General features: G+C 37.7%; 7 protein-coding genes across 8 annotated transcripts; 4 read left to right on the forward strand and 3 right to left on the reverse strand.

Moving 5' to 3' along the window:
* The first annotated feature begins 9,740 nt into the window (after nt 1-9,740).
* On the forward strand, nt 9,741-92,547 carry LOC127419644 (beta-catenin-like protein 1). The gene is made up of 16 exons (XM_051661214.1): nt 9,741-9,900; nt 12,113-12,304; nt 19,531-19,637; nt 19,773-19,912; nt 23,419-23,516; nt 25,642-25,735; nt 32,399-32,490; nt 37,057-37,129; nt 40,935-40,993; nt 43,236-43,384; nt 45,658-45,839; nt 60,176-60,273; nt 63,111-63,191; nt 75,640-75,777; nt 75,873-75,945; nt 91,346-92,547. The coding sequence occupies exons 1-16, from the start codon at nt 9,871-9,873 to the stop codon at nt 91,432-91,434; spliced, it is 1,695 nt and encodes a 564-aa protein (XP_051517174.1). The 5' UTR covers nt 9,741-9,870; the 3' UTR covers nt 91,435-92,547.
* Nucleotides 92,548-102,980: 10,433 nt separating this feature from the next.
* On the forward strand, nt 102,981-169,165 carry LOC127419648 (V-set and transmembrane domain-containing protein 2-like protein). The gene is made up of 4 exons (XM_051661219.1): nt 102,981-103,270; nt 150,912-151,081; nt 164,020-164,064; nt 168,464-169,165. Exons 1-4 carry the CDS (start codon nt 103,153-103,155, stop codon nt 168,794-168,796), a joined length of 666 nt encoding a protein of 221 aa, XP_051517179.1. The 5' UTR covers nt 102,981-103,152; the 3' UTR covers nt 168,797-169,165.
* An 8,180-nt stretch (nt 169,166-177,345) lies between these two features.
* Nucleotides 177,346-195,163, reverse strand: tti1 (TELO2 interacting protein 1). Of its 2 annotated transcripts, XM_051661180.1 has the most exons (9): nt 194,936-195,163; nt 194,551-194,646; nt 189,297-191,634; nt 188,309-188,467; nt 186,490-186,638; nt 186,185-186,325; nt 183,995-184,199; nt 177,971-178,058; nt 177,346-177,790 (listed from the first exon to the last, which is right to left on the reverse strand). In XM_051661180.1, exons 3-9 carry the CDS (start codon nt 191,608-191,610, stop codon nt 177,589-177,591), a joined length of 3,258 nt encoding a protein of 1,085 aa, XP_051517140.1. In that variant the 5' UTR covers nt 191,611-191,634; nt 194,551-194,646; nt 194,936-195,163; the 3' UTR covers nt 177,346-177,588. The 2 variants fall into 2 exon arrangements, with proteins under 2 accessions (XP_051517140.1, XP_051517139.1); XM_051661179.1 differs by lacking the exon at nt 194,551-194,646 and having other exon boundaries at nt 194,936-195,162.
* A 26-nt stretch (nt 195,164-195,189) lies between these two features.
* Nucleotides 195,190-216,950, forward strand: LOC127419634 (regulation of nuclear pre-mRNA domain-containing protein 1B-like). Its single transcript, XM_051661195.1, has 8 exons — nt 195,190-195,425; nt 196,102-196,277; nt 201,002-201,131; nt 201,222-201,361; nt 201,482-201,600; nt 201,846-201,972; nt 214,149-214,324; nt 215,659-216,950. The coding sequence occupies exons 2-8, from the start codon at nt 196,127-196,129 to the stop codon at nt 215,806-215,808; spliced, it is 993 nt and encodes a 330-aa protein (XP_051517155.1). The 5' UTR covers nt 195,190-195,425; nt 196,102-196,126; the 3' UTR covers nt 215,809-216,950.
* Nucleotides 216,951-221,592: 4,642 nt separating this feature from the next.
* Nucleotides 221,593-234,517, forward strand: LOC127419638 (uncharacterized). Its single transcript, XM_051661200.1, has 4 exons — nt 221,593-221,758; nt 226,039-226,401; nt 227,055-227,146; nt 232,125-234,517. Exons 1-4 carry the CDS (start codon nt 221,686-221,688, stop codon nt 232,209-232,211), a joined length of 615 nt encoding a protein of 204 aa, XP_051517160.1. The 5' UTR covers nt 221,593-221,685; the 3' UTR covers nt 232,212-234,517.
* A 4,980-nt stretch (nt 234,518-239,497) lies between these two features.
* tgm2a (transglutaminase 2, C polypeptide A) lies at nt 239,498-248,889 on the reverse strand. Its single transcript, XM_051661184.1, has 13 exons — nt 248,873-248,889; nt 247,308-247,487; nt 246,564-246,791; nt 244,472-244,590; nt 244,159-244,287; nt 243,276-243,453; nt 242,701-242,830; nt 242,113-242,216; nt 241,783-242,025; nt 241,009-241,284; nt 240,711-240,871; nt 239,942-240,078; nt 239,498-239,645 (listed from the first exon to the last, which is right to left on the reverse strand). The coding sequence occupies exons 1-13, from the start codon at nt 248,883-248,885 to the stop codon at nt 239,498-239,500; spliced, it is 2,046 nt and encodes a 681-aa protein (XP_051517144.1). The 5' UTR covers nt 248,886-248,889.
* Nucleotides 248,890-249,379: 490 nt separating this feature from the next.
* Nucleotides 249,380-283,781, reverse strand: si:dkey-65j6.2 (pleckstrin homology domain-containing family G member 4B). The gene is made up of 24 exons (XM_051661178.1): nt 283,701-283,781; nt 276,413-276,610; nt 274,369-275,638; nt 273,234-273,416; nt 272,885-273,008; nt 270,262-270,355; nt 269,989-270,075; nt 269,718-269,834; nt 268,295-268,393; nt 267,977-268,128; nt 266,631-266,769; nt 266,345-266,467; nt 265,241-265,432; nt 259,577-260,454; nt 257,848-258,097; nt 257,676-257,759; nt 256,741-256,965; nt 256,281-256,451; nt 255,761-255,938; nt 255,474-255,590; nt 253,900-254,076; nt 252,714-252,946; nt 250,435-250,496; nt 249,380-250,273 (listed from the first exon to the last, which is right to left on the reverse strand). The coding sequence occupies exons 1-23, from the start codon at nt 283,701-283,703 to the stop codon at nt 250,446-250,448; spliced, it is 5,145 nt and encodes a 1,714-aa protein (XP_051517138.1). The 5' UTR covers nt 283,704-283,781; the 3' UTR covers nt 249,380-250,273; nt 250,435-250,445.
* Nucleotides 283,782-288,358: the final 4,577 nt, after the last annotated feature.

Consider the following 288,358-nt stretch of genomic DNA (forward strand, 5'->3'; position numbering starts at 1 on the left):
TGTAGTTAGAGCTAATTATTGAGGCTTAATGCCATTTTTAAGCCATGTTGTTCATAACAGTTGTCAGTTGAGGGCGCTATTTTGCCACTGTTGTTTTAGACAACCGTTTCTGTATGATGTCGGTCTCAATAAAGCTAATTTGTTATCTTGAGTACTTGGCATGGCTATTTCAACGGCTCAGTCTCATGGAAGTAGAACGGCTGACATTGCTTACAGCACCTTTAACTGGTAAACCCAGAATATTTCTTTAACGTTAATGACAAAAAATTAAAGGTGCTGTACGCGCTTTTTTTGATGGAAAGGTATGCAAAACAAATGTCCTACTCCCTGAAAGATATCACTGAAATAAGTGTCGTGAGATATGTCACCAGTCTCTGTGACAGATCTAGACTTTGAAAACAGCAAACAAAATGTGTTTGCGGGCCGTGGTCTCTGACGCTTTCTGCCTGTCAATCATTTTGCACGTTCTCATAGTGTTGTCATTGCAGCAAGTTATTTAGGCATAATGCCAAATACTGACTCATAATTTGTCAGTTGAGGGTGCTATTTCTCTACTGTTGTGTTTGACAACCGTGGGAACATGCTTTGTGTCGGTTTTTAACGGTATCAGTGCAGTGTTTTGGAAAGAGGCGTGGCTAAATCAACGGTTCAGTCTTGTGGAAGTTAGAATGGCTAAAATCCCTTACAGCACCTTTGAAGACTTCAAAAATGTGGCTTTTGTGTCCCTCAGAAGAAAGGAAGTCATAGAGATTTAAAACAACAAGTAGTTACAGAATATTCATTTTTTAGGTAAACTAACAATTTAAACTAGTTTAGACTGGAGTAAAATTGAATTTGAATTGATATTTTTGATCTTCTGTATTTCATAAATGTCTTTTGAATGCTTTTCTAAATAAAGGAAACATTCTCAAGTGTTTTTTTATTTTTTTTTAAAGAAAGATCTCTCGGGTCAGATCTGTCACATATTCACAGAATTACATCTGAGAATGTTGCTATAGTAACCATTCATTTGGACGTGCTAAAACAGGAGGTGACATGCAAATATCTGTCTAATTCTCTCCCGCCTTCGCTTTCTCAAACTCTTTTTTTCTATCTGTTTCTCATTCTCTCTCTCTCTCTCTCTCTCTCTCTCTCTCTCTCTCTCTCTCTGCAGCAGACAGGTGTGTGTGGGTTGCAGGTATATATGTGGTGTTGTGTTGACAGGCGTGTATGATTTAAAAGTCACTGACTTAATTTTTCACCATACAGGCATTCATTATACATGAAATAATTCACAGATTTTCAAATGTAGATGGTTTTTATAGCCCACTGGATCTGTCTGAGTTTTATAAGTACATGGACTCAAAGCAATAAAGCATAAAATGAATTTCAGTCACTGCTTAAAGCACATCATATCACAAAGGTTGGGAATATAGCATCATTTATGTCTTACATGCCTGTAGATCTGTTTCAAAACCTAGTGAGCTGCCTTGCATTCTACTGTCTACGTAGGGAACTAACTTATAAGGCAACATCATAACAGCCACACAAATAGCATATAATACTTTTAATTAGATTGAATTATATTCATTATTGCTTTTCGGAATTTAATGAAATGTAAGTATATTTTATACTTCTGTCTATCATCTTTCCTTCAAACTGGTTACTACAACAGCTGTGTTATTCTGCTATTTCCTCATTATGAGTCATTACCGTGGTAACCAAAGCCCAACAATTATGCTCACACTGTTAAAACACATGTTATGAGTTACTACAGAAACACAGAAAGCACCACAGAAAATGAACATCATGTGGGTGCCAAAGCAAATTAAATGCATATGCACAGCTATAATTTGCATATTTATGTGCTTAAATGCATATTCATTTGGCACACTTGCACAAAATACATGCTTATTGGATGTGTGGGTGAATCTCACGAAAATATGTCCAGGTCACATTTTACCCCAAATTTAAAGTAAATTACCAAAAAATTGTATTTAGCTTAAACTGTAATGTGAAAAAAAATAATGCATATTATTTATATTCAGTGCATCATGATAGAAACAGTTTGCCTAAGAATTAGTACTGCCTTTAATTTATAGAGATTGAAATAATTAAATAAACACATTTAACAATAAATGTAATACAATGTTTTTATGTGAAACAAATGTTTTTATTTAAAATAGTAAAATTACTGTATTTTAGTCATGAAAATCTAATGAGATTCACCTTCGAGTAAAGGGAAACACAAAAAAAACTCAAAAGTAAAATGTATGGATGCATTACGGTAATGAAAATTTCGGGGGAAATGTATTATACACTGTTACATTTTTTTAAACAATTACTGTAATACAATGTTGTTTATGTAAAAACAAACAATGTTTTTTTTTATATAAAATAGTACAATTGCTGTATTACAGTAATGAGAATCACCATTGAGAATAATGGGAATTACAAAAAAAAAACAACTCAAAAGTCAAATGTATGGACGCATTACGGTAATGAAAATTTTGGGGGAAATGTTGTGTTATACATTGTGTTACAATTTTAGGAATCAGAAATTAGACTATAATTAATGACTAATAATTGGACTTGTAAGGGACTAATTATGGACTTGTTTAGAATTTAGGTATTTTTTTCGCTGATTGCCTTAGCTTTTGTTCGCTGAATTCTTACCCTTGCCTAATAGCCTCTTTACATTTGTTTTATTCCTAACAATAAACTTATTAAGTAAAAACAAAAGATACCAGTAGCTAGTAAGGTGCAAAATACATCCTTTATAGGTTCTTATTACACTGTTTGTGTGTGCAGATTATAACCCTAAACTTAACCCTAACCTTCCCTGCTTTGTTAAAATACTATGCATTCTACATGTATTTTATACTTGTATATATCTTATACATTCACACAGAGTACTGAGAACCTATAAAGGATGTCATTTGCATCATACTAGCTATTGATATGTTTTGTTTTTAGCTAATACGTTCATTGTTATAGCAAAAGCAAATGTAAAGGGGCTATAAAGCAAGAATAAGAAATCAGCCAATAAAGGCTTAAAGAATACTTTGTAATGCCAAACTAGTCCATAACTAGTCACTTACTAGTCATGAATTACTGTCTAATTTATGATCCCTAAAATAAAGTGTTACCATTTAAAATAGTAAAATTACTGTATTACAGTAACGAGAATCACCATTGAGAATAATGGGAATTACAAAAACAAACAAACTCAAAAGTAAAATGTTGACGCATTACGGTAATGAGAATTTGGGGGAATTGTGCTTAATTGTCATGAAAATATGTCACAATGCAAAATTATCTTAATGGCCTTTAAAATAGGCTTAATTTTCTTTATAACCCTTTATAGCAATCTGATGCAATATGTGCAAAACACATATGAAATACAGTATATGTTCATTCATATATGGTTTTCACTCACATAAAAAGTCACATATTGTATTGACAGCGTATGTAACAACTTTCGAACAGCACTGCTGAGTATTCATCTAGCGAATCTTCGCTCTTTCGCTAACAAAACAGAAAAACTACATCTCCTCACCCGTACAAACAAGGATTTTCAACCTCTGCTGCCTTGTGCTTCACAGAAACCTGGCTGAGTGAAGCCATTCCGGACAGCGCGTTACATCTGCCGGGCTTTCAGCTGTTCAGAGCGGATCGCATCACAGAGTTAATGGGGAAAATGAGAGGCGGTGGAACATGCTTTTACATCAATGAAAGTTGGTGTACAGATGAAACGTTAAAGAAGATGTGCTGTCCTAATTTGGAAGTGCTCTTTATCAACTATAAGCCTTTCTATTCGCGACGGGAGTTTTCCTAGTTTATTCTGGTGAGTGTTTATATTCCTCCACACATGTGTGTGTGAATGCAGCGCTGCAACAGCTGGCTGATCAGATCACAGACACAGAGCAACAACACCCGGACTCACTTATTATTATTCTCTGCGATTTTAACAAAGTCAACCTCACCCGTGAACTGCCAAAATACAGACAGCACATTACCTGTCCCACCAGAGACAGAAATATTCTGGATCACTGCTACACAACATTAAAGGATGCATATCGCTCTGTCCTTAGTGCAAATTTGGGACTCTCTGATCACTGTCTGGTTCATCTTCATCCAACCTACAGGAAGAAACTTAAATCAGCTGAACCTGTAGTAAAGACTGTTCAGAGATGGACCAATGAAGCAGAGCTGGAACTATAAACCTGCTTTGACTGCACTGATTGGAATATTTTTGAAGCTGCAGCCACCAATCTGGACAAGCTCACAGATACTATGACATCATATATCAGTTTCTGTGAGAATATGTGCATTCCTACTAGGACTTAACATTCAACAATGACAAACCATGGTTTACAGCAGAGCTCAGGCAGATTCGTCATGCCAAAGAGGATGCTTACAGAAGTGGGGATAAAATCTGGTATAATCAGGCCAAAAACACACTGACTAAGGAAATTGAAGTGGATAAAAGAAGCTACTCTGAGAAGCTGAAAAACATGTTTTCAGCTAACGAACTTGCATCAGTGCGGAGAGGCCTGAAAGACATTACTAACTTCAAGACACCATCCTCCAACACTGTAGGGAACCAACAACTGGCTGACAGACCTGTATGTGTTTTACTGTAGATTTGAAAAGCTCAATCTCACACCCCACACCTGCTCTGACCTTCACTTCACACAAACACCAACACATCCTGCAACCTCCCCCCGCTATTTAACCTGCACTTAAGATCTGTGAAGATGAGGCGTGCCGGGTCTTCTGGAAACAAAAGACAAGAAAAGCATAGGGCCCAGACGGTGTTTCACCCATTTGTCTAAAATCCTTTGCTGACCAACTGGCCCCTAGCTTCACACAGATCTTCAACAGATCACTGGAGCAGTGTGAAGTTCCCTGCTGCTTCAAATGCTCCACTATCATCCCTGTCCCAAAGAAACCCAAGATCAAAGGACTTAATGACTACAGACCCGTCACTCTGATGTCTGTGGCCATGAAGTCATTTGAGAGACTGGTGTTGGCCCACCTTAAGGACATCACTGGACCCTTTCTAGATCCCCTTCAATTTGCTTATAGTGCAAACAGGTCTGTGGATGATGCAGTCAACATGGGATTGCATCATATCCTGCAACATTTGGACAGACCAGGGATATATGCAAGGATCCTTTTTGTGGACTTCAGTTCGGCTTTCAACACCATTATCCCAGCTCTCCTATGGAATAAATTAATCCAGCTCTCTGTTCCCATGTCTATCTGCCAGTGGATCACCATCTTTCTGACGGACAGGCAGCAGCTAGTGAGACTGGGAAAATTCAATTCCAGCACCTGTACAATCAGCACTGGTGCCCCCCAGGGATGTGTGCTCTCCCCACTACTCTTCTCCCTCTACACCAATGACTGCACCGCCAAGGACCCCTCTGTCAAGCTCCTGAAGTTTGCAGATGACACTACTGTCATTGGCCTCATCCGAGATGATGATGAGTCTGCATACAGAGGGGAGGTTAAACAGCTGTCTGACTGGTGCAGCCATAACAACCTGGAGCTCAACACACTCAAAACAATGGAGATGATTGTGGACTTTAGGAGGAACACCCCAATATTGACCCCCCTCACCATTCTAAACAGCACTGTGGCAGCAGAGGAGTCATTCAGGTTCCTGGGCACTACCATCTCACAGGACCTGAAGTGGGAGACCCACATTGACTCCACTGTGTAAAAGGCCCAGCAGAGGTCGTACTTCCTTCACCAGCTGAGGAAGTTCAACCTGCCACAGGCACTACTTATCCAGTTCTACTCAGCAGTCACTGAGTCTGTCCTCTACACTTCAATAACTGCCTGGTTTGGTTCAGCTTCGAAATCGGACATCAGAAGACTACAAACGACAGTTCGGACTGCTGTGCGGATTACTGGTTGCCCCTTGTCCCCCCTTCAAGGACTGTACACTTCCAGACTGAGAAAAAGGGCTGGAAAAATCATTCTGGACCCCACTCACCCAGCCCACTGCCTATTTGAACTGTTGCCTTCTGGCCGACGCTACAGAGCACCGAGCACCAGAACCATCAGGCACAAGAAGTTTTTCCCTCAGGCTATCCATCTCATGAACAGTTAAAACTATACTATAATTACGTGCAACACACAGCCAAGTCAGTTATATTATTTAACATATCCTACCTCTTCTGCATTACATTCCCTTGCAATGTATATAACAGATTTGTGTTTGTACATACTGTACCATATATATATATATATATATATTAGCCTTATTGTGTAATTCTATATATACTGTACTTATATTTCTATTAGCTTTTTATTTTTATTATATTTTTAAATTATTATCTTTGTCTTGTTGTATTGTTTGTGCACTGGAAGCTTCTGTCACCAAGAAACATTTCTTGTATGTGGAAACATACTTGGCAATAAAGCTTATTCTGATTCTGATTTATTTAAAAATATTACAAAAATGTCAGTTTTCATATACTGTATGCAACATTTTCCCAAATTCTAGTGGAATTTGAATATGTACATATGTTCAAATATGAACTATACGTATACATATATATCTTTAGATTTTTGGTTAAAATGTGATTTAGACGTGTTTTCAAGAGCTTCACCCATCTTCTGTATGTCTTTATGTATAAATATCATGCATGTGAATTTTAGCAGAATTAATTTTTGATAGCAGCTGGTGTAAGAGTGTTTCAGCAGATTGAAATATGTCTGAAATGGGAGCAGAAATGTAATGTACTCAAACATCACAGATCTGCCCTTCAGTACGGATTCATGAAGGAATGAATATTCCATGCAGGTCGCCTGAGGAGGTAAGCGGAAAATCACCTGTTCAGGCAGCAACACTCTGGATTTATGAGTGTTGTCTCGATAACACCTCTGTCTTGTCAAGTCTCACTACAGCCAGTCATGTGTGACACGCAAAACAGGCTGGACAGAGACGACCAGGTCTGAGAGAGACAAGGCAATGAGGCCTTTCCAATCGTTGCCAAATCTATGAATTATTTAAACTACCTGATTTAGTCTATCTGCCATTTAAACTCTACGATAATGTTGAAAAGAGACTCTCTCACATCTAGGCTATGCATGTGACTGGAATAGCCTACTATAATCGGCCTACTACTCATTCTATTTCAGCAGTGTGCATACTTAACACAGTATGTGAATTCTCTGTATGGATACAATATCATGTGCAGTATACGATTTTAACATCCTCATCGGCCTGCTAAAGTTAAGTAATGTTATACAAAATTGGATTATAAATGCAAAATAATCAAATGTATTTCTGAGATGATAACTGGATGCCACTCATTGAACTAAACAAGCAACAATGAGGTCAAGCGACCACAATGAGCCCGTTTACATGCACACTAATATGCCCATAACTCCCAGAAATTAACTTACATAAAAAATCTGACAAAGCCACAAAACTGCATTTAGAGATCAGAAATAATCAAGTTAATTTATGCTTTTGTTGTCAAACAGTGAAGAGGTGTGCACAAAACACTTGTGTTCATTGGATAAACCCTTAAGATTGCCAGTAAACGTGTTTACATGAAATGCAAAATCGGTGGATTATGGGCAAAAATATACCCGTGTCAGTCGGTTTATTCTTAAGTGGTTTATGACTGTACACTGATAAAGGAAAGCCATTTAATGTGTTTACATGACCACATATATTGTCAGCTTATTAAGCATAATTGGTGTAAGAATGTGCATGTAAATGTGCTCACTGTAGCATACTACTATTTGAAAAAGCAGAATACAGTATATAATGCACAGTAAGCCGTATGCTAGTACTTAATTCCGAACACAACCCTAGTTTTGGTTTATCCGATCTCATGAAAAGTCGAACATCATTTACGAGTTGGCTATTTCATATGGTCTCGCACGATGTTGTTCACATAAACTCAAACGACTTCATTACGTGCAAATTCCCGGATGTCTAATGCGGAAGTAAGCGTGAGTTCCGCGCACGAGGCATTAAGGACATACTTATTAATATTATGCCCTTACCCAAACCCTTTATCTAAACTTAACCAATCAGTAGAGTACATAAACATGATAGGAAGCTGTTGTGTGTGACAGAAGCAAGTAATTGTCACGTATTAGATGGAAACGATGTCCAGCGACGTCACTGGCTGTAGTGAAAGTCGTAGGAATTCAAAGAGTGCAGTCGCACGATATCCTACGAATTCGCCGAAAGTCGTATGAATCCTGATGATTTCACCGTGACAGTGCGTTGGGTTTATCATAGAATAACTTTGAAAAATATTTTGTGAATAAAGAGAAATGAAGCTCTGCTGAGATAAAAAAAAAAAAAAAAAAAAACAGGACAGACGGACAGCAGATATGACTGATACTGGTTTTGAGATAGGGAATTAAAAACCAGTTAATCTACTAATTATAAATGCAACATCGCTGGAATATTGTGTGAATAAAGAGAAATGTAGCTCTGCTGAGATAAAAAAAAAGAAAAAAACCTGCAGCAAACTCTAAATAAGCCAAACCGGACAGAAGGACAGCAGATATGACTGATAGTGGTTTTGAGACTGGGAATTAAAAACCAGTAAATCTACTAATGATAAATGCAACATTGCTGGAGAGGTTTTTTGGCTAGCTACTTACTTAAGTGAGAAAGTTGAGAAAAGCGTATGGGGCAAAAAGATAGCTAGCTACTTAGCTAAGTAAGAAAGTTGAGAAAAGCGTATGGGGCAAAAAGATAGCTAGCTACTTAGCTAAGTAAGAAAGCTGAGAAAAGCGTATGGGACAAAAAGATATCTAGCTACTTAGCTAAGTAAGAAAGTTGAGAAAAGCGTATGGGGCAAAAAGATAGCTAGCTACTTAGCTAAGTAAGAAAGCTGAGAAAAGCATATGGGACAAAAAGATATTTAGCTACTTAGCTAAGTAAGAAAGCTGAGAAAAGCGTATGGGGCAAAAAGATAGCTAGCTACTTAGCTAAGTAAGAAAGCTGAGAAAAGCGTATGGGGCAAAAAGATAGCTAGCTACTTAGCTAAGTGAGAAAGTTGAGAAAAGCGTATGGGGCAAAAAAGATATCTAGCTATTTAGCTAAGTAAGAACGTTGAGAAAAGTGTATAGAGCAAAAAAGATTGCTAGCTACTTAGCTAAGTAAGAAAGTTGAGAAAAGCGTATGGGGCAAAAAAGATAGCTAGCTACTTAGCTAAGTAAGAAATCTGAGAAAAACGTATGGAGCAAAAAGATAGCTAGCTACTTAGCTAAGTAAGAAAGTTGAGAAAAGCGTATAGAGCAAAAAAGATATCTAGCTACTTAGCTAAGTAAGAAAGTTGAGAAAAGCGTATGGGGCAAAAAAGATAGCTAGCTACTTAGCTAAGTAAGAAAGTTGAGAAAAGCGTATAGAGCAAAAAAGATATCTAGCTACTTAGCTAAGTAAGAAAGTTGAGAAAAGCGTATGGGGCAAAAAAGATAGCTAGCTACTTAGCTAAGTAAGAAAGTTGAGAAAAGTGTATGGGGCCAAAAAAGATAACTAGCTACTTAGCTAAGTAAGAAAGTTGAGAAAAGTGTATGAGGCCAAAAAGATAGCTAGCTACTTAGCTAAGTAAGAAGAAAGAGAAAAGCATAATTCTTTCTTTCTTTCTGTCTTTGTTTCTTTCATGCTCGTGTATGGATGGACAGAAAACTGTCATATATTTTAGCAGTCACATATGGTGTAGTGTTTCAGTTCGTCCTCCGCAGCTGTAGGTGTCGCTGATGAGTCTTTGTTCTCTCGTGTCTCGTGCCGGTTCTTTCAGGAAAGAACAGGAATTAAATCGTCTTCTGAGCGTGTGTTGTGTTTAGACACTTTATTCAAACATTAGAGATTTGAAGGATTAAAAACTCACAGAGATCATCATGGATGTCGGAGAGCTGTTGAATTATCAGGTACAGACGGGATTAATGTGTTTGAGTGATGCTGCGGCTTTATTTTGGATCAATATCAGCAGTTTTGCTGTTCTGCGAAAGTCTCTTCTATAACAGTCTGTTGCCAAACGTGTATAACTGTATTTTATGTCATTTTAAATGTGTTTAAGATCATCTTTTGGGTTAAGAAGAACATGCTTTTCTGATTTGTTAAACACGTTCATATTACCATGGCAATACCATGTTTTCTGACTGTGTTTTTGAGTACCATGGTATATATAAGAATGGTATTACTCATTATTGTACCATAGTATGTGTTTATTTGTCTTATTAATATTTATATATGCACAATTGTATGTATTTTATGTTGTTTTGAAGAAATTTGCTCAGAAACATCATTACATGTCAAGAATGATCAATAAACCATGGCATTTACATGGAACTCCTAGGTAATAAGATGGTACCACCATAGTAAATGTAAAAAAAAAAAACATGTTATTTCCATGGTACCATGTCTATGTACGGTTGAAGTCAGAAGTTTACATACATTTAGGTAGAAGTCATTAAAACACATTTTTTAACCACTCCACAGATTTAATATTAGCAAACTCAAGATTGTTTCACTTTTAATTGACTATATCACAAATCAGGTGGGTCAAAGTTTACATTCACTAACTTAGAAAATTCCAGAAAATTATGTCAAGCCATTAGACAATCAGCCAATTAGCTTCTGATAGGAGGTGTCCTGAAGTTGAGGTGTACCTGTGGATGTATTTTAAGGCCTACCTTCAAACTCAGTGCCTCTTTGCCTGACATCATGGGAAAATCAAAAGAAATCAGCCAAGACCTCAGAAAAAAAATGGTGGACCTCCACAAGTCTGGTTCATCCTTGTGAGCAATTTCCAAATGCCTGAAGGTACCACGTTCATCTGTACAAACAATAGTACATAAGTATAAACACCATGGGACCACACGGCCATCATACCGCTCAGGAAGGAGATGCATTCTGTCTCCTAGAGATGAACGTAGTTTGGTGCGAAAAGTGCAAATCAATCCCAGAACAACAGCAAAGGACCATGTGAAGATGCTGGAGGAAACGGGTAGACAAGTATCTATATCCACAGTAAAACGAGTCCTATATCAACATAACATGAAAGGCTGCTCAGCAAGGAAGAAGCCACTGCTCCACAACTGCCATGAAAAGCCAGACTACAGTTTGCAAGTGCACATGGGGACAAAGATCTTACTTTTTGGAGAAATGTCATCTGGTCTAATGAAACAAAAATTGAACTTTTTGGCCATAATGATCATCGTTATGTTTGGAGGTAAAAGGGTGAGGCTTGCAAGCCGAAGAACACCATCCCAACCGTGAATCATGGGGGTGGCAGCATCATGTTGTGGGGGTGCTTTGCTCCAGGAGGGACTGGTGCACTTCACAAAATAGATGGCATCATGAGGAAGGAAATTATGTGACTATACTGAAGCAACATCTCAAGACATCAGTCAGGAAGTTAAAGCTCGGTCGCAAATGGGTCTTCCAAATGGACAACGACCCCAAGCATACCTCCAATGTTGTGGCAAAATGGCTTAAGGACAACAAAGTCAAGGTATTGGAGTGGCCATCACAAAGCCCTGACCTCAATCCGGTAGAACATTTGTGGGCAGAACTGAAAAAGTGTGTGCAAGCAAGGAGGCCTACAAACCTGACTCAGTTACACCAGTTCTGTCTGGAGGAATGGGCCAAAATTCCAGCAACTTATTGTGAGAAGCTTGTGGAAGGCTACCCAAAACATCTGACCCAAGTTAAACAATTTAAAGGCAATGCTACCAAATACTAACAAAGTGTATGTAAACTTCTGACCCACTGGGAATGTGATGAACGAAATAAAAGCTGAAATAAATAATTCTCTCTACTATTATTCTGACATTTCACATTCTTAAAATAAAGTAGTGATCCTAACTGACCTAAAACAGGGAATGTTTTCTATGATTAAATGTCAGGAATTGTGAAAAACTGAGTTTAAATGTATTTGGCTAAGATGTATGTAAACTTCTGACTTAAACTGAACCAGTACTGTACTACTGTGTTACTTTTTGGTAGTTCACAGTCTTGACTCTTTATTCAATAAACCTATGAAATGTTGGATCAAATGTCCAGTTCTGCTATTATCTGACCTCATGCTCAAATGTTTCATGGATACTCATTTACCATCATGTGATCTAATTTTACCAGCCTGATCGAGGTGCCAAGAGACTCAGAAAGGAAGACAGCCATGAAGAGTCCAGAACTAAACACAGGATGGCCGGCAGAGACTCTGGACAGGCTCTTCTGAAGGGAGAACCAAACATTGAGGAGCAGGGAGGAGGAGAAGAGGGCGAGAAGATTCTCGAGAGACTGATGGACCAAGATGGAGAAGAACCAGAGGTGAGACCAAATTAGGGCTGCAAGATTTGGACAAAAAGTCATATTGTGAATATTTTGAAAAATATTGCAATTGCAATTTAAACTGTAATTATGATTGACAAAAAAAAAAAAAAAAAAAATGATAATGTTTTTCACATGTTCAACTTATGGCTGGGCGATATGGAAAACAAATTAAACTTATGGATGACTGGTGGCCTGGGTTGCTCAGCGAGTATTGACACTGACTACCACCCCTGGAGTCGTGAGTTCGAATCCAGGATGTGCTGAGTGACTCCAGCCAGGACTCCTAAGTAACCAAATTGGCCCGGTTGCTAGGGAGGGTAGAGTCACATGGGGTAACCTCCTCGTGGTTGCGATTAGTGGTTCTCGCTCTCAGTGGGGCGAGCGGTAATTTGTGCATGGATCACAGAGAGTAGTATGAGCCTCCACATGCTGTGAGTCTCCGCGGTGTCATGCACAACAAGCCACGTGATAAGATGCATGGATTGGCTGTCTTAGAAGTGGAGGCAACTGGGACTTGCCCTCCGCCACCCGGATTGAGGTGAGTAACTGCGCCACCACGAGGACCTACTAAGTAGTGGGAATTGGGCATTCCAAATTGGGAGAAAAGGGGATAAAAAAAAACAAACAAAAAAATGTTCTTTATTAGAATGCAAAGGAGCCTCATTGGAGAAATCCAAGTTCTTTTCATTATAGGAAACAAAGGTTTGCAAGTAAAATGTGCAAATGCACCACAGGGGGAAGTTGTCAACAGAGTGTTAATAATAAATAAATTAGAATCTAATAAACCCAGATGTTCAGAAATAATAGAATAAGAAAACAGCTAAATAATTCTTAGCCAGTGTAGGTATTCATTTGATCTAAACCAAGTCTATTTAGAAAGTTATCTAGAAATCAATATCAGTAAATGATCACGTTTATCTAGAAAGTACTCATTGTATATAAAACAATGTGTGTGTATATTCATAAACCCCTGCAGATAGAGACACGTCCTCTAGTGATTCACGCTGAGCAGCAACAATATGAACTGATTCATCATTACAATTCAACTAGCAAAGTTTGTCAAAATGATCGCTTGCCAAATGTTGGCTATAGATGCAGTACACTTGAAACACGTCACAGAACAAAGCAATAATTAGTGATCTATCTGAATCATCATGGCAAAAGGAGCGGTGGATGTTTGATTCTCCCATATATAGCCTCTCCATGATTTGAAATGAAGCGCCTGTATCTGTCACGTAACTAACGCTTTTATGGGTAAAAAGAAAAGGAGACCGTTCATCAACATGCACACGCCGAGGCCAGTTATGGTCATAAGCTGGTGTATACATGCATGAGGGACGAAGCAGAGCTACAGTCACACTGTGTACAATCGTACTGGGAATATTACCGCTGTCTTCTATATCAGTCTCCGTGTTGTTAACCTGTCTTGTTCATTTGGAGTGTGCACACACGTGCAGCTGATCAGATTGGGAGCGGCATTAAAACAAGTGCTGTGAATTCTTTTTCTCTTCCTTATTCAGCCTTTGGTGCATTTTCAACGTATCTAACTATAGCGTTTGCAACATTTTTTGCTAAATCTTGATTTCTTGATTAAAAAAGAAATAAAAAAAATCATGGTAAAGTGCAAATTCGAATTAATCTGGAAAAACGCCCAGCCCTAGTTCAAGTGCCAAAAGGCTACTGGGGTTTTCACACTTGAGTCCTCTTAAAAAGAGCCAAACTGAGACCTTTTTTTCAATTCACCCACAAACAAATATCTAAACAGTGAAACAATGAAAAAACACTGTTCTTCATATTCAAATTGTACCCATCCACCGTGTACCTGTTTCTGTCCATTTTGTGATAATCATCATCGTTAGTTTTTGAAACCCAGTCAACTTGAATATTAGGGATGCTCCAATCAGGATTTTAACATCCGATACCGATCTCCAAATTTCTTTTCATCTAATCAGCAGCTCTGTCAAAACTGGTTCTATGTAAGCGTTCTGCTCGATGTCACTGTTAACTGAATTTCCCTGTTGGTAATATCATAGTTGTTGCCTAGTTTTTGCTGTCAGAAATACTGTTGGTTGATTGAATAATTAAACACAAAATATTCCATTTTACTCTTTAGACTAGGCCTTAAAAACAAGTAGGCTCATAAAAACGATCCTCTACTGCAGAGCTATTCAGCTTCATCGACAAGTGGGCCAGAGGAAAAAATCTTCAGGGCACACGGGCCAAGCCAGGATATTTTGTTATCGGAAAGCTTCTATTTACAGATTGTTATAGTAGGCCTATTATATTTGTTCACTATATAAATAAAACAAAGTATGTGTTTTATAGCTTTAATATATTTTTTTTGATCATGAAGAAACAGGTATTTCCACCTAGCAGGAAATTGTGGAAAAAAAATACAGGTAACTTGAGACAAAAATAATAATAAAACAAATCATCTTAAAAGTGCTTTCAAAATTGGTCCATTACAGAGAGTAAATCAGACTGATACTAAAAATGTTATTGAACAATAACAGTGAAGTTTATTATATTGTAGATGCAATGATTTAAACTTTTAACTTTTCACATATCTTAACCAAATTAATGAATGGAACGTTTTGTTGCTCCGAACTCACGCTTGTCAGTTTTTCCGTGATTTTTAGTTCTTTAATCTTCCCTCTAAACCTCTAAAAGCGTCTAAAAACACGGCACTCCTGCACAAGACACTGTAAAAACATCAACGCAATGTCTGTCTAGTGCAGGTTTGGATAGGTGAACAACTGAAAAACTGTGCGAACAGACAGTAAACGCGTTTGGTGTAAACAACCTCATGCGGGCCAGTGAAAACTTCAAATGGGCCGGATTTGGCCCGCGGGCCGCCAGTTGAATGGCCCTGCTCTGCTATATATAAGATAGTCCTAAAGAACGAGGCTTAATGTCAAACTGAAGTTGAACTGATAACTCATTGGTGTAATTAAACTTAAAGTGAAAGTTTTGGTTAGTTTGATTTCATTGAATTATTTTATTATATTTAATTTAATAATGCATTATAGTTTCTAAATATTTTATGTAGATGTATTATATGTAATTCCATTTTTTTGATGTTGGTAATATTATTTCCGCTTTCACTTGTTGCCGCTGGGAGTGTGATAAGGGCCACACGCTCTCGTCAGGAAAACAAACGGACCACTTGCACAACTGCTTCTGCGTTCTACGTAATGCGGCTCAGGCGTTTCCGGTTACAGCATGCCTACGTGCAGAGATTTATTCATGGGAAGGCAGATAATTTTTTTAGGGCTGTTAGTTGATTAAATCAATAAATCATATTTTTGGCGCTAACGTGACATCTCAATTTTATAATTTGCTGAAATTTGCCTCTAAATATATTTTTTCCTTTCCAAATGTAGCTAAACTCGGCTCGTGAATAATAAATCAAACATATATAACCTGCAGCAGTCTGGCCATCTCATTAACACACGTTTCATTCATTGATCACATTTTATACCGGTTGAGATTAAACGATAAATTCCACCATACAGCGATTGCAAATGACTTTTCTTTGGATAAATGTCCCAGATATTTTTATTATTATTTAGCTGTAATCTTACTCTGACCATGCTTTAAAAATCACTCAGGATAGAATGAAGCAGTTGTATTATCAAATTAAAGAAATAACTGCGCTAAAATATATTTAACCACACTACATATATTTAATCTATTTCAATCGTTATAACTCATTATCATTAGCAGCACTTACTTATGCATTTGCATTACAACATTTATCGATATACAGTACTTATCAGTGAAACAGTGACACAAAATAAAGATTAAAACATACATTTAATAAAAACAGGGTGAAGCATGCTTTCGTGTCTTTCTCCTCCCTCACACATGGAACATAGCAGTGACTGAAGCACGTAGAGCACCACTGTTCCTGACACCCTTTGTATCCTTCCACCTTTTGTCATTTGCGTTTCGAGCTGATCTGTGGTTAAATGTCTGCTACAGACCTCCGTGTGAGGAGAAACTGTGAAATGCACTTGGATTGGAGTATATACCAGCCATTTCTTTCTCAGAACGGATCGGGCTGAATTAAAGCTCTGAAAACTGTTCTTCCACTGAATTTTGAAGAAGCTGTGAACGGTAATGTTCAGAAAATTTCTTCTCCTATCTCCGATCCATACTTTAAAATCCTCTTTTGAACACTCATTTTAAGTGGTGTTTCAGGAACTAGGCAACTACGGTGCACACATTAAACCTGAAACTTGCAGGTCGCACTATTTCAAAGCGGAAGTACGTCATGAGGCTCAGTGCAAGTAGTCCATTACAGGAGAATAGAGTATTTTGCATAATTATTATGATACCTGTGCCTGGCGGAGACTGAGATGCTGCCACCGCAGATGATAATAAAAACCCCTTCACGCAGGACGCGGTAGATAAGTGTAAGTAAAGCACTTAGTGCACATAAGCAAATGGATCCAAACTCTGAGCATGTCTTTTACTCTAAGCATTAGATGGAGTTATGAAGAACAGAACCGCTCTGAAAACTCTGTAATAATGCTCTAACTTAATATAGAATGGACAGAGAAGCACAAATAAACTTTGAAGAGAGCAGACTATTTATTTAATTAATAAAATTGCAGCCCTTTGCTGTTTAAAAATCGCATGAGGTCAAATCATGATTTCGATTTTATTTTGATTAATTGTGCAGCCCTAGACCAAACTGATATGTCTTTATTTTACACATCCGGTGAAGAGGTTTATGCCCTCTGATTGGGCTATAAAAGTTTCAACGACCTGTTGCATGTTTGTTTTTTTAAACATCATTCACTCTTAATCAGCAATTTTACATGATTCGAGTGAAAACAGGCATTGAAACATGCACAACAAAAAAGATGGATAACTGTTTTGTACTTTTAATTCTTTAAGCGAACACAAAAAAGGTATTGCTTTAAAGCTTAGAAGCTCTTCTTTACAATGCATGTAGGCATTATGACCAAAACTGAACAAATGCCTTGAAATTTGCAGACAAATCAGAAGTGTTCCGTTTTCATACATTATTTTGCTCTGCACTTATTATTGTCATTGGTAAAAACATCAAGCTGATCAAATAGCCATGTGTCATATGTTATTGGAAAGCTCTCAAAGAGTAGAATACAACCAGCCTATTTGTTTTACTCACAGACAAAAAATATAGCAAATAATAGCTAAGTACATGTCTTTGACATACATGTTACATGTAAACAGTTGTAGCTTATAAGCTGCGTTTTTGCTTAGAACTTCATGGAAAGTTATAAAATATCACATACCATTAGTTAGAAGAGGCGAATACCTTTAAAACGAGCCCATGCACAGCATAATTGGATGCATAGATCATTAGATAATCCACACAAAGCACAGTATGCACACAGCACATAATGTGTTATTTGGCTAAAAACACGTTAGCTTTCCTTGATCAGATGACGTTTTCAGAAATTGTGTAGTATGTTGTCCAGCATCATGGAACGCTAAACCAATCGTATTAGGATTCAGATCATTGTAACCAGAGGTGGAAGTCATCCAAATATGGGTAGAGAGGATCGTTCACGCCAAGTACATGACACAGACTCAATGATGACTCAAATGGCACAGTATGGAACTGAATGAGATCTCGTTACTCATGCCTGCATGCTTTGGAGAGAGAGCATATCTTTAGTCATTGTTGTGTTTGCACGTGAAACTAGGTCTTTGGTACAATTATTATGTTTGTTTTATGGACACTAGTATAAACTATTTTGGTAATGCTGTAACGTTTCATTGCTTTGTCGTATCAACACAAATTTTTGTCAGTTACAGTTGACATGATTGGGAACAAAGGTTTTTCAGAGCTACCTTATTTACACCCAGAGATATATAATGTCAAATAAGAAAAATAAGAAATAAAAGTACATTTTTTTTTTGTGTGATTTTTTTTTTTTCAGCAGTTTCTAAGACGGAGAGTCTCAGAATGTATCATAATCTATATCATAATTGTATTTAATTTTGTTTTACGTTTTCTTTAAAATGATACCAAACAATTGACCCTCTTTGGTTCTTATGTTGAGTTACAAGCCTTTAATTTTGGGCATGCCACTGAAACAGCAAATCTTTAAAAACACCTTTAGAGCATAAAGGGTTAAATTTGGTACAGAAAAGAGTTTACTGTTTGATGTGATATTAACCGCTTCGGTAACACTTTACAATAACAAATAGCCTACAACTTTTAAAGTAAAAATATTGGTTTTCGGACACTCATTTTTAAATAATTTTTTATTATCGGTTATCAGCCATAACAAAAAATGTAGCAAATATCAGCCAAATATAATAAATAAAATTGTTTATTGGCCACAAAAAAATAAAAATAAAAATAAATAAATAAAAAGATCAGTTATTGGTGACTAAAAAAAAAGTAATCGTTTTTGGCCATAACTAATAAAAAATATTGGTTATCAGCCACAACAAAAAAAATTATTACTGGTTATCGGCCATAACAAAAAAAGAAGCCGTTATCAGCCATAATAAAAAATCAGTTATCAGCCATTACTAATAAAAAATCTTATTTTTATTTGTTGAAATTAACATTAACCTAGATTAATAAATGCTGTAAAAGCTTTTTTCATTGTTAGTTCATTATACCTAATGTAGTAAACGAATGTAAACAAATACAACCTTATTGTAAAGTGTTACCACTTCTTCAAGTAGACCTATTATAGGTATTATATGCTATTATATAAGTTTTAACATGTTGTGTATTGTTTATCTATTATACTGTATGTTTGATAAACATATGATAATTGTTTAAATAATATGACTTTGTTTTATTTTATTATTATTAAATGTAATGTTTAAGGATTTTTTTGAAAGTTTGAATATTTGGTTATAGTTATTTTTCTTATTATCATCAACTAAAAGTTGATACTTTTGTTGACTAAAATTGTATGCCGTTTTAACCTTTTAATTTAAATTTAAATTAAATTACATTTTATTAAATTTGAGGGACATTTTCTTCAAAAAGGCTAAAACTATGACTTCAATATAACAATAATTTTAAAATAAATGCTGATATTGGCAGATATTGATATGATTTAGAGATATATTACAGATGTGTGCTGTATTACAGAGCAGTATAATTAGGAGTCGTAATTAATGTCTGTTGTTATAAGCAGAAAGTATAAGCAAGTTTGGTACAGAATAAAATGTCTTGACCTTGTGACCTGCTGTGTAAACAGGGGGAGCTTGTGGATGAGGGCACAGTGAAGAAAATGATCCTGACCTTTGAGAAGAGATCCTACAAAAACCAGGAACTGAGAATCAAGTTCCCGGACAACCCTGAGAAGTGAGTATATAATATAATGTCAATTTAACACTTTATTCAGTGTGCACTTAATATGTGAAACAAACAATTCACCTCATAATTCACAGTGGCTAAGTGGCACAAAGAGTGACATGACATAACTTTCCTTAATTGCAGATTCATGGAGTCCGAGCTTGATCTGAATGACATCATACAGGAGATGCATGTCATCGCTACTGTTCCAGAGCTGTATCATCTGCTGGTGGAGCTTAACTCTGTTCATTCACTTCTGGGTCTCCTGAGTCACGACAACACTGATATCCTGATCATCACTTGATCTTCAACAACTTTACATTAATGCAATAATCCACAAGAGACCGTCTTATATAGTGATTTTACCATTTGAAAGAAAAAACCTAACCGTGGTAAAACCACTGCAATGTACAGACTCTCTTGAGTTTTTGTTTTTATAAAACGGCAGCATCAGTAAAATGATAAGAGACACTAGTGTTTAATAAATTCTTCAATCTTTATTGAGCTAAATTAATAATTGCTTAGTTTAAAGAATGCATGATATTTTGGTGATCATATTGGTATCGGAGAATATCGGTATTGGTCTAATAAGGCCGATATTAGAAGCGGATAATATTAGGGCATTATTTTTCATTTTAAAGAGTAAAATATTTTTTAGTTTTCTATTCTGTCTATTCTACTCTCTAAAGTTATAACAAAACAAAAAAAATATCAGTTATCGTCTGTAACGGGAAAAGTAGTGGTTATCGACCATGATAAAAAACGATCAGTTATCAGCTATTACTAATAAAAAAATATTGTTTATTGGCCACACAGAAAAAAAAAAAAAACATTATTATCGGTTATCGGCCATAGCAAAAAAAATATTGTTTATCCTCTATAATGAGAGAAGTACCTGTTATTGGCCATCACACATTTTTTTTATTTTTAATCAGCCATAACTCATTAAATAATATCGGTTATCTGCACAAAAAAACATGTTATCAGTGATTCAAAATAAAAAGTAAGTGTTTTTGGCCATAAGTAATAAAAAATATTGGTTATCAGCCACAAAAAAAAAATTATTACCGGTTATCGGCCATTAAAAAAATACAAAATATCGGTTATCGTCCATAACGGATAAAGTAACGGTTATTGGCCATAAATTAAAAAATATAAAAATCAATTATCAGCCATTACTAATAAAAAAATATTGGTTATCGGTGATGACAAAAAAAAAAAAATTTATTATCGGTTATCGGCCATAACAAAAAATGTAGCAAGTAGTGCTGTCAGTCGATTAAAATTTATCACTGTGATAAATCGCATACTTTTTTGTAGTTAATCGTGATTCATTGCAGATTTTGAAAGTGATTAAATTTTTACGCTATATGTACTTATAAACTTTTCTTGTCAAAATGCATTTATTTCTAACTTAGGAAAGATAACAAAAAAAAATATGTAACTATATAATGTTTTATTAACATTTTCCAAACAAAGCCTTCCACAGTATAAAGATAGAAATGCCCTAAAATATTACCAATTCAAATAACATTACATGTTTGCCAAAGTTGAAGGTGCAGTTTGACTAATCGAAAGAACTATTTTCCCCATTGGTTGCATATTCATTGCAATGGGCATTAAATCTCTTAAACTCTCATCATCCACAATATTAATCTGGGGGTAGACTGTGACTATCCAGTTGTTACAGCAATCGTGAAGCTGCATTCTTGATTCGTGTCAGAGTGTACATCCTCAGAGAACAATGCAAGTAAGCTTAAAATTTGGTAAGGTTAAAATAGTAGACATACAATAAAACCGTAAATTAAAAAACACAAAGAAGGGGGATGTAATAATGGGGATGAAATAATCCAGTAATGGGGATGAAATAATCCAATCATGGGGATGAAATACATTTTACTAACAATGTAATATGCAATATAACTACAATCATATGCAGTTTTTATTATTGTTGCTTCTGTATAAGTACTTTGTTTTGCAGTAAAGACAGTGCTACTTGAGATAAGTATACATTCATACCCAGTACTGTGCATCTAAACATTTATAGCAACTTTACCTCTTTAATTAAACACAATAAAGACACACTATCCAGCATATGGTCGACTGCAGACTGCAGTGGTCTTCTTCAGCTTGTATTTGTGTCGGTTGGAATGCGATAAAAATAATCAGTTCCAGGTTTTTTGGCTTTGTCTGAAGTGCTAATTAGCTAATTTATGCTAAACTTGTAGGCTCTCTTTGGTAGAAGGGCTCTGGCGCTGTGGCATGTGCGTCAGTGTAATGACTCTGGCTAGACACATTTCAAAGTTTCCACCCTTCACATCATTGTTTATGGGTGTATTAACAGTAATGCGTTAATCGCGATTAATAAAAATTTACGCGTTCATTTTTTTAAATTAATCACATGCGTTAACGCGTTAATTCTGACAGCTTTAGTAGCAAGTGTCAGCCAGAACTAATAAATAAAATCGGTTATCGGCCACACATACACACACAAAAAAGATGTTATTGGCGATCAAAAAAAGTAATTGTTTTTTGCCATAACTAATAAAAAATATTGGTTATCAGCCACAACAAAAAAATGGTTACCGGTTATCGACTAATATATATATATATATATATATATATATATATTAAAATTGGTTATTGTCCATAACAGAAAAATAAGTGGTTATCGGCCATAATAAAAAAATCAGTTATCAGTCATAACTAATAAATAAAATTAGTTATCTGTCATAAATAAAAGATCAGTTATCGGCGAAAAGAAAAAGTAATGGTTTTCATCCATAACTAATAATATATATTGGTTATCAGCCACAACAAAAAATTATTACCGGTTATCGGCCATAACAAAAAATATTATATCGGTTATCCATTACGGAAAAAGTAGTGATTATCGTCCATAATAAAAACTCATTTATCAGCCATTACTAATATAAAATATTAGTTTTATATAGTAAATATTACTACCCCAAAAATTATTTTCCGTTATATGCCATAACAAAAAAAATTATCAAGTATCAGCCAGACCTAATAAATAAAATTGGTTATCGGCCACAAAAAAAAAAAAAAAAAAGAAAAAAACGACCAGTTATCGGTGATAATTTTTTTTTAATGGTTTTTGGCCATAATTAATAAAAAAAATTAGGTTATCAACCACAACAAAAAAAATTATTATGGGTTATCGGCCATAATACAAAATCAGTTATCAGCCATTACTAACAAAAAAATATTGGTTATCGGCCACAACAAAAATAAATAAAAAATTAACGGTTATCGGCCACAACAAACAATATAGCATTTATGAGCCAGAACTAATAAATAAAATCGTTATTGGCCACAAAAAAAAAAAAAAAAAAAAGATCAGATATCGAAAAAAAAAAGAGGAATGGTTTTCATCCATAACTAATAAAAAATGGTTATCGGCCATTCTAAGAAAGAAATACATTGGTTATCTTCTATAACGAAAAAGCACCTGTTATTGGCCATTCCAAAAAATGTATCCTGTATCAGCCAAAACATATAAATAATGTTGGTTATCGGTCACTAAAAAAATATTTTGTTTTGGCCATAACTTATTAAAAATACTCGTTATTGGTCACAGCAATAAGAAAAATTGGTTATTGGCAATAACAACAAACGAAAACAAGAGTTTATATCTGTATCGACTTCATATTTATATCTACTTTATATTGCTTTTGTCTTTTAAAAAAAAAAATTATTTCATGCATTTTAGAAAATAATTCAGCCCTTTTCCTTTTGGTCCATATTATAAGTCCTTAACATGAGTCACATATCAGCATCGCTGTGGTGGATCTACTGCAGGAACTGACCGACATCGACACCCTTCATGAGAGCGAGGAGGGAGCGGAGGTTCTCATCGATGCTCTGGTACAAAAATGTTTATTTCATAATCAGAGAATAAACATCATCAGTGGTGTTAGAGGAGCTGATACATGAGCGTTAGTCTGTGACAGTTCAACTGTACAATGAGATTATTATGAGCAAATTACATGATTTACTGTGTGTGTGAGGAATTCAGCTGTTTATTGGCCTGACATTTTTGGATTCAACACAGAGAGAGAGAGAGAAAGCATTAATATTCAGACTGTTTTTATGGTTATGTAAGCAGACAGTTTGAATCAGGAAATATGAGCATTCAGAGGTTTATTGAACCATGTGGGTCTGATTGCATCCATCTATATTTACGGAAATGTGTGCATTCACGGAAAAGCATTTACACACCAGAATAACTGTTTATATGGACACATCTCAAAAGAACTGTTTTGTATGCTCAGAAATAGAGAATTCTGGGTAATCAAAGAGACACATTGCACTGCATCTGTGCGTTTGGACTGTTCGTGTTGTTGGCTCCTGTTCATTTTACATGAACAGAATGAATTTATTTGTAAATTGTTTTTGAAGCTACTCTTGTAAAATGTCACTTCCAGTTCAATGCAACAGTTTATATAAGAATGGTTTTATAAACGAGTTGCACTGTAATTCTGGTTTAATGTTATAGTGTAAAGGTGCTGTAAGCAATTTCAGCTGTTATACTTCCACGAGACTGAGCCGTTGGATTAGCCACGCCCCCCTCTTTCAAAAACCCCTCACTCCAGAGATGATAACTGAGCTTTATTGAGACAGACATCATGCAGAAACGGTTGTTAAATACAACTGCAGCAAAATAGCGCCCTCAACTGGCAACTGTAGTGAACAGAATGGCTTAAAATTGGCAATAAGCCTCAATTCGCTGCAACTTCAATACTATGAGAATGTGATTGACAAATTGATTGACAGGTGAAAAGCGTCAATGACTGCAGTCCATGAACACATTTTTGTTTGCTGTTTACAAAGTCAACAGCAGTCACAGAGACTGGTGAGATATCTCACAACACTTATTTCATTAATATCTTTTCATGGAGTAGGAAATGCTTTTGCATACTTTACCATGAATAAATCACTTACAGCACATTTAATGTAGGAGCTTTAATGCAATAGTTAAATAGTTAATTAACTAAATAGTTTATTAACTTCATAATTAGTTAATACTGTTGTTTTTTTACTGTTATTGATTAAATATGTCAGATGTTGTGTTTATGAAGTTTTGATTAGATTCTGATTTCAAAGCTCTTCATTTGATTCGATTCAGATTCATTTTGATATATTTTTGTTATCATGTTAATTTTGTTTATTTATGAAAGAAATTCTCTCTCAGCTAATGCTGTAAATTATACAGGGGACCTTCTAACTTGGTACATTGCGAAAATGATACAATTTACAGGCCCAAACTTGCAGTTCACTTGCTATTTATTTAAAAGATAAAAATCAACACAACCAAAACTGAAGTTCTTAAAGGTGCACTCAGTTATTTTTTTCCTCATTAAAAAAGTTTAACTCCTAAAGACATGAATTTTAATTTAGCAATATATGCAGTAACCTTATAAAAGCTGTTTTATTCAGCATGGAGAGGGTCCACACATGGGGGCTGCCATTTTACAATCACATGACCAGTCGACTACTACCCGCTTAATCTCAGTAACCGTCCTGTTATTTGACACTTTCACTCACTGATTAAAGTAATCATGGCTGACTGTGAATACTACATTTCTACTATGACATCTGAAACTGAAAAACGATTGATTTCAAATGATGCTGCATCCAAGCCTCTAGGTGTCAGTGTAAGTCCAACATGACACAAAGACAAAAGTTACTGAGTGCACCTTTAAAGTAGAAGTAAATGATTAATCTTGAGATTTTAAGAATCGATATCAGGATCGTTCAAATAAAGATCATGATTAATCGGAAAATCGATTTTTTTTTCCCAGCCCTAATTCCAACATGTCTCCTAAATAATTTTTACAGTTTAATAATTTACAAACGTTTACAAATCGGTTTGACTGAATTGTTGAAAATGATTTGCTCACAAATTGGACATCACTATTTCAACACATGGTGTTTACTTTTAGCTACTTTTTGTGTTTTAATTTTGTTTGATTGTTTGTTTGTTTTTTAGTTGGAGGGTCAGGTCGTCGCTCTCATGGTGCAGAACATTGAACGTTTAGATGAAACGGTGAAGGAGGAGGCAGATGGAGTTTACAACACTTTAGGTAAGACATAAAACTTTCAAAAGTCTAAAAAATACCAAAGTGGCAAGAACTGGCTAAAATCACAAGCTTATTGAAATATTCCAGGTTCAATACAAGTTAAGCTCAGTCGAAAGCATTTATGGCATAATGTTGATTAAACACAAAAAATTATTTCGACTTCCTTTAAAAGAAATCTGGGTTACAGTGAGGCACCTACAAGGGAAGTGAATGGGGCCAATTTGTAAACGTTAAAATACTGTTTCCAAAGTATAGCAACAAGACGTAAACAAAATGCATGTTAACATGATTTTAGTGTCATAAAATTGATTACTAATCCTTTCTGTGTAAAGCTATAGCCAATTTTACAACTTTGTTGCCATGACGACAAACACCATAAACCTGTAATCTTGCAAAAATGACAACTGAAACAACTTTACAACTCAAATAATACATGAGTTTTAACAGAAGAATAAATGTAGGTGCTTTTATAAAATTATAAGCTTCACATTTCTACATTTAAACCCTCCAAAAATTGGCCCCTTTCACTTCCATTGTAAGTGCATCAGTGTAACCTCAAATGTAGCTTTTTCTTTTTAAAGGAGGGACGAGTGAATATATTTTTGTGGCAATCAACATTATGCCACAAATACTGTCGATTGAGCTTAACTTGTATTGGACCCCAAATATTTTATTAAATCTGATTGGTTGGCTTTAAGCAACTTCCGGAGTCAGGGTTCACAGATTTGCATCAGTCTGCTGGGAAACAGTTGCAGTTATTAAAAAAAAGTTCCCATTAAACTAGTCATTGGATTTAACAAAGTTTGCATAGATCTCGTGTAATCGTTGGCTGCATCTCGAAAGGTCAGCGACAAATGGGGTAAAAGTTAAAGGAACATTCCAGGTTCAATACAGGGAGGGTAGAGTCACATGGGGTAACCTCCTCGTGGTCGCTATAATGTGGTTCGCTCTTGGTGGGGCGCATGGTGAGTTTGGCACGGATGCCGCAGAGAATAGTGCGAAGCCTCTACGTTAACGCGCTCAACAAGCCACGTGATAAGATGCGTGGATTGACGGTCTCAGACGTAGAGGCAACTGAGATTCGTCCTCCGCCACCTGGATTGAGGCGAGTCACTATGCCACCACGAGGACTTAGAGGGAATTGGGCATTCCAAATTGGGGAGAAAAGGGGAGAAAATTAAAAATGGCTAGACACAGCGCAACAAAAACAGTTCAACAGAAAGCAGGTGTCTTTTTAAATTTCTTTCATTAGACACAGCACCTAAAAAAAACAGCGCTGCTGCATGAGACGCTGAATAAACAAAAACAAAGTGAAACAAAGAGGTTTGTCTAGCACGTTTACATAGAAAACAAATGGATGATTGCAAAAGCGTTCGGTGTGAACAGCCCCTTACAGTTGGTGGAGGTCTTTGGCCGTTGCTTCTTGCTCTCTTATAAGTGTTTCTCAGATTAAGCAATGAGTTGTTTAAATGCTTTGTCAGGAAAGATGTTCAACTTGGATATGTGTGTCTCAAGATCCTCGTGTTTGGTTCCAGTCTGTTTTGTTCTGTCTGTTTGAACAGCCCCTGGCCTGGGCTCATAGTCTGAGCCGCTTCACCACCGAGTTCAGCCGAATACCACAGATATCTGAGAATATTGCTACTCTACATACAACTGTACTGAATAAAAAACAATGTGGTATTTCGCTGTTATTATGAAGCTTGAGTCGGAGGTAGTATACTGTGGCATCGGTAAATGTAACACCATGTCTACTGCATATTGAAGCGTTTACCCCCCTCATTTTTCTTTTGACTTATCATTTGAAAATATGTACAGACTAAAACTTTTTATTTATTTAATGCACATTAGTTGAAAGGGGAATGCTCTTCTTTTTTGTTTTTGTTTTTACAGCCAGGATAGGAATGTTCTTTGCAATAATATAATGGTGCTGTATGGTTTATGTATTTAATGCGCCCTCTTGTAGACTAAGGAAACAACTTAAAAATCAGCTGACTTTAAAATTCGAATATTATTCGAATTTTGAAAATATTTAAGGTAAAAATTCAAACTTAATTTCTCTGCCCAGCTGACAGCCTGAGTTGACATTACATTGTCATGGCAATGAATTTGTAAAATTGGCTATATCTTTATACAGAAAAGGTTAGTAAGTGATTTTATCACACTAAAATCATGTCAAGTGGCTTTTATTGTCATTTCAACCATATACAGCTAGTACAGTACACTGTGAAACGAAACAACGTTCCTCCAGGACCATGGTGCTACATAAAACAACATAAAAACAAACACAGAACTACGTAAGACTGTACAGAACTAAATTAGACCTACACATTACTACGTAAAGTGCATGTATGCAAACAGTGCAAGACGGTACAATAATTGCTAAATGTGCAAATTGCAGTGGGAGTTGGATGGTGTTCAGTTGTGTATGTGTGTCAGTCCAGTCTCTGAGTATTGAGAAGTCTGATGGCTTGGGGGAAGAAACTGTTACACAGTCTGGCCGTGAGGGCTCGAATGCTTCACCCACCTTTTGCCAGATGCAAGGAGGGTGAAGAGTTTGTGTGAGGGGTGCGTGGGGTCATCCACAGTGCTGGTGGATTTGCGGATGCAGCGTGTGGTGGAAATGTCCATGATGGAAGAGAGACCCCCGATGATCTTCTCAGCTGTCCTCACTATCCTCTGCAGGGTCTAGCGATTCGAAACGGTGCAATTTCCAAACCAGGCAGTGATGCAGCTGCTCAGGATGCTCTTGATAGTCCCTCTGTAGAATGTGGTGAGGATGGGCGCTGGTAGATGGGCTTTTCTCAGTCTTCGCAAAAAGTAGAGACATTGCTGGGCTTTCTTGGTTATGGAGCTGGTGTTGAGGGACCAGGTGAGTGTCTCCGCCAGGTGAACACCAAGGAATTTGGTGCTCTTGACGATCTCCATAGAGGAGCCGTTGATGTTCAGCGGAGAGTGGTCACTCCGTGTTCTCCTGAAGTCAACAACCATCTCTTTTGTTTTGTCTAAGTTCAGAGACAGGTTGTTGGCTATGCACCAGTCCGTCAGCCTCCGCACCTCCTCTCTGTATGCTTACTCGTCGTTCTTGCTGATGAGACCCACCACGGTCGTGTCATCGGCGAACTTGATGTGATTCGAGCTGTGCATTGCTGCTAACAAGCATATTGTTTACGTCTTGTGGCTAAACTTCTGAAACGGTGAGTATTTTAACGTTTACAGATTGGCCCCATTCACTTCTATTGTAAGTGCTGGAACCCAGATTTTTTTCTTTTTTTAAGGAAAAGGAGAGACGAGTCAAAATCTATTTTTTTTTTGTTTTTTTTTTGGCATTCAATATTATGCCACAAATGTTATCGATTGAGCTTAACTTGTATAGAGTCCGGAAAACTCCTTTACATGTCGGTCTGACGGTCTCTTTCAATCGAAGTTTGCAGTTCTTTGACAGATTGAGCTGCAATGTGCACCAGACTTCATTCCAATTCTAATTCTATTCGAACAGTGATTAGCTCGTGTTTACAGGTTCAGTTCTGGAAAGATGCTGCTCGTCTGCAGGGAGAGATAAATACTGTGCTCTGAATAAATGGATTTAAATGCCACATTTCCTCCCTGTCTTCCTCTTTCTCTCTCTCTCGTCCACTGTGATGTTTTGCCCGTGATTGAGTTATCAGGTCTCTTCAGAGTCGTTTCTAATACAGATGAGTCTCCGTCTCCCCTGTGTCGTGTCGTATAAAGTCATCCTCTTCCTATGTCTTTCTTTTTCTTTCTTTTGTCTCCCACGCTCAACCGCAAGGATTTTTTTTGCCACGTTTTCTATAATTTTTTTTTTCCATTTTTACTTGCCTTGATATAATTTTTACTGACCCTGAGAAAAAAATTAAACATTTTGCTGGTTATTAGCAACATATCTTTAAATGAAGCAAAGACAAAAGCTGTTGGTCTGCGTCGAACTCTCACGAGTCTTTGGCCATTACATCGCAACTTGCTATTTTTTTGAAATGCTGTATGAAGTTTTAAAAATGTGGATCAGATTAATTTCACTATGATCGTGAAATCTTTCTGAACTTTCTTTAGGAACGTGCACTCAAATAATTGTAATATTTGTGGTTTCGCTTAGTTGTATGTCACAAAATTGTTGTGAATAGCACTGAGTATTGATACAGATTTCCCGACTGATTCTGATTCACAAGCTCTCGATCGATTTTGAGTCGGTTCAATTCGATATTGATTCATATGGGTATATTTCAGTTATAATGCCCATTTTTCTGACGTGAAAGAAATTCTCTCCCAGTTAATGTTGTTAATTATACAGGGGACCATCTAACTAGGTATATTATCAAATATAAAGTTCGATTTTTTTAATTTTTTTTTCATCATTTTGGTCACATTTTAGCTTTTTAAAAATGTACAAATCCATATATTCCACCAATAAATATGATATAATGCCTGGCCAAAAAAAAAAAAGTAGCCATTCTGATTTAAATAAGCAGATATTTAAGAGCCTATGATTGGATCATTATTGCAGTGATTAATATGTTTCAGCTGGCAACAAGTCATTTAACTCTAAATGATGCAGTGTGTAGCTTCTCATTTATTAAACAACCATGTTGGAAGACGTATCCCATGGTCGCGGAAAAGATGTTACTGTGTTTCAGAAAGGGTAAATTATTGGCCTGCATCAAGTAAAGAAGACAACTAAGGAGATTTCTGAAATCACTGGAATTGGGTTAAGAACTGTCCAACACATTATTAAAACCTGGAAGGATAGTGGTGAACCGTCAGCTTCACGAAAGAAATGTGGTCAGAAAAAAATCTTGAATGATCGTGATCGGAGATCACTAAAACACTTGAAGTCACATCTTAAAAAAATCGACAGTAGAACTCACGGCTGTGATTTAATATTGAAAGTAAGAGCATTTCCACATGCACAATGCAACGAGAACTTACAGGATTGGGACTAAACAGCTGTGTGGCCACAAGAAAGCCACTTGTTAGTGAAGCTAATCAGAAAAAACTACTTCAGTTTGCTAGGGAGCATAAAGATTGGACTGTGGAGCAATGGAAAAAGGGCATGTGGTCTGATGAGTCCAGATTTATCCTATTCCAAAGCGATGGGCATGTCAGGGTAAGAAGGGAAGTGCATGATGCACCCGTCATGCATAGTGCCCACTGTACAAGCCTCTGGAGGCGGTGCTATGATCTGGGGTTGCTTCCATTGGTCAGGTCTAGGCTCAGCAACGTTATGCGGAAGTCAGCTGACTACCTGAATGTACTGAATGACCAGGTTATCCCATCAATGGATTTTTTCTTCCCTGACGGCACGGGCATATTCCAGGATGACAATGCCAGATTCATCGGGCTCAGATTGTGAAAGAGTGGTTCAGGGAGCATGAGGAATCATTTGGCCACCACAGAGTCATGACCTTAACCTCATTGAATGATTTCAACTCTCCCGTTATCAATACAAGATCTTGGACAAAAATGAATGCAACTCTGGATGGAAATAAATGTTGTGATGTTGCATAAGGTTGTCGAAACAATGCCAAAACGAATGCGCGTCGTAATCAAAGCTAAAGGCAGTCCAACGAAATATTAGAGTATGCGATGTTTTTTTTTTTTTTTTTGGGCCAGGCAGTGTATATTGCATATATTGTGTTTTGTTTCATGTTTATTGTATTTACATTGATTTGTAGAACACATGCTAAAAATCAGTACTGTCTCTTTAAGAAAACCAGAAGGTTTGTAAAGAGCGTCTGTAAATGAGCGTATATTAAGAAGGGAGGACTTGAATGGCTTTACCTCATCGATTCTGTTCGTTATTAGAATGAAATGTCTTTTTTTTATTTATTTTTTTATCAATTGACTGTAAAGAACAGAAAGGGTATTAAAAGAGACATAAATCAATGACAAATTAATTGAGTGGATCTCGTCTTTGGACGCAAATTACGCAAAATGAGTCAAACCAAATTTTTATTCTCAACATGCAGTGAAAGATCTCGCTGCTGAACTTCTTCACTACAATACTACTCGATAACTGGTGAGTGAAATCTGAACATTTACCAGCCAGTGGCGAATCACAGACATTTTAGTCACATAGTGTGAAAATGGTTGATGTACTCGCATTTTAGAGTGTTGCGCATTTAGTAAAAGATTGATTTTAGGATTTAAGAACCGATATCGAGATCGTTCAAATGAAGATTGAATGATGAAATGAAGATATATTTTTTTACCCTTCCCTAATTGTGAATATATTGTCAATATTAATGATGCATCAATACAGAACTGGTGTGCCGATATGATATCCGATTATTTAGAACAACATCTGCCGATACCTTTTTATGCTACATTTTTTACTGCAAATTTAAAAAGAAATTAAGGGAAAGTTAACACCTCTGTTTATCCAAGCAATTGGTTTAATCGCAAAACGGCCAATTATCGGGCGATTAATCGGCCTGGCCGATATATCTGTCAGTCAGTAATCTCTTGGCAATATTTATTATATCAACCAGCCGTAGTATGGATGTGTTCTCCTTCCACTGCAGTGTGCTTAAGTTATTATGGCAACTGGGTGAAGCAGACATCGAAAAAACTAGGTCACAACATGCAATTCACAAAATTGTTTGTGTGTGTGTATGACAAGCTTGGAGTTCACTCTTTCTTTCTCTCTGTCAGCGGTGATTGAGAACATGGCAGAGTTTCGGCCTGGTCTGTGTACAGAAGCTGCTCAGCAGGGTTTGATGCAGTGGCTGCTGAAGAGAATCAAGGTAAGACGATCCATCACACCTGCTCAAGCAACCTCACAACATTGATGGAGAGTAACTAACTAAAAGTAGTGATGTTACTAACTTCATTTTTCAGAAGCGTATAGTTCAGCTTTTCCAGTAACGATCTAAATTTTCCAACATGAAGAAATTGTAGCGCTACATTTGTCACATTATATTGCGAACGCAGCAATGGAAAAAGATATTTAAAGTTGGGAACTTCATGAAAATGAACTAGTTCTCACAAATGATTAACTTTTGCCAGAAATTGCGGTTTTCTTTTTTAAAAGCAAAATACAGTATATAGTTATCACTGTATTTTGACTCCGTTATATAAAGTAGGGTGTTTTCTAGTTGTATTTAGTTTATTTTCTGTATAAATGTATAAGTTCAATGTAATGTCATCCTATACTGATTCAGTCGTAGACAGGGGTTCACTTTGTGTAGAAAGAACCTAGTTGAATTGGGTAAACCCAACAAAATTAGACGTGTCAATGTAACTCAAATAAATCTCTTTTATTTGTTTATGTACTAACTAGTGAAAGTGAATGTTAGCATGCTAAATTACATGCTGTTCGGAAGCACTACAGAATAGTTTTGTCACGGTACCAAAAGTTCAGTAGTCAATACCGATACCAATGACATTTCACGGTTTTCGATACCACAGAAAAATATGCTTATATGATAATGTACTATTGAACACACCAGTTTAGTTATTTTAAATCATTTAATAATTATTTTAATAATTATGATTATTTTCCAAAACTCAGTTTTTTAAAGTTAAATTTAATTTTATCATCAAAAAGGTATCTTAATTCTTAAAACATTTAACAAGTGAAAATAGAACTTGTCATTTGATTTTTTTTGCCAAACATGTATTTAACAGCAGTCTTGCTTGTGATATATTGCTTAATTATTATTATTTGTATTATTATTACAGTGAATATTATATTTTACTATACAGTAATATATTTCTGTCACAATTTCTTCCTGTTCAGACATCTAGCTTTTATTATGAATCGTGCTTTTATTATGACGTGTGTTTTTTGCCGGATAAACAGTTCGTGACATGGCCCAGTCTGTAGGAATGGAACGCACCTTGTGATCTTTGAAGACTTTTAAGTCATGTCTGAAATCTCATCTCTTTACACTGGCATTTGAGTCTTAGAACGATTATTCGACTATTCGGCGATTATTGCAACGATTAATCATTAGCTCTTAACCGACTATTCAGCTTGTGCCTAGACTTAAAATGTTGTATTAAATTACCCACGGCATTACTCACAGCACTCGGCCTGCGGCCGAATCACAGCAGTGCTGATTTAGGGCCATATCACACTCTTGCTCGTGTGATATTGCTTAAATAAGTCGCGAGCCATCACGTTATAATCTAGCTGCATTATAGCTGTGTGCGCTCAAGGGACGAGTGTCCCTGCGACAGTGTGCATCAGCTGGGTGCAGTTTCAATCTCTCCCCCTTAGATCGGGACATTTGTGCAGCTCATAGAAGAGGCGCTGACCGAGGGGTACCTGGGTAGCTCAGCGAGTATTGACGCTGACTACCACCCCTGGAGTCGCGAGTTCGAATCCAGGGCGTGCTGAGTGACTCCAGCTAGCAGTCAATTTCATGTGCGACAACTACCTGTCCTCATCATTAGCTCAAGCTCCACTCTTCAGCATAATGGTAACCCCCAAAAACTCCAACATAACAGCAACTCTTCTAAATCTCAACATAACAAAACACTAACAAGTATCCCCCTGCATAGTTTCAGCAATGCTACATTAACACCACAAAAAATATTCATGTAGTCCTAGCTCAGATGTATTAAGTAAACTTTCATTTTACAAATTTAAATGGAAAGAACGCAATGTAATCAAGTTGTGACATAATGTTCTAGAATTGTGTTGCTTTAGTTAACTTTAAGTTAATTGAGCAAGCAGCAAAAATCCTTTTGAGCATTATTAAATGTATATCAGATGATATTTAATTCTGCAGTCAGAACTAAATCTGATTATGTTTAAACATGTTTTCTTATTTAAATAGTTTTATGTCGTTAGATACTTTTAGTAGCTTATAGTCTAGCTAACTTTTAAAATAGTAGCTTAGGCTGTATTTAACTACTTTCAGTTTTGAGTAGCTTGGTATTACGTCCCCCATCTAGGGGGTGAGGGAGTAATAAAAAAAGGAAATAATTCCAACTCAACCGCCAGACCAAGAAATGCGACAGACGAGGTATTTTTATTGGAGCAATTCTTTAGAATTAAGAGCAGCAGGTTTTCTTTTGGCTTCAGAGCAACCACAGGCCCAAAACAATAAACAAATACCCGCCTAGAAAAATAAGGTAAAATAAATAACCTATCAAATAAAAAGAAAATTACATTCAACTTAACCTGTCTACACGAAACAGTTCTCAAAAGAAAATGGGCAGGTTACCCCTACATACCTAGCTGCATTAAACTAATAAAGAGACAAGTTAAACATGATTGAAAACGGTATAGATCTCTCTCGATCTCTTGTCGTGGCACTGTTGATCTGATGATTGATCTGGAAGCGAAGAGAGAAGTGACCAGCCCAAAGTCACACACAATGGCTCCTTTTTTTTTTTTTTTTTTTGGAATGCCCAATTCCCAATGCGCTCTAAGTCGTCGTGGTGGCGTAGTGACTCGCCTCAGTCCGGGTGGCGGAGGACGAATCTCAGCTGCCTCCACGTCTGAGACCGTCAACCCACGCAACTTATCACATAGCTTGTTGAGCGCGTTGCCACGGAGACATAACGTGTGTGGAGGCTTCGCGCTATCCACTGCGCCATCCACACTCAATTCACCACGCGCCCCGCCGAGAGCGAGAACCACATTATAGCGACCACGAGGAGGTTACCCCGTGTGACTCTACCATCCCTAGCAACCGGGCCAATTTGGGTGCTTAGGAGACCCGGCTGGAATCACTCAGCACGCCCTGGGATTCGAACTAGCGAACTCCAGGGGTGGTAGCCAGCGTCTTTACCAAGCCCCCCCAGATATGGGTATTTTATGCCCGCCACATCAATTAGCCATCCAACCGCCGCTGAGAGGCGGAGCTGTTCAATAAGCCGTTCAATTATTCAATCAGGAGTCAGCAATCCGTTCCTGAGAATCGCACAGCAGAACAAGAGAACACGCATTAGAAGAGTAAAAAACAAAAAACAAACGCAAACCACATTAACACTGGATCGTAACACTTGGTGAAGCTACAGTTTAAGAGTAGCTTTCCCAACACTGCATCACAACTACACATTATTCACTCATTAGCAGGGCTGGGTATTGATACAGATTTCCCGATTCACAAGCTCTCGATTAGATTTCGATTTTATATCGAATCATATGGGTACATTTGTTACAATGTCCATTTTGCTTGCATGTAAAATAAATTCACTCTCAGCTAATGCTCAAGTATAAAGAAACCTTCTAGGCAACGCTTCTAGGTACAATTTTACAAATGACATTTTAAAATTAGTTTTTCATCAAATTGGTCACATTTAAGCTTTTGAATAATTTTGAAATTCAGTCTGTTCCATCAATTTTTAATAGTTGCATATTTTAGTTACGCATTTATTGTTTACATGCATTATTTGTACTATTATATACTGTAAGTAATTACATTGATATGTAGAACACGTGCTTAATCGGTACTGTCTCTTTAAGACTAGCGGTATCAGCCAGTAAGCGCATATAATGATAGAGGATGTGCATGATTTCTTTAGCGCATCTATGTGTGATTAGAATGAAATGTTTCTTTTTTGTTGTTTTTAATAAACAACCGACTGTAAAGAACATAGAGTAAAAGTATATCAGTATATCTGAATTATGTTGGAATTATAATTGTTTCCGAACAGGTTTCCACAAACACTTTGTACCATAAGTTGGCATGTCGGGCTGTTTTGAAAGAGCCACAGGAAATCATCCTACGAATGGCTTATTTATACGGACCCGTTTTTTATCAGGTGGCCTTAACCACTGTGTACTTAAACATTTGATACAATGTACTTATTATGTACATGTTGTTGCATTGTAATTACATTTGTAGTTACACTGTTTACTTGATCCCTAACCCACCCTTACCCCAAAACCTATCCATACCTCAACCTCAGTAGCAGCAAATGTGGGAATAGTTACACAGTAAATACATAGTCTTGTATGTATTTAATGTTAGTACATAGTAGTTAAGGCCACCTTATATAAAGTGTGACCCTTATACTTGTCTTGGCGTATTAAACTGTGGAAGGAGAAAGCATTTTAACATCCAAAAAATAAAACTCTTCACCCTTAACATAATTTCAGGAACTCAAGTCAAAGTGAAGTTGGCTGTACCTTATAATGGATTTAATTCGAAAAATGTATGAGCTGGATTTGAGATTTTCGTAAGCGCTGTAGGGATCACACCAGAATTCACAGTTTTTATCCACGTAAGGTAAAATCCCTTCAGATTTAAAACTGCTGCTGCAGTTTGAGTTACTCTGACAATAGAAACAGACTGAATGGGACTCTGCTGCCAAACCAATTGAAAATGCATGGTTGTTTATCTCCCAAACAGTCCAAGATGCCTTTTGATGCCAATAAGCTGTACTGCAGTGAAATCCTCGCCATTCTTCTGCAAAACAACGACAGTAAGTTTAAAAAGACATTTTTAAAAGAAAGACGAACTGCTTTGAGTTCTCCAGCTTTCCTTCTGTATGTCAAAATGTTTTGTTGCCTGGTTTAAGAATCTAAATTGGAGATTAAGAGTGAATGCAGGAAAAAACAGACAAGACAGTATTGGTTTATAATTTCAGTTTATAATAATAATTATAGTTATCTTATATGATGGTCACATTAAAACTGACTTTGAAACTTTTTACCAAGCCTTCATCATTTCTTTATGGTACTTTTTCAAATGCCTTTTATGTGTAGATTTTATTGTTTTAGTCCCACACCCAGACTTTCAATATTAAACTAAGAAAGGGGCCTGGGTAGCTCGGCGAGCAAAGACGCTGACTGCCACACCTGGAGTGACTCCAGCCAGGTCTCCTAAGCAACCAAATTGGCCCGGTTGCTAGGGAGGGTAGAGACACATGGGATAACCTCCTTGTGGTCGCTATAATGTGGTTCGCTCTCGGTGGGGCGCGTGGTGAGTTGTGCGTGGATACCGCGGAGAATAGCGTGAAGCCTCCACACGTGCTAGGTCTCTGCGGTAACACGCTCAACAAGCCACGTGATAAAATGTGCGGATTGACGGTCTCAAACGCGGAGGCAACTGAGATTCATCCTCCGCCACCCGGATTGAGGTGTCACTACGCCACCACGAGGACTTAGAGCGCATTGGGAATTGGGCATTCCAAATTGAGGAGAAAAATAAAATAAAATTAAATAAATATATATTAAACTAAGAAAATACATTATAAAAATACAAATTAATACATGTTTAAAACTATGATCATCTAAACAAAGAGTAAAATAAACATCAACCATTTCAATATTTATTGTGTGACAATTATTTCTATCAATTTTAAAAAAATTACGACACTAACCAAGTTTCCATCCACTTTTTGCGCTGTTCTGTTATAGACAAAGTGAAAATGCGTAAAAAAATATTTGCGAATATTTGCTCTTTAGCCGTTTCCATACAGAATTTTGTGTATATCGCAAATTGTGTACCTTTCGCGTTCCAGATGTCCAGATATTGAGACAATTTATTGAAACTGGGCATTTTATTTCACATAGCCTAATTGTAATTATAAGGAACATCAGAAGTTGACGTCAAAATGGAGAAGTATGCCTGGGATGATTAGAAGAAGTTGATTGGAATACCTGGCAAAATACAATAGAACTGATGGCATTATAGTGAGCCTGTAATACTATATGACACTCTTGAGTTAAAAATATGGACAGCACGTTCACATTATGTAATTTTGAGTCCCTCCGAAACAAATGTGAAACGTGGGGCAGCGGTGTCCGAACAACACACAAAAACTTCAACACTCCTCTTCACTCTGTTCAAATCATGCAGTTTTGTGTGTTGGCTACTTTTCTAATTTTTCTAACCAAAAGAAATCACGCTCGCTTCTCTTTTACATGTGTAAATAAACACTAGATAGCATGAAATGCTTGAGACAAACATGCATTAGTCCATACTCAACAGCCAGCTTTATCTGCACTCGTTTTTTCAAAGAGATGTTGAAATTTACATAAAACTTTGTCCACCTTGTCCAACAAAAAAGCCATCAATACATGGACTGTTTGAACAAATTTCTGTGTCTTTATAGAACTTTTGGTAGCCTATAATATGACCCCATATAGTTCTGTCATTTATGACTTTATCTGTCTCTGTACACTTGGTATAATATATTTAATTTAAGCTAAAAACTCCCATTTCACTTTTCTCTTGTCTATGTTTACAGTTGAAGTCAGAAGTTTACATACACTTAGGCTGAAGTCATTAAAACTCATTTTTTAACCACTCCACAGATTTCATATTAGCAAACTCTAGTTTTGGCAAGTCGTTTAGGACATCTACTTTGTGCATGACATGAGTAATTATTCCAACAATTGTTTACAGACAGATTTTTTCACTTTTAATTGACTATATCACAATTCCAGTCAGAAGTTTGGAAAATTCCAGAAAATTATATCAAGCCTTTTAGGCAATTAGCCAGTTAGCTTCTGATAGGCTAATTGGAGTCAATTGGAGGTGTACCTGTGGATGTATTTTAAGGCCTACCTTCAAACTCAGTGCTTTGCTTGACATCATGGGAAAATCAAAAGAAATCAGCCAAGCCAAATCAGACCTCCACAAGTCTGGTTCATCCTTGGGAGCAATTTCCAAATGCCTGAAGGTACTATCTGTACAAACAATAGTATGCATGTATAAACACCATGGGACCACGCAGCCATCATACCGCTCAGGAAGGAGACACATTCTGTCTCCTAGAGATGAATGTAGTTTGGTGCGAAAAGTGCAAATCAATCCCAGAACAACAACAAAGGACCTTGTGAAGATGCTGGAGGAAACAGGTAGACAAGTATCTATATCCACAGTAAAACGAGTCCCATATCGACATAACCTGAAAGGCTGCTCAGCAAAGAAGAAGCCACTGCTCCAAAACTGCCTGGTGTCTGGTGTCTTTCCATTGGCTAACATCCACTTCAACACTCGGAGAGCTTAAACGACTGTAAATAATGGGCTTACAGGGCAGATTCACTGTTTGTTTGTTTTTTACCATCATGTCAATTGCACGGGATTAAGATAAACTGTTAATACCGGCACAGGTGTTTTGGTAAAAGATGGCATAATATTTACCGACGTGCGAATGTGCAGTCCATCAAAAGTCTGAAAAACTTCCATCAAGATTGAAGGTAATTTCATTGTCTTTAAAGAAATTGAGGAAAACTCGAGTCTCCTCATCAGTCCAAGTGTTCCTTTCCACTATGCTGTTTGTTGTGAGGACAGATGTAAATTGTCATGACTTTTTTTTTTTTTTTTTTTTGGATTTATGCGCTAAAGTTAAACAGAAAAATATGTCGACACTTGTGAAATTTTATCGAAAATGTATTTTGATGCTCTAAAAAAAATCCTTGGATGGAAATATAATTACTCCCACATAGTAACTTTCCTCAACACCACACCAATTTTGCCACTAATAAAGTTTTTTTTCCAAAAGTTACATGTAGTGTACTTGTTAACCAAGTGGAAAAAATCAAAGGAAATATCTCTTGTGAGCAGAATATTTGTATTGATCGTCATTTCCAATCAAGCTGTAATTTGGCCAAATTATGCAAAAAAGTGTGAGAATATTATTTAATTGTGTGTATTTAGGATATCTAAAATGTTAGCTATGAAATTAGCCTCTGCAAGATATTTTATTTCAAAAACATTAAACTGTAATTTCCAACAGAATTCTATTAAACACAATACAGAATTTGAGATGTGCTGGAAACGACACTGTGATGGGAATTTTCATGACAAAAATTACAAATCTCCTGTGATGCATGAACAATGTTATGTTGGACATTGTTAGTAGACAAATTCAGTTAACTAGTGAGCGTGTGAAATATGTTTTAACAAGACTTTCTAGACATCCACAGGGCTAAAAAGTGCCCGAAGTTGAAGAAACCTCCATCTGCAGTTTAATGATACTGAATGAGATGTAAATAAAATTGCTGAAACTAAATGTATTTGACACCATTTCGAAATATTCAAAAGTATTTTGAGTGAATTCAGTGATGCATGTTTAATTCACTGAAGCTGTGTTTCTCTGTTGTATTGATATTCCTGTGCTATGGTGTGTAATTTTCCTCTTTCTCTCTCTCTCTCTCTCTCTCTCTTTTTAGGATATTATTATCGCACTGAGCTATCATATATCTTCTTTTCTCTTTACGTCTGTCTCTCTCTCTCACTAATTTCTCCCCCTGTCTCTTTCTCTCTGTCTCTCACAGAAACAAGGGAGCTGTTGGGAGAAATGGATGGTATTGACGTATTGCTGCAGCAGCTTTCAGTAAGACCCTCTGTCTGTCTCTCTCTTGTCTATCAGGGCAGCAAACCTCTTTAAATCAACAGTTATGTGAAATCTCAATCTGTGAGGCTCTTCAGAGTTCATCATGACCTGGAGATCATTGGCACTGCTGTTTAGCATGCATTTAGTAGTTATCACACCCATGATGCCTTAAAATGCTGTCATTGTCGGCAGGTCACTTGGTTTTTGAACAGATTAAAAAAAGTACATGCAACATTAAACCGCCTTCTAAGATACCTAAAGTCCAATTTATAAAGCAATTGCAACAAGCTCAGTGAAATAATTCAAAATAGCAGATGAGTTGATTATAATTATATTTAGTTTTGAAAAGTTAAATTGTTCAAAAATAGTTCCATCTAATTAAAGGAATATTTCAGGTTCAATTCAAGTTTAGCACATTTTCTTCCTTTAACAATGGGCCCCATTCACTTACATTGTAAGTGCCTCACTGTAACCTTGATTTTTGCTGCTGCTTTTTTTAAAGAAAAGGAGGGATGAGTTGTAATCAAAATTATGCTACTAATGCTGTCATTTGAGCTTAACTTCTATGGAACCCAGAATATTCCTGTAAATGTGCTATTTCACCCAATATTTGTTATTTAGGCTTCTTACAGTATCATGTTATTAGCTTAGCAACATGCTAACATAATACTTATAAGTTAGCATGAAGAGTGCAAAGGTGATTCTCAAGAAAATGTAATATAGTCATATTTAAGCTCAAATCAATGTGCAGTATATTTTGCATAAAGAAAATAAAGCCTGCAATTAGGACCATTAAGATTTGTTGCATTGCAACATTATTTTCTGGTCACTTAAGCACATTTTACCACCTGTTCATTACCGTGACACATCTGCACATTTTACGTTTACTGTTCCCATTGATTTCAGTGGGAATTCCTGTCATGTTTTTATTGTATTACAGTAAAAAATATGTTGTTGTACAATGATTTCCTACATTAAAATCAACGCAGTACTAAAGGCTGATTTATACTTCTGCACTGAACCTACGGCATAGCCTACGTGCAGCTGTGGTGGTTATGGCGTAGCCTGACGTGCACCCCTTCAAATATGTAACTGCGCATCATGTCAACGCAGACAACAACAGCTTTGATTGGTCCGCTGTGTTACCAGAGACCGCCCACAGCATGATAAGAAATGATCTGCAGTAGCGCTGCATTTTCTCCAAGATTATTTTATCTTTGCATTTATATCCACTGATCAGTGATCGTGTCACATTGTGTTTGAACCCGTTTCGTTTTTTGTGAGCATCTGCTGTTTTTATATTCTGTTTTATATGAACAAGTGAAAACGTGACAAAAGACACTACTGTTTACATCTAATAAAACTTTTTCTGGGGTCTTTTACTCTATATACTGTACACTCACCGGCCACTTTATTAGGAACACCTGTACATCTACTTATTCATACGATTATCTAATCAGCCAATCATGCAGATACGGGTCAGGAGCTTCAGTTAATGTTCACATCAACCATCAGAATGGGGAAAATATGTGATCTCAGTGATTTGGACCGTGGCATGATTGTTGGTGCCAGATGGGCTGGTTTGAGTATTTCTGTAACTGCTGATCTCCTGGGATTTTCACGCAGTCTCTAGAGAGTATAGAGAATGGTGCAAAAAACAAAAAACATCCAGTGAGCATGTTTTCTGTGGATGAAAAGCCTTGTTGATGAGAGAGGTCAACAGAGAATGGCCAGACTGGTTCGAACTGACAGTTTTGTTAAAGCGACAGTACTGGTTTTTAGCAAGTTTTCAACAAATCAATATAAATACTTGTAAATAGTACAAATGATGCAATTAAACAATAGAAATGTAACAAATATTATATATGCAATATAATATCATATTGCATTGATTTGTTAATTATTATTGTATTTTTTTAAACATAAAATATAATTAGTAAAATGAATATTTTTGTAATGTACCTAGTAAGAAGGTTCAGTTTCATTTAATTTGGGATGCTGCCTTAGAAGGTAGCTGCCTAGACAGTAGACAACTCATTAGTTGTTTTTACCAGAGCTATTGTTTAATTGTCGTTTTAATTGTTGATTTTACCAAGATCATGCCATTGCAAATCTACTTAATCACATACACATACAGAGTGAATACTTTTTTTGTTTTTTTTGGCCTGATCAAAATATATTTATTTACTTTTATTCGTCATTAACAACATGTTTTAATCAGTTATTAACGTTTTTACCACAGGTATTTAAACGTCATAATCCGTCCACGGCAGAGGAACAGGAAATGATGGAAAACCTGTTTGACGCTCTCTGTTCCTGCCTTATGCTGCCGGCCAATCGTGATCGATTCCTCAGGGGGGAGGGGCTTCAGCTCATGAACCTCATGCTCAGGTCTGTTTCTGATTAGTTGGGAGCGTTTATGCTCTTGTGGTGTTAAATTCCTTTGAATTCTAATTTCAGGAAGAGGACAGCATTGATAGGCTGTTCTCAGTTTTTTTAAACGATGACTTTGTTTTCGGCCAGACCGATATAAACGTGTGCACTCTGATGAGGAAATTGCATGAAGTCAGACAATCAGATTGGAGCTTGCTTATTTTTATACAGCTCTTGTCATATTATGTCAAATTAAAATGCAGACTATAACATGATTCACTGATGTCATGACACGCAGCTGCAGTAGTAATCGTGCGGTGAAGACAAAATCAATATCTCATTATAGACATGCAAAATCTTTAAATCCAGCACCTTATCAATTTCCTTTATAATTTCATTGATCTGCATAAGAGAGAGAACATTCATGTCACTATAGTGTTTACGTCTCTTGTTTTTTTATTTTATTACTTTTAAGTTCGTTAGATTAAAAATTGTTTGTTTGTACTAATATGGCATCACTTTTTCTGTTAAGATTTAATAGATTTAAAGATTAATTTTAAAACTGATTGGAATTGAGTTATTGAGTTAATATTTTATTTTCAATTATCGCGTCACTTTTCTGTATTTTTTTATAGTCTCCTAAAAACCTTTTATATTTTTTATTTTATTATACATTTTTTATTATAGAGTCTTCTATAAACTTTTTTATTTGATTTGTTTTTATATTCATCTATATGTTTCATTTTTTTATTTTCAATTGTCACCTTTCTCCATATTTTAAATACATTTTAATTTAATTAGTAACTTTCACATCACTATTTTAAATAGATGTTTTTTATTTTCAATTATTACGTCACCTTTTCAGAATTTTTGTAATCTCCTAAAAACTTTCATTTTATTTTTTAGATTTTTATTGTATGTTATTATTTTATATATTCATCTGTAAGTTTCTTTTTTATTTTCAGTTGTCACCTTTCTCCATATTTTTAATAGTTTTTAATTTAATTATTCATTTTTAATAGATTTTTATTTTATTTTCAGTTATCACGTCACTTTTTCTGTATTTTTATGGTCTCCTTAAAACATTCCTTTTTATTTTTTATTTTATTTTTTATTCATCTTTAAGTTCCTTTTTTTTTTTTCAATTATGTCACCTTTCTATGTATTTAAAAAAAAAACATGTTTTATTTAATTAGTAATTTTCACATCACTATTTGTAAGATTTTTACATTTTATTTTCAATCACGTCACTTCTATATTTTAAAGTCTCCTAAAAACTTTCATTTTATTATATTTTATTTTATTATATTAAATTTAAGCCCAATCATACTGAGTCTTCTAAAAACTTTCATTTTATTTTTTTAATTCATCTTTAAGTTTCATTTTTTTTTTTTGTCACCTTTCTCTGTATTTTTAATAGATTTTATTTTCTTTCAATTTTCACATCCCTATTTTTAATAGATTCTTTTAAAAATTGATTTTGTGTTTATTTTGTTTTATTTATATTTTTAATTTTTCTCTCTATTTTTTAAATTCTCTTTTTCACTTCTGTCTTGCCTTGACATCTTAAATATTTTCCCCCAGTGTAGATAAACTGTGTCGTTTGTCATTGGCGAATGAAAGAAGTGCCAGTGTGATGGACAGCTACATTTCCCTTGAGCTGTGATAGTCAGTCGTCGTACTGTCCTCTGTCTGGGAACTCCAGTTTTCATAGTCAAAGCTGGTGTTTCCTATTTTATACACAAGAGCCCTCGGGGTTGATCAGTAATTTTTCATTTTAATTTTTCCAATCTGTGTGTTTAAATTCAGCATTAACAAACAAAGCACCCAAATTGTGGTTTAAATCATAATTTTTAATTGCGTTTTGAAGCTTGAGTGGCATTTAAATGGTTTTGTAGTGAAATATTTAATGAAATACTGCTTTTTATCATTGTTTTGAATTCATTTAGATGTATTACTTGCGTTTAGTTTAAATTTATGCATCCAACTTGATGCCGACATCATAATTGAGTCTCATTGTTTTTGTGCTAGAAGAAAAGTGCTTTTGGTTTTTTAATAATAAAGAGATTTTTCCCTTCAGTAGCTTTAATGTACTGTAGTTAGCAACTTGTTGTTAGTAACTTGTAGTGTAGCTAACTACTTTTTCAAAGGTTTAGCTTGACTGTAGTTTGTCTACTTTAGATAATGAGTTGCACGTAGCAACAGTTTCAAAGTAGCTTCCTCAACGCTGCCAGATAAAGAGCTGTGATTGACCCAGTTTCATTGTGTGGCTCTTCATGATCTGTGTCCAGGGAGAAGAAGATGTCTCGGGTCAGTGCTTTGAAGGTTCTGGATTATGGAATGATCGGTCCAGAAGGTTCTGATAACTGTCACAAGTTTGTGGACATCCTGGGCCTCCGAACGATATTTCCTCTCTTCATGAAGACGCCCAAGAAGATGAGGAAAGTCAGAATATCAGACAAGGCACATGAAGGTTTGTAAAAATGTCTTATCTTAAGTATTTAACTGCATAAGAGGACGTTCAGATCGAACATGTTTTTGAGCTAAAAAAAATCTAGACTCTATGAAACAAATGGAAAAGATGCATTTTGCAAAGCTAATGCTTTTTTTTAACACGACGCAACATCTAAAACATGCAGCACTCTTGTGGAAGACGCTAAAAAATCAGCTACGGTCAAAGACGTCTGTCTAGCACATTTACATTCACACGTATTACGTGTTCAGTCTATAGGCATGCGCGCGAGTACTTCAAAACATCGCGCGAGACATTCAAAACTATTTGAGTTTATTGACGCTTCTCCAGCAAAGTGTAGATTTACTGCATCACTACCACGACCAGCGATCGCCATCTTCATTGTTTGTATTCACCAATCTGTGGAAGAATGCTTGTGTGTGTGTATATATATATATATATATATCATTATTATTCACAAGATAGGAAGTTGGGGACACGATGCTGACCGGGCACGCTCCATATAGTCGCATCTATTGGCATAGATTTTTGCAGATAACCGATAGTCCCAAAAAGCAACTATCACCACCAATTTATATGTAAAACCGATATATTGGTCTGCCTCTAATAGTAACCACCCAGAACACCCTAGCAACTGCATCAATTTTTCCATTGGCAAGCACCACTCTTATTTCCTTTAGAAAACGTAGGAATCTAGTTTGTCAATATTATTTTCTCCTATCCATGCAGTCTTGCTTACATTAGCAGAAAGCTGTTTTGGAGGCAGAGAAAGTTATTACAGATTTAATAAGACAAGCAACATTTATTCAGAATGTAAATAGAGCTACATTCTGATTTCATGTCGCCATTAATCTCATACAAAGTGCTTGTACCTCCATGAAAAAACAGCGCCTTTATTTTCAACACACGTTTTCTTTGGTTTCAAGCAAGTCCAGAATTCTCTTCTCTCCTACATTCTCTGTTTGGCCTGAAATCTAATATTTTTTTCTCACCACTTATATTCTCTTAGAAAAATGGATTTAGTTTGGTAGAGTTGCTCAATTAGCAGGAAACACACACACTCTCACACACACACAGAGGCGTTTTAATATCACGAGTTCACAGTAATATCTTTTTCTCAGCCATTATTTACAGTTCATTCGGCAGTTTATTCCACAGGGACTGAACTCTGCGGCAGCTGCCGTTATTGTTTTGCCACCGTGGTACAAATAACCGTCTCCTCACACCATTCTTAATGGTTATTAAAGCCTGGAATGAGAGAACCAGAGACAGAGAGGCTGCGTCTCAATTCGACGGCTTCTACTACACCTTAGGGCTCTGATGGAGTATTTGACAGATAGAAATGCATAAGATGCTTTTTGAGAACGTGGAAAAAGCGGAGTCTGTTTGAAATCAAGCTGAAATAGACCTTTTGTCAGGGTATATGTCAAATTTAACTGTACGAGAATAAACCCGTTTTAACAGGTCTAGGTCTAATTTTAACAATCTGTGCTTTCCAGAGTTTATACACTCGTCTATACATTTGTACAACATTTCAAGTGTATAGACGACCTTAAAAGTACATACTTCGCAGGTGAGGGGCAATACCTTTGGGTATGTATTAAGCCAATACGTTATTATTGGGAAGTACAACTAATCATAAAAAGTGTCTTGATAACACAAAAACCCTTTGTTGTGTACTTGTTTGCGTTTGAATATGTGTTAGCATCTAGCTAAACTCATTATCATAAATTCATTATTACTTTAAGGTTCATACCTTTATAAACTGCTGTAGCCATTTGGGCTTGCGTTCCTCGCCATTCTGCAATTTTTCAAAAATGTGCATAGAAGCACACTACGATAATCCACCCCAAATAGGACGACATCCTAGCACCTTAGGCATACCATTTTCATACAGCCCTCTACACTGCGAGTAAATCACTCACATATGCATCCTAATTTTGCGCTATGCGACTAAAATATGCCCGTTATTAGTCACTGGCTAGTAAATATTCAGATTTCACTCGCCAGTGATTGAGTTGTGTAGTGGTGAAGAACTTAAGCACAGCGAACATAAATAAAAATAATAAAAAGCTGAATTCAGCCTCGTCTTTCACTGCGTGTTGTGTCTTGTGCGCATGCACTCTGAAGGACTTATTTGGCTGCAGTGGGTCCGAAAGTGTTGTAATCACACTGTCACCATCGCTTTAGTTGAGCCATGATATGCCATAGTTACATTTATATTGCGTTTAACAACATCAACTCTTATTTTGTTTAAACTTTTCCACGGACTGTTTTCACAACATTCTCCATTTTTCAGCATGGCTACAGACCAGTGTAACGCGCCTGTTAGACGTTTGTTAGAGGGTAAAATTGCTGCAAAACTCGAGCTTGTAGATTTCGAATTTGAGAACGTAAGTCAGAATCATCATTGTGCAAGTAAAAGTTTCCTTCTGACTTGTTTTGTGTATTTTGTGTCCAAAGACAAGATCCACACACTCCGTTTTCATTTCGTATCTCTCTTAATATACTTTCTGTTGATTACAGTCAGTCGGTGATCAAAGAGTAAAAATTAAACAATTCCAATCTTACATTGCACGGATGAGGGAAAAACCACCATGCAACTTCTCTCTCATTAATGTGCGCTCCGCTAATTCATCCGTAAACATTTGTTTGCGGAGCTGCCGGTTCTCTTAAAGAGACAGTACCATTTTAGCACTTGTTAATGAATGTAAACTCAATTAAATCGTGACGTGCATATACACAAACATTTAACAAAATGTAGTAATTTAAGTGTAATGTGTACATATAAATATTTAAAGGGACAATCATACATTAAGAAATATTTACTTCAACAAACATTGTAATTATGGAAGAATTTGATAAAAAGGCTCTATGCAGGGTTTTTTTGGTAATGGTAATTTTGACACATTATTATTATTTTTATAATACAATGAGTATTATTGAGTGAGTATTATTCCAATTATTGTTATATGTGTAATTCTGTTTTCATTATAAGGTTCAAATCTTGTGAATTTGGACAAAAATAATGACATTTTTAAACAGTGACAACAGCTTGTATCATTTCATTAATATAAATGCAATTTCATGACATCATATAAATTGATAGAATGTAAAATTTGTACTTTAAAAAAAAAAAAAAGAGCTTAAAAAGCACGTGATTGAAATAAATGTCCAAATATTTAACTTCATTCTAGAAAATGCAATTTCTTTTTTTCTTTTTTTTTGGGGGGGGGGGTGTTGAAATATGACCTGGTCATTTCTTTTAGATTCCCCTTTAAATCTGTCAGAAAATGTTTCTAACAACTCCAATATGATCTCAAATATCATTGTACCACTAATTTCAATAATGAAATCGCAAATGAGAGATTCTCACGAAACCTGTCAAGAGAAAGCCCTGTTCCTATTTTACTCCAAAAATCAAAAGAAACTAATAAGAATTTCTATTTTGCATATGGAAAATTAAGCCATTTTAGGGCCATTGAGATTTTACCCCCTAACTTTTGTTACCGCAGTGTGAAAAAAATAAGATCATTATGATTATTCTCATTTCCGCAACCTTTAATTTTCGCTGATTTTAATTTAGAAAGACATTGTAAACAGCGTCTTTTTTACTGTAATATATTTGTAAAAAATGAATGTGTTAGAGAAATAAGAATCATCATTGAAAACAATGGGAATAGTATAAGTAATATATCCAGATGCATTACGGTAATGGTAATTGGGTGGTTAAATGTGCTTAAGTGTCCTTAAAATAATGTCATAATAAAAAGAAATTCACATTTGTTTGTTTTTTGTGAGAATCACCCAAATGTTAAGCTTAAGCAAGTTTGTTCTCAGCAGTAGCTATTTACCCTTGAAAACAAGTACTTTTGCAGTTTTTTGACAAATTAAGTTGCGTTTGTTGTCTTAAAAACAACAGTTGTGTTTTGTCCTGCTCATGTGAAATATGGTTGGTTTCAGATTGCACGGCCATCAGTCATCTCTGTCCTCTTTAACTTCTTAATTATTGACGTCTGTGCGGAGACAAAGAGTCTTTAGAAGGACGCAGTGGTGTCGAACAGATTAATTAATTATCAGCTTTCAAGACAGAGAGTTTGAGTAATTAAACAGCTAAGCTCTTACGCCCAACAGTGAAAGTACAGATTGATTCCTGTAAAATCCCCTTTGAAATTTACTCGACTCCATGAGGAGGGACTGGATGCTTGCATTTGCATTCGTAATGAGCTAATCAGGCAAATCTCTTTCCGTTTACAAACATAACTGAGTAGAAACATTTACAAAAGATAGATATTTGCTCTGTTCTAATATCTAGAAAGCTCCCTCCATAGGCCGCATTTTAAGGTATCATAGATGAGCTCCTGACAGAAGGCATCTAAATTATACTGCCTCCTAAAGGCCAAAGTATAGTTTGGTTTTCTGCTTGCCACTATGTCTCATGCACAGTGCGTCTGATGCAAGTTTCATCGTCAGCATAGTATGTGCGGACTGTCTCCATAGAGCACTCAACCTTGTGCAAGACGTGACAGCGCACAGAAAAAGGAAGTATACGCTAGCCTTAAGATAGCAGAGTGGTGCGTGAGTTGCTGCTTGTTTCTGAAGTTACAAATTTGCCTTAGTTCCCTTAGAAGGTAGCTGCCTATGTAGGCAGTAGTCAGCAAGGTAGCTTACAAGGATTTAGAACAGAGCTATTGTGTTGTGTGTCATCGTATTGTGCTCAGGCCTATTGACGAAAACCAACTGAAAAGTTTATTAAAAACTTAAGAGTTTTGGGCTGTACATCACAACAGATTAAAAAGCAAATTTACGGCATCCTTCTTTTGTATAGGGAACTTTTAAATGGACTATCCGCAAATAAACAGTCTTGACAGACATGAAGAAAAAAGACAGTGGCATTAATCTTGTAGTCTTTTTTTCTGCTTGAGCAAAACAGCGTGAAGAGTACTTGGTCCGCTTTCACTTAACAAGAGCTGTTTCAGCAGAATAATTACATGTCATTTGAGCTGAAAAGTGGAATAATGAAAACGGGAGACTGAGATTGTCAGGATGTTTTAGCTAATGATATGTTGTTGTGTGAAACAATGACATGATGTTTTTTCAAAGTTGCGACATGCTGAATGTTTCGCAGTAACTGTGAACGCAGAACTCTTCTTGGTCATGGGAAAACACATCAACCAATTTTTGCTGGTTTAAACTTCCCCAGTATGAAATTTTAAAAATGATTTCTGCTTAACTAGAGAGCGAGGAATACAGAGCGAGTCTCAAGAAAATGGCTTTGTAGCTGAAGGTTTGTGTGTTCCGTGAGAGCCGCAGGGATGAAGGTCTCCTCTGACAGTGTAGCTTCTGAGGAGCTGCCTCAGGCTGAAAGAGATGAATGTTCACAGGTCTAATACTTTCTAATGGAGACTCTTCCCTGTCTGGATAATTCTGAATTTCCATAGAAACGAAAGTCTTGATCTAAAAAGTTTCTTAGTTCTTTGAAAACAGATTTGGTATGTTAATAAACAGATCCTGGTTATTAACAGACTAAATAAACTAAATAGAATTAATGATCTATCTAGCACTTTATAGATCTATCCAGTAGGGGTGTAACGGTACATGTATTCATCCCGAACCGTCACGGTACTGACATCACGGTTCGGTGCATGCAGTCAGACGAAGAATACATCTGAGTCAGTCACAGGCGATCCACTCCAATCCAGAAGGGGGCACGGGCGGTAATGCAACACTGTTTGCTAACCGCCACAACAGGAAAAAGAGCACAAGAAGAAGAGACCATCTATGCACCAACCCAAAAAAGAATGGCTTCTCCTAATGCACAAGTTTTATTTTTCATTATTCTATTTATTTTGTACTTTTATAACACAAGAGATGTTTTTCAGATTTGTAGCTGATTGTGACCAAATACCTTTTGTTTTTTTATCAACCCTACAAAAAAATATGGCCTATGCAAGAGTGCATTCTGTTTACTGCTTAGTGCTTAATACACTAAAGAAGTCTGTACTGTACCAACTACCTCAGGGGGGACTAAATGCCGCTAGGTGGAACAAACTGTAATTTTCACTACTGTCTGTTCAAAATAAATGAAAAGAACCCTAGCATTTGGGATTTGTTGCTTTTTCCTGTTGAACCGAACTCGTATCGAACCGTGAGCCCAAAACCGAGGTATGTACCGAACCGTGACCTCTGTGTACCGTTACACCCCTACTATCCAGTGCTCTATCGGCCTACATAGTGATCTATCTAGCGCTCTATCGATCTACCTAGCACTTTATCAATTTATCTAGCAATTTATCAATCTATCTAGTGCTCTATCGATCTATTTATCAATCTTTCTAGCGCTCTATCAATCCTAGCGATTTATCGATCTAACTCTATCAGTCCTTCTAGCACTCTGTCGATCTATCAGCGCTCTATCGATCTGTCCAGCGCTCTATCGATATATCCATCTATCCAGAGCTCTATCGAATTATCTAGCGATCTATCCAGCCCTCTATCGATCTATTGATCTATTCAGTGCTTTATTGATCTATCCAGGGCTCTATCGATATATCCAGCACTCTATTGCTCTATCCTGTGCATTATCAATTTATCCATCTATCCAGCGCTCTATCAATCTATCGAGCGCTCTATCGAAATATTAATCTATCTAGCGCTTTATCGATCTGTCCAGCGCTCTATAAATCTATCTATTGATCTGTCTATCGATCTATCCAGCTCTCTATCAATCTGTCTTTCCAGCGCTCTATTGATCTATTCAGTGCTTTATTGATCTGTCCAGGGCTCTATCAATATATCCACCTATCCAGCGCCCTATTGATCTATCCAGCGCCCTATTGATCTATCCAGCGCCCTATTGATCTATCCAGCGCTCTATTGATGTATCCAGCGCTCTATCCATCTGTACAGCGCTCTATCAATCTATCCAGCACTCTATCGATATATTAATCTATCTAGCGCTTTATCGATCTATCCAGCGCTCTATCAATCTATCTTTCCAGCGCTCTATCAATCTATCTATTGACCTGTCTAGCGCTCTATCTGTTTATCGATCTATCCAGTGCTCTGTCGATCTATGCAGTGATCTATCCAGTGCTGTATCGATATATTAATCTATCTAGCGCTTTATCGATCTATCCAGAGCTCTGTCAATCTATCTTTCAATCTTTCCAGCGCTCTATCAATCAAGCGCTCTGTCGATCTATCCAGTGCTCTATCAATCTATTTAGTGCTCTATCTATCTATCAATCTATCCAGTGCTCTATTGATATATCCATCTTTCCAGCGCTCTATCGATCTATCCAGCGCTTTGTTGATCTGTCCAGTGCTCTATCAATCTATCGATCTGTCAGTGCTCTATCTATCCAGCGCTCTATTAATCTGTCATCTATCCAGCGCTCTATCGATCTATCCAGCGCTCTATCTATCTATTGATCTATCCAGAGCTCTATTGATATATCCATCTTTCCAGCGCTCTATCGATCTATCCAGCTCTTTGTTGATCTATCCAGTGCTCTATCAATCTATCGATCTGTCAGTGCTCTATCAATCTATCCAGTGCTCTATTGATCTGTCATCTATCCAGTGCGCTCTCGATATTTCCAGCACTCTATCGATATATCCATCTATCAGCGCTCAATCAGTCTATCTTTCGATCGCTCTCTCGATATATCCAGCGCTCTATCGATATATCCATCTATCCAGCGTTCTATCTGTCAGTGCTCTATCAGTCTATCTTTCGATCTTTCCAGCACTATATCAGTCTGTCTATAAATGTATCTAGCGCTTATCGATCTATCCAGGGCTCTCGATCTATCCAGCATGCTATCGATCTAACCAATGCTCTATTGATATATCCATCTATCCAACAATCTATCAATCTATCCAGCACACTAATCAGCGCTCTGTCGATATATCCATCTATCCAGCGCTCTATTGATCTATCCCGCGATCTATCTAGTGCTCTATCTAGTGCTTTATTTATCTAGCGCTCTATCTATCTAGCTTTCTCTCTTTTGCTCTCACTCTCCCTTGTGCTCTCTCTTTAGCACTCTCTCTTTCTTTAGCTTTCTATCTATTTAACTACCATAAATGTACACTCAAGAAAATAGAAATGTCATGAAACTGTCTTTCATATATACTGTATATACTCATAATTCTGTGTACATTAGGTACTGATCAGTTAAGCAATATATAATGTTTGGTTATCACTTTTAATGAGTATTATTTCAGAGTTGTGACATTGCAGTTAGCACACATACTCTGATGCGAATCCTCTGCCAGACCCAGAAATGCCAACAACTGAAATTAGGTAAATAAAAGGTGTAAAAATATATATTTTAAGTTGTCTGCAGACTGTTGGCTTCTACTGTAGTCAGTATCAGCGTTATAGTAGCAAGTGTCCAATAGCTCAAAAGATGGTCATTCTGTGTGACTGATCACTTATTAGTCAAAGCAGGGGATTCTGAGCATTTAAGACTAAATTACTCTAGGGGTTTTTACAAATGTCTTCAGTAATATCAATTCTTTCGAGAGATGTTAGACAACCTTTAAGACAATTTGCTTGGTCATCTCAACAGTGACTTGAGATTGCCAAAATGTGAACTGAGCTGATTGTAGAGGGAAAAGCAGCTGTTCATTTATTTCTAATGATTGTCTTTTAACTGCTTTTTAATCTCTACCGGACATGTAATAATTGCGGTAAGTGCTTCAATTGCTTTGCTCAATTGAATCAAAAGCGTTTGTGTAATTGTGCTGATCTCCAGAGCTCTGTTAATTCTCCTGTTTGAAATGAAACTTGGAATCAGATTATTGTTCTCGCTTTTCTCAGAGGTTTTTCTAAGGGATACTTCATTGAAAATTAGCTGCTCTTTTTTTTTTTTTTGCGGATTCGTACCGTGATAATGTGGTAATCCGCTTTGTTTTGGGGGATGTTCTTACACAAAGGAAACTCCTTTGGCTTGTCACTGCATATGAGCTAGTGCACATGCTAGACGTTTTGCCGTTTTGAAAATCCAGGTATGGTCTTAATGGAATAGTTTACGTAAAAATGGAAATTCACCTTTTGTGTTCTTCAGTAGTAGTAAAGTCGTACAGGTTTGCAATAACATGAGGATGAGCAAATGATCACAGAATTTTCATTTTTGGGTGACCCCTTTCTGGGTTTCTGGAAATTTCAAAATGAATCTTAACCCAGGATCACATAAATATAAAAAATAATTCACCTTGAAGTAACCATTGTATGTTCACTTTGCTAACGGCCTTGTAGACAGCCCTTCTTGAAGGTATTCTGTTGCTCACTTGCATTTGAAACAACCTTTCGAGGAGCGTTCCTTTAAAGGGCGCAAAATTGCCATTTGGAATCTGCCCCATATCGGAATACACTGACGCCTATCTAATCTTCACAAAGATTACCTCCCCCTACTGGGCGCTCCATTGAATTCCTGACTTGAAAGCCAATGGCCTGCCTTCCCGTTTCCATGGAGACCAGAAGTAATGGTATTGGGCAGCCGCCGACTCTTTCCTGTGTGTAATGATGACAAAAGCTTTCCCGGGGCAGAGCTTGGAGATAACACACTTATCTCCGACCTCTCGTCTGCACCTCTCATCCTCTCCCTCTCCCTCAGGCTGTATTCCTCACCACAGACACTTTATTCCACCACTAATAACACTCCTCTTTTCCCTCTCCTGGTGGCTGTGCTCCCCGGAGTCACCTTAAAGACCTGCGACATCACAGAGCTGACCGAGCATTTCCTGTTGCCATCTCTTGATTATTGTGTCCCCTCCGTTTACCCACCAAATTAGAATGCATAATGTGTTCGTTAAGAAATGCTAGCGTATGCATATGGACTGATGCTTAAATTCAACAAGGCTCATTTGTATTCAGTGCCGGTGAAGGCCAAGGCCAAATTAAATTGTTTTATCAAGGCTGTCTGATTATAGGTTGTGAGAGCTTGTAGGAGATAGCGTTTAAATATTTATCTTTTACCTGACGAAGTGCTGCAGTATGTCCTTTTATAGATGTGCTCTTATAGCAGTGACGTTAAACGTTGCTAAATATACTTTAGTGTATAACCTTTCTCAAATACTTGTGATTAGCAATGATTTTTAAGTGCATTGCTATGTGAATTTCTCATGACGCAAAAGTTTACAATAGAAGTGCTTTAGCTTTAACAGGGTTCCCACGCATCCTGGAAAACCTGGAATTTTGCAATGCAGTTTTCCATTCGTGAAAATGTAATGGAAAATTTGAAAAATACCTAAATGTCCTGGAACATAATGATTTGTCCTGGAAAATATTTTAGTATAGTAGAACTGTTTGACTGAACCTGATAATGATCGGGACTCGAAAAAGGAGTCAAATGCAAACATTCGTATAATTTTGTCACTGCCGGTGGCTGCGCATTGTGAAACGGTTAACGTCAATGGTTAACTGTCATAAACGAATCCCTTTCACATCCTTTTTTTCTGCTCATCTGCTGTCATCACTGCTTTGCTCTGACGAAATAGTTTTAAATATTTGTATTGTATTTATATACAAAATAAGATTTTTTTGTTACAACATTGCTGTGATGTTAACCACAAAAATATTTGCCGGACGGACCACTGATATTTTTGGAAAAGTAATTCACACCCTGAGTTGGTAGCATGGTGATTCGGCATTCAAACCTCAAGTTGTTAATTAACGTTCAATAATTCAACAATCGCAGTCTGCTAACAGTTACCACATGTAATATGTGGAAAACATGAACTCCATCGTGGAATCTAGTCATAAAAACGGCATTAGTTATAAAACGCAAAATGTCATGGAATACGACATATTTGGGCAAAAAATAATGTTTGAAAGCACAGTAAATCAAATAAAAATTGCGATATGTCCTAGTGTGATAATTAAACTTCAAAAGTCTGTGATTTAATTAAACAAATATATAATCTAAAAGTGATGCACACTTGAAAATGAATGTGTAAAGCACTTGTGTGTGAGATGACAGAGAGCAGAGCACTCTGAGGTGTGCAGCACATGCAGACTATGTATTTATATATTTAAATCACAGCTTCACCGAGATTAATACAATTAATAATCACACTGGGCCATGGAGCGAACTGCTTATCTGGAGGTGAGAAACTACTGTCAAAAGCACAGAACACCAAAATAAAAGCACCATTTAAATGGACGCATGTGCTTTTGCTTATATTACACTTGTTGGGCCCATAAAATATCCTGGAAATGTCCTGGAAAATTGTGCCTTGAAAAGAGTGGGAGCCAATTAAAAGGAAACGTGACGAAAAAGGTTAGCGAGATGATCTGCTGCATTAAATTCACATTGTACAGTCATGGGAAATCACATTCTTCAGGCACAGGTTTAAAGAGCTCACATTTCGTACTTTTATAAAGTTCTGTGATGGATACAGTTGTTTGTAAATTTGTATTGGTTTTAATATTGCATTAGAGGCTACATAGAGGATAATGAGATTAAAAATGAGCCGTCCGATAATCTGATACATCTGATATCTCTCAAGGTTCTTCATTCATATCGGCCAGTATATTTCATATTGCTATCTTTAGCTTTTCGTTTGTTTTTTTTCTGTCTTTCTTCTTTGGTTCATTCTTTTATGTGTTAGTTCGCTATTTTGCTTTGTTAGTTTTACTTCTTTTTGTTTGTAGGGTCCTTTTATTGTTTTCGTATCTTAATTGACTCTTTGTTTTGCTCTGTTTTGCTTTCTGTTGCTTTCGTTTACTTCCATTCGTACTTTTTTCATTTATTGGTTCAATCTTTATTCATTTGTTGGTTCTATCTTTCTTACACTTTCTATCACTCATTTATTTGATCTCACTTTTTCACTCGTTGGTTCTTTGCTCTTAATTTGTGATTCTTTGGTACTTTTGTACGCTTATCCACCCTGCTCTTTTGTTTTTATCATTGGATCTTCATTTGTTTTTGTTGGATCGCCGATTTCATTCACCATTGCCCTTCTCTGGGCTGTTTTTAGTCCCAGTACATCTCTGATGGATCATTTAGCACTTTTTTTATTTTAATTTTATTTTTTATCCCCCTTTCTCCCCAATTTGGAATGCCCAATTCCCACTATTTACTAGGTCCTCGTGGTGGCGCGGTTACTCACCTCAGTCCAGGTGGCAGAGGACAAGTCTCAGTTGCCTCCGCTTCTGAGACCGTCAATCCGCGCATCTTATCACGTGGCTCGTTGTGCATGACACCGCGGAGACTCGGTGGAGGCTCATGCTACTCTCCGTGATCCACGCAAAACTTACCACACGCCCCATTGAGATCGAGAACCACTAATCGCAACCACGAGGAGGTTACCCCATGTGACTAGCAACTGGGCCAATTTGGTTACTTAGGAGACCTGGTTGGAGTCATTCTGCACGCCCTGGATTTGAACTCGCGACTCCAGGGGTGATAGTCAGCGTCAATATTCGCTGAGCTACCCAGGCCCCCCTCATTTAGCACTTTTAAGAACAGTACTATTAGCTACATTTTTAAGGAAACAAACTGTTTTGCATATGTATATAAATTAGTACTAATAATAATAATAATAAACTTTCAATCTTAACTTTCCTTGATTCAGGCTTAGTTTAAAGAATCGTGAAACGAACTGAACCGTGAGTTCAGTATTGTGAACCGAATCATGTGATGAGTGAACCGTTACACCCCTAATCTATATGTGTTCTCTATACTCTATCTTCACTTGTAATCACTGTTTTACTAACACGCAGGTATTAGTATTATCCATGTTTCAGCTCGTTTATCTGTCATGGCCTATCTCAGCTGTTTTCATACCGTACCAATACCTGCTAATCACAATAAACCCACAATCAGATCGTACAGTCCTGGGAAATCATATTATTCTGCCACAGGCCTTACAAAATGCACATTTCCTACTTTAAAGTCCTTGAGACTTGTGTATTGGGCATAGCCAGCAGCCATATCACCTTGTAGCTGTAGACTGGTTACCCACTGAAGCTAAGCAGGGTTGAGTCTGGTCAGTACCTGGATGGGAGACCTCATGGGAAACTAAGGTTGCTGCTGGAAGAGGTGTTAGTGAGGCCAGCAAGGGGTGCTCAATCTGCGGTCTGTGTGGGTCCTAATGCCCCAGTATAGTGATGGGGACACTATACTGTAAAAAGGCACCGTCCTTTGGATGAGACATTAAATCGAGGTCCTGACTCTCTCTGGTCATTCAAAAGGGCACTTCTTGTAAAGAGTAGGGGTGTAACCCCGGTGTCCTGGCCAAATTTCCTTCATTGGCCCTTATCCATCATGGCCTCCTAATAATCCCCATCCATTAGCTGGTGTGTGGTGGGCATAGTGGCACACTATGGCCGCCGTCGCATCATCCAGGTGGATGCTGCACACTGGTGGTGGTTGAGGAGATTCCCCTGTTCACCGTGTAAAGCGCTTTGAGTGTAGTGCCAGTTATTTAGAGCTTTTCTGAAACGTTCATTCATTCATATTTCTACTGTATATTTGTATTCGTTTTAATTTTGCTTTAACCTGCGTCTACACACTTTACTCTAGTAAACAAATAGTCATTTCTGATTTTAGATTTCTGATTTCTTCTCGCTCAGCCCTAATGGTTTTTCATTAGTGTGTTTTTATAGTGGACAGCAGCGAGCAAACACTTTTACACATTAATTAAAGCTTTTAGTGCCGTCTCACATTTTCCATTTCCAGCGTCTGTCTAATGCAATCACAGGCACTCTCGACAATTTCTGTGTGAGTTTTTCTTTTTAAATCTTTTAGTAAATTAGCGCTTTTTTTTATGAGATGTTACTGTATCTTTACTGATAAAAAAAGGATTATGAAAACAAACTTTTTTGGGGTGGATGGGGGTAATAGTCCGGTAATGTGTATTTAGAAAGTAAACGGGGTACCCTTTTTCAATAATATGTTCTGAACTCAGATCATTCCTTAAATATAACTTGTAAACTTTATTAATGTTGAGGTTTCTATCTGTTTTATTATTTGTCTCTGAGATGTTAACTTCTCTTTTATTGCTGTATCAGTTTTGATCAAGAACTAACAAACCTCAATTGGATTCACTCTGACAGCCACAAGAAAAAGTTACAAACTGGTTTCAGAAATGCAGGAGAACTTTTACAAACTGCAGACGTGTCTAATCTCTGAGGTGGTTTGTGTTCAGGCTTTGTTGTTTTCGGGTGGTTTCGTAAATTTGTTCTAGAGAATCACATGGCAGTTGCTTTGATTTCGCCGCCCACTCAGTGCTGCTGTTTCACCTTTATTTTTACTTGAACGTCAAGAGGATGTAAAATAAGGACACTAAACCCTTGTTTGTATGTTGTTTTCTCCCATCAGAACACGTTTGCTCCATAATCGCCTCCATGTTGAGGAACCTGAAAGCACAGCAGAGAGGTCGACTCCTCAGCAAGTTCACAGAGAACGACTGCGAGAAGGTAAAAATAAGACCGCTGATGATACAGCTTCATTATTTTCTGCTTCTAAAAATGGCAGGAGTGACAGAAGTGTTTCGGAGAGTTCAGTGGCAGATGGGTTTAATGCAGAGTTTACGCTAAATAAAGATTGTACAGACTTTATTCGTAGGTCAGATGATGTTGTGGTCATGTATGACTTGGCACTGTAAACATAAAATCATTACATTTTACAAGCAAAAAATAACAGTCTAAGTTTTAAGTTATTATAAGTGTCAAAATAATTTTTTTATTTATTATAAATTAAAAACTGAACATGAAGGTAGTTTTAAAAGAAACATAAAATGTGTAATTCTTCAAGTTTTAACCGGTAACTAATTTAATTGTGCAAGCTAAACTTCCAAAAGTTGAAAACTAATTCTTTCCTTTTTTCTTTCATAAATTTTTTTTTTTCTTGTCCATTCTTTGGTTTGTTAATTTTTAATATGTTCTTTTGTTCATTAGTTGTTTTTTGATTCATTAATTTTTTTTTTCACTCTTTATTGTTTCTTTGTTCGTTGTTCATTCTTTTGTTAATCACTATAAATCATTTGTTTTTTATTTGTTAGTTCATTTAGTTCGTTGTTTATTTTTTATCCTTCTCATCATTGTTTTTTTTTTGTTTTTTCGTTATTCAGTATTTTAATTGTTCATTGTTTATTTTTTCGTTTGTTCATTGTTTAGTTGGCAGTTCAATTGTTCATTGTTTATTTTTTCCTGTTTGTTTGTTATTCTGTAGATAATTTGTTAATTGTTTTGTTTATCTTTATGGTTTGTTTTTTGTTTGTTCTGTCTTTATTTGGAAGTTCATTTGTTCGCTTGTTTTTTTGGGTTTGTTCGTTCTTTAATTGGTAGTTTGTTTGTTTGTTCATTGTTTTGTTTGTTTTTTCGTTTGTTTGTTCTTTATTTGGTTCCCAACCAGGGTAAGCAGGTTCCAGGGGGTACGTGAAAAGAATTGGATTTTGCTATGTTGAACCTAACACAATCACATGTATGGCTTAAAATAAAAATAATAAAATTAGGGATGGGTAAAAATATAGATTTTCCTATCATTTGTGATCTTCATTTGAACAATACCAATATCGATATTTTACTCTATGCAACATTTGGCCCAAGATCTTTTCACTGCCTGTTGAGAGTAAAAGTTTTGTTTGACTTGTCCCGTGTAATGTGTGTCCAAAGACGAGATCCACGCAATCCATTTGTCATTGAATAATGTCTCTTAATACCCTTTCTGTTCTTTACAGTTTGTTGATCAAAAAGAGACATTAAACTTTCTCTCCCATTAAAATGCACTCACTAGCTGAACTGCTGTCAGTAGTACCGTTTTAGCTCAATGTAAGTACTTGTGAATTGTAAAAATTATGCATGTAAACAATAAACATGTGATAAAATATATGTATGCAATATAATATATTCAATTCCAAGACATCATATTTATTGATGGAATACATGGAATTTGTACATTTAAAAAAAGCTCAAATGTGACCTAAATTGAAAACCTAGTGATAAAATTACAGTTGTCAAATTAATATTTCATAATATACCAAGTTAGAAGGTCCCCTGTATAATTAACAGCATTAGCTGAGAGAACATTTATTTCCTATGTAAGCAAAATGGACATTATAACTGAAATATACCTGGAATATAATTATTAATTATCATTAATTATAATCAATATTAATAACAATGTTAAATGATTTAGTCTTTGGTCGATGAAAGGGTCATTTAGCCTTACTGATGGTGCTGTAGGGGTACAAAAAAGGTTGGGAAACACTACAGTAGGTCATTGATACGTTGTTTATTTTTCCGTTGTTCATTCTCTATTCGGTAGTTCATTTGTTTGATGTTTATTTTTTGTTTGTTTGTTCGTTCTTTCTTTCTTATGACTCATCACCCATACTCAAGCGTGCATTAATACAATCCATGTTTTGGCTGATATATGTGTTTTATGGACTTCCACTGCCGTAGTCGTACTGTACGCTTTGTCTTTTTGTTATATGTCTTCTTTAGTCGTGGTTAGGGGCCTCCACACCTGTGCAGACACGTGTGCCGTTTCACAGAGCTGCTATCGCTCAGCAGTCACTACTCTTAAAATAACCCTCACAGTCCTGCTGGGCTCTGCTTTATCACTCTGACAGCAGCACTGCATTATTGGTAGTTTCAGCAGCTGAAGGATATTGGCCATATGTGCTTCAGATTGTCACAGTATGTCTGCACCAGACAGATAATGACGAATGTTTCTGTTTGTCTTTAAATAACACAACAAACCTTTATCACATGAAGGCTTTGATGCCATTTGAGTTAAAGCTGATGTGTTGAATTTTCTGTGCCTTTAAGGCACTAAGTGGAATTGCAAACAATACTGACTGTTTTCAGGTTTCACGAACATCCCCCTGTTGGCCATCGGCAGGAAAAACCAATGGTTTTGACCCAAACTCACGTAATATCGTGCAAGATAACTGTTCATTTAAATTCGGCTATTTTATGCAGTTTATTTGCTATTATTACGTTGTATTATTTATATCAGAAATATATTGGCCATCGGCCCACCTGCTCTCTAGATATCTGTATCAACATACACCGTTAAAATGCCCATATTTGTTGACCACTAAAAAGGAGATTTTATTTTAGTGTCCAGAAAATTATGCTTGTTCTTTAAATGAAGATATTTTACATAGTGTGAATTTGCATCCTGAAACACACGTCCAATTGCGTGTGATGTTTCTTGCTACTCTCAACTATATTTGTGTTTTTGTGTGGAGTGTTTGTTGCATTTTTGGTGCATATGTAATCCCCTCTTGTTCGCTCGCTCTCTGCAGGTGGACAGACTCATGGAGCTGCATTTTAAGTACCTAGACGCGGTTCAGCTCGCAGACAAGAGAATTGAAGGAGAGAAGCACGTAAGAACTGCACACACACACATACATACATGCGTTGGATTGGCAGTATCTCTTCCATGAGGGCAGATGTGTGTGTGAAGATACGAGCAGACCTACCACACTCAAATGTCACTGAGAGACCTGCAGGTCGGACACTCGACACGCTTTTACTGTGGGGTTCTGTTGCACTGCTCACCTTTACTGCAGAATACTCTTAAACTTTACACTTTTACACTGAGCAGTGATTGCCCTCAGATTCACATCAGTCCCTGCTGGATCTACAGTCCAATAATGCCGTAACTCCGGGGTTGAACCAGAGAAAGGCACTACAAGGGGTTTATGGACAGATTTACAACACATATAGAAATTTCTTATTGATAAAATATTTAATAAGAAGTACACACTGATGTTGCTTGCAAAGAACACTTTATATTTACTAAAGGAATAGTTCACCCAAAAAGAAAAATTCTGTCATAATGCACTGAGAGATGCTCGTTTAAAATGTTCAAGCAAGAACTTGTGGTGTTTAGCGCTAAAGCTCATTCGCATTGGCTTCCACGTTCAAGCGAGAACTTGTGGTGTTTAGCGCTAAAGCTCATTCGCATTGGCTTCCACGTTCAAACGAGAACTTGTGGTGTTTAGCGCTAAAGCTCATTCACATTGGCTTCCACGTTCAAACGAGAACTTGTGGTGTTTAGCGCTAAAGCTCATTCACATTGGCTTCCACGTTCAAGCGAGAACTTGTGGTGTTTAGCGCTAAAGCTCATTCGCATTGGCTTCCACGTTCAAGCGAGAACTTGTGGTGTTTAGCGCTAAAGCTCATTCGCATTGGCTTCCACGTTCAAGCGAGAACTTGTGGTGTTTAGCGCTAAAGCTCATTCGCATTGGCTTCCACGTTCAAGCGAGAACTTGTGGTGTTTAGCGCTAAAGCTCATTCGCATTGGCTTCCACGTTCAAACGAGAACTTGTGGTGTTTAGCGCTAAAGCTCATTCGCATTGGCTTCCACGTTCAAACGAGAACTTGTGGTGTTTAGCGCTAAAGCTCATTCGCATTGGCTTCCACGTTCAAGCGAGAACTTGTGGTGTTTAGCGCTAAAGCTCATTCGCATTGGCTTCCACGTTCAAGCGAGAACTTGTGGTGTTTAGCGCTAAAGCTCATTCGCATTGGCTTCCACGTTCAAGCGAGAACTTGTGGTGTTTAGCGCTAAAGCTCATTCGCATTGGCTTCCACGTTCAAGCGAGAACTTGTGGTGTTTAGCGCTAAAGCTCATTCGCATTGGCTTCCACGTTCAAGCGAGAACTTGTGGTGTTTAGCGCTAAAGCTCATTCGCATTGGCTTCCACGTTCAAACGAGAACTTGTGGTGTTTAGCGCTAAAGCTCATTCGCATTGGCTTCCACGTTCAAACGAGAACTTGTGGTGTTTAGCGCTAAAGCTCATTCGCATTGGCTTCCACGTTCAAGCGAGAACTTGTGGTGTTTAGCGCTAAAGCTCATTCGCATTGGCTTCCACGTTCAAGCGAGAACTTGTGGTGTTTAGCGCTAAAGCTCATTCGCATTGGCTTCCACGTTCAAACGAGAACTTGTGGTGTTTAGCGCTAAAGCTCATTCACATTGGCTTGCGTGCTTAAGACCTTCGTCAGTCATTTACAAGCCGAGAATGAAACAAATTTAGCCATTTTTGTCCGATTTGAAATGACCTGAGAACCGTTACTTTGATATGTTCGTCAATCTCAGTATCAGTCTATGACAAAGTGAAATTAAAGATAAATATTAACAACTAAAAGTTTTGTTGTAATAAAAAGTGTTCTAAAAAATTGTTACATAAAATATTTGTGATTATTGTCTAGTGCAGTGAGTATAACGACTCCATAGTCTTTTTTTTTTTTTTGTAGTCTGGAGCCCTGCTATATAGCATATATGCTGCACAATTTGAAGTATCGTTTTTGTCTGTAGCACAAACCGTGCGGGACGGTTTACATGCTTAATTTTAATGCTTAGAAATAAGGGTTTATAACAGAGTATTAGCAATAGTAATAGTGTGCGTGCCTTTGCTAACTGCACTAATTGGCAATTCTTCCCCCAAGTAATTCAGCAGTTTAGTAGTCTGATTCTGGGCTGTTTACAGTTGCCAAGCAACGTAACAGTCAAAGATCATTTGAAGAATGGTGCAACCTGCCGCATTAATATGGAATTCAATTGATGTGCGGCTCATCCAATCAGATTTAAGAGCCGTAACTATCAGTTTTATAAGATGTAGGGTCTCGTCCAGTGCTAATTAATGTGCAGATGATTAGAAGGCAGATATTAAATGATGATGATAATTAGCAGGAAAGAGTCATTATTCTAGGTTATGTGTCTGTATTTTATTAACCAGCTACTATATGCGTATATGTATTTGTGGAGATTGTGTTGTAGTTTAGACTGTGTTTTGTGTGTGTGTGTGTATGTAGAAGGGATATTGTGTGTTTGGTTATACTGTGCTGGTGTGATATTGGCGTGCGTATGTTGCGGATGTGAGCAGGGCACTGATGAAGAATCCTGCGGTGTGTTTCTAATTGATCCTAATGTGTTTGTGTGTGTGTGTTTATGACAGCAAATGTTTTCTGGAAGGATTCAGGTAGGGGTAGATGATAATATAGCAAAAAACGTATATCTCTATATTTTTTTGCCTTTTTCGCAATATTTAATAGATATATCAGTAGCTATAGTAGTAGTATTTTTAGTAGTATTTGCTCTGAACTGTTTTGTTTTTTTCAAACAGTAACCATAATTTTAACCAAACACAGTTTTGCAAAATAGATTCAAAATGTTTAAAGCAAAGAACTAAAACTTAGTAAAAAAAAAAGAGGGATTTATTTTGCGATAATGACTGGCTGAATTAACCCTTTAAGCTTAATAGTCAATATATTAATAACTTCAGTCTTGACCCACACAAAATAGGTTTCGTTTGAAAGCTTAGAAGCTCTACTTTCTAAAGCATGCATGCATTATGACTAAAACTGAACAAGCGCCTTGAAATTTGCAAACAAATCAGAAGTGCTCCGTTTTGATCATTGATCAAAAATTGCACTGTACATATTATTGCAATCAGTAAAAACATCAAACTAATCAAATAGCCATGTGTCATATGTTATTGGGAAGCTCTCAAAGAGTAGAATATTATTAGCCTATTTGTTTTACTCACAGACATAAATATAGCGAGTAATAGCGAAGTATATCGGTGCGTCCCAAACCGCACACTTCTGCACTACTTTACGTCATTTTTAAGTGTAAGTAGTCCGAGTAGTATGTTTACACTGAAAATGCAACAATAAGAAGTGTACTACAAGTATCCGGATGATGCACTTTTTCAACCATCAAAACGGAGTGTGGAATGTTAGACACTTGGTGCACTCATCGGCGCATGTGGCTTTCCTTACATAGCGGAAGGGGCGGAGTTACCGGCAGCGATGGTGATCTGGCAAATCAACTGTAAATAATGGAGAATATTACAACTAGCTAAACGTCTGTGAAGACAGCACCTTACAAAAGTGAGTTAAATGCTTTACCATCATACCATGCTGTGTGAATATGTATATTATAGAGATATAAGTGTTGAACTGAGGATGGATAGCGCGCTAAAGCTAGCGGCAACACAACGCTTGGGTTTGAAACGTAACTTCCGTCAGCTGTTAAACAGTGAACACTTCCGTGTAGTAAAAAACCATTGAACGTTCCATTTGGGACAATACTACACTTTGAAAATTCATACACTTACAATTTGTAAGTGCATAGTGTATAGTGTGTCATTTGGGACACAGCTTTTGTCTTTGACAATTATGTTGGTGTTGCTTATATGCTGCATTTTCACCTATAACTTCACAAAAAATAAACAGAACATAAAATATCACATATCATTACTTAGAGGAGGTGATTATATTTCAAACTAGTCCACAAGGTAATCGGATGCATTGATCATTAGATAATCCACACGAAGCACAATGTTACATATGACCACCAGGAGATGGCGCCAAGTACATGACACAGACTCAAAGATCCAGACTCATTGAGTCAAATGGCACTCATTGTGTAAAATCTCATTACTAAAATCATGTCTACATGCTATCCATACCTTTAGTCATTGTTGTGTTTGCATGTGTATTTAGTTCTTATGTACAATTATGTTTTATTTGTTTGGAGAGTTTTTTGGACACATTGAGACATTTTTGGACACTATGATAAATGATTATTGTAATGCTATAACTTTTGATTGCTTTGTCATATCAACACAAATTTTTTCTCAGATACAGTTGACATAATTGGGAACGAAACAAAAGTCATTTTTCGGAGCCACCTTATTTACACCCAGAGATATAAGAAAAAAAGGATTTTTTGGCTAATTTGTTTTGTGATTTTTTTCAGCAGTTTCTTAGGCTGAGAGTCTCAGAATGTATTCATAATATATTAAAACAATTGAAAAGTTTTATTTACAATAATACCAAACGTTTTTTTTTTTTTTTTTTTTTTTTTTTTTTTTTTTAAGTTGTAAGGCTTTAATTTTGGGTATGCCACTGAAACAGGAACTCTTTAAAAACACCTTCAGAGCTTAAAGGATTAAACCGATTATTACATGACTACTTTACAAAAACATTTACCCATTGACATAATTTTGACAAATATTAATTATCCCTTGAGTTGAAGTTATTTTATTATGAATGAAGAGAGACCGAGATACAAGAAGATAGTACAGCTATGTAAAAAATCCGTTGTCTGTGAAAACAGTCAGTTATAACGTTTTGCGAACATTATATGAACAATACTTGATTGCAGAATGCCGCGATGAAAATGTCTGTTTTGAACTAATTCACAGAAATGAATCATACTAATTACAACTGTAATAATGTTTTTGCTGTTGAAGCTTAAATCAAACACACATTTGAAATAAGGATGTACACGAGTGATCGATTAATCGAGTACTCGTTCAGCTTTAAATATTCGACTAGTAAAAACACTACTTGAATATTGCAATTTTATTTTCCTTTGTGCCTTTGCCTGCTATGGGTAAAAATGAAATTGCTTCTCTCTTCTATATCTTGCAGTTAAAACTTAAATGCATTGGTTGGTGCTGTGGATACATGACGTTAAAGGAATAGTTTGCCCAAAAAGAAACTTCTGTAATTATTTGAAGTGATTGTATCACTTCAGAAGACTTGGAATGTATGAAGAAGAAGAAGAAGCTTTATTGCCAAGTATGCTTACACATCTTGATGATGGAAGCTTCCAGTGCACAAACAATACAGCAACAAGACAGAGATAATAATAATAAATAAAAAAAAAAATAGAATAAAAATAAAAAGTGAATAGAAAATATAAGTATATATAAAAATACACGAGAAGACAAAAATGTTTCTATATGTCAATTTTGAATCGAGATGTTATCGTTTATGCATAGTGCTCAATTCTAAATTTCAAGTAATCGATTACTCATTCTTTTATGTGTTACAAAATTACTGGAAATGCCCATCCCTAATTTAAAACATCAGTCCTAACACTCACATACTCGCATGATATTGAGTGATTTCTAAACAAATCTGATGACGTGACCTTTAGGAAACTAAATGGCCAAATTAAAATCCAATTAAATGCATCGCAAACATATATCGCTCAGCGTTCTATCACATCTATTTGCAGGTGTGTGGATGTAAACCAGTTTCTTCTGAGGGTTTCTTCAATGTTTCCTGTAACCCAGCCGTCCACCTCATTTTACTTTCTCCTCTGTGTCTTTTTTGCCGGCCTATAAATCGTCTCTCTGTAGCAGTGACAGGAATATGACTTGGGAAATGTCTCCTCTTGTTTTCCTCCCATCGACTGAATGCACCAGCTCTCCTCCAGCTGGAACAGCGTTCCAAGCTTTCTCCGAGCACTATAAAAGTATATCACCCATAGCGGAGCCCTTGTTTAAAAATGCCTCGGAGGGCTGTCACCGCCGTGTTCAAGCGCACCTGTCTCGCCTCCTTTTACCAGCTAATGACAGCTACAAATTCTCATCAAATTGCATTTCCTAAACACAGACCCCAATAAAAACCTACACCACATTCTGTCTGCTCTTCTTTGTGTGCTTTTGTCTTTGTTTACTGCAGCGACATACTGTGAAAGAATAATTTTGAAGGCAAAATAATGTAAAAATGTTCCCAGAACAACCTGTTTAGTGGTTAACTGTAAGTTACTTTAACATATACTGTAAAACAAAAAAATAAGATTTAACAGAACTATGCATTTACTTTTACTTAATATACTTTCAAAAAATATTTGTAAATAGACACTATGAGACACCATATAATTTACCAGATGTAACAGGACAGTACATGTGATTTTACTCTAAGATACTGTAAATTATAGAAAGTATGAATTACCATATCATTTGTGGTAAAAGTCTGTTATTTGTTACAGATGTTTTTGTAAGTATAAGCTTATGTTTAAAACCTTCCCAGAAGTATAATAATATTTAAATAGAATATCTGGCTATATTTGAATAGTTTTGCTGCTTTTAGTTATGCATATTTGAATGCAGATTTCCATATATTATGTATATTTCTATTGCATTATTTTAGCATAATTCGTGTTATTTGTGGGCGCTTTGTGTTTGTGTTTATAACACTGTGCACCAGGGTCAGAAATTACTTGGGGCAAAAATACCCCCAAAATAAAAATGTGGGGGCAAAAATAGTTTTATGTGTAAAATCTGATATATTTCTTCATATTCTATTCTAGGCCTAGGTGTACATATTATTGCATAAAACATAAGATATAATTACTCGGATAGAGAATTGATGTTAATTCATTGAAGTATTTGACTTCACGCCCAAATCTAGGGGGCAGATATTGCCCTTAAAGGGGGCATGACATAAGGAATCAAATTTTCCTTGACTTTTGACATATAAGAGATCATAAAAAGATGCTGTAAGTTTCAGAACTCAAAAAGCAAAAAGATAATTTGTTGAAACCAAGATTCCAAAACTACTCGTGCTTCCGCCGCATTGTGATGTCACACTGCGTTTCTTTCCGAGGGTCAGAATGAGGGTGGAAAATGATCATGTTTTACAAATATATGCCTGTTTTAGGTGCCAAAAAAAAAAAAAGACTTGACTAGTATTAAAAGTTAACCTCGGGGAACATTTTAAAATAATAAAAAAAGGCATGTCATGACCCCTTTAATAGAAAAGTTAATTTCGGACACTGCTGTGAACTATCTACATATCACTTGTTTATTACCCATGGTTTAGTGAAAGGCCATTTTTGCCAAACTTAAAAGTAAGTGTGTGGCCTTTTATTGTAGCACCTGTGTTATTGTGGTGGTCATTTGTACATTTTTAAAGTACAAAGCAAAATGTAGTGTGTAATGCTCAGCGTTTGGCTGAGCTCTTCTGGAAATGTCTAAAGGATTTGTGCAGAAAGTGTTGGCAGGGTGTGCTCGGATTAATTTAGTGTTTGCGCATCCCGTGAGACTGAATCACAGGTCTCAGCTCTGCTTTGTTCTGGCTGTCATATAAACACCTGTGCCAGTCTGCCGGTTCTCAAACAGGAAGTGACTAAAAATCACTCTGTTCTCCCCCAAGGTGCAGCCGCTTGTTATTTGCCGTGATGTAATTGACTTGCCAAAGGCTGTACCTCTGTAACGAGACTAGAATAATGTGTGCAAAAGATTGAAACCTCATACTCTAACATCTGCAATGATGCATTGTCACATAGATGTATTTTTGTGCACATTTTGTTCACTGTTAAGATGATATTATAGATCTACTTGAGTAACACATGCTAAATCTTGAAATTGACCTGGGTACTTGCTGTTCCAAACCTGTTTGTTGACAAAAGTCAAGCTCCAGAAAAGACAAAAAAGGAATATAGCTGTATATGGACGTTTTTTTTATTTGTATTTTACTTTTATGTAGGGATGTGCGTTACCACTTTTTTCTTTTGCGGTCCGATACCAAGTACTAACAAGGCCAATATCACCGATACCAATTTTTTTTGTGCAAATTTGTGGGATAAATGTGCAAAATTATGGGTAAATTAAATTAAACTTGAGGTATGCATTAATTGTCATGGTAACTAAAAAATAAAATTACTAGTTTAACCCTCCTATGGGATTTATAAATGAGCCCTACTTTTGGTCCTCCTGGTAGATTTTTGACCGAAAAGAGCAAAGGTGTAACTTTTTTTTGTTTAGTTCTTTTGATGATACCATTTTGTAACAAAGATTCAGGTTGGGCAGATAAAGGAGGAAGCGGTAACCAGTTTCCACAGTTCATGTGAGTCCATTTTATTCACAGATAACCAGCAATCGCTGTACAGCTTCACTCAAAACATCAGACGGCTTTTCAGCGTCACTCAAATAAACAGTCCACGTTTCAGCTTCACGCAACACAAGACTCTCCCTCAGGGAACAGACACGAAGACTCTGGTCTGCCTGTCTCTCTCCTCTCTCTGTGAACTGGCCGTCTTTTTTCTCCCCCGACTCTCACTGTGAACATAGAGCTGGTAATTAGTCACAATTCATCTCAGGTGGATGTCCTTACCTCTTTCTCTCTCCCCAGATGGGCACTTGACCATGCCCTCACCTCCACACATTTCTTCTTCCCTGAAGTAATAACAATAAAACTATGCACTTTTTTGTGATGCTATTTTGATCTGATTTACATGTACATTTCTCAATTTTACCATGAATTTGAATTATGAAACTTTAGTACAGTAAAAACCTATTTTGAAACGAAGAAAATATGAGAATGTGACATATTGGAGGCATATTGCCGTCATGCAGTGAACAAAATATAAATAACATGACTTGTAAATCATGTTGTGACAATAATAGCCAGTAGATGGCAGCAGGGACTCCTGAACAGTAAAGTGGTTTGCCATGGCGCTGCTACAGAATGAACTGTGATCAAGGCGAAGCCACATTTATAACTTAAAGCTGTGGGAAAATGTCTTTGTTTCCATAACAGAAAGATGCAGTGTTTTGTCTAAAAGTTAAGGCACCTGCATCTAAGTGTAAACTTTCCAACAGTGGAAAAGGTATACTTTCGTACATTGGGGTCACTCAGAATTTGTTCTTGTTCTTTGTTCTCTGTGTGTGTGTTCTGTGTTCTCCCTTCTGGCTGTGTTAGTCTCACCAATTTATTTGTGTGTGTGTGTGTATTATGTTGTGTGTTCTGCCTCGTAGCTGTTTTAGTCTCACCCATTTATTTGTGTGTGTGTGTGTGTATTTGCGGGTTCTGCATTGTGAGTGTGTTATTGTCTCACCCCCTCATTTCTGAGTGTGTGTGTTTAGCATTGTGGCTGACTTATGGGTTTTATTTGACAAATTAAACCAACAAAAACTGCTCTGTGTTATAGTCTCACCAGTTCATTTGTGTGTGTGTGTGTGTGTGTGTGTGTGTGTGTGTGTGTGTGTGTTTTGCACTCTAGATGTTTTATAGTCTCACCCTTTAATTTATGTGTTTTTTTTTTTTTTTGTTTGTTTGTTTGCATTGTGGCTAATTTATTGATTTTATTTGACAGATTAAAAAAAATGCTCTGTGTTATGATCTTTCCCATTCTTTTTCAATGGTCGGTCAATTTTGACCACAAAGACAAAAGGTGTCACTTTTTTTAATGACCACTTAGACCTATCCGAATCATGCCCAATTGTTTTGATGTTCAGATGGCTAGTGGAGGAAAAGTCACTAAGTCTTGTACCGCTCAGATAAAGAAAACCATTTTTATTAAATCAGCAAAAGTGATTCCGGTCAAAAATGACCGAAGACCATAGAAGGGTTAAAGAAAATGTAGAATCGCTATTTTTATGTGAAGATTATGTTGTGTGTTCTGCCTCGTAGCTGTTTTAGTCTCACCCATTTATTTCTGTGTGTGTGTGTGTGTGTGTGTGTGTGTGTGTGTGTATGTGTGTGTATTTGCGGGTTCTGCATTGTGAGTGTGTTATTGTCTCACCCCCTCATTTCTGAGTGTGTGTGTTTAGCATTGTGGCTGACTTATTGGTTTTATTTGACAAATTATACCAGCAAAAAATGCTCTGTGTTATAGTCTCACCAGTTCATTTGTGTGTGTGTGTGTGTTTTGCACTCTAGATGTTTTATAGTCTCACCCTTTAATTTATGTTTTTTTTTTTTTTTTTTTTTTTGCATTGTGGCTAATTTATTGATTTTATTTGACAGATTAAAAAAAAATGCTCTGTGTTATGATCTTTCCCATTCTTTTTCAATGGTCGGTCAATTTTGACCACGAAGACAAAAGGTGTCACTTTTTTTAACGACCACTTAGACCTATCCGAATCATGCCCAATTGTTTTGATGTTCAGATGGCTAGTGGAGGAAAAGTCACTAAGTCTTGTACCGCTCAGATAAAGGAAACCATTTTTATTAAATCAGCAAAAGTGATTCCGGTCAAAAATGACCGAAGACCATAGAAGGGTTAAAGAAAATGTATAGAATCGCTATTTTTATGTGAAGATATTCACACGCACACATGTGTGTACTTGCCAATGTTTTACACTCGAAAAGACTTGCATCCCCCAGAGAGAGTCCAGTGTCAGTTGCTGCAATTATAGTGCTCAACAAATACTTAGTGTCATCTTCCCTATATATTTGACTGCAGGCGCTACAAAAGGTAAAAGTACTCATGGGAAACCTGGAAATATCAGGGAAATTAACATTGTGTATTGAGACCTTGAAAGTCAGGGAAATATCTTGGAAATTTATCTTGGAACTTTTTATAGTGATTATAAATTTTTCTAGATCTGCGCCAATCTAAAATATTTAATTGGCTAGAAATGACTTTTGTTTAGAGTAAAATAAGCCATATGTGTTTATATATATATATATATGTTCACCCCGTTACCGTGATATAAAATTGCCATATTATGATATGAGATTTTGGTCCTACCGCCAACCCCTATCGGCAAAGTCGAAATAGACAATCTAACCAGACTTTTTACGTGAATCTTATGAGCGGGAAAATCTGAAAATTATTATCGTTGGGAAGTCTGATTTATTTAAGCAAATTGGTTTCTTTAAACCAGTTCAAAAAGTGATTCACAACCTAGTCATCACTCAAACTTGTTCTCTGAAGTCCCCGCGAACATTTTAGGTAACATTTTTTTATTAAAATTCTGTTTATCACAGTATTTTCACTATTTGGTTAAATAGTCACATGTTGTGTATTGTTCCAGCATAGTACTAGTAACAATGTTATGAACACCACTAATAGTGTTGCCATTATTGTTCTTAATGTTAATTACAATGTACAAAATTATTAACATCCTTGCTCCCACCCTTGAAATAAATTGTGTCATTGTGCTTGGAAAACACAAGACAAACTAGAGCTTCTTTAAGAGGAGATTGTGAAGTGCAATACAGAGCCACAGACTTTGATCATTCAGCTTTCTCTATAAGAGCTGTCGATATTTAGAATATGTTACCAACTAACATAAGACAATGTCCTACTCTTGCACAATTTAATTTACATCTGAAAATATGGTTAAAGACAAGCCAAACTGCGAACATTGAATAACTTGTAATCATAATTTTGAGCAATTTTTAATTTAGTAGCTCATGTATTTTATCATGTCATGTTATTTATTATTGTTATTAGTAATGTATTTTTACTTTGGGTGTTATGTTTTTGTCTGTTGTCTATTGACTAATGTTTTAATGATGCTATTTGTAATTAATTTTTTCTGCCCAGGGGACTACAGATGAAATTTAGCTCTCTAGCTAATTCTGGGGCAGTCATTGACTGTCCATTGTCCCTGTCAAATAAACTTCTAAATAAAAAATTAATAATTACTCCCATTTGTTAACAACATTGTTCCCATTTCATAATTTTACTCCTAAATAAAGTCATCCTTTGCAGTTGGGTGATCTAGACCAGTGGGTCTCAAATGGTTTTGCTTTGGCCTCCAGATATTACATTGAAAATCAAATGGTGACCCAACATTGTAAAAAACATAACTTGTATTTAATGTAGCCTGGGTCACATTTTTTTTAAATCTTGCATAGATTTGTTCATGGTTTTCAAGTATAAGGGCATGTATCAAGTGACATTATTTTTGTTGTTGATATCTACAACAAAAGATGCAAGAAGTATTCTCCTGCAACCTACTTTAGGTTGTGACCCACCAGTTGAGAAACACTGATCTAGATTACCAAACCTTTGTGAATCAGTTCGTAGCATTTCAAGAATCTGTTCAAAAGAACAGTTCGTTTGCAAGTCAGACATCACTTAAATTGATGATGCCACCATAACAGAGATGGGTGTGTAATGAGTCTGACATCAGAGTCTAGATACTGACCAATGCTCAAAGTGTGAAGATGCGTGTCAATCTGCTAAACTCATCTGTATATTGATTTTCTTGCTGATCAATATTGGATTAAATTGTATTGATCTAGTGTTGTCTAATGGTCATTTTACCATATTTGTCTGTCTGGGTTTCAGGATTTGGTGCGTCGTGGCGAGATCATCGATGATGCGATGGATGATGAATTTTATCTGCGCAGGCTGGACGCTGGACTCTTCGTTTTACAGCTCATCTGTTACATCATGGTGGAGATCTGTAACGCTGGCATTTCACAAGTACATACACGCTGCCCTTCAGAGATCAGAGAACATTTCATTGTTTAATTGAAACTGAATATTTTGATTTTAATGGAACATGTTTGTTGTTGCAGTTACAGCAGCGAGTGCATCAGATCCTCAACATCAGGGGAGGATCCGTCAAAGTAGTTCGTCATATAATGAGAGGTGAGATTACTTGTATGTGTCAACAGCCAGTGCTGATATCTAGAAAGCATGGTCACCAATGTCAATTAAATTCAGATATATTTTGTAAATTCTGAATATATACTTTTTAATCAGAATATATCATTATTAATCTGAATATTGTTATAAATCGGAATATATTTGTGCTGGTTTTGCTGACGATATATAATTAAGCATTGTGAATATTGAAGTGATTTGAATGAGCTTTTATTGGGTGATTAAAATTGGAATCCAAATATCTATTTATAAATCCAAAAATATGGATTTAAATCTAAATATTTAGTTTTAAATCTGAATATAAAAATCCTGAATAATAGTTATGTTAAATCTGAACATTTATATGTATATCTAAATATACAAATGTAACTTTGAATGTATAAATGTAAATCCTGAATATATAAATATAACTTAATGCTCAGACATATAAATATATTTGGATTTACTACTATACATTGTGGATTGAAAACTATAAATATTCGATTTGCAACTATTCAGGATTTAAAACTTTGGATTTACAGGTATATATTCAGGATTGAAATTTATATTTGGATTTACAACTTCATGTATATTCAGGATTTAAAATGATAAATATTCGTATTTGCAACTATGTATTCAGGATTTAAAACTATATGGATTTACTATTAAATGTGTAGGATTTAAAACTATATTTGGATTTGCAACCATATATTCAGGATTTATAACTGTATATTTAAATATGTAGGATTTAAACTTTATATTCAGATTTCCAACTATGTTTTATGGATTTTTAACAAACATATTCATATACAGTTATATATATTGTATATGTAACTATCTTACACCGATCAGCCACAACATTAAAACCACCTGCCTAATATTGTGTAGGTCCCCCTCGTGCTGCCAAAACAGCGCCAACCCGCATCTCAGAATAGCATTCAGAGATAATATTCTTCTCACCACAATTGTACAGAGTGGTTATCTGAGTTACCGTAGACTTTGTCAGTTCAGACCAGTCTGGCCATTCTCTGTTGACCTCTCTCATCAACAAGGCATTTCCGTCCACAGAACTGCCACTCACTGGATGTTTTTGACAATTCGGAGTAAATTCTAGAGACTGTTGTGTGCGAAAATCCCAGGAGATCAGCAGTTACAGAAATATTCTAACCAGCCCATCTGGCACCAACAATCATGCCACGGTCCAAATCACTGAGATCACATTTTTCCCCCATTCTGATGGTTGATGTGAACATTAACTGAAGCTCCTGACCCGTATCTGCATGATTTTATGCACTGCACTGCTGCCACATGATTGGCTGATTAAATAATCACATGGATGATTGTTGGTGCCAGATGGGCTGGTTTGAGTATTTTTGTAACTGCTGATAACGCTCAGGCTGATATTTTGATCTATCAATAATTATAAACCATAGTGCTGTAATTTTTTCTGTTTAGAAGCTGATGGGTTTACTACCGGTAACAGTACAGTCTAGGTCTAAAAAAACATACTAGATAAGAAAAACCGCTCTACAGGATCAGGTGAAATCAGTGAAGCAGCTTCCTGAAAACATGTCCACAGGGTGATCGGCACACCTTACACATGCCGAAGCTGAGCTTTGAAGCAGATTCCCTGTTGCTAAAGCAAAAGGTTCACTGTGTGCGCTGCAGTGTGTTGGCATCATGTCACACTTTCTTTCCGCCCGCCCTTCCATCCATTTTCTCTCTTGACTGATATTAGATCTTTGCTCACTTTTCTACCCAGAGCACCTTGATTAAGTCCTGACAGCTCACTCTCTCTTTCTCTCTCTCGTGTGCTGACTTTACCTCCCTGTTTCTAACCAATACTCCTTCATACTTCACCCTTTATTTCTCACGGGAAGAGCCTAACTCTGTTGATCATTTTTATTAAAGTCTAGTGAACAATGTGCTTTTTTGGAGGTGTTTCCAGCAGTTGCGTGATATCTCCTCTTTATGAGGAGGGTAGAGGTAGGATTGGGCAATACTTCGAATATTCAATATGTATTCAAAATGGATGAAACAGCATGATGTCATGCCTTAAGAGGATGTACAATCTTTGAGACAACACCACAATGAATGAACATTTTTTTTCTGTATTTTTTGGATTTTCTTTCTGAAACTACCTACAGAAAGTGCAACTCAAAAGCATAATGGCCTTTCTATCAGCTCTTTAATCTCAGAAATGTGCAGCTTGTTAAATTGTGCTCTTCCTCTTCCTGTTCAGAGCATGTTCATGATTCAATTATTCATTTGAAGGAGATTGTTCTCTCCTGAACTCCGCTTCAGCTGGCTGCGAGATGAAATGGTAGGCTGTAAAGGTTAAGAACGCTCTTGCGCTGTTCCTTGTGCTGCTCATTTTAAGAGGGTGGCTGAAGGTGTTCAAAGACGTAAGCAGTGCTCTTTAGAAGGGCACGTTTAATACAGTGGTGGCCAAAAATATTGGCACCCTTGGTAAATATGAGCAAAGAAGGCTGTGAAAAATAAGATCTGCATTGTTTATCCTTTAGATCTTTCATTAAAAAAAAATCACAAAAAATATAGCCTTTAATTGAAATAAAACAATTGAAACAGGGGAAATATCTCATTATTAAATAAATATTTTTCTCCAAAACACATTGGCCATAATTATTGGCACCCTTTTATTCAATACTTTTTGCAACCTCCCTTTGCCAAGATACCAGCACTGAGTCTTCTCTTATAATGCCTAATGAGGTTGAAAAACACCTGGCAAGGGATCTGAGACCATTCCTTCATACAGAATCTCTTACAGATCCTTCAAATTCAGAGGTACATGTTGGAGGACTCTCCTCTTCAGTTCACCCAACACATTTTCTATGGGTTTCAGGTTAGGGGACTGGGATGGCCATGGCAGAACCTTGATTTTGTGGTCAGTGAACCATTTTTGTGTTGATTGTGTTTGTTTTGGATCATTGTTCTGCTGGAAGTTCCAACCAGGGCCCATTGTAAGCTTTCTGGCAGAGGCAGCCAGGTTTTGATTTTCTATCTGTTGGTATTTGATAGAGTCCATGATGCCATGTATCCAAACAAGATGTCCAGGACCTCTGGTAGAAAAACAGCCCCATAACATTAAAGATCCAGCAACACATTTAACCATGGGCATTAGGTACTACTTCATCTGTGTGCGCCAAACACATCTCTGGTGTTTGCTGCCAAAAAGCTTTTTTTTTTTTTTTTGTTTCATCTGACCATAGAACCCGGTCCCGTTTGAAGTTCCAGTAGTGTTTGACAAACTGAAGATGCTTGAGTTTGCTGATGGATGAGAGCAGAGGATTTTTTTCTTGAAACACTCCCAAACAACTTGTGGTGATGTAGGTGATGTCTGATATTGTTTATTTATTTATTTATTTATTTTTTTTTTTTTGAGACTTGTTGACCCCAAGACCGAACTAATTTCTGCAGTTCTCCAGCTGTGATTCTTGGAGATTCTCTGGCCACTTGGACCATCCTCCTCACTGTGCGTGGAGACAATATAGACACACGTCCTTTTCCAGGCCGATTCTTAACATCTCCAGTTGATTGGAACTTGTTAATTATTGCCCTGATGGTAAAAATAGGCATTTTCAATGCTTTGGCTATTTTCTTATAGCCTCTTCCCATTTTGTGAAGCTCAACAACCTTTTACTACACATCAGAACTTTATTCTTTAGTCTAACCCACTGTGATTGATGATTAAGGGAATTTGGCCTGTGTGTTACCTCATATTTATACCCCTGTGAAACAGAAAGTCATGGCTGAACAATTTCATGTTCCTAGTCACCCAGGTGCACTTAAAAATGTAAAATATGAATGGGAATATACTTCAGATATATTGTGCTCATAAGAATTTCTAGGGGTGCCAATAATTATGGCCAGCATGTTTTGGAGAAAAATATTCATTTAATAATGAGATATTTCCACTCTTTCAATTGTTTTACATCAATTTTTGTGATTTTTTTTGAATGAAAGATCAAAAGGATAAACAATGCAGATTTTTTTTTTTTTTCACAGCCTTCTTTGCTCATATTTACCAAGGGTGCCAATATTTTTGGCCACCACTGTATGAGCTAATGGTGGCTTGAAGTGCTACATGTGAGCTGTTTATTTTTTATTTTTTACCCCATTTAGACTGAGCTTTCACAGTAGATTCCCCACACAAAATATTTTACATGCTGCATATTTTAATCCACAAATATTCGTATTAGGCATGCACAAATTGTCGATGGCCATATTGACCATAATTGGGTGATTATCATAAAAACAACGGAGAAAAAATAAATACAGTTTCACATAAAGAAAATGAAACCATTACGATTATTTGCATTCTAATTTTTAATTAATTTTTTATTATTCTCAATGAGTGTGTTTACATGAACAATCTTATGTGTAAGAAGCCAACAATGTGTCTGGTCATGTAAATTACTTAAATGTTGTTCTTTTATCAGGGTAAGGTCGTAAATGGTTTAAACCGAAAAGGATCGGTGCAGATTTTTCCCATTTCTCCAATTTCTTGTTGCATGTAAACACTTTTACTGGCATTTTTACTGGCTTATTCAGTTTGCACAAGTGTTGTGCACATGACTGTTTATGTTTTCATGTTAAAAACGGAATAATCCGATTTTTTCAAATCTTATTTAAACAGTTTTCTTGTATTGTCAGATTTTTTGAATGAGCTGATTTTTGGTAGTTATTAGTGTATTGCTGTGCATGTAAATGTGCTCAAAATCTTAGATTCTCATTACTGTAATACATAAATTTTTACAGGATTATAGTAAAATAATAGATTCTCATTACTGTAATACATAAATTTTTACAGGATTATAGTAAAATAATAGATTCTCATTACTGTAATACATTAATTTTTACAGGATTATAGTAAAATAATAGATTCTCATTACTGTAATACATACATTTTTACAGGATTATAGTAAAATAATAGATTCTCATTACTGTAATACATTAATTTTTACAGGATTATAGTAAAATAATAGATTCTCATTACTGTAATACATATATGTTTTACTGGATTATAGTAAAATATTAGATTCTCATTACTGTAATACATTATGTTTTACAGGATTATAGTAAAATAATAGATTCTCATTACTGTAATACATAAATTTTTACAGGATTATAGTAAAATAATAGATTCTCATTACTGTAATACATTCATTTTTACAGGATTATAGTAAAATAATAGATTCTCATTACTGTAATACATTAATTTTTACTGGATTATAGTAAAATAATAGATTCTCATTACTGTAATACATTAATTTTTACTGGATTATAGTAAAATATTAGATTCTCATTACTGTAATACATTATGTTTTACTGGATTATAGTAAAATATTAGATTCTCATTACTGTAATACATTAATTTTTACAGGATTATAGTAAAATAATAGATTCTCATTACTGTAATACATTAATTTTTACTGGATTATAGTAAAATATTAGATTCTCGTTACTGTAATACATTATGTTTTACTGGATTATAGTAAAATATTAGATTCTCATTACTGTAATACATTAAATTTTACTGGATTATAATAAAATATTAGATTCTCATTACTGTAATACAATAATGTTTTACTGGATTATAGTAAAATATTAGATTCTCATTACTGTAATACATTAATGTTTTACTGGATTATAGTAAAATATTAGATTCTCATTACTGTAATACATTAAATTTTACTGGATTATAGTAAAATATTAGATTCTCATTACTGTAATACAATAATTTTTACTAGATTATAATAAAATATTAGATTCTCGTTACTGTAATACATTATGTTTTACTGGATTATAATAAAATATTAGATTCTCGTTACTGTAATACATTGTTTTACTGGATTATAGTAAAATATTAGATTCTCATTACTGTAATACAATAATTTTTACTGGATTATAGTAAAATATTAGATTCTCGTTACTGTAATACATTATGTTTTACTGGATTATAGTAAAATATTAGATTCTCATTACTGTAATACAATAATTTTTACTGGATTATAGTAAAATATTAGATTCTCATTACTGTAATACATTATGTTTTACTGGATTATAGTAAAATATTAGATTCTCATTACTGTAATACATTAAATTTTACTGGATTATAATAAAATATTAGATTCTCATTACTGTAATACAATAATTTTTACTGGATTATAGTAAAATATTAGATTCTCGTTACTGTAATACATTATGTTTTACTGGATTATAGTAAAATATTAGATTCTCATTACTGTAATACAATAATTTTTACTAGATTATAATAAAATATTAGATTCTCGTTACTGTAATACATTATGTTTTACTGGATTATAATAAAATATTAGATTCTCGTTACTGTAATACAATAATTTTTACTAGATTATAATAAAATATTAGATTCTCATTACTGTAATACAATAATTTTTACTGGATTATAGTAAAATATTAGATTCTTGTTACTGTAATACATTATGTTTTACTGGATTATAGTAAAATATTAGATTCTCGTTACTGTAATACATTAATTTTTACTGGATTATAGTAAAATATTAGATTCTCGTTACTGTAATACATTGTTTTACTGGATTATAGTAAAATATTAGATTCTCGTTACTGTAATACATTAATTTTTACTGGATTATAGTAAAATATTAGGTTCTCGTTACTGTAATACATTATGTTTTACTGGATTATAGTAAAATATTAGATTCTCATTACTGTAATACATTATGTTTTACTGGATTATAGTAAAATATTAGATTCTCATTACTGTAATACATTAATTTTTACTGGATTATAGTAAAATATTAGATTCTCGTTACTGTAATACATTATGTTTTACTGGATTATAGTAAAATATTAGATTCTCATTACTGTAATACATTAATGTTTACTGGATTATAGTAAAATATTAGATTCTCATTACTGTAATACAATAATTTTTACTGGATTATAGTAAAATATTAGATTCTCGTTACTGTAATACATTATGTTTTACTGGATTATAATAAAATATTAGATTCTCATTACTGTAATACAATAATTTTTACTGGATTATAGTAAAATATTAGATTCTCGTTACTGTAATACATTATGTTTTACTGTGTAATACATTATGTTTTACTGGATTATAGTAAAATATTAGATTCTCATTACTGTTATACATTAAATTTTACTGGATTATAATAAAATATTAGATTCTCATTACTGTAATACATTAATTTTTACTGGATTATAGTAAAATATTAGATTCTCGTTACTGTGATACATTATGTTTTACTGGATTATAGTAAAATATTAGATTCTCATTACTGTAATACATTAAATTTTACTGGATTATAATAAAATATTAGATTCTCATTACTGTAATACAATAATTTTTACTGGATTATAGTAAAATATTAGATTCTCGTTACTGTAATACATTAAATTTTACTGGATTATAGTAAAATATTAGATTCTCATTACTGTAATACAGTAATTTTTACTGGATTATAGTAAAATATTAGATTCTCATTACTGTAATACAATATTTTTTATTAAATATAAATGTAATAAAATATTACTGTAATATAATGACTTGTTTATTATTTACAACAAATACTAGCCTGATAAAGAAATACGTCCTCATTTAAATAATATATAATTATGTATTTGCATTATGGTAATGACATTGCAATATGCTTAACTGTCATGAAAATAACAGTCCTGTTAATAGGCTGATTTTCTATTAATATCAAAAAAAATTTAATGGAGCTAAAATAAGTATTTGAATCTGAAACTCATTTCATTTAATTTTTAGACAAAATACATTTAACAACTAATATTTTAATTTAATTACATAGTTTATAAATGTGTATTTTATTTATTTTTTATATTTTTATTTGATATACATATTTTATTAATATTTTATAAACTAGTATTTTTAAACAGCATTTAAAAATTTTATTGTTTTTTTTAAAGAGGTGAAATTAGATATAAAAATTCCGTTTATAGAAATACAGGTTCAAATTTTCAGATGAAGAAGTTAAGAACTTTAAATAAAAATTTCTCACATTATGATCTCAAATTCAGATTGTAAACAGACTAGGCCAAAGGTCAAGCAAAGCTGGGTTATTTACTTGCGCCACCCAGTAGTTAACTTAATGTTGAGTGTTACCACATATTCTAGCAAAATAAAGTTGCGAGTGACACAAGTAAATAACCCAGCTTTTCTTGACCTTTGTCCTAGTTTGTTACGATCTGAATTTCTGAGTGAAGATATTGTATTTGGAGTTCTAAATGTTTCTTAATCTGAAAATTGTAATCTTTTAATTCTATAATCTGAATTTCTACAGATAATTCCACCTCTAAAAAATGCAAAACACAAAATCTGCTGTTAATACAATCTTCAGTTGTTAAATGTCAGATTGTTTTGGTCACAATTTAATTAACAAATTTCAAATTCAGATACTTTAGACATTGATCTAGCTCCATAATTTCAGTGTGAAATGTGACACAGACATGTTCTTGACAGGTTTCATGAGATCAGCCATAATATAAAAATAGTTACTGGCTCTTGATTTCAGCCAGATATTCGATATCAGTGCATCTCTAATTGAAATCTCCAAAATATTGCAAGTCTTTTTTGGATTTTAATCCCACCCTGTGCCATAGACGGTCAGATCCTCTGGTGTGTACAGGACATGTAACGGGTCTAATCTTAACCATAGGTCTGGTACAATCTCAGCTGGTGTAAGAGTGTGAAAACCCTCTCCCAACAGCTAGTGCGGGGTTGATCTGTGCCCCCCTGTAGGGCCTCTGCGACTGGGGGTGAGAAATTGAAATTTTCACCTGCACTCTCTAGCAGCTGTGGTCGCATCACACCGGCATCAGTCTGCCAGGGCGGCGTGTCCGCAGGTCTTGCACAGGTTCTGTAAATGTGCTTGCACTGTATTAAACGGCATCCCGGGAAAAATTAAAACAAATGTTACATGGGAGGTTGTGTCTGCTCTGCAGCTTTATTGTCATCGCAGTTTGCTCTATTACATTCCCTACCGCTCACTGATCAAAGCAAAACGCTGTAAATTGTTTCTGCACACAGAGTACTGAACAGCACATCTTTAACAAAAGTAATGTGGGAAAATGTACTCCCGAGTTCAGGCAAACACTCGCAAACTGAATTGCATAGTTAAGCACACCGTAGTTCTGCTTCAAACACTAGTGAGCTGCCTTGCTGTCTACGGTCCGCATAGGCAGCAGTCAGGATGCAAATATCGTAGGGAGTTTTTACTTGCTACTGTTGCCTTTTGCGTGCTCGCTGGAGGGTTTGTAAGGCACTATAGTTTGTAAAGCTGCTTTTAAACAATATGTATTGGGTTATTTCATGTCATATCAACCAATGAATATAAATGAAACATAATTGAAGCCAAAATTTTTAATGTCACAGATCAATATTTACTAATTAATCCATTCATTTGTAGAATTTTAGATTTTCGCCTGTGATTTTGGAGCATAACTACAGGCCAAAAAAATAACCTTAGAAAGGTGTCAGCATCATTATTTTATTTTGACTCATTGATAGGTAGGTCTATTACTAAAATCAGTTGACTTTAGGACCCATTGTTGCATTATATGCCAATGGTGAGAGTCCAAAAATTGAAATAAATAATAAAAAAATTAAAAAAAACACAAAGTCTGTTTGTGTGAGCTGCTAGAAGCACAGATAAATTTCAAAATAAGAGTTCCCAGTGAATCTCTGGCTTGTATATGCATAAGTCCCACGTTATACATGAAATCTCTCTTTTTTTTTTTTTTTTTTTATCCCCTTTTCTCCCAATTTGTAATGCCCAATTCCCACTACTTAGTAGGTCCTCATGGTGGCGCAGTTACTCACCTCAATCCGGGTGGTGGAGGACGCAGTTATCTCCGCATCTGAGACCGTCAATCCGTGCATCTTATCACGTGGCTCGCTGTGCATGACACCACGGAGACTCGCAGCATGTGGAGACTCATGCTACTCCCGCGATCCATGCACAACTTACCACACGCCCCATTGAGACCAATAATCATGACCGCTAGGAGGTTACCCCATGTGACTCTACCATCCCTAGCAACCGGGCCAATTTGGTTGCTTAGGAGACCTGGCTGGAGTCAAACTAAATCTCTTTTTTTTTTTTCTAAATCTCTAAATCTCCTGGTTATTACTGGTATTCTGGTTGCACAGTAAAAATGTCATTAAATTTGGACTCTTGTCGCCTCTATGTCTAGGCCACCCCATCACAGGAAGGTTATATTTTAACACATTCAATATTGATATATAAATCAAACAAGTACTCAAGGAATGTTGAGGTTGAGCAAGTTTGTGCTATTTTTTTCATTGTAAATGTAAGTAGACGTGCGTTAGACCAGCAACTTTGGACATTGTATCATGTCCCTTTTTCAGTGTCTAGTGTCATGAGCCTTACATTTTAAAATTGTGTGTGTCAAGTTAAAAAACTGGTTTAACCTTGTGCGACCCTGCGTCCAAATGCGTGGACGTTGTATTTTGGCTTCGCTATACACAACGCATAATTTAAATGAATAAAAACCGACTGAATACTGTTCACAAGACTCTAGACTGTCATTTAAAGGTTAAACTTCTGTCGCACCGAATCATGTGACACAACAACATGACGCTGATTTCCTTGAAGTGCTCCTATGGACACAGCGCCAACAATGTGCCTCATTAAAACCTGTTTGGTTGTAAAGAGTAGTCTCTAGTTTCGTTTGATATGCCACATTAAAAAAATCCGTTCACGTTTCGCGCATCAGCGCGCTGATAAACATATGTCCACATATGTGGAAACTGGCACCGCATTTCCTCAATGTGTTAGTTATTTTGAATATCTTTCAACTCTAACACATCTGTGGGTCATTTCGCTTCATTTTTATATATATTTTGTTTTATTTTATTTTGTTATCTCTGTGCAATACGATTCTATTAATTAACATTAGTAAATGCATTCCTATATTTACTGTGTATTTTCACATTGAGAATAAATATGTTCATGCAAAAGCTGAAAAATGTTGCTTTCAGGGGACTTATTTGGAGTTGGGATGAAAATAAGGTGCATTTCAAGCTGTTCTGAGACCAGTGAAGACAGACAGCACACTGGAGGTTAAGTCATTCACTAAATAGGGAGCAAGGGAGCATCCTATAGCTCTCTATGCAGCTAAGTGCATTCACTCCTAAAATCCGACAAAAAGTTCAGTTTCAGGCTGCAGATGATGTTTGGACCACTCAACATGTTTGGCAGACATGGGACAATGGTAATCAGTACATAGATTCAGAATTTTAAGCACAATCAATGGCATTTGAGACATAATGTAGATTCCCACAAAAACGTAAAACATAAATGTAAAAAATTACATTAAAATAAAAGGTCGTAAGGGAAGTGAATGTAAACATTATATGTGTTAACACGTGTTTTAGAGTGATAAAATCGCTTATCAACCTTTTCTGTGTAGTTATATACAATATTACGACTTTGTTGTCAAGACAGTGTAATGCCGAGAAACACTGTAATCTGGTAAATGCCATAATGTAAATAAGTCCCTTATTTTATCACTCTAAAATCATGTTAACGGGTATAATGTTTATGTCTTGTGGCTATACTTTTGAAACAATGGAGATTTGAATGTACTGTATATGGATTGGCTCCATTCACCATCATTCTAAGTGCCTTACCGTATCTGCCATTTTAATAAACGAGGGACTAGTCGAGATTAATTTTTGCGGTAATCAACATTATGCCACAAATGCTGTTGATTAAGCTTAACTTCTTTTGAATCTGGAACATTAATGCTGCCTTGCATTTTGGCTAAAATGTTGTTTTTTACTCACTAGATTTTGGACCAGAGCTCTAGTCTATCTCACCGCCCTACTTGGCCGTAAGATAAAAAAGAGGGGGCCATTTTGGGCTACAACTGCCTGATTGGGTCCAAATTTCCCTGAAGTGCTCACACTCCATTAGCACATCGCAGACAAATCAAAAGCAGAAACGGGTATTGTTTGCTTGATGATGATGCTTTACTGCAGAAATGCAGAAATTAAAATGCCTTCAGAGCCCTTAACACTCGAAGGCCACATTTTCTGAGTCATACCAAGTGTGTCATTCTATATTATATGTGACCTCGAGCTGTGTATACTGGTGACAGTAGGAAGCGCCTCTGCTGTGGGCTGAAGTTTCCAACAGCATTTCTGGACTCATAATGGATAATCCTCCTCAAATCATGCCGCATGCAGACTCCTCCAATCCTCCCTGTGTGTTATATCAGCCGCTTTCTCCAGCCCTCGGGCTTGTGTTTCAATGTGCCGCTTTGTTTTTTTTTTCTTAAAAATCATCCTATTGATTTTATATATTTATTTTTTGGCTGGGTTTGATCCTCTGTCCCAGGGCTTGAGCAGGGCTTAGAAAGTAATCCGTGAGCATGTCTACCTTTCCACGCCTGCCGCATGCTGCACGCACTTCTAAAACACCCACGTTCTTATCAATATGAAACCAAAATTTAGCTCACCAAAAAATGAAAAATGTAGTTTCAAACCTGTATGCTGGTATTTTTTCCACGGAACACAAAAGTTGCATTTTTTTTATTTTTTATGCATTTGCATCCAGAATTTAAAAAATGGCGCTCAAATCTGTAACAAAGCCTACAATGTTATGACTGCGTTATTCAAAGTGTCACATTCAGTTACAATTAAAGGCATTTGACATCAAAACTTTTTTTTTTCTGATGAAGTGTCATTATTTTGGAAAAGAGCCAGCCTCCTCTCATTAAAAAATGATGTGACTGTGGCGACATTTTTGCTAAATGATATAATGGGGTTTCTTCCACGTATTGCTGCAGTTTCAAGGTGAAATGTCCACTGAGTGGCGCTAAAAGTGAGTTAAATGTCCCTACCCTAAACGTTTAATCTTCCTATGGTATTTGGTCATTTTTGACCTAAATAAATTTTCCTCATTTAATAAAAATGTTTTCCTTTATCTGAACAGTACAAGACTTGGTAATTTTTCCTCCATTTGCCATCTGAACATAAAAAAAATAAAAATAAAAATTTGGCCTTGATTCGATAAGTCTAAGAGGTCGTAAAAAAAAAAACACCTTTGGTATTCACAGTCAAAACTGAACCACTGAAAATGAATGGGAAAGACCAAAAAAAACCCAGTAAAAAATAAAATAAAAATAATAATAATCTGTCAAATACAATCAATAAATTAGCTACAATGCAGGAAGAAAAAAAACCGTAGAAATTACAGGGTGAGACTGCAAAACATCCTCAGTGCAAAACATACACACCCACTCACACACAAACACACGCACACACATGCACACAAAAATGAACTGGTGAGACTATAACACAGAGTCTTTTTTAACATTTGTCAAAAAACTAAACAATAAATCAGTCATAATGCAAAACACACACACACTAAAAAATGAAGGGGGGAGACGATAACACACAATGCAGAACACACACACACACACACACACACACACACACACACACACACACACACACACACACACGGAACTAGGGCATCAGTAAATTGAGCTCTACAGTCATCTTTTGGTAATTGTTGGCATTACAAGTCATCTGTTGTTTTCCAGCTGATGACAGCAATCTGACACACACACACACACGTTTGCAAAATAAATTTGTACTGTTTGAAATTACAAAATGTTTACTAGGAATTCTTCTATTTTATACTCTAATTGAATTTTCAGAATTTTGCAGTTCATTTCTGTTGCTTGTTCATTTTATGAATTTACTTTGTTATTATATTTTTATGTTTGAAATACATTTTCTTTTTTATTTCTGTTTCAAAAGTGGCTTTTTCTTTGCAATTCTTCCCATAAGGCCTGCACCCCTGAGTCTTCTCTTTACTGTTGTACATGAAACTGGTGTTGAGCGGGTAGAATTCAATGAAGCTGTCAGCTGAGGACATGTGAGGCGTCTATTTCTCAAACTAGAGACTCTGATGTACTTATCCTCTTGTTAAGTTGTACATCTGGGCCTTCCACATCTCTTTCTGTCCTTGTTAGAGTCAGTTGTCCTTTGTCTTTGAAGACTACAGTGTACACCTTTGTATGAAATCTTCAGTTTTTTGGCAATTTCAAGCATTGTATAGCCTTCATTCCTCAAAACAATGATTGACTGATGAGTTTTTAGAGAAAGCTGTTTCTTTTTTGCCATTTTTGACCTAATATTGACCTTAAGACATGCCAGTCTATTGCATACTGTGGCAACTCAAAAACAAACACAAAGACAATTTTAAGCTTCATTTAATGAACCAAATAACTTTCAGCTGTGTTTTATATAATGGCAAGTGATTTTCTAGTACCAAATTAGCAATTTATCATGATTACTCAAGGATAAAGTGTTGGAGTGATGGCTGCTGTCTAGATTTGATCAAAAATGACTTTTTTCAAATAGTGATGGTGCTGTTTTTTACATCAGTAATGTCCTGAATATACATTGTGATCAGTTGAATGCCACTTTGGTGAGTTAAAGTACCACTTTCCTTCCAAAACAGCAAAATATGTACATTATTCCAAACTTTTGGCCGCCAGTGTATATATCATTCAGGTTTAAAACAACGTGATTGTAAGTAAATAATAAAATAATTTTAATTTTGGGGTGAGTTCTTGTTTCTACTCATCCACATACAATTATCATAACACTTAAAATTTGGAATATTGTTAAATAGCTCTTATATATTATGCTTTTTCAGTTTAAGTCAAGGAGTTTTATAAGCATCCTTCCAACAGTTTTCCTCGGGTCCACTCTGGCCTGATCACATTGGTCCAGCACGGTCATAAAAGTCTCATTCTAGGCATATGTTGCCTTTTTTCGTAATGCCTGTAGCCTTTTGAGTTCTTGGGCAGGGTTCCAGCTTACCGCAGGTTACAGGATACTGGAGCATCCTGAAATAGCCAGACCTCAATCAAAATGCCCGATTTGATCTGACTCGGGGACACACTCTCACATCAAATGGACTCGGCTCTTAAAGCTATTTGCCCGTTTAAGGAGGGTACTGCTTAAATCCCAGTACTTCAAACCCGTAACCGTTTAGACTGCACACTTTAGCTTCTAAATCAGCCTATTTTTTTTCTGTAGCTCGTACATTAAGAGGGGGACTGAAAATAAACTCTGGTGGGCAGTCAAGGAATATATGACTAATTTTTTAAAAATACTTCAAGGGATACAAATTCTCTCTTTGATTTTTTTTTTTTTCTTTCTATTTATTAGGATTAAAGTATGCATGCTTTCCTTTGAGACGGCATTAGGAAGGGTTTCTTGGCAGGGCTTGTGGTGAACATGAAATTCATCCAAATTACTAAACATCCTTTTCCTTTTTTCTCATTTTTTCAGAATATGCTGAAAATATAGGTGACGGCAAGAGCGAGGAGTTTAAAGAAAGTGAGCAGAAGAGGATTATGGAGCTACTCGATAGCTTCTAAACTTCCACTCAGAGTTTGGCATAGGTTTACCGCAGTGTCCCGCTGTAAATACAGAGTTTTGTGTTTCCTGTGTCATTTTTGAAGAGTTAACGTCTAAATGATGATGCTTGGATTTTTGACCTTCGCAATCCCAACAGATACTGATTGAATCTGGGTAATGGACATCTCTCCTAAGAAACATTTTGTTTTTGTCTACTGGCTTTTTTTTTTTCTTTTTTTTTTATATATAGACATTTTGTTTTTGATAAGCTGTAAGAACAACTTCAATTTTCTTGTAATTAAAGTTTGTGCTTTTCTTTAGTTTCTTTGGTGCTGGTTCCTTTTCTAGCTTTCATACATCAGCCTCCACTAGACTTAATGTCTCATTAGACCAGTTCAAGCAGAGAAAAACTCTTGTGCTAAAACATACATTAGGAAAATGTTACATTTACGACTCTGCGTTATGTCTTTCCAGCATTCCTTCAGACAGCTGATTAAGCAAAGTCTAGTTTCTACTCTTATATTTAATTTTTTTTTTTTTTATGTAACATCTTATGTTATAAAAAAGCAAAAATCTGGGTTCCAGTGAGGCACTTGCAATGGAAATGTATGGGAGCCAATCTGTAAACGTTAAAATACTGTTTCAAAAGTATAGCCAAAAGACGTAAACAATATGCATGCTACTATGATTTAAGAGTGATAAAATCACTTACTAACCTTTTCTCTGTAAAGTTATAGCTAATTTTAACTTCAGTGCGATGATGATGTCAACAAACCCTAAAACGTCTGTAAAAATGACAATTGAAACAATTTTACAGCTCAAATAATACATGAGGTTTAACAGAAGAATTAATGTGTTTTATCAAATGATAAGCTTCACATTTAACACACTAAATGCCTTTAAACTGTCTAAAAATTTGCCTCATTCACTTCCATTGTAAGTGCCTCACTGAAACCTCGATTATTACTTTTTTAAAGAAAAGGAAAGACGAGTCAAAACATTTTTTGTCTGGTAATTAACATTATGCCACAAATACAAAATGTCGATTGACAGCATTTTTGTATGAACTATTTTGCTCCTACATTTACATTTATGCATTTGGCAGGCGCTTTTATCCAAAGTGACTTACAGTGCCCTTATTACAGGGACAATCCCCCTGGAGCAACCTGGAGTTAAGTGCCTTGCTCAAGGACATAATGGTGGTGGCTGTGGGGACTGAACCAACAACCTTTTGCTTACCAGATCAGTGCTTTAGTCCACTACGCCACCACCACTAATACTGCTCCTAATTCTTTAATAGTACACTTTGTTTACCAAGCTGTCAAATGTTTCAATGAAGAGCTTGCTTGAGATGAAATATGGAACAAGTGATGATTGAAAAAAATATTATAATAATCAAGGGAAATATCACTTGTGAGCAGATATATTTTTATTGGGTGTCATTTCCAGTCAAGCTGTAATTTTGCCAAATTGTGCAAAAAATGTGACAGTATTATTAGTCAGCTATTAAATAGCCTAACAGGACAAATGAGGGGGCCATTTTATTTAAAAAAAAAAAAAACATTAAAAATATTGTTTCCACCACAGATTTCTATTGTACATATTACTTAATTTAAGATGTGCTGGAAATGACACCGTAGTGTGAATTTTCATGACAAAAATCGCCTGTGGTGACAGTACATACACTGGTGGACATTGTTAGTAGACAAAAAAAAAAATAAAAAAATCATTGCAAGTGCGAAAAATGTTTTAATGAGACTTTCTCGAAATCCACTGTGCTGAAAGTGCCCAGGTTGAACAACCTTAACCCTGTTGTAAAGCCTGAAATATGAAAGATTTGTAAGAAAAAAATATATATATTTTTGACATTAAACTGTTTTTAGTACCATTAGACAAACTATAAAAAGAAATGCATTAGGCTTTAAAGGTCATTATCCTCCTGAGGACCAGCAATTCATTTTTGTGTAGGACATTTGTTATTAAGTTCTTTTTAGCCCATACATGCTACAGTGGTAAAGCTTTTTTCAGAGGATTGATGTGGGATTTTCAGAGATACTGAATGTTTGAGAGTTTGGCCATGACAACTTCCTCTCCTTGGTCTATAAATATGGATTGAAATATATCACAGTTCAGCACATCAAATACAATATGAATAAAATACTATTTTTCCAATAAACAATTTTTATCATATGCATTTTGTGCACCAAACATTATATTGACATTTAAAAAAGGGAAATTGTAAAACTTTTTTCACAGGGTCTCAGGAACTTAAGATGACATCATCATAGCTTGTAATGTAAAATAATGAGATCTTTATAATAACAGAGCAGGCGCATATTTGAAAATACACAGAAATATTATTTCACACTTTATATCTTATAAAAAGTATCTGTCAGAAATTTAAGCTTTTTGTGTGTGTGTGTGTGTGTGTGTGTGTGTGTGTGTGTGTGTGTGTGTGTGTGGTGGGCTTGAATGTAATGTAATGTAATTGAGAGATATGCCTCAAAAGCCTATTCATATTTGTACATGGATTTCAAAGGGGTTTTCCAATAAAATAATATACAAACTTTTAATCAAGCACAAGTTGCTTATATTCAGCAAATATCAGTTACTATACAATCATTACAGTCACTTTTACTTTATTAAAATAAGCTGTTATTTATCATAACATAAGAGTCCCTTTTGGCACAAGTCCGCCGCCATTTTAAATAGAACGATATAAACATTGAAACCACTTTTTTTCACGAATAACCACTAGATGGTGCCGTAAACATGTAACACTTACATACCATAGGTTGTTTGGCTCGTCAGCTTTAACAGAGAGTATTTGCCATTTGGCGAGTGCTTATTGTGAACTCAGGATTTGATGTCTCTTTTTCTTTTAGAGCTGCTGTGATTCTAATGGTCATTAATTAGATGTTTGTCCAGTGGCGATGAGCCAGAGACTCTAACTCTCTTGCTAATAGCGGGACTGCTGAGCTAGCAAAGAAGATGCTACAACTCTCTCTTGTTCTCTAACCTCTCTTACATTCCCTCGTTATTTTACAGTCTCTCCCTCCCTCAATCTCATGGGTTTAGTGTATATATCGCCAGAGCCAAGGAACGGTGTGGTGTATAGAGAGACAGTTTGCTTACTAAGCGCTCCTTCCTAACGGACAGTGTCTTAAGTTGAAGGTGAGAATGATTGTTAGAGCCAAATTGAATCAATCCAGTGGAATACTTCTGCTGAGGGAACAGGGGCCATTATGGTTTATTTATGCTCACTAGAGGGCCATGGCTTTAAAACAGACATTAAGTAAGGAAATTACTGTTGTAACAAAAACATCTCTGTGTCGCTCCAGGCGTTGATGAATCGGCTTCGTTTGACGGGAAGACAAAGGCAGTGCTACGTTTCGCAATGTAATTAAGTGCCGCAGCCTCATAATGGCTTTTGCTTTGTCAGACATCGACTGCTCGAGACCTCTGAGGTCATCGTACGCTGTAGAACTATGGCAAGCCGAATTAACTTTTAATCATGCAGATATGAATTATATATATCTACAGTTCAATCTTTACTAGTTAAAATGCTAATTCTTGATATCAGTAATGGAACTGCTACTATTGAAAGTGCACATTTTTTATATTTTTTTTGTGATTACATTTGCACTAGTAAAATGTTAATTCTTGATATGAAAAATGACGAAGAAATACACATTCTTGAATGTCAACATTTTTATTTTAACTAATAAAAGATGTAATTTTTTATATCTGTACTAGTAGAGCATCACTAGCAGAATTTCACAATGATCTGTCATTCACTCCTATTTAAAACACAATTACAGATGTCTATAATTCATTTATTACTAGTTGGAAGTCTGGCATTTCAGCTATGTACTCCTTACAAAATTATAATTTTTGCTATAAATAATTAAATTGTTCTTAGTACAAATATCCATTCCTGATACCGACAATTAAGGCCATGTCCACACTAAGTTTTCATTTGAAAACGCATTTTGTTCTCTACGTTTTGTCCTTTTGTCCACACTGAGACTGCATTTTTGACAGCAAAAACTAAGCTTTTCATAAACAATCTCCCAAGTGAATAAATCTGATAATGCAGTCTTTGCATTGAAGTGTGGATGGGTATGATGGAGATATCTGAAAACGATGACATATTTTTTGGCGTGATCCATTCAACCCAAAACAATCAAGATGGTGGCCCACATTGTAGTGCCGTTATTGTGCGTGTTATTCACTTTGAGAGCATTGTTAAAGATAAGTGTTACTTTGTACTACCGTCACAATGCATTCCTTCATAGACGATGCAAAGTTGCTGTCCGGCGATGAAATGTAAGGACAATTGTGTTTCAGCTCGAACATGGAATGGCGATTTTTCGCATGAGCAGTAAGGGGATTTAAGCGTTTTCATGGGCTGTGTCTAGAAGGTAACTTCCTGGAAGCCTAAGTCTCGCGAGAGTCTCATTCGCTGTTACTAAAGTTAGGTTTAAGGTTAGATTTAGTGGTAGGGTTAAGGTTAGGTTTAGGGGTAGATGTAGGGTTTCTGTACAACTCTAAATAAACACAAAAAACTGTGTGTGAACATTCAGTGTTGCTCTCGCAAGACTTTAGGTAACTGGGGGGTTACCTTCTAAACACAACTGTTTTAGTGTGGACAAGCAACTTTTGGAAAATGCTTGAAAAGAGCAGTGTGGATGGAGAGCATTTCGAAAATGAAAACGCCGTTTTCAGATATATCTGGATTAATGTGGATGTAGCCTAAATTACAGCTAGTGAAAATTCCAATTTTAGACAGGTAAAGTTTGTCAAGGCAAACTGATGTTGGCTTGAAAAAGCCTTGTTTGAAAGCTTAAACTTGTTTTTAGAAGTTTGATGGTTATACAGACATTACAGTAAAGCTGGCTATACACTAGCTGATTTTTCCAATGATTTTCAGGTGTTAGCTTTATTAACATAATCAGACAGAGTGCCCATTAGCACCTCAGGACTCCCTGCTGAGTTAATGGCTTCAAGCACTGAAAAAACACACTGGCGGCCAAAAGTTTGGAATAATGTACATATTTTGCTGTTTTGGAAGGAAAGTGGTACTTTAACTCACCAAAGTGGCATTCAACTGATCATAATGTATAGTCAGGACATTACTGATGTAAAAAACAGCACCATCACTATTTGAAAAAAATCATTTTTGATCAAATCTAGACAGCAGCCATCACTCCAACACTTTATCCTTGAGTAATCATGTTAAATTGCTAATTTGGTACTAGAAAATCACTTGCCATTATATCAAACAATGCTGAAAGCTATTTGGTTCATTAAATGAAGCTTAAAATTGTCTTTGTGTTTGTTTTTGAGTTGCCACAGTATGCAATAAACTGGCATGTCTTAAGGTCAATATTAGGTCAAAAATGGCAAAAAAAACTTGTCAGTCAATCAGGCTATACAATGCTTGAAATTGCCAAAAAACTGAAGATTTCATACAAATGTGTACACTACAGTCTTCAAAGACAAAGGACAACTGGCTCTAACAAGGACAGAAAGAGATGTGGAAGGCCAGATGTACAACTAAACAAGAGGATAAGTGCATCAGAGTCTCTAGTTTGAGAAATAGACACCTCACATGTCCTCCGCTGACAGCTTCATTGAATTCTACACGCTCAACACCAGTTTCATGTACAACAGTAAAGAGAAGACTCAGGGGTGCAGGCCTTATGGGAAGAATTGCAAAGAAAAAGCCACTTTTGAAACAGAAAAACAAAAAGAAAAGGTTAGCGTGGGCAAAGAAACACAGAAATTGGACAACAGATAATTGGAAAAGAGTGTTATGGATCTTAACCCCATTGAGCTTTTGTGGGATCAGCTAGACTGTAAGGTGCGTGAGAAGTGCCCGACAAGACAGCCACATCTATGGCAAGTGCTACAGGAAGTGTGGGGTGAAATGTCACCTGAGTATCTGGACAAACTGACAGCTAGAATAACAAGGATCTGCCTAGCTGTCATTGCTGCACGTGGAGGAGTTTTTGATGAGAACTCTTTGAAGTAGTTTAAGAAGTTCTGAATTTTTTTTTTTCAAATTGTAATAGTAATTTTTCATGTTATTAATGTCCTGACTCTACATTGTGATCAGCTGAATGCCACTTTAGTGAATAATAAGAGCAAAATCTGTACATTATTCCAGACATTTGGCCACCAGTGAATGTTTTGTTTGAAAAAAAATCATTCTGTCACTGAGAAGAACTGACAAGATGATTATATAACTAAAATCCATAGTGATTCTGTCATTCTGCAGAAATAATGCAAAAGCAACAAATGACGGATAAAAATAGCATTGACGATATTTGACAGTTTTGGTGCATTTAAAAATATAACCTTTTGAAAGCCAACCAAACCATGAAGAACAACATTGTAACTATTTTAGACCCTGTTTCGGCACAATCAAGCAATCTACAGGTCTGAAAATGCCCCAAATCACTCTATTGCAATTGCAGTTTTACTCATGTTGTTATTTTGGCGAGCTCCAGGGGACAGGGATCAGAGAGAGATAGTTGCGGTGAGTCGTTATGTGTGTCACCCCTCCACCATTATTAATCGGCAAGTGTGTCATACCTCTGACTGAAGAGAGGGAGGTCTGCATGTGTGACACCCTCAGCTAAAACGAGTTGTTTTGAGTCTGCTCATGTAGAGCCAGCTTAAGACGAACAGCCAGCTAGCTAGATAAATAGATAGGTACCCAGACAGACTGTTGCATAACAAACTGCCTTATAAATAGAGATAGAGAGAAACTTAAAGCAAATAGAAGGCCTTGTTTGGGTTTGTTACATTTGAATTTTTGACAGCTGTTCTTTGAATTGACGAGTATTCTGTTTGCCACTAACATTGTCAATGATATCTAAAGGACTTTTCAGATTTTTGATTGTCCGCTGTTTGAAAACCGTAAGTCTGATCAGTTAGAAAAGACATGGCACACTATTTCAGAACAGTCTGAAGGTCTGTACCAAGTTTGGTGGATGTAGCTTGAACTAAGAGGAGTTAGTGCTAGAGATGTTGGTCTCGGTTTAGGTATTTTTTTAAAATATCTGTACATGATACTAGACAAAATTGAATTGTTGATATCAATAATTCATATCCTAGAACCCAAGAAAGGCCCTGAATGCTTCTCCTCATTTCCCACCATTGTCGTAGAGTGATAACTTCCTGTCCTTTAGCCCCGGGACAAGTGCACAAGAGTCATTATCTCCCTGACACTTTCAATGCACGTTCTCTTTTGTTTATCCATCGGCCTTGTCCTCTGAGGGGCTCCACTTTCCCGCTCTAGGCTGACACTCCTGGCATATTCAATATTCTCTGGCTGTCCTTTCCATGCCTCTATTGGCAAAGCACAGCTTTATTTGCGAGATCTCTGTATTTCCCTCTGTCTCTGGAGGTCAGTGATTGTCACTAGTTCTGGTTGTTACCAGGGAGATGGTTTGCAAAGAGAGGGTGGCGTAGATACTGTAGTGGAATGCCGACAATTGGAGGGAGGAAGTGTGTGACAGTTAACCATCTGTTGAATTCTACATTATGATGAATTGTGTGTGTTGGCATGCATGCACAAGCGAGAGCGTTATTGATGCCCCTCTGCCGACGCATCAAACTTGAAATGCAAATGAGCGGTAACTACAGACCGAGACGAGCACCCGGTGCCATTTCAAGGACACGCTTATTACCGTAGCGATGCTTGTCGGTAGCGCATGCCAATCACTCTCGTCTCGCCAGTTTGCCATGGCTGGGTGGAGGCCGCAGCAGCTCACGCAGAGCAACATCTGCTGCCCCCACCCCCCTCCAAAATCACTGATATAAAACTCAGGATTGTTATTTGCATTTTGAATTGTTGGGAAGGGCAGGTATCCCAGCACGCATCTCTTATCAGTGATTATGACACTAGCACGCTAACGGTGATTCAACAGCAATTTCACAGCCCAGAGAGCTCAGAATAATTATCTTTTTCTGAGTGATTGAGTTGAGCACTGATTTTTCCTCCTTACGGTGGGTAAATGGATACAAACCTGTGGCAAGAACATTTGTTTATACCCACCTAATGATCTTTGCATTGTACTGGTCACAGGAAAAGGCGGAAACAGGCCTGTTTATTGTTTGGGTCAGTGAAAAGTCTGGCAGTGTCATTCCCTGAGTAGTCTATTTGAGCCTGTGAAAAAAGAAACAATAAATTACAAAAATGTAGAAATGCATTTTGAAATCAAATACCTTTACCCAAATTAAGATGCTTAAAGGGTTAGTACACTCACAAAATGAAAGTTCTCTTGTCATTTACTCACCCCCATGTTTATCCATACCCAATTTTTTTTTTTTTGAAGTCATACGGGAGAATAACTGATGAAAATGTTCACTTTTGGGTGAATGATGCCTTTAAACCTCTGGTCATATAATTCCATGAATACACATTGTTTTCATCTCAGGAAATCATCTTACTGGACGCATTTTAGTCAAGAGTGAAAGTACATTGGATACAACATAGCCTAATATTTTACAAGTATTAAATACATTTTTTAACAACATTTGCTGCATCCCAATTTGCAAACTTAAAATATGCGCTAAAAGTATGTACTTCAGGAAAATGGAAAAATTACATAGGGTACAATGCATGGAAAATTTGCTTTTTGTGGTCGCAAAGTGTATCGAGATTGAAAAAATACATTTCTCTTTATTGAATAATGGAGAAACATAATTTGTGTTAAAGTAAATAATAGCGGAAGTTTGTTTTGATTAAAATTAATGATAATTAAAAAAAGGTGGCTAGGGGGCTGCTGCTTCTTTTTTTTTTCTTTTTTTTTTTTTACCCCAAATACTATCCTTTCACTTATTGTAAAGTTATTAAAAAACACTTTTGATTTAATCACCTTGAACAAAACTGACAAATAAGTATTTTGTCTCAAAATAAATGTGATCATATCAGCGATTCTCATTAGCTACATGTATATAGCCTACATTTCCAACATTTTAAAAGTTATTACATTTTTGATCAAATTACCTCAAAATCGACCTTTGGACATTATGGCGATGACCTCATGGATCAGGAAAAAGTAGCAGTGCATAGTTACAAACAGGTGTTTAGCAAAGTGCTGCTCAAGTTTTTGTTGCAATTTAGTGTTTTGGGAGAAAATACCCCTTTTTTATCCCCAGGAGGGAGGCCTTCAGCCCTGTCGTATCCTACTTTTGAGTGTGTAGAGTAGTACGGTATTGGTATTGGGTCAGTATTGGGACATAGGCTACTTTTACATTATAAAACCACAGACACATTTGTTGAATACTGATTGCGTTTGCATTTATGCGGTCCCATCTAGCTAAACTCATTACATTAAAATTCATTATTACTTAACTGGCTACTTCAACCTCGCATTCCTCTACAATTTTCTTTAACTGAAAAAGTCGGGGAAAAAAGCATCACAAATTTCTCCTCTTGCATTGCTAAAAGGGGTTGTAGGCAATAATAGCAAAAATACAGTTGAAGTTAGAAGTTTACATACATCTTAGCCAAATACATTTAAACTCAGTTTTTCACAATTCCTGACATTTAATCGTAGAAAACGTTCCCTGTCTTAGCTCAGTTAGGATCACTACTTTATTTTAAGAATGTGAAATGTCAGAATAATAGTAGAGAGAATTATTTATTTCTGCTTTTATTACTTTCATCACATCCCCAGTGGGTCAGAAGTTTACATTCACTTTGTTAGTATTTGGTAGCATTGCCTTTAAACTGTTTAACTTGGGTCAAACATTTTGGGTAGCCTTCCACAAGCTTCTCACAATAAGTTGCTGGGATTTTGGCCTATTTCTCCAGACAGAACTGGTGTAACTGAGTCAGGTTTGTAGGCCTCCTTGCTCGCACACGCTTTTTTAGTTCTGCCCGCAAATTTTCTATCGGACTGAGGTCAGGGCTTTGTGATGGCCACTCCAATACCTTGACTTTGTTGTCTTTAAGCCATTTTGCCACAACATTGGAGGTATGCTTGGGGCCATTGTCCATTTGGAAGACCCATTTAACTTCCTGGCTAATGTCTTGAGATGTTGCTTGAATATATCCACATAATTTTCCTTCCTCATGATGTCATCTATTTTGTGAAGTGCACCAGTCCCTCCTGCAGCAAAGCACCCCCACAACATGATGCTGCCACCCCCATGCTTCACGGTTGGGATGGTGTTCTTCAGCTTGCAAGCCTCACCCCTTTTCCTCCAAACATAATGATGGTCATTATGGCCAAAAAGTTCCATTTTTGTTTCATCAGACCAGAGGAAATTTCTCCAATAAGTAAGATCTTTGTCCCCATGTGCACTTGCAAACTGTAGTCTGGCTTTTTTATGGCGGTTTTGAAGCATTGGCTTCTTCCTTGCTGAGCAGCCTTTCAGGTTATGTCGATATAGGACTTGTTTTACTGTGGATATAGATACTTGTTTACCTGTTTCCTCCAGCATCTTCACAAGGTCCTTTGCTGTTGTTCTGGGATTGATTTGCACTTTTCGCACCAAACTACGTTCATCTCTAGGAGACAGAATGCATCTCCTTCCTGAGCGGTATGATGGCTGCGTGGTCCCATGGTGTTTATACTTACGTACTATTGTTTGTACAGATGAACGTGGTACCTTCAGGCATTTGGAAATTGCTCCCAAGGATGAACCAGACTTGTGGAGGTCTTGGCTGATTTCTTTTGATTTTCCCATGTTGTCAAGCAAAGAGGCACTGAGTTTGAACGTAGGCATTAAAATACATCCACAGGTACACCTCCAATTCAGTACAACTCCTATCAGAAGATAATTGGCTAATTATCTAAAGGCTTGACATCATTTTCTGGAATTTTCCAAGCTGCTTAAAGGCACAGTGAACTTAGTGTATGTACATTTCTGACCCACTGGAATTGTGATATAGTCAATTAAAAGTGAAAAATATCTGTCTGTGAACAATTGTTGGAAACATTACTCATGTCATGCACAAAGTATATATCCTAAACGACTTGCCAAAACTAGAGTTTGCTAATATTAAATCTGTGGAGTGGTTCAAAAATGAGTTCTTCAACCTAAATGTATGTAAACTTCTAACTTCAGCTGTATATATGTATATCATTCAGGCACTTTTGGCATATCATTTGCAAGGAACTGTGATTTCTGAAGCACTAATTTTTATCTTGCGACCTTTTTAGTATGGATAGTGTCTAAAATGGGACCCAGAGGTTATCTTCAAGGCCCTGAAAACATCGTTTAAAAACTACCCCTACTAGCTAGATCAGCACTGCATTACGTCAGACTGTACTGCCAACAAGACTGGTTGATGATTGAAATAAGACCGTTAACACATATGGAGTTCTCAGTTAAACTGACCTCAGAACATTTCCAAATGTAATTTTCCCGCCTCCCACGCCGACCGTTAGATCTTTGGCGCAAAACTTCACTGTAAAAAATCTCTCCCATAAGATCATTCCGCCTAGTTGAAATTCCCTAGTGCCGAACTACGCACTCTCCGCTGCTCGCGCTGCATCCTTCCGCCGCATTGGTTAGATCCGGGGAGATTCTCCTCCTCGCGGAGAATCAACGCGCGTCAGAAGGCGACTGCAAACACACGCAGCCTCTTCTAAGCATCTCCTGTCTCTCTCATCGTGGACGAAACCCACCAGTAAACCCTCTCATACTTGGATCTATCTCTCTAAACCGTATATTTTCACCTGATGTGAGAGAGTGTTTTGCAGGGAGCAGCGATGTGCGCGTTTGGAGTGATCTTGAGGAGTTTACACTGTGTGGGACTCTACATCCAACTTAGTGCCAGTATCAGGCAAGCTGGAAGTGACGAGGTGGAGAACCACATATCCAGCAACGGTAAGATTTGTGGAGTATATCCGATACTATACACGCATGCACAGGTTTGTAAATGGTCTGAATTTGGTCCGAATTGCGCACAAACGGCACAATGATCGTGATGCGCACTACTCATGGAGCTAGACCCTCAAAACTGTGCCATGATTATTGACAGGTGGTACAGTGATGGTGTTAGATGGCAATGCCATGGTACTTTTATATATAACAATGATACTGTATGATAACCATATTCACACATCATAGTCACATACTTCATGGGCGTAGCAGACATTTTAAAAGTGGGGGGGACACAGCTGTCAGTAGGTGTCTCACACAGACCCAACACTTACAGTGCAATTTTAATATATTACAGTATATATTAATATACAAGTATGATATAAGTATTATATTAATATATACATATTATTTACTTTTAATATTTGTAGTATTTTAAAGAATCAAGTATTGCCAAATTAAAGGGCATCTTGTGGAGCACTTGCTTCTGTTTCACACATGACAATAAAAGACTGAGAACAAGCTGGTCCTGAATAAACAATTTAATCAATTACAATGATGACAGTTGTGCATGTGCACAATTGTATTTTTTACTCTGTGCTTGTGCATTGTGGGATTTAAATGTATCCAAGTGGCTCGAGTGTTTTGACTACATTCACCAAAATTCATTCAGATCCATTTAATGATTCAGTGACCAGAAGGTGGTGACAAATGAGAGTCTTGTGTGAAATTAGTTAGTCACTGAATCAACAACCAAAATAAATTTTTAATCCTTTAAAATATGTATGTCTACAGACCTACAAAGAGACTTTAGTAGAGGTTTTAAGCATTATAAGAACAAAGCAAATGTATCATTTCCCTACAGTTTGTGAGCTGCTGTGCATGACTTTTATCAAAAGACAACAATAACAGTCTTATAATAATTATGAGTTTCAATAACATCCGTACGTTTTCATGTATATAATAAAAGTGTCTACATATCTATTGACTTCAGTAAAATGCCGAAGCAGATCTATCTTTTTCCTACAGTTTGTCGACTGCACACCAGCATAGAGGTAAAAAACAGAAGCTGATATTAAAAATAGCTTTACATATTTAACACAGATCTAATAATCTCTTGAACTGGCAAAAACAACAGATCAAACTATTACCTCACAAACATAATGTAAAAAGCATAACTTAATGAAGACTCATGCGCTGATATAAACTCCACTTACAATGTGTTTAAAAGAAGGATTGTCCTTTGTTTTTTTCTGCAGTGCATTTCAAGTAATGCTGCAAATCAAGAACAATATGCCTATAAATAACTCTCATTTGTGTGTTCCTCATCTCTAGATTATTAATTTACATCAACATCAATGCTGATTAAAAAACTTGGATAAATGAGCATTGTCGAAAGCAACTTTATAGAAATGAACGGAGCCGCATTGATTAGACTGTCTGACTGACGGCCTAACACGTAAGGGTTGTTTCGGCTCATGAAACTCACCTGTGATTGGACGGATGGTTGCTTAATCAACCCTAAGTAACAAAACGCAAAGAATACTGTATACAAATCCACCATTTGGACTTGGTATGGGTTTAGCTTGGAAAAGTGCAGGGGACAAAAATGACCTTTTTAATGAGTGGGGGGACGTGTCGCCCACATCCCTGTGGCTGCTACGCCCCTGGGGTACTTTAAGGTACTTCAAAGAATATAATGGTGTTACATCCAAAACATGGTGTTACCATAGTTAAAACGTGGTGTTTTTGCCCATATAAAAGTACTTTGGTGGTATGAGATGGTAATACCATGGTGATTACCGAATTTATATACCATGGTACCTCATTGAATATCATGGTATTACTGTCATGCAAATGTCCAAGAAAAAATGGTATTACTATGGTTAAAACATGGTGTTACCATTCCATGGCTTTATAACCTAATGAAAAGTACTGTAATGTGGTTTAGTGATAGAATCAGGTGATATTTTGATATATACTGTATTGAATAATTGCCATATTCAAGTACCATAGGATTTACTAGGCTTCACCTGTAGGCTAATACTGTGGTATTTGTGCTGTATTTATAATGACAATACCATGGTCATTTTTCTGTATAGTGAAAGCCAAATTAAGATGCTGTTCTGGGTTTATAATTAGCCTACATAAATAGGCCTTGCTGGTGTTTTATTACAGGAAAACATCTTGCATTCAAGCCAATCCTTCAAATTATAATCCATCAAATATGAATTTTTTGTTATGACACATTTCTCAAACTACACCGATCAGCCACAACATTAAAACCACCGGCCTAATATTGTGTAGGTCCCCCTCGTGCTGCCAAAACAGCGCCAACCTGCATCTCGGAATAGCATTCAGAGATTCAATACTTCTCACCACAATTGTACAGAGTGGTTATCTGAGTTACTGTAGACTTTGTCAGTTCAAACCAGTTTGGCCATTCTCTGTTGACCTCTCTCATCAACAAGGCGTTTCCGTCCACAGAACTGCTGCTCACTGGATGTTTTTTGTTTTTGGCACCATTCAGAGTAAATTCTAGAGACTGTTGTGTGTGAAAATCCCAGGAGATCAGCAGTTACAGAAATACTCAAACCAGCCCATCTGGCACCAACAATCATCCATGCGATTATCTAATCAGCCAATCGTGTGGCAGCAGTGCAGTGCATAAAATCACGCAGATACGGGTCAGTAGCTTAAGTTAATTTTCACTTCAACCATCAGAATGCAGAAAAATGTGATCACAGTGATTTGGAGCGTGGCATGATTGTTGGTGCCAGATGGGCTGGTTAGAATATTTCTGTAACTGCTAATCTCCTGGGATTTTCATGCACAACAGTCTCTCGAATTTACTCAGCATGGTGCCAAAAACAAAAAACATCCAGTGAGCGGCAGTTCTGCAGATGGAAATGCCTTGTTGATGAGAGAGGTCAACAGAGAATGGCCAGACTGGTTTGAACTGACAAAGTCTACGGTAACTCAGATAACCGCTCTGTACAATTGTGTTGAGAAGTATAGAATCTCTGAATGCTGTTCTGAGATGCGCTGTTTTGGCGGCACGAGGGGGACCTACACAATATTAGGCAGGTGGTTTTAATGTTGTGGCTGAATGTTGAAGCACTGAAAAAAGGAAAAAGTTATCAAAACATGCATATTTTGCATTCATGTGAGAAGTTCTGACAATTGCATTTACAAAAGATGACTAATGCAATGAATAAATCAATGCTGATGAACCCAGGCACACATCATACTGATGAAAGAGTTCGTACGCAGGATTGTGGGTCGCTCACCATGAAATTAAAGGGCAGTCTGTGATCAGGGCATATTCATGAGGAATATTAAGAGGAAAGAACTGCACTACAGTAGCATCAGGAAAGAGATCTGATTGTGAACTGACGTTCTGAATTACATAAACTATACAGACCTGGACGCTTGCAAGATTTTAAGATTTATGTACAGTGGATAATTTGCAAGATCAGATTGCATTTGATGGATATAAAAAGTGTCTTTTAGATTAGATTGCTCATTTAAGGAAATATCAGGAGGATCTTTACTTACATATATTTGTTGATTTTTCCACACTGTATTTGCATTTTCAGTTCTTGTATTCTTGGATCACTGCATGAAATTACGATCAAAAGGAAAAGAAAGTCTTATTTCTAAACAAGAAAATGAGGACTAATTTAGGATAATTAAGATTTTGCATTCTTTATAAATTCTGGTTACTGTAATAAAAATAAAAATGTCACTTTTTATTATTGTAATGCAATAATAATTTCATATTATTTAAATTAAAAGACTATTCCGGGTTCAATACAAGGTAAGCTCAACCGACAGCATTTGTGGCATAGTGTTGATTACCACAAAAAATTATTTTGACCTGTCCCTTAATTTCTTAAAAAAAAAAGAAGCGAAAATCGAGGTTACAATGAGGCACTTAACGTTTACGGATTGACCCCATTCACTTACATTGTAAGTGCCTTACTGTAACCCAGATTTTTGCTTTTTCGAAAGAAAAGGAGGAACAAGTCCAAATTAATTTTTGTGGTAATTAACTTTATACCACAAATGCTGTCGATTGAGCTTAACTTGTATTAAACCCGGAATATTCCTTTAAGTATTATACATCATGGTTGCATTAATCTCAGTGCCTCGCAACAAGATAAATTATATAGTATTTATAGTGTGTTTTAATATAGTATATATGTAGTAATATAGTATATATAAATATATATTTACTGCTATAAAGTAAAAAAAAAAAGTACTGTATTACAATAATGAGACTCCTCATTGAGAATAACAGGAATGACAAAAAAACTCATTATGGTAGTAAAGGGAAATATGCTTAGTTGTCATGCAAATTTTAATGCAAAAAAAAAAAAAAATCTATAAAAAAGGCATTTTTTAAAATACAAAATATAATTTCTTTTATTTTTCAGTAATACTATACAATAAGTTTGAATTTGCTTACATTTGTTAACTATACTAATGAACATGAAATAACAATTGCTAGTTAATATAAACATATACTATTTAGTTTTTTAATTAAAAGTTGCACACATTAACATTAATAAATGCTGATTAAAATATTGTTCATTGTTAGTTAATGATGCCTAATGCATTAACTAATGTTAACAATTAGGTCCTTATTGTAAAATTTTACCTATTTTTCTATTGATTTTTTTCTGTGAAATGTGACCTGGTCATGTTTTCAAAAGATTCATCCAATTAGAACTTTCTTGTATTGTGAAAAATTAGCATTTTTCTGGTTTTCATTTTTCTGTCTAAAACAGATCTGCTTCTTCTCTCCTGGTCTCTAAAGTGATTGACAGTTTTTGCATTCAATACATTCGTTTTCATGCCAATGAGAATACCATGGCCTGCGGTAACTAGGCCTAATTAATGTCAATGACAACTTAAGACCTCTGTTTTCTTCTGACCTCATAGCAATGAAACAAAGGATAGAGACCCACTGGACTGCTCGATACAGAACAACACACCTCAATTGAATAGCAATAGCTTGAAAAGGAATCTCATTTTCTGCACCAAGAAAGTTTTAATTCACCCTCGCGTTTAATAGAGGGATAGAGGAAATGCACATTGATGCATCAGGATCATCCTGTGAAGATCCAATGAAGACATTAAATACTTTTGTTTAGGTTTCACTCAGAAAATGCATCAGATTGTGGCAACAAAATGGGTTGCAATATAGGTATGTGCACAAGTAATCGATTAATCGAGTAATTGAGTACTCGTTCTGCACCAGCTAATTGACTATTAAAAATACAACTAAAATATTGCACATTGATTTTTCTTTGCGCATTTGCCTGCTGTGGGCAACGCTGAATTATCCTGTACTTTCCCGTTTAATCACTCTCCAAATCGCACAGTTACAATTCGTCCACCTGGGGGCGCTATGGATATGTGTCGTCGAGTTATTATATGAGAGAAGATATGATGGCATCTCTGCATTTGAAAGCAAAGCCTAGTGAAGCAATTAGCAATACTTGTAATATTTTTATTCTTATTGAATTCTACTCTATTGATATTCGGTTCTTGTTGGAGTCATGCAGACCAATGGACAAGGATCTGTTTTTATGGTTGAAAGAAACTGCGAAGCGGTACGAGAAACTTGGAAGCTTACCAGACTGGTATTTGTCTATGTGCATTGAATCTCTTAATATGGGCATAGCGCATTTTATAAAAAGCCAACTTCCACCACCTTTTCTGAATAATAACATGTGAAATGATAAAAATGTAAGGGCCTTTTTGAGTTTATATATGTGCAATACTCTATTGCCATCAGCACTGGTTTCTGTGTTTCTAAGAACCGGGTAAGTGCAAATGTTTTTTACTTTAATTTTGTAGTATTATTAATGCATATTGATCGTAAAAAAAAAAAAATGCCCAAAAGAAATAAAAAACATAGTATGTTGAAGTTACCTTATTTTGAAACTGTTCTTGGTAAAATTTGTTATTAAAATAAAAATAAAAAACTTCACATACGTGTCATACTTGTTATTTTAAACGTCCATTTTAATTTACAGTAATCAACTACTCGTTTTTGGTGGGTTGGAGTACTGGACTACAAAGTTTTTTGAAAATGCCCATTTCTATTGCGAACGTTGTTTCATGTTGAATTTATGAGCATTCAAAAAGGTGGATCAGCTCTTCATTGGAAAATCTTGATTGAAGTGATCCATTAGAAATATTTTTTTTTCTATTTTATGGTTTTCCACACAAAAGGTACATGAAGTATATTTAGACCTGGACTCAAAAGTATTTTCAGTGGAGGTTCCCTATGGACTGTGTCATTTCCACCAACACTGGACCGGTTTTACTGAGTCTGAAATTGTTTTTTATCTAAGGGCGTCCAGAGTTCTCATGGTGACCAGTCTTGATAATGTCACCTGCTCAACTAATTCCCCAATGGAGCGTTGAGTTTTTCCTCTCGCTGTGTGTGTCCTGGTAAATCGGTTGGTCACAGAGATCAAAGAACAGCAGTGAGGATTGAACAAGTAATTTAATTAAAAGCTGTAAGACCATGTCAGACTTGTTTGGTGTTCTATAGGAGCTAAAATTAAGTTTGTATTAAGTGATAATGTTTATCTGTTATTAGTGTGCGCTAGTATTTTGTTTGTGATGCCATATCATTGAAAAATGAAGTCAAACTTCCATTTCCATGGGTGAATCTCACAAAGAAATGCCTGGGCCATTGACAATTTGGATTAATCTTCATGAAAATAATGTCACAATGGGAAAAGGCTTCTTTTTCTTTAAGCAGAATATAATTTCTTATTTATTTCTGTTGAATTTTGAGGTAAAATATGACCTGGACATTTCTTGATGGTTTTCTAATAGTGTTTGATGTATTATATCATAGACTTTTTGTGAGGTTGCATCAGAATTATATCACAATGGTTTTTAATTATGTTTTAGTTGTTTTTATTTAATATTTTTTATTCAATGTAAAGCATTTTGAATAAAACTGGAGCGGTGGCACAAATTACCCTATAGTTTTTGATGTTGCTCCTAAAAGCTGCTCCAATACTTTCTCAAAGTATCCAATTTTGAAGGCTGAAATAACTGTGCTACATCAGGCTGCAAATAACTGCATGTGTATCTCCGACCCGCCGAACACTCTGCACTCAACAGCGGTACTTTTACATTTCATGCACTGTCAATCACGTACATCACCGTTTCAATTATTGGCTTTTTGTTGCAGAGTCTCGCCCAAATGAGTGCTCGACCAATCACATAGTGAAGCCGGGCTTCAGGGTGGGACCCAAAGACATTTAATAAAAGCCCAATGTCCAATTGACAAACAGATGCATATCCAATGCAAATAGCGTCCACTGTCTAATATGGACATGTAGAAAAAAGGGGCTGCATTACTTGAATGAACAGTGTGATGTTTGACATAGTAATATGTAATTATATAAATTATTTGTACATATTTTCAATTCAATATTGCTGCATTTCTTATGTTATTTTAGGGGAAGTCGTGCTTCCGATGTAGTCTTAAAGCAATCACCACTGAACTGAAGTGTCCCAAACTTTGGCAGTAGACAATACAGTATCATACTAATACAAGCTATCAATGGTTTTTATTTAGTGAAGTAGAAAAAGACAAAGAAAGAGAAAGGAAGGCCAGAAACATACTTTAGGCAAGTACGCGTACACAAATGCAAGTGCTTGGCCAATGCATTGGTTGAATATGTTAAACGTGCCTTCTTGGGTTACTGTGGTGGTAAAACAAACCCCAGTACACAAGAGTTACCTTTAAATGTCCGTGCCATTAAACTGGATGATATAATTCAGGTAAGTTGCTATAAATACACAGTATTTACTTTAACTTACTTGCTCAGCAATATTCTCTTCAAACTGTTGCTCTGCCATGACAGTAGTTGACTCAAAAGAGAAAATTCACCGTAGAATATGGCTGGGTAAAAATATCGATTTTCTGATGCATCGCAATCTTCGTCTGGAACAATCTCGATATTGATTCTTAAATCTATGATTAGCCACTGGCTAGTAAATGTTAAGATTTCCATTACCAGTGATTGAGTAGTACAGTGGAGAAGAAGTTATTAGCATAGAAGTACTTCCACTGCATGCTGAGTGTAAAAGTTTGGTTTAACTCGTTCTGTGAGTCCAAAGACGAGATCAACGGATCCGTATGTCATTAAACATGTCAATTTTTTTAATTTTAATTTTTTCCCCTTTTCTCCCCAATTTGGAATGCCCAATTTCCAATGCGCTCTTAAGTCCTCGTGGTGGCGTAGTGACTCGCCTCAATCCGGGTGGCAGAGGACGAATCTCAGTTGCCTCCGCGTCTGAGACCGTCAATGCGCGCATCTTATAACGTGGCTTGTTGAACGCGTTACCGCGGAGACATAGCGTGTGTGGAGGCTTCACGCAATCCACCGCGGCATCCACGCACAGCTCACCACGCGCCCCACCGATAGCGAACCACATTATAGCGACCACAAGGAGGTTACCCCATATGACTCTACCCTCCCTAGCAACCGGGCCAAATGGTTAATTAGGAGACCTGGCTGGAGTCACTCAGCACGCCCTGGATTTGAACTTGTGAACTCCAGGGGTGGTAGTCAGCGTCTTGACTCGCTGAGCTACCCAGGCCCCCCAAACATGTCTTTTAATACCCTTTCTGTTTTTACACAGTTGTTGATAAAAAACAACAAAAAAAGAAACATTTAAATCTTATCACACATGGACATGCTAAAGAAATTATGCACGTCTTCTCTCATTAATATGCGCTTACTGGCTAGTGCCTCTAGTCTTAAAGAGACAGTACTGATACTAAGCATGTGTTCTACATATCAATGTGAATACTGTAAACAAAAATAATGTAACACAATATAATATATATATATATATATATATATATGCAACATAATATATGCAATTTCAAGACATTGATGGATTAGACTGAATTTGAACATTTTTCAAAAGTTAAAATGTGACCAATTTGATGAAAAACTAATGATAAAATATAATTTGTATAATTAATATTTTCTAATTGTACCTAGAAGGGTTGCCTAGAAGGTTTCTTTATAATTAAGAGCATTAGCTGAGAGTGAATTTCTTTTATATGTAAGCAAAATGGACATTGTAACAAAAATGTACCCATATGAATTGAGATCGGAATCGAATCGAGAGCTTGTGAATCGATTCACAATTGTTGAGATTGTAAGTGTCTCAACCTGTCAGCCCCATCTCTCTCTTTTCATTCTCTCAGTGTCTCTTTCTTTCTTCATTTTTGTCTCTCTATCCCACCCTACTATTTTCAAGCAGCTTGTTTTCTAGTCTTCTCTTTGTGTGCCCCCCCAAACTTGATGTGAAGAGCAAAGAGAGAAGCTGAGTTATCCTCTGTAGAGTGCCACCTTATCTCACATTAGACACATTTCTGCCAGGCTGGCCATCGTTTACCTCCTGGGCAGCCGTTGGCAGGAGCAGTCCGCTGGCACAGAGTGAGAGATGAGTGATTCGACTCCATGTACTTTCCAAACAGAGCTTGAGCCTCACACACACACCGTCTTTCCTCAGCACTCATCTTTTGTTTGCCATCGAGTGCTGAATCCACAGGAAACAGCAGCAAAATGAAAATGCTCAAGTGGCATTTGGACAGTCAGGTTAATTGATATGTGTGTTCTGAGTGAACGGGACAAATTAAGAAGCAAGATGTTAAATAACCCTGTTTAATTAGCTGTGTTTACAACCCAAGATTCACTCAGCCATTTTACCTGAGCTCTGTCCAAACACACACACTCATACTACCACCTGCTGATATGCTGTGTTAGTTTTACAGTAAATCTTAGCCTCAGACTGACCATCTAAACAAAAAAGGCAAGAGCTTTCTCAAAACTGCTGACTCCAATCGATTTGAATGCAATTTCCATGAGTTCTGTATTTTGCTCAGAGAACACATCTATGGACGGCTTATGGCCGGTCTGATAGTGATTGGACTCAATCGGAAATGTTTAAAGCAAGCTCAAATCACAAGCTCCAGTCTAATTGGCTGTCTTAGCACAATTGACCCTTCACTAAGCTCCGCCCACTTGGTTACTGTTGCTCGCTCTGACAAGCTAGGAATGAATGGTAGATTTCTGTGATTGGCACAATGTTGCCACGACATTGCATTTTACATGAAGCCACGTGTCTGTTATTTACTGTTTGCAGTTTTGAATCAGATGTTTGATTCTCAAATGAATCACTCTTTTCAGTCAATTCTTTACAAAGTGGTCTAAATCGGTATGTGGTTCAATCTGAATTACTCAGACATATTAAATGTATATTATCGTGTAGCTTGTAGTGTAACTTGCTACTTACTCTAAAGTGTAGTTTTCAGCTTAGCTAAGCTAATTTTTCTGTCAAGTAGTTGATAACTTTAAATAATTTTTTTAAAACTAAATATTTTGAGTAGCTTGCCCAACACTGACAATACCAAATATTGGATGACTGATACATGTGATGATGCCTTAAAAATTGATCAGAATATGTGTAATTTTTAGTGCCGTCAGTCGATTACATTTTTTAATTGCAATTAATCGCTTCTCTTTCATAGTTAATTGCAAGTAATTGCCGATTTTGAAAGTGCGGAAATTTGACTCTATATATACTTATTTTCCAGTAAAAATCCATTTATTTCCTTCTTAGGATAGAAAACAAAATTATTTATCACAATCATTTATTTTTCCGTAGTTAATCGCGATTAATCGCTGATTTTGAAAGTGCTGAAATTTGATTCTATATATATTTCTTTTCCTGCCAAATTGTATTTATTTCCTTCTTTGGAGAGAAAACAAAACAATATTTAACAATATAATACTTTATTAACAATTTTCAAATAAAGCCTTCAACAGTATAAAGATAGAAATGCACTAAAATAGCACCAATTCAAGTAGCATAAAACGTTTCCCAAAGTCTAAGTATGAGTTTGACTAATTGAAAAAACTAGTCCCCACATTGGTTGCATATTCATTGCAATGAGCATTAAATCTCTTAAACCCTCATCCTCCACAACATTAATCGGCTGGCAGACAGTGGCTATCCACTTTGGATGTGGAATACACATGATTCGCGTCAGGGCGTAAAGCGCCACTTTGAACTCCACATGAAAAGTGCTGTAGACAGTGGTTATGTCCAGAATGGCATATTACCCATACTATTCTTACTGCTTTTGTCATATTTATTTATAACAGAAATAAATAGAATAGAATTTTGACAGATTTAACCCCTCTAAATATCAGGCAAAAAAAACTGTGATTGATTGCTTTACATGTCTGTAAAAGTGGACCAGACTTCATGCTAAAAGTCAAAAGTCTTGTTTTGTGAGAATATTTTGCTGCAGTTGAATGTCTGGTTATATTGAGACTGTGGTAGCAGGAAGTTGTTTGTGTGTGTTTGCTGTCAGCTGTGGGTGTAGTGGGGGCGACTCATCTGTTTGTTTATTCATTTCATTGGTGTTGCATTAAATAATTCATCCATCTCTCTCTTGCTTTCTGCCCCTCTCCTCACACCTTATTTTAATGATTCACCAGCTGTCGGTCTGTATGTGTGTGTGTGTTTCTAGGCTCTCTACATCACATATGTGCATGTTGAATGCAGTAAGACACAGCTAAAGATTGTCAATAAAGTGAGTGTGTGTGAGCCACAGGCGCTGGTCGGCACAGATTGCCCTGATGGGAAGAATTATCAGAGACACTGATGTGTGTGTCTCCAGGCTTTAAGAATGTAGGACAGCAGTGTGTAGTCCCGAACGCCACTGCGACAATCACACACACCACTGTCTCTCGGCATCATTGAACAGGCAAGCATCACTAGTTCTGTTGCTTCTTTAGGGATAGTGATTTAATAAAAACCATAACAATAAAATAGGTTCCCGTTTTATGTATTAGCCTTTCAAGCTTTTAAATGTACTGAAATTATATAATGTATTATAATATACACTACTGTGTTATGGTCCATTACACCAATTTCTGAAGGAATATGCTGGTAATTCAATTTATCATTTATCGGTATTTCTTCAACTTTAGGCACTTTCATGTCCCAGGGGTTGATTTTTATTAAAACTAACAATTTTAGGGGGCCTGGGTAGCTCAGCGAGTATTGACGCTGACTACCAACCCTGGAGTCGCGAGTTCGAATCTAGGGCGTGCTGAGTGACTCCAGTCAGGTCTCCTAAGTAACCAAATTGGCCCGGTTGCTAGGGAGGGTAGAGTCACATAGGGTAACCTCCTTGTGGTCGCTATAATGTGGTTCGCTCTCGGTGGTACGCGTGGTGAGTTGTGGGTGGATGCCGTGGTGGATGGCATGAAGCCTCCACACGTGCTATGTCTCCTGTTAAACACAATACAGAGATGTGCTGGAAATGACACAATTAATTTTCATGACTTTCTGAAAAAAATTGGTACATTTTATTGTGATGCATATACAGTGGCAAGAAAAAGTATGTGAACCCTTTGGAATTACCTGTATAAATTTGTCTTAAAATCTGAAATTCATCTAAGTTACAATAATGAACAAACACAATCTGTTTTAAATTATAACACACAAATTATTGTATTGTTTTTGTACATATTGAATACAACCCTGCTCCTGGAGGGCCACTGTCCTACAGAATTTAGCTTCAACCCTAATTAAACACACCTGTCCTTAATTTTTTCCAAGTAATCCTGGAGACCTTGATTAGTTTGCTCAGGGTTGGAGCTAAACTCTGCAGGACAGTGGCCCTCCAAGAGCAGGGTTCCCCACACCTGGAATACATCATTCAAAAATTCACAGTGTATCTTGGAAAAAGTATGTGAACCCCTAGGCTAATGATGTCATCAAAAGCTAATTAGAGTCAGGAGTTGGCAAACCTGGCATCCAATTAATGAAACGAGATTGGAGGTGTGGGTTACAGCTACTTTGACTTATAAAAAGCACTCAAACATTTTGAGTTTGCCATTTACAAGAAACATCTGCTTACGTGGACCATGCCTTCGCAAAAAAGAGATCTCAGAAGACCTATGATCAAGAATTGTTGCTTTGCATTAAGCTAGAAAGGGTTACAAAGTTATCTCAAAGACCTTAGATATTCATCTGTCCACAGTTAGACAAACTGTCTATAAACGGAGATGATTTAGTACTGTGGGTACTCTCCCTAGAAGTGGCCGTCCAGCCAAGATGACTCAAAGGGCACACCACAGAATGCTCAATGAGGTAAAAAAAAGCTAAAGATTGAATGAATCATTGGAACTGGTTAACATCACTGTTCATGAGTCTACTATACAGAAAACATTAAACAGGCATGATGTCCATGGCAGGAATCCGCTGCTTTCCAACAAAAACATTGCTGCGCACCTGATATTTGCCAAAGACCACCTTGACACTCCACAATGCTATTGGGAAAATATTTCTTGGACTGATGAAACAAAGGTTGAATTGTTTGGGAAGAACACACAGCACTACGTATGGCATAAAAAGAGCACCACATACCAACATGAAAACATCATCCCAACGGTGGAGTACGGTGGAGGGAGCATCATGATTTGAGGCTGCTTTGCTGCTTCGGGGCCTGGACCGCTTGCCATCATCGAGGGAAAAATGAATTCCCAAGTTTATCAAGATATCCTACAGGATAATGTCAGGGTTGCTGTGCTCCAGCTGAAGTTCAGTAGAAGTTGGGTGATGCAGCAGGACAATGACCCTAAACATCGAAATAAATCCACTACAGAATGGCTTCAAAAAAATGGAGTGGCCCAGTCAGAGCCCAGACCTTAACCCAATAGAGATGCTGTGGAATGACCTCAAAAGAGCCGTTCACACCAGACATCCTAGAATATGGCTGAGCTGAAGCAGTTCTGTAAGGAAGAATGGTCCAAAATTCCTTCTAAATGTTGTGCAGGTCTAATCCACAGCTTCCGGAAACTCTTGGTTGAGGTTATTGCTGCCAAAGGAGGATCGACCAGTTATTAAATCGAAGGGTTTACTTACTTTTTCCACAGCACTGTGAATGTTTAAGGGGATGTGTTCAATAAAGACATGAAAGATTATAATTGTTTGTGTGTTGTTAGATTAAGCACATTGTGACTTTAATGAATATGAGATCACATTTTATGACCAATTAATGCAGAAAACCAGATAATTCTAAAGGGTTCAAATACATTTTCTTGCCACTGTACATACACTGTTAGACATTGTTAATAGAAAATTAAATAAAACAGTGAGAGTGTGAAAAATGGATTAACTAGACTTCACTTTCTAGTCCACAGTGCTAAAAGTGTCCAAAGATGAAGAAACACCCATGCATGACGAAACTGTTCAAATTAGCTTAAAACAGTTCTTAAAACACTCTTCAGTGAAAATACCACCAGAAAAGTGTGATCATACAAGTCTGTGTTCAGACGAAACGACTTAGCATTAACAAATCATAGATTCGCATATCCATACAATCCACTAACTGCACAGTGAAATGTTTTTTATTTATTCTTTGACTCATTATCCCGTCAGCAGTGATTTTCTGAAGAGCACATTAAAAACCCTCTTTTGTTCTGAATCATGATGTGTTTTTTGGCCAGAGGGTTGAAAATGTACTTGTTTTGGTGGTCGAGGCGTCTCTTTGTCTTGGTTGATGTCCCATGACATTAGACTATAGATTGAGGTTTATGAGGCATTGCTTGAGAGAAATGTGGAATGATTGGAGTCACCCGAGGGCTGAAGCAGTCGCTCATAAAAAGATGTCATCCAGATGCTGGAGCGAATGGTCAGTGACAGCTCTGTCGGGATGAGAGAGATAACTTTACACTGATGCTGTCATCTACAACAAGACATTTTTACAATACGAGAGGACATGAGCCATTCATGGTTTTCACACCTGAAAAATGATTCATGCAACATTTGCTGTTTTAAAGGGGTGGTATCATGGAAAACACGATTCTTCTTTAAGATTTCTTTAAACAGTTCAATGTTATACTGTATTTAATAATTTAATAATTTTGGTTCCGATTCCTCTTAACGTTTTCGTTTCCTTGGTGGCTCCATTAATGTTTTTTTTCGCTGTTTCGCAGCGTTGATTCAAAAGAACTGGCTCATAAGAGTCATTTGTTTGGGAACCGTGCTACATTGGTCATTCTGGATATTTCGCAGCGTTGATTCAAAAGAACTGGCTCATAAGAGTCATTTGTTTGGGAATCGTGCTACATTGGTCGTTCTGGACGTTTTGCAGCGTAGATTCAAAAGAACTGGCTCATAAGAGTCATTTGTTTGGGAACCGTGCTACATTGGTCGTTCTGGACATTTCGCAGCGTTGATTCAAAAGAACTGGCTCATAAGAGTCATTTGTTTGGGAATCGTGCTACATTGGTCGTTCTGGACGTTTTGCAGCGTAGATTCAAAAGAACTGGCTCATAAGAGTCATTTGTTTGGGAATCGTGCTACACTGGTCGTTCTGTACGTTTCGCAGCGTTGATTCAAAAGAACTGGCTCATAAGAGTCATTTGTTTGGGAATCGTACTACATTGGTCGTTCTGTACGTTTCGCAGCGTAGATTCAAAAGAACTGGCTCATGAGAGTCATTTGTTTGGGAATCATGCTACATTGGTCGTGCTGTACGTTTCACAGCGTAGATTCAAAAGAACTGGCTCATAAGAGTAATTTGTTTGGGAATCGTGTAACATTGGTCGTTCTGTACGTTTCGCAGCGTAGATTCAAAAGAACTGGCTCATAAGAGTCATTTGTTTGGGAATCGTGTAACATTGGTCGTTCTGTACATTTCGGCGCGTAGATTCAAAAGAACTGACTCGTAAGAGTCATTTGTTTGGGAATCGTGCTACATTGGTCGTTCTGGACGTTTCGCAGCATTGATTCAAAAGAACTGGCTCATAAGAGTCATTTGTTTGGGAATCGTGCTACATTGGTCGTTTTGGACGTTTCGCAGCGTTGATTCAAAAGAACTGGCTCATAAGAGTCATTTGTTTGGGAATCGTGCTACACTGGTCGTTCTGTACGTTTCGCAGCGTTGATTCAAAAGAACTGGCTCATGAGAGTCATTTGTTTGGGAATCGTGCTACATTGGTCGTGCTGTACGTTTCACAGCGTAGATTCAAAAGAACTGGCTCATAAGAGTAATTTGTTTGGGAATCGTGCTACATTGGTCGTTCTGTACGTTTCGGCGCGTAGATTCAAAAGAACTGGCTCGTAAGAGTCATTTGTTTGGGAATCGTGCTACATTGGTCGTTCTGGACGTTTCGCGCATTGATTCAAAAGAACTGGCTCATAAGAGTCATTTGTTTGGGAATCGTGCTACATTGGTCGTTTTGGACGTTTCGCAGCGTTGATTCAAAAGGACTGGCTCATAAGAGTCATTTGTTTGGGAATCGTGCTACACTGGTCGTTCTGTACGTTTCGCAGCGTTGATTCAAAAGAACTGGCTCATGAGAGTCATTTGTTTGGGAATCGTGCTACATTGGTCGTGCTGTACGTTTCACAGCGTAGATTCAAAAGAACTGGCTCATAAGAGTAATTTGTTTGGGAATCGTGCTACATTGGTCGTTCTGTACGTTTCGCAGCGTAGATTCAAAAGAACTGGCTCATAAGAGTCATTTGTTTGGGAATCGTGTAACATTGGTCGTTCTGTACGTTTCGGCGCGTAGATTCAAAAGAACTGGCTCGTAAGAGTCATTTGTTTGGGAATCGTGCTACATTGGTCGTTCTGGACGTTTCGCAGCATTGATTCAAAAGAACTGGCTCATAAGAGTCATTTGTTTGGGAATCGTGCTACATTGGTCGTTCTGGAAGTTTCGCAGCATTGATTCAAAAGAACTGGCTCATAAGAGTCATTTGTTTGGGAATCGTGCTACATTGGTCGTTCTGTACGTTTCGCAGCGTAGATTCAAAAGAACTGGCTCATAAGAGTCATTTGTTTGGGAATCGTGTAACATTGGTCGTTCTGTACGTTTCGCCGCGTAGATTCAAAAGAACTGGCTCATAAGAGTAATTTGTTTGGGAATCGTGCTACATTGGTCGTTCTGTACGTTTTGCAGCATAGAATCAAAAGAACTGGCTCATAAGAGTCATTTGTGTGGGAATTGTGCTACATTGGTCGTTCTGTACGTTTCGCAGCGTAGATTCAAAAGAACTGGCTCATAAGAGTCATTTGTTTGGGAGTTGGGCCACAATGGTCACATTGTATGTTTTGCAGCGTAGATTGAAAAGAATTGGTTCATAAGAGTCATTTGTTCGGGAATTGGGCTACATTGGTTGCACTGAATGATTTGCAATGTACATTCAAAATGAACGACTCATAAGTGTGGTTCATTTTGAAATCAGACTAAACTGGTCGAAACTGAATGTTTTGTGCTATAGATTAGAAAGAACCAACTAATAAGAGTCATTTGTTCGGGACTCAGATTAGACTGGTCACACTGTATGTTTCACGCTTCTGATTTAGTAGTGGTGTTGCAGAAATGATAGCCTCAGTCACCATTTTCTTTTATTGCATTTTTATTCCATACAATGAAAGTGAATGGTGACTGAGGCTATCATTTTGCGCAACATATTTTGTGTCCTGCATAAGAAAGTCATAGAGGTTTGGAACAACATGAGGGTAAGTAAAGGGTGACAGAATTTTAATTTTTTATTTGATCTCTTTAAGCAGTCATTGTTTTCAGGCAAAATGATTTTATTTAGCTAGAACATCTGATGCTCAAACTCTCTGTTACCATCTGTCACTCATTCTTGAAAAGTGAACAGTTCATCAAGAAGTCAACACATTATATACGCTTCATTAAGGAAGTCAGTTCTAATAAAGCGTTTGCTGCTGACAATGTTTATGTGTTTGTTTTTTGAAAGTTTCTAAAGTGTGACATTGTGCCGTATTCTCTTGATGTGTGGCTGAACATTGAAAGTGACACGCTTGCATTCGCTGTTTTTCTTCTTAATGCGGCATGCCGAATCCATCCTCCTCTCTTGACTTTTGTCTTTTGTGCCACACAGCCTGAGTGCTTTTTAAAAATGTTTGTTCTTTGTTTTGGCCTCGCACTGTGAAGATTTGAAATAACTAACTCTAATTTACCAATTCTGAGGGATTAACTAAAAAGAATGGCTGGTTATCTGAACATTAATCTTTGTTGCAAATTTGGAATTGGCCCCACCCTCCAGTTATGACATCATAGTATACATAAAGGTCTCTCTTTGTATTTTAGAGCATATATGGAATGAGGACAACTTTGTTTTTGAAAGATTAATTCACTAAAAAATTAAAATTCTGTCATCATTTACTCAAACCTCAAATTGTACCAAACCCGTATGACATTCTTGATAACGTGGAACATAAAAGGAGATGTAAGACAGAATGTTCACACTGTTCTTTGACACACAATGGAAGCGTATAGTGACCAGGGGCTGTTAACCCTCACAAAAGATCAAGCACCATAAAAATACCATTAAATAGCATTGGTTTGTAAAATAGCAAGAGTTTAATTCATTTACCTTATTTAATAACAACTTTAATTTTTGTTCTGTTCCTCACACAGTGGTATTGGATGGCTTCAGAGGACTGGGAATATAGTGCACTGTTCAGGTCATATGGACTTCTGTTATGGTGCTTTTTTGTCATTTTTGGCGTGAACTTTCTGCCTAGCACAGGGCTCCAGACTAAAAAAAAATGACTTAGGTGCCATTGGCTCCTAAACTGAAACATTAAGGAGCCAAATGGCTCCAAATCACAGAATTGCTTGATTTAGATTGCTGTTCAGAAACAAGATAGAAAGCCAAAGAAAAGAAATAAAGCTGATAACCCATTAATCTGAGGTTTAATAAACAGTATATATAGCTGAGAAGATAAGTTTGCATTCCCTTCTGTCTCATAAATGGTCACACCCCTTTCATAATTTATATAAATATAAGAGATAAATATATATATAGTACTGCTCTTCAGAATCTATATTATAGATATTTACATAAAATATACATATAGTAGTGTGTTGTCTTCTTGAGCATCAATGAATGTTTGCACCTTGTGTAATAGTTGTGAACAAGTCCCTCAAACGTCTGAAGTGTCAAAAGCTTGATTTTGCAGTGAGCTCGTCACAACAGAGCGGGTGAAAAGCGGCGCAAAACACACTGGCGCACTAAAGATGTATTCAATAACTCATAAGATGATATCTGCTGAAACCGCATATGAACGCACACAACCTGACTGTCGCCAGTGGCGACTAGATTTTAAATTATTGTTGCAATCAATTATTTTTGATCACATTTGCAACCATTTTAGCAGTCTGGAGCCCTGTAGCATCTTCGTTTGTGTTTGCATATTTTTATTTTTAAGTGAACTATTACTTCTTTTCTTTCTTTCTTTCTTTCTGTCATCGACCCTTCCTTCCTCCCTTACTTCCTTTTTGTCCTTTCTTCTTTCCATCTTCCCTTGCTTCCTTCTTTTCATTTTTCCTTCTTTCCATCATTTCTCATTCCATTTTGATTTTGCTCATTCTTTTCATTCTTCTTTCCTTCCTTCTTTCCTGTCATCTTTCTATCCTTTCTTCCATCTTTCTATCCTTCCTTCCTGCCATCTTTCTATCCTTTCTTCCATCTTTCTATTCTTCCTTCCTTTCTTCATTCCATCTTCCATCATTTCTGTCCTTCCTTCATCTTTCCTTCCTTCCTTTATTCCTTCCTTTCATTTTTCCTTACTTCTTTCCATCATTTCTTCTTTCTTTCCTTTCTCATTCCATTTTGATTTTGCTCGTTCTTTTAATTCTTCTTTCCTTCCTTCCTTCTTTCCTGTCATCTTTCTATCCTTCCTTCCTGCCATCTTTCTATCCTTTCTTCCATCTTTCTATTCTTCCTTCCTTTCTTCATTCCATCTTCCATCATTTCTGTCCTTCCTTCATCTTCCCTTCCTTCTATTGTTCCTTTTATTTTTATTTCTTCCTTCCATCATTCTTTCCTTCTTTCCTCCCTCATTTCATCTTTATTTCGTTTCTTCTTTTCATCCTTCCATCTTTCTTCCTTACTTACTTTCCATCATTTCTTCTTTCTTTCCTTTCTCATTCCATTTTGATTTTGCTTGTTCTTTTCATTCTTCTTTCCTTCCTTCCTTCTTTCCTGCCATCTTTCTATCCTTTCTTCCATCTTTCTGTTCTTCCTTCCTTTCTTCATTCCATCTTCCATCATTTCTGTCCTTCCTTCATCTTCCCTTCCTTCCTTTATTCCTTCTTCCTTACTTCGATCTTTCATTCCTTTCATTCTTGATTCCTTCTTTCCATATTCATTTCCTTCCTTCCTTCCTTCCTTCCTTCCTTCTATTGTTCTATTGTTCCTTCCTTTTATTTTTCTTTCTGTCTTCCTTCCATCATTCTTTCCTTCTTTCCTCTCTCATTCCATCTTTATTTTGTTTCTTTTCATTCTTCTTTCCTTCCTTCCTTCTTTCCTGTCATCTTTCATTCCTTTCTTTCTTTCTTCCTTTCATTCTTACTTCCTTCCTCCCTTCATCTTCCCTTCCTTCCTTTCTTCCATCTCTCTATCCTTCTTTCTTTCTTTCTTTCTTTCTGTTGTGGTTATTGGTGCAGCAGCTTGCAGCTGTCTACTTTGGTTGTGTTTAGAGGAATGCTGCACATGTCCGCCTCCGCTGTCGTTTGTCAATGTCACGCTGAACGGGGTGAAGAAACTCAAACATCTTTGTTCAACTCCCTGGACTGCATGTTTTCCAAGAAGACTGTGTTGATCCTCAGGTGGCGTTGCAGAGAGACGGATGTTAACTAATCCCACCGAGACGCCTCTCAGACTAGAAATCAGCTGGCATGATGTCCCAAGAGTTGCTGATCCGAGACCAGCCATAGCATTCATTATGGAAAGTCAGGGATTCAGGTGGATGCTTAAAGGATCATTTGACATAATAATAAATCAAAAACACTTTGATAGAATCCTCAGATTTTGGGTAATGGGGATCAATTAACCAGTGGATAAAAATAGGGATACAAAATGTTCACTTTTGATTTTGGTTGTGTACTGATTTTTATATTTTCCGAGTTAAAAAAGTAATAGACGCAATAAATCTGTTTTGTAGACTCAAAGCGCTGCATGTACTGTATATTCATGTATGTTGATATCAGTGATATCATTTGATATCTATGCATGTATTCTGCCTGGCAGGCTTATGTCTTCATACATTGATAAAGACATTAAACATGAAGCGTAGATATGTGTGAACACAGCTCATCCTCTGATACATATCAGCCTGATCTCTCTCTCTCTCTCTGTATCTGGGTGGTCTGATGGATTTGTTGTGGTGGGCTGAGAGATGAAGGATATCTTCATTCATCTGTCAGACATTATCTGACTGTACTTTTTCTGTCCAAATGCTTCAGTGTTGAAGAATATTCTTTATTATATTATATAAGGCCATGATAGCCCTGACTCTTTACGACATTGTTAACACTTTCAAACCTAATGCTGAGCTCTTCTTCTAGAGTTGATGAAGTTGCGTTGTATATGAAGTTGCTCCCTCTCATCAACACTCTAATGCGCAGATGTTCTTAAAATGGAAGCGATTGTTGGATTCTTTTGGGTCGATGTTGAATAACTGTCGTATATGCTTCGCTTGGGTTTGTTGTTGTCATGGATACATCAGATAAAATCCCAGCGGAACCCGTGTAAAGAAATCCATCAGGAATTGCGACGTTCCTTAAATGTTGTCCTCCTTTTTCAAAAGATTTCTTCTTTTTACAAGTGAGGCTCTGCAGCCCTTATAAAATTCTCAATAGTTCTGCAGTGAAACACTGACATTTATACAGTCCAGATTTAAACTGTTCAAGGATAACTACAGTGACTGAACAGACGAGTAGTTTTATAGTGTGGGACGTAACCAGACTGCACCCAGACAGACAAAAGCTCTGTTTGACAACATCTAATAGTCTTTAGTTAAGAATCAGGGGAGGTTGTAAGGACAAACTTGATTTTGCTTTGCCTTCTTTAATTTTGCATATATGTATATGGCTGTTTTTAAACTAGGTTTTATTGCTTGATACAAACCCAAGGTCAAATTCTCCCCCTTCAGGTCCCTGCAGCACTAAGACGAACAAACAATTGCATCATTCACTTTTCTGTTCTCGCTCTCAGTGCATCCGAAATCTGCTCAAATACTTGGATTTGGGATGGAAGTGTAATTTGAGAAAGGAGTGTATCATTTCTTCTCTCTCTCTGTCTCTCTCTCTCTGAGCAAATGCAATGTTCAAAGTCTCTCTTTGGCTCTTTTCCAAACTGTAGTGTGCTGTCTTGTTTTCTGCTGTTTTCAAAGGCCTTCTTCATCAGCATCCTAACTGTATAAGTGATTCATTTGGAACGCTCTACATTGGCGGCAACTATTTTGACAAACAAATAGCACCCCTATGGTGAAGTGCAAGGGGGTCTCGACTTACACTAGAGTGTAACAGTCTGGTTCTGGAAGTAAAATCCCATTCATTTTCTCCAAAGGGGAATTTATTATTAACGATTACTTATAAACCTTCAAATACAGACCTAATGCACCACCAATCAGAGAATGGCATTTAATAAAGCACACCAAAAGTGCTCTGCAGCGACCGCCCACTCCCATGACGCACTGTGAATAATGCGATCAAATCGGTCTCCCTATATTCTCAGAATACTTATTTATATATATACGAATATTTTGCAATAAAATAAAAATATATTGATTCTAGACTTATCAACAACTTGAAATCAATAGTTTAAATAGCTTTCTTTTTTTACGTCATTCCCAATGCTTCATGGTATTGTAGTTCATTCCCTCATTAAAGACTAAAGTAATTCAAATGCTTTTTTGCTTTAAATCAAATTTTCTAATGTTGTGATTCACCTCGGAGCTGGTTGGTTTGGTTCATGGCTTAAAACTCTGATATGAAGTACTTTATGGAACCTCTATGGAGAAAAATGAATGGAAGAAAAATTGTTCCGGAATCAAGATGGCTAAAAAAATTGGGAGAGCACTTTTGCAATACAGTTTAACATTAGCTTGTTGCTTAGGTAACTATGCAATACTCTAATAAACATTACAAAATGCAAACACAAATATTGAGTAAAATAGCCGATTTAGCCGTGATTAGATTTAGATTAGATTAGAATTGCGGTTTTAGGTTTATGAGTAAAATAAGGTTAACATTACTTGAAGAGACATAAATGACACTCACATACCTCAAAACATCTTGACCTCCTGAGACCCGAGCGTGACTGCTGTGTGCATTTTCCATTTCCCTTTTTTGAGTTGTAGCTAGTAGCACCTAATAAACAAGCACACACACACACACACACACACACACACACACAAAAAAAATTCTAGAGCAAATAATTTTCCTAAAAATGAATGTCCTCAATTTGGACAGTGGGACTAAGTTGTAAAATTTCAATAATACCAAGCTATAGAAATCCAGATTTTTTCATCAGATTGTTTATTATGTTTCCAGGAGTGTTGGTTATTCATGGTTTTGAGACGTTACAGACATTACAGCTGATTTTCTGTAAAGCTGAATAAATTATTCTTATTCAGTGTCCAGCATCATCCAATCACTGCCAACCATGTTAAAATTAAATATAGCATTATAAATTCTGAATCTATGTACTGATTATCATTGTCACATGTCTGCCAAACATGTTGAGTGATCCAAACATCATCTGCAGCCTGAAACTGAACTTTTGGTCGGATTTTAGGAGTGAATGCACTTAGCTGCATAGAGAGCTATAGGATGCTCCCTTGCTCCCTATTTAGTGAATGACTTAACCTCCAGTGTGCTGTCTGTCTGCACTGATCTCCAAAATGCACCTTATTTTCATCCTAACTCCATATAAAGCCTCTGAAAGCAACATTTTTCAGCTTTTGGATGAATACATTGATTCTCAATGTGAAAATACACAGTAAATATAGGAATGCATTTACTAATGTTAATGAATAGAATCGTATTGCACAGAGATAACAAAATAAAATATAACAAAATGTATAGTAAAATTAAGCTAAATAACCCACAGATTTCTTGATGTTAACATATTTTTAGTTTTTTCAACTTTTGCGTGAATAATGTCCCACAGTACACGCATGTGGACATCATGTTTATCAGCGTGTTGACGCACGAAAAACGAATGGATTATTTAAAGCGGCATATCAAACGAAACTAGAGGCGCTACTCTTTACAAACAAACAGGTCTCAATGAAAAAATGTCTTTCTTTCAGGTTTACCAGAGGCACTTTTGTAGGCTTTGCGCCTGTAGAAGCACTTCAAGGAAATCGATGTCATGTTATTGTGTCACGTGACTTGGTGCGTCAGACGTTTAATCCTTAAATGACAGTCTAAAGTGTTGTGAACAGTATTCAGTGGATTCAATTCATTGAAATTATGCGTTGCGTATTGCGAAGCCAAAATACAACGTACACGCATGTGTACGCGGGGTCGCACGAGGTTCAAGCATCTGCTGATATCTCATGATAGACACAGCGATTGTCAGTTTAAATCCTTTATTCTTAGCCATCAAATTAAAGCAAAGAATATATTTTTTGGGAAAAATGGCATCCGCATTGTAACTCCGTCAGGCTTTTTTTCTAAATGGCTTGTAAAACGGGAACTAATTTCCGTGTCGATTTCTATCGTTGACCTCCTCTCGTCTCCTGTTTCCTGTTTGATGTCTTCCTCGTTCCCTTCTCTGTTATTATTTTTAATGGAAGGAAGCATCGTATATCTTAACATCTGTTTAAATTCTTTGGCTCAGCTGCTTTATTTGTTGTATAAATGCGACACTGAAGTGATGACACACACTGGTGTGATTCATATCAGCAGATTCAGCACTGATATAATAACAGGATAATATGAGCTAGCAGCAGCACATTCATCATTTTCAGGGCGTGTGAGTCGCCTGTCCGCCCACTGACACAAATAAAGCAAGCACGCTCTCTTCATAATACAGACCCACCACCAGCACGACCCACCCGACCCAGAACACTGGAGACAGATGGAAATGACCAGACTGTGATGATGCAAGTGCAGTGAAAACTGCTGAGCTGTGTGCACACTGACTGTAACTGCTATGTTTGGAATGTGCTAGTGTTCTGTACCTCAAAAAATTAATTATAATAAAAAAAAAGATATTAATAAAAAAAACTTTCTTAATCAGTAAAAATACCTAAACATCCCTAAAACAAGATAAATTGACTTGTTTAATCATAACACTCAGCAAATTTAGTTAGATTTATGCTTAAAACAAGAACAAGTTCCCAATGGGGTAAGAACAATAAACTTAAAGGAATGCTCCAGATTCAAGTTAGATAAAAAAACAAAAACGCAAAAATGAGTTACATTAAAGCACTTACAAATGAAGTGAAAGGGGCCAGTTCATAAACATCCAAATACATACGGTTTCAACAGTATAGCCACAAGATGTAAACATCATACAAGTTAACATGATTTTAGTGTGATAAAATAAGGGATTTATCATATCACAAGGTTTACCATCGTACATCATGACAACAAAGTTTTAATATTGGAAACAGATAAGGTAAGTATGTGTAACGGGAGCCAGCTGGTTGGTAGCTGTGCAGTATGTAAACCGCACTCCCCTGGCCTCAAGAGGCGCACTAGCGACTGACATTAGAGGCTGTAGCCTTTAGCTACATTTATCTACATTAGCGCGCCCGCCTCCCATGCCGGAGACGCTGGTTTGAATCCCACTCGGAGCATGCCGAGCAGGACCGGTTACAGTGGTGCCGTGACCCGGATGGGAGTGAGGATTAGCCAGCTGTGTAATGGGAGCCAGCTGGTTGTGCAGTTTGTAAACCTCACTCCCCTGACCTCAAGAGGCGCACTAGCGACTGATGCTAGTGGCTTTAGCCTCCTTGTTAGCATGCCCACCTCCCATGCTGGAGACCCCGGTTCAAATCCCGCTTGGAGCGTGTTGAGCAGGACCAGTTACATAAGCAATTTTATCACACTAAAATCACATATAATGTTTATGTCTTGTGGCTATACTTTTGAAACAGTAAGTATTTTAACATTTATGGACTGGCCCAGTGCACTTGCATTGTAAGTGCCTCACTGCAACCACGATTTTTGCTTTTTTTTTTATGTCAAAAATGCTGTCAATTAAGCTTAACTTGTTTTGATCCTGGAATGTTCCTTTAAAATAGCAGCTGATATGACTTCCAGTTCATTTGTCATACTGGAAATAAAAGGTCAGGTCAGTCATCGCATTGTGGGATACGGTGTATACAGCGCAATTTAGCAAGTAGGTCATCTGGATTTGCCATGCATACAGACAATTTCCATATTGCACACAGTGTGATAGTTTGTTACACCCATTGTGATTTGGATACTGGTGTGTTGATCACCGCTATGTTTCTTAATTAGCTTAACAAGCAATACGTCCTTGTTAACCAGCTTCATCAGACAGACCACCAGCTAAACCAGCACAAAAACCAACATAAACCATGTTGGACCAGCATGGAAATTTATTCTGGTGTAAACTGGTCTTTTAAGAATGGTTCCAGAGGGGTTAGTTTAGATGTTTTCAGGTCAGTGAAACTATAAGGAATTTAGATACTGCTTTCAATTTAGATGCTGCTTTCATTTCTAAAGGATGCAACAGCAGCTTTCTATTATCTGGGTTTGGATTCTTCACACATCTAAGCAATATTCATGCTGTGAGTTGTTATAAAACAACAGAGTTTCACTGTCATGCTGATTTTAAATGGGCTTATTAGGCCATTCTATTTACATTTCTTGTCTTTGCATTCCCTCTCTATAAGCATACAACACTAGTTTCCACCAAAATATCACAGTAACTACTCAATGAGACAATTGTTGGCATACCGTGAGAGCGGATTGGGCATCGGGAGAATCGGGGCCAAATGGGACGCGATATGCCGAAGGGGGCAGCAATATGCAGAATAGGACAGTGTTCTTGTTTTAAAAACCTGGTGGGGTATTTTGTATCTGAACATATGCGGTTGGTAATATTGGTGATGTGTTAAATTTTTGGGCAAAGGTTTACATTTATTCAGTTGCTCGAGACTCAACGACATCGTATGCGACGACTTCAAATGAACTACAGAGAACAAAATTCTGTCACTAACATCTGAAGGCAGAAGCTGGAAAGCACAATAAAGTGTACGTATATTGCTACAAAGAGGTCTGCACATTCCCGAAGGAGGCAGGTGATTTTATCGTACGTAACAGAAATGATTACTCTTCCTTTATGCCAGTGGTTCTCAACCCTGTTCCTGGAGGTCCCCCAACACTAAACATTTTGGATATCTCCCTAATCAAACACACCTGATTCAACTTGTCAGCACATCAGCTCGACAGTGGACTCCAAGACCTGAATTGGGTGTGTCAGAAAAGGGAGATATACAAAATGTGCAGTGTAAAATCGCCATTCCATGTACAGGCTGAAACACAGTTGTCTTTGACAGCATTTCTGAGTAAACTTTGCGTCGCCTTTGAAGGAATGCATTGTGAAGGTAGTAGAAAGTAATATTTATCTTTAATAATGTTCTCAAAGTGAATAACAGGCACAATAACGCCACTACAACTTGATTGTTTTGGGTTGAATGGATCACATGACTGCGTCACATGACAACAAATACGTCATTGTTTTCAGATATTAGACATTTTAAAATGTGAAGACGGCGTTTTCAAATGTATCCACTTGGGAGTGCGTTTTTGAAAAGCTCAGATTTTGCTGTCAAAAATGCAGTCTCATTATGGACAAAAGACCAAAACGTAGAGAGAAAGATGTATTTTCAAATGAAAACGTAGTAGTGTGGATGTGGCCTTACTTCTAATTCACCGGTGTTACAGCACAGAGTAATTGCGTCATCTCCATTAGAACTTTCTTCGTTCTGACCTCATACAAACAGAAACCGGTAATCTTACGGTTCTGTTTACACATACCATCAATTTGGAAAAGTATAGGTAATGAAACAACTTCTCATTAAGGGAAATTGCCAGAGCAAAATTTACCAGTATTTTCAAAAGGGTCATGTTCACACTTGACCTCTAACCTGAAAGTTGCTGGAAATTTTCTGGAAAAGACTGGGCTCTATTTTTGTGAGTGCGCAAAGCGCAGCACTATGCACTACGACCGTGCGCAACATCTTATCCAATTTTCATGAGAGCGCTAATTCTAAGTGCAATATAATCAAATGGGTATGTGTGTTTGCGCTATCTGTGGGTGTATGCGCGCAAACTGTGGTGCAATGTGCTATTTTCCTAAGAATTTGGTTGTTGCACTAAGACGTTTCAATACCACGTCTGTTTTTAGCGCAAAGTCCAAATTCAGTTCCTGCATTTGAGGTTTAGAGATTCCACCAACAGGTGGTAATAAAGTTCATCTAAAAATATAGATGAACATTAAATGAAGTCCCTGACAATCACTCTCATAGCCGTTTTGAGAAAAAATAATAATTATGAGATTTGTGTTAAAATATCTAAATGTCATGGCTTATTTTTCAATTATTATTATTATTATGTTTATATTTACTATTGTATTTATAATCTTATATAGATTGGTATTTTTCCTCCCGTTGTCGTAGTGATTTTTATGTCACTGTAAAAGGGGCCGGTGGAATAAGTTGGAGAGTAAAATGTTTGGATTTGTTATGGGGTTTTTTTACCACTTCATTATTTTGATTATATTTTCATTTCGTTTGAAGTGTAATTTGAATTTAGAAATATATTTGGTTTAATTTGTTCATGTTTCAATAAATGAATTTATTTTTTCAAAATCAAAATCGAGCGGTAGAAGTGAAGTGCGTTCCGATACAATCATTGTTAATACTAGCCATGATTTGTGTCAGTAGATGAAAGTGATTAATAATAATTACAGTTCTCTGTAATTTAAAGGAGCATACATCCAAATTCTGTCGAGAATCGCATTTTCTATGGGTTTAAAAGAAGCTTGTCAGTGTCATAGAAATATGCATGACATTCATCAAGTCAAGTCAAGCTTTAGGATAAGCCCAAGGGGCAATTTTTGGTGCAGCATAAAAATTTGTGAACATAATACTAATACATTAAAACATCAAGGATGCAGGTAATACACAAAAGAACTTAAGTCCATATTTCTATTATTTTAATTCATTGCATACCGTCCATTTACACTAACAACTTCTAATGATTGTGCTGTCTTTGTTTAAATCATTGGTGCTTGAGGGAATGGACTATGTAATAGGACGCAGATGCTGGAATAACCGGAGAAGAACCTCAGAATTAAAATGCACTTGGTCCAGCGTTTTTGCACGTTTTGCACATGATTTTACCAAACCCACTTGCGCCTAGACTTAGTGCAAGCTTGTACAAAAATACCAAATCTTCATGGCCATGCCCATTGACTTTGCGCTTATGACTTAAGGCATTGTGTTGTGCGTAACGCTTGCGCTCTTACAATAGGGCCCTGTATATGTGAAAGGGGCTATTGTTGCAAAATTATATTACATGGTTCCTTACAGGTATCGTGACAGTTCCAAAGTGAAATGTCCATTGTTTTGCACCTACATTTTCTCCCAAACAGAATAGTTTTTGGCGGTTAGTGCTCTATCGAGTTTAAAATCAACGAAACCTACTGCCCAACCGTGAACAAGCTTGTAAATGTAGTTGTTTATGTAATGCAAACGTAAAAATTTATCTTACATTTTACAAGTCATGCGCTATAAGAAAGTGATTTAATTTGAGGAACATGACTTGATTATCTGCCGTTTTACTCGTGATTTGTGTAAAAGGGAATAAAAGTTGTTGTTGTAGCGCCTCTAGTGGTCATTTCACCAGGAAACTGACGGGATACGTAAAACGAGCCAAGGAAAAATAATTTTGCAAAAAGGTAGGAATTGTAGCGTAATTCTATGAGACCACAAAACTGTAGAAACTATTGTATTTTAGCTGAAACTATGGTTACCATTCTGATTTTTGTAAGGATTATATTAGTGTAATGAGTCTGAGAAGCATCTTACTCGCTCTCAGTGTTTTGCTCTCTTGAAGAAGTGGCTGTACGTGCGGAGCCACCTCTGGTTTCCAGGGGCAACGGGAGCACTTGACTGTCAAGAGAGCTCATGTGTGCAAGTAAGTGTTTGCAGGATGAACATTAAACGGCGCGTTTGCTTTGAAGTGAAGCTTTTACTCACGTTAGACACGCCACCGTCAAGAATCAGCAAAAATGACATTCCAGGGATTTCAAATAATCCTTCTTTTATCTTTAAACATTCACTGACCCACCCAAGAAATGCAGCAGCCAGATCGTTGTCACAAAATGCATTACATGATATGAAACCTTAAAATCGATTTATTTATATTTTTGGTATAGATCTGATTATAAAATGTGTAGTTTTTGTCCTGTATTGGTAAATGCACAAAATAATGTAGTAACAGCTTCGGAATAGCATACTATCATACTACTCTTACTATTTCTGCAGTAAACTACTGTTTGAAATGTTTATCGTTGCATAAGGCATTCTGTTTCACATGATATTTTTAAAAACTAGTAGAGTACACAGTATAAACAGTATGTTGGTTTGGTCTGCATTAGAAACATCTCTATGGTGACAATCATTCTGGTTTTCTCTGTCCTTTTGTCTCCGCATAGATTGTTTGACTTGTCGATTGCTCAGTTGTCTCTCGGGCTGATCTCCCAAAGCACTGTGCTAAATCAAACGGCGTATTTCTGTGACAGATGGGCAGGTCTGCCAGTGGGGCTCTGTCAGTTTGTCCAGGCTTTCATGAGGTTTGAGGAGGGATCTCACACTCTTGCTTTCATGCCCCTGTGGAGCTTTCAAGAAGAAAAATGTCTCGAAGCATCAGAATTTGTGCCTAGAAGTATCCTGAATGAACCAAAGACTGTTTTATCTGCTCGGAGCTAAATCTTGAAATCGTAGTGCCTGTGGTCATCTTGAGGTTAGTCTCATGTAGTACTAGTTAGACTTTTGACTATCAGAATAAAGTCTGGACTATATTGCAGCTTACTCTGGTCAAGAACTGCCCACTTAGACAGGACTATTTAAAAATTAGACCTACTACATTTTTACCACAGCAAAATAAATAAATAAAATAATAATTTTCTCAATCAGTATTTTTTCCAATAAAAACATCTAAACATCCTTGGAAAAAGATACATTTACTTGAGATGCAAAATGTTGTAATATTATAAGATATTTTTAATTATTTTCTCTATTTTTACTTAATTATTGTTTTTTGTAAGAATAAATTAATAAAACAGAGTTTATGCTTTAGTCCTTAGAGACAGAATAATTTATATTAATGACAATTTTTCCTCCTTGAAAGTGTTTTAGGAAGCATATGGTTATAAAAATGATGATTTTTTTAATGTAATTTTTTGTTGTTGTTGTGTATGTTGAATTTTGGAGAAACGTTGCGAAATTCAGTGTTTGGTAAGCTACTCAAAACATGTAGCTAGCTAAGCTACCAACTACTCAGCGTCAGATTGAATTGCGAACCATTTCAGACTACTTTGCTATCACATGGAACCAATTCATTGAAAAGAACCGACTCAAAAGTGTGATTTACAGTGGCAAGAAAAAGTATGTGAACACTTTGGAATTAGCTGGTTTTCTGCATTAATTGGTCATAACGTGATCTCATCTTCATTAAAGTCACAAGTACAGACAAACACAATGTTTTTAAACTAACAACACAGAAACTATTATAATCTTTCATGTCTTTATAGAACACATCCCATTAAACTTAAAGGATTTTTGGACCATTCTTCCTTACAGAACTGCTTCAGCTCAGCCATATTCTTAGGATGTCTGATGTGAACGTCTCTCTTGAGGTCATTCCACAGCATCTCTATTGGGTTAAGGTCTGGGCTCTGACTGGGCCACGCCATTTATTTTTAAGCCATTCTGTAGTGGATTTACTTCGATGTTTAGGGTCATTGTCCTGCTGCATCACCCAACTTCTACTGAACTTCAGCTGGAGCACAGCAACCCTGATATTATCCTGTAGGATATCTTGATAAACTTGGGAATTCATTTTTCCCTCGATGATGGCAAGCGGTCCAGGCCCCGAAGCAGCAAAGCAGCCCAAAATCATGATGCTCCCTCCACCATATTTCACTGTTGGGTTTTCATGTTGGTATGCAGTGCCCTTTTTCATACGTAGTGCTGCATGTTCTTCCCAAACAATTCGACCTTAGTTTCATCAGTCCACAAAATATTTCCCCGATAGCGTTGTGGAGTGTCAAGGTGGTCTTTGGCAAACTTCAGGCGTACAGCAATGTTTTAGTTGGAAAGCAGTGGCATCCTTTTTGGTATCCTGCCATGGACACTAGGCCTGTTTAATGTTTTCAGTATAGGATACTCATAAACAGAAATATTAATGAGATTCCACTCTTGGGTTCTTTTTTTACTTCATTGAGCATTCTGCGGTGTGCCCATCTTAACTGGACGGCCACTTCTAGGGAGAGTAGCCACAGAAGTTTGTCCAACTGTGGACGGATGAATATCTAATCTCTTCGAAATAACTTTGTAACCCTTTCCAGTTTTATGCAAAGCAACAATTCTTGATCGTAGATTTTCTGAGATCTCATTTTTTGCGAGGCGTGGTCCCCTTCAGCAGAAGCTTCTTGTAAATAGCAAACTCAAAATGTTTGAGTGCTTTTTATAAATCAAAGTAGCTCTAACCCACACCTCCAATCTCGCTTCATTAATTGGATGCCAGGTTTGCCAACTCCTGACTCTAAATAGCTTTTGTTGACGTCATTAGCCTAGGGGTTCATATATTTTTTCCACAGCACGGTGAATGTTTAATTGGATGTGTTCAAAAATGACATGAATGATTATAATTGTTTGTGTGTTGTTAGATTAAGCACATTGTTGTTTGTCTATACTTGTGACTTTGATAACGATGAGAACACATTTTATGACCAATTAATGCAGAAAACCAGCTAATTCCAAAGGGTTTGCATACTTTTTATTGCCACTGTATTTGTGAATCAAACATCTTTAGTTCTGATTCCAAACTGGTGACAGTAAACACCGGGTACACAGCACAATGTAGCTTTTGTCATCGCTATGCTGTTAGCTAATCAATAAAATAGCTTTGCAACTGAAAAGCTACTTGATTTAAAAACTACCGAAGCTACCACCTCGCTATTGAGAAATGTAATTAAGCTAATAACTTCACATTTAAAGCGAAGCTATTGTCAATCACTGGCAAAATTGCAATGCTAAATACTGTATTTAGTGTTTTGATATGGTTTGAAATTGTTACCACTGTTTTTTAAGACAGTAAGTGGAAGTTTTGAATTAAGGGGTACATTTATGAACTCTATGATCTCTATGAAATAGTAGTATATCTATTATACCATGAATGGCATAAAAAGAAAGATTTTTTGATAGTATCCAATGTGGCTCCATTGTGTGAATATAGAAACAGTTTGATCACTCCCACGTGATTGATTACAGAAGCGGCCAATCGCGTGCTTGACAATCGGGGCCCTTCCAAGGCAGATCGCTTGATTGGTTACAGCTACAGCCAATCGATTGCTTGGCTACAGCAGCACGTGCACAGTGATGCTGTGTCTGGCAAGAAGCGGCACTCGTGAAGCTGAATGACATGTACTGACCGACTGAATGAGAGGAGCGTGTTTTTCGTTCACTTCGGCATCGTTATGCAAGTCTACCTTGTTCATCTCGTAGAGAAAAGGACGGAAGAGCTGTTATTAATGTGTAAATTGACTGATATTTATACACATTAAGGGGCTTTCATATGACTCACGACAGCACTGCCGAATATGTCTATGAAGTGCCGTGTCAGCGCAACCCCGGCACCAACTTTACACCAAAGTGTTTTTCACACACGTCCACGAACGTTTCTGAATAAGAATAAGAATCTGTTCTCGATTTCCAACCCTAATCAAATGGTTTGTGAACATCTGAAGTTGAGACTGTCTTAAGATTCTCTTCTTACCCAATGAATTTGTCTTCATATTCACAAAGTTCAATAACTACATTCAAAAAATTAAAACATTGAAAACTTTTCCATGCAATTAAATTACATTATCTCAACAAAAAATTATTTGTTTGAATGGATTTGACCTAGTCTTAGTTTGAACTAGTTAAAAATATGGTAAAAGTCATCATTTAAATTATGTTGAGGCAACGTAACTTTCACAGTTTTTAGCTTTTGACCTATCACTTGTTATCGCAGTTGTACAGATTTGTGAGCTCATAGTCTCATATAAAGGATGATGTGTTGCAGTAGCTCATTTTAATTGAGTGAATTGAACAAGCAGTTAGTGTAAGTGATCTTCATGGCTCTTTACAGGTCAGAAGAATTCTGCAAACATTCTCTATGGGCATGCATCTATTCTGATCTGTTGTACAGTAAATAGACCAGTTGAATGTATTATAATTGTGCATGTTTCTTGCCTGGTATATTTAGAAGCAGCTCTTGATGTTCTTGCGTCTAGATTCTATTTTACAGCAGCTGATCATAGAATAACTGTGAGACGCTCAGCGTAAGATCTCCTGTACGGTGCTCAGTCAACCAGAGATTCAGATTTTAAAGGGCTGTGTCGAGAAACCTGCTGCCTGCTTCTTCAAATTAGTGTCTCCATTAAATGAACCTTTCCTCCCCCTCTGTGTTGCTTCCCTTGTGTGATTTTTGGGCCATTTCCTCCTCATCTCTGTGAGTGAGAAAGAGATAATGCGGCTGGTGTTTTTATTAAAGACTTTGCTGGGCTGATGGAGCGGGTCGAAAGCGTACTCTGATAGAGATAATGATTATGCCGATGTCTCTCTTGTATCTGATGTGTCTTTTTTCTGTTCCCTCTGAAATAATGATACCCCAGGACTCCAATTGTAATATGCAGATGGGATAGAAGTAATTACAGCAACCAATTTCCCCTGTCATCTTTGTCCCAGAGAGGCTGCATCATGAGAGCTTTTGTGAAGGGAGAAAACGCCAGCGAAAATATCACGGATGCACTCGGCATTCCACATGTGAAATCGATCAGGATACATCAAGATAATCAAAACAAATATGGTCCAGTCATATCACAGATTTATCTCTTTATGTGTAAGGAATAATTGACAACAATTCCACTTTTACCTCATGATTTTCATCCCTAAAATGCTCTAAAATGTGAAGAATTAAGCTATTTCACAGTGTTAGGGTTTTGTTGCCAGGTCGTTGCTATGTAATTGCTAAGGTGTTTGTAGTGTTTTTAGTGTGGTTGCCAGAGTGTTTTGAGTAGTTGCTAAGTGGTTTCTTACTGGCTCAAGTCAAAATAGCACACAGTTACACCACTTATTACACATGCATGTGAAATAGCATTAGCGAGGTAGCATTCTTCTTACAAATCAACAGTAAAATTGTCATACAACTGTAAAATATTGTACAGTTCAGCCTGGATTACAGCGATACTACACATTCTGCTTCATTTGTAGCAGGTGAATGACTTTAATCAGAATTTTAACCCTGTAAAGCCTGACATATGCAAGATTTGTAATTAAATTCAAAATTTTTTTTTTACATTAAACTGTTTTTAGTACCATTAGACAAACTATAAAAAGAAATGCATTAGGCTTTAAAGGTCATTATCCTCCTGAGGACCAGTAGTTCAGTTTTGTGTAGGACATTTGTTATTAAGTTCTTTTTAGCCCATACATGCTACAATCTTAGGGTATTATCAGAGGACTCCCTGGGATTTTCAGAGATACTGAATGTTTGAGAGTTTGGCCATGACAACTTCCTCTCCTTGGTCTATAAATATGGATTGAAATAAGCAATACACAATTTTTATCATATGTATTTTATGCACCAAACATTATATTGACATTTAAAAAAGGGAAATTGTAAAATTTTTTCGCTTGATCTCAGGAACATCTGGTAAGATAACATCATCATAGCTATAGTAATGTAAAATAACGAGATCTTTATAATAACAGAGCAGGCTGCATATATGAAAATACACAGAAATATTAGTTCACACTTTAAATATATTTTATAAAAAAGTATATGTCATAATTCAAAGATCTGTGTTTTTTTTTTTTTTTTGGTGGGCATGAATGGAATGTAATGGTGATTGAGAGATATGCCTCAAAAGCCTGTTGTGTCATATTTGATGCATGGATTTCAACAGGCTTTTTCAATAAAATAATATACAGAATTTTAACCAAGCACAAGTTGCTTATATTCAGCAGATACTCATTTTATAATATCAGTAAAATATAATCATTATTGCCACTTTTACTTTATTAAAACTTAAAACAACAAGTGTAAGGGGGCCTGGGTAGCTCAGCGAGTATTGACGCTGACTACCAACCCTGGAGTCGCGAGTTCGAATCCAGGGCGTGTTGAGTGACTCCAGCCAGGTCTCTTAAGCAACCAAATTGGCCCGGTTGCTAGGGAGTGTAGAGTCACATGGGGTAACCTCCTCGTGGTCGTGATTAGGGGTTCTCGCTCTCAATGGGGCAAGTGGTAATTTGTGTGCGGATCGTGGAGAGTAGCATGAGCTTCCACATGCTGTGAGTCTCCGCGGTGTCATGGCCAACGAGCCACGTGATAAGATGCACGGATTGACGTTGTCAGAAGCGGAGGCAACTAAGACTTGTCCTCCGCCACCCGGATTGAGGTGAGTAACTGCGCCACCACAAGGATCTACTAAGTAGTCGGAATTGGGGATTCCAAATTGGGAGAAAAGTGGATAAAATCAAATAAAAAAGCAGACATTTTTGGAAAATGTTTACAAATATTTTATAATCTTTCATGTCTTTATTGAAACATAATACGTAAGTGAACCCATGTATTTAATAATTGGTCGATCCTCCTTTGGCAGCAATAACCTCAACCAAGAGTTTCCGGAAGCTGCGGATTACACCTGCACAATGTTCAGAAGGAATTTTGGACCATTCTTCCTTACAGAACTGCTTCAGCTCAGCCATATTCTTAGGATGTCTGGTGTGAACGGCTCTCTTGAGGTCATTACACAGCATCTCTATTGGGTTAAGGTCTGGGCTCTGACTGGGACACTCCAAAAGGTGCATTTTCTTGTTTTGAAGCCATTCTGTTGTGGATTTACGTCAATGTTTATGGTCATTGTCCTGCTGCATCTCCCAACTTCTACTGAACTTCAGCTGGCGCACAGCAACCCTGACATTATCCTGTAGGATATCTTGATAAACTTGGGAATTAATTTTTCCCTCGGTGATGGCAAGCGGTCAAGGCCTGAAGCAGCAAAGCAGCCTCAAATCATGATGCTCCCGCCACAGTACTTCACCAATGGGATGATGTTTTATGTTGGTATGCAGTACACCTTTGTAACGCCATACGTAGTGCTGCGTGTTCTTCCCAAACAATTCAAGATTTGTTTCATCAGTCCACTTGTTTCTCCTATCACCAAAAAAAAAAATAAAATTCCTTGTGGTGGTGAGAACACATGGCAATAACGCTCATTCTGATTCTGATTTTGAACGTTGTGGAGTGTCATGGTTGTTTTTTTGGAAAGCAGCAGCTTCCTTTATGGTGTCCTGCCATGGACACTATGCCTGTTTAATGTTTTCTGTATAGAAGACTAATGAACAGAGATGTTAACCAGTTCCAATGATTCCTTCAAGTCTTTAGCTGTCACTCTATGGTTCTTTTTTTACTTCATTGAGCATTCTGCAGTGCAGTACAGAGTCATCTTGGCTGGACGTCCACTTCTAGGGAGAATACCCACAGTACTAAATCGTCTCCATTTATAGACTATTTGTGGACAGGTGAATATCTAAACTCTTCAAGATAACTTTGTAACCCTTTCCAGCTTTATGCAAAGCAACGATTTTTGATCGAAGGTCTTCTGAGATCTATTTTTTTGCAAGGCATGGTCCACATCAACATATGCTTCTTGTGAATAGCAAACTCAAAATGTTTGAGTGCTTTTTATAAGTCAAAATAGCTCTAACCCACACCTCCAATCTTGTTTCTTTAATTCAATGCCAGGTTTGCCAACTCCTGACTCTAATTAGCATTTGTTGACCTAATTAGCCTAGGGGTGCACACACTTTTTCCAAACTACACTGTGAATGTTTGAGTGATGTATTCTGTATGTACAAGAAAAATGCAATTATTTGTGTGTTATGATTTAAAACAGATTGTGTTTTTTTTATTATTATAACTTAGATGAAGATTAAACCAGATTTTAAGACAAATTTATACATAAAGGCAGGTAATTTCAAAGGGTTCACATACTTTTTCTTGCCATTGTAGAAGGTGAACAAAACAGACATACTTACCCTAAACCAAAACATAAACCTAACCGATAGTGTCCTAAATGCAAATGCGACATGAAAAGCAAATTTTCTGAAGCAACCACGTCATCTCGTGTCAATTTTGGCTCAAGTGACATTGCGTTTGTCAGGTGAGCTACCGCGCAGGCTAAACACGTTGGAATAAGTGTGTAAATGCAGGTGGGTCTGTAATACAAGTGTTTAAATTAATTGTTTTTCAAATTATGCATTTGAGTAGAAGTTTTATATCATAACATAGCTGTGTGTGAGTAATAGAGGTCGAAAAATAAGTGTTCATAAAGTCATAATCATCCGCTGTACTCATGATTTGTGTGTATAAAAGTGAATAAAACACACAGTTGTTGTAGTGCCTCTAGTGTTAATTTCACCATGAAACTGCAGTAAAGCATACTCAGTTTGCAAAAATGTAGTTATATTAACATTTATTCTATAAGACTAGGTTCTCACTTGTGTCTCCTCAAGTTTCAGAAGAGATCTCAACAGTAGCCTAGTTTCCATCCACTTTTCGCACTATTTTGTTATCAACAAAGTGAAAATGCGTAAAAAAAGTTTTGCGAAATTTGCCGTCTTCTGCCTGTTTCCATTCAAATGGCCTTTTATCGATGCGTGATGACGTCATGCCTAATGTCGCATAAGTTTTGGTTTAGCGCAAAAGAAAGCTGCCCTTAAGTCGTTTCCATACAGAAATGTGTGTTTATCGCTAATTCGACTCCCAGATGTCCCTAATTTTTTTCCTCTGAAGTTTTGGTAAAATGAGGAGAGTATTGAGACAATTCATTGAAATTAACCAGCTACTGTCATTTTAATTTCACAAATAAATGCAATCAGAAGGGAGCAGTTGCCCTTCTGATAAGACTGTAATATTGGTCCTATGTTGCGCCTGTTGCAAGTTGCCACCGGTTCTGACCCGAAAACAAATCGTCATGGCCCTGTTCAAGCTGGCAACCTGCACCAAGTAGTGGGGGGAATTTTCGGTCTTAGTATAAGGACCATCCATCGATGTGTATATGCGGAGTGCGCAGCTATTAAAGAAAACTGATGCGGTGTAATATCAGGGTTTACATACAGTATATGATGCATTCCTGATATTCAATAGGCTATTTTGAACAATCATCTAATCTAAAGCATTGCCATCACAACCGCATTATGTCCCGAATAGTTGTCCCACAACTTTCAACGACCAACTGAACTTGGTCATAATGCAATTTACATTTTCTGAAGAAGCTCAGCAAATGCGATCTGAGGTAAAGAGGGTTAGATTTAAAAAAATGTAAAAGTTTTAAAAGGTTCAAAAGCTCGTTTTCTGAAAGTGAATTCTTGCAAGTGTAGAAAATGTCATTCAGATGACTTTTTTCGTCTACAAAACAGGGAAAGGCTAATTTAAGTTTGTGTAAAGAAAAGGCATATATAGGTCTAAAAATATAAATATTTTTCGTTTGGTAATTTAATATAGGGAATTTTGCCGGCATTTTTTCAAAAGCTAAACAATAATTTAATAGAATTGGGCTATATGTTCGTGTTCCAAAAAAGCACACTGAAGCTTTTCTCCTAGTATTGTGTATTTATTTTTAATTTAAAACATCTTTGTGCACAGAAATGATATGTTTTTTTGTTAGTTTTTTTTTGTATCGTGGACTAATTCCATGACTGCTGTCTGTTATTTTAAATGGTGTGGAAAAGCAACTTTAATAAATAAACGGATGTCTACCGTGATTAAATTAATCACAAACAGTGGCCATTCATTTGTTCTCCATGCACTTGTTGATGTGAATGATATGAGATATTTGTGTTGGTACTCCTGGAAGTGTCATGTTTGCAGCATCAGATCTATATTCAGTTAAGATTAATCCATAATCACGTACGATGAATTGGCTTTCAAGGATCCTATACCTTGTCGTCATGATTAACACAGGCTAACGATTGGGGCAAATTCTGTCACGTGACACTACATTTTGGCGTTAATGCCAATTTTCTCGACAAAAAGTGTTTCCAAACCAGTTTTTCACGACATTTGAAGTATCGACATAGAGTTTAGAGTTTATGCGTGACATAGAGTTTATGCACTAGAGTTAAACGGAAAAATATTATGTCGACACTTGTGAAATTTTAATAATTTCACAAGTAATAATTTGCATTTCCATCAGCTTAATTCTTTTAACTTTTTTCGCAAAACATTCTTGGATGGAAACGGTAGTTACTGTCTCAAACAGATCAGATTTAGCAAGACATATATACACTGGCAGCCAAATGTTTGGAATAATGTACAGATTTTGCTCTTTGGTACTTTTATTCACCAAAATGGCATTCAGCTGATCACAATGAATAGTCAGGATATTAATAACATGAAAAATTACTATTACAATTTGAAAAAAATGTTCAGAACTAAAACTACTTTAAAGAGTTCTCATTAAAAAAAATCCTCCACGTGCAGCAATGACAGCTTTGCAGATCCTTGTTATTCTAGCTGTCAGTTTGTCCAGATACTCAGGTGACATTTCACCACACACTTCCTGTAGCACTTGCCATAGATGTGGCTGTCTTGTCGGGCACTTCTCACGCACCTTACAGTCTAGCTGATCCCACAAAAGCTCAATGGGGTTAAGATCCATAACACTCTTTTCCAATTATCTGTTGTCCAATGTCTGTGTTTGTTTGCTCACTCTAACCTTTTCTTTTTGTTTTTCTGTTTTTAAAAGTGGCTTTTTCTTTGCAATTCTTCCCATAAGGCCTGCACCCCTGAGTCTCCTCTTTACTGTTGTACATGAAACTGGTGTTGAGCGGGTAGAATTCAATGAAGCTGTCAGCGGAGGACATGTGAGGCGTCTATTTCTCAAACTAGACTCTGATGTACTTATCCTCTTGTTTAGTTGTACATCTGGTCTTCCACATCTCTTTCTGTTCTTGTTAGAGACAGTTGTCCTTTGTCTTTGAAGACTGTAGTGTACACCTTTGTATGAAATCTTCAGTTTTTTGGCAATTTCAAGCATTGTATAGCCTTCATTCCTCAAAACAATGATTGACTGATGAGTTTCTAGAGAAAGCTGTTTCTTTTTTGCCATTTTTGATCTAATATTGACCTGAAGACCTGCCAGTCTATTGCATACTGTGGCAACTCAAAAACAAACACAAACACAATTTTAAGCTTCATTTAACGAATGAATGAATGTTACATTTATATAGAGCTTTTCTGACACTACACTCAAAGCGCTTTGCACAGTGAACAGGGGACTCTCCTCAACCACCACCAGTGTGCAGCATCCACCTGGATTAAAGATCCAAATAGCTTTCAGCTGTGTTTTATATAATGGCAAGTGATTTTCTAGTACCAAATTAGCAATTTAGCATGATTACTCAAGGATAAGGTGTTGGAGTGATGGCTGCTGTCTAGATTTGATCAAAAATGACTTTTTTCAAATAGTGATGGTGCTGTTTTTTACATCAGTAATGTCCTGAATATACATTGTGATCAGCTGAATGCCACTTTGGTGAATTAAAGTACCAATTTCCTTCCAAAACAGCAAAATCTGTACATTATTCCAAACTTTTGGCCACCAGTGTGTTTTAAGTAAGGGATTTTAAGAGAAACATCTAAGACAAAGCTGATACTTAAAAGAAACTTCATTAAGTCTCATGAGCTATGAAAAATTAACCTCTGAGCATTAAAAAATCCTCTGGCTTGGTACAGTATAATTGCAAATCTGAGCACAGTTTTGAGACCTTATTGAGATTTCATTTGAAACTCTAAGAAGCAGGAGATTTCAGCATTTGCTCTCCATTTAGTCTCATTGCTGTCTAGAAGAAACAACTGAGATATTAAAGAAATCTCCTTTGTGATTTTTCTTTCCTATAAGGACTGACTCGGAAAGATTGACGGCTGTTGGGTTTGCACTTGGTTTCTTGTGTAGGACACATCAGATATCATTCAATCATTAGAAACCTTTTTTCTGTACCTCCTTGGCCCCACGTGCTGGGTCTTCTCTTCATTTCCGACATATATACATCATTTAAATTGCTCGTTTGACGGTTCGTGATATAGACTCCTTTTACATGTAACGAACAGAAGTTTTATCTCCAGGCCTGGATATGAGTGTGTATGGATTTCCAAGCATGCCTTTTGTCTGGAAGGAAGTGTCGGGATGCCCCGTGGGTTTGACAGTTGCCCCTCACTGTGTCCCGGCACGTTTGAATGGGATTATGGGTAAATGAAGAGGCTCTCTAGAGGAAACGTTTAAGAGGATTTGGGTGTGTTAATAACCATATGTGGTGTGATTCTGCTGCTCAACGTGTCTTCATTCCACACTGAGCTTGTTAAAGTGGCACACACTAAAACGCTTTACGAGTTTTAGTGGCTTCTAACTCTTAAAAATAGTACTGTAGTGGAACCCGGGATGGTATGAGATGGTAAAACTATGGTACTAAATAAATATAAACACACATTAGATAGATATGGCTGCGATATGTTGTTTGGTTGTTTGGTTGTGTGGGTGTTGTCAGGTGGTTGCAAGTGTGTTGTGAGTGGTTGCTAGGGCATTGCTGGTAGTTACTATGGTGTTGTGGGTGGTTGCTAGGGCATTGTTAGGTGGTTGCTGCAGTGTTGTGGGTGGTTGCTAGAATGTTATGTGGTTGCTAGGGCATTGATATGTGGTTGCTAGGGTGTTGTGGGGCGTTGCTAGGAGATATGGCTGGGGCATGTTGCTTGCTTGTTTGGTTGCATCTTACAGGGCATTGTATGATAATTACTATGATGTGGTGGTTTGTTGCTAGGGCATTGCTAGGTGGTTGCAAGGGTGTTGTGTGTGGTTGTTAGGGCATTTTTAGGTAGTTATTAGGGTGTTATGAGTGGTTTCTGGGGCATTGCTAGGTGGTTACTATGGTGTTGTGGTGGTTGCTAGGGCATTGTTAGATAATTACTAGGATGTTATGGGTTGTTGCTAGGGCATTGATAGGTTGTTGCAAGGGTGTTGTCCATGGTTGCTGGGCATTTTTAGGTAGATATTAGGGTGTTGTGAGTGGTTACAGGGGCATTGCTAGGTGGTTGCTGGGGTGTTGTGGGGGTTGCTAGGGGATTGCTATGTTGTTACTAGGGTGTTGTGGGTGGTTGCTAGTGCATTGCTAGGTATTTACTGGGATGTTTTGGGTGATTGCTAAGGCATTGCTAGGTGGTTTCTAGGATGTTGTGGGGGGGTTGCTAGGAGATGTGGTTGGGGCATGTTGTTGTGTGGTTGCTGGGGTATTCTGGGTGATTGCTTGGTGCTGATAGGTGGTTGCTAGGGTGTACTTGGTAGTTGCTAGTGTGTTCTGCATGGTTGCAAGGAGATATGCCTCAGGGTGGTTGCTCTAAGGGTGCTGGGGTGTTGCTAGGTGCTTACTAGGGTGTTCTGGGTGGTTGCTATGTGTTTGATTGCTGACCCAAGTTAAAAAGTCTCATGATATTCTAGTTTCTAAATATGGCTCAAGTCCCTCCCTCGATGTAAGTCTAAAGGATTTTTTTTATCATCTGCCAGGTGAAAATGTGATTGCTTAGGAACGTAGCAACTCCACAACAAGCTGCATGATTTGAGGTATAATTTATGTTGTGCACAGTGTAGGAAATTTTGGTAGTATAAATGCACACGGTGTGGATTAAACTGCCCATGTATCTCCCTCATTAATGTGTAGGAAATTAGTGACTTTGATGCAGGGTATATTTAAAACTGCCAGCATTCATCACCAATGATATGTAAGATTTGTATAATGGAATTGGTTTAGGAATCTTGGCCATGTTCGACCACCATTATATGAAGGATAAATGACAAATGATCAGATTAGAAATCTGAATAAACATTCTCCACCATTAAATATGTAATACAACAGGCTCATTGTATCTGCTCACAGTTTATATATGTAAGGGATTTTAGCTCAAGAAGGGAATTATGATTAATTTAGGGAACATTGAAAGAATTAGTGTACATCTGATCACTCGGCTATGCTGAGTATGAGGCATCTGTTAACTCTTTAGAGTAATACTATTCTCATGGCCATCGACAATAATATCACGTATATTGAAATATTGTTTGAGCTCAGAGCGTAGACCTGTAAGAATCAATTGACGAAATTATTTATCAAAATATACCATAGTCAAGTTCTCTTTGAATACAAACAAGACTTTATTTCTAATCTACAACATAAAAACCATGTGATCATCTCTCTTCATGTGATCATCCTTCCTTCTGAAGGTGATTAATGAGTCTTTGTTCTTTAGGTTTTTGTTTCCCACTCAAAATTGGTCATACTTTTATCCTGACTTTTATATAATGAAATCGGTCATGAGACATGACATCTGTTAACATAAACATTCTCTACATAAACAGGCAAGCATTTACATATGAAACATGACATACTTTCTCTTTATGGTTACTTCACAACACATTAACATTTAAATATACATTATTATACATTGTATAATTGAGCATCATGTATGCACAAGGTCAGAATAATGCATTCTATGATTCTAACCACAGTTAGGCATCATGTGATGCATCTTAGCATATTAAAATTAGGTTACATGCATTCAAAAGTGTAGAATGATGATACAATGTCTTGTTATAGTGTTATAGTTCATAATATATGTATATGCGTTGTAAAAACCCAAGAAAATGTTGTTTTGTGCCTTTGGAGATGATAGAAAAGCACTAGTTTTGGTCTGGCTAAAGAGAGTTTTCAAAAGTTCAGATCCAGTGAGAGTCTATTCAGTCTCTCTGTCTTGGATGAGTTTTAGAATGTGAGGATTATACTGACCATCACCTCTGCCCTTTAGGGGTGAGCGTCTCCTTGCTGAGATGGCCGTATCAGTCATGTGATGACCATTAACATGAAGTTTTTCTGGTTTACAATCTGGATGAGGAGGGGTCTTCCACAGAACTCTCTTCTCAAGATGGTTGACACTCATCAAAGCAGCTTTTATGGACACTATTCAGGCATCTTTAACTGCTTACGCACGGTTTTGGTAGACTTTTTAGCATCAGCAGGCAGAGTCTTTAATTTAGGACGTTGTGGAATTTCGGGGGCCTCTCTGTGTCTTAGTTTTAATAACTTGGAAGTAAATATCAGTGTAAATCCTGGATTTAAGTCATTCAGTGTAGAAATTGTTAATTCTTCTGCCCATAAGATCCTACAACAGCAAAGTTAATACAAAGTTCATATCCCTAACCCTAAATATGAGCAATAGTATTTATGAAACTGTGTTTGCTGATTTGAGTTTTGTGTCACTCAAAGCCTCGAGTCCTTGAATTAGCTGCAAAAATCAAGAAATCATTCACAGGGATACATGAATCCCTGTGAATGATTTGTGCCAAACTCCTCCACCTCTTTCTCAATTTGAGGGTTTGACAGTCAGGTGTGAGAGAGCACAGGGACGCTGAACGGTTTTCTTTGAAGTGTCCGCAACACTTCCTGCAGGGTCTGTAGGGAATGATAAGACATTGACTCCTGCTCCTGGAGGAATGATTCCTTCACAGTGATTTGAGCTCATTCTGAGGACTTCTCTTCTGCGGTTTTGCTGTGGAAGGTGGTTTCATGCCAGCTGAGGGGGAGTCATATCTTCTAGGCTTTGACATGAAGGATAATTGAATTGTGTTTGTCTGAAGTCGTTGATAAGCTTGTTTCACTCACAGGGCCAGTCTTGGGAAACAGTACACTCAAGTTTTTTGCCCAAACACTTTTAAGAACAACTCTATCAACAAGGTAGATAACTGTCTGATAACTTTTACATCTGATGTAAGACCGAAAGGTTGATGTTTTTGGGTGTTTCCCGAAATGCTATCTCAAAACGAAAATAGTATCAAGAGGAAAGATTGTGTTGTACCAGAGACTATTTAGCAGAGACGGGCCACTTCTATTAAAATGAATGGGAGAAATCAGTCAACAGCTGAAGAAAGGTAAAAGAGCCAATTACCTTTTAGATACAGACATTGCCTGTCAATTAACTCGACAACACGCATGTGCATTAGCTATACAAGCCGGGAAAATTGAGGGGGGGTTTTATTGTTTGTTTTTTGTAAAAATATTTATTTTCCAATTAATCGCAACCCTCATTTGAACAATCCTGATGTTTATTCTTAAAATCTCAAGATCAATCTTTTACTTTAAATTTGTTTTCTCCTTTGGTTGGGGTTGATTTTTTTAATCATTATGATTATGATTATCAAATCGGGCGATCTTTATTGATACCCAGCCATATAGTTAAATCTAATTCTAAATACAACATGTTAGAAGTTTAGATTTTTGTCCACTTTACTTCCATAATGTGACATACGGGTATTTGCAAGTTCAACAGAACATTTAGGCCATGTCCACACTAATACGTTTTTGTTTGAAAACGCATCTTTGCATGTTTTGGCCTTCCATCCACACACTGAGATGGCGTTTTTGTCCAGTGAAAACTGAGCTTTTCGAAAATGCTCTACCAAGTGGATACATTTGAAAACGCAGTCTTCACATTGTAGTGTGGACAGGAAAAGCGGAGATATCTGAAAACTATAACGTATTTGTAGTCATGTGACGCAGTCATGTGATCCATTCAACCAAAAACAATCAAGATGGCGGCCCATGTTGTAGCGGCATTGTTGTGCCTACTATTCACTTTGATAGCGTTTTTAAAAATAAATGTTACTTTGTACAACCTTCACATTGCAATTCTTCAAAGGCGACGGGAAGTTTACTCGGAATTGCTGTCCAGTGACGGAACATGAGGACAATTGCGTTTCAGACCATACGTGGAATGCCAGTTTTTCGTATGCGCATTAAGGGAATTTAAGCATTTTTATACATTTCCATGTGGACAAAAAACTTTTGGAAAATGCTTGAAAACGCCAGTGTGCACAAGTCTGATCCACGGAGGCTCCACCTCGCAACTTACAGGACTTAAAGGATTTGCTGATAACGTCTTGGTGCCAGATACCACAGGACACCTTCAGAGGCCTTGTGGAGTCCATGCATCGATGGGTCAGAGCAGTTTTGGCGGCACGAGGGGGACCTACAAGATATTAGGCAAGTGGTATTAACATTGTGGCTGATCGGTGTATTTAAATGCTCCTCTAAACACCTCCCACAGCTGTGTGGCTGGTGTCTGAATGTTTGCAAATAATATACCGTTGCTCAGCTGTTTAGAACTTATTTTTACCCCTGAACGAAGAATGAGAAAGAAGTTCTCCAGAAGCATATCGGGGCCTTAACGTGTTTACATGACCACCACACACGTTGGCGGCTTATTAAGCATAATCGGTGTAAGATTAAACATGTAAACACGCATAATAACATCAGGAACATGAAGTAAACATATGAATAATATAATGTAAAAATTGAAGAATTTCTCTTGTCCCGCAGCTCTCTTCACAGAGGTCCCTCATGACATCACGGCACAGAGCGGACAGGATGTGGAGATGGCGTGCTCATTCCGGGGGGCGGGGTCACCGTCTTACTCGCTGGAGATACAGTGGTGGTACATAAGGAACCACAGAGAATGGATGGACAAGCAGACATGGACCACCAATCAGGTAAATGCTTAAATGACCCATATGCATTTTCACTCAAACCATTCGAGGCAAGTGATGTGCAAGATATTTTGTTCATCACAGAAAAACACACTTGATCTTTGACATTTACATATGTGAGCTCAATTCCAGTGTGTTGAGGATTACATATGATCAAGAAGCCAAATAGGAACTAAGACCTTAGTCCCTTCTCTCTGTCAGCATTGTACCCTTGAGTCAAACCCTAAACCCCAGAAATTACACCACTAACTACAGCTAACAATATACATAGCAAAATGATCCACAGCAGGCATTGTGTAACTGGCCTGCAATTATACACCCATTTCTGTTTTCGATCTGTGGCTGTGCCAGTCAAACAGACTGGCCTATTTTAAGAGTCAGGGATGGAGAGTTCAGCAGCCTGTCCAGCACACACACACACACACACACACACACACACACACACACACACACACACACACACTCACACACATGTTGGTGTGGCTATCCTAATGAGAACTCTCCATAGACATAATGATTTTTATACTTTACGAACTATAGATTCTATCCGCTAACCCTACCCCTAAACCTAACCTTCACAAAAAAACGTTCTGCATTTTTACATTTTCAAAACAACATTGTTTAGTATGTTTTTTTAAGCGATTTTAATTATGGGGACACTAGAAATGTCCTCGTAAACCACATTTATAGTATAATACCCTTGTAATTACCAGTTTGTAACTTAAAAATTTTTCCTCGTAAACCACCCAAACCTGCCCAAACACACACACACACACACACTTATAACCCACTGCCAGTCTAAGGCTTCAGCACCATGGAGAGCAACACTTGCATGAATGCAGCCAATTATCAAACACACAGACTCGTGTCAGTAGATAGAATATTTACTCCTATATATTTAATGTATATTTACAAATAAAATATTTATACTTAAACCTGACAAGAACATGTCCAGCTCCTAACCCCCAAAATCAAAATTAGAAATTATTTTTGCATAAAGAGCATGAAACCTATTTTCAAGACCTTTAAGATTTATTGCATTTTGACATGATATTCTTGACAAGTGAACCCTCTATGGAGGAAGAATCGCCATTGGTTAGTACATTTTTGGTTTTACTCACAAGAATTTTGATATTGCATAAGTGTTATACAACTGAAAACTGAAAAAGACAATAAGCAAATTAGAGGTCGACCGATAGTGGATTTTGCCAATAAAGGTAACTAAGGTGGTGGAAAAGGCCAATAACCGATTAATCGGCAGATAGTTTTTAAGATTCTTTAGTCTATTATGACTATGACTGGCACAGACATTGATGCTTCAAGTGTCCAAAATGAATAAAATCCAAAAAGCAGTTTATTGTGAAACAACAATTCCAATAATAACCAGGTTTATTGTTGAGGAATAAAAAAATTAGGAATAAAAAAAATAATATTATTATTTTTAAAGTGTCATAAATATCTATTTAGAATAATGTTAGCTGCATCTAAAAAAAATCTATTAAAAAGAAATAGTTACAGCCTAAGACACCAATCATGCAATAATTTGTACAAGTTATGAATTACATTTTTGTGTCAGAAAAAAAAAGATTTTCTGTAAAACTGCAGCTAAATAATTTTGAGCAATACTGGTCAAGATGGACTGAATATATATCCGACTGATTTGCTTTTTTTAGTGCTGTCAGTCGATTAATATTTTTCGCGATTAATCGCAGATTTTAAAAGTGCTGAAATTTGACACTATATATACTTCCTTTCTTGGCAAAATTCATTTATTTCCATCTTAGGAAAGAAAACAAAACAATATGTAGCAATATAATGCTTTATTAACATTTTCCAAACAAAGCCTTCCACAATAAAAAAACAATGCAATAAAATATCACCATTTCAAGTAGCATAAAACGTTTCCCAAAGTCTAAGTGTGAGTTTGACTAATTGAAAGACCTAGTCTCCACGTAGGTTACATATTCATTGCAATGGGCATTAAATCCCTTAATCTCTTATGCTCCACAATATTAGTTTGCTGGTAGACTGTGGCTATCTGCTTTGTTACAACAGTCGTGAAGCTGGGTTCATGATATGCGTTAAAGCGGCAATGCCAGCGTCGTGCTCCGCTTTGAACACCGCTTTTAGTTAAGATTTGGTGTGCTTCTGTGGTTATTAAAACATGCCTTACAAAGGCTGAAAAATACTTGATTTCTATCACAAGTCACATCTGGGCTTGTTTTGTACATCAAATAGTGTTAAGAGGTCCTTTCTCCATCATTTTCACAGGGAAGTGCTGTCAGAGATTATTTAATTCACTGAGATAACAACCTCCGTGGCTCTGTCATAGGAGAGAGCGTAACGGTCAACTAGCGTGTGAAGACATTTCCGCCCAAATAATGTCTATTGTACTGCCACATTATGCTATTTTATGCTAAGCTTATAGGCTCTCCTTGGTAGAAGGGCTCTGGCACTGTGACGTGTGCGTCAGTATAAGGATTTCGGGTAGACACATTACAAAGTTTCCGCCCTTCACATCAGTGTTTATGCCGTATTAACGGTAAATGCGTTAATCGCGATTAAGAAAAATTAACGTGTTACATGTTTTTAAATTAATTGCATGCGTTAATGCGTTAATTCTACTTTTTTATATAAATAATGGGACATTTTCAGGGGGTGGCACGGTAGCTCAGTGGTTAGCACTGTCGCTTCACCACAAGAAAGTCATGGGCTCGAGTCCCGGCTCAACTGGGCCTTTCTGTGTGTTTGCAAGGGTGCTCCAGTTTACTCCTCAAGTCCAGAAATATGCAGGTTAAGTGAATTGGAGACTTTAAATTGCCCCGTAAGTGTGAGTGAGAGTCCCCTAGCCACTGGGGGTTGCGTCAGGCAGGGCATCTGACGTAAAACCTGTGCCAAGTCAAATAAGCAGATCACGTATGGTCCGCTGTGTAAACCCCTAACGGGAGCAGCTGAAAGAAGAAGAATGTGAAATTTTCACCTTCTTTTCCGGTTAACATTTTTTTTTTATTGATTCGTAGATATATAACAAAGAAAAACACAACATATGTATTGAATCAAGGTTTAGCCCCCACTATTACCCCTCCCCAATCACCAACTCCACCCTGAACCCTAACGAACACCCCTGTGGTCACATACAAGTATACACAAAAAAAAAAGAAAAGAAAAAAGAAAATATAATAATCATACATAATTAAAACTATACTTCTCTCTCCACAGCCCCTCCCCAAGAGTCCCCCAAAAACACTAAATAACTGCCCCATTTCCTATCAAACAAATCCCAAAACCCCAGCCTTCTACATGACATATCCTCGAAAGTGGCCATCCTCCCCATCTCCGCACACCACTCCAGGAAATGAGGGCGCTACAGCTGATTTCCATCCCCTTAAAAAAGCTGTCTGCCAATCATAACACTAGTCAGAACCCAATTTTTTATGTGTTTATCCCCCATATTGATGACCCTCCCATTGTCCAAAATACAGAGTCTGGGGCAAAATGAAATTTGAGTGCCCAATACGTCACACATAAAACTGTACCTTCAACCAAAATTCTTGGATCTTAACACACCACCAAAACACTTGGGTTGTGTCTCCATCTTCTGATTGGCATCGCCAGCCAAGCCTATACAAGACCAAGTCTATACAATCTAGAGAGGGTCCGATAGAATCTATGTAAAATCTTGAATTGCATAAGGTGCACCCTTGCATCTCTAGATACAGACTTGACATTTTTTAGAATCCTAGCCCACACTCCCTCCTCCAATACCAAGTTTAAATCTTTCTCCCATAATCTCTTGATAGAAGTTAAAGCTCCATCCCCCAGACTCTGAATTAACAGGGAGTAATACACTGATGCCTCATGACCTTTTCCAAAAGCAGTAATCACCTCTCTCAGAGTATCTGCCACTTTAGGAGGGGGGTGTGCTACTCCCAAAAATAGTACAGACAAGGTGGCGCAGCTGTAAATACCTATAGAACTGAGATCTGGGAATCCCAATATGTTGAACCAAATTTTCAAAGGATCTCAACACTCCACTCTCATATAGGTCACCGAGTGTATTAACCTCCCTCACAATCCACTCTGACCAGCAGAAAGGGGACTTATTAATACATAATTTGGGGTTCAGCCATATGCTCAAGGCAACATTTAAATAAATGTCCAAATTAAACACTCTGGAGACCTTTGTCCATACCGAGTGCAAATGCGAGATAACAGGGTGTGACTTAACTACTCCGGTTAGTTTAATAGAAAGGCTTTGCAATGGCAAAATGGGGCAAGAAATTCCTGTTCAATACAAAACCAGGGAAGGGCTCTCTCAGGTGGAAGCGACCAATGAGCCAAATGTCTGAGACCGAATGCACAATAATAAAGCAATATCTTGGGTTGGCCTAGCCCACCTTTGTCAATCGGCCTATGTAACTTATTGAAATGTAATCTAGGACACTTACCATTCCAAATGAAGGACTTTGCTATGTTATCAAATTGCTTGAAATAAGAGAGGGGGACATCTACATGGAGAGATTGTAACAGGTAGTTAAATTTTGGAATTCAATTCAGTTTAATAACATCAACCTTCCCAATCATAGATAAATGTAATGAAGCCCACCTGCCCACATCGCTCGAAAACCTTTTTATTAAGGGGTCCAAATTAACTAAATCAGACAAATTTGCTGGGAATAAAATGACCAAATACTAAATGCAGTACGCTGTCAGAGCCAAAGCTTCGGATTTAGACCAATTGACTCCTGGGAACTTAGAAAAATAATTAATAATTCTGTGGAGGCAAGGCATAGAAATGTCATAACTTTACTTAATTGGTTAGCCAGAATTTTTGACAATATTTTTACGTCCAGCTGGATCAGGGAAATTGGACGGTAACTCTTACACTCGCTTGGATCTTTGTCCTTTTTAAGAATCAGACTGATCCAGGCTTGTGTCATGGTTGGAGGAAGTTTTCCCTTCTTTAATGATTCAGTATAAACTTCTAACAAAAGTGGAGCCAGTTCTGTAGCATAAGATCTAAAAAATTCAGCGGGAAAGCCGCTTGGCCCAGGAGCCTTGCCTATAGGCAAGGCCTTAATTACCTCGCTAAGCTCCTCCAAGGTTTTCTCAGAATCAAGAGAATTGTTTTGCTCAGACGTCAGTTTAGGAAGTTCTAATGGTTCCACAAAGATTCTAATATCTTCATCAGTAGACGAAGATGTGGAACTATAGAGATCAAGATAGAATTCTTTAAAAGCGTTATTAATATCAGTGGCTGAGGTAAATATTTTACCACCAGCAGATTTCACTGAGGGAATGGTAGAAAAAGACTGTCTCTGCTTTATATATCTAGCCAAAAGCTTCCCTGCTTTGTCCCCCGACTCAAAGTATGACTGTCTTGCCCTGAATACCAAAACTCCACCTTCTGCGACAAAGTAGTATTATATCTGTATTTCAGTCAGGTCAATTCTCTGAGGCCATTAGACGACATTCGTTGCTTCAGCTCTGCCTCTGCACTTTTAATATTCCCTTCTAACTCCATGAGTTCTCGTGCTTTGGATTTTTTGGTGAATGAGGCATACTGTATGATCCGACCCCCAAGCCACACCCACAGAGGATACTGAGGACCAGTTGGTTTCCATATAAACATTAATTTCTGTCTTTAACATTTGTTGGAATTCAGGATTTTGCAAAAGGGATACATTAAAGTGCCAGCTATATGATTTCTTTTTCTCCGTATGTGGCAAGATCTCTAAACTCACCAGGGCCTGATTTGAGACTAAGATGTTTCAAATTGAGCAATCAACAACAGATGAAATGAGGGACTTAGATATAAAAAAAATCTATTCTAGAATAAATCTTATGGACTGATGAAAAAAATGAGTTCAAAAGTCTTCAAATATCTGTAAGACCAAGATTTTTACACAATGTTGCTCTTGGGGGCTAATACACTTTTGCTTCACTATGATCAAGGACTTAGTCCATCAATAGATTAAAGTCTCCTCCCAATATTATATCATGAGGGGTGCCAACGGATTGCAACATCCCTTCAAGATCTATAAAAAAGCCCTGATCATCAGCATTAGGTGCAGAAATATTAGCCAAAATCAACCTTTGCCCCTGAGTTTCTGCTAAAACAATAATGACTCTTCCTAATTTATCTTTAATCTGTTTGAGACATTTTAATTGTAGCTGCTTACTTATCAGTGTAATGACTCCCCTGCTCTTACCTGAGCCAGCACTAAAGAAAACATGTCCACCCCATATCTTTCCAAATTTTTCAGCTTCAGCTGGGAACAAGAAAATGCTGGGGTTCTTCCAAGAAAGCCTTCCTGATCACCGAGCCGGAACCCTTGAGCTCGCTCGAATTCCAGCTTATGGCCTGTTATGTCGAGCAGACTCGGGAAGCCCATCCAGGAATTTCACCATATACCGACCTTCTTCATCCTCAGGAATTCCAACAATTCGGACGTTATTCAGCCGGTTACGGTTCTCCAAATTCTCCAGCTTCTCCCAGACGCACTCCAAATTCACCCCGTCGCTAGCGGATTAGCAGCTAATTCCCTCTCCGATGACTCCAGACAATCGATCCGTTTCTCGACATCCCCCATTCTTGTAACCATCTCAGTGAATTTCATCTCCATGGCAGTGATCGATTGACGTATTACAGCAAGATCCTCCAAGTCAGCAACTTCTTCGTCAGCATTGCCAATACATTCAACAATTCTCGACTCTGGAGGGGCGTCAGCTTGAGCACGTAAATGTCTTTTAATGTCTCCAGAGCCCGAGGATTTTTAATTCTTTGACATATTGTCTTCCTCGAACAGTTAAGAATCAGGGCGTATCTAATCTTACCGGTTTATGACACAAAAAGTATTAAAACTAGCAAAGTGCGCAGAGCTCGCCATTCACACATCCGAACCTCGCGTGGCGCCACGCGACTCCGAAGTTTTCACCTTGTTAATCTTTATATATATAAATAGATATATAGATGTTTTTCTTTGTTCTGTATAATTTTGGTTTGATTGATAAAATGTATGGAAGAGCTATGATGAATTAGAAGTGTTTTTCATGTTTTTTGACTTGGTTTTACCATATAATAATACAAAAAATTTAATACACACACACACACACACACACACACACATATATATATATTTATACACAGTATATTTATATATAACTTTGTATAAGTATTTGAAAATGTTTTATTTCATTTCATACATTTTTATTTCATTTTAATTAAATTTTTAGCTTTTAAAAAATATTTATAAAATGATAAAAAATTCCACATTCTATCAACTAATATGATGTCATGAAATTGCATATATAATAATAATATGAGCTGTCGCTGTTTGAAATTTAATGTCAGCTACAAAACATTATTTTTAATACCAAATATTCAAAAGGTTGAAACCTAAAATGAAAATAAAATTCCACATCCAACATTTAAGTGCTAATATTTTAAAAGTATTATGTTAAAGAAATATAAGCTTTATGGGGCAGGATAGGTCCTGTAGGAGCCTGTTTGTTAAATTTGTATATTTTTATCATGTTTGTTGAAGTAAAAATATTTCATAATGTATGATTGCCCCTTTAAATATTTCTATAGCCTATTTAAACATTTGTTACACATTTTGTTGCATTGTGGTAGGGACCAACTTGGTCACAAGGAGAGATCACATCAGGGAGCAGGAATGGGGTTCCAAAGATGATTTTAATTCGTAAGAGGTGCAAAATTAGCAAATAAATCAGTTTAAAAGCAAGCGTAAAACCAAGGTTACATAAAAAAAATACAGTCTAAAAACTAGACCTGGTTTGGGTACTAAAAGCAGTACCTACTGCCTTCCCTCAACAATGGAGGCCGGAGGATATTGCGCTCAAGCATTGCTAATAAATGGGGACTAAAAACTAAATATTTTTCATTTTGGTTCGTTCTGAGCAAAACGGTATTTTTTCGTTCCGGTTCAGAAGTTCCACAGCCTCCTTTCCAAAAGGTTACTGGTTAGAACAAAATAAAAGAACAGTTAATAATGTTCTTTTTAAAATGACAGTACATTTTCCTCACCAAAATAGGCAAAAATAAGATTTTGTTTCCCCTGTGTGGTGAATTTATCAGCATAGAAATCATAAGCATACAGTTAATTAACAGTTGAGTATAATTGTATTTACAGATCTGCTTCTGAGTCAAAACCAGTCAGCATCAAATCTGTTTTAATGCATCATATCGAACAATAATTCACTGAAGACTTGGAAACAACTGAGAAATGTACTTTTACCTCTAATAATGTTTTCTTTGTATCTGGATTAGCAGTGCATGTATATGTAGTATTAATACATAATCGTTAAAAAGCTCTTCATTCAGAGAATATGACATCCACAATGGACAATTAGGCAAAGAAATGTGTGATGCAGCAGTTTCCTTCAGGATCAAAACACATGTTGAATTTCTCATGCAACATGAAGTGGTGTAGTTCCAAACATTTACTGTGATAATCCCTTTGGCCTTTTGTTTCATGAGAAAATTATCGGAAACAAAATTAACCGGTTATAACTGGTTACCAGCATTTTAAAATAAAGTTTTTACTCCGGAACAATTGAAAATCACTTTAGTCAGTTTTCGTTTTTCGTTTTCGTTCCTTGAACCGTTTTTAGTCCTGCTAACAAATACCCCTGGCCATGTGTTCCAAACACTCATCATCCATCTTTTTCTCCCCTAGTGGCGGCTGGGTTAAATAGAGAAATTTCCCACCTTTTTATTTGGACTGTACCATTATCTTAGATTAAATTAACCCTCACCTCCCCATTCTCAAATAAAATATAATTGAATAGATACATAAGAACAAAAGATAAATGAGAGTTAAAACACCAATAAATACAGGAAATTGGACAGATAAAAACATTTGCACAATAAATATTGGAAAATAATTGGTAAAAACAATAAAGAAGTCCTTGGACACATTAAAATCCCGTGATGGAGACACGGTAGGGTTCCCACGTGTCCTGGAAAACCTGGAATTTTGCAGTAAGTTTTCCAGTCATGGAAAAGTCATGGAAAATGAGAAAAATACCTAAATGTCCTGAAAAATAATTCAGTATAATAAAACTGTTTGACTGTGTGGCTAACATGGTGTTTGTTACCTGTACAAAAACATGGTAATGATCGGGACTTGGGATAGGTGTTAAAAACACAAATTCGTATAGTTTTTTCTAGGAATGCACCAATATGAAAATTTTGGCCAATACCGATTTTAACAAAAAAACATAGCCCAATAACTATATTTTTCCCCTTTACATTATTTTGTTATCAGATCACTTTTTTACTTTGGAATTATGCTTTAAAAAAGTACAAAGAGGTACAGAAGCTTTTTCAATGTACTAACAATAAATATTTTCCATTGAACATGAATTGGATCTGTTGAACACATGACAGGCCAAACTGTCATGAGGTCAATGTCTGCTGGTTTCAGAGTGTTTTGGATGGTTTCCCTCATCATGTAGCCTATAGGTAAATGCCGTTTTCACAACTGTCACGTCCGTTTATGAGTCTGCTTATAACGCAGTTACCACATGTAGGGCCCTATGATTTCTGCAATGTGCAAAACAGGGACGGAACCGCTGGATCCGGTCGTAAAAATGGCATTAGCTATAGAATGAGGAATGTCTCATAATTTGACATATTTAGGATGAAAAGAATGTTTGAATGCAAAAATAATCAGTATGTCCTAGTGTGATTATTAAACTGCAAAAGGCTGTGATTTAATTAAATAAATATACAATCTGCATGTGCTGCACACTTCAAAATGAATGTAATGAATTCCAAAAAAATAACCATTCAATAACCACAATATGCATCATGACCTCTCGTGTGTTTTTACCCATGTCCTGGAAATGTCCTGGAAAATTGTGGGTTGCCTGGCTCTCCATCACATGTTTGTTGTTTAGATGCTGAATTTGTACATTGAGTTTATATGTAGAACAAGCACTAAAACAGTACTGTCTTTTTAAGAATATAGACAGTTTAGCGAGCGTCTTGAGCACATATTAACAAGAGGAGTTACACAGCTTCTTTACCGCGTCCATACTATGTGTGGTTACAATTAATGTTTGTTTTTTATTTTTAATCAACAACTGACTGTAAATAACAGAAAGGATATTAAAAGATTTAATTAATTAATTAAATGTATTTTTCTTCTTGTGATTCTGGGCTGAAATGTAACCTGGACACAACATGTTTTCATGAGATTTGCGCGAGGAGAGGAAATGCACTGGTATTAATGGACTAGGGTGTTTGCTGCAGGTAACAGACCACACATTAATCACACAGGTAGAAATAGCTGCAGCTTCCCGAGAGAGAGAGAGAGCGTTGGAGAGTTTCCTGCTGTGAACTCAAGATGCTGTTTAATTGGATGGACAGATGAAAAGAGGGAAATATAGAAACTCTCACTCACCTTTACATCATGTATTATTCATGAAAGGCTCTTGAGGATTGGCCGAGGCCAGTTAAGACCGCATGGCATACAGAGTTATTATACCGCCTCTGAACTAACAGCTCATTTGAGCATGCTGGACTTGAGCTTCATTATACAGTATTTGTCTGTGTGTGTGTGTTTAACTGTTCTACTGCAGTAACTGTTTGTTACACTGATAGTAGTTAAATTAAGCAGCTTGAATATTCTCTATCTATGGTCCAATTATAATAAGATAGTTCAGCCAAAAAATAAATCCAAACCCCTGACTTTATTTCTTTTTTGGAACACAAAAGAAGGTGTTTTGCTAAATGTTTTCCAGTTTTCCTTGTCCATGCAATGTCAAGCTCCAAAAAGTACAACAAAACACAATACAAGTAGTCTATACGACTTGTGTGCTTTATTCTAAGTCTTCTGATACCTTTGTGTCAGGAGATGATCAAAAAATCTGTGAAAATATCTCATACATCATCACACTTCCGTATATTCAAACTTGGAACGATGCAACCGGATACAACACCCTTGATAACCAATGGCGTTTGGCATCATTGGTGTGAAACATATTTTAATTAAAGGTGAGCACAAGATTTGAGGGGAATATTTTTAATTAATTATCTTTTTCTTTTCTTTTTTCCCCAATTTGGAATGCCCAATTCCCACTACTTAGTAGGTCCTCGTGGTGGCACGTTTACTCACCTCAATCCGGGTGGTGGAGGACAAGTTTCAGTTGCCTCCACTTCTGAGACTGTCAATCCACGCATCTTATTCATGTGGCTCATTGTGCATGACACCGCGGAGACTCACAGCATGTGGAGGCTCATGCTACACTATTGAGAGCGAGAACCACTCATCGTGACCACGAGGAGATTACCCCATGTGACTCAACCCTCCCTAGCAACCGGGCCAATTTGGTTGCTTAGGAGACCTGGCTGGAGACACTCAGCACGTCCTGGATTCGAACTCGTGACTCCAGGGGTGGTAGTCAGCGTCAATACTCGCTGAGCTACCCAGGCCCCTTTAATTGATTATCTTGACTATTTTCATTTTTGGGTGAATTAAGGGGCCATTCAGACCAAATCTTGCACTAAAAAAAAAAAGCAAGACGCAGTGCAACGAATTGGACCTTGAGACGCGTTTTTAACAGTTGAAGTTCTTTTTAAATGGCGTCTAAATAAAGCTGCACTCCTGCAGGAAACGCAAAAAAAAAAAAAAAAAAAAACTGTGAGCATTTACATGCACTTTCTTACACAGATTACGCTTAATAAGCTGACAACGCAATAAAAGGTATTCCTTTATCGGTGTAAGGTCATAAGCGGTGTAAGGATAAACCGCTCAACACGGGTAGATTTTTGCCCATTATGCCGATTTCGCGTGGCATGTAAACACCAGCTTATCCAGTGTACTCACGTGTTGAGCGCATTTCTCTTCACGGTTTGACTTCAAAAGCAGAGTATAACGTGATTATTTCAAATCTCATGTAAACATGTTTTTTTGCTTTGTCAGATTTTTTAAATAAGCTGATTTTTGGGAGTAATCAGCATATTGGTGTGCATGTAAATGTGCTCATTGAGACACAGCTCAGCGACCAATGACACGTTTACACAGGAAAACAATTTAAAAACAGCCCGAACATTGGCTGTGAACGACCCCTAACACTTTAATTTGGAACACTTTCTCTAACATTTCTGTAATATGCACTGACATTTTTTATTTTTATTTACATAATCATGTACATCAGTTCAACGTGAATAAATTAAGTTACATCAACATATTTTGTCCTCTTGGTTAACCTTATTTATTCTGTCAGAAAACATAATTTGTTCACGTAATTTTAACACAATGGAATAAAGTTATTTTTAAATAACCCAATTAAGTAGCCTGAAAATGATTTTATGTGTCCCTAACATGATCAGTTTCCTCAGTTTTACTTAATATTTTTGGTATCACATTACTAATTTATGTTGTAAGGTTATACTAGTTAGCTAACTTTTAGCTAGCAATAGCATACATTAGCATGCTAAATGCTAAGTAGGTATTGCTCCTTGAGTAAAGCAACATACAGTATTTTGTTTGTGTATCCATCCTCAACCGAAGAAAAAGCTCCACTCTTCACCAGAATGGTAACTAGCGTAACAGAATCAGTTCCCAAAATAACAACATTAAATCTACCCTTTTCTCATCTTGCTCAAAAATCCATAAAATAACACTTCATTTGCCAAGCGTGCTGAGAACAACAAATCCCTCTTGCCCATGTTGTTGAACATACTTGATTGGTTCACATTCACCTTTCATAATGTAATCTAGTAGAGTGCACATTTTAGAGAATTACATTAATCAAAAACAAAGAAAACAAGTTTAGAAGAGAAACACAATTTTGTTGTGTATATCCCAAATAATATGATTTAGAAAATTGGATAACCTGCTTTTTACCATTTGTCAGTGTATAATATCCAATGTATCTGTCTAACAGTGTGACGTTTTTAATTCCAGGTGGTGCCCCAAAATGAGATGTTGAAGGACGCCACCAAAATCAGTGTAAGTGTGTGAATTTTGCAGTGTTCAGCTGTAATTTTCTCCTCATTTCCTTTGTGAATGTCTTTTTAATGTGTTTCATTGGCTCATGTGCGGCCGTTAGCATCTGCTGTCAGTAATGGCATGTCAAAATACATTGAGTGTCTTTGTGAGGGCAAATAATTGTAGCTTTCCAACATGACATCTTGGTTGGTTGAGCTAAAGGTGATATGTTAGCAACTCGCTCAGCTCTAGCTGGTTGTGTTGCTCCATGGTGTGTGTGCATGTGTGTGTGCAGCAATCAGTTTTGTGAGTAGCGTAAACTAACGGAGCAAAACGCCCCATGGCAACCACAACAAGAACCTCTTTATGTTCAAATGATAGAGCGTCAGAGAGCCGCTGTCCACACAAACTGAGACTGAGAGAGAGACAGAGTGACTTGTATTTTAGAGGTAGTCCGGTGTGCAGCCGATGTTAGCTGAATCTACTGTTAGCTGTTTGTATGTTCCTCTTAATGTGCTTTCAAGAGAACCCTATAGAACAGAATCAAACAGAATACAGTGGAACTCAATAGTTGATAAAACAATAGAACAAAAAGTACAGTAAAAAACAATAGAACAAAATATAATAGAACTGTATTCAGTACAACACAACAGAACATAATAGTAAAGAATACTGTAAAACATAATAGAACATAAGAAAGGAGTAATTTACGATGGACCGTTGAGTTATTGAAAAATAATGCACACCTCGAGGTGGTAAAGTGGCCACGATGCGAAGCAGGTATGCATTATTATTCAATAATTCAACTGGCCAGAGTCAATTATTCTGCTTCTACCACATTTAGACTGAAGGAAACGCGAAAACGATGACGTCATGCGCTCGCGTATTACGTGTTCAGTCTATTGGCATGCGCGCGAGACATTCAAACCTACAATGGCGGACTACAGGACTGTGCTTGTGCTGCTCAAGATTTTGAGTTTATTGACACTTCTCCAGCAAAGTGTAGATTTACTGCATCACTACTACGACCAGTGATCGCCATCTTCTTTGTTTGTATTCACCGCTCTGTGGAAGAATGCTTATGTGCGCAGGCACATAGTGTTTCTTTACAAAGTGACATCGCCAACTACTGGCCTGGCATGCACAATACAGCGTTTTTAGTCGTTTTCGTGGATCCGTGTGAACGGGGATCGTTTTGACAACGTTGTCGTCTGTATGCGAAACTTTTCAAAAATACAAAAGGAAAACCTTTTCCGTTTTTAGTACATCGTTGTTGTGTAAACGTACCCTAAGGGAGGAGAGATTGAAACTGCACCCTGATGATGCACGCTCTGTGCTGCAGCTAGATTATAACGTAACGGCTCGCGACGTATTGAATCATAATTGTACACATATTGTATGTGTTATGTTATCGTGAAGAAAATCTGCGATTTCAGGCGAAATCGGTGGTATCTTATTTTAAGGATTTTTACATAATTGTAAATGGGAAACAGACAAAAACTCTTGATAATAGGATTTAAAAAATTTTTTTTTACTGAATTAAACTTAATTTTTTTCCCTTGTAATTCAGTAAATGTCTTTAGAGGTATTTTTTAGTTAGTAAGCACGTTTAATACAACCTTTTAAGTCGGGGCACAGGCTGAATAATCGGTTAAGAGCTAATGATTAATCGTTGCAATAATCGACCGAATAGTATAATAATCGTTACAATAATCATCCGAATGGTCGAATAATCGTTCTAATAATCATTAGATTAGTCAATTATAAAAATAATCGTTAGTTGTTGCCCTACTTTGAAATAACTGAAGTTATTTGGCGAAGTGATATGGATCTGTGATGCAGTCAAGACCTGGAACTACTGGAACGAGTCCTGGAGCCGTGCGTGTGCAAAATAAACCTTAGAAAGTCTGTCAACCAATCAGAATCAAGCATTAAACAACCCCGTGGTATAAATATATACTGTATATGTGTGTTGGTGCATGTGTGTATGGTTGGGTGGTGGGTGGATAAATCAAAGCATCTCCTCTCTGCTGCTCCATAAAATATTCACAAGGACGTTTGCTTCCAGTCTAAATGCTGAAAGAGCTCTCGATCTGCAGCTGAAGAACACCGCAGTAATGAGGGTCCTCACAGAATCACGCTATCAGTCCCTGACATTTACCATAACCCACTCATCACAATGCTGTTGTTTTCAACTCGTTCATCTGTGTTAGAAACTCGCTTTTGCTTTTTTGTTTCATCAGTTATTTCCAAGTTCATTTTTGTATTGTATGACAACATTCAAGTGTTAAAGAGATAGCTCTCCCCAAAATGAATTTTCTTCCATTTTGATAACACTAACCCCTTATATAACAGCTTTGGAGAACCTGACTAGTATAATAGAATATTTGTTAGCTATGTAAAGTTGTGCAAACATCGGCAGTGAAAAAGTTACTGTTAGCATGTTTATTGGTTTGTGAATGTATGTTTATTTATCCATCTTTGTCCTCAGTCTGTTTCTCTGGCAGACGGCTTTATTGAGCGTCTGGGCTCGTGCTTGAAAGCCTCTGGGAATTCGTTCCGATTTAGAGAGAGATGTTGTTGTACTGTTTTTGTATTTCAGGTAGAGTGGTAGACAGAAGGTATAAATAAACAGAGAGAGAGACAGACAGCTGTTCAGTGAGCATGTCTCTCTGCCATTACAGACTGCTGGCTGTCACTGCATCTGCTGTTGCCTCTCACTGCCTCCACTAATGCCTTGCATTGCCTCCACTGCCCCTCACTGCTGCCTTTCACTCGACTGCATCTAATGTTGCATATCACAGCTTCCGCTACTGCCTCCACTGGCAAGTCAAGTAATTTATATTTGTATAGCGCTTTTCACAACACACATCGTTTCAAAGCAGCTTTACAGAAAATCATGTATCATTTGACATACAGAAGTCTCCATCAGGGAAACTTAGTCTATTAGAAACAGATAAAGAGCTGTGCATGCAGACTTCAACACTTAGTGCACAAAACACAATGACGTAATAATCAACAGATCATTTTTTTGATTATGAACGGGTAATTTTGAGTAGAAAATTAAGAAGTTACCAAACATAACAATATAATCAACAATAAAAACTGTGTAAATAAACTTGCAAACAGTGAAACCATGCATGCTGATTAATTAAGCCCAGTGCATGCTGGGAACACCAGCTTCGAAAAGTTTAGTCAAATGTACTTATTTTATTTACCAAATAAATTTTGTTAGTGTACATGTATTTGCTGTGTAATGATTTTGTAACGCTGCTTGTACTTACATAGTTTTAATGTTATTACTATAGTAATTAATAATAGTAACATGTAATTTGTGTAACACAGAGTGCAGCAGTCTTGTTCCAGTAAATAGTCCCATTCATCATCTTCATAGGTGAATCGTTTTTTTTACAATTACTTAAAAACCTTTAAAGACAGACCTACCGTGAGCTCTGAGGTTGTTAATCGATGGTGTATGCTTCTGCTGAAGCCATCAGTTCACGTTATTTCAACTTCATTAAAAAATATTTTTGAGTTTAATCGAGCAATGTATGATGTATGAGAGATAGATCGACCAATCAGAGAATCACGGCAAACAAAGTGCAGCAAAAGAGCTCTGCAGTGACTGCCCACTCCCATGACGCACTGTCTCCCTACACTTTCAAACTACTTATATATTTGTGTATATATCTTAATACTTTGCAATAAAATATATTGTTTCTATACTTGCTATCAACAGTTATAAATCATAGATATTAGATTACGTCATTCACAATGCTTCTTGTACTTTTTTTGCTTCAAATCAAAGTTTGTAATGTTGCGATTCACAACAGTTGGTTGGGAGTTGGTTGGTTTGGTTTATGGCTTACAACTCTAAGGGGGTGTGGTGTTGGGCTATTAATATTCATCCTTTCATGGTTTGTCATTTCCCGACATTTTCACTCATCATTTGTAAATGACTGTCGCAAACTTCATTGGCGTACTTTATCTGATTACATCATCCTGTCGCCTCAATTGCTGGTTCTCAGAGGCAGATAATGAGCCACACAGGGGCCCTTATGTTCTGTGCTTCAGGGGCCCATTTCAGCTCACAGGGCTTGAAAATAAGGTGAAGTTTAAAATGAAACAGTAACTGCAAATGCTCAGAGACTGTTCGTTGATAAGCTTAGAAGTGTATTTGATTTGAGATTGTATTTTACGAGTTCCACATCTTTATATTTCAAGGCTAGATAGTTATAGATCTGATGTAACTCAGTGCATATTTTGGCATACTGTACATTTCATAGCTACTTCCTCAGTTGGAGTCCATTTTAATTCAGCACACAAACTCAGTGCATGAGGCTCAATCATTACTTAATACACTGATCAAGTTTTAATGTCTTCTTAGAGATAACCGACTCTCATTTCCCACTTTCCGTAGGTGGTGAAGGTTGCCGGTAGCAACATCTCCCACAAGCTGCGTCTATCCAGTGTGAAGCCAACGGACGAGGGCACGTACGAATGCCGCGTCATCGATTTCAGCGACAGTAAACTGCGCCACCATCGCGTGCGGGCATACCTGCAGGTGGAGCAGGGCGAGGGGAACGCGGCTCCTCCGCCCCAGCAGGGGGCAACATCACAAGAGGAACTTCTGCCGTCCGAGCACCACAAGCACCAGCCAGTGCACCACGCCCACCACAAACCCGGCCGAGAGCTCAGGAAGAGGTCCGCTGATGATAGTACCACTGACTGCACAGAGAGCTGTGCACTTTAAGTTCCTCAGTTTAACCCTCAATTCCTCACGCCAAGAGCCCTAAATCTTAAAGAAATAGTTCACACAATAATTAAAACTCTGCTGTCGTTTACTCACCCTCATGCTGTTCCAAACCAGTATGACTTTCTTCCATGGAACACAAAAGGAGACATTTTGAAGAATGCTCACACTGCTCTTTTCCAAAGATATCGTATAGCTTCAGAAGACTAGGAATATAGCACACAAGACGTATGGACAACTTTTGTAATATTTTAATAGTTCTTTTTTAGTGCTTTTTTGTCCCTTATGGAGCTCAAAAAAAACATTTTCTGACGGAGTATATTTTGTCTCATTTTCCAGTAAAAAAAAAAAAAAAAAAAAATGGAATTTGGAAGCATAAACGTTACTAAATGTTGATTTCTCTGAAAACAAGACTTCTCAAGTACATTTATCTTGTTTTAAGAATGTTTAGATATTTCTACTGGAAAACAAGACAAAAATACTCAATAAGAAAATTAATTCTTGCAGTATAATTTCAAAATATTTGAAAAAAAAATAATATTTTGTGTTCCACAGAAGAAAGAAAGTTGTATATGTTTGGAACAACATGAGAGTGAATAAATGATTACAGAATTTTCTCTTTTGGGTGAACTTTTCCTTTAAAACAAGATGTATATTTCTGTATAAAAATAACAGTAGATGTCTGTTTAGAACAGCGAGTGCATGTCACAAATATTTCTAATGATATTTGCTACAGAGCAAACAACCAAATCGGACCGTTGAATTAAAGTCTTTGGTCATTCTTACAATCGGATTAATGTTTTTGATACAGTGTTTCTGTAGACAGATGGGTGACTCTCACAAAGAAATGTCCGGATTATATTTCACCCCCAAATTATCAGGAAAAAAATAGTAACATAATATAAAATTCAATAAAAAAAATTAAAATCAAAATGATAAAAGATACAGATATTTTTTGAAAATTAAATAATACATTGAAATAAAAAAAATGTATTTAAAATAAATAATATTAAATGAAAATAAATGTCACAATGCAAAAAAATTGAATGGTCCTTAAAATAATAATCAATAATCACAATAATCAAATAATTATTTTATTTATGTAATTTTTGTATTTCTTTTTAATTTCTTTTTTGGGTGAAATATGACCTGGACATTTCTTGACGGTTTTGTGAGAATCCTCCAGAGAGGACAAAAGTGAATGTTCAAAATATTATTCATCAGGTCTAAAAACCATTTACATGCTGTAGTTACTATCATTGTTTACATATAATGTTAAAGGCACCAGTCTGAGGGTTTTATTTGGACTGGTATCATTTAAGTGATTTCCTAGGTGCCACATTTTTCTGCCAGAATGTTCCATTAGGCTTTTGTCTCATCAATGGAGGGATAGTGCACACAATAATACGTTTTGTGATTTTATGCAGCTTTAAAAAAAATCACAGTATGTTTAATGGTATTAATGACAGCTTTGTTTCTGGTTTATTTGATTTTTATGGTTTGATTCAATAGTTTTTGTTTTTGGAAGTAATAACTGTGTACAGATTGTGTATATTACAGTAATCCTGCAGGAGACTGGTTTCACCCTCAATGTATGCCTTTATCAAATAAATAAAAACATTGATCATACATCTTTGTGTGCTATTAATACAGGAATTTCCTTGCTCATTTGAAATAAAGTTTGATGGACTTTGTAGATATCACAACCATTTATAATAATTAATTATTTAACATTTAGTATGCAGTTTACATATCAGGGACTATATCAATTTTGTCATGAAACTTCATTAATTTGCTTAAAAGGTGCTGTAAACGATTTTTGCCGTTTTGGAACCTCCACCAGACTAACCGTTGAATTAGCCACGCCCCTTTTTTCCAAAACCGCGCACTTCAAAGACACGCACGCACTAGAGTCCGTTGTGTTGGCGCAGAAGTATGATGGGTCCCCCTGAGCATTTTGCCGTCTGACCCTAAAGGCCTGTGTATACTTCGTTTGTCTGCGTTCCAGATCGGATCGCGCCCGGTCGACCGCGTTGCCTTTCAAAGTATACTCATTTAACCATGAGTGAATGCAAACGTGTTCGAGGCATGCACACTACAACTGCTTTGTGATATATACTTTTGGTGCAATCATAGGGTGGCGCGTGTGCTGACGATGGGCACAGACGAGGACTGTGTATGTCGAGAAAATCTGGGCCACGCGCATACAGTCCGCGCTGATGATGACATTTGCGTCACGCGTACTGTGCGTGGAGCGATCTGCAATGCGAACACCTGAGGTCTACTTTGAGCTTGAGCTTTTTGCGGGAGCAGGACACCACACACTTATACGAGCATATATGGGCTGTCCTGTAAACATGCACACTGGCTATGTTTCCATCCAAGTTACGAATTTAATTTATGCGAAAAAACAATAATATCGTAAAAACAGTGTGCGAATAAAGCCACGTTTCCATCCCATGTGTTCAAAAGAACAAAATCGTCACTTCTGGAGAAATTGTGGCCACTGTGACTCTTTTATTATATCGTCGTAGTTTATGTGCGTTTTTTATAGAATCAAACATGCATCCACCTCAAGCGAGCGCATACGTTATTTAAGCGCGTTTTGAAAATTGTATTCACTTCTTGGTGTTCCCATCCAGCAGTTTTTATGTGATATCCCAAAATGTGCATAAAAATAGCTGGATGGAAATCCAGCTAATGATTGACAAGCAGAAAGTCTTCTGATTGGCTAAACAAACGATCTGACCGCGGCCCAGCGGACATCTTTTACCCTGCTGTTCACTGAGCTGAGGGCTGTTACAGGGACAGGTGTGATATATGACACCTATTTCTGTGACAGGTAAAAAGGAAGTTTTTTTGCATGTCATTTCATAAAAAAATCACTTACAGCACCTTTAATCATTAATGACAAAATGTGCGTCTTTAGTATCATGCAGTTAAATGCATTCTTATTTATAGCCTCAGTCTCTTGTACCCTAAAGCTTAATTACATCACCAAAATTGATAGATTCATGGCAACACTCTCTACTTATGTTACTGAAAAGAATCAGACACCAACCCCTTCAAGGTAGCGTTTTTGTCTTGTGTTGTAACAAATGGCTTCTCCACCTTCCCGACCTCTAAAATCACCTTCATTCTTCATTATTACTTCTCTCCAGTTTTCTTTGTTATCCTAAATGGGAGTGAGTCCCTCAAACAATGCTCATGTCAAGCGGTTTGACTCCATAATGATGCTAGCATACTTATCAGAAGCGACCAAGAGGAAATTGCATTAGCCTCGTGAGCTGCATGGCCGCCATTGCCACTTGGGCCCGGTGAATAATAACGCCTCTGTCAGCGTTGACAGCAGGATAAATAGCGAAGTATAGTGTCGAGAACACGCCAGCATGCTAACACAAAGCATATGAGGCAGCTTTAATTCGATTCTCATGGGTCGGCACATTTATTACACTGTCAGAGATGAACCCGGGGACCACACGAGACTGAACAGCAGCTCGGAACCAACAGGTCTGGGCAGCGTTTCCCAAAAGCATCCCAAGCTTAAGTTGATCGTAGAGATCATTGGCGCCAATGGTTTCTACGATCTACTTAGGCTTACGATGCTTTTGGGAAACGCTGCCCAGAACTGCATATCTAGGCCGCAAACCTCCCGGGCTTCAACTCTGGAAGTCATAATTACGATGTGATTAGTGAGGGGGTTTGGGGGGTCTGAGCCCTTGGCTTTAATCTCAGACGAAGTCAAAATTAAATTGGGAGAGGCTGAATGTATTCTTTTTACATTTAAGTAGCCCTATACAGGGCTGCCCTGTGAACACGCACAATATGACTGACAGGCAGAAAGACTTCTGATTGGCTAAACAAACAATCTGACCGTTGCCCACAGACATCTTTTACCCCGATGTTTACCAAGCCTACAGCTGTTAAAGAGACCCGTGTGACATGACATGTCATTTCATTAAAAAAAAAAAAAATCTCAACCTCAGCCCTGATAGCACACGTAACTCTCACTGTTCATACATGTAAAAAGATGGATATTTTTGACATGTTAACTGACAAATATAAAAGTTATTAATTAATATGCTATTTTGTTTTTAGAAATATTAAAATGTAGAAATTCTTTGAAATGTCAAAATATGCATTAACTACAGCAAAACCAGTGTGATACATGTAAAGACATCTTTTTTTTTATCAACATTTCTGTGAAATTGTATGTTAATATAACAGTGTAAAATGTATATAAACATCTAATGTGAGAATTATTAGTAATTTGAATGTATTTCCTGTTACTCATAACTGCTCAGTACAACTTGGGTGGTCAAAAATTATGAAACCGACATATTCTTTTTCAACTAAACCATCAAAACAACTGTACAACTCAAATATATATTAATACTTCTTTACTATGTTTTTAAGCACAATCTGTTCTATTTACTTGCATGAACTGCCGAATGTTGATGTGTGAGTATGCTGTAAGCTGGTTCAGCATCAGGCGGCTGGAGAGTAAAATGTGGACAATTTCCTCTTTCAAGCCCAATTTAGACTGATGTGTGCATGAACTTTTACTCTCACCACCATCATGTGAGAGTGTGTGAGAGAGTATGGGAAGTGTATATAAGAAAAAAATCTAATTCATAGATGTACAAAGAAATCTACATAATATCATGTGTAAAGCCACAACTGATGGCGGGGTCAAAATTGACCCGCGAACACAAAAGGTGTAAAAGGTTTTTTAAATGGTTATATCTCTTAAAGATTTTTATTTAAAAATATGAAAAATAATTATTATGTGTATTTTGATTGTTTTGACAAAGTCCCAAAGTTTGGTTCCCGTACTAAAAACGATGTGGTATTTAAAAATTATTATACACCTCTCCAGGGTCAAAAATGACCCGAATGCAAAAGGAGGGTTAAAGTCATTGAATAATTCTGAATGAAATCCATAGTTTTCCCACTTTTATTACAGGGTTGAGGAGTAACGGAAGATATGTAATGCTGTTACGTGTTTAAAATACAAAACATAAGTAACTGTATTCCACTACAGTTACAATTTAAATAATTTGTAATTAGAATACAGTTACTTTCAAAAAGTATTTTGATTACTGTAGACATTACTTTGCATTTTATTGTCATTTGTTTCATTTAATATTTAGTCCTTTCAGATGGAAAACATTAATACATATAAATGATGTGATCCAAAGTGCATTTGAACAGCGGTGAAACACTTTCTTATGATGTGTTACATTCATACGAGCAGACAGAGGGCGCTTGAAAAGATGTATCCGACGCCATTGAAGAACTTTCCCTTGGGAGCTTAATAGAGAGAATCCACATATGATCAGAAATAGATGTCGTAAGTTTAAAGCAGCGAAAATAATTAATCTTGTGTAAATTGATGTGTGAAAATGTAGCTTTATACCATGCAAAAATAGTATTTCTAGCTAGGGTTTGACCGATTATCGAAGATTTTAATCACCTTTCAACTTTTTTCTAGAAGTGCAAATAAACTATTGTCTTAGTTAATATGAGGTTGTGGAAACAAGTATAATAATAATATATTGTATATGTATATATTATATAGCTATACAAGATCATAAAATGTTGTTTAAAAAAGTTAGACGAAGAAAGTGTCACACAGCAGGACACTGATGGCAATGCTTAAAATTTCATGTCAATTACTCACATAACTATGTGTAAATGTTTCTTTAAAATAATGAAAACAAAGTTGGCCAGAATATGTACATATATCAATATAAACAAATATAAATATATGTAAAACAAAATAAACATACCTCTTAAATTGTAGAACTTTGAAGACATTTTGCAGATTAATTGCTCATATTTTATGCAAGTTTGTTGCATCTTTATATCTGCAGTGTTTTAATTCCTTCCCTAGATTATTCTTGAGAAAAAGTGAAATTTTACAAGCTTTTATATGCGCCGTTTTTGCTATACTTTAAACAAAGTAAGCCTCAAAGACTCAAATAGCCACAAAGTAATATTTTTCATGACTTATTTTCTGCATTTTTATCAGGCATGAGCATTATTCAGCAAGCCGCACTTCAGCTCCCTGCGGTATGAATAAATTATGCAAATGATTGTGTACTGCTCATAGCTTTACTGTTTGCAGATTTTATATACACTGCTGTTATTGTATTTGTTGTAACTTGCAGTTATTTGTCATTTTGTGATTTTCAGAGACAGTGGCGGCCTGTGCATTTTAAGTCTAGGCCTTCAGTGCGATTCATGCCATTAAGAAAACATAGTTTCACAATGAATAAAACACCGTATGCCTATCATACAATAATGTGGCAGTCAACTAATAATACCAATTGACCACGCATGGAGCCCAGGGTGGCTGCCTGTATCGCTTATTAGTTCCAGCAGGTGCTAACAGGGACCTGCTAACCAGCCAATTCCTGACCCCTTGGTACTTGCGCAGCAATGGGCCGGCCCAAATTACCCAGCAGCCCACCGGGAAAACGCCCAGTGCTCCCGACAGCCAGTCCGCCCCTGAGCAGCAATATAGATGATACCGGCACCTTTCGCTAAAATACACTGTAGAAAATGAAGCAGAAACAATCTTCATGTGTCAGATATCCGACAGTTCAGCTAAGCAAGGTTTGTGACAGGACATATTGTGTTTCCAGAGAGCCTTCAGACGAGAAACTTTTTTTTTTCAGTCTAAAATTAGCTGTATTAATCAACATGTTTCGAGCCTATTGACAATAAACAGATTTTTGTTGACATTTTGTGAAAATTAATCGGAGATAACATCATCTCTGGCATGGATGGCAAGAAAGGCAACCAGAACTTTGAAATTAGGAGTTCTCTGCTTATGAAGAAAAACATTTCCATTATTTGATAGTCAGCCCATTTATACTTGACTATGTCTATATCTATATTATCTATTTAAACTGCGCCATTTAGATGTACATTTTTTGTTTGTTTTTGGTAGATTTTTATTTTAAGGAAAATATGAAAGTGGTTAATTAATACGTTTACATACATTTTCTCTCAGTGGTTATCTTTCCTATGTATAGTAAATAAGCAGTAGAAGATCCCCCATAGTCCACTACTTTGATTGTCTTTGGGCTACAATGTCCTCATTCTTGCACTGCACTGAAATAACTAATATTGGCATTAAATTCATGCTGTTAGCCAGAGGGGAACTGGACCCCACAGTGAGCCTGGTTTCTCCCAAGGTTATTTTTCTCCATTAACCAACGTCTTATGGAGTGTAGATGTGTGCGTTTACCTGGGGAAGAGACGGCACCAGGATGCACTGTGGGAAGACGACAAGCCGGTGGAGGAAGTGTGATGCTCTGGGCAATGTTCTGCTGGGAAACCCTGGATCCGGCCATTCATGTGGACGTCAATGTGACACGTGCCACCAACCTTAGCATCGCTGCAGACCATGTACACCCCTTCATACCAGTGGTATTCTCTGATGGCAGTGGCCTCTTTCAGCAGGATAATGCGCCCTGCCACACTGCACACATTGTTCAGGAATGGTTTGAGGAATATGATGAAGAGTTTAAGGTGTTGCCCTGGCCTCCAAATTCCCCAAATCTGTGCTGGACCTACAAGTCCGATCCATGGTGGCTCCACCTCGCAACTTACAGGACTTGAAGGATCTGCTGCTAATGTCTTGGTGCCAAATATCACAGGACACCTTCAGGGGTCTTGCAGAGTCCATGCCTTGGTGAGACGGCGCTGTTTTGGCTCATCGGTGTAAATGTATTTTGCCTCACTGTACTGGCAGATTTTTTGTACTTTATTCACTTGTTTATTGTCAAAAACAAGTGAAAAAAATCTAACAGTGCTGAAGTAGTAATCCAAAGTGTATTAAGATTACATTACTGACAGCGAGTAATCTAATGGAATACGCTACAAATTACATTCTACAGCATGTATTTTGTAATCTGTTGTGGAATCTATTTTAAAAGTAACACTCCCAACCCTGTTTAATTATGACATTGTGGTGACATTAATGTGCATTCTTCTTGTAAATACGATTCCGACATGATTTGAAGGGAGCATAATTACTAGGCTTGATATCCCAACTACCTCACCATATATGCTCAATACATAAAGCCAACAGACTTTGTTTAGGGTTTTTCCAAAATCCCTAAACTAAACTCATTGAGATTTTAAGCTACAACCAACAAACTTGGTACATCCCTTCAGACTGTTCTGACTTAGTGTGCCATGTCTTTTCAAACTAATCAGACTTTCAGTTTTCCTCCATCAGACCTTCAAAGTGGCTAAAAATACAGTAGACTTGCATTGACACATTCGCCTATCTATCTGACCTTTTCTGTTGGACCTGCAAAACCTTCAAAATTCAAGCATTTAAAATGATTTTCAAATTTTAGACAACGCTTTGTCAAGCCACTGTTGCATGAATTTGTCTAGTTACAATTGCTACTGATCAATAAGCCGCATCTAAAAGCAGCGTTTATAAAATACCATTATATTGATTATTTGTATCGGCACAGCCCTAGAAATTTCCGTAACCTTTTTAAAGACAGGCAAACAGTAGCTAGTTCGACAATATAACAATTATTTCTTGATTAAAAGTAATATACAGAACATAAAAGAACATTCATTGTATCATACAAGCAAGCATTCAAAGATTATCTGATTTCTGTTCTTAAAACAGTCTACATGAAATCTGATAAATAGTCCTTCTGTTGTAGTGCAGGTTTGAAATGCAATGTAGAAACATTAGGTGTCTTAACCTAATCGCTCACATGAAAGAACCCCTCTTATTTTAAATCACCAGAGCCCTATACGTTCTCAAGCGGGGAATTAAACTCCTGCAGTAATCTGAGGACATTGTCTGTGAATTCGTTTCTTGGCTTGTCCGATCCGCTCAGCGTCACGGGCAGTAGAAGCGGATGAGGCGGTTTGTACACGACAGGACAGAAGAGTTCGTTCAGAGTGAACCAGCACGCATCCGCATCCAGCTTCATCAGGTGCCGGAAAACACTACAGACAAATAAATATGGAAATTAAAATGATGATAACCATAATTCATACTGATACAGGAGAATCACATTGTTTATTGATACAGTCTGATAACAAAAAAAAAACATTAGACTAAAATGAATTTATGAAACGAATGGTGAAACGAGTCACTTTGAACGTTTTGGAACAGGTCGGACACACCTGAGACACGCCTCCTGCAGTTTGATTGGCTGACGGCAGCTCAGGTAAGGAAGACAAGCGTCAAAAATTCGATCCAGATCGGCCTCCGCTGAAAACAGACATTCAGAATTCAGACTAACTTATATACACATTAATACAGATAAATTGGCTTTTACAAGTATATGGACATTTAAAGGGATAGTTCACCTAAAAATCATTTACTCACCCTCATGACAACCCAGATGTTAATAACTTTTTGAACACAAAGATTTTTAGAAGATTATCTCAGCTCTGTAGGTCCATACAATGCAAGTGAATTTTGACCAGAACTTTGAAGCTTCAAAAAGCACATAAAGGCAGCATAAAAGTAATCCATATAACTCTAGTGGTTAAAAGGAATATTCTGGGTTCAACACAAGTTAAGCTCAGTCGACAGCATTTGTGGCATAATACTGATTACCAAAAAAATTAATTTTGACTAGCCCCTCCTTTTCTTTAAGAAAAGCACAAATCTTACAGTAAGGCACTTACAATGGAAGTGAATGGGGCCAATTTTTGTACGTTTAAATACTCTTTCAAAAATATAGCCACTAAATGTAAACAATATGCCTGTAAACATGATTTTAGTGTGATAATATAGCTTACTAACCTTTTATGTGTAAAGTTATATCCAATTTTACAACATCATTGCCATGAAGATGTAATGTCAACAAACTCTAAAATGACTGTAAAAAAGACGATTTAAACAACTTTCCACAAACAAACAAAAAATACATGAGTTTTAGCAGAAGAATTATTGTAAGTGCTTTAATAAAATGATAAGCTTCACATTTCTGCCTATAAACCATGGGGCTCCAACAATTAGCCCCATTCATATCCATTGTAAAAAAGGACTTCAAAATGTATCTGTTTCTCACCCACACCTATCATATCACTTCTGAAGAAATGGATTAAACCACTGGAGTCATGTTGATTTCTTTGCTGCTTTTATGTGCTTTTTTGAGCTTCAAATTTTGGTACCCATTAACTTTTATTGTTTGGACCAATAGAGCTGAGATATTCTTCTAAAAATCTTAATTTGTGTTCTGCAGAAGAAAGTCACACATCTGGGATGGCATGAGGGTGAGTAAATGAGAGAATGTTTAATACAGTAATAATGCATGAATGCCATTGCATTAAAATAATTAAAGCAAGTTTCGCCTGCAAAGAGTAACAGTTTTGCAATGACTTTTAATCGACTGATGTCAAGGTGATTTTTAGTGGATGTATTAAGTCAGTTCCCCTAAAAAATTTTTTTTTTAAAATAATAATAATAATAATAATTTAATACTCTATTTCCGCAAAGGTTTTTGCATTTCTCTACTGTATTCATTTCCCAAAATGAATCGCAAATCGCAAACAATGTACAGCTGCGTCATAATGAACACAGATCACAGTTCTAATATATTCTAATAGTCTCCATGGCAGCATTATCCTAATTAATTAATTAATTAAGCAGCATGATGTAGAGGCTCATTACTCAACAAAAATGAAGGTAAATGCAGAGGGACTGTCAGGCGAGGGACAGATGCAAAGGGAGAGAGAGAGAGATGGGATGGATAGAGCAAAGAGAGAGAGAGAAGTGATGATAGCAGAGAGAGAGAGAGAGAGAGAGAGAGAGACAGGTGGGGAGAGAAACAACACTACACTACTGGGGAATATACAGCATGACATTTGTCTCTCTCTCTCTCTCTCTCTCTCTCTCAGGTGTCTCTTATAACCATGGTAACTCAATCAATATTCAGTTTTCCTTCAGCTTTTAACTATCTTCACTCTGAAATAACCCAAATGCTCAAGACCCCATCACACACACGTATGCTTTTCATGGTGGATATTTTCAATTGACTTGCTAATGCTATTTACTATGCCCTTCCTCTAAACCTTTCTGCATTTTTACAGTTTCAGTAGGATATCATATAGTATACTTATTTTCCTGGTGGGTACAGTTGGCATGCATGTTCTTACACTGATTGTGCTTACAACTTGTGTGGTCATGTAAACACCTTAAACGACGTTTCTTTACCAACGTAAAGTAAAAATGGTTTAAGCATAAACCGTTCGACACAGGTACATGTTTGCCCCGATTTTGCGTTGCATGTGAACACCTTTACAGGCATTCTTGTCCCAAAATGAAGTGGCAAAATGCTCAAACACAAGACATTTCAATAAAATAATACAGTTGAAGTCAGAAGTGTACATACACTTTTTTTAACCACTCCACAGATTTAATATTAGCAGACTCTAGTTTTGGCAAGTCGTTTAGGACATCTACTTTGTGCATGACACGAGTAATTTTTCCAACAATTGTTTACAGACAGACTGTATCACAATTCCAGTGGGTCAGAGGTTTACATACACTAAGTTAACTGTGCCTTTAAGCAGCTTGGAAAATTCCAGAAAATGATGTCAAGCCTTTAGACAATTAGCCAATTAGGCTAATTTCAGTCAATTGGAGGTGTATCACTGGATGTATTTTAAGGCCTACCTTCAAACTCAGTGCCTCTTTGCTTGACATCACGGGAAAATCAAAAGAAATCAGACAAGAGCTCAGAAGAAAAATTGTGGACCTCCACAAGTCTGGTTCATCCTTGGGAGCAATTTCCAAATGCCTGAAGGTACCACGTTCATCTGTACAAACAATAGTACGCAAGTATAAACACCATGGGACCACCCAGCCATCATACCGCTCAGGAAGGGGACGCATATTCTGTCTCCTAGAGATGAACGTAGTTTGGTGCGAAAAGTGCAAATCAATCCCAGAACAACAGCAAAGGACCTTGTGAAGATGCTGGAGGAAACAGGTAGACAAGTATCTATATCCACAGCTAAATGAGTCCTATATCAACATAACCTGAAAGGCTGCTCAGCAAGGAAGAAGCCACTGCTCCAAAACTGCCATAAAAAAGACAGACTACAGTTTGCAAGTGCACATGGGGACAAAGATCTTACTTTTTGAAGTAATATCCTCTGGTCTGATGAAACAAAAATTGAACTTTTTGGCCAAAATGACCATAATTTGGTTTGGAGGAAAAAGGGTGAGGCTTGCAAGCCAAAGAACACCATCCCAACCGTGAATCATGGGGGTGGCAGCATCATGTTGTGGGGGTGCTTTGCTGCAGGAGGGACTGGTGCACTTCACAAAATAGATGGCATCATGAGGATGGAAAAATATGTGGATATATTCAAGCAACATCTCAAGACATCAGTCAGGAAGTTAAATGGGTCTTCCAAATGGATAATGACCCCAAGCATACCTCCAAAGTTGTGGCAAAATGGCTTAAGGACAACAAAGTCAAGGTATTGGAGTGGACATCACAAAGCTCTGACCTCAATCTGATAGAAAATTTGTGGGCAGAACTGAAAAAGCGTGTGCGAGCAAGGAGGTCTACAAACCGGACTCCGTTACACCAGTTCTGTCTGGAGGAATGGACCAAAATTCTAGCAACTTATTGTGAGAAGCTTGTGGAAGACTACCCAAAACATTTGACCCAAGTTAAACAATTTAAAGGCAATGCTACCAAATACTAACAAAGTGTATGTAAACTTCTGACCCACTGGGAATGTGATGAAAGAAATAAAAGCAGAAATAAATCATTCTCTCTACTATTATTCTGACATTTCACATTCTTAAAATAAAGTAGTGATCCTAACTGACCTAAAACAGGGAATGTTTTCTACGATTAAATGTCAGAAATTGTGAAAAACTGAGTTTAAATGTATTTGGCTAAGATGTATGTAAACTTCTGACTTCAACTGTGATCTGTGATTTTCAAACAAAGCTGTGAAGTCCCATCCACAGGAACACATCTTTATGAACTACAGTCAGACTGATGTTTGCTACAGCTGCAATGAAAAACTCATCCGAGTCTGACATCTGGTGGTGAGATCTAACAACTGCTCAGACAACATGAAATCAAAACGGACCCTATTTACTTTCTTAATGTTGCTGGTCTTATTGTGCATGATTCATCAGTGCATGTTATTCTAAAGGAAAAATCACCTTTTATCAAAATGTAACGACTTTAATGATTAAGGCTGTCGATTCAACACATTAATTCGGTGTGATTATTATATAAAAAATAGTGTGTTAACTCTTAAGTGCATGGGTGTTTCACCAAACATTATTACTTACTGGGGTCTTTACAGACCTGGCATGTATATCTATCACAAATGCCCAAATAGTGTCAAATGTTTAAAACATTTTCAAGACGATTAGAAAATAATAGAATAGAATATATTCTGATATTTTTTGTTGGTGTCATATATCAACGAGATGATGCAACAAATACAGAAAAGGATTCATTGAGATTTCATGAGATGCAACTGGTTTTCAAACACATATTGAGCTTCACATAACACAAAAGACAAACATAAGTATTTTCTCAGGCACTTTGAGTCTAAATAGACGCACAACTTCATTAATTTCAGTAGCACACCCAAATGACAATAGTCAAATCATACTGTTTATGTGTTACACTTGCTATAGTTTACTTCCACATTGTGTCTTCATCAAATAGCAATGTCACATGTAAATCAAGTCAATCACTGATACAGCAGCGCCACTTTGAGTGAGAAATAGCATGAATAACATGTACTGCATGTGTACACGCATAATGGAATACTGATAATTCACCATTGTCGCACAGAAAAACAATGTGATATAGTATTTATTTGTCTTGTAATAAACAAAGAAATATATCCTTTGATAGTAAACTTATATACATATGAAATAATCATAAAAATATGTTTTATGTCTGTTGGTGGCTCTTTAATGACTCTATACACTTATGGTTAAGCAATGAAAGTTTTTTTAAAATTGTTTGCAATTTTGCCATTATTTTTGTTGTTGTTGTTACACTATTCAGAATAGAGAGGTTGAGGAATAATAAAGAGGTGTGGGCATAACTCATAACTGGAATGAGGTCCCGGGTCACTAAAGACCCGAGGTATGCATCGATTAAAGGGTTAAAAAAAAAAATCCTGATTCTTCCTACCAAAGGAGCAATTAAAGCTTCAAGTGCCACCTCCATGTGTTTGCGGATCTCGGTCAGCAGGGGGCAGTAAGTGCAACTCCAGGCGGAGCAGCGTGCAGGGGTCTCAAGACATGTTTTTAAAGTTATAAACTACATTTAACTTGACACAGCATCTTAAAAATGCAGCGTTTATGGCTAGAGACGCTGAAAACCAGTGAAAAATTATTATTATTATACATTAATATTTTATTTTATTATACTGTATATATTGTTTATAATTATTTTATATTGAATTCTCTTTAATTGGGGGCCTTTTTAAGCACATATTAATATATTACAATTACTATAAACAACTTTACAGCTTTAATAATACACAAGTTTTAACAGAAGAATTAATGTAATTACTTTTATAAAATGTTAAGCGTCACATTTCTGCCTTTAAACCCTTGCTTTTTTAAAGACAATGAGGGACGAGTCAAAATAATTTTTTGTGGTTAATCAATATTATGCTACAAATGCTGTCGATTGAGCTTAACTTGTATTGAACCCAGTATATTCCTTTAATTGTGATTATTTTGATTAATTAATCAACATATAATGTCATTCAATCAAGTAAAACTTTTAATCGATTGACAGCTTTAAAAATCATTTTAACCAATTATATATCCTACTTTATACAATCTAATGTGATCCTGATGAATAAAATCAAGTTGCATCCTACATTATTTTATCACTAAATATGCTTTTTCACTCCGAAATACAGCACGGTAGAGAAGTTAAATGCATTTCATGTTGTCCTTAAAGCTTATTAATTAAATTATTGAATGACATTATTTTACAGGACGTACAGAAATCACAGTCAAACTTTATATAAATGATATCAATCATACAGAACGTCGGAACAATATTTAAAACCTCCCATTGACTTTCTTTCTTTTTGAGTAATCGATAATCAAAAGCTCTCAGTAGGCATTTCGTAAAGGTGCACTCAAGTTTCTAGCAGTAGTTTTGGGACACTGATATTGCGACTTACCCAAATCCAGTTTAACACCCAGCGGCCCGAGACCCTGCAGCACTGCGAGCTGGAGTTTGTAGGCCAGTGTGTGTGTGTAGACGGTCCCCGAACGAGCACTGATCTCTGACTGTTTTATCAAAGAGGAAGTGATACGTGGCAGGACCTCTTTAGACACCCGTTTCCTGAGAAAATCACCACACGACTCGCCCAGAACACACAACACCTGCACAGAGAGAGAGATTTAAACAGAGGATCTTGATGTGGGTTCTACAGATACAATTGTGGAGTCATATTTCAGCCCAAAATCAAAAATAAGATGCATAAAGGAAAATTATCATTGAGATATATTATTAAGATATTCATCTGATTATTATTATCGTGTATTTAAATTGTAAAGTACATTTATAAGCAGTCTTGGGTGTATCTGATTACAAAGTAATTAGTTACTGTAATCTGATTACTTTTTTAGTTTAAAAAAATTTAATTACATTTTAAATTATTGTAATCAGATTACAATTACTGACTTTCAATTAAAGTAATTACTTAAGTACATTACTTGCGCAAAAGGAAAATGTATAATATATTTAAAATATGAATTCATATGCATGTCTGTTAGCAGTTCTGTGACAGCTGAAGGGTGTGCGACAACGAATGAGGAACAAAAAAAAGACATTTTGTATGAGCGAATGACCAACAGTTTTTCTAGGAAAAGTGTTTTTGAAAGTAACTTAAAAGTCAAATAATTATTAACGTGATTACATTTTTAGAGAAGTAATTAGAAATTTGTAGTGGATTACTTATTTTGTGTAACTTACCCAACACTTTTTGTAAGTATACATCATGGTAGTATTGTTTGTACTGTAATTAATTTACACCGATTTTCATTTGAACCCTTTGATGGTCTTAACGATCAAGTCCCAACTTTGAACCTACAGGGTGAAACTGACCCATTTTTATCTTCAATTTCAAAAGCTTGTAATAAAGGCTCTGTTTGCTCTCTCTCTCTACTTTTGGTCTTAAATCGTTCCTCTAGGTGGCAGCAAACACTAGGAATCTTCTATAACAATACAGTATAGAGGTCTGAAAAGCAGGGGGCGCCCCAAGTGGTTTGTGACTCCGCCCACAGACATCCAGTCTTTTTTGGGAAGCCCCGCCCTTCCCCCATGTTTTGTGGAATATCACGGCCTCTGAATGGACTACAAACGTGACCTTGGTGTCATTTGAAAGCTAAAAACCTCAGGTTTGTAATGTGACAATTGTGAACTTCTACCATTTTATGGTGGGGCCTCTCAAAAAAGACTGGATGTCTATGGGTGGAGTCACAAAACACGTTGGGGTGCCCCCTTCTTTCAGATCTGTATATTGTGTATAAGTTTCAGGCCGAAAACTTAAAGTTAAGTTGATGTAAATCAGTGTTAACAATTCAAAAGGGTTCAACTGACCCATGAGACCATGGAAGGGTTAAAAAATCTTGATGAAAAAAAATCTTTTGGGAGGAAATGTGCTTCAGAACATTCTCAAATCATGTTGGATAACATCAAGTTTTGTTTTTATGCCATCTTAAAAGCATGATGTCATTTTTTACTCAAAATGTCATGCTGGTAATAACATTTTGTAATGAAGATAAAAAACTAAATTAGAAAAATACAAACTCTGGGCTTGTATACACTAGGAGTGTAACGGTATGAGATTTTCACTTTATGACAGCAAATAAAGTGGTATTATGCGATTACGGTAGTGCAATACTTATATTAATATTATTAAAATCATAATAAAACCTTTTTTTTTTATTACTTCCCAGGTTAACAGTTCAGATACAGATATTTATTCGATTCAGTAATTGGTTGCTTTTGTAATTTCGGCTTTTTTTTCTTCAAACAATACCTACTGAAAATGGAGGAAGTCGCAATTCAGAGATATTTTTTAATCACGTCAAGCTTATGATGCTGTGTAAATATAGCCGATTCTCTCTTAAATAAATTAACATTTAAAATTCCTTTTTATGGACTAGAACAATTTTGAAAAGAATCCTTTCTATTCATGCAATACCGTGAATGAGAAAATGTCAATGTTACGATAACCATCTATGTTTAAAACCGTGGTATACCATGTAACCGTTACATCTCTAATGCCCACACAGTCTACTCACTCAGAGGAAATATTAATTGAGAGATTTTGACCTCTAACACAAACACACACTCATCTGACCTTGAAAGCTCGAGGTACAGCGAGAGGATCATCGTTGGTGAGACGGTGGAGGAGAGCAGGCCAGCACCGATGCACCATGGGAAGAAGCTCATTCTCTCTCGCACATAAAACACACACACACAACTCCAGGATGTCCAACACCTGCAAACGGCACACATTTTTTCATTTAAAAACGTTACAGCACTAATTGAGGAATTCAATTACAACACATCTGTGCTAGATATTCCATGTTACAATAAAGAAAACAGGTCTTTGGTGATGCTAAAGTCATAATCAGTGGACAGTTGCAAAGTGAATTCTGTAACCTTGAGTCGTGTTCTCAGGTTGGAGTCGGACAGCAGGTGGATGCATCGCTCCATGACGTCTTTTGCAATTTGAATATGAAGTGGAAGTTCCTCTTTCACGTCAGGGCCTTCCATGTCCTCCTCAGAAGTGGATGCTGATGGAGGGATGTCTGCGGACAGGAGAGTATATTATCTCCTAATGCTAGTCTCAGGTCCGCCCACGGAATGTTTGCATTTGCAAACCATTCATATTGCACAAAATTGCCAAAAATCTTGCAAAATCGCAAGTTCGCTGCAACGAAAAACTGCTGTGCCATTATATGAATAAGCAACTACTTTTTGTACCACAGTCTGTTATTTAGATTTTTGTCAGTTCTAGATTTACCAGCTTCTAAATTTCACATCAAATTTTCTACATGGGCCTGTCTAAGTGAGCAGTTCTTGGCCAGAATAAGCAACAATAGCCGTGTTTCCACTGTCGGGCCAAATGAGGGCATACTAGTGCGTGCCAGGGCCAGTTGCGTTCCCACTGTCACTTCCAGGGCTTTCTCGGGGCCAACAGCCAATGTCCTTTGGCTCACCCATTACTCTTGGGCCAAACAAGACCAACTGGGGATTGAGGAGGGATCAACGTCAAAGGTGGAGTTTCGCCGAACTTGCCAGTTTGTGGATCCAGCACACAACAGTACATGTTCTGGAAAAATTTAAAATTGCGGGCACAGAACAAATCTGTTAAACTCACAATGGACAAAACGGTATCCAAATAAAGAACTTTCCCTGGTTCAAGATCACAAATGGTGTGATGGGACATCGTCCTGCTATTAGTGGAGAGACCACTCGGGACACCATGGTAGTTACAGTTGGTGAGTTGTCAACGATAACTTATTTGCGAGATAGCTAATGTTTACATATGATACAAACTTGATATTCTAGATAACATGATAACTCAGCTAGATCTTCCCTCTTGCTTGTGAAATGGGCGGGGTGTGTGACGTTGGCACCAGGGCGGCGTATTAAGGGTGGGTTTTAGGGTGACACTGCAAGGCTATTGGCCCAATGGTGGGAACGCAGGTCAATTTTGGTCTTGCGGCTTGAGGTCCGAGGCTATTGGCCCCGCCAGTTGATAGCCTTGGCTCGCACTGGCCCGACAGTGGAAAAGCGGCTAATGTGGGCTAGACTTTATGGCGATAGTCAAAAGTCTGGCTCTGTGAGACTATTATGACTCTAACACGGATAACAGGTGAATGTGTCTTATAAGCCACAAACCTACAGTGTAATGTGGGAAGGCAAGAATAACGGATTGTTCTGGGAATTAAGACTCTGTGTGGTGTTGGTTTAATGATCAGAAATCTGAAGCCCCAGCATGTTGAGGACTGAAGATGAGCCAAAAACTTAGCTTCTGTGATCATAATGCTCTATTACCTCTAGTAAGACACTTAAACACAATCTGCTAAAGGGAAAATTATTACTCCTGTGATAGGTCTGAAGTTTTTATATGCACTTATGGTAAAACCATTCGTTTACGGTAACTATGACTATCATCTACCGTGCAAGTATTCAAACGCAAACTATGAAGCACATCTAGATTTTTAGATTTTCTTCAGAAAAACTGAGGGGTTATCTATGATATTCTGGTCTCTAGATATGGCTCAAGTCCCTTCTTCAGAGTAAGTTTTTACCGTTTTATCATCAGTGAAGCTAAACTGCAAGTCTGATTGCATAGATGAGTAAAAAAACACACCTCACCTCAATGTCCATACCACAAACGGCACTTAGCAAGCACCACTAATAATTGTGACAAAGCATATGAAGAAATAAATAATGAATTAATATGTAAAACCTAGACCATCAGGATCTTCCTCCTCAATTGCAATTCCTTCTGCAAGCTCCTTTTGTTTTTTATAGTCAAGAAAAAACTGCCTCAGGCTCAAACAGTCTTTACTCTGGGTCTCTTTGTTGGGCGGCTTCTGGTGTCCAATATTTGCGGGGAACCATCTCACTGTAGTAAAACAGACATGTAAGGCTCAAAATAACAGATGAAGAATCCTTTAGCATCTAATATTTAACACAGTCATAACCTTAAACATTTTCAAATGTATCTTTATATAGTCTGTTGGGCTGACTATCTTGTGATATGCATTATGCAGCACAATTAAGGGTAAAAATGCAAATTACAAGGCTAATAAGCAAATCCCCAGATAGCATGCATGCATCTCTGAGATTTTTAGTGTTTTAGATATTTCCATCTGGAAAGCATCACAATCTAATTAACATCTACTAAACATCTTAAAAAGATCAGATTTACAAACATTCTAAATCATAAACATCTCAAAGATGTCAGCTGAATGTCTTATTGACATCTGAGACATACTTATTGACATACGTCTTATAGACATGTTGCAGATGAGCAAACAACATCAAAAATACATCTTCCAGATGTGAACACACACATCAAATAAACATCTGGGTGATGTACGTGTGCATCAAGGTCTATTTAAAAAAAAAAAAAAAAGACATATATGCACATTATATCAGTATAAAGGCTTGGGTATACTTTTTTTTTCTGCAAGCTGTTCCATCTAACACAAGTGCTCTGCCTTTCAAAGTATGTATGCTCTTTTGACAGCGAGGCTGACGCAGACACAGACTGACCATTTGCCTAGAAAAACTGGGCTAAACGAGGACAGTCCACATGTACTCTGCTGATGATGAAATTAGCATCACGCACACTAGCGGCACGTGGAATATCTAAGTATGCTTTGGCCTTAAGTTCTAAGTAGCATTTATAGCAATACTGCATGATGTTAAAAACAGTCAGTTATGCTTACCAAGTGCCTTCATGAGTGAATGCAACACAGCGCAGAACTGTGGCGTTCTCTGCTCATAGCTAAGATCAAGTGCCGTTAACACGTCCTGCACCACATCGGCCACTAGGGGCAGCAGACTTGCATCAGAATGAGTGAACATGACCGCAAGAACTCTCGTAGCATGAGGTTGAATGCTGGGTCTGGCTAAGTTTAGAGAAACATCATTAAGAAGGTAGTCAGAGTTCTGGATGACCAGTTCCTTGGGCGAACTGTAATCGCAAGCCTTGCAGAGGTCGCAAATGGCGCTGTAGGCCGATTGGCTGACAAGAAGCGACTCGTCCCCGGCCTTCTCCAGCACAGGGTAAAGTGATGTCATAAGAAGCAAACGGAAGTCTGTGCCCAAGGCAAGGGCGAAACCTCCAATGCCCTCTAACTGGATACAGATTTGCCAGATGTTGCCGTTCAGTTGGTGGAGAGTTGGTGTTTTGGATGTTGGAAGTATCTGCAAAGAGTTTCTTTCTGGATGGGGCACTAAGGAGGCTGTAGACTCAAGGTTTGCTTGAGTCTCATTGTCCACTGCCTCAGAAACTGTAGGGAGATGCCAGTTACCCAAACTGATGTATTCCTCAATGATGGAAACGATGGAAGATTTCAAGTCCTCTTTACTTGTTCTAGAAGGTGTGGACTGACTAAATCCTATGTAGTCCGTTCTGGAATTGTCGGTCTCCACGCCAATGCCTGCCGCACCAACAATGACCTCGTTGAGAACCAAAGCAGCCTGCTTCTTGTAAACAGAGGACTCCTTGTACAATTCCATGAAGCGGTCAACAAGAAGATAGAGGTTTCCGTAGTATCCCAACGTCCTGCAGATCTTACTGAGTGCCGAGAATATCTTGTCATCTGTGAAGTAGAGGAAGTATTTCTTCTGAGGTTGCATTTGGTGCATGTCAGGTCCCAGGTTTGTTAAAGGAATAAGAGTTCTCTCCTCGATGATTTTTACATCCGTTACGTCCAGCTCCAATACTTGCATCAATGCTTTGGAGATGCGCTCCAAATGTACAGCTGAAGTTAGTACAGTGTCCACTTTGGGCCCAAGAATCTTGAGGTACCCCAGGAACACATTAAGAAGGAAGAGCTTGCGCTGATCATCTGTAGTTCTCATGAGACGAGGTAAGGACGACACCAAGCTGTGGAGGTTTTCAGACAGAACGTCAGTAAAGTCCTGCCCACCGGTGGCTTGGCTTTTCTGCGCTACCTCATTCAAAACTGTGTTACACCTGTTTTTAACATTGGGCTCATCATCATTGATGGCACCTACCAATGCTTCCAGTAGAGGGCCGATACATTCACCTACAGACTGGCTGCACTGTGAGAGAAGGAGATGGGACATATTCACTAACTCAAGCCTCACTTTCCAGTGTGGGTGCGCAGAAGTACAGGAAATAATATTTTGTAGGACTATTGAGAGACGCTTGGATGTGTCCTTGCACCAAGACGGAGTCCTCTTCACAATGAGTTTCTCAACTCTCCCAATCTCAACAGCTGTTGTGTCCTTTGCTTCCGTTTTCTGAAGCTGCTCGTCGGCCATTACTAGACCTACCATTCTGTACCAAACCCTCATGGCCTTCACAGTAACCACATGCCCCTGTCTGACATCTCCACTGATCACGAGACTCAAGGCACGAGAGATGCCAGGAAGAAATGTGGCTAAGGCACGACCAAGCAGATACCCCTCTTCCTGTCCTGGCTCAACGTGTTCTTGCGAGCAATCGCACTGTAGAAACAGAGACAGGAGACATTTCAGTGCAGCCGTCTGGACTCCTCTGGCCTTTTCCTGCTCTGTGAGTGCAAGAAGTAATGACACGGCCGCTCCGAGTCCAGGCAACATGCTCGGGTCGTAGAGCTTAAAAACAATATCACCATATGCAGAGTGCAGGAGGGCATCCAGGCACTTGAGGATAGCCATTTTGAGCTCCTCTGAAGTCACGCCAGGCTTTCCCGGGTCTTTAGGGGAACAAAGACAAAGGCACAGCTCAGAGAAAAGATCTCGCAGAGACTGCCAACTCTGAACACAAGTGTTCTCCAGGACATAAGTCATGGTTTCCATGACCGCCTGGACAAGACCCTCGCGCTTGGAGCCAGGGGTTTTGAGGACAAATCTGAGAGGAAAGAGGACATAGTCCTGGAGCTGTTGGAGAGCTCCATAGCTAACACAGCGGAGGTGGCTGCTGACAGTCTCTACATTAGCGGCTGTGGGTTCTTTGGTCAGGAGCACACAGGATGGACGGAGATATGCAAATGCAATCTTGGGATCATCAATCTGATGTTCAGCCATTCTTCATGCAGGGAGTTATGAGATCTGTGAAGGAGATTATAATAGTTGTAAGACACTATGATGGAGAAAGAGAGAGGAAAAACAGGCTAATATGAAACACAATAATGAGAATGTATGACAAAGAGAGAGCAGTAATGTGTACATTTCCATAGTTATTTAGTGGAAACTGATATTTTGCAACTTCAACAACTAAACTTGCAGAAAACATCAGAAATAATAGCCAACAATATTAATATTTATGATTACCTTTACCAAGTAAACGAAGTATTAAATTAGCTGTAGTTAGCCATTTTCCTAAAGAGATATTTTGTTCATCTAGCTCTAGCAAATGTAATATCTCACATTTTCTTATGAACACACACCCCTTAATTTTATATTCTGCTTTTTTAATGTTATTCCTGATATTTTTTGATAGCATTTTAGGAACCTTATAATAACTGAAAAGGGGCTTGACAATTATAAAGTAGTTTATAACATTAATCATGTAATTTTCTGATGTTTACCTCACTTTTGTTATGTAATGCCCATTGTGCATATTTTAAACCTTAAATTGATAAAGTCTTATTTTTGTTTATTTTAATATGGTAAATTTTTTATAATTATACAAGAACTAGAATAATAGTTTAACCTAGTATAGCATGTCACAGCTGTCACTCTCATATCAACTTCTCATATACTATGCTATAAAATGTACTGGATCAGTATAGTATAGAAATCTACAGTGCATCCGGAAAGTATTCACAGCGCTCCACTTTTTCCACATTTTGTTATGTTACAGCCTTATTCCAAAATTGATTAAATTCATTATTTTCCTCAAAATTCTACAAACAATACCCCATAATGACAACGTGAAGGTAGTTTGTTTGAAATCTTTGCAAATTTATTAAAAATAAAAAACGAAACAAAATCACATGTACATAAGTATTCACAGCCTTTGCCATGACACTCAAAATTGAGCTCAGGTGCATCCTGTTTCCACTGATCATCCTTCAGATGTTTCTACAACTTGATTGGAGTCCACCTGTGGTAAATTCAGTTGATTGGACATGATTTGGAAAGGCACACACCTGTCTATATAAGGTCCCACAGTTAACAGTGCATGTCAGAGCACAAACCAAGTCATGAATTCCAAGGAATTGTCTGTAGATGTCCGAGACAGGATTGTATCGAGGCACAGATCTGGGGAAGGGTACAGAAAAATTTCTGCAGCATTGAAGGTCCCAATGAGCACAGTGACCTCCATCATCCGTAAATGGAAGAAGTTTGGAACCACCAGGACTCTTCCTAGAGCTGGCCGCCTGGCCAAACTGAGCAATCGGGGGAGAAGGGCCTTCGTCAGGGAGGTGACCAAGAACCCGATGGTCACTCTGACAGAGCTCCAGCATTTCTCTGTGGAGAGAGAACCTTCCAGAAGAACAACCATCTCTGCAGCACTCCACCAATCAGGCCTGTATGGTAGAGTGGCCAGACGGAAGCCACTCCTCAGTAAAAGGCACACGACAGCCCGCCTGGAGTTTGCCAAAAGGCACCTGAAGGACTCTCAGACCATGAGAAACAAAAGATTGAACTCTTTGGCCTGAATGGCAAGCGTCATGTCTGGATAAACCAGGCACTGCTCATCACCTGGCCAATACCATCCCTAGAGTGAAGCATAGTGGTGGCAGCATCGTGCTGTGGGGATGTTTTTCAGCGACAGGAACTGGGAGACTAGTCAGGATCGAGGGAAAGGTGAATGCAGCAATGTACAGAGACATCCTTGATGAAAACCTGCTCCAGAGCACTCTGGACCTCAGACTGGGGCGAAGGTTCATCTTCCAACAGGACAACGACCCTAAGCACACAGCCAAGATAACAAAGGAGTGGCTCCGGGACAACTCTGTGAATGTCCTTGAGTGGCCCAGCCAGAGCCCAGACTTGAACCCGATTGAACATCTCTGGAGAGATCTGAAAATGGCTGTGCACCGACGCTCCCCATCCAACCTGATGGAGCTTGAGGGGTCCTGAAAAGAAGAATGGGAGAAACTGCCCAAAAATAGGTGTGCCAAGCTTGTAGCATCATACTCAAAGACTTGAGGCTGTAATTGGTGCCAAAGATGCATCAAAGTATTGAGCAAAGGCTGTGAAAACTTATGTACATGTGATTTTTGTTTTTAATAAATTTACAAAGATTTCAAACTTTCATGTTGTCATTATGGGGTATTGTTTGTAGAATTGAGAAATAATGAATTTAATCCATTTTGGAATAAAAGTGAAGCGCTGTGAGTACTTTCCGGATGCACTGTATGTCTATAAAGTGTGTACATTTGCATATTTAAACCTTAACCCTTGTGCGTCAATGAAAAGTTACTCCGAGATCCTCGGAGGACAAAGATGTCCACATCAAAAAACTGCCATAAAAATATTTTCCACTTTCACTGACTTTTTTTTTTTTTTAACCAACATCAGTCCTGATCATAACTACCAAATATTTATTCAGTTTCACGATTTTAACCCTTTAAATGCCAGTTTCTTTACATAATGCCACTGTTTTTTTACATGCACACACTTTTCAAAACACACACTATCATCCATACCAACACACCCACACAATTTTAGCTGCGTCATTTATTCAATTGGCCTGCAGCGCTCTATAATACAGAAAATGGGGGAAAAGCATGTAGTTGCTCCATAGGCTAAACATGAGAAAAATGGCGCCATCTGGTGGAAAATATTAAAAATGTAAATTTTGAAGCCAGGGCTCTGGAATGAAAGCATAATATCGTAGAATTCATGATTTTACGCTTTAATGGTACTGGGATCAAATATTGCAGTTTTAATGGGTTTCAATGGGGACATTTTTGTCCTGAAGGTCCTGAGTAACTATTTTGTGTACATAGAGTATTATAAATGTATTAGTAAATGTATGGAGTGGTGGTAGCGTAGTGGACTAAAGCCCTGAACTGGTAAGCTGAAGGTTGTTGGTTCAATCCCCACAGCCACCACCATTGTGTCCTTGAGCAAGGCACTTAACTCCAGGTTGCTCCGGGGGGATTGTCCCTGTAATAAATGCACTGTAAGTCACTTTGGATAAAAGCGTCTGCCAAATGCATAAATGTAACTGAGGTTAAAATATAAAAACTACCCCAAAAATACACACCTTTGGCAAAATGTATGCCGTTGGCAATGATCGAAAAGACAAAAATGTCCCGAAGGTCGCACAAGGGTTAAATGAGTATTTTTGTTGTGTATTTTAATACGGTAAAATCTCATTTTAATTCAAGTAAAGGTAAAACGTAGCCAGTTGAACATTCACTTGCAGTACGTCCCATTAAACGCTCTTACTTACTTGTAATAGTTCAGTCTGGAGAAGTCTCGTCATAATCTACAGCATTTATGCAGACTCAAGCACATAACCACACCACTACACTTCTGTGTAATGTTATGTCATATCATTCCTGGTTATCAAACAAAACTGAGATCCTAAAAAAGACTTTCCATCAGAAATTACTTGCGAAGCAAATTAAACTGACAGTGTCGCATGAGATGGACACATCCAGCATGTTTCTTCCGCGCGTCTCGATGACGTTACTGCGCGACGCTCGTTTGTTTATCAGCCGCGAGAGAAACTTGCAGCCAAATCTCAACGTGTTTAAATTAAACACTCTGCAAAAGTATCGAGGAACTAACCCTCGCATTCGCATAATATTAATCGATTCTGCTTTATTTCGTCCGCATCGACATCACCGATTTGCAGTTACAGCATATTGAAGTGGTGTCCGCGTGTTTTGTGCCATATTGGAGTTGAATCCAGATTAGACGTTCAAAACGGCTCACAGGTAAGACTATATTTAGCCCTTTCTTTTAGCTACTTATTTAGTTGATATATTGTATTTATTGTTATAATAATTGTCTGATTGATGGGTTGCATATGCAAACTAATCAGATGTTCAACCAAATCAATAACTCATTTACGGTAACTATACATTGAGTGCAGAGTATAATTAAAATCAAACTATATTCTAATCATATATATAATGTTAATGTACAACCAAACTGTATAGTTATAATAGTTGGATGTGACTGTCACACGTTTAAATACACTCAAAATATTTTTTTTAATTTATGCATTTTAATTTCATAACAAAAATTAATGCAACTATATCCTATTTATATAGGTAGCTGACAAATAACATGGACATGACTTTTTTTTCAACATCAAGATTTTTGCCTTCCCATAGTTCATTTTAAATAGTCCTGTGGTGTGACAAACTGATTTTTAAAAGTACAAATATTCCATGAGATCATAAAAACACCCTGTATAATAATTATACAAGACGTAATGAAGTATAGTGTTTCACACCATATGTCATTTACATAGCAACCGCCCATACACTTTGTAAACCTGACCAGACTTTCCTATTAACTCCATAAGTTGCTCTTGAACCTTCTTGAGCTAAACATGCCATTCTCAGTGTTTAAAGTTTGTTTTCAACCTGATCTGTTTTTTTGTAGGGAGTTGTTGGAGAGAGCGTCCAGCATGTCGTCTTTCTCTGAGTCTGCTCTGGAGAAGAAGCTGTCTGAGCTCAGTAACTCGCAGCAGAGCGTTCAGACTCTCTCACTGTGGATCATACACCACCGCAAACATTCATCGCTCATAGTGCGAGTGTGGCACAGAGAACTGAAGAAGGGTAAGAGAGATTTACTGTGCTGCTGCTGTCACTCATGAGTTATCAGCTGCAGCTTTCAGGGAACACTCAGATCTGTTGGAACAGTTAAAGGGATAGTTCACTTAAAAATGAAAATTCAGATTTACTCACCCCTGTGTTGTTATAACCCTATATGACTTTATTTTTTTTTCTTAACACAAAGGGAGAAATTGTGAAATAATATTGTGCTCAGTGATGTCATACAATGGCAGTTTATGGTGGCTACATCTTCAAGCTTCAAAAGGGCACAAAAGTATAATTCAAAAGTCTAATAAATGATTCCATGAGACTCATGATTGTTATGAAAGCATACGATAAGGTTTGGTGAGAAACAAACAGAAATCGAATGTATTATTTAGTCAAAATGTTCACTGACCGTTGCTGGCCTGTGCGCATTCATGTTAGGGCACGAGAGCAACAGTTCACGCAGCGCCCTCGCGATATTGGGGTGTTCAAGAGAAAACTCGTTTTGTGTATCTAAAAATAGGTCCGCTACAGCGATAGCGACAACAGAACACAACACAGCTGCACACAAAACAGAGAACAGAACTTACTAAACATGTCTGAAGAGTTTGTAGTCGAAGAATTGATGCATTTCTATGCCCAGCCTTGTTTTTTTTTAACAGAATACTTGGAAATCAAACAGAAACAAAGAGGAGGCTACAGGCAGACACAGTCACACCGTTTCCTAAACTGACGGCAAACGACACGCGATAAAAGGTATCTTTTCTATGTTAATCTAAGTGTTTGTCCTAACCAGCAGTGATGAGCGATGGTACATTCTATCGTTGCTTGTTTTCTATTTTTTGAACAGGCACCGGTCCAAAAACTTTCTCGTAACAGTATATTAAAGCCAGCATCTCATGAGCCGGTTAAAAACTACTTGATTTTGGCTGAGAATGTTGCAATTACTGAATGTTTTTGCGGAGATCTCACTCTCTTTTGGTCTGTTACAAATACTTACCGATTCAGAATTGAGAAGAGGTGACGGACATTCCCGCCTACTCCATCTCACTGTTGATTCTAAGGCTGGGCATAGAAATGCATCTATTCTTTGACTACAAACTCTTCAGACATATTTAGTAAGTTCTGTTCACTGTTTTGTGTGCAGCCATGTTGTGTTTTCTGTTGTTAATATCGCTGGTGGTCCTGTTAAAGCGAAATGAAGCAAGTTTTCACTTGAACGCCCCATCTCATGCATGCTGTGTAATTACTGTTGCTCTCGTGCGAAGAGCTCTAAAGCTCGCATGCAGACTCATGAACAGGAACAGGAGAATAATGGTCGGTCAACAGTTTCACTAAATAATACATTCGATTTCGGTTTGTTTCTCATCAATGCTTATCGTATGCTTTCATAACAATCATGAGTCTCATGGAATAATTTATTAGACTTCTGAATGATCAGGGTTCCCACCTGTCCTGGAAAACCTGGAATTCTGCAATGCAGTTTTCCAGTCATAGAAAATTCACGAAAAAATAGAAAAATACCTAAATGTCCTGGAAAATAACTATTTGTCCTGGGAAATATTTCAGTAGAATAAAATGTTTGACTGTGTTGCTAGCAAGGTTACATGCACAAAAACATGGTAATGATCGGGACTGAGAATAGGAGTCAAATACATAAATTCATATTGTTTTGTCTCTGCTGGCGGCTGTGGATTGTGAAACATCATCAGTGGTTAAGGGCGCTTACACCCTCATGATTGATTACAGCAGCAGCCAGTCGTGTGCTTGGCAATCACAGTCAAACCTAGGCAGATCGCTTGATTGGTTACAGCTACAGCCAATCGCGTGCTTGGCTACAGCAGCGCGTGAACAGTAAGAAGCGGCACCCACTCGTGAAACTTCTTATTAATAAACAAACGGAATGACCTGGTACATGTACCGACCGACTGAATGTAAGGGGCATGTTGTTAGTTTACTTCAGCATCGGCATGTGAGTCTACTTTGTTCATCAAGGAGAGAAAAGGGCGGAAGAGCTATTAATGCGTAAAAGTAACTGATGTTTATACATGTTGAGGGGCGTTCACATGCATCAGTGCTGCCGAATACATTGAAGTCTATGAAGTGACGCAGCAGTGCAACCTCGGCTCCAACTTCACACCAGGTGTTTTTCACACATGTTTTTGCCTCACAAATGATGTCTTTGAGAGTACAAAGCTACAATAAATATTTAAAAACTGTCCAAATTTATGAAGAGATATTGAATGTCTCATCATTTATTTTTATTAATTATTACCTTATCGTTTCCGAGTATCCAGAGACCCCAGTTATTGAACTACAGTAATTACATTCACAACAAAAAACGCTAAGACCTAAACATAAATGAGTCCTCTTTTTATTTTCTGCAATCAAAACAATTGCCATTTTTTTCTCTTTCAAATAAATGTTTTCGATGTTTATTGTGCACATCTTCCACTTTCTTGAGTGGCAAGCTCATAAATGCGCCCCTCTGTGACATGTTTGAATGAAAATGAATGTTTGAGTGCACAATTAATCAAAATAAAATTGTGATATGTCCTATTGTGATAATTAAACTAAAAAAGTATCTGGTTTAATTGACTAAATAAATAATCTGCAAGTGATGCGTGCTTCAAAATGAATGTGTAGAGCCGACCGCTCATACAGTGAAAACACCTCATCATGATCATCACGTGCACTCTTGTGTGTGTGAAATGACAGAGAGCACTCTGAAGTGCGCAGCACATGCAGACTATGTATTTATTTAATTAAATCACAGATTTACAGGGATTAATAATCACAATGGGCCATGGAGCAAACTGCTTATCTGGAGGTGAGAAACTACTGTTGATTAAAATGGACGAATGCATTTCTGCTTAAATATTACACTTGTTGTGTGCATAAAGTGTCCTGGAAATGTGTGCCTTGAAAAGAGTGGGAACCCTGATGTTTTGCATTCTTTTGAAGCTTGAAGAGGTAGTCACTATAAACTGCCATTGTATGACATCACTCAGCACAATTTCTCCCTTTGTGTTAAGAAAAACTAAGAAAGTCATATGGGGTTATAACAACACTGGGGTGAGTAAACAATGACTGAATTTTCATTTTTGGGTGAACTAATCCTTTAAGGATTGTGAGTTTGGTTGGCATCAGCAGGTCATATTTTGCTTTTCCAAAGTGAATTCATAGTCAATGAGTCCTTTACAAAAAAGTACTGGGGTAGTACCATGGTACTTTGATATATACCATGATAATGTAAGGTCCTTTAAAGAATACCAGGGAATTGGCTTTCCTATGTTATATTTCATTGTAATACAATGTTACTTTTTTCATAATGGGTAGGTTGTTTTCGAACATGATAATAATGTTGTACTCAGGGATGCAAACTACTCACCTTTTGGCTAAAGTCACCTTTTTTAAAGCTAATATATCCAATTTGTTTGGTTAAATTTTGTGCATTGTTTTATTTAAAAATTACTTGAAATGGGTACTTTAAGTTTAAACACTTAAAAAAGCTTTAAATACAACAAACAAATCAACTGAAAATATAGCACTGGAATACCTGCTATGACTTTCTCACTTTTTTTTACCTCTGTATTGAAAGGGATAGTTCACTCAAAAATGATTTCATTATTTACTCACCTCCTGTTGTTCCAAACCCGTATGACTTTCTTTCTTCGGTGGAACACAAAAGATTCTCTACTTTCCGTACAAGAAAAGTGGATGGTGATTTATACCGCCAAGCTCCAAAACAGACAAAAAGAGACACAAAAGTTCCACAATATGTGTTATAAAATTTAAGTTGTTGTTCACTGATAATCTTCCCCTCTGTTGTAGCTCTCAAATCTCATTTGCGTTCGTGTTTGTCAGACTTTCCGCATGCAGAATGAGAATTTCAGAGTTTAAGACTTGCTTTTAGAGAATATATCTTGAATATAAGTGTAGTTTGTCTTTACTGGACTGGCAGAAGTATAAACATGTGGAAAAAATACACTTATATTCAAGATATATTCTCTGAAAGTAATATGTTGCTTATGTAAATGTGTCTTGTTTTAAGGGTTTTTAGATATTTTTAAATGGAAAACAAAACAAAAACACTTGATAACCATAGGATTTTTTGCAGTGATTTTTTTTTTTTTACTAAATTAAACTTAATTGAAATCCTCAAGTACTGTTTTGATTGTCATTTAGAGGTGTTTTTAAAAGATGCTTTTGTTCTCTTTATTGTTAGTAAGCACGTTTAATACAACCTTTTTACTGTGGGCACAAGCTAAATTGGCAGTTAAGTGCAAATGAATAATCGTTGCAATAATCGCCCGGAAAGTCGAATAATCGCTCTAATAATCGTTAGATTAATCGATTATCAATATAATCATTAGTTGCAGCCCTAGTAGCGCACATGTACCAACAGTCAAATGAAGTATACTTTGAAAGTCTGAGCGTTCGCATCAAAACCGAAGTATACTTTGGGCTTTTACATTTCAGTCAAAGCTATTGTGCGACTTCAAAAGACTTGGAATACTTGTGCCATTTTGTAGCTTTACAGCAAAAATCCCTATTCACTTTCGTTGTATGGAAAAGAGCAGCATGAACATTCCGCTAAACATCTCTTCGTTTGCCCCTTTTGTGTTGCACAGAAGAAAGTCATATGGATTTGTGTCAATAATGAGAGAATATTCATGTTGTGGTGAACTAACTCTTGTAAATAAATACAATATCTCATTCTTTGTATGTTTGTTTTTCAGCTAAAAGCAGCAGGAAGTTGACGTTCCTGTATCTGGCTAATGATGTCATTCAGAATAGTAAGAAAAAGGGTCCTGAGTTTACAAAAGACTTTGAAAGCGTCTTGGTTGATGCCTGTTCGCATGTTGCACGGTAAACTCGCCTTTAACGTCCTATGTATTTAAAATAATTCAGCTGTCCTGTCTCACCTTTATTCTCTCTGTCTGTCTTTATCTGTGTCAGAGATGGGGATGATGGTTCTAAGAAGCACATGGAGAGATTGTTGAATATTTGGCAGGAGCGCAGTCTCTACCGCTCTGACTTCATCCAGCAGCTCAAACTGGCCATCGAAGACTCTGACAGCCCCAAACACAAGTCTGCAGGTCAGCACCATGCACCATTTATTTGGCATTTATTACATGTTTTATCGGGTTCCTGAAAGACTTGGGATTTTATTATGAATGTCCATAGCCATGAATTGACTTTCACTTTATACTTGGCAGATGACAGGAAAAAACTGAAGAGAAGCTACCAGAAGGTGCAAGAGGAAGAGGAGGAGGAAGATGATGATTACAGAGGTCACTACTCCCCCCATGAGACCGATGTAGCAGCTCCTCAACTGGTACGAATATTTTTAAAGATTTAGCCATGGATATTTACACAGAGAAAAGTGATTCTCACCAGTTTTTTCAAGGTGAAGCGTGTCTGTCGAGCTTAAAGGGATAAATTCTGTCATTTACACTAAACCCGTATGACTTTTTTCCTTGGAACACAAAAGGAAATGTTAGGCTAAGTGTTAGTCTCAGTCACCATTCACTTTCATTGAATGAAAAAAAAGATGCAATGAAAGTTCTCATGACTTCACAGACAGAAGAACTGGTGAAAGCACTGCAGGATCTGGAGAACGCAGCGTCAGGTGATGCTGCTGTGAGACAGAAGATCGCCTCTCTTCCACAGGAGGTGCAGGACGTTTCTCTTTTAGAGAAGATCACAGGTAAGTCCTGACAGGTGACCGGAGTCTGAGGTTTCACAGGAAGAACATTCTTGATCTGCAATCACATCTTGTGCGTGTATACTGTATGTAAGCGCTTTTACAACTGATTTAATGTAGAGCTGTTAAAGTTAACGCTTTCATTTTTCTTAATCACGATTAACACATTTACCATTAATATGTGTCTGCCCGGAGTCATTTCACTGACACACAACAGCCATGTTAGTGATCAGATGATGGAGAAAGGACCTCTTAACGCTATTTGTTGTACAAAACAAGGCCAAATGGGACTTGTGATTGAAATCAAGTACCTTGCAGCCTCTGAAAGGTGCAATTTAATTACCACAGAAGCACATCAAGTCTTAACTATCACTAAAATGCAAGCGCTTTTCATGTGGAGTTCAAAGCGGCGCTTGAGGCTGGCATTGATGCCACGATGTGAATCATGAATGCGGCCTCACGATTCCTGTAGCAAAGTGGATAGCCACAGTCTACTGGCAGATTAATATTGTGGATGATGAGAGTTTAAGAGATTGAATGCCCATTGCAATGAATACTAAACCTATGTGGGGACTAGTTCTTTCAATTAGTCAAACTCCCACTTAGATTTTGGGAAAAGTTTAATGTTACTTGAATTGGTGCTATTTTAGTGCATTGTTTTTATATTGTGTAAGGCTTTGTTTGAAAAATGTTAATAAAGCATTATATTGTTACATTTTGTTTTGTTTTCTTTCCTAAGAATAAGTGCATTTTGACAGAAAAAGGAGTATATTTAGTCAAATTTCAGCACTTTAAAAATCTGTGATTAATCGCAATTAACTATGAAAAAGTATGCGATTAATCGTGATTAATGCGATTGTAATCGACTGACAGCAGTAGTTTAATCAGAATTTATTTTTTTTAAAGCATAAACCTTGTTTTAGCTAAAGGGATGATTGACAGGTGAGTAGGGCTGCAACTAACGATTATTTTGTTAATCGATTAATCTAACGATTATTTGCCGATTATTGCAACAATTATTCAGCTTGTGCCCCGACTTAAAAGGTTGTATTAAACGTGCTTACTAACATTAAAGAGGACAAAATCATCTTTTAAAAACACCTCTAAATGACATTCACTTAATTAAAGGGAAAAAAATACTTTTTATTAAGTTTGATTTAGTAAAGAAATTCACTGCAAAAAAATCCTCTTGTTATTTTCAATTCAATTTCAATTTCAAAAAATCTATTTTGTTCCTCAAGTACAATTTTTCATAATAAATTAAAATGTACATAAAAAGCAAAAAAGGTGTAGGCTGAAGCCTTTGCTTATTGTGCCTACCCTTTTTACATATTTATCTAATGAGCATCACTTTTCTCAATGAATTTGATTCATACAAGATAAACAAAACAGTTACATAAGACATTTCCCAAAATGTACATACATAACTACAAAGGTACACATTTCAGACATTAATACAATAGTTTAAATATTACATACACAAATTATTCATATTGAGTTATATAGTAATTTATCACCCTATTTTTAAACATTTTCTTGAATTTACAAAGTGAACTACACATTTTTAATTCCTTGTCACAATTATTCCATAGGTTTACCCCTTTAACAGATATACATCTATTTTTTATATTAGTTCTTGCTCTTATTTTTTTAAACATGTACATTCCCCTTAGTTTATACTCTTATTTCAAACAGCCTCTGAATACAATTTGGAAGTCAATTTTTATATACTTTATACATTATCTGTGCAGTGTAAATATCAACTAAATCAACAAATTTTAAAGCGTGCAATTCAATAAATAATATATTTGTTGATTCGTAATAGTCAATCCTTATTGCTCTCTTCTGTAATATATATATATATTGGATTTATGTTGGCTTTATATGTATGACCCCATACCTCCACACAGTAAGTAATGTATGGAACTATGAGCGAACAATACAGTATATATTATCAAGTGTTTTTGTCTTGTTTTCCATTTAAAATTGTCTAAAAATCCTTAAAACAAGATACATTTACTTGAGAAGCAACGTATAAGATATTTAGACTTGCTTTAAGAGACTGTATCTTAAATATACGTGTATTTTTTCACTTGTTTATACTTCTGCGAGTGCAGTAAAGACAAAATATACTTCTATTCAAGATCTATTCTCTAATATCAAGTCTAAATATCTTATATGCTGCTTCTCAGATTAATGCATCTTTTTTTAAAGGATTTTTAGATATTTTAAAATATTTGTATTTTTAATATTATATTCAACATTCTCAGATAACACGTTTTTCTTCTGCAGTATAGCTGCTAAAGTAAATGTACGTTGTTTTAAAGGAGTTTTAGATATTTATATTGGAAAACAAGCCAAAACAAAACCAAATCATAATGGGGCGAAGACTTCCCTCTCTCAGCTTTCTGTTCACTTCAATTCATCTTTAACTCACAAAAAAACAAACTCTCTCTTATTAATAAAGCTGCGTATTGCCAATTGTCTTCATGATAAGAAATGCACAGTGACACATATATTATGATTCAATAAGTCACGAGTCATCACGTTATAATCTAGCTGCATTAAGTGTGTGCGCTCGAGGGACGAGCGTCCCCGCGACAGAGTGTGCATCAGCCGGTGCAGTTTCAATCTCTCCCCCAAAGATCGGGACACTTCACGCAGCTCATAGAAGAGGTGCTGACCGCACAGAGAAATGACAGTTTCAGAGTTTGTAGTTATTTACATGACCTGCGTCTGTATTATTTGAACTTTAATAAAGCTATAACACATTAAATATAACTGTATTAAAGATGTAACGCCGGGGTGTTTCCTTTTAAAGAGCTCCGGCAACGAGAGTGCTTCTGTATTGACTTATTTTGTATTTTTGTATAATTCCCTCATTCTTTGCGATCTTCGTCACCTGAATCTGTGAAAGTTTAGAGTGCATCTGTGATCTGTGTAATTCTTCCTCTCCTCAGTCAGTCGTGAACTGCAGTGCTGCTCTCACACGCCATCATTAGAGTTTAATGTGATCTCATGTTACGTTAAATGAGATCAAGCGACTATTCGACAACGGAAATTTTTGTCGACAGTTTTGTATTGTCGACGTTGTCGATAATGCCGACTAATCGTTTCAGCCCTACAGATGAGTAGGCGGTCCGTCCCTATTGTCCTGGACGCATTCGTGAAATTGAGGTGCACGAGACGCATGTTAATATCAGATGAAAACTCGAAATATTCATTTTCCGATGAATCGAGATCTTCATTTGAGTGATCCCGATATCAATTCTTAATAATCCTATATGCACAACCCTCTACAGTGCTAGTAAATAACTTGCATGTTTGAACAAATTTTGCACTATGCGACAAAACAATGCCTGTTATTAGCATGTTGAGAGTAAAAGTTTGGTTTGACTCGTTCCGTGTAAAGGCCGATTTATACTTCTGCGTCTAAACTACGACGTAGGCTCTGTGTAGTAGCCAACGTGGTGGTTCGCATTTATAGTTCTGCGTTGGTATGTCTGTGTCGTTCTGAGAACACAGCCTTCATATCTGAAATAATTATACATTTCATGTTTAAACAAAAGCAATGCAATTCGTGGATTCAAAAGTATGTTAAATTATTATAGCATTAATAAAAAATGTTCACGGTTAAAACGTTAAAGTCTCCGTATATATAAGTCAGGCATATGAGGTATCATTATAAAGCTTAGAATCTCAACTTTTCAAAGATAACCATCACTTCTGCATGTATGTTACCTAAAATATCAAAATAAGGCCTCAAATCATTCGTGTTGAAAATTAGCGCCCCCCAGAGGTAATGGGGTAGAAATATTTATATAAAAATAAACGTCTTTCACATAGCATATACTGTAAATGGACAAATCATATATCAAATGAAAGCTCTCACTCTCAGGAATGTGACTGAACAGTTAATTTTGTTTTCAAAAGAACCACAAAGTGAAATATGATTTCTGTAAGTCATCAAATACAAACGTCTCTTTTATGCTCCGATAACTGCTGCTGTTAGCCCCAAATAGCTCAACTTTATATCTGCTTTTACCTTAGAAACCTCTCTAAAAAATAAGCCATTGGTAACTTGTCTGCGAGCTTGCTTGGCTGAATAATCCAATGTTATATCTTAGATGTCCAGAACAAAATATGCCATCCAGAAGGAAAAGCATGCAAAACAAATGATCAGAAAATATGTTTTCTACTATTGATGATAAAATGTTTCATATCATTTCAAAGGGGAGGATCTCAGCTTTCTAATGATACCTACTGTAGTTTGAGCTTCAAGTCCACTCAGATGCTATGATATTCAATGAAACAACAAGGGCGGTGCTTGAACTGAAAATCAGACTGAATGTCTATGGACGAGCACATCTGTGAGGGCTAAAATGCAGTACAGCGCCACCTACATTTCAGATCTGTATATTGTGATGGAATGTGACAGAGAAAAATTATTTTTCCTAGTGCTTTCTGCCACCTAGTGGAATTAAATGAGACTTTTAAACGTGAGGTTGAGTTTACAAAGTTAGGACAACAAAAAATATTAGGACACATACAATATTATTTATGAATATTTGGAGTTTTTTATTTTTTTTATTTTTTTTTTGGGTGGTTCTCTGAAAAATGTGACCAATTTTTTTTGCAATTTGTCCAAAGTATGTGTGAATGTTTAGCTTTTAAATTTGAGGTAAAAATTTGCGGGCGGCAGCCCAAAGATTAAGGGGAAATTTATCAAAGTATGTGAACATGTTTCAGTACATATTATTAATTATACATTTTGTCTGCCATGCAGCGAAAATAAATCAGCCATTTACTTTATGCTTGCTCTTGAGTCACTTAAAATATAAAAAATACATGTTTTGGCATGCTTTTGATGCTCTGTGCCTTGCCTTGCCTAATAATTGCTTGCTTGACCAACACAAAGGGGGTGTTACAATACAATATAGGCAAAATAATCAACTCTTAACAGGTGCTTTTTAATTTGCTTACACAGAAGTGACATATCAAGTCTCATAACTTATGAAATATTTGCCACTCTCAAACATTCTGTCAAAACATCATACAAATCGGAAAGTTCTCGAATAAAATACGACAAGTATTGTGTCACACATACTAAATATATATTGAGTTAAAGCCCAGAGAAAAAAGTCAAAAGTTCTTAAGTTGTTAACAGATGTGTTTTTGTGCTTTTCGCTACTAACTCCATTAAACAAACCAAATGTTCCCAATGAAAACGATTCTCCAAATACAATATGATATGATGCATAGAAGTTCTTTTCTTCTCCCCAATTTGGAATGCCCAATTCCCAATGTGCTCCAAGTCCTCGTGGTGGCACAGTTACTCACCTCAATCTGGGTGGCGGAGGACGAATCTCAGTTGCCTCCGCTTCTGAGACCGTCAATCCACGCATCTTATCACGTGGCTTGTTGAGCGCATTACCGTGGAGACATGGAGGCTTCACGCTATTCTCCGCGGCATCCACGCACAACTCTCCACGCGCCCCACCGTGAGCGAGAACCCTATTATAGCGACCACGAGGAGATTACCCCAAAGTGACTCTACCCACCCTAGCAACCGGGCCAATATAGTTGCTTAGGAGACCTGGCTGGAGTCACTCAGCACACCCTGGATTCAAACTCAGGACTCCAGGTGTGGTAGTCAGCGTCAATACTCACTGAGGTACCCAGGCCCCCCGATGCATAGATTTTTAAATAATCTTGGAGAAAATACACCGCTTCCTCAGATATCTTTTTTTGTTATGCTGGGGGACGGTCTCTGGTTACAATACGGACCAATCAAAACTGTTGTGGTCTGCGTCGTCACAAGGTGCATGTCAGGTTACGGCATAGGTTTGACGCAAAAGTATAAATCAGCCTTATTGTGTGTCCAAAGACGAGATCCATGCAATCCATTTGTCATTGAATAATGTCTATTTTAATACCCTTTCTGTTCTTTACATTCAGTTGTTGATCAAAAACAACAAAAACAGAAGCATTTAATTCTAATCACCAAAGCACCAATACAGTAATTAAGCCACGCGACTCCACTCTTGTTAATTTGCGCTTAATCGAAACACTTCTGTGAGACGCTCGTTGAACTGCCACTGTAAAGAGACGGTACCATTTTAGTACTTGTTCTACAACTCAATGAAAATTAGAGCTTGGTATTGATACAGATTTCTCGTTTCCGATTCACAAGCTCTCCATTTGATTCATATGGGTATATTTGAGTTATAATGTCCCTTTTGCTTACATTTGAAAGAAATTCTTTCCCAGCTAATGCTGTTAATTATACAGGGGACCTTCTAACTAGGTAAATTACGAAAATATGAATTTTACTAATCATGTTTTATTAGTTTTTTTTTATTTACAATTTTGGTCACATTTTAGCTTTAAAAATGAACAAATCAATGTATTTAATCAATAAATATGATATTATATTGCATATATTATTTGATTGTATAATTTGTACTATTTACAAGTATTTACATTGATTTGTTGAACACGTGTTAAAAACCGGTACTGTCTCTTTAACAAAACTGTCACTTCTGTAAAGAGTGTCTGTAAATGAGCGCATGTTAACAAGATAGACTCAAATGGCTTTAATCTCTTATGTGCTATTCATGATTAGAACTAAATGTTTTTGATCAACAATTGACTATAAAGAACAGAAAGGGTATTAAAATTGACATTATTTAATGACAAATTGGATCTCGTCTTTGTACACATGTTATAGAAACAACTTTTACTCTCAACACTCAGTGAAAGGATCTCGCTGCTGAATGCTCTACCACTATACTACACAATTACTGGTGAGTGAAGTGTAAACATTTACCAGCCAGTTGCCAAATATATACAGTTGTGCTCAGAAGTTTGGTCTTGTTACAGACACACAAGGTGACACACACAGGTTTAAATGGCAATTAAAGGTTAATTTCCCACACCTGTGGCTTTTTAAAATTGCAATTAGTTCCTGTGTGTAAATAGTCAATGAGTTTGTTAGCTCTCACGTGGATGCACTGAGCAGGCTAGATACTGAGCCATGGGGAGCAGAAAAGAACTGTCAAAAGACCTGCATAACAAGGTAATGGAACTTTATAAAGATGGAAAAGGATATAAAAAGATATCCAAATCCTTGAAATTGCCAGTCAGTACTGTTCAATCACTTATTAAGAAGTGGAAAATTCGGGGACCTCTCGATACCAAGTCAAGGTCGGGTAGACCAAGAAAGTTTTCAGCCACAACTGCCAGAAGAATTGTTCGGGATACAAAGAAAAACCCACAGGTAACCTCAGGAGAAATACAGGCTGCTCTGGAAAAAGACGGTGTGGTTGTTTCAAGGAGCACAATACGACGATACTTGAACAAAAATGAGCTGCATGGTCGAGTTGCCAGAAAGAAGCCTTTACTGCGTCAATGCCACCAAAAAGCCCGGTTACAATATGCCCGACAACACCTTGATACGCCTCACAGCTTCTGGCACACTGTAATTTGGAGTGACAAGACCAAAATAGAGCTTTATGGTCACAACCATAAGCGCTATGTTTGGAGAGGGGTCAACAAGGCCTATAGTGAAAAGAATACCATCCCCACTGTGAAGCAAGAGCCGGCGTTCTCATCAGAGTAAGACGCCGCGCAAATCGACCCCCACTACCCACTATTCTACTGGCAAATGTTCAGTCTCTGGATAACAAGCTCTGCGAGCTGAAAGCGCGGATCTCTTTCCAACGAGAGACGAGGGACTGCTGCATTATCTGCCTAACAGAAACTTGGATGTCTGCGGAGATTCCAGACTCAGCCATTGAACCCGTGGGGTTCTCCGTGCACCGAGTGGACAGAGCGAAAGACCTCTCAGGTAAAACTAGAGGAGGTGGTGTATGTTTTATGATCAACAAATCCTGGTGTGATCAGAGGAACGTACATTCTATCAAGTCTTTCTGCTCTCCTGATCTGGAATTTCTCATGCTTCTGTGTCGACCATTCTGGCTATCGAGGGAATTCACAGCGATCATTATCACTGCTGTGTACATCCCGCCACAAGCCGACACAGACCGGGCAATCAAGGAACTGTATGGGAGTATAAGTGAGCAGGAAACCGCGCACCCTGAGGCCGTGTTCATTGTGACCGGGGACTTTAATAAAGCCAGTTTGAAATCAGTTGCACCAAAATATCACCAGCACATTAGTTTCAACACACGAGGGGACCGGGTTTTGGACCATTGCTACTCTCCGTTCCGGGATGGCTACAAATCCCTCCCCCGCCCACCATTTGGCAAATCGGACCACTCTTCCATTCTGCTTCTGCCCACTTACAGGCAGAAATTGAAACAGGAGGCACCCACCCTCAGAACGATCCAGTGCTGGTCAGACCAATCAGATTCTACGCTACAAGACTGTTTTGATCACACGGACTGGGAGATGTTCCGGTCCGCCTCTGATGACGACATCGAGCTTTACGCTGATAGCGTAATGTGTTTCATCAGAACGTGCGTAGAGGAAGTGATTCCGACCAGGACAATATGGATCTATCCGAATCAGAATCCATGGATCAATAGCGATGTTCGCGCGGCACTTAATGTGCGGACCTCCGCTTTTAATTCCGGGAACGAGGAGGAGCATAAACAAGCCAGTTATGCCCTCCGAAAAACTATTAGAACCGCAAAACGCCAGTACAGGAGCAAGATTGAAGGACAGTTTAACACCACCAACTCTAGAAGCATGTGGCAGGGAATTAACATCATCATGGACTTTAAAGGGAATAAAAACTCCGCCATGAACACTGCTGCCTCTCTACCGGATGAGCTAAATACTTTTTATGATCATTTCGAGGGAAATAACACCACCCTCACGGAGAGAGCTCTCGCAGCTGAAGCTACAGAGGTTAGTTCACTCTCCGTCTCTGTAGCGGATGTAACCCGATCCTTCCGACGGGTGAATATCCGCAAAGCCGCGGGCCCAGACGGCATTCCGGGCCGCGTCATCAGAGCGTGCGCGAACCAGCTGGCTGGTGTTTTTACGGACATTTTCAACCTTTCCCTCTCTTTGTCTGTAGTCCCCACATGCTTTAAAACACCCACCATTGTGCCTGTACCAAAACAACCAAAAATAACTTGTTTAAATGACTGGCGTCCTGTTGCTCTGACCCCCATCATCAGCAAATGTTTTGAGAGACTAATCAGAGATTACATCTGCTCTGTATTGCCACTCAATCTTGACCCGCTGCAGTTTGCTTACCGCAACAACCGCTCCACTGATGATGCCATTGCATCTACAATACACACTGCTCTCTCCCACCTGGAAAAAAAGAACACTTGTGTGAGAATGCTGTTTGTAGACTACAGCTCAGCATTCAACACCATAGTGCCCTCCAAGCTAGATGAGAAACTCAGGGCTCTGGGCTTAAACAGCTCGCTGTGCAACTGGATCCTGGACTTCCTGTCAAGCAGACGCCAGGTGGTTAGAATAGGCAGCAACATCTCCTCATCACTAACCCTCAACACTGGAGCCCCGCAGGGCTGTGTTCTCAGCCCACTTCTGTATTCCCTGTACACACATGACTGTGTGGCAACACATAGCTCCAATGCCATCATTAAGTTTGCTGATGACACGACGGTGGTAGGTCTGATCACTGACAATGATGAAACAGCCTACAGAGAGGAGGTGCACACCCTGACACACTGGTGTCAGGAGCACAACCTCTCCCTCAACGTCAGTAAGACAAAGGAGCTTGTGGTGGACTTCAGAAGAAAAGACAGAGAACACAGTCCCATCACCATCAATGGAGCACCAGTGGAGAGAGTCAGCAGCTTCAAGTTCCTGGGTGTCCACATCACTGAGGAACTCACATGGTCCGTCCACACTGAAGTCATTGTGAAGAAGGCTCATCAGCGCCTCTTCTTCCTGAGACGGAAGTTTGGAATGAACCGCCACATCCTCACACGGTTCTACACCTGCACTGTAGAGAGCATCATGACTGGCTGTATCTCCGCCTGGTACGGCAATAGCACCGCCCACAACCGCAAAGCACTGCAAAGGGTGGTGCGAACTGCCAGACACATCATCGGAGGTGAGCTTCCCTCCCTCCAGGAAATATATACAAGGCGGTGTGTGAAAAAAGCTCGGAGGATCATCAGAGACTCCAGCCACCCGAGCCATGGGCTGTTCTCACTGCTACCATCAGGTAGGCGGTATCGCAGCATCAGGACCTGCACCAGCCGACTCCATGATAGCTTCTTCCCCCAGTCAATCAGACTTCTGAACTCTTGATCTCCCACGATCAAAATACATCAGCACTGCACTTTATTACCCTTACTCTTATATCTCACACCGGACTGTCATAAATTATATTATTATTATTATATTATGTTCTCTCTTAACAACTGACTATCAACCGACAGCCTGAATGTCAATACAGTACAATACAACCTACTGTACATTCTATATATATATACTTTTTTTAATATATTTTTATTTTTAATTTTTATTTAATAATGTGTATCTATATAGTGCGTATTGTATACTGTACAGTGTATGTTATTATTTGTATATTGTTGAGTGTAATTATGTGTATAACAGATGTATAAATTGTGTTGTGTTAATTTGATGTTATTGTAAATTGGTATATGTCTCATCACTGTCACGACTGCTATGTTGATCGGAACTGCACCCAAGAATTTCACACACCATTGCACTTGTGTATATGGCTGTGTGACAATAAAGTGATTTGATTTGATTTGATTTAATTTGAAAAGGTGAAGGTTCTGGAGTGGCCATCACAGTCTCCTGACCTTAATATCATCGAGCCACTCTGGGGAGATCTCAAACGTGCGGTTCATGCAAGACGACCAAAGACTTTGCGTGACCTGGAGGCATTTTGCCAAGACGAATGGGCAGCTATACCACCTGCAAGAATTTGGGGCCTCATAGACAACTATTACAAAAGACTGCACGCTGTCATTGATGCTAAAGGGGGCAATACACAGTATTAAGAACTATGGGTATGCAGACTTTTGAACAGGGGTCATTTCATTTTTTTCTTTGTTACCATGTTTTGTTTTATGATTGTGCCATTCTGTTATAACCTACAGTTGAATATGAATCCCATAAGAAATAAAAGAAATGTGTTTTGCCTGCTCACTCATGTTTTCTTTAAAAATGGTACATTTATTACCAATTCTCCAAGGGTATGCAAACGTTTGAGCACAACTGTACATTTTTAGTCACATTTAGTGCAGAATTTGGTTGCAAATGCAAGTGATTTCCTCTCATTGTAGTAAAGGTTGCATGTAGAGTCAAAGATCATTCTTGGGATTTAAGAATCGATATCAAGCTCATTCAAATTAAGATTGCGATCCATCGGGAAATCAATATTTTTACCCACCCCTAATGTAAATAGTACAAATTATGCATGTAAACAATAAACATGTAACAAAATATATATATGCGATTGGGGTGATTGTGAAATACCATTAGTGAAAGGGTGCTTTTGGGCTTTTGCTTTTAAAGCAACCCATTACTGGAATGGACTTCCAGCTGATTTTAAACATCTAACACATCATGGTGTTTTATCTACAAAATTAAAAATCTGGTTATTGTCCCAGACCCCATATCTCATGTTTTTAGGATATGTCTATGATTGGTTTTGATTGTTAGGGCTTGGTTAGAGTGCATAAAATCTGTTTTAGCTTAATTTTGTAATTTTGACATCATTTTATTTAAGCAAAATTGGACGACATAACTTAAATATATCCAGTAGGAAATACCGAATTGAGAGCTTTTGAATCAGAATCCAATCAAATCTGGAAATCTTTATCAATACCTAGCCCTATAATTCAGTTGATTTAGTCTGGAGAGGGCCTAAATAGTTTAATTAGAAAACCCAAAGGTTTCAAACTAGTTTTTTGTTCATAATGCTAGAATGACACAGCCTTTGACTGGCTGTCTCTAGAAGGTAGCACCCCAGCAGCCTAAGTCTCGCGAGAGATACTCGTTTGCTGTTACTAAGTTTAGGTTTAGGGTTATATTAAGAAGTAGGGTTGAGATTAGGTTTAGGGGTAGGTGTAGGGTTTCTCTGGGACTCCAAATAAACACAGCGAGACTTTGGGCAACCAGGGGGGTTACCTTCTAGACATGACCCTTGTGACCTCTCTGACTGGAAGTGTATCTCTGTGTTCTGCTTTCTGCAGATAAAGAAGCCGCAGATAAACTTTCAAAGACAGTGGACGAGGCGTGTCTGCTGCTGGCAGAGTATAACGGACGTTTGGCGGCCGAATTAGAGGACCGAAGGCAGTTGGCCCGCATGCTTACAGAATACATCCAAAGCCAGAAGGAGGCGCTCAACGAGAGGGAGAAGAAACTGGAGGTATGAGAGTCCTAACTGCTTTAAAGGGAAAAAATCATTAACTCACCCTCATGTCATTCCAAACCCGTTTGACTTTCTTTCATCTGAGGAAAACTTTTTTCCAGCGGAACGTCCAAGCCATTCACTGAAAGGACAAAAAGTAGGTAAAAATAGATAGATAAAGTTTGTAGACTTTGATGGTGGCTTAAAGCCTTGACTGAAAGTTTAAAACAGTTTTAAAAGCTTAAAGTTTGAAGGTTATACAGGTATTTCAGTGAGACAAAGTCAGACAGACCAATAACAACTCAGAAAGACCACATTAGACCACAACAGATTGCATTAGACATCAACAGCCCCATATAAACCACAGAAGACCACTTCAGACCCCCTTAAACCATATTAGACCACATTAGACCTCATCAGAATCACTAGAGACCATATCAGACCTCCATGAAACCACTTTAGGTCACATTAGAACCCACAGAGACCACATCAAACCACTTCAGCCCCTTTTACATGACTTCAAATCCCATTGGACCTCCAAGAAACCACATTAGACCTCTTCAGATCCCCAAGAAGCTACTTCAGACCACATCAGACCTCCAAAAAAACCATAGTAGACCACATGAAAACCCACAGAGACCACTTTAAACCACTTCATCCCCTTTTGCACAACTTCAAGTCCCATTGGACCTCAAAGGAACCACATTAGACCTCTTCAGATTCCATTTAACCTCATAAGAAACTACTTCAGACCACATTAGATCTCCAAGAAACCACTGTAGACCACACCAGACCTCATTAGACCTCATCAGAACACCTAGAGACCACTTTAGACTTTGGTTTGGTGGATGTGGCTTAAATGCTTCAGGAGGAGTTGCTCTTTTTAAGTTTGCTCTCAGAATAATAATAATAAATTGGCTTTCAACATGATAAAAGAAGTCCACATGACTCATATGCTAAATTCCAAGTTTTCTAAAGCCATGTGTTTTTGTGTGAGGAACAGACTTAAATGTAAATATTTCCTTATTCATGCCTCAACTTAAAATGTGGTCCATTTCTCACATAAAGCTATTATATGACTTCAGAAGACTTGTAATATGCACATGAGCCATACGAACTACTGACATGATACGTTTATGGTTATGATTTTTGTCCAATTTTGAAGCTTGTTTTATGGAATAAAGCGACCCGGACGTTCTTCAAAATTAAGAAAGTCATGCGGGTTTGGAACGACTCAGCATTTTCTTTTTTGGGTGAACTATTCCTTTAACACAATGCATTACTAATTGCTTTTAAATGTCTGGTATACATTGACTGATCAATGAATCCATTATCTGTTGTTGTTGCTGCAGGAATACAAGCAGAAACTTGCTCGCGTCACACAAGTGCGGAAGGAACTGAAGTCGCACATCCAAAGTCTTCCAGATCTTTCTCTCTTACCCAACGTTACTGGTGGTCTTGCCCCACTCCCATCTGCTGGAGATCTCTTTTCCGCTGACTAATGGTCTAGTCCCTTAAATCTGACCCCTTCACCACCAAACCTGCCCCTCTAAAGACTCAAAGTCCCTCTAAGATCAGAATGGCTCCAAAACAACCACGAGAGGAGCCAGAGATTGAGAAACCAACTGGATGACGATTCTAGCCCACCAGCCCGCCAGCTGAGCTCTCACCCATATTTGTGCAGTTTCTTTTGGTTTTATGGCAGCCAATACGATTTTTGCTGCAAGAACGAAATGTCAGTGCGACCAAACTCATCGGTCGATAATTAAATCTGATTCAAAGTGTGGAATATTTGCTTTGAGTGACTTTGCTGTGAAAACGCAACACCCTTTGTTTTGTGTTACATCAGTAGATTTTTAGTTTTTCTGCTTTAAAGGACTAGATTTGCATATTATGTGGTTTTGGAAGAGACTGAATATGGGATTAAAATTTTTAATTACTCCGCTTCCGACTGAGTTCATGATATCAAGAGAATTGAGACTTGTACAAAACATGCTCACCATCGGACACTATTCAAAGTTTTATATTTTCGTTTCAAATCTGTCCTCTGGGTTTTCTTGCTAATATAAATATGTGCTCATATTTCTGAAAAATATCCATGTTTTATTTCTTATGTGGCCACACTGAAGAACCTTGACTACACAATATAACGGTAAGCATCTTGATGTGAGTAAATGCTTCAGATTTTAATTGAATGAATTGAATTGTTGTAGTATCAGAAGATAAAGCATCCAGGAAATACATATAGAACTGGCTTAACTCTGTGGTTGAATCTGTTCAAATGACCTTTTATAATGTACCCTTCAAACCTCTGATCACATCTGAGACAAAACTTCAAAAACTTTCCATTATTTTCTAGTCTTATAAATCTTTCCGAAAAGTTATTCATGGTGCTCCATTGTAATTATCATGTTTTATAGTTCAGAGAAAACGCATCATACTCTTAACCAGAAATTAGATCATTTATACAGTGAATGTGATATACACTGCATAAGTCTATACAGAGACAATAGAAATTATAAGATGTATTGTTATTTTGTCTTTGGGCTGCCCATGACTGGATCAACTTTAATTTTGAGGCATGTTTATCAGAACATGGATTGCTTTACTTCGTTTGCAGCATAAAGAATAAAATTAATCTCTTGGTAATATTTCATTTGCATATTCTTCATTGAATGAACAGGAGTCAATGAGGTCAGACAGAGTTAGGCCTGGTCAAGTATAGAATATGGATGGATAATATGCACACTGAAAAAAAATGTACACAACAAAAAACTAAAATAGCGCCACTACCAATTTAAAACGTGTTAATGAAAATACTCAAATAATAAAAATACAAGATTAGCAAAACAATATGGAAATCAATACAGAAAACTTTAAATCATCTCTGGATGTAACTGAACAGCAATAGCTAGCACCTCAGACATTTTGCTACTGTGCTAGTGTTCAGTCTATGGTCAAAAACTAAATAAAACAGATTAAAGACGTCAAATGTGATGAATTAGAATAACGGCTGAACACACATTTATCGTGAAAGCATAGTTGCGGGAGAAACCCGTACAGGAACAGACCTGAAAAAGCCAGTTCAAACAGGCATGGCTCTATGTTTAGCTTAAGGAACTTTCTAGAATTTATAGACTGGGACCACAGGAACCGTATGCATAAAACTTATCAGAAATGCTCCTACGAATAGTCTTAAGCTTTGACTTAAGTGTCAAAAAATTCTTAGCAAAGAGCAGGACTTGTGTAACAGTGAGAGCTTTTTATAAAGATGCTAAAAGCAACTTTCAGCAAAGTCTAAGACTGATTCATAGGTGCTGACTGAGATGACACTTAAGTGTTGTGAAATAAGGACTACAGTGATGTTGACCAAAAATGGCCACCCTCAACCACTGAATCAGCCAATAGTGAGACTGCAAGGGTAATATGTCCCAGCTAGTATGATATCATTAAATCACTCATGATTTAACACAACCAGGGGTGTAGATTCCAGGGGGGAGGGAGGTTAGGTAACCCCCCCCAATAATCAAAACAAGCAAGTACAACCCCAAAAAAAAAAAAAAATTTTTTTTTTCTTCTTCTTCCAAATGCTTAATTCACAACGAGTTTCAGTGTATTCATTAAATGAAAAAATTTTGTGCAATTTAAAATATATATATATATACACACTATATTGCCAAAAGTATTCGCTCACCCATCCAAATAATTCAATTCAGGTGTTCCAATCACTTCCATGGCCACAGGTGTATAAAATGAAGCACCTAGGCATGCAGACTGCTTCTACAAACATTTGTGAAAGAATGGGCCGCTCTCAGGAGCTCAGTGAATTCCAGCGTGGTACTGTGATAGGATGCCACCCGTGCAACAAGTCCAGTCGTGAAATTTCCTCGCTACTAAATATTCCACAGTCAACTGTCATTGGTATTATAACAAAGTGGAAGCGACTGGGAATGACAGCAACTCAGCCACGAAGTGGTAGGCGACGTAAAATGACAGGCAACTTTCTGCAGAGTCAATCGCTACAGACCTCCAAAGTTCATGTGGCCTTCAGATTATCTCAAGAACAGTGCGTAGAGAGCTTCATGGTATGGGTTTCCATGGCCGAGCAGCTGCATCCAAGCCATACATCACCAAGTGCAATGCAAAGCGTCAGATGCAGTGGTGTAAAGCACGCCGCCACTGGACTCTAGAGCAGTGGAGACGCGTTCTCTGGAGTGACGAATCATGCTTCTCCATCTGGCAATCTGATGGACGAGTCTGGGTTTGGCGGTTGCCAGGAGAACGGTACTTGTCTGACTGCATTGTGCTAACTGTGAAGTTTGGTGGAGGGGGGATTATGGTGTGGGGTTGTTTTTCAGGAGCTGGGCTTGGCCCCTTAGTTCCAGTGAAAGGAACTCTGAATGCTTCAGCATACCAAGAGATTTTGGACAATTCCATGCTCCCAACTTTGTGGGAACAGTTTGGGGATGGCCCCTTCCTGTTCCAACATGACTGCGCACCAGTGCACAAAGCAAGGTCCATAAAGACATGAATGAGCGAGTTTGGTGTGGAAGAACTTGAATGGCCAGCGCAGAGTCCTGACCTCAACCCGATAGAGCACCTTTGGGATGAATTAGAGCGAAGACTGCGAGCCAGGCCTTCTCGTCCAACATCAGTGTCTGACCTCACAAATGCGCTTCTGGAAGAATGGTCAAAAATTCCCATAAACACACTCCTAAACCTTGTGGAAAGCCTTCACAGAAGAGTTGAAGCTGTTATAGCTGCAAAGGGCGGGCTGACGTCATATTAAACCCTATGGATTAAGAATGGGATGTCACTTAAGTTCATATGCGTCTAAAGGCAGATGAGCGAATACTTTTGGCAATATAGTGTGTATATATATACTGTATATATATATATATATATATATATATATATATATATATATATATATATATATATGTACTGATGGATTTCATTTTGCTTAACTACGTTTGCCCAGTTTCCACTGTCATAAGTCCAACACATTCTTTCTTTTTTGTAGAGTGTGTTGTCTACGCAGAACAGTCATTGTGCTACTCCTAACTATGTTCAAATACCTCTCCAGCACTCTTAAACAGTTTAGGAGCTGAGACCAAATCTTAACACTTATGAACCTTTATGAATCACACTTATTCTTAAGTCTAGGAATAAGAGAAAAATTACATCATTCTCAGAATTTTGACACACTTAAGACTACAATTTTACTTTAAGTGGCTTTATACATACAGCCCCAGATCACAGTTGCACTTTCAAACGTGATTAAAACCATTGCTTTTATGTAACAGTATTGGAAAAAGGAATCGTATTTAGTTAGAACATAAACCAAAAAAACCCTGAAAATATAATTTTACAAGTTTAGTATCTAAAACTCACGGCTGTGTCTAGGTAACCCCAAGGCAGCCTAAGTCTTGCGAGAGTCTCATTCACTGTTACTAAGGATAGGTTTAGGGTTAGATTTAGTGGTTGGGTTAAGGGTAGGGTTAGGTTTAGGGGTAGGTATAGGGTTTCTGTAGGACTCTAAATAAACAAAAACAGTGAACATTCAATGCGGCTCTCGCGAGACTTTAGGTAACTGGGGGCCAAACGCCTCGCCTTGAAAGTAGACGAGTAGGTGGCTGCAGTCAGGGGAAGACTGAAATAAGATCTGTCAAGTCGAACAGTTTTTACTTCTCATAGTGGATCAGAGACCTTTGAGATCTGTGGCAGGGAGGAGGGCGGGGCCGGGTCGTGATGCTTCACACCTGGCCCCTAATCAGGCTAATCAAGCCCTTGAGAGGGATAAAGGCGACTGGAGGCGGCAGTTCGAAAGAGCTACAGGCAGCTGCCCTGTATGTGTTTATGTTTGTGTGTTTTTGTTTAATTAAATATTACTTATTTAATCTTTGTCCGGTTCTCGCCTCCTCCTTTCCATTTTACCCTGTTACACTGGTGCCGAAATCCGGGAAGTAGGAGTGATGCACCGTGGTAGAGTCCTCGCCACTACCATCCACCCCAATGGAGCAGCCGCGGCCATCCGTCAGGGGACGGAGGAGCCAGGCCGCCTGAGAGCAGGGAGGGGCTCCTGGCCGACCGCCTGGAGCGGGAGAACCACTGCCAGGGGCGAAGGGAGACCCCCTACCATCCACCAGGGGCTGGAGGACTGCCTCCGATCCACCCAGGGAGGTACAGCTGTTGTCCACTAGAGGGTGGAGGAGTATCGGAGAACCGGCAAGTACGTTTTTTTTTTCTTTCTCTCCCACTGTCGCTCGGTGTTGGCCTTTCCCTCTTGTTTTTTTGTTGTTGTTGTTATTGTTGGTTTTTCCCTCCCCTTGTCACCCTCCCAGGTCTGAAGAGGTGGGGATGACCTGCCGGCAAAAATATAGGTGTTTAAGTTAATAGAATCAAATGAGTTAAGAGATATAGAGTGCTTCTTGTGACAATGCAACATACCTATTTTTATGACTTTTTGGGCATCCATGCAGAATAATGAGGGAGGTAGAATCCAGGCAGAGGTGTAAAAAATTTTCCTGCCGAGATAATACCCCCTGAATAATAAATGTTTAAGTCAATATAACAAGATATGTTATGGGACATACAGTGCTGCTTGTGTCAGTGCACCGTAGCTATTTTTATTACTTTTTGGGCATCCATGCAGAATAATGAGGGAGGTAGAATCCATGTAGAGGTGTAAAAATTGTCCTGCATAGATAGTACCTCCCTGAATATTATAAGTGTTTAAGTCAATAAAATCAAATGTGTTATGGGACATACAGTGCTGCTTGTGTCAATGTATACCTATTTTTATGACTTTTTGGGCATCCATGCAGAATAATGAGGGAGGCGGGGCTTCATGTTTGTTTTCCAATTCTGCATGTTTAATGTTCTCCTGCAATGACCCTGCCCATGTAATACCCCCTTGAATATTAAGACTATATATATATATATATATTTTTTTTTTTTTCTTTTGTAAAGCATGTGACACCTTAGTGTAAAATCTACCAGTAGGCAACATAGTGATTTAACGTTCAAATAGCAGACAAAAAGATCTAGAATCGACTTGATACACGAGTTGTGTAGAAACACAGATAACTGTTTCCATAACGAGGTAGGGAAATGACGTTTGAAAGCCATTGAATTAAATTTCAGAGTCTGTGCTGTCATCTACTGGCAAATGTATAACTTGTCATCCTAACAGAACTTTCGGATGGGTTGTGTGAAGACGAAATTCCCACTTTTTTTTACTGCCATCTAGGGAAACACGGCGGTACTGTGCACGTGCACGCGAAAGGGGGTAGGCTTCAGCCGGACCGGAATTAGGCACAAGAACATATAACACTTAACATTTATCGCTACATCAGGTCATAATACGAGCAAGAATAATGAAGACTGTCAACGTGGTATTGAAGATCACGAGGCTGCTATTCTCTACTTTAATTTGTACGTGTTTTCCAGGTAAGCCATGTGCTGAAAAGTTAAACCAGACATTATTTCTCTCTTAAAGGGATTTTTGACAGCGGATCTGCTTTCCTCATAAAGACATACATTTACAGTGCACATATGTTTATTAGTTTATTATTAATATCGCAAACACAGAGGACGATCCTCAAGTTCTCTTTAGCCTCCTAAAAGGGGAATCAGAGGAACTAATCGCACCGTTAACCTGCCATCGTCCGATATGTGAACACGAGCAGTAAACAGACGGAAAACAGGATTTATAATGTTACTGTATTTGGTAATGATACTTCAGCAATAATGTATTTGTAATGTACAGTAGTGTGATTCATGAAATGCGTAGTGTAGCTTCCATTATGACGTCATAGACGAGTAAGGAAAGGAGAATGGAATTCGATTTAAGCATTCCATTCAGTCGCAAAGATTGATGTTTAGGAATGTAGCCTACTGTAAAATTAAGGTATACATTTGTTTCCTCAGAGCTAATGCAGTAAGTTAGAGACTGTTGCGAGAAAAAAAGGTATATAATACGACAGCCATGTGAGAAACAAGTTTTTCTGGTTTGCAAAGCACCAGCGTTAAATGATCGTCGCGAGGTTAAGATAGTTTTTTTATATTCCAGACACATTCAGAGACAAACAGGCGATAACTCTTAAACAGATTAGCAAATACTTTCCAAAATAGTATTACTGTAAAACGTGGAAAGCTAGTCATATTCCACAAGCTTGTTTTCATTATTTTCACTCGATATTAGAGAGGAGGGAAAATCTTTCCGAGACCTGCCACCGCCGCAGGCAGCTCTCACTCGACCTGCCACCGCCGCAGGCAGCTCTCACTCGACCTGCCACGGCTCTCACTCGACCTGCCTCGGCTCTCACTCGACCTGCCTCGGCTCTCACTCGACCTGCCTCGGCTCTCACTCGACCTGCCACGGCTCTCACTCTCACTCGACCTGCCACGGCTCTCACTCGACCTGCCACGGCTCTCACTCGACCTGCCTCGGCTCTCACTCGACCTGCCACGGCTCTCACTCGACCTGCCTCGGCTCTCACTCGACCTGCCACGGCTCTCACTCGACCTGCCTCGGCTCTCACTCGACCTGCCTCGGCTCTCACTCGACCTGCCTCGGCTCTCACTCGACCTGCCACGGCTCTCACTCTCACTCGACCTGCCACGGCTCTCACTCGACCTGCCTCGGCTCTCACTCGACCTGCCACGGCTCTCACTCGACCTGCCTCGGCTCTCACTCGACCTGCCTCGGCTCTCACTCGACCTGCCACGGCTCTCACTCGACCTGCCTCGGCTCTCACTCGACCTGCCACGGCTCTCACTCTCACTCGACCTGCCACGGCTCTCACTCGACCTGCCACGGCTCTCACTCGACCTGCCTCGGCTCTCACTCGACCTGCCTCGGCTCTCACTCTCACTCAACCTGCCTTGGCTCTCACTCGACCTGCCACGGCTCTCACTCTCACTCGACCTGCCTCGGCTCTCACTCGACCTGCCACGGCTCTCACTCGACCTGCCTCGGCTCTCACTCGACCTGCCACGGATCTCACTCGACCTGCCACGGCTCTCACTCTCACTCAACCTGCCTTGGCTCTCACTCGACCTGCCTTGGCTCTCACTCTCACTCGACCTGCCTCGGCTCTCACTCGACCTGCCTCGGCTCTCACTCTCACTCGACCTGCCTCGGTTCTCACTCTCACTCGACCTGCCACGGCTCTCACTCTCACTCGACCTGCCTTGGCTCTCACTCTCACTCGACCTGCCTCGGCTCTTCCTCGACCTGCCATGGCTCTCACTCTCACTCGACCTGCCTCGGCTCTCACTCGACCTGACTCGGCTCTCACTCGACCTGCCACGGCTCTCACTCTCACTCGACCTGCCTCGGCTCTCACTCGACCTGCCACGGCTCTCACTCGACCTGCCTCGGCTCTCACTCGACCTGCCACGGATCTCACTCGACCTGCCACGGCTCTCACTCGACCTGCCACGGCTCTCACTCTCACTCTGCCATGGCTCTCGAGCTCTCACTCGACCTGCCTCGGCTCTCACTCGACCTGCCACGGCTCTCACTCGACCTGCCTCGGCTCTCACTCGACCTGCCACGGATCTCACTCGACCTGCCTCAGCTCTCACTCTCACTCGACCTGCCTCGGCTCTCACTCGACCTGCCACGGCTCTCACTCGACCTGCCACGGCTCTCACTCGACCTGCCACGGCTCTCACTCTCACTCAACCTGCCTTGGCTCTCCCTCGACCTGCCTTGGCTCTCACTCTCACTCGACCTGCCACGGCTCTCACTCGACCTGCCTCGGCTCTCACTCGACCTGCCACGTCTCTCACTCGACCTGCCACGGCTCTGGCTCTCACTCAACCTGCCTCGGCTCTCACTCGACCTGCCACGGCTCTCACTCTCACTCAACCTGCCACGGCTCTCACTTGACCTGCCTTGGCTCTCACTCTCACTCGACCTGCCTTGGCTCTCATTCTCACTCGACCTGCCTTGGCTCTCACTCGACCTGCCTCGGCTCTTCCTCGACCTGCCACGGCTCTCACTCTCACTTGACCTGCCTCGGCTCTCACTCGACCTGCCTCGGCTCTCACTCGACCTGCCATGGCTCTCACTTTCACTCGACCTGCCTCGGCTCTTCCTCGACCTGCTACGGCTCTCACTCTCACTCGACCTGCCTCGGCTCTCACTCGACCTGCCTCGGCTCTCACTCGACCTGCCTCGGCTCTCACTCGACCTGCCTCGGCTCTCACTCGACCTGCCTCGGCTCTTACTCGACCTGCCTCGGCTCTTCCTCGACCTGCCACGGCTCTCACTCTCACTCGACCTGCCACGGCTCTCACTCTCACTCGACCTGCCACGGCTCTCACTCTCACTCGATCTGCCTTGGCTCTCACTCGACCTTCCATGGCTCTCACTCTCACTCGACCTGCCTTGGCTCTCCCTCGACCTGCCACGGCTCTCACTCGAGAGTGAGAGGTCGAGTGAGAGCCGTGGCAGGTCGAGTTAGAGCCGTGGCAGGTCGAGTGAGAGCTGCCTGTGGCGGCGGTGATGCACTTTGAATTTTGGGGTGATTTTGCCTTTAATTTTCTCAAAATCTGTACAGTAAAATGACTTGAAAATGGATACAGTAACAGTCAGGGTCACTCTTATCTGTAGTCCATTGAATAAGTCAGCAAACCTCTAAAGGAAAGCTTTTTATTGGCGTTTGAATATGAGGAAATTATCCAAGTGCAAGGATGCACTTAGAATTTTGGGGTAATTTTGCCTTTAATTTACCCCGGGAAGAGCAGTAAGTAAGGGACCTTGGAGAAAGTGCAATTTTCAGTGCACAACTTTCACAACTATTGGTTTTACCCCTACTGGTTTAATAGGGAACTGCATGTCCAAAATTAACCTTCTTTTTGTAATAGCTTTTTTGTTGAAAAACAGAGGCACGAAACCAGCGTCATTTAATAGAATGACCCCCTCAATTCTACACCAATGGATATTACCCGAGCTGAGAGCTTACAGTTTGAATGTGATGACATAAAAACAGCATGTGACTCTTATGAATCATTGTTTTTTTTTTTGTTTTTTTTATGAATCCTTTCAAATGACTCGCTTACTGTCACGTTATAGGTTTAAATCAATCTGATAAGTATTTCACTGAATTACTGGCCGAATCAGAGCGGTGGCCAATTAAAATGGACTCATTAACTGGGCCATGCTTTACATCAGTCATGGCTTTAAAAATAAAGAAACTGTGGTTACTCTAAGCTTTTCTTTATGGTTTACTACCATCTGTTGGTCTTCTAAATAAAATGCACTGACTAAAGTCGCCATGTCCCATCAAAGCTGCTAGTTTCACATTTGGTTTGACAACATGTTATTTAATTTGGAAAAAATTCCTGGTCAGAGCAATTGTGTGATGTGTATTGTCATCAAAGTAAAATAAATGCCATACACAAGGCTCACATGGGCTTAATATATGGATTATGAAGATGAAGAATTAGGAAAAAAATCAGCTGTAATGTATGAGAGTACAGTAGTAATGATCTGAATGTGTAGATTGGTAAGGAAAAGCTCTAGCAGCATTTAAGCACATATGACACTTGGTTTCATATTTTGTTTAGAATGAAATGGCATTCATTGCTTTTTAAGTGTGATCTAATTGCCCAAAAGTGTCCAAATACTTTTTGGGATGACTAAGTCTAGGTATAGGATCTTAACCTGTTTGATTGTCCACTAATCAGAGTCGATGTGAATCTCTTTTCTTTTTCAGTGGTCTTGTTCCATGTCAAGGATGCAAAGCACATTTTGATTGGAGAAATGTTGACTATACAAGTGTTTAAAGCTTCTCTGCTGGGAATAAATGATCAACTGATGATATATTTTCAAGGAAACTCCACCTCAAATGAAGAAGTGTTGTATGCACAATACTTCTGTGATAACGGGAATTGTCAAAACGATTCACCAGCTGTGCATTTCCAGGTGCTTGAAGACTATGTATGTCTAGTCATACCCAATGTCAACATCAGTAACTCAGGCCTGTACTCTGTGGTCCTCAATGGTCATACACATGTCCAGAATTTCACACTTCATGTTTTGGGTCTAACAGATGAAGCACCCAAGATCACTGAGCCAGGTATGCTTAAACTCTGCAGTTCTCTGATGCCACATACTGTCCACGTCACATTTTTTCCTTTAGATTTCACGCTATCCTAAAAGAAGGATAGTTTGGCCCCCCAAAAAAAAGCTTTAAAACTTCAAAACGTAACATGAAAGTATCATTAAAGTAGTCCATATGACTTGCGCACTGTATTCCAAGTCTTCTGTAGTCATAAAATAGCTATGGGTGAGAAGACTGAAATTTAAGTTGTTATTCCCTAAAAATCTTGACATCCAGCCCAGCTTGCCAACATGCGTTTATGAGAAAAGTAGTGATGCCCAATTCATGAATGAATCATTCTTTCAAGCCCAATCTTTTCAAATAATTGGTGATGCGGTTCATGAATCGGACATCGGCACTTTCTCATGAATTCTCAATTAATATGGGATTGGAACGACATGAGGTCACGAATATTATAAAATCATTTTTGTTTTTTGGTGGACTATTCCTTCAATTTATCCTGTAACTTTTGCTTACTTCAAAGTACTATTCAAAAAAGGGGACTTCAAAAATAATGGGCTAGTTTGTTTTGTAAATGTTGTCATTCACAAATAAGATAGAACTGACTGAGGTACATATACGGTTTTAGCTGATATTAAGTAGTTTTCTGTTATTGTCATTAATTACAGAGCTCTGGCACTTATTTTGGTTTCTCCTTGTCACCGCTGTTGTCATCTTTGTGGCCATCATCATTGGTGTCTTCTGCTGGAATCATTGGAAGGCAAGTTTTATCTCAGGGAAATGTAGCAAACTAAATTTTGCAGCAAGATTTTAATTTACATTTATTAGTATGCAGTTGATTTTTTTAAAGACAAAAAACCTTTGTCAGTAATTATCATTTATCAAAATTTTCCTTTTATTATAAAAACGAATTAATCAGTTTATTGTTGGTTTCTAATCCAATCTTAATATGGATTTTGATGGTCTCATGCTCTTGGCAGCCAGTAATTAAAGATGAAGTTGTAATTTCTGCACCACCAAAAGGAATTGCAAAAATAAACATTGTTTTAAAAACAATGTTTATTTTTGCATTTTCCTTTTGATCTCTTTTGATCAAACAAACGAATAGTCTCGCACCATTGGTTGAGTCAATTTTGGGCTGGAAGTGCCGCCCACACAAGGGACCCATTTACAATGATATACTCTCACTGAGCACTTTATTAGGAACACTATGGTCCTAATAAAGTGCCCGACGTGGTCTTCTGCTGTTGTAGTCCATCTGCCTCAGGGTTCGACGTGTTGTGCATTCTGAGATGCTATTCTGCTCACTACAATTGTACAGAGTGGTTATCTGAGTTACCGTAGCCCTTCTGTCAGCTCGAACCAGTCTGTCCATTCTCCGTTGAGCTCTCTAATCAAAAAGATTGTGCGTGAAAATCCCAGGAGATCAGCAGTTATAGAAATACTCAAACCAGCCCATCTGGCACCAACAATCATTACACAATTGAAATAACTGAGATCACAATTTTTCCCCAATCTGATTTACATTTTCATTTCATCATTTAGCAGATGCTTTTATCCAAAGCAACTTACAAATGAAGAAAATAGCAAGCAATTTGTTATACAAAGTTCCAACAACATTTGCAGTGTTGTACTGCCAGATTTTCAAGGTGGCTGGAGTAGTATAGGCACTAGCGCACTTTCTTTTTTCTCAGTAAGTGCAAGATTCAAAAGTACAATTAATGTGAATTGGTTAAGTGCTCACGTATCAGATGTGTTTTCAGTTGGTTCATGAATGTTGAGATGGCATCAGCACATCATGTGATGGTTGAAAGCTCATTCCACCACAGAGGAACAGAGAAAGTGAACGGTCGTGAAATAGACTTTGAGCCTCTTTGTGATGGGGCCACTTGGTGCCACTCGTTCATAGACCGCAGAGAGCGAGTTGGAGCATAGACCTGAAGAAGGAAACTGAAGTAAGTGGGTGCTTACTTCAGGTTGAAATCTGATGGTTGATGTGAACATTAACTGAAGCTCATGATTTAATGCATTGCACTGCTGCCAACAATTGAACATTTTCCTGCCATGAGCAGTGTTGAATAATGTACTTTCCCTCTGAATCTCTCACTAAATCTCACAGTTTAGTTGAGTCCACTGGGGGTTGCTGTGGATGTGTGTCGTCTAGTCGTTGGATGAGAGAATAAGATATCATGGCGTCTGTGCTTTTGAAAGCAAAGCCTAGTGTTTCACTAGCAATGCTTGTAATATTTTGATTCTTATTGAATGCAACTCTATTGCTATTCAGTTCTTGTTGAAGTCATGCAAACTAATGGACAAGGATCTGTTTTTAAGGAGGAAAGAAACTGTAAAGCGGTACGTGAAACTCAGAATCTTATCAGACCAGTATGTTCTTTAAATCTCTGAACACTGGCAGAGTGCATTTTATAAAAAGCCAACTTTTACCACTTGTTTTTCAGAATAATATGTGACATTATAAAAATGTGATGACTTTTACATAGACTCCGAGTTTATATATGTGCATTACCCTAATGCTGTCAAGCATTGGTTTCTATGTTTCTAAGGGTGCTTTCACACTTGGTTCGATTGCTTGAACCGAACCCGAGTTCATTTCCTCCCCCTCCTGCTGCCCATGCTGGTCTGTGTTCACATCATATTATTTGGGTCCGAATCGCGGTCAGATTACATCATCAACATGAGTACAAGTGGCAGCTGTTTACCACTGTAGCTAGGTCACAACTCGAGAAGAATTCACTGTGTTAAGTGAAGTATTAAAGTTTGTCTCTTTGGATTTACCACGAAAACTTGCCATGCACAAAACAACACTTGTGTTTGTCTCCTGCAGATGCATTAAATATGCAATGATGTGATGAATATTAGTGTTTGTCTGCCGTGAGGAGGCGGATGCGTTGCAAGTAGAGCCCGACCGATATGGGATTTTTGAGACCGATACTGATTTTAGAGGGGGGAAATTCACCGATTATGGAGGCCGATATAGTTAATTTATGAGCTGGAATGAAAACAGACCTTTTCTATGTGGATTGTTCACTGATTTTGCACCGATATGACTATGCAAAGATACTCAGAAGGCTGCTTTCTTAAACATTTTTATCAAAGAATATTTGACATTATTATTATTATACATTGTCAACAAATTCTAGAAATGAACACTGAGAAAATAAAGAATAAATTCAAATAAAATAAATAGCTAAATAAACATCAGTACTGTGTGTTTAGTATCAGTCAGTTGCTGACAATTTTAATACTGCCAGTCAATTATTGGCAGGTTGTAAAACAAGAAGCATTTACTCCTGCTGAGACAAGAGAAAAACAGCGGCAGCAGTGTTACACCGTATTCTTCTATACAAGTTCAGGGGAAACTTTCAATGGTGGAAAACCAGACTTTTAAATATTACGTTTTATAAATGCATGACTGGAATTGTTCGGTTGAAGGGGGTACCAAACTGTGAATCCTGAACAAAACAGTTTGGTGAATACATGTTTACTCATTAGCTTCCACTCAGCTGACAAGCAATGAAAGTAGCTACGTGGTTAGCTAGTTAGCTATAAGCTCGTTGTCACGGCGAGTAAAAGATGGACTTAATTTGCTTTCCAGCATTGAGTCTCACCAACTAGGTAACAGCGTAGCGTGAAATCAACACTCAACAGACACAGTCCACCACCTGTCTGCTGTCTGCTGAGCTGCAAAAAGATGCTTTGATGTTTACCTTTCAATCTGCTACATTACTTACTGCACTGACAAACTATAGCTAGCTAACATCAAACAGATATGAGTGACATGGTTGTTAGGGACAGGGTTAACGTTATATTAGTTATATTGAAAAGGGAAAATGATGGGGTCATTGTTTATTAACTTTCCAGTATGTATTTCACAAACTAGTTAGCAACTTACCGCAAAGACACCGCTCAACTCCACCCTGTCTGCAGAGCTACCGTCAGTTCAGAGTCAGCTCTGTAAACAATGGAGTCGGAGCACGCTCTGCTGGACAAATTACGTAATGACACCAATTATAAAGCATTGTTTTCTGCATTATATGTTCATATCTGCGCATATCGATAAACATATACGCCGATACGATATATCGGTGAAAGGCTAATATCGGCTGACCGATATATCGGTCGGACAATAGTTGCAAGAGATGTGAAGAATGTGAGCTGCTCTCTGAAGGTGGTGTATTCGGACACAAGCTGGTAGGAGAAATGCATTATACCATAATAATTGCAATTGCGATCATGAGCCTGCAAAGATGTGAATTATACGTCATCACAAGCAGTTCACTTCTGCAATTTGGTACATTCATATCAGCAGGGAAATATACCAGAGTTCACATGAACCATACCCCAGAACACCTTTTCAAGCAGACCCGGGTGCGGTTCACGGGTGCGCACCCGAGATCGGAAAACAGTGTTAACATTATCCAAACAGACCGAACTTTGACGTCATGTGACCCCGGGTGGGCACCAAAAATGCTAGTGTGAAAGCACCCTAAGCTCTGGGTGAGTGCAAATGTTTTATACTTGATTTTTCTTTTTCTTTTTTTTCATTATTTTTTTTTTTTATTTTGTTCAAAAGAAAAGTATAGTTTAAGTAACCTTATTTTGAAACCATACTTTGTAACCTTTAATATATGTATAAAATATATTTATTAATTATATTAATTATTATTTAATATACTTTTATCTTACATTGTATTTTACAAGTAATCGATTATTTGCTTTTTGTAGGTTAAAATACTCATCCCTAGAAAACTTTACTCACGTATTTTTTTTTTTAATCCCAGTCAAATATTATAGAATACTGAATTATTTTTGTGGGACCCAGTAAAGTTAATTATTATAATATAATTAGGATATAAATAGGATTATATTTGTTTTATGCAATATAAATATATTTCTGTCATATTTATTTCACCTGGAACTTTTATTTTGAAAGTCAGTGAGTGTCAGTGTGTGTGTTTGACAGTTGTTTACAGTGTTCCTCATTACAAATCTGGTGAAGCGCTGTCGTCCCCTTTTCTGTGATCCTGTGTCATGTTTTCAGTTTGTATAATAACTTGTAGCAGTTTCAGATGTTTGTAATCTATGAACCTGCAGAACGTTTCACAATGAGTGCACTAAAAATACTGTTGTAAACCTTGCACAAAGAAAAGTGTGTCACCTGTTCACTCTGAAGCACACACGTATGACCATGTATTCGTTTAATTCATTTGCAGCCTCTTGCTATTTAATAAGCACATATGACCATATAGCAATTTTTATGATATTCTGATTTACTGTGCAGCCCTGAAGGATCGTGAAATCAATCTAATGGTGCACTCTTTATGAGCCACTGGCCAAATTAAATGCTTGTTAAAACCATTGCGATATTCAGGATATTGCTTAATTTTATATCGCCAGCCACATTATCGCGATTATACTGTGAATCTTCAATATATCGCCCAGCCCTAGTCATAAGCATTTCATTTTGTTATCGAACTCACTTATTTTATAGATTTATCTTGTACTGCTCACCATTCTTTCAATTAGTGAAGCTCAACAGAGTTAAAGTCAAGTTTTACATGCTAGATTGATTTACAATATGACATTTGAATTTTTAAAACTACTTGACATGAAATTGAACCCTGAAAATGATCATAAATGTAGCTTTAACATCAGAACTATTACATTCATTTGATTCACATTACACACTGTTTTTTTTCTTTTTTTGTATTGACATGCAGAGGGATTACAATGAAATACAACTGAATGAGCGGCAGGACAACAAGATTAACGAGATGATGGAGAAGCAGCAAGAATGTGTTGTGTAGCCCAAAGACTTGTGTCCGTCCCATTAACTTCCAAAGAACAGAGGCAGAGCTTGGAGGATTCCTTCATCACAAGTGCATTATTACATACAGCATTAATACAGAACCTGGTGTGTTCTCCAACTCTAATGGTTAGAAATGAAAGTGTTTTTGTTATTGGTTACAAGGACCTTCGGTTCATGCCTCAACTTCACCTTTGGTGAAGTTCACACAAAAATGTCTTCTGAAGCCATACCATAGCTTTTGTGAAGTGTTTTTTGCACTAAATTCTTCCCCTTGGCTATAGCATAATGAGCCTTTTTTTGTAGTGTATGATGACAGAATTTTTGTTTTTGGGTAAACTATTCCTTTAGTCAGGATTCTTTTTTTTTTCTTTTACATTTTTATCCCCTTTTCTCCCAATTTGGAATGCCCAGTTCACACTACTTAGTAGGTCCTCATGGTGGCGCGGTTACTCACCTCAACCCGGGTGGCAGCGGACCCGGGTGGCAGTTGCCTCCGCTTCTGAGACTGTCAATCCACGCATCTTATCACGTGGCTCGTTGTGCATGACACCGCGGAGACTCACAGCATGTGGAGGCTCATGCTACTCTTCACGATCCATGCTCAACTTACCACACGCCCCACTGAAAGCGAGAACCCTTAATCGCAACCACGAGGAGGTTACCCCATGTGACTCTACCCTCCCTAGCAACCGGGCCAATTTGGTTGCTTAGGAGACCTGGCTGGAGTCACTCAGCACACCCTAGATTCGAACTCGTGACTCCAGGGCTGGTAGTCAGCATCAACACTCGCTGAACTACCCAGGCCCCCTTTAGTCAGGATTCTTGTTACTTTTATTTGAGAGATTCCCTGAAGTCACATTACATGAACAGTTTTTCACAGTCTATAAAACCTGCCACCTATGGCGCCAAATGGAATTGCAATGGTAATGAGTGTTTTCCTACCGGACCCGTAGTCCCACCCCAAAGTCATGCCACTGGTTAAGTCAGAAGTTGACCTCTCTGGATGCTCAAACAAACAAAGGAATGTCTTGACATGGAGACAGGACCACATGTTACATTCCCCTTTTTTGTCCCTACACTGGAAAAAAAAAACTGGCAGCTGTGGTTTAAATAAGAAGAAACATAACTACTCCCATAAAATATAATGAAATGCAGTGGGTCACGCAGGGAATTCTGGGAATGCCTGATTATTGTTTTTTTTTACCGTAATTTTAACAATAATTTACCATAAAAAGTACATGTACTCTCTTGTTGAACATAATGTACATTGTTACCTAAAATTTTATGGGAAAATCATACTTTATACATCAAAAATATTGATTTTTTTAAGAAATTTTATTTTAAAACTACATGTATTGTTTTTTAAAATATATATACAATTACCGTATATTTTAAGGGACCTACTCTTTTTTACTGTAGCATTTTTACAGTCTTTTACCGTTAAAATTACAGACATTTTTTGCAGTGTAATTTCTGTAGAACTACGGAACCACAAACCTATAAGTTATTACAAGAGAACTTGGTATGGTGCCACGTAATCTCTCTCTCTGTTAACCTATCATTTTGTGTTGTTTTTTGTTTCAGTGTGCACATCTCCACTTTTGCAGATGCACAGCACTTTCATATACTTTTAATTCTTATTTATGACCATTTTTAATTTAAATTGTATTTATGACTGTTTATAAAAGGGTACTTTTAGATCCTCTTATAGCAAGATCTGTAGCCCCTTCTAGACTCCTCCTATTGTTCTAGATTTTCACCTTTTTCCATCACTTATCTCCAACAAACTGGAGGCTTTTGTTCGAACAGAATAATGCACTGCACAGTTTTTGAAACAATTTAATGCTGATGTTTTGAGAACTTTATCTTTTGTCTTCATTTAATGTCTTGTTAGTAGTTTTTGTGTGAGTGTGACATTATGGTTGTGTCATACCAGCACACTGGCTTCACAAGTGTCATTATGCGGCACTGGATTATGATGTTTACAATCTTCAGGTGACATAGTATAATGTAATAAAGAAATATGCACATGTAGATTGATGTACAGTAATTCAGTTTTACTGAAGAAATGTCATGCACAGAGCGTGGTAATACTGGATTATGATTAGAACAATATGTGCCTTATATATATAGTCTTATCATCCATTTCTGAGAAACATACGTGATGGATACAGTGATATCATCTTTTCTAATAGAGGCCAGGGTGCATTCAATGTATGTTTGTGTGATATAAGATGTGAATCTGCATTTTTATGGAGAATGTGACCAAATGTGAATGTGACTTTATGAATTTAATTTATTAAAAGGAATCAATTGTGATTAATTTGTGTTCTTCTTTGTGACTCTCATTTATTATATTTCTGAGTTGCCTGAACTGAATCTTTTCATGCCTATGTGAAAACAGAAGCTAAATGTGCATTTACAAAGAACAAAAGAAAATTGCATCTCTATGCAGAAAATGGAAATCCAATTATATGTTAGGCACAGCTTATGTTTGTTTATATTCTGATTTACTGTGAGTTATAAATATACAAAGAACCAAAATAACTTAAATGTTGAACAATATAAGAGAAAATCTCTGGAAAGATTCATCAGCACCCAGTGAATGCTCTGACCTGAGCAGCGTTCAACCAGGAAAACTGCAGTAACAATTCCCACCAGACCAGACAAAACCAGTCGAACCACAACCTCAATATCACCACAATACTGCAGAAAATCTGAAAGTTACAGTGCTGTGAAAAATAATTTGCCCCTTTCCTGATTTCTTCTATTTTCCATACTAAATTGTTCAAACGAGATATAACACAAAGGCAACCTGAGTAAACACAAAACACCGTTTTCAAATATATATTTTTTTACTGAAGCAAAAAAGTTATACGAACTGCCCCCTTAAATCTTAATAGCTGGTTGTGCCACCTTTAGCAGCAACAACTGCAACCAAACGCTTCCGATAACTGGAGATCAGTCTTTCATAACGCTGTGGTGGAATTTTGGCCCACTCTTCTTTGCAGAACCGCTTTAGTTCAGCCACATTCGGAGGGTTTTCGAACATGAACTGCCCGTTTAAGTTCCTAAATCGGGTTCAAGTCAGGACTTTGACTAGGCCACTCCAAAACTTTAATTTCACTTCTTTTGAGCCATTCAGAGGTGGACTTACTCCTATGCTTTGGATTTTTGTCTTACTGCATAATCCAGTTGTGCTTGAGCTTCATCTCACGGACTGATGACTGGACGTTCTCATTTAGGATTTTCTGGTAGAGAGCAGAATTCATGTTTCCCTCAATTATTGCAAGTTGCCCTGACCCTGAAGCAGCAAAGCATCCCCACATCATCACACTACCACCACCATGCTTGACCATAGGTATGATGTTCTTTTTGTCGAATTCTGTGTTTGATTTACGCCAGATGTAACGGGACCCCTGTCTTCCAAACAGTTCCACTTTCGACTTATCAGTCCACAGAACATTCTCCCAAAAGCTTTGACAATCATCGAGGTGTGTTTTGGCAAAATTCAGACGAGCCTTAATGTTCTTCTGGGTTAGCAGTGGTTTTCACCTCGCCACTCTTCCATGGATGCCGTTTTTGACCGGTGTCTTTCTGATAGTGGAGTCATGAACAGTGAACTTTATTGATGCGAGAGAGGCCTGCAGTTCCTTGGATGTTGTCCTTGGCTTTTCTGTGACTTCCTGGATGAGTCGTCGCTGTGCTCTTGGAGGAATATTGGAAGGTCGGCCACTTCTGGGAAGGTTCACTACTGTGCCGAGTTTTCTCCATTTGGAGATAATGGCTCTCACTGTGGTTCTTTGGAGTCCCAGAGCCTTTGAAATAGCTTTGTAACCCTTCCCAGACTGATGTATTTCAATCACCTTTTTCCACATCATTTCTGGAATTTATTTTTGCCTTGGCATAGTGTGCTACTGGGTGAGACCTTTTAGCCAACTTCATGCTGCTGACAAAGTTCTATTTAGGTGTTGATTTGATTGAACAGGGCTGGCAGTAATCAGGGATGGGTGTGTCTAGTCCAGCTGAACCCCATTATGAATGCAGTTTCGTAGATCTGAGGATTTAGTAACTAAGGGCAAATACTTTTTCGCAGTCAACAGTCTGTGCTGAGCTAAAACAATTGATTGAATTATGACACTTGATTTAGATTCTGTTTTAAACTACCGATGAGATCTTTGATAACTTTTTCATGCATGCTTTCACGCTGTAGCACTAGCAGGTTTGTGATTTGAACGAAAGTGATATACGGAGGGGTAACGGAAGTTAGCCACATTCTTCTGAGGTTAAAGACAGTGAGTGCGTTGCTTGTAAATTACTTGGCTTTGACCAGAAAGCATTTCTTTGTCTCAAAGAGTTTAAACAAATGCAAATATTGATAAACATATGGTATTTTTTTTATTGAATCAGTTGCAATGTGGTAATCAACAAACACCAGTTAAATTGTGTTCTATTTATTTTTCAAACTATAAAAACCTTGATGGGTTTTTTTTTCCTAAAAATGAGCTGTGTGAGATTGTGTGAATATGAGTCTCTTGATGTTAAATGTACGTTACACAAACAGGAAGTGGTTAAAATCATTCTTTCCATTAAGATGAACAGTGTATAATATTTTGTTTATGCAAGAGATTTTTCATTTCTTCTTCATTTGATGACGACATCCAGAAATTGACTTGTTTAGGTTTCCACAACTGACTTTCTTAGAAACTAAATTTGACTGTAAAAGACTTTTGATCATTTGATATGTTTACCAGCCTTGTCACACAAAAGTTGTGGCTATGGAAGCCGGCCATTTGCTTGTTTGTAACTGCCCATACAGCATTTACATTTTACAGACACTTTTATGCAAAGTGATTTACAGTTATTAAAGAAAGAACAGGTTTTGTTTGGTCAAATATCAGGCATTATTTTGAATTGCGTCAGTTCTCTCGATGATGCACCTCTACTGAGCACGATGGTCATTCAGTGATTAGTGACATTCAAAGATCTTCTGTCTTAAGAGGAAGTGACACATTATACATCAGCCATTGCTTTAAAAGCCTGCTCTCAATTTACCTCTTTGCTGTTTCATTGTGCCAACATGGCAACCTCCACCTCCCCACCATGACCAGTCAAGTCCCGCCCTGCACGGGGGTAGGCTCCTCACCCCCAGCCTCCTATCTCCGGCAGGATCTGACGGTTCGAGTAGCATTCTCATCGAACCGCAAGACGGGGCTTACACCAAAAGAGAAAATATATTCTGTGGTTCAGTATCATTTCATCAAACAAATGTCATGTCAACTTTACCAAGCCTGCGAGTCTTTCTGGTAGAAGTTTATTTCCTGAAAGGATAATGAAAAACATTTTAAAGTATAAAACCTTTAAATCAAATTTTTGGTAAGACAACGTGACAATCTAGCAGGGTCCTGACTACCACAGACATCCCCACAATATTAGTGGTCAGTATGGGCTTTCTTCAATGACAGATTCAAATTTAAAACTATGTATTTTTCATACTGTGTTACTGTGTTTGGGGCAGTGGTGGCTCACTGGTTAAGGCTCTGGGTTACTGATCAGAAGGTTGGAGGTTCAAGCCCAGCACCACCAAGATGCCACTGTTGGGCCCTTGAGCAGGGCCCTTGAGCAAGGCCCTTGACCCTAACTGCTCCAGGGGTGCTGTATCATGGCTGACCCTGCACTCTGACCCCAGCTTGGTTGGGATATGTGAAAAAAAGAATTTCACTGTATATGTGCAAATGTGTGGTAAATAACATTATAATTAATTTAAAATTATAATTATATTATATAGTCTATCCATTAGTTCTTAAAAACATTGGATTTGTGCCTCTAATGCTTTAAATTTGCCATTCATGGAAGTACCTTTAACAAAAGCACAGTTTGCCTACTCTTTTAAGATACAGGAAAGGCTGCATAAATCCTGACATTATACCCAAACACAAGGCAGTGGACCTGGACAAAAGATACCTCTCTAAATCTACAAAATGATAAAGCATCAGAGAGACAATGATAGGACCATAAATAAGCACTGAAAACACCAGGACCGTTAGAATGATCCAAAAAGCCTCGATTTTACCCTGGTTCACAGCCTCTTTCTGCTTGACATCATCGCCAGGTCCAGGATGCACCAAAGCCTTCAGGACCATGAAGCAATGGTACAGTTTTATAGATAAAAAACAAGGTGTTCTATCAAAACAAAATTAGGAAATTCAACGACACCCATTGTAACTATTAAGCTTGAGCTGGTGATCAGAATCAATCCGACAGTGAACAGGCAATCCTGTATTTCATGGGCTTCAGGAAGATCAGAGGATGTATAACAGTCCAAAAAAGTACACCCATGTCTTACAATCAGTACAGTTATTCTGTCGTACAGCATAGGAAATGCAGTAGATGACCTCAACAAGTGCCGCGTTGACAATGAAGATTTCTGTTGACTGTCCTCGAACCATCTCTTTCATGTTCAACCGTCCAACAGTTTGCAGGAAGACCAAGGACCGTGTTGACGCCAAGAGAGCAGGCAATAAAATACGTGGGGAAAATGTAGCAAGGGCTGAATTTCACAGAGAAAAGAGATGGCTTGCATGTCGAAACATTTGACACATCCCACGTGACCATATCTAGATTTTTTTTAAATCTATAAGGAAATGAAGATACATTAAACATAGATTAGGAAAGAGTAAATTTTTAAAAAACATTTTCAAGTTTTAAAAAAGATTTAAGGTATCACACACAAATGCCACCTTTCTTCTCTATTTAAAGTGTTCAATTTTTCACTTGCTCTTCAGAGTCTTGGTTTTCCACTGAACACCCAAAGCACATTCGGTAGATGCTAGTTTGACACCATCTGATTTAATGCAGACATGCAAATGAACTGCCAATTTAATACTGCTGCACCCCTATGCACATTAAAAATGATAAATGTACTGAATATAGACAGTGTAAATTTTTAAATTTTTGGAAACAGTTCTTCTTACCAAAATGATTCACACTAAGTCCTATGCAAAATGTTCAGGTACCTGAATAAATATTTTGGGATCTTGGGGGTGGGGGCAAGACCCACAATACTTAATTTGGTCCCCCCGACATTTGGTGCATCCAACCTGTATTTTAAATACTTTTATTTTAATTCCTGTAGTACTGGATGTGATTTTATTAAAACATTATTCGATGCAATCTTTGAATATAAGTGTTTTATATTCAAGCGTTTATAATTTTGAGAAGATCAGTAACATTACCCAAACAGAATAAGACATTACAGTACAAGCATCTGCAAAATCTGCAAATTTATTCATAAATTACAAGATTCTCGTAAGTCTCAATATTATGAAGTTTATCACTGTCAAAATCTATCAGTATTTTTCTTTGTCCTGGCTGCTTCGGTGTAAACTCCAATTTAGCGGTGGCAAACTCCTTAGGGCCAACTTTTCCAACCCTGCAGACAAAAATACAAACTGTTACAGCCATGAGACTTATAAAAAAATGTTGTGCTATAGTCAAAAAACAAGGCAAAATGTGACTGTAATAATTATGGCATGCAATGATCCATATTTAAAAAATCTGAACATATACATGAATTAGATTTCAGACCTTAGACGGAGAAGATGATATTAAGTGAAGGTCATTCATTTAAAAAAGTAGCTAAGAGTACTCTAAATCAATCATGTGATGAGTTGAAAAGGAAACTAGGTATGTTCACTGGCTCACACCTCGTGAGATCAGATGACTTACTCATGGGTAATTGGTTTGCCGTCAGTGAGGTTGGCACCATGTATAGTAAACACACAGTTTTCAAGGGGCTCTGGTAGTGGGTTCTGCAATGCTAAATCTGCCACAAGGTTCCGGCCCACTTTTGGCACACCCAAAATCTGCAGGAAGCAGAATCACACCTCATTAGTGTTGTCAGTCAAGGAGAAATTCATTCAAATTAAATATGTACTGGCTGAGCTGAGGAATTTGCTATCTGACTCAGTGGAGGACAAGCGACTGAAGACCCTCCTGATTTAGATAGGCTCTAATTAGGTCCAGAGTAAATTAAGGTCAGAACTGTATTGATCTAAAATTTGTAAGGTCATATTTGCATAATCTTGCTAGCCCCATAATGTCTGCAGAGTCCAAAATGTACAAAACAAGCCTCTAAGTATTTCATACTTTCTGCTAATTAAAGCCGAAAGTCTTTGCTTTAACATTTGAGATAACTTAAAAGTTATTTAATTCTATGATTAATCAGATGTCTTGACAAAACCTTGCCTGACAATAGTGCCTTCCAGACAAACAGCAGGACAAATAGGGTTTTCTGGCTGGTTGCCAGGACGTTCTCGAGTCAGTTTTTGGGGCACTCTGGATGGTTTCTAGGGCATTGCTATGGAGTTGCTTGGGTGTTCTAGCTGGTTGCTGGGGTATTCTTAAGCAGATTTTAGGCAATTGCTAGAGTATAAGGTGCTTGATAGATAGACAGACAGATAGATTCCTGTATAATGGGATCAGAGATTAAATGTACATTAACAATTATTTCAGGGCTGTCCAATACGATGGTCTTCGTTGCTCTGAAGAACTCTCGTGTCTCTGCATCGATGAGTAGAGCCACCAATTTGATCATTCTGTCTTGAGTTATGGCTTTACCGTACTCTGCATACTCCAGTCGAAGAGTTACCTTACCACCTGGAAATCCAAAGGAGACAGATTTATGGTTCTAAAAAGGAACTTGTTGAATACACATGAGCTTCAAGTCGAACTTTAAAGTTAAAGAAGCAATATGAACACATAAATGAATATCAGAAAGCATCAATCAGGCTTACCCTCAGTAGAGCCCAAATTAATTTCCGTAAACTCGCCCAATCCACAGGTTTCTCCGAGTTTGCCATTGTAGGATACAGCTTGGGCATAGAACATAACCCGACAGGTCTTTGTGACCATGGTATTGTTTTTGAGTTGCGCATAGACGTCAAAGTCAGAGCCGATCTGCATGTCTGGGGTCACCCTGATCTTGATCTGTAAACCAGGTTCCTCTCCTGTCTGTACGAGTCTATTGTGATGTTTTGCTTTCTCATGAACTTTTCTCTCCTCTTCAGAACCTGAATAGAATTGAGTCTTTCTTAGCCACTTGACAGGGAACAGAGGAATTTGTTAACATCACAATAGAGCAGTACCATCTACGGTTCTGTCTCTAAAGAGTAATAGAGTTCATGCTGTACCAGCATAGCATTTATACCAGCATGATAACCTTGGTCATTAAGGTTAAGCAAAACAAAAAATAACAACACTAAATAGCCAAGGATTATGAAGATTTGTCCCAAATGCCACCCTCAGCCCTTGCAGTCCTTGTCTTGAGTCCACAATTTGATGACAAAGACAGCTGGATAATAGTCAGCTGCGAAGCCCATACATGTGCAGACTTTGTTAAAGAGTGCATTGCATCCATAAAGGGGGTGCTCCTTTCTGACTCTTAAAATGACAAATGGGTCACCCAATGTAAGCAAAGCAAATCACACAAAACCAGAAGTCCACATGAAATGTGCCATTTGGGAGAAGGCTATCATGCTGCTTGAATGAAATACCAAGAATTGCCCTACCCTCTGGATACTTGTAGTTGTGTGTAATGTCTTCTCTCTCATCTCTGCCCACTGCCTTGGTGCTGATGAACTTCCCCACTGTCGTAGCTGATCCCTCCATCTTAAACACTCTTCCGTCTCTCAGTTTAATGTACTCCACCACGTCAGCGTTCACCTCAGCATACACGTACGGGACGTCGTATTGGAAAGTGAGCTCACCCTCCTTAATGGCTCTTACAGGGGCCGGGCCACAACAGTACACGCCTGACAGAGGAAGGGCAACAGAATGGAGTTATTTATTCATTGACTGTATTTCAGCTGTTCTATCATGTGTATTGATTATTGGCTCACCATCACTCCTTTGCTGGGGTGTGGGGTCACTTGCCTGCCAACCCTCGTACCCAAGTGTCAGGTCTGAACGTGTCATCCAACTCTCCACCCATACGTGGAAGTTCCTGAAGAAAGACAACTTTTGATGGAGACAACATTTGAAGAAAAGTCTTGTTTATGTGCAGTCTGGCTTGAAAAATCTGCAGCTGTATTATAGTCATGTTTTCCATATTTGCATTACCAGTTCTCAGCAGTACCACAACTACTGTACCATAACTGATCATTAATCTAAAGTGATGTTCATATTGATTGTAGTTTATTGCGACAAAGCAATAGGATGTAGTTCATTTTCAATGATTGTTGGCGATTTGAGGCAACATAAGTGACTGTGACGGTTGATGATGTGGAAAGTTGGGCAGAGTCTAATTTTATGAAAATGAGCGTTGTCACAATGCGCCGTCAAGCAATGGCAGTGCACACAATGGAGGTCTTATGATCCAAGTAGGAATGGTTACTAGCAACCAAAAGTACAGCAACTAGTAACTTCCAAGAATTTAATCAATGTCCATGTGAACAACTCTGTAATCGTCTACAGGTTACTTAACATACCATATGGAGTCGTCAGAAATGTTATCGTCAAATTCGTTGTAGAAACGCTCCATTAAAAGATCACCGTTGCTGTCATGTGCTGATCCAAAGTTAGTGACAAGTCTGCATGGGATTCCAAGAGCTCTGGACACTGGGACACAATTTAAACACAAAGCAGAGAATTTAGAACAAGAATAATATGAGATAAATGGATATCTCATTAGTACAAACAATTTGAGAAGTAATGGTAAATGTTAAGATATGGATTTTATTAACAATTATCCCCCAAAATGTGGGGGTTATGAACCTAGAAACGTCTAAATGCTCCTCACCACATCTATAATTACTGCCTCTGTTAAATATCCAGAATCTTTTCTGAGGTCAATGTTTAAAGATTTTCTGATATAATGAATGGAATTTCCCCAAACAAATCCTGGAAAACAGACCACCTTGGATAAATAAAATTAGCATATAAAAACCTCTGTCCACTTATGAGTTCACTATGTTACTGAAAAATACAGTATAATGATATAGCTGCTTGCTACTTGGTTTTGATGATTCTTAATTGACTTTTAGTGCAGTAGTTAATGAATCACCTGTGCAGGCGACAGCTGCGAACACCCAGCACTGTCCGTAACGCACCCTCCTACAGCTGCCATTACTCCACTGCCGGAGGATGGTGCAGCTGTCCTTCCAGGCGGTCGGCTTCACGCCATCTTCATACTCACCCAACCAGTTACCCTCCAGAACACCTTTATCATCATCGCTGTTGATCTGCGCAATAAAAGACAACGCCAATAACAAATCAAAAAGTAAAACAAATGAGGGACACCTGATTGACTTCTGTTAAAAAAAAGGACAGTAGTTTGTATTTTATGAAGCACACAAACATTTTTGTAAATAGTGAACGTCTACTGCGCTTTCGATCTGTAACACAGATTATTAGCCAACTTTATCTCGTTAAGTTTAGTTTACATTATAGTATTTTGGTCTGTGTTGAAGCCCTCTAGTCTTCAGAAGAAGTATCAGGTCAGAGCTGTAGCCTAGCAGGCTACACTCATGATATGTGGTGCTGATGCACTGCAGGTGACCCAAGTTCGAGTCCCAGCTCATGAGGTCCTTTTCCAATCCAATTCCCACTCTTCTCCCCTGTCATTTCCTGCCTCCTCTCCACTAATTCTGTCATATTAAAAGGCCAAAGAAGAATGAATCAGAATGAGCTTTATTGCCAAGTGTTCTCACGTACACAAGGAATTTTTTTTGGTGATAGGAGAAACAAGCAGTAATTGCAGTTATAGTGGATTGACATATTTCTGTTTGGAATTGTCTTGAATGTGGCATATGGAATATGGTCACATTTTACTGAGATCTCATTCTCTGAGCACATCTGTTCCATTTTTGCAGTGTTAGCATATAATTTTCGAAAGAGACTTAAGATTCTGTCAAATTCGTACACATTTTATGAGGGGCGTTACTAACCATGGCACTGAGCACTCGAGTCACATACACTGGATTTCTCCTTTCAGAACAATCCAGAGCTGCGTCACTTATATATTTGGGGTTTTCATCCAGAATCTGCAGACAGATGTCCAGTATGCCAGGCTCAAACTATGAAGATAAAACGAGTTATATTTGATAAGACTACTGGGAATCTGTAATATCCTTGTTCGTTTAACATAAATTGATTTCAATAGGGAACATCAACAGGTACAATGAGCTTAAGGGGTATTCATGAATGCGTCATTATTGTAAAGTTATCATAAGGATGTTTTGAAAGTTTGAAGTTTAGTACCTGTCCAAAGGTCCATGGGAGGGCTGTGATGCGTTTGGGTATCCCGCGATAAATCAGCCCATCCTGCGAGAGGATGTATTCCTCCCTTTCAGCTTCACTCATCAGGTACACGGAGTCCCCTAAAACAAGAAACACAAATTATTCACACATTACATTTACATTTCACATGTTCACTGGTTCATATAGTTCTAGAGTGTTTAAGTTAAATGGATTTGGCGTGCTGTCCATAACAAGACTTGAGAACGGGACTTGAGTTCTAAAATGGATTGTCCCCCGGACAATCTGACTAAAGCTAGGAATGTAAAAATAATTTTGAAAGAATAAATATCAGCGTTACAAAATATAACGGTTGAAATGGGGAGTCGGAGGGATGCTGGAAGAATTGTCACTGAATTGAGGGAAGCATCCACTTATACACTCACTGAGCACTTTATTAGGAACACCTGTACACCAACTTATTTATCTGATTATCTAAACAGCCAATCCTGTGGCAGCAGTGCAATACATAACATTATGCAGATACGGGTCAGGAGCTTCAGTTATTGTTCACATCAACCATCAGAATGGGGATAAATTTGATCTCAGTGATTTCGACCGTAGCGTTATTGTTGGTGCCAGACGGGCCGGTTTGAGTATTTCAGTAATCCTACAGGCGATGCAGGCGGCCGACTAGGGCCCCGGCATGCCTGGGGTGTGGTGGACATTGATGACTTTTAATCTGAAATTCTCCATAGTCCATTGGTTCCTATCGTGCACACATTTAGGAGAACATGCACCATGCGTGGACCTGATCATTTGACATACAAATCACAATGACGGTGAAAACTAAAAACATCATATTACGTATAAAATGAGCTCTGAATAATCATAAAAACACAAATAACTGAAAGTTACAACAAGTAACAGCATTCTTATTTGCTGTTTAGAAAGTCTACAGCTGTCACAGTGACCGGTGAGATATCTCACAACACTTATTTCATTAATATCTTTCAGGGAGTAGGATATTTTTTTTTTGCATACAAATGGTGACTTGTCACAGCACCTAAAATACACATATACCCTTATGCATGCATGTACGTTTTAACCTAATATCTTCATGTTGGGAAAACAGCTATTGGACATGTTATTTGTCATCTATTGAGCCATACAGTATCGTGCTTCTTTTTAGTGCTTTCTATTAAAAAAATCTGCTCACCACGTTTGCAGTGGTTCTATGGATGTTTTAAAGTTATGACAATTTTTACAACCGGGGCGCCTATTTTCATGATTTCGCATAGGGCCCCACAAACCCACAGACCAGCCCTGTCTGTAACTGCTAAACTCCTGGGATTTACATGTGCAACAGTCTCTAGAATTTACTCAGAATGGTGCCAAAAATGAAAAACATCCAGTGAGCGGCAGTTCTGTGGACAGAAATGCCTTGTTGATGAGAGAGGTCAACAGAGAATGGTCAGACTGGTTCGAGCTGACAGAAAAGCTACGGTAACTCAGATAACCACTCTGTACAATTGTAGTGAGCAGAATAGCATCTCAGAATGCACAACACGTCGAACCTTGAGGCGGATGGGCTACAACGGCAGAAGACCACGTCGGGCACTTTATTAGGACCATAGTGTTCCTAATAAAGTGCTCAGTGAGTGTATATCCTTGAGATATGATAAGCAGGAGAACTTCACTACATTTACATTTCTTTATTTAGCACATACTTTTACATAAGCAATTAATCATAAAGAGCCAACAATCACAGGGTAGAAATTTGTCAATATTGATTGCAAGGTCCTTAAGTCTGTATTAGATGCTCTAAGACATTCAAACTTTTATATCTATAAAATGTTATTCATTTATATGATTAATTATATTAAATATTATAAGCCAGACTGGAATGAACCAACAGAAACATTTCCTAAAACGTAACTTTTCTTTGTTCCTTATTTTCGGGTTTATAATAATATAAAAAATAATCTCATGTTTTGAGACTTTTACACCCCACTGTATGTACTGATACTGATCTCTTGAGTTACATATGCTTTGTGCATTCAAGTGATTTCTTTATTAACCTTCCCTATACCATCAACATGCTTAAATAACTTACTTTTGCACCAGGGGTTAAAGAGCAGCACAAAATCTCCCAGAACGACTCCAGCTTCCTGATCCAGGATCAGTTTATAGACACCAATAGGGGCATTTGGGTGTGAGCACACAGTCAGAGATACTTTATTATCTGACATCAGTTCAGCAGTAGCACTCCAGCATGATCTAGAGATGAATTTACTAATGCTGAATTTTGCTTTGGTTTGTGCGTCCACTGAAGGAATTGGACCTTAAATCAAAAAGAAAAAGACATGGATGCATGAACACAAGTCTCCTCTTAATGTGACATGAACATATGGAAGCCTTAACATCATGTTTCTAATTATATACAGTACTTGCAATACGACATGACTATCTGCAGCAGTACTGTCATGCCTTTCAGGACTGTAAACTTGAACAGACGGTAAACATCACTGTAATGCAATGTCCTAAGGCAAGCATTACTATTACTTTTGCTCGTAATTAAGGTTAGTCATTTGAACAAACCACTAACCCTCCATATTAAACTTTAGTGTGTAAGTCGTCCTGCACCATTTGTGCCCTGGACAACATTGAAACACTGATAGAGTTATTCCCACCCCTTGCCTTGAATACAACTGCAAGTTCTAGTGACAGCTGTTAAATTCCCTATATGTGCTTTAGTTGAAAAACTAGTCTCTGCTTTGTAAATATTAATCAAACAGTGTTTGGTTCATAATTAAATGTTCTATTAAATATCAGATTAAGACAGAATTGAATAAGGAACCTGTTTTGACAATGAAGCTGACATTGGCCCCATTTTGAAAGTGAGTTCCAGGTCGCAGATGTAGTGTGATGGTAAACGGCTGGCCTCTCCTCACCATCAGCCTGTCCATGCCGTTCAGCTTCGTGTGGTGATCCGTGTTATTCACCTCACATGCCAGATCAATGCGTTCAATCTCCATGGCTGTGAAGGGCAGAGACAGAGAACAGCAATCTTTGAAAAAGACTGCATGTGAAGTAGGATATGTGCTGCTTTCAGTTCATGTTGGAATGATTGTATTTACGAGATGAGCACACATGAACATCAATGTCGTAATTACCAGTGGAAAATTGTGGAAAGCCTCGACTTAAAGCCTCCGAGTTAAAGAATCATTGCGGAAGCAGACTGGTATTGGTTGTAATTGTGAATGCTTTCTGTACTTATTTTATGTACTGTAAAAAACTAAGTATTTAAGGCCAAAGTATACTTTGGTTTTCCACGGTACATTGCAAATTTTGTCAAATGCACAATACGTGCAGACTGTCCACCTGGAGCTTTTTTTTCTTTGCGCTTTATTGCCGCATGCGTTGAATGTGTCTGTATAGGTCTTAAGTATACTTTGAAATGTATGCTGAAAACAAATATACTCTAGACTTTAGCCAGTATCAGGTGTCAGGATTGTGTGACAAAACTCCCATCGTTCTCTATGGCAGCATGATATTAATAATATACACAAGATAAAGCATATATTACACACCAAATGTGGTTTGTTTTCTCTTTATTTTATTGCACTAGCAACCATTTTATTAATTTTATTTAATTAACTCGTATGTAGGAACTTCTCAGTAGGACTTGAAGACAAGAACGTTCCTGTATCAACATTCCTATCAGTTAATCATTGCACTTAGATTTTAGGTATCTTTCAACAAAAGATTTTCATCCAGGAACACGGATAAATTCGTCCAATTTGTATAAATTACTTTAAATTTACAGTGCAATTTAGCACTGGACGAAGTTCTAATTTTGGACCATGACCCACAAATTCTTGACCAACATGTGAGAAATCAACAGGAATGGAGTTGCATGCTTTGCAATGGGCAAGAAGGTCATGCACAGCTTGATACAGATGCAAAAGCATCATTGGACATTAGCATGCTTAACTATGAACACCACAGACACGAGTGTTTGCACAAGGTCAGCTGTCCTTTATGGCATTGGAAAGTAGAGGAAATGTAATTCGGATTAGACACATGACAAACATTTTTAAGTTACTCCAATGCAATTATCCATTTGTTCACTAAGGCTCTGCACATAGATCATAGAAGCTGGTTAATCTAGTGCAAGCAAAGACTTCTGCATTCTTCTGAAAACAGGTGTGGATGGATTGCATGTAGGATATGCCTTGATCACTTCAATCTAACCTACATTGAAACCACATATACCTCAAGGATTGACCATGCATTGGCTTTTCCCAAAAAGACAGCTTGGCAAATTATTTGGCTCAAGCTTTTTTCCCAACAAATGACCAAATACACTCAAAAAGTGTGCTGTAGTTGTTTGTCACATGCTACCACCAAGTTTAATCTTACCTTCGTCCATCATTGCAGGCGGTAACGCTTGACTGTTTCACTCAGTGTTGTGTTATTTCAACTGGTGTTGGGGTCACTGGAGGGATATTTTGGGCGTGGTGTCCTTATGTTACTGTGGTGTCAGGGGATGTAGACTTTGAACCTCTGCCCTTATTTATGACAGTTCCTGTCTTCTACCACAGGCTAATGGCATTAAATCACATTACAACATGTCATGTTACACAAATCTATTTTTGACTGACAGTCTCTGGGGGTCATAGAAGCTCATGGATTATCTATCTATCTATCTGTCTATCTATCCCCTGTTCATGTCTACCTACAACTGTAAAGCTGTTAATCAGAGAGTTATTTTCGTTAAATTAAGAGAGGATGTATTTAAATTTAGCTCTGACACACCAGTTTGATATTCCCTCAAGGTGTTTTATTAATTGTTGTTTTAAAAGACCATGTTAACTTGTATTTGAGAATCCATCCATCCATCCATTTGTCTGTCTACATGTTAGAGTAGGACTGATACACACACAACAGTAAGTTATTATTACATTTTATTTACCATACATCTTTTAAATGGTAAAATACCATTTGATCTCTCTCTCCTTTTAGTGGGGAACTGGCATGCAGTAGTCCTATATTACAGTACATTAACAATCAATTACATGCTATATAAAACCCTTGCATAGTCAAAATATAAAGTTATTATAAAAATGACATTTTCCAGCAGTTGCGTTTATATTATGTATAGACATTCTGCATTAATTTCCTGAAACCTACAAAGTATTTGAATTGCAGCTAGTTAAATGTACAAACAACAGCGGATAAAAGCAAGAATACCTTCATTAGATATTTGGCTTTTAATTAATGTCACCTGGACATTCTGCATCTCAAGTAATTTGGCTTCAAAATACATCGTCTGTATGAACAGTTCATTTGTCTCCATTAACCTGTATCATCATAATGCAAAATAATCTTACAATTCAAAGCCTTAACAGACATTTTTCTGTTCATTTTCCACCACCGCCAGCCACTGAAAAGGAAATGTCCAGATAGTTCCTCAGATTTGTCATCTAAAGTGGTGTACACGGACAGGAAGTGAACACCTGGTCCATAGTCCTTGATAGTCATGTTGCCTTGATATCCTTGTGGTCAAGACTGAAGTCTGGGAATAAAACAGTGTTTGTGTGCCTGTCACTGTGAGCGGAATTTGCATCAAGCCAAACAATGGATGAGTAGTTCAGCAATATTTCCTCTTCTTTCTTGAATTTGTTTTTCTTCGCAATAAAATCTGATTTCTTGTCTGAGCAGGCCTGTTCAGGAGCAAGTGGATCAAAATGTTAACATCTGTCTTGGGATTCCTGATGGCAGCTTTGGTTTGACAAAAGGACCTGATCTGACATCAATGAACTGTTTTTTTAGAGAGGTAAGCAGGAATGTGAAATATTGGAGCATTAGTGTCATTTATAAAATGCTTTATATTTTAATAATATTTTTGCTTGCATAGCCTATATCTTGTGTTCCCCTCACATCCTGCTTAGAGAGCAGCTAAGCTCTTGTTTGTAACTCACCTGAATCAAATCTAAACTTCTGTTGATGCTTTTGATCGAATTGGCTCTTGAAACTGACACTGCTGTAAAACAGAAGACAAAATGAATGGTGGGTTTACTTATGTAGCATCATTATTATACTCATTAGCTCCAAAAATATATTTAAAAAAATGTGTTTTAAAAAAACCTAGTGAGTTGCTTCACGGTCTACATTATCTGCTTTTCCACTCTCAGCCTGGATTTCTCGGTACGGTTAGCTAACTGTGCATAACCGTGCTCAACAGTGCTGATGAAATGGCTTTAGTACGTGGTGACTCATGATTGTCAATTTGCCAATGCCAAGGTAACTTAATTGTTTCTAGGTAGCTGGCAAAGTTTGCTATGGTGAGTATGTATTATTGGTGTATCTTCATGATTTTATGATGATGGTTTAACTAGTATAGTACAGTATAGAATAATTTTTCAACATCTCTTTTTCTTTGTGGAGGTAGATTACCCTAGCTAGCTCACTGAAACTCATATAATACATGTTTGGCCAATACCGATTTTAACAAAAACCTATAGGCCTATACCGATATTTTGCCACCTACCTTATTTTGTCATCAGATCACCGTTTTACTCAGGAATTATACTTTATAAATGTACAAAGACAAATGAAACCTTTTATACTGTTCTAACAATAAACAAGTTCCATAGATCATTGGATCTGTTGAACACATGACAGACCAAAATTTTAAAGAGAGCCACAATAAAAGATGAATAGAAGATAAAAAGATACAAAAAATAACAGTGATTGATTTGAAAAAAAAAGAAGCTTCTTTTGTACTTCTAAAACATTTTTGCACTTCTGTTTTTGCAATTCAAAACAGCAGAACTCGTATGTTAGATGTTTGTACTATATATGATAGCACATTACAAATTCATACTACGCATATGTTGGCCAATTCCACGGAAATGTCAACCACATCATAGAAAAATTAAAAGTTTAAACCAAAGGAACAAAACCCCTGTTAAATTCTGTATTATAGAGAGATAATGGATAATGCCATCCAGACCGCTAGAGGGCGCCGCTTGCTCACACAGCGCCGACTGCAGAAACGCAGCCTTTTAAAATGTAGTAGTCATGCAAGGCAATATTGAGATTTTAATCCTAATTAAAAAAAATGCAGCATTATTGGATATTGTACTGATGCCTCAAAAGTCGAAGTCTGCTGGTTTCAAAGCGTTTTTGATGGTTTTTCTCATCATGTAGCCTATACATATATATATATGTGTGTAGGTTTTCCTCATTAATGTGAGAACGAGAAAGAATAAAAATGATATATTACATGCTCTTAGGAGTGCCAAACCTTCTACAATAATGGCTGTTATTATTATTTCTGGATTGTGCATTTGAATTCATAGAGTTTTTACAAAGCAAGTTTCTAATTTATTATTAATAATCTGTTTTTCATATCGGCGTATTCATGCTTATAACCGAAATGCCAATGGTTTTAATTTGGTAAATAATTGCCCAATAAATATCGGCAGCTGATACATCGGAGCTTCCCTAATTATATAACTCATATAATATTTTGCCAATAGATATCCTTTTAAGGTAGTCTGGGAACTTTTACCATTTTTGTGTGTTCGTGTCCGGCAAAAACAACCTCTTAGCAAATAAGTGAACCTCTCTCCTTTTTAGTCTTTGCTTTGCTTTTTGTGACATATGACATGTCTTTCCCGTGATTTAGCAGAGTAACCAGGGAAAAAGCAATCCTAAAATCTGGAATATGCGATCATTCTCCATAGCGCAATCGCTTCAATGTTTACCTCTCATGTTGTACATTCAAGCACCACAGTGGAATAAGAAACCACAACCCTGCCAGCTGGCCCAGATCAGCACGGAACGGCACGGTTTTGCAACAAGAGTTTGGCTCGATGGTGGAAAAGCGAATATAGATTGCTACCAACTCTGATAAGCGTCTGACTTGTATTGTCATACATCATGATCAGCTGAGCGTCAGCTAATTGCGAGCTTTACTCACGCGGCCTGACAGAAATAATGCTACGCTTGATTTATAATCAACTATAATTTTCCTTGACTCCGTCTGTGATCTTCAATGGAAAATTTCACTGAGGTGGTGAGATTGCCTTATCCATGCAGGAGATACAGTATATGATGCTGCCATAGGTATTACTCAAAATAAGGTAACTTAGTCTTGTGTCTGAAGAACCCCTATGATGCCTAAAAATGCTGTCTAGGTAGGTATCTCACTAGGTTTTAAAACAGAGCTGTTGTTATAATGGATTTGTTTAACCTTGAGAGGGCTGCGAGCATCACTTTGTGGACTGAACCCTGGTGAGAGCTTTTTTCTGGAGAGAGCAGGTGAGCTGTACTGCAGAACATGAGCTGGAGATGTTTGACACACTGCAGGAACTGAAGGTCTGGAGAGAACCAATGAAGATACAGATGCTCTCCTTCCTGTGGGGCAATTAGGATCCACACAGCTAAATAGAGCTGCGTTCTCTGCAGACAACTCTGTAATATCTGCTGTAAGAGTGATGGAAAGAGAGAGATCAGAATTGGGAAAATGTTTGAAGAGAGAATGACTTCAAGTAGCAATAAACAAAACAAAAAGCTTTTTTAGAGTAGGCAGTTACCATGATCTTAAACTCTCAGATGCACTTTGTCAACATGAAATCAAAATGAGCCATTTTTACTTTCTTAATACACGTTTCTAATCTTATTGTGCACGATTCATTAGTGCACAATATTCCAAACCCACATTTTTTGTTGTTGTAATTATTCACCAAAATGTGAAGACTTGTCCTGGTTCTGCAATGACTTTCCTTTATGACTGATGTTGTGAAATAAGGCCGAAACATGCTCTATGCAAGTACGTGAACGCAGATGATCCTAGCTACGCAAGCTTGATTTCGTGCCTTGTTGCATTTCAAAATGGTGTCAGACCGCAATTCATAGCAATGCAACTAAGCGTTGCATTCTCAGTGTTGCCGCAAGTGATGCTGCAGTGGACATTAGTATGAACTCTCCGCTTCTATGGTGAGTTTTCTCTTTCAAGCTTTTAAACGAGCAACAGTTTTAAGAGAATATTGCTGAACAAATAAGTTGAAGTCAGTATTTTTTGCAACTTACCTGATAGTTTAGTGGCACAGAGTTTTGAAGTTAACTCTATCGCCCCCTTGAGTCCTGAGGTTTTTAACCACCACAGTAACGCAAGAATGCATGTGCACGCACTTGCATAAAATATGTTTCTAGCCTTACACTTATCTTTACCCCTCCAAATTTGCTATGTAACACCCATTTTTTATGATCCAGTCAATTCCCGATGGCTAAAATAAAATCCCTACATTGTTTCTCATTGAATATGCAATTTCACATTAAATTAGTCTAATAATAGAAATAAAACAGTTTGTGAATCATGGTTCATGTCAACTTTTACTGATGGCAAACAGGAGGATGAACAGTTTTTACTCTGATACCGTATTTTCCAAGGTAAGTGCTGGGTGACATGGAGCCTCGCCCAGACGAGGATGACGAGTGGCTGCCTGCGGTTGACGTACTGCTGCCAGAGCCAGTCGAATCTGGCCTTGGCAATACCACGCCTCTTTGAAGGCCAGACACAAGGGGATTTGGCGTTTTCAGTAATCCTACATGTTCTATCAATACGAAAGTGACAACAGGTTTATTCAATTTATGACTGAATGACTGAGGAGGAGTTTTAAAGGAATATTCCAGGTTCAATACAAGTTAAGCTCAATCGACAGCATTTGTGGCATAATGTTGATTATCACAAAATGTATTTCAACTCGTCCCTCATTTTCTTTACAAAAAGCAAAAATCGAGGTTACAATGAGGCACTTACAATGGAAGTGAATGGGGCCAATTTTTGGAGGATTTAAAGGCAGAAATGTGAAGCTTATAATTTTATAAAATCACACAATCACTCAGTTAAAACTTGTGTGTTATTTGAGATGTAAAGTTGTTTAAATCTTGGTTTTTACAGTCGTTTTAGGGCCATTATGTCGTCATGGCAACGAAGTTGTAAAATTGGATTTAACTTTACACAGAAAAGATTAGTAAGCAATTTTATCACAGTAAAATCATGTTAACATGCATATTGGTTACGTCTTGTGGCTATACTTTTGAAACGGTGAGAATTTTAAAGTTTACAGATTGGCCCCCATTCAGTTCTACTGTAAGTGCCTCACTATAACCAACATGTTTCCTTTTTTTAAGAAAAGGAGGGATGAGTCGAAATGACTTTTTGTGGTAATCAACATTGTCACAAATGCTGTCGATTGAGCTTAACTTGTATTGAACCTGGAATACTCCTTTAACATAAAATGAAATACATAAAAATAGAATTGGCTACAAAAAAATAAATTAAACATAGGCTATAGTGCTTCTACAATATATATAGTACTGTGCAAAAGTCTTAGGCACATAAGATGTTTCACAAAAACATTTGTCTTATGATGGTTATTTATATCTTCAGCTTTAGTGTGTCAATAGGAAATATAAATGTTAGACTCCCAAACATTGCATTTGCAAATAGAAAATATTAGAATAGAAGAACAGGGAGCCCTGCAACAGATGTCATGGCCCCCACAAAGCCCCCACTGAACATCGTGTCAGTCTGAGATTACATAAAGAGATAGAAGCAATTGAGACAGCCTAAATAGATAGAAGAACTGTGGTGAATTCTCCAAGAAGCTTGAACATCCTATCTGCCAACAACCAAGAAAAACTGTGTCCAGGTGTACCTAGGAGAATTGGTGCTGTTTTAAAGGCAAAGGTGGTCACACTGAATATTGATTTAGCTTTTTTATGTTTACTGGACTTTGTATGACATTAAGTGATAAATGAAAACTATTTATGGCATTATTTTTGAAGACATCCTCACTATGCAACATTTTTCACAAGTGCCTAAAACTTTTGCACAGTACTGTATATATTTTTTTATAAATTCAAAGCACTTTGTAAATGACTTTGACAGATGGGATATGCGTGTCAAAGAATTCAAAACGTCTGTCTGTGATTGGTTGATAAATACCTCTTACTGTATTGTCACCATTCACAGCGTTTTCATTGATGGCTGTGTTACTGGGCTGGATGTCTACAAAAGGTTTCCAACCCATTCCCATAAACAATCTCTCTTGTCTTCTCAATTCTAAAACAAAAATGATCAATTGAACAAAACAACATAAACATTGTATGATAAACTCTTACCACTTAAAGATGTTAGACGTTGTCTATAAATGTCCAATTTAGACTATTTTACTGTATATTTTCTTGATCTCTCTCTCTCTCTCTCTCTCTCTCACTCACTCACTCACTCACCTCTGCTCTTCAGCGCTTGTTCCCACAATATTTGTTCCAGGTCTCTGGTCCAGGCCTCCTTGACGTCACGTGTCTCTGCCTGTAAGATGTAGGTGTCCTGAGATCGTCTCCTTCTAAACCAGATCTCAAAACACAGACCGCTCTGGCCGCTGGAGTGGGTCATTCCAATCTCACAAGTCTACAGGTCAAATCAGAGGAATTTCAAATGATATGCAAGTAAAGCTGGCGTTTAACTAACAGAAGATGTGGCAAATTGGGGCAGTATTCATGCAAAAATAAAATACAACGGTTGGTAACATTTTCAGACAGGTATATAATAAAGTTTAAAAAAATCCTGGCTACAATTATTGCTGCCATGATGACTAGAAAATGTAAACAAACATTATTTAAAAAAATAAATTGTAACTTATCGACTGCTTTTCATAGGTGGCAATAGTGCGTCGTAAATTGGGTCAGGTAAACAATGCTGACGTTTGTGAATCCAGCGCATGACAAGAGTATTAAATTCATGTAATCATACCTTGATAGACAGTTTGTAAACGTACACATCATCTTCACGGTCGTTTTTTTTAGTCTTGGTGAAAAGGATGACATCTTGAAAGAGAAACACTCGCCGCAGCGACCGTTTCTTACGGAAAATAATGCAAAACTCATCTTGACGTATAAGCTGGCCCTGCTCGTTCAGGTTTAGCTGAAGAAACATGACAAAAAAGTGCATGATTAGAACCTACAAGTTGAGGAAAAATTGTAAATCTAATTTCACTTCTCAAAGGCTGTTAAATTAATTATGAATTTTTGACTGGCAGCATTTTGCGGGTTCATTGGCCTGCACATTAAACCATAGCCATTATTAAAGGAATATTCCAGGTTCAATACAAGTTAAGCTCAATCGACAGCATTTGTGGCATAATGTTGATTACCACAAAAATGTATTTTGAGTTGTCCCTTCTTTTCTCTAAAATGGAATCATCACTACTAACATCACAGTCCCGGATGGCATCCATGGTGAGCAGGTCATTCCCATGTCGTAGCTGAAATCGGACAACCTCTAAAGCGGTCTGGATCTCCTCTCGATCTCCGCTCTGATCCGGCACACAGTCTTCCAGAATCTCCTGTAGCAGCAGACTGTATTTACTGATCCTCTGGACAGGCTTCAACAGGTAGGAGGACAAATCCATACTATCACCCAACTCCATCTGCTTACGCTGAACAGGAGAGCAAGATATTTAGAGGTATATTTATTAAAGGTTCACTCAGTCAATTTTACTCCTAAAGAAATCAATTGCAATTTTGAAACATATGTATAAAATCATGACCATTCACATGAGATGAGCACTCTAGTCATATCAGTAATCTTATAAAAGCTGTTGTATTCTACATGGAGCAGGGGCGCCCTCATGGGGGCTGCCATTTTAGAATCACATGACCAGCTGAATACTACTCGCTTAATGTAAACTTAATGTAACTGTCTTGATATTTGACACTTTCACTCTTGGATTAAATTAATCATGGCTGATAATGACTAGTGAATTGCTACAATGGCATCTGTAACTGATGCTGCATCCGCACCACTAGGTGTCACTGCTTGTCCAAGATGACACTATCAAAAAATGACTGAGTGCACCTTTAACTGACAGTTATATCCAAAATGACTTAAAAATGAGAATAATACATGCAAAAGTAATTGATTCAAGGGAGAACACAATACAAGTAGTGCTACCATCCCAAATTGTTATTAAGTACTAGAATAGTAAAACAATAGTCATGTTGAAAAGATTCTGCAGAGGGTATGTATATAAAAAAAAACAACATTTATTTTGAGGCCTTTTAATCGCTTAGGAATGGGGACAGGTTCGGGAAAAGACAAAAGCCAGACTCAAACCTATGCCGCCCTCTTCAAACGAGGGCTCCTTACCTTGAAGTATTTATGATGTTGGATGAGGGCATCTGACTGGGGTTTGTTCTTGCTGTAAAGGGCGTAGAGTCCAAAACTCTCTCTCTGTTTTAACACATATTTTTATTAAAAGGTTAAAAATGATATTCTGAGTAAGTTTCGAGGGAAAGTGGCATAGAAAAAACGCCCTTACGTGTTTTAGGAAACAGCGCCCGACTCTCAGCGGCTCTGCCCGACACGACTCTAGTTCTCGCTGGAAGTGTTGCCCGTGAAAGTCATACAGTTTCTCCAGGTTACCAAAGATCCGCCCGCGCTGACCGCGCAGATCCTGAGGCACGTCAGCTCTGGCCAGCAGGGGGAAGTAGTGAGTCAGGATGTAGGCCAGAGAGCGCACATACTCCACCTCCGTCATCAAGAGCTCCTCCATGATACGATGAAGCTTCCTGCCAGCAAATTAAGAATTTTTAACATTTTAATAATATATTCCAACACTGAGCCAAAGTGGTTACTCATTATTCCTTAATTAACAAAGAAAGTACCTTATTTTAATAATTTTCTGTTGTTGTTGACAATCTCATGATATTCTAACTTTGAGTACCATGTAAATACTATGGTATATTAATTTGGTACTCATCCTGTAACACTGAGGGGGAAATTCACTAAGAATTAATTGTGCTCGGTAAAAGCACCATTTATTTGTATTTTGTCACTGCTGGTTTAGCGGCCGAGGAATTATGCAGATAAGGAAAGTGCATTGACTACAACGTGCATATAGATACACTCACTGAGCACTTTATTAGGAACACTAAGGGTCATAATAAAGTGCCCAACTTGGTCTTCTGCTGTTGTAGCCCATCTGCCTCAAGGTTTGGCAGTTACAGAAATACTCAAACCAGCCCGTATAGCACCAATAATCATTCCATGGTCGAAATCATTGAGATCACATGGCTGATGTAAACATTAACTGAAGCTCCTGATCCATATCTGCATGATTTAATGCATTGCACTGCTGCCACACGATTGGCTCATTAGATGATCGCATGAATAATTAGGTGTACAGGTGTTCCTAAAAAAGTGCTCACTGCTCAGTGAGTCTATAAGCCAGATTTTAACACATCATTATTTGATGAATTATTACTGCCAAGATCGATAGAAAATGTACACAAACAAAATTCCATTTACTGTCTGCTTTCCTCGGGCGTTAATACCGCAATGTTTATTGCGTCAGGCAAATAGCACATAGGTTTGTGAATTAAGTGCAATTTATAGGCTGATGAGCCTAATTTCCAGAAAGGAGGCTCGTTTCTGCTATTTCAGCGCTGATTGCACCTGCATACACTAGATTGTATTATAAAATACCACGCACAAAAGTGGTGCAATGAATTTGCCCCTGACATTTTTATTATAGTATTTCTAATATTCATTTAAAAATACATATCAGCTGTGACAGCCACCAAAAGTACCATGGTATAACCATGACATTTTGCCATGGTTATACTATGATTTATTTCAACACTACCATACCACCTTAGAATACCATGGTACAAGAATATGGTAATGATCATACAGTACCATGATGACAATAATCTACTGGAAGTTTTCAGAATCCTATATTAGCTCTTTTATATTGTAGCTTTATCTTTCTGAGAAAGAAATGGCATGTGAAAATATTTCTTTCTTGATTTACATGAATATAGAGTTGCAAGTGGATCCCCAAGATATTTAAAGACAGCATGAAATGGTATTTGCAACAGATTTAAATTCTATATTTAATTTCCACGTATTTCTTAAGCAGAAAATAATGTAGTGTGAAACTTGATTTTATAAATTAGGATTTGATTGGATCACTTATACACACTCAATTTTGATTTCATGTTGTCTTTAAGCTTCTAAAATGGCCATGAGAACACAATATAACTCACATAGTTCTGCTTGGGCTCTCAGGGGTGGATGCAGCCTTTTCTCCATCAGTTCTCCAACATTCTCCAAACAGAGTGACATCTCTAGCGCCCTCCATCTCACCGTGGGGCATCTCAGAGCAAAAGCTGGCAATTCGAGAGTTCTGGTACTGCTGGGCGACCTGATGCTGGTTCTGCGAGAAGGTTGGTTCCGTGATCTCATGTTCAGAACCGCTGTAGCCCTTGCTGATATTTTTGCTTCCTGCATGTTGCCATGGTAACCACTGACAGCCAACGGTACCCGGCCCCTCGATGGGTTTCTGGTCATGGGCTTCTTTTCTAACAACATGTTTGCCTTTCTTGGTGCATTCTGCTAGAGTTTCCTTCGCCTTGTGTGAAGTTTTGGACGTTCTCCTGCTTTTGTGGTCCGACCTGAAGTTGAAGCAGCTCACAGTACCGTGGATACTATCTCTCGCTTGACTTGCCCTGCTCTCCGACTGCTCAGAAACAAACACTGGTAGGTCCTGCTCATGTTGTACAGGTTCTGCTAATTCGCTCCCAGGCACTGTCTCCTCACCTGGAATCATCTCCAACCAATCAGAATGATGTCCAACAGGTGTGACTGTAAGGGAAACCTGCAGAGCTTCTTCTAGGAACATCAGTTTCTCCTTCAGATGTTGTCTGACCTCCTGATAGTGCAGCCAGGCGGCGTTCCAGACCTGCAGCACCCTGGAGTTGGACAGAGAACATGCCTGTGCTCTCACATCCTGGAAGTGCTCAGATGAAAACTCATCTAATCTCTGCAGGTAAGCTTGGAGCCACAGCCAACTCTCTTGATCCAGGGAGCAACAAAACTGGTCCTGTTCCAAAAACTGTCTGCAGTCACTGGCCACAGCTGAAGCCTAAAAACAATTAATAAATAGTTTGATTAATTAGCTGAGAAATATTGTTACTTTGTTATCAATAATGTATAGAGTGCAACAGTGGGGTTCCAGAAGTAAAAATACCATAAATGTTTTTCATATGCGAATTAATTATTAACCTTAGCTTATAAACTTTTAAAGACAATGAGCTTCGAGGTTGTTAATGGATGGTATCTGCTTCTGTTGAAGGCATCAGTCCCCACTATTTCCATTTCTTTTTTTTAAAATTGTGTTTAAGAGCAGAATTCCCGATGAAGAACTGCACTATCTATGATCCTGATGGGAAACACTCCACCCATCAGAGAATCGCAGCCAACAAAGCACGCCAAAAGAGCTCTGCAGTGACCGCTCACTCCCATGACGCACTGTGAATGATGCAATCAAGTCGCTCTCCCTACACTCTCAAACTACTTATATATTTGTATATATCTAAATATTTTGCAATACAAATTAAATACACTGCCTGGCCAAAATAAAAAGTTGTATACTCTAATATGTCGTTGGACCGCCTTTAGCTTTGATTATGGGTCGCATTTATCATGGCACTGTTTCGACAACCTTATGCAACGTCACAACATTTATTTCCGTCCAGAGTTGCAGTCATTTTTGGCAGAGATCTTGTATTGATGACGTGAGAGTCGAACCACTTCATAAAGTCTAGTCCAGCACATCCCAAAGACTTTCAATGGGGTTAAGGTCAGGACTCTGTGGTGGCCAATTCATGTGTGAAAATGATTCCTCATGCTCCCTGAACCACTCTTTCACAGTTTGAGCCCAATGAATCTTGGCATTGCCGTTCTTGAACATGCCCGTGTGGAAGAAAAAATCCATTGATGGGATAACCTGGTCATTCAGTACATTCAGGTAGTCAGCTGACTTCATTTTATTGCCGCATAACATTGCTGAGCCTAGACCTGACCAAATGAAGCAACCCCAGATCATAACACTGCCTCCAGAGGCTTGTACAGTGGACACTATGCATGATGGGTGCTTCATGCGCTTCCCTTCTTCCCTTCTTACCCTGACATGCCCATCGCTTTCGAATAGGGAAAATCTGGACTCATCAGACCACATGACCTTTTTCCATTGCTCCACAGTCCAATCTTTGTGTTCCCCAGCAAATTGAAGTACTTTTTTCTGATTAGCTTCACTAACAAGTGTCTTTCTTGTGGCCACACAGCTGTTTAGTCCCAATCCTGTAAGTTCTCGTTGCATTGTGCATGTGGAAATGCTCTTACTTTTACTATTAAACATAGCCGTGAGTTCTACTGTCCATTTTTTTAAGATGTGACTTCAAGCGTTTTAGTGATCTCTGATTACGATCATTCAAGATTTTTTTCTGACCACATTTCTTCCGTGAAGCTGACAGTTCACCACTATCCTTCCAGGTTTTAATAATGTGTTGGACAGTTCTTAACCCAATTCCAGTACTGTCAGCAATCTCCTTAGTTGTTTTCTTTGCTTGATGCTAGCCAATAATTGGCCCCTTCTGAAACACAGTAACATCTTTTCCATGACCACGGGTTACGTCTTCCGACATGGTTGTTTAAGAAATGAGAAGCTACACACTGCATCAGTTAGGGTTAAAAGAATTGTTGCCAGCTGAAACATATTAATCACTGCAATAATGATCCAATCGTAGGCTCTTAAAGGTGCAATATGTAATATATTTACTGTACTAAAGCATAAAATTATCATAATATGTTATTAGAGATTTAGGAAACATGCTAAGTTGAAATACTGGCTTCTCCGAAAACAATGGTACAGCCAGTATACTCTACTTTGAAATGTCCATTCTGGCTGGAATTTCTGTTTGTGTTTTGGTCTGAGTGATTCCGCCCACTGCCCATTTCCCAATAGTATTTCGACACCCGGGTTGCCAGATTTTAAACAAGTTAGCGGGCAAACACAACGCGCTGCAGCCATGGAAGCCAGCAATACATATAGCTAACACTGACAGAGTTATAAAAAAATCCACATGAGCTGGTTTATAATTTGCAAACAATAAAAAGATTGCAATCGTACAGTATACATTAGCTGATCAACTTACAGTGTAAGGCTCGTCGCTTGCCATTGTCAGTTTGTTCGTTCCTGTTGCGTGTCCTCAACCTGCCAGCCCGCATGAGCTTTGAGTCTGGGGAGGAGGGAGTGGGGGAGACAACTCTCTCCAATATTATGAATTTGGACTGCAGTACCCATTTTAAATGCTTGATGTCAATGTTACATATTGCTTCTTTAAGTATTTGCTTATTTAAATCCAAATGGTGACTTTTTTTTTTTTTGGCCAGGCAGTGTATATTGTTTATATACTTATAATCAACATTCATCGTTTTTAATTTGGTTAAATTGTAGTTCATTCCCTCATTAAAGACATTAAGTACAGAGTTTTGCACATTTGTCTTTTTGTCCAATTTCCAAACGCTTTTTTTGCTACAATCAAAGTTTGTAATGTTGTGATTCACCTTGGAGCTGGTTGGTTTGGTTCATGGCTTAGAACTCTTATGAAGGATTTTAGGAAATCTCTATGGAAGAAATGAATGGGAAAAATACTTCTGGAACCAAGACGACTGAAAAAAAATGGGCGGGTAGTGTTGCAGTCTATTGCTAATGCATTGCAAATAGGATGTAAAGTAAAATATGAAAAAGTAGGGTAATATTTTCTTTTTTGAATGACTTCATGAAATGATTGAAGGAAAGGAAATACGTGGTGACTAGTTTTAACACACAGCAGTACACTAGGTGGCAGCATTTTTTCATTTGCAGTGTAAAACTGAGCATGAAACAAAATTATACTGCATTGTTGCGACTTGCAACATGACCTCATTACATTGCATGTTTATTCAGTGAGTGACATCAAGTTATCATCTTAAAAGAAAAAAAGTTCTTTAGCATTTTAAATCAAAATACTCTATAAAAATAAAAATAATGTCTTAACTTTTGGCAGTTTAGTCACATAAATTACACTTAAAAGTTAAAAATAGTTAAAAATAGAGGTTAATATTCCGTCTGACTCAATCACCACTTTTCAAAAGCAGAAGGCTAGGTTGAGTACAATGCACTGAGTGAAACGTATTCAACGTTGTACACTGTACTTGGGTTACTGAGTTTTTAAAATAAAATGTAAGACTTTTTAAAACCTCTTAAGACCTGAATAAATAAAAGAAGAAACCCACATAGAAGAAACCCACACAATCTCAAAATAAATAACGTTTCACAGATTCTTTTACTTAAACAGCATGGGGCACACATTTAACAAGGCTTTAGAACTTGAAACCAAAATACCAATAATAACCAGAAAAATTAAAAGAAAAAAGATTTGGTGCATAATGCAGGAATTTTAACGCCGGGGACTCTTATTTTGAAATGTATGTGCTTCACTGCTTCCAGCTGCTCATTCAAACAGATGATAGAAATAAAATATGCACTTACGTTCATGTACAAGATATTACGATATAAACACTTTAAAGTAAACATTGTCTTAATTGATCAACAGTAAATCAGCGATTGCTTGTCATAAATGTCTGGTACTCATTGATTGCAAAACACTCTGAAACCAATGGAAACGCTGAATCTCGAGTTCCCCGCGTGCTTTTCTCTTTAAAGCTCGCAGCTAAAACGAAGACTTTTGTTATACCGTTTAAGATATTGAAGATTTTTTTATGGCCTTTAATTTTGGAAAACTGAATTTAAGACATTTTAAGACTTTTTAAGGACCAGCTGGAACCCTGCCATCATGGCCATAACCAGGGTTTGAAAATTAGTGAAGGTTAGGGTTAGTGCCACGGGGGTTTGTGTGCCATTAGCCACATTAGCCAAACATTAGCCACTAAAATGAATGAAATAGCAGCCTTCATCCTGGCCAGTGTTCGCATATTTGACATACATGTATTTCATACTGTAGTCTGTACTACAGGTGGTGTACTAGTGTAGTGTGCTACTGTTTTTGAACGTTTCAGATAATGTCATGATGATTATAAGGCCAGATTAAGACTCTTTAGTACTCCTGGGCATGAAGATTAAGAGTTTTCTTATACAAGATATAATTCGTTTTTGCTTCAGTGACTTCAGTGATGTGCTATTGGCCATGTTTTCTAAAGTCATACAATAGCTGTGTGTGAGGAATGAACCGAAACTGTGAAACTGTTTCTTTTGAGATACAACTTTCTTCCTCCAGGGGGCGCTTGACAGCTCAGAAAACCGAATCCTCCATTGATCCTCGTTCACATCTCAAGACATTTTTACACTGGATAGTAATAATAATAAAAAAAGCTGATAATTGCAATGATTCATACCTGGGATGGAAACCCACCGCAGCAGTATCTATTCAATCATTTCTCATCGAGTGATAAAAAAATGACTGTGATTGGTCCATCCTGACCAGTGCTGAGAAAAGTAACAGGTACCAAGTAACAGTGCTGTCAATGTGCTGCTTCAGCAGCGGCATGGTCAGTAATTTATGGCCGATTAATGATATTAAAACGTTTTGAACAAAGACTGAATTAAAGATTCAGTGCGCTGCACTGTATCATGAAATTGTAAGATATGAACTGTTATATCTTAAAATGTAATTTTTGAACATGAAAAATTTACCGAGGTCCAGACTTTGGTGACGTCATAGCTGGTTACGGCCATGCCTACCTGCCATACAATGTATAGTACAGTACTGCATGGTGCAGTTTAGGTGTATTTTGAACATATCCACTGTCTCTTTTTATCGTTTGCCTTAATGTAAATTTCTGCAAAAAACTCTCTTTTTAAGACGTACCCTTTCACAAAAGTGGCAGATGTACACCATAGTCCCGAGATCCTCACAGCACCGTTCTGCTCGCAACAGGAAGTCACTCAGACTGGATTTAAAGATGGACACCATTCTGTAAAACACTTCTGTCTCGGGATAGTTCGGCCCCTGCATACTCTCTGCTTCTGACACCAACATCATTGCCTGATGCTTTCGCTCCTAATATTTACACAAATATGCATTACGGGAACATCAGTATGAGATTTAACACCACAAATTATTTATTTATTTCTCCCCTTTTCTCCCCAATTTGGAATGCCCAATTCCCAATGTGCTCTAAGTCCTCGTGGTGGCGTAATGACTCGCCTCAATCCGGGTGGTGGAGGACAAATCTCAGTCGCGTCTGAGACCGTCAATCCGCGCATCTCATCACTTGGCTTGTTGAGCGTGTTACCGCGGAGACATGTGGACTATTCTCCGCGGCATCCATGCACAACTCACCACGCGCCCCACCGAGAGCGAGAACCACATTATAGTGACCACGAGGAGGTTTACCCCATGTGACTCTACCCTCCCTAGCAACCGGGCCAATTTGGTTGCTTAGGAGACCTGGCTGGAGTCACTCAGCACACCCTGGATTCTAACTCGCGACTCCAGGGGTGGTATTCAGCGTCAATACTCTCTGAGCTACCCCCCACAAATTATTTTTTAAGATTTTTTTAAAGTAGTATGCTACCCTTACAACAAGTCTAGAGTTTTGAAAAACTTGCTACAATTTTGCCACAAATTTCCCACTCATTATTTTCACATGCTAATGAGCTTGTGATTCGCCGCAAACGTTTGCCAGAAGTTTGCAGCTCTTAACCAGTAGTGGTGAACCTGCGGAAAATCTTTGGTAACAATGAAGAGTTTGCCGCAAAGCTCATTTAAGAAAATAACGAGGGGGAAATATACAGCAAGTTTGCCAGAACTCTCAGTTTTTGTAAGGGTGCATATCAGGAATGATAGCATAGATCATCATGTGTAATCTTTTTGAAGTTTAAGTGTGCAGCAGTGCACCAAAAAGTCCTATCCAACTCTACAATAATCATTTGACACTGAAAAGTGCTTTCACTCCGTGTTAAGACTTACATTTGCTTCTGCAAGAAAAGCTTTGAAGCTCTGCAGTGTTTGCTGGATTCTTTCACTGGTGTCATCCACAGATTCAGCCTGCTGGAGCTGCCTCTCTCCTTCTGTGTCAAACCATTCTTTAATCTTGAGAGACAGACAGCGAGGCTTCTTTGTTAATTCTTAAGTTAAAACTAGCCAAACTGCAATGATAAACATGTGTTGTAGTCTTTAAAGGTTTTTGTGTTTGTGTATGTGTGTGTTTGGCTACTCTTATGTTTGGTGTGTACAGGTAGGTCTGTTGTTGTACCTCGGTGAATCTGGACTCCATTTCTCTGAGCTGTAACAGGAAGTCCAGGTGCTGCAAAGACATGTTGGACTTCCTGGCCAGCACATGTACTTGCTCCTCTAGTGCATGGTACACATCAGTCACTGTATCTATCACCTCGCTGAAGGGAAAATACGTATTGATACTGCATTAAAATATGCCAGGCACCTCATAACATTTAATATAGAGTATACTTCAAACATATTAGGCCCCATTTAGACCTGGCATAAGCATGCGTTTTCAGAGATTGGATGGCAATCGAATAGCACTTGACCACATTAAATGCCAGGTGTAAATGCAAATGTGCTTTCTTTATCTGGATACAACCAAGTACGTAATTAATTGTGTAAAGAGGTTGCGTTACACAGTCATCTGTTTTTAAAGCACTGTGTTGTGGATTTTTGTCCTTTTCTAGTTATTCTGAATTGTGCTATTGGAATACACTTGGAATCTTGCGTCTCACTCCTGGTCTGTTTTCAGTAGAGAGATACCATATGATGTTAAAGGGATTGTTCACCCAAAAATAAAAAATTCTCTCATCATTTACTCACCCTCATGCCATCCCAGATATGTATGACTTTCTTTCTTCTGCAGAACACAAATTAAGATTTTTAGAAGAATTTCTCAGCTCTGTAGGTCCATACAATACAAGTGAATTGGGTACAAAAATTTTGAAGGCAGCGTAAAAGTAATCCACGTGACTCTAGTAGTTAAATCCATGTCTTCAGAAGAGATATGATAGGTGTGGGTGAGAAACAGATCAATATCCAAGTCCTTTTTTATGATCAATCTCCACTTTCACTTTCACATTCTTTTTCTTTTGTTTGTAGCAATTTGCATGCTTTGTGCATATCACCACTTACTGGGCAAGGAGGAGAATTTATAGTTAAAAAGTCAAAAAGATTTGTTTCTCACCCACACCTATCATATCACTTCGGAAGACATGGATTTAACCACTGGAGTCATATGGATTACTTTTATGCTGCCTTTATGTGCTTTTTGGACTTTCAAAATTTCCCTTTTGGAAACAACCATTCACTTGCATTGTATGGACCTGCAGAGCTGAGATATTTTTCTAAAAATCTTCATTTGTAATCTGCTGAAGAACAAAAGTCATACACATCTGGGATGGCATGAGGTTGAGTAAATGATGAGAGAATTTTCATTTTTGGGTGAACTATCCCTTTAAATTTCAAAGTAATGGAAAGTGTTTTGATTTATCCATCAATGTTTTTAAAATGTGGTAAACTACTGAGAATTTTCAGTTTCCACAACCTCTGATGTAATATGTAAGTAGCGTAGTGTGTGTTTGGTGTGTGTGTAGTTACCGGCTCTGCTCACAATGCTGTGACCTCACATCAGTTTCCTGTCTCAGCCTCGCCAACATGGCTCCACCTCCTCTTTGCAAGGCCACCAATCCGGTGTCTTCCAGCACATCCTTCATCAGGGCTTTCTGTTCTATAATGCACTGCTGGACATCCTGATTAACAAACACAGGAAGTGATTACCATTTCTGAACTCCCATTATTCACAGTAGATTTGTGCATCTTTTAATAAGGGCCATACATTTTTTATTCTCTTTTGAGAATAATTTGGGGGTAGGAGAGAATTTAATTTAAGAGCAGAAAACAATGTTTAACAATTACCTGCACTGTGTCGATTTTATGAACACCTTCCAGTTTCCTTATAGCTCCTGATAGCAGGGCTGAAGCGTCTTGCAGGTCTGATACAAACGGATAGAGTTTCTGCAAGGCAAAATATGTTAATTATTGCATGCGTATACAGAAATGCAGTTATTAGAGCAGTGGTTTTCAACTGGTGGGCCGCAACCCCAAAAAGGTTTGTTCTCATAGGGTCGCATAAAGTAGAAATAACAATGCAATTCAATGTTTGATTTTAAAGGGATAGTTCACCCAAAAATTTAAATTCTCTCATCATTTATTCACCCCCATGCCATGGCAGATGTGTGACTTTCTTCCTTCCGCTGAACATAAACGCAGATTTTTAGAAGAACATCTCAGCTCTGTAGGTCCATGCAATGCAAGTGAATGGTGGCTAGAACTTTGAAGCTCCAAAAAGCACATAAGGGCAGCATAAAATTAATCCATACGACTCCAGTGGTTAAATCCATATCTTCAGAAGCGATATGATAGGTGTGGTTGAGAAAATGATCAGTATTTAAGTCCTTTTTTACTATAAATTCTACTCCCTGCCCAGTAGGTGGCAATATGCACAAAGAATGCAAATCACCAAAAACAAAAAAAGAAGAAAGTTAAAGTGGAGATTGATAGTAAAAAGGACTTAAATATTGATCACTTGCATTGTATGGACATACAGAGCTGAAATATTCTTCTAAAAATCTTCGTTTGTGTTCAGCAGAAGAAAGAAATGCATACACATCTGGAATGGCATGAAGGTGAGTAAATAATCAGAGAATTTTCAGTTTATGATGAACTATCCCTTTAAGAACATTTATGTTGTATGATAAAACATTTTGGTACTGTGTTGGGTCGCCACTTGATGTCTAATGTAACATTTTGGTACTGAAGCACAACCATTTGAGAACCAAATTATTAAAGAAAGTTGTTTGGTTTAGTATAACACCAAAAAAATTAATTTAGCAAAATATACATAAGAACATTTAATGACTTTTAGAGGCCAGATTGGTTAAAAACATTGCAAATGTTTACATGCAAGTTCTTACGCCGATTATGCTCGTGTAAGGTCATGACGGAAGGACATTCAACAATGGTTTCCCTTCAATGGGGTAAGGTCATATATGGCGTACACACAAAATAATCGCCACACACAAATTCTTGCCAATTACCCCAAATTCGCTCTGCATGTAAACAGTTTTCCAGCTGTTTTTACCAGCTTATCCAATGCGCAACTGCACATGGCAGTTTACATTTTGACGTCAAAAGCAGAGAATAACCCGATGATTTAAACACAGTCTTCTTGCATTGTCTGATTTTTTTAACACGCTGTTTTTTTGGTAGTTTAACAGAGTATTATTGTGCATGTAAATGCACTAATTTATATATTTTTTATATTTACACAATAATGTACCTGATGGATTTGTAGCCAGTCAGCATGATCGTAAGGTAATGACCCCTGTAGGGCTGCAGTCAGTTGACTGGCGTCCACTATTTTATAAAGAGCTTTGAATGAGGTCACAATTTCCATCTATTCAGGGTTAAGAACACAGTCTGTTAGAAATGGTTTTATAGCTATAAAAACATTGCAAAGTTGTATTTTGGTGAGAAGGTAAACATTCGCTTTGTTACAAAGAAAACTACTGAAGCCAGGTGTATGTAAGTAGATAAAAAAAAATTCTGACCGTTATACCAGGCCTTTTCTCATGACTGTAGCTGCTGTCCTTATTAACCAGCATTAGGGCCCAGTGCACAATGTGAGGGTTGTGTTCCTGTGAAGAAACACTCAAGATTTAGCAGACAAAGAGGTCCTCACACACACAGCATTAACTCAAAAACACTTCACAAATATTACGGAAAACCTTCAGTAAATATGTGAAAACTGTCCATCAGTACCTATTTAGTGAGTTCTTGTTTAGTATAAATTGGGAATCTGGAGGGAATGTGGCCGTACTCACCTGCACCATCAGGAGAGCTTTGGTGAACTCTGGGTGAACCGGCTTCTTCCGTGCATCAAGCACAACCGTCAACCCAAGATCTTTTATATCTTTCCTATAAATCATACAATTAACATCACATTTACACATGTGGCATAGACTTTTATCCAAAGTGACTTCATTCAAGGATTACATTTTAGCAGTTTGTGTTTATCTTTGGGATTCGAACCCTTGAACTTTGGTTTTGCGGTAACACTTTACAATACGAGTGCATTAATAAGCATTAATTCATGCTTAACTAATGCACAGATAATATTGAGTTAATGTATGCCTCATGATTAACTAAGCCATTCATTAATGATTGCCACATCAGCAACTAATAAAAAGTATGTCTGATTAATATACAGGTGCATCTCAATAAATTAGAATGTCGTGGAAAAGTTAATTTATTTCAGTAATTCAACTCAAATTGTGAAACTCGTGTATTAAATAAATTCAGTGCACACAGACTGAAGTAGTTTAAGTCTTTGGTTCTTTTAATTGTGATGATTTTGGCTCACATTTAACAAAAACCCACCAATTCACTATCTCAAAAAATTAGAATACATCATAAAAAAAAAACATTTTTAGTGAATTGTTGGCCTTCTGGAAAGTATGTTCATTTACTGTATATGTACTCAATACTTGGTAGGGGCTCCTTTTGCTTTAATTACTGCCTCAATTCGGCGTGGCATGGAGGTGATCAGTTTGTGGCACTGCTGAGGTGGTATGGAAGCCCAGGTTTCTTTAACAGTGGCCTTCAGCTCATCTGTATTTTTTGGTCTCTTGTTTCTCATTTTCCTCTTGACAATACCCCATAGATTCTCTATGGGGTTCAGGTCTAGTGAGTTTGCTGGCCAGTCAAGCACACCAACACCATGGTCATTTAACCAACTTTTGGTGCTTTTGGCAGTGTGGGCAGGTGCCAAATCCTGCTGGAAAATGAAATCAGCATCTTTAAAAAGCTGGTCAGCAGAAGGAAGCATGAAGTGCTCCAAAATTTCTTGGTAAACGGGTGCAGTGACTTTGGTTTTCAAAAAACACAATGGACCAACACCAGCAGATGACATTGCACCCCAAATCATCACAGACTGTGGAAACTTAACACTGGACTTCAAGCAACTTGGGCTATGAGCTTCTCCACCCTTCCTCCAGACTCTAGGACCTTGATTTCCAAATGAAATACAAAACTTGCTCTCATCTGAAAAGAGGACTTTGGACCACTGGGCAACAGTCCAGTTCTTCTTCTCCTTAGCCCAGGTAAGACGCCTTTGACGTTGTCTGTGGTTCAGGAGTGGCTTAACAAGAGGAATACGACAACTGTAGCCAAATTCCTTGACATGTCTGTGTGTGGTGGCTCTTGATGCCTTGACCCCAGCCTCAGTCCATTCCTTGTGAAGTTCACCCAAATTCTTGAATCGATTTTGCTTGACAATCATAAGGCTGCGGTTCTCTCGGTTGGTTGTGCATCTTTTTCTTCCACACTTTTTCCTTCCACTCAACTTTCTGTTAACATGCTTGGATACAGCACTCTGTGAACAGCCAGCTTCTTTGGCAATGAATGTTTGTGGCTTACCCTCCTTGTGAAGGGTGTATATGATTGTCTTCTGGACAACTGTCAGATCAGCAGTCTTCCCCATGATTGTGTAGCCTAGTGAACCAAACTGAGAGACCATTTTGAAGGCTCAGGAAACCTTTGCAGGTGTTTTGAGTTGATTAGCTGATTGGCATGTCACCATATTCTAATTTTTTGAGATAGTGAATTGGTGGGTTTTTGTTAAATGTGAGCCAAAATCATCACAATTAAAAGAACCAAAGACTTAAACTACTTCAGTCTGTGTGCATTGAATTTATTTAATACACGAGTTTCACAATTTGAGTTGAATTACTGAAATAAATGAACTTTTCCACGACATTCTAATTTATTGAGATGCACCTGTATATTAAGTCATATATGAATTGCTATTAATTAAATGTGTCATTTTGGATTAATTCCCTAACATCTTATTATATGAACTAATAGTGTTAATTAATGTGTTAATTACCACAATGAGCCAAAGCCAAGTATTTGAACTTCTACCCAATACGGTGCACTAATATGCATTAATACATGCTTAATTACTGCATTATTACTGCAAATTAATGTGTTAATTACAACAATTACTTAATGATGAGTTAATAGTCATGTGCCTCAACAAATAAAGTCATAACATAATTATATCTTTGCAAACCATTAGTTAATGATTCATTCATATATATGTGATATTTTGTTTATCTCTTTTCTATCTCTGCATCCCTGTTTTTTTTTTCTTTTCTTTAGTGAGGCAATGTTTTTGGAAACCGATATTAAATAAACAGCTTTTATAAAGTCCAATGATGGTCATTAATGATAAATTAGTCATGACTTTTTAGGCAGTACTTTGGCTGTATCAGCATTTGTTTTAATGAATCATTAACTAATGGTGTTACTGGTTTTGCTAGTGCCATGCTCTACTAGTTGTTTGCATACCTTATTCCTGACAAGGATGTTGAATATTGGCCAGTTTATGAGTCTCTAGTGAGCATCACCAAGTGAGTGTAAATGTGTTCAGGTGAGATGTTATACCTGGTGATGGTATGGAGATACAGTAGTAGTTTGCAGAGCTCCTGGCTGGAAATCAGAGCAGAACCCCAGACCTGATGATCTCCATAAATCTCCAGAACTGCCCTGCATGACCGATCCTGACCACCTGGAGAAGACAGATCAGGTTATTGCTGTCTATTCATTTGGTATGATAAATATTCAGTTCATTTTGTAGTTTCTAACGTGTGAAAGTAATATATGATATATTCAGAATCAGCTAAATAACTGGAGCTTTACATTGCTTCACCATATAAACTGGCTTTTTAAAAATGGAATAACTGATCACCAGAAATGGTCATTGTCAAATGGTTAACTGGCTTTTTGTTTTTACCTGTTAGACACATTCCTGAGTGAAAGAGGCCATCTGCTTTAAATGAAGGAGGTGTAGAAGATCTGGATTGTTGCATCTCTGTTTCAGTTTGTGTGTTTAACTTAGTTGTGGCTGAGGTGTCTAAAATATTTATCTGTGGTCCAGTAACAGCAGGGGGCAGAGTTTTCGGGTCCTTAGGGCCATCTTCAAAGGAATAATACCGTCAACATGCATTAAACATGTTCAAAGAGATTTTTTTGCTTGTATCTTTGACATTCTAATGAGATTATCATGAGGACTTTGAAATATCATGTCTATAAGTAATATATGAAACATATTTGATCTCAAATTGATCTTTCCCTCAATTTAAAGGGATAGTTTACCCAAAAATAAACATTGTCATCCTTTACTCACCATCATTTTGTTCCAAACCTGTATGTCTTTCTATCTTACCCATATGATAGCGAGAACCAATGGCTATTGTATGGCTTTAGAACACTTAGGGGTGAATTCAACAAGAATGAATTGTGTCTGATAAAAGTGCTGTTTATTTTCATGCACTGTCTGTGCTGGGATAGTCCCCAGTTCGCTGAAGATATTAAGGAGATCAGGCAACAGCGCAAGCGTGGCCACAAAATCTGCATGGCGCAATTCTGTTTTTGCAGGGTTGTTCTCAGCGCAATATAGTAGAGGATAGCAGACCACCATGATCTGGAAAGTACAGCATCACTCCACTACTGTGATCCAGACACCTGTATCATCTCTTTAGATGTTGAAAGTATGTTTGACTACACCGCCCACCTGGATATATGCCGGGTTATAACTCTCGTTTCCATCATTTGATGATTAACGGCTGCCATTATCAATAAAAAATTTACACAAACATCTCATTGTAATAAGATTAGGTTTACCACCCGCTTTCCTATAGCAGACAAGTTGTATGGACTTATATATATTTTTTTGTCCTGCTTAGAGCTTGATAGCCGCATTGAATGGACACTTTTGTGTTCCTTGGAAATTAGGAAGTTACAGGGGTTTGGAACAACATGTGAGAAAATGGTGATTTTTCATTTTTGAGTATCCCTTTAAGTTCTTATTCCTTTATAAGTTTAGCATCATGCAAAGCCACTGGCCCAAATGAAAGCCTATTCCAAACCTTGCTTCTGTAGTCTTCTGTTAATCTTCGGAGACACAAGTCTAAAAGCTGTGGTCTTCTTCCCTGGCACCACATGAAGCCTTGGGTTCATTTCTATGTAGCTGTTTCTATCTATATCGTTTGTTTGTCCTTGGACAACAATGTGACATTTTTCGGAAGTCTCAACCACAGGTGGAATAAAACTGAGTTTTCCTTTACGGCTATCTGTCCTTTCCTGAGAAATGTTCTGGATCCATTGCATATACCCTCCACTCGAGCAGTCACCAATGCTGTTGCTTTGCTGACATTTCTCCAAGGAGTCACAACCAGTTTCCAGAGCAGGTCTATTAAGGGTTCTAGAATCAGGAAGATGAAGAGGAAGTTCAGGTCTTTCTTTGGGGTTAATGGGTTTCTCCTGTGCCTCTATGTAGGACTTTCTATACCGACACACATGAACTTTGGTTCCTTGTCCGTGTTTCTTCTGCATGCATGGGGCACAGGGTTCCTCTGCAAACCTTACAGTACGTACAGAAGCTGTACGGTCCCGGACAGCACCATTAGAACTTGAGGTACCTGCTCGGTCTGAAGATTGAGTCCATGTCCTTGAGTATCCTTGAGTTTCTTTGGTTAGGTCCAGTAGGTCATCACGATCGCAGGCAAAACTGCTCTTTCTTCTGCTGTCCCATGTGTTTGGAGATACCCAACCAACCGGTCGCATCCCAGGCTGAGTTAAATCCATCTCACTGTGTCTGGAACTACTGCTGCTTTCTACCAAACATAAAGACACAGCTATACCATCCCTTGCTGGACAAATTCGTGTCTCAACTGAGAAAGTCGAAGGGGTTGTAGTTGTACCCTGTTGGTGGGATAAACACGACGAATCTTCTTGGTTTGAAGGTGCAGAAGAGGCCATACTCTGATGCTTCTCTACAAATTCAGGGTTGGCCACTTCTTCCCAGGGAACCTTGACTACACCCTGCTCTGTTTTGAGGACGCAACGTGTGAGAGGTGTTCCATGTCGTCCTGCATTGAGGTCCCTGAGCCAGTTCTCGGTGAAGATACTGGCGTAGGAAGTCTCCGATATTGGTTGCTCCTCTAGTTCACGTTCCCCCTCGTCAAGAAGGCTCTGGACCACGATATGGGTGGCCTGGTTCCCAAAAGGTACAACCTGCAGGTAGAAGTCTCCTGGTCTGAGCAGCAGAGGGTTAATAGTAGCAAGCTGGACCACAATACGATTGTGTAAACACAAAGGCCAGCCAGAACAGCAGAACACCTTCTTGGAGTACGGAGCCTGTTAAGGACACACAGATTTGTGTTGTTATGTTTCAACACAAGTCAGCATATCAAGATTTTAAAACAATTGCAGAAAGCAAAACTTGCCACGATAATATTCTAACACCTTGCGGACACGGTGCGCGTCCGTTGATGCGACGCGTGGCAACGGCTTGAGGCTGTGTGCATTGGACAAAGCAAACGTTCTAAACCATTTTATTTGCCCTGTTGGCAGGAGTATTGCCAGCGCATGCATCACAAAATGGAACGGGACATCCATTTACTGTCAGCGCGACTCATGCTTCGGACACTTCTGACAAATGATGGAGCAGGTGACATTTACTTGACAGGCACAATGACATAAAATATGAAGTCCTGTTTTTACAGAAAACAAAATTTAGTGAGGTTTATGCTTATAACAAGAAAACAACAACAACAACAACAACAACAACTATTTGCCAGTGGGTTATGGAAAATAAATTTGTCCCTTAAATTGCATTTATTTTTCTTACCCCCTTTCTTATACATTTTAGATGTATTAATAAAAAAGAGATACTCCATCTTTACAAAATGAAAAAGCTCTTAATTCTGAACCACTTTTTTTAAACATACACTAATAAAAACAGGTTATGAAACTTTGGCCCTAGACCATAAATCATTTTTCACATATCTCTGTTATTTTGATTACTAATCCAATAGATTTAGTTTGATCCACAGCGACTTTCTGAGTGTCCCGAACTGTATGTTATCATTCCTGCAGCTGTTTATTTTTTCATTTTTCCCAAATACTCACACAGGCTGTCTGCTGCACGCTCTCCAGAAGACATCTGGCAGGTATGAGGAAGTCGGTCAGACACCGGAGGGCGTCTCCGTGGTAATGACCATCAATGACCTGGAAGAGCTGGCTGAGGACAATCGGGGCAGTGACCTCAAATGGCGGGTAGAGGACACACAGACAGCTCTGGATGGATGCATCAAGGGAGTCTGGATTCTGAAAAAACACAGATATACAGTATTATACATATTATGCCTTATAATAACACATTATATTGTATATAAAATAAACATAATTTATATGTGTTATGGACATATTGTTTGTACCACACAAACAGCCTCTCACTGTAAAATTCACCATAGAAATAAAAATGATATTAAGAACATTTAGACCTAAATAGTACTTGATACGGATAAGAGGAATAGTCTATAGTCCACCTGAATCCAGTATACCAATTACAAACATTTGTCTCAAAAGCTTGTAAATAGGAACACACAAATAGCCTTTAAGACAAACTACAGAGAGACAGTCTGCCATAAATCATGGTGTTTAGCAGGTGACCATAAAGATGACATAGCTTTCACACACACTCTAGAATAAATGAGCAATGAAAACAACAAACTGAAACTTCCGAAAGATCCAAGTTTAGGTTTTAAAGGGACAGTTCTCCCAGAAATGAAAATTCTCACATCATTTACTCACTCTCATGCCATCCCAGGTGTGTATGACTTTCTTTCTTCTGCTGAACACAAATTAAGATTTTTAAAAGAATATCTCAGCTCTGTAGGTCCTCACAATGGAAGTGAATGGGTACCAAAAATTTCGAATCTCCAAAAAGCACAGAAAGGCAGCATAAAGTAATCCATAAGACTCCATTGGTTCAGTCTATATCTTCAGAAGTGATATGATAGATGTGGGTGAGAAACAGATCAATAGTTTCTTTTTTACTATAAATTCTCTTCCCTGCCCAGTAGATGGCGATATGCACGCAGACTGCAAATCACCAAAAACAAAAGGATGTGAAAGTTAAAGTGGAGATTTATGGTAAAAAAGGACTTAAATGTTGATCTGTTTCTCACCCACAATTATCATAGCTCTTCTGAAGATATAGATTTAAACACTGGAGTCGTATGGATTAATTTTATGCTGCTTTTATGTCCTTTTGGAGCTTAAAAATTTTGGTACTCATTCATTTGCATTGTGAAGACTTACAGAGCTGAGAAATTCTTCTAAAAAATCTTTATGTTCAGCAGAAGAAAGAAAGTCATACACATCTGGGATGGCATGAGAGTGAATAAATGAGAGAATTGTAATTTTTTGGTGAACTATTACTTTAACAGAAAATACTACAATACTAAGAGATGAGAAATAACATGGTATCTCTACAATTAAAAATGCACTCCTACTAATTATAAATAACGAGAAAGGCTGGTTGGTTTGAACAGTATTCTTTTACAGATATTCACAATTTTGTACATAATCAGTTATTGGTATTATTAAATATTGTGTCTTGAAAAAAGCTATCTGGTGGGTCTCTAAAGAATAGCAATAAACAACACCAGTACACGACTATGCATTCAACAGGAAAAAACTGTTTTCACAGGTAAATGGACTTAATATTTCAATGTGTTCACATAAAATGTTTTTCGGTAACCCATACATGCCATGTTAGATGTGTTACACTCATGAAACGTGTTAAAAAAATGCTTGAAACATAGTATTTTAAACTAAAAGTAGCCTTGTCTGAAAGTTAGTTTTAAAGAAAATGTTATGATAGATAAAACCTGGTACTGAAAGAGATGAAGACCATTTCCATCCCATCATTGGTTAAAAAGGACAAAACTGCCTCTCCTGATTACAAACATAAAATCCAAACTTACTCCCTTGGAGTCTTTTTGGTTCTGAGTTTCACAGACAAACAGACATGAGTCTACTGGTCATGTCTGACACAGTTTGTAGACATTTCAGTATCATATTCACAGAGTCCTCTGACCTTCAAAACCAAATCCTCTTCTGCAATCTCTGGTTTAGCTGGTCTGCTGTTTCAGCAGTGAGGGTCTTTGGGGTTAATGGACATTCCTGTAGGTGTCCAGTGGGGTCAAGAATGCACACACACATATGCATGTTAACATACTGTACATGTAAATGCACATACTGCACACACAGCATAGGGGTGTACATTTATGGACCAGGGCCTTAGAAATACCATACTGTAATAAACCCAGACTGAAATGTATCATCTCCAAAAAAGAGCTCTTGATGGGACAGAAAATTAATTTACTCGCCCTCATGTAAGTCCTCCTGTGAACATGCAAGCCACAGTGAATGAGCTTTTCTCATGCACTCTCGTGAACATGCATTCTCAATAATTTCACTGAAAAATGACTCAAATTTCGAGTCTTCAAATCATAAAATCATATGCCTTCGGAAGACTTGAAATATGACACACAAGCCACTTTTATGATACTTTTGCATCCTTTTTGAAGCTTGAAAGCAGAATCACTATCCACTGCCGTTGTGTGGAGAAGAGGGACAGGGATATTTAAAGTTTTCTCCTATTGTGTTCCGAAAGAAAGGGTTTGGAAATCATATTGCTTTGGAACGAATGTGAGTAAATGATCAATGTCAGTTACAGAAAGCTTCTGAGAGTGGACATGTTTCTTCTTTGACACTGGATCCTGTTGTCCCATTCACCAAGTATATTTCTGACCGTTCCACATTTATATCCTATGAGAAGCTGATGGCCTGTTAGAGGACTTGCTGAAATATACACGACCATCCATCAAATCACATGATTGCATGAAGGCCGCTGTTTTGTGTGAGTGTGTGTACGCTGACGGGAGAGAAACTGGACACTAGGAATTCAGGTTTGATTATGGTGGGGACTTTCCATTGACTACTACTGTTTTCAAGCTGAGTTAATGATATGTTCTATCCAAGCCGATCTCATGAAAAGTCGTACATAATTTACGAGTTGGCTATTTCGTATGGTCTCGCACGATGTTGTTCGCATAAACTCGTACAACTTCATCACCTGCAAATTCCCAGATGTCTAATGCGGAAGCGTGAGTTTCGCGCACGAGGCGTTAAGGACATACTTATTAATATTATGCCCTTACCCAAACCCTTTATCTAAACTTAACCAATCAGTAGAGTGTGTAAACATGATCGGAAGCTGTTGTGTGTGACAGAAGCAAGTAATTGTCACGAATTAGATGGAAACGATGTCCAGCGTCGTCACTGGTTGTAGTGAAAGTCATAGGAATTCAAACAAGTGCAGTCGCACGATATCATACGAATTAGCCAAATTTAGAAAAGTCGTACGAATCCTGACGATTTCGCCATGAGAGTGTGTTGGTTCTATCCCCTACCCATAAACCTAACCCTCACACAAACCTTTCTGCATTTTTAAATATTCATTAGAAAGTATTTTTCATTTATTAAATCATTTTTCAAAAGCATGTAACAGGAGTTCTAGTACAATTAATTAAATAATTGATCATTAACAACTGTAGCTTTCAATACGGGACGTTAGGCATCCTGTATGGTATAAAATATGGGGCGTCTGGCAAAAAGCTAAGCACGGTGCATGCACGAACACTTCTACGCACGCAACAAATGCCTATTAACTATAAACATTTTATCCTAAGTGATAGAAGGGAATATAAGAGTGTGCATGCTCAGCCTGCTCAATTACAAAGTTTTTTCTCCTAAAAAAGTTTTAATCCTTTCCCTAACCTTAAATGTAAGTGGAAGTGATGCCCCCTCCGGTCTGCAGCTATACCTACTTGTATAAAACTGCCATTTGCTTCACATTCACCATGATGAAGCTGCATTTGGCTTTATTACGGTTTATAAAATGATGCTTTGTTGGGAAAGTTTTTTTTACGCTGATGTGTGTAATTTTCTGGCAATTAATATGCAGAGAAAACTATAAGTAAGCCATTTGTAGGTTGATTTCACCTAAACGTGTAAAACAGTGGCTCTGTAGTGCTATCAAAACATTCCTCTGATTGTTTGAGCACCCCGTTCACAGCAAGATTGGCTCAACCAATGGCGTGAATCTGGGGCTAGACTATCTGTTTGTACAACCAATGAAAGACGGGGAGTTTTCTGGAGTCTGTTTGTGCAATTCCGTTTGTTGACGCTAGTGGCACAGAAATTACATGCAAAGGCCATTCCAGACTAATCTGTTTTTGTTTGAAAACTCTGTTTTCAGTTTCCTAACATCATCGCTTTCCAAAGTATGTTCCTTTCGGTGGAGTAAAATGCTGATCTAGTGAGAGATGAGAGTAGGGCTGCATGATTTAGACCAAAAAGTCATATTGCGATTATTTAGAAAAATATTGCGATTGCGATTTGCACTGCGATTATGACAAAAAAATGGTAATGTTTTTCACATTCAACTGCCAAAAGGCTACTGGGGTTTTCACACTTGAGTCCTCTTAAAAAGAGCCAATTTTTCAATTCACCCACAAACAAATATCTAAACAGTGAAACAATGAAAAAACACTGTTCTTCATATTCAAATTGTACCCATCCACCGTGTACCTGTTTCTGTCCATTTTGTGATTATCATCATCATTAGTTTTTGAAACCCAGTCAACTTGAATATTAGGGATGCTCCAATCAGGATTTTAACATCCGATACCGATCTCCAAATTTCTTTTCATCTAATCAGCAGCTCTGTCAAAACTGGTTCTATGTAAGCGTTCTGCTCGATGTCACTGTTAACTGAATTTCCCTGTTGGTAATATCATAGTTGTTGCCTAGTTTTTGCTGTCAGAAATACTGTTGGTTGATTGAATAATTAAACACAAAATATTCCATTTTACTCTTTAGACTAGGCCTTAAAAACAAGTGGGCTTATACAAACTATTCTCTACTGTATATAAGATAGTCCTAAAAACGAGGCTTAAATGTCAAACTGAAGTTGAGCTGATAACCCACTGGTGTAATTAAACTTAAAGTGAAAGTTTTGGTTAGTTTGTCATCATTTCATTTAATTATTTGCATTAATTATTTTACTATATTTCATTGAACAATGCATTATATTATAGTATCTAAATATTTTATTTAGATTGATTAAATGTACGTTCCTTTTCATTTTGTTGGATGTTGGTAATATTATTTCCGCTTTCACATGTTGCCGCTGGGAGTGTAGTAATGGCCACACGCTCTCGTGACAGGAGAAATGGAGGAAGAGCGCATGTTTCTGGACTCTACAAGTGCTACTTTTAATGCTGTTTGCTCAGGAATCATTTAATAGATGTTTGAATTACACCCCATCTTGTATTCTGCATTATTATTATGATACCCGTGTCTGGCGGAGACTGAGATACTGCCAACGCAGATGATAATAAAAACCTCTACTCTAAGCATGAGATGGAGTTGTGAAGCACAGAACTGCTCTGCAAACACTGTAATAGTGCTCTAACTTAATATAGACTGGACAGAGCAGAGCAAATAAACTTTGAAGCGAGCAGACTGTTTATTTAATTAATTAAATTGCAGCCCTTTACAATTTAATAATCTCACAAAGCCCTGATGAGAGGTGAAAATGTAGCGAAATTAAAGAAAATGTAGCTCCAAACCACCAGCAAAGATATAGGGAGCTCCTAACCCAGGGGTCGGCAAACTTTTTCACATAGAGTGCCATTTTTAATTTTCCTGGTCAATGGCTGTGCCAAAAACCCAATGATTATGATATAATCATGATCCTACATGTGAATTTTCACAGAGCATCTTGTGAAAGTGTTTTAATGAAAGAAAACCTGCCCTTTGTACAAAATGAGTTAATGTCACAAATTTGATTATTTGATTACTGATCACGAAATTGTGTGGAATCTTAAATATTTTTTACATTATGTCATTGGAATCATGTAATCACTAGCACGCAAGCAACAGCGAGACAGAGATGTAATCCTCCTGATCACGCAGCGTGTTTTCATCAGCTGAATGGGATGCTAAACAGTATTAAAGTGTGATGAGACCTAACTGTGAATGGAAGTTACGCCCCATTTCGGAGTTGGCGCAACCCCCTTTTGGAGTAAACCCCCTTTTCTGGAGTAACCCTGCCCTCTTTTGGAGATTCCACCCCATTTGGATGTTTCTGGCCTGCAGCTATACCTATTTGCATTTGCTTGGCCTGAGGAGAGCTGAACATTGCACTTTCCATCTAAATCTCTCACCAAATCTTGCAGTTACAATTGAGTCCATTAGGGGTGCTGTGGATGTGTGTTGTCGAGGTATTGCATGAGAGAAAGTGACATGATGGCGTCTTTGAGTATCAATGGACAAGGATCTGCTTTTATGGTGGAAAGGAAATGCGAAGCGGTACGAGAAACTCGGAAGCTTATCAGACTGGTATGTTAGTTAAATATCTGATGACGGGCAGAGCTCATTTTATAAAAAGTCAACTTTCCCCACTTGTTTTCTGAATTATGGTGTTGGTACTTTTGCAGAGTACTCGACAACAAAATACCTTGAAAATACCCATCCCTACCTCAAATCGTGCAGCTTGTTGAGGAGAGGTGTGCTATTACTTTACTAAGTAATACGATACAACTCTTTTTGGACAAATTTTGCCAGGCGCGCTATAAAATGGGCAAAAAGAAAACCCAATTTATTATTATTTGAAGAGGGGGCCCAAGCTAAATCTAGAGACCAGAATATCATATAGACTTGGGGGTGGACCTGACTTACGGCATAGCAATTCTCTAAAAACACTCAGAACACCACAGCAACCATTTAGCAATGTAGCAGTGACTTATAAAGTCTTAACGGATATAGTAAGATGCACAGATCAACCAAGGATTCTAAATATATTCATTGTCTCAATAAAAGAAACATTTTTTGAGAGAAAGATGCACAGCAGAGCAGACAGACGCTCAAGAGCACACATAAGAAACGTGGAGTATGACTTTCCTCAGATGAATGTCATACACGCGATATGATTCACAGCTGTGTATTGTGATTAAACGCACACACTACTCTCCTCAGATCACACTTCATGAAGAAACAAACAGATCAAGAAACAAGAGTTTCATACATGATATAAAAGTGATGCTGTTGTGTCTAAGAAAGCTATATTGGTTTGTAAAATTATAAATCTGATTACATATGAGGACAGTTTGTAAGAAAGGCACAATTTATATTTGTCTAGATAATCCTAGATCCATTTAAAAAAAAAAAAAAAAAAGATAATAGTAACATACATTCAGTCAAGTGTGTCCAAACTTTTTACTGGTAGTGTATAATATAATCTCATTTTATTATCATGGTAAACAGCAAATGTGTACAGTACCATTTTGACCAGAGGACAACAGTTTTCCAGTTAAACTTCGATGTCACGATCTCTGTAGTCCATTTCAAAAGAAAATCTTTCTGTAAATGTGTTATTTTGTGAAGCTGATCTCTCTGAAAGTAATCCAGCCATTCTGTCCATGTCCATCACGTGTGATTTTAAACTAACTTGAACAGCGAAGGACTCTTGTTCCTCCCTCCCTCTCCCTCTCCCTCTCTCTGTCTATCTCTAACAATGTCTGTCTGCTCTGACTTCAAAAGGGGGCTGTCCACTGACTGTGAGACAGTTCAAAGAGAAAGAGAGAATCCCTGTGATTAAGGATTTCTGTGTAATTTGTTTTACTTTGTATAAATGGATAGTTGATATATAACATGTCTATGGAGTTTTTTTTAATCAACATTATGATTTTAGGTTAAAGTTTATATGAATGGAATGGGGAATTTGTATATTTAGGTCCTGCAACAGGTCACCGTTTCTTCTCAGTTCTTCACCTTTTTTTAAAAGCCATTCAGCCTTTTAGCAGTTGTCACACCTTTTTGAATTTTTAAAAGGTACACTGGCAGCCAAAAGTTTGGAATAATGTACATATTTTGCTGTTTTGGAAGGAAAGTGGTACTTTAATTCACCAAAGTGGCATTCAGCTGATCACAATCTATAGTCAGGACATTACTGATGTAAAAAGACAGCACCATCACTATTTGAAAAAAGTAATAAAAAAAAAAAGTTTGGAATGCCCAATTCCCACTACTTAGTAGGTCCTCGTGGTGGCGCAGTTACTCACTTCAGTCCGGGTGGCGGAGGACAAGTCTCAGTTGCCTCCACTTCTGAGACAGTCAATCTGCGCATCTTGTCACGTGGCTCATTGTGCATGACACCGCGGAGACTCACAGCATGTGGAGACTCATGCTGCTCTCCGCTATCCACACACAACTTACCACGCACCCCACCAAGAGCGAGAACCACTAATCGCGACCACAAGGAGGTTACTCCATGTGACTCTACCCTCCCTAGCAACCGGGCCAATTTGGTTGCTTAGGAGTCCTGGCTAGAGTCACTCAGCACACCCTGGATTCGAACTCACGACTCCAAGGGTGGTAGTCAGCGTCAATACTCGCTGAGCTACCCAGACCCCCATGAAAAAATTAATTTTTGATCAAATCTAGACAGCAGCCATCACTCCAACACCTTATCCTTGAGTAATCATGCTAAATTGCTAATTTGGTACTAGGAAATCACTTGCCATTATATCAAACACAGTTGAAAGCTATTTGGTTCATTAAATGAAGTTTTTGTGGGATCAGCTAGACTGTAAGGTGCGTGAGAAGTGCCCGACAAGACAGCCACATCTATGGCAAGTGCTACAGGAAGTGTGGTGTGAAATGTCACCTGAGTATCTGGACAAACTGACAGCTAGAATGACAAGGATCTGCAAAGCTGTCATTGCTGCACATGGAGGATTTTTGGATGAGAACTCTTTGAAGTAGTTTAAGAAGTTCTGAACATTTTTTTAAAAATTGTAATAGTAATTTTTCACGTTATTAATGTCCTGACTCTACATTGTGATCAGCTGAATGCCACTTTGGTGAATAATAAGAGCAAAATCTGTACATTATTCCAAACATTTGGCCACCAGTGTACAAATATTCCATGTAGTCTCTTAATAAATAAATATGAGGTCGTAAAATCTGCATGCATAATTATTATAAAAGAATTATCCAAATGCTGTTTAAAAAAGTTTTAGAAGTCTAGTATGTTACACCTCAGGGCATGTCAACTTCCCAAAAGTATTTCACTCTCCATTAACCAATCTTAATGTTTGCTACACTTGATTTACATGGTACTCCAAAGTAAAAAAAAAAATTTATAGTTACATTTATGCATTTGGCAGATGCTTTTATCCAAAGCGACTTACAGTGCACTTATTACAGGGACAAAACCCCCGGAGCAACCTGGAGTTAAGTGCCTTGCTCAAGGACACAATGGTGGTGGCTGTGGTTACCACTTATGTGCTTTAGCCCACTATGCCCCCACCACTACGAAAATAACATGGTGCTGCCATAGTACACATCCCCAAAAAAGAAAAACATGCTAGTACCATGGTACATTTTTTTTGTTGTTGTTAAAAGCTGTTTTGATTAGTGGTCGACCGATATGGGTTTTTTCAGTGGCCGATATCTATAGAGCAGGATGGCGGATATAAATGCTGATTAACATAAAATAAATTTACTACAGCAAATCAGATGTGCAGAAAATTTCTAAAGTGAAACAAACACTTATTTTATGCAATATGTACTTAAATTTGCATAAACTTGAAAAGAAAAAACCTTGAAAACAGAAAGTGTTTACAATCCATTGACAAATCTATTGGCAGATTTTGGAACTGACACAAGAAAAAGTTAACTTCTGTTAATCGACCAAGCGAACACTGTTATCAATGCCGATAATCGCAAAATGGCCAAATACCGGCCGATTAATCGGCTTGACCGATATATCGGTCTATCACTAGTTTTGATACAGTCCATAACACATAAATGAATAGTTTATGTAGTCTGCATATACAGTATGCCATGCTCATGCCTACAATACCAACCGTTGTGAACATCCGTGATACAAGTCAAGTCCTAGAACCTAGTAAACTCTCTGGAAACAAGCCAAAGTGTTTACAAGTGCATACCAACAAATGTCCGATCCGCCAGATAAGAGCTGACCGCAGATGTGTACATTCACTAAACCACATGAGAGATGACCACAGAGAAATACAGTATTCCCCGGTGGCAATCCAAACAACAGTAACTCACATTTAAATAGTGAAGAGAGTTATTTTACATAATCAATGTTCGTACAGTGACAGTTCATCAACAAAAGACATTAATGAGTCATTTCATTAACATAAACAACCATTAAAACCACATAAAATGTGAATGATAGTTAGTAGAGAGAGAGAGAGAGAGAGAGAGAGAGAGAGAGGAAGCGATGGTCTTTGACTTTAGCTGTAGATGTTGGGCTCGTTATTTCTGTACGTGCTGAGTGAGAAATTGCTGTCCTCTAGAGAGCTATTAGATAAATTGTGGTCAAAGATAGCAGCTATTAAACCAGTCCTCCCCACTGCATGTGACAGAGGTGTGTGTGTGTGTGTCTGTGTGTGTGTGTAATAATGAATGATAATTTTACTACAGTAACCGTAGTTTAACCATGGTATTTGAAGGAAAACTATAGTAACCACAAAATTAACCATGGTTACTACAATATTATTATAGTGAAACCATGGTTTTCGTAAGGGTTAAACAAATACTGTGACAACATTAAATTGAATATTAATTTATACTTAATATACACTAATAAACTAGAAAACATCTTATTTAAAGGAATAAAAAATATAGTGATAAACAGCTGCAATTAATCACATATTTATCATAAAAAAGTCCCAAGGGTGCACGGGGCTCAAGTGAATCAGTGAATCATTTATGTGTGAACTAGTTCATTTGCATGAACTGTTCGAAAGAACCAACTCACTAAAATGAACCAGAGTTCCCAATGCTACATATAATGGAATCGTTTATTTTAACCAGTTTATTTACATCAGGGGTTCTCAACGGGGGACAGAAGCTGACAAGAAGGCGACAGTAACCCAAATAAACACGCGTTACAACAGTGCTATGCAGAATAACTTCTCAGAATGCACAACATATTGAACATTGAGGCGGATGGGCTACAGCAGCATCTGCCTCAATGTTGGCCATGTTGTGCATTCTGAGATGCTCTTCTGCTCACTACAATTGTACAGAAATGTTATCTGTAGCCTTTCTCTCAGCTTGAACCAGTCTGGCCATTCACCATTGACCTCTCTCACCAACAAGGCGTTTTCATCCACAGAACTGCCACTCACTGGATGTTTTTTTTGTTTTCTGAACCATTCTCTTTACTCTCTAGAGACTGTTGTGTGTGAAAATATCAGGAGATCAGCAGTTACAGAAATACTCAAACCTGGCAGCAAGGTCTGGCACCAACAATCATGCCACGGTTGAAATCACTGAGATCACATTTTTCCCCATTCTTATGGTTGATGTGAACATTAATTGAAGCTCCTGACCCATATCTGCATGATTTTATACACTACACTGCTGCCACATGTTTGGCTGATTAGATAAATCACATGAATAAGTAGATGTACAGGTTTACCTAATAAAGTGGCCGGTGAGTGTATTTACTGTATATACAGCTCTGGAAAAAATTAAGAGACCACTGCAAAATTATCAGTTTCTCTGGATTTACTATTTATAGGTATGTGTTTGAATAAAATTTACATTTTTGTTTTATTCTATAAAGTACTGACAACATTTCTCCCAAATTCCAAATAAAAATATTGTCATTTAGAGCATTTATTTGCAGAAAATAACAACTAGTCAAAATAACAAAAGAGATGCAGTGTTTTCAGGCCTCAAATAATGCAAAGAAAACAAGTTCATATTCATGTATAAACAACACTACTTTTTAAGTTAGGAAGAGTTCAGAAATCAATATTTGGTGGAATAACCTTGATTTTCAATCACAGCTTTCATGTGTCTTGGCATGCTCTCTACCAGTCTTTCACATTGCTGTTGGGTGACTTTATGCCTCTCGTGGCACAAAAATTCAAGCAGCTTTGTTTGTTTGATGGC

The sequence above is a fragment of the Myxocyprinus asiaticus genome, chromosome 29, assembly GCF_019703515.2.
Source record: "Myxocyprinus asiaticus isolate MX2 ecotype Aquarium Trade chromosome 29, UBuf_Myxa_2, whole genome shotgun sequence".
NCBI lineage: Eukaryota > Metazoa > Chordata > Actinopteri > Cypriniformes > Catostomidae > Myxocyprinus > Myxocyprinus asiaticus.

Coding starts and splice junctions, on each gene's coding strand:
- si:dkey-65j6.2 (XM_051661178.1), bottom strand. Junction 270,356..272,884: donor TATCTCCATACCATCACCAG/GTATAACATCTC, acceptor TATGATTTATAG/GAAAGATATAAAAGATCTTG. Junction 250,497..252,713: donor ATGCTCGCAGCCCTCTCAAG/GTTAAACAAATC, acceptor TCTGTTTTACAG/CAGTGTCAGTTTCAAGAGCC.
- LOC127419634 (XM_051661195.1), top strand. CDS start 196,127: ATGTCGTCTTTCTCTGAGTCTGCTCTGGAGAAGAAGCTGTCTGAGCTC. Junction 196,278..201,001: donor GCACAGAGAACTGAAGAAGG/GTAAGAGAGATT, acceptor TTTGTTTTTCAG/CTAAAAGCAGCAGGAAGTTG. Junction 201,362..201,481: donor CCCCAAACACAAGTCTGCAG/GTCAGCACCATG, acceptor TATACTTGGCAG/ATGACAGGAAAAAACTGAAG.
- LOC127419648 (XM_051661219.1), top strand. CDS start 103,153: ATGTGCGCGTTTGGAGTGATCTTGAGGAGTTTACACTGTGTGGGACTC. Junction 103,271..150,911: donor GAACCACATATCCAGCAACG/GTAAGATTTGTG, acceptor CTTGTCCCGCAG/CTCTCTTCACAGAGGTCCCT. Junction 151,082..164,019: donor AGACATGGACCACCAATCAG/GTAAATGCTTAA, acceptor TTTTAATTCCAG/GTGGTGCCCCAAAATGAGAT.
- tti1 (XM_051661180.1), bottom strand. CDS start 191,610: ATGGCTGAACATCAGATTGATGATCCCAAGATTGCATTTGCATATCTC. Junction 186,639..188,308: donor GGAAGATCCTGATGGTCTAG/GTTTTACATATT, acceptor TCCTGTCCGCAG/ACATCCCTCCATCAGCATCC. Junction 184,200..186,184: donor CTGTACCTCGAGCTTTCAAG/GTCAGATGAGTG, acceptor CTCTCTGTGCAG/GTGTTGTGTGTTCTGGGCGA.
- tgm2a (XM_051661184.1), bottom strand. Junction 242,831..243,275: donor CGCAGCTGTCGCCTGCACAG/GTGATTCATTAA, acceptor ATTGTGTCCCAG/TGTCCAGAGCTCTTGGAATC. Junction 240,079..240,710: donor GCCCTGAAATAATTGTTAAT/GTACATTTAATC, acceptor TGCTTCCTGCAG/ATTTTGGGTGTGCCAAAAGT.
- LOC127419644 (XM_051661214.1), top strand. CDS start 9,871: ATGGATGTCGGAGAGCTGTTGAATTATCAG. Junction 9,901..12,112: donor GAGAGCTGTTGAATTATCAG/GTACAGACGGGA, acceptor TAATTTTACCAG/CCTGATCGAGGTGCCAAGAG. Junction 75,778..75,872: donor GTAACGCTGGCATTTCACAA/GTACATACACGC, acceptor TTGTTGTTGCAG/TTACAGCAGCGAGTGCATCA.
- LOC127419638 (XM_051661200.1), top strand. CDS start 221,686: ATGAAGACTGTCAACGTGGTATTGAAGATCACGAGGCTGCTATTCTCT. Junction 221,759..226,038: donor AATTTGTACGTGTTTTCCAG/GTAAGCCATGTG, acceptor TTTCTTTTTCAG/TGGTCTTGTTCCATGTCAAG. Junction 226,402..227,054: donor ACCCAAGATCACTGAGCCAG/GTATGCTTAAAC, acceptor CATTAATTACAG/AGCTCTGGCACTTATTTTGG.